The 264,569-nt window shown below is 48.1% G+C and overlaps 4 protein-coding genes and 1 pseudogene across 24 annotated transcripts; 2 read left to right on the top strand and 3 right to left on the bottom strand.

Moving 5' to 3' along the window:
- Positions 1-578: 578 nt before the first annotated feature.
- On the bottom strand, positions 579-7,714 carry G6PD (glucose-6-phosphate dehydrogenase). Of its 6 annotated transcripts, none has more exons than XM_090058975.1 (13): positions 7,559-7,692; positions 7,018-7,145; positions 5,573-5,610; positions 5,388-5,496; positions 5,004-5,221; positions 4,389-4,547; positions 4,168-4,293; positions 3,950-4,043; positions 2,997-3,183; positions 2,423-2,658; positions 1,616-1,692; positions 1,447-1,539; positions 579-1,290 (listed from the first exon to the last, which is right to left on the bottom strand). In XM_090058975.1, the coding sequence occupies exons 2-13, from the start codon at positions 7,135-7,137 to the stop codon at positions 1,200-1,202; spliced, it is 1,548 nt and encodes a 515-aa protein (XP_089915101.1). In that variant the 5' UTR covers positions 7,138-7,145; positions 7,559-7,692; the 3' UTR covers positions 579-1,199. The 6 variants fall into 6 exon arrangements, with proteins under 6 accessions (XP_089915101.1, XP_089915106.1, XP_089915102.1 ...); XM_090058980.1 differs by having other exon boundaries at positions 7,569-7,671; XM_090058976.1 differs by lacking the exon at positions 7,559-7,692 and adding an exon at positions 7,269-7,410.
- Positions 7,715-7,831: 117 nt separating this feature from the next.
- IKBKG (inhibitor of nuclear factor kappa B kinase regulatory subunit gamma) lies at positions 7,832-12,506 on the top strand. Of its 2 annotated transcripts, none has more exons than XM_090058974.1 (15): positions 7,832-7,997; positions 8,136-8,309; positions 8,605-8,756; positions 8,904-8,993; positions 9,268-9,378; positions 9,577-9,641; positions 9,854-9,910; positions 10,027-10,138; positions 10,229-10,347; positions 10,418-10,570; positions 10,661-10,757; positions 10,866-11,015; positions 11,203-11,345; positions 11,487-11,554; positions 11,774-12,506. In XM_090058974.1, the coding sequence occupies exons 1-15, from the start codon at positions 7,841-7,843 to the stop codon at positions 11,920-11,922; spliced, it is 1,797 nt and encodes a 598-aa protein (XP_089915100.1). In that variant the 5' UTR covers positions 7,832-7,840; the 3' UTR covers positions 11,923-12,506. The 2 variants fall into 2 exon arrangements, with proteins under 2 accessions (XP_089915100.1, XP_089915099.1); XM_090058973.1 differs by having other exon boundaries at positions 8,605-8,795.
- A 147-nt stretch (positions 12,507-12,653) lies between these two features.
- Positions 12,654-17,015, bottom strand: LOC149858455 (selenide, water dikinase 2-like). The gene is made up of 8 exons (XM_090058982.1): positions 16,714-17,015; positions 16,434-16,537; positions 16,112-16,219; positions 14,932-15,086; positions 14,640-14,730; positions 14,460-14,559; positions 13,969-14,181; positions 12,654-13,501 (listed from the first exon to the last, which is right to left on the bottom strand). The coding sequence occupies exons 1-8, from the start codon at positions 16,745-16,747 to the stop codon at positions 13,263-13,265; spliced, it is 1,044 nt and encodes a 347-aa protein (XP_089915108.1). The 5' UTR covers positions 16,748-17,015; the 3' UTR covers positions 12,654-13,262.
- Positions 17,016-53,503: 36,488 nt separating this feature from the next.
- ENOX2 (ecto-NOX disulfide-thiol exchanger 2) lies at positions 53,504-242,385 on the top strand. 15 transcript variants are annotated; one of them, XM_090061310.1, is made up of 17 exons: positions 53,990-54,058; positions 63,442-63,520; positions 142,482-142,785; positions 144,460-144,603; positions 154,285-154,416; positions 175,259-175,414; positions 192,270-192,476; positions 193,418-193,654; positions 196,434-196,646; positions 199,073-199,179; positions 212,448-212,562; positions 223,331-223,512; positions 224,966-225,073; positions 229,460-229,516; positions 238,118-238,226; positions 240,498-240,583; positions 241,010-242,385. In XM_090061310.1, exons 2-17 carry the CDS (start codon positions 63,443-63,445, stop codon positions 241,139-241,141), a joined length of 2,367 nt encoding a protein of 788 aa, XP_089917436.1. In that variant the 5' UTR covers positions 53,990-54,058; position 63,442; the 3' UTR covers positions 241,142-242,385. The 15 variants fall into 15 exon arrangements, 14 of the variants coding, with proteins under 14 accessions (XP_089917439.1, XP_089917448.1, XP_089917443.1 ...); XM_090061307.1 differs by having other exon boundaries at positions 154,282-154,416; XM_090061311.1 differs by having other exon boundaries at positions 53,992-54,058; positions 193,421-193,654.
- LOC149858454 (uncharacterized) lies at positions 109,768-118,407 on the bottom strand (annotated as a pseudogene).
- Positions 242,386-264,569: the final 22,184 nt, after the last annotated feature.

The following is a 264,569-nucleotide window of genomic DNA, read 5'->3' as shown; positions in this document are numbered from 1 at the left end:
TAGCTTCCCCTCCCCTCTCCCACCTTGACTCCCTCCTGTGGGGTGTGGGAGCACCCCTGGGAGATGATAGGAGCTGTCTCTATTGCCGTGGAAGTATCCCAGTGTGCAATGCCCTTAGCATGACCCTGAGAGGCCTAGCCAGGCTCAGCTTTTTTTTTTTTTTTTGAGGGGTGGGGGCAGGGAGTCCAGGTTTGAACCCCCTCCCCTATTTCTCTGCCCTCCCCATGCAGCATGCACAAGCAAGCATCTCATTCAGTTCTCTGCCTAGGCCATGGAGAATCCAGGAGTCTTGACTGAGAAGGGCTCCCTGAGGGTACCCTACCTGGAAAAGCTCTGGCCAGCCAGGGTAGTGCTCTGGTTGCAAGGCAGGGGGAAGCACCCTGAATTCTCATGTGGGGTTGATTATGGGATGGGACACATGGGGGAAAAAGTTAGGGGAGCAGCACCCCTTCTCCCCCCTTGCCAAATAAAGGGGCTGAGACCTGGTTGGGTTTGGTCTGTGCTAGGATGTTGTGAGGGGGGTGTGGTTCAGCGGGGAACTGACCCACAGGTATTAAGACAGATGGACAGGCAAAGAGTGACGGCCACAATCTCTATTAACATGTCGGCAGCATGTGCCTGGCTCCGGTGCCATGGCTGGGGCTGGAATGTTATCAGCGTAGCAGGCAGCAGTGGGTGGGGGCTGTGGAGTGCAGTCCCAACAGGCTGGGTCCCTGTCACCAGCCCCACAAAGTCTCATGGAGTAGGAGTGGGGCTGTAGGGGTGGGAAGTGTGTCTGGGTGAATGGTAGTGTCTGTGGGAGTGTGCGTCTGTGTGTGGGGAGGAAGTGAGAGTGTAGGTGTGGGTGTGTTCGGGGGAGTGTAACTGTGCATGGAAGTGGGTGTGGGTGGGTGAAAGTATATGTATGGGAATGTGGGCATTGCTGAGTGTGCGAGTATATGTATGGGAGTGTAGATGTGTGTAAGGGGGGGTGTAGGTGTGTTTGGTTGTGTGGGAGGTAGGGTGTGGGGAGTTGTGGGTGGGAGTGCGTGTGACATCTGGTTCTAGCAGCTGGCAGAGAGGTTGGGAGTTACACTCCCTTCCCCAGCCCTGGTCTTGGAGTGGGGGAGGGAATCCTTCTGCCCCATCAGGGACCATAGCTAAACAGAGCTGGGGGCAGGGGGTCACAGGTGGAGGTGGGCAGCAGCAGGCACCAGGGCTCAGAGCTTGTGGGGGTTCACCCAGCGGTAGGTGCCCTCATATTGGAAGCCAACCCTCTTCAGCAGATCGTCCGCTTCGGGGGGGCCCCGGCTGGAAGACAGACCCCCCCGGCCACCCTCAGGTCAGCACTGTATGTTTACATGTGTGTGTATGCGTAGGGGTGGAAATGGGGCAGCCCCCGCCCTGCCCTTGAACCCTCCTCCCTGGCCCACCCATATCCTGCTAGGCCCCAGCCATGGCCCTCACCTGCCATAGATGTAGGGGATGGGCTTGACCTTCTCAGCCTCGATCTGGTGCAGAAGGGGGGTGAAGATGCGCCAGGCCTCGCGCAGCTCATCGCTGAGGGGGAGCAACAGTGTTAGAGACACCAGCTAGGGAGTGGGGGCAGGGGGAAGGGGCCATGGCCAGCACCCACCTGCGCACAAAGTGCATCTGGTTCCCGCAGAAGACGTCCAGGATGAGGCGCTCATAGGCATCTGGCAGCTTTACATCCTGGGGGAGATGGGGTGGGGAGGATGGGGGGCATTACCTGAGCTGGGCTGGGTGGCCTGCAGCTTCAGGTGGAGGGGAGAGGTGGGTCCTGTTGGCTGTCCCCAGGTTGCAGGGCAGAGCAGGGGGCATTTGGTTTCCTTCCCAAGTGTTTGGGCTAGAAAGAAATTCCCCTACACACACTAGCATCATTGATAGTTCCAGTAGCATCACTGATAGCGAGCACCATCCACAATGGTGGGTCACAGAGGTTGTTTCCCTCCCACCCCCACCCTATTTCTCGGCCCATCCGTGTGTTGGCTGCAGTCCATGCTGGGGGATGCAACAGGGTTGCGTCAATGCTGGGACTCAAACCTGGCTAGAGAATCTTGCCTTTCTGCTCAGGGTCACTGATGCTGTCTTGCAGTCAGGAAGGAATTCCATCCCCTGCTCAGATCAGCACAGGTTGGGGGAGGTTTTGCTTTTCTCTGGCATCTGACTGGGATCTTTCTAGTGCATCAAACCACCCTGGCAGTGGCCAGACATTGACATCCTCATCCCCTGGGGCAGGCTCGTAACAGGCCACGTGGTTGGGCCCAAACCTGTCTTTGGACTGCCTAGCTGTGATACTCTAGCCTTAGAGCAACTGCAGGGGGGCAGTGGAAGCCTGGGAGGGGGCAGGTGAAGGAACCCTGGTCCCTTGTAATAGTGGGAGCCATTAGCCCAGGGGAGGTGGAGGGGGTGGATGCAGTACCTTGTAGCGACTGCCATAAGTGAGATCGAGCTCAGACTCCTCGGGGTTGAAGAACATGCCAGGCTTCTTGGTCATCATCTTGGTGTAGACGGCCTCATTGGGCTGCACCCGCACCACCAGTTCATTGCGTTTGCACTGGTTTTGGAAGATGTCACCTGGGACATCCCGGAACTGCAGCCGCACCTCGGCCTTGCGCTCGTTCAGCGCTTTCCCGCAGCGCAGCACAAATGGCACCCCTGTGGGTGGGAGGCAGTTAAGGGCAGCAGGGTCTCACTCCCCCAGCAGGACAGCTACTGTGCAGCCAAGAAGGAGTTAAATAGAGGAAACCACCTCCCCTACAACACAGATGGTGTCCCTGAGGGCAGTAAGGGGGTTAAGGACAGAGGGTTCTCTCCCCACTCTCGTGCACAGATGCAGCAATTGTGCAGACAGGAAAGGGTTAAATAAAGCAAGCCTCCACTTTGCCCAACAGGTACTCAGCATTACAGGGAGCACCAGTACAGACAGGAAGGGGTTAACCAGAGCAAGGGGATAAAGCACAGCCCCTGCCCCAACCCAAAAGAAGGGTACTCACCATCCCAGCGCTCATTGTGGACATAGAGGGTGGCAGTGGCGAAGGTGGGAGTGTTGGAGCCGGGAGGCACAGTGGGGTCGTCACGGTAACCCTGGCATGCCTCACCCTGTCCTGTGGGGTCACCCATGTACTGGCCCAGCACCACGTCACCCAGCCCCACTGGTAAGATGCACTTCAGCACCTTCACCTGTGGGAACAGGCCCCCAGGGCAGGTCAAGGGAAGGGCAGAGACCCGCCCCCAGCCCCTTTCCCAGGCCCCGCAGCAGAGCAAAGAATGGCCAGTTTCATTCCCAGGCTTCTGAGCTTTGCTGCCTGCCCTATGGGATCCGGATGGAATTTCCCCTCCCCCTGTTTGGCATGACTGGCATTGTCATTAGATTCTAGAATAAACACACATGGTGATGAACTGCAGGGGTGTGGAAGAGATGCATGAGAGGATGGCAGGGGTGAAAATGGATTCAGGAAAAACAGATGGATTATAAAGCATGTATGTCAGGGAACTGGACAGGGTAAGGAGGGAAAGAACAAGGAGGAAGTGAGCTGTTGACATCGCGGTGACTCTCCTGCCTCCAAGACCCTTTCCCAGCACCAGAGCAAACCTGAGGGTGTCCAGTTTCATTCCTCGGCTTTCAGACTTTGTTGGCTCCCCTGTGGGGTCAGAAAGGATCCCCTCCCCACCCCACCCACATGACTGATGCTATCAGTAGATTCCAGAGTGAACACACATCATGGAGATGGATGACAGTAGAGGTTGGGATAGATTTGGGAGGATGTGAACATGTGGTCAGGGGTGGGGGGAAGTGGGATAAAAAGCACACACACCAGGTGCACTGGGCAGGGCAGAGTGGAGAGAGAAAGGAGGCTGTCAACAGTGCCGGCCCCCCAGGACCTGGTGACAGATCCCCCCCAGGGCCAGGCCAGGTTTGGAGCCCCTCAGACATCCTGGCACCCACCTTCTCATCCCGCACGTCGTCGGGGTGCGTGGAAGCTGGTTTCTCCATGGCCACAAGGCAGAGCATCTGCAGCAGGTGGTTCTGCATCACATCGCTTCCGGGTGGGAAGATGGAGGGTTACAAGGGGGGTTAGTGCCAGCTCCACAGCCCTTCCTTGGGCCTTAAGAACATGGCCCCCAACCATCCTGCCCCGCTCTGAGTGCCCTGCCCTGGCTTACCGGATGATGCCGAACTCATCAAAGTAGCCACCACGGCCCTCTGTGCCAAAGGGCTCCTTGAAGGTCAGGATGACGCAGGCCACATTGTCCCGATTCCAGATGGGCCCAAAGATCCGGTTCCCGAACCTGCCCAGGAGGAAAGCACAGGGCGTTTGAAGGGCTATGGAAGGGATTGTGATCTCATGTCCCCACAGCCAGGAACTGGCCGCCCCTGTGCCCACCTGAGCACCATGAGATTCTGCACCATCTCCTTGCCCAGATAGTGGTCAATGCGGTAGATCTGGTCCTCACGGAAGAGCCCCGCAATGTGGTTTGACAGCTTGTCTGAGCTTGCCAGGTCTTTGCCAAATGGCTTCTCCACAATTACCCGTGTCCAGCTCCTGGAGAAGAGGGTGGAGGGAGCATGTTACGTGTGGCTGCAGCCTGGTTTGGCCCTGAAGCCTGTCATCTGTCCTGCCGCTCTGTGATTTCCCGCTCCCCACACCCCCGTGAGGCTCCTCACTCCTGGCTCATGCAGGCCCTCCATTCATCCTCCAGCTCCATGGCCTCTGACCCCCCCCCCACTCCTGCTCCCCAGCTCCTCACCCCCGCCCCACACAGATCTGCTGCCCCATCAGCCACCACCCCCTCACCCCTGGCCCATGCAGGCCTGCCCCATTCAGTCTTCAGCCCCTTACTACCAGCCCTGTGTCCTCTGACCCCTTGCCCCTGCCCTGCATAGACTCCTTCCATATCAGTCCCCAGCCCACGCTCCACACAGGTCTGCCCCCCCACCCCCATTCAGCCCCCAGCACCTCATGCCTGCCACACATAGGCCTGCTGTCCCCCGACCTCACCCCTGGCCCATGCAGGCCTCCTTGATGTGGCGGGTGACATCCTCATAGACGCTGGGGGGCAGGGCCAGGTAGAAGAGCCGGTTGGCCTGGTTGCCCTTGGGCAAGCTACGCAGGTGGGCATCCAGGCGGGCAAAGGCTGCAGGCTCATCATATCGCCCTGACACATAGCTGTTGCGGGAGAAGAAGGCCTCCAGCTTCTCCAGCTCCTCTGGCACCACCTGTCATGTGGGGAGAAGTCCTGTCACTAGGGGAACCCAGACCCCAAGACATAAGCCCAGCCCCAGGGCATGGGAGGACCCCAAAACAGCTTCCCACCTCCAACACCCTGCTCCAGGATCCACCCCCCCTGACCCCAGCTCTGGGGCAGGAACAGAGGACCCCCACCTTGAGGTAGGGCTCGCTCTGATGCCGGATGTCAGCCACGGTGAGTTGAGAGCGGGCAAAGCCAACAACGTAGGTGTCGTCAGGCAGAAGTCCGTCACGGAATAGCCACCTGTGGTAGAAGGGGGTGGTGTATTAGAGCTGTGGGAATGCTGGGAAAGGGATGGGGGGCAGGGATTGGCACCTACCAGACTGTTGGGTAAATCTTTTTCTTGGCCAGGTCACCCTGGGAGGGGGAGGGAGAGGGAGAGAGAGAAGCGGAGGATGGGCATCACAATGGGGCACAGCCCAGGACCCCTCCAAACCAGCCCCTTCCCAATGGCTGTACCCTGCCCCCCTCTCCTGACACAGCACTGTTGTTGGCCCCATTGTTGTGAGACTTTTGTGCCTCTATCTAGGTCACGGAGGCTTTCCCCCGCCTGCAGTGGCCGGCCCGCTCACGCCACCCAACAGGACTGGAACTGTTGCCAGGCTGTGACTGCCCAGGGGCAGGGAAGGGGTGGATTTGGGGTTGCTAAGCAATGGGAATCTGCTGAGTCAAGGGGGCTGGGCCCTGGACAAAAGGCAGGGATGGGGGGGGGTAGTGCTGGCAAGGAGCCAGGCATCCCCTGGCAGCCAGAGACTCACGGCAGTGTTGGCACCTCCTTTATCTGCCCTTTATCTACCACAAACACTCAACAGCTGACCAAGCCTGCCTGGGGTGGTGGAGGAGGGTCCCAAGGCCCAGCTCCAGGACTGCCTCCATTTCCCCACTGCAAGGCAAGGAAGAACCTCCCCCTGCCCAGGGCACTGGCTGGCTGACTGCCCTGCCCCCAAGCTCCTCTGGTCCCAATCCTGGCTCAGGAACGAGGGCTCAGTATGTCCTAAACCCCCTCCCAATATCCCCTGCCCATAAAGCTGTATGTAGCTCCCAGGGAGAGGGAGGGTGTGTGTGTGGGTGTGGGTGTGGGGGGCGGGGCGTGTTGCTCCATGGTCTATGCCAAGTTAGGGCAGGCTGGGGCACAAGGACTGCACTCATGGTGACTTAGCAGAGCCAGGCTCCCCTGACACCCCCAACAATGGGTGCTCAGGGTACCCTCTGCCCACTCCCCACCTCCACCCGCCCAAAAACTCCTGCTGGGGCCACGCTTGGAACAGCAGCATGGGGCACAGATGGCATGGGTGGGAGGCACCAGCTCCCCTAGGTCTGAGAGGGTGACCTCAGGGCAGTGGGTTTGAAAGCACCAGGCTGCGAGGCTGATGGGAGGTCACAACCTCACTCCCAGCCCCCAGGGTGGTACAGCAGAGAGGGAGAACTGGTTTGCATCCCAGATACCTGGGTTCCTTGTGTGCACAAATAAGAAGTATAGAAACAGAGGAGATTGTCACTCTTCCCAACCCCCCTCAACAGCAAGAGGCTCTTGGGAGACTGTGGGGACCCTCCAGGGAAAGAACAGCACCATCCTGGCCATGATACAGAAAACCAGGCCAGAAGTTAGTAGTATTGGGAGGGGGCAGGGGCACAGCCCCATGGAGATGCCCCTGCCCTGCTACAGGGCCCTAAGCTCAAGGGCTGCTCCCAGGCCCTGGCCCCAACACCAATCCTGGGCTTGGGGCCCTAGCAGCGGACAGGGACTATGGGAGAACTACTCACAGAGGCGCCAAGGATGATGAAGACATGGGCATCGGCTGGGTGGAAGTCCTGCCCCTGGCACAGCTCCTGGCGCAGCATCCCGCACACCTGCGAGCGGCTGAGCTCCTGTGGCTTGGCCATGGTGCGGCCTGGTGAGCGAGAAATGGGGTGTGTGGCAGGGACAGCTTAGCCCACGCCCACGCGCTGGGGGTGGGGCACCCGTCCTGGCCTGACTTAGCCTGGCCGGGCCCTGCCAACCAGGTAGGTCCTACCTGTTGCAACAGGCCCGGGCTAGAGAAGAGAAGGGAAGGGCCGGGCCGTGCAGAAGAGAAAAGGGAAGTGGGGGCGGGGCAGAAGGGGAAAGGGGAAGCAGAAGAGAGAGGGGGGCAAGAAAGGAGGAAGGGACGGGCGGGCTCGGCGGGGACAGGAGGGAGCGGAGAACCCCCACCGCAGCTGTACCCGGGCAGGGGCCGGCACGGCAAGGCCCGTGTCCGGGATCCCCCGCCCCCTGGGAAAGGGACCAGGTGCCCAGGCCCCGCCCCCGCGGGAGGGGACCACGCACCCGCTGCTACCTGCTCGCTGAGGAGTTGGACCAGGATCCGGACAGGGGCTGGGATTAGGGCCGCGGCGCCGCTCGCGGCTCCCCATTGCCAAGGCTCCGGCCACGCCCCGCAACCAGCGCGGACCCGCCTCTCCGCTCCAGCCAATCAGCGACGAAGCCGATCGGTTGGCCCACCCCGCGACTGAACCCCGCTCTCCCGGGCTGGGCCACCCAGCGTCCAGGTTAGGGAAGGGAGAGCTGTCACAAAGCCTCTGACGTCACGGCCTCGCGCTCTGTGCCGCCATGACGGATGCGGAAGTTCCCGGCTATGGCGAGTTGAACTCCCGACGCCCCTTTCCCAAGTTTCTTCCGCCTCCGGGTCGTCTTAGTAACACTTCCGGGGTAAACAAAACAGCGAGACCGGAAGGAGGAAGTGCGACGCGGGGGCGAGAGTGGCCAGGTATTGCGGCAGACCTCCCCCTGCCCGGAGGTGGGGTCTGACCGTCCGAACCCCGCCATGGGGGTGGGATGCAGGCGTCCGGGGCCCTGATCCCAGAACAAGCGAACTGAGGCGTCCCCCCCACGCCCCCGCCCGCAGGGGCCCGTCGGGGCTGGATGAGCGGGACCCGCCGGCGGCGCAGCGCGGACATGGTGGCGCCGGGGGGCGGTGATGGGGCCGGCCCCGCGAGCGATGCTGACGCCAACGCCCTGCCCCAGGCGCCGGACCCCGAGGCCTGGCAGCGCCTGGCCGCCGAGAACCAAGACCTCAAGGGTAAGGGGATTGGGGGCTCGGCCGGGGATTCGTTGCCCACCCTCGTGCCCCGGCTGTGCTGGCCATCAGCTGCTTCCTGGGCTGGGCCCGGGCCCCGGCCTGGCCTTCCCGGTGCCCCTGAAGAGGCTTCAGCAGGCAAGGAGCATGTAGTCCACAGCACCTCTAGGCAACAGTGATCCCCCTCCCTCCCCAGTCTGGGGCTGGTGCAGGTTTTGGCGCTGGGGGCCAGTGGAGGCTGCTCCAGGGAGGGTGTGGCTGGCCCTGACACCTCTGTACTCCCCCTGTGGCTTGGCAGAGGCCCTGCGGCAGGGCAACCAAGCACTACGACTGCGATGCCAGGAGTTCCAGCAAGTTCAGGCCACGTGGCGTAAGGAGCGTGACTTCCTCCTGCTGCGCTTCCATGAGGCCCGCACCCTGGTGCAGCAGCTGCAGAATGAACAGCTGGAGGTGCGGCGACAGCTTGAGTGGCTGCGCAGCCCCTGTCAGGTACTGGGGAGGCTGGGTCATACTGCCGGTCTCCCTCACTCCCACTCACCCTCTCCCTTGGAGGCATACGGAGAGGGTCTCTGAGACACTGTCTCGTTCTCTCCCCAGCCTCCATCCTTGCCACGTACCCTGGAGCCGGCTGGGCTGGATGAGGCTGATACCGTGACTCTCACCCATGAGACACCTGTAGCGCTGATGGTAAGTGCTTCTGGGGCAGGAGGTTCTGCATGAGCATAGCCTAGATGTCTGGGTTGCTGTGCCCATGTTTGTCTCCATCTTAACTTTGCCCCATATCCATTCCCCTAAACAGCTGAGGGGGAAGGGATTTGGCCGGGGGACTTAGGCGGAGGAGTTGGGTAGGCCTATTGTCTCCCAGCAGAGGGCGCTGGAGGGAGCACAAGCAGCCCCTGCAGGAGGGTGCATGCCTGGCCCTTCATCCCCTGCCTGCCACCCTGCTTTTGCTCTCCCCCAGGCTCTTGACCCTAGCAAGGAGACCCAGGCAGTGCTGAAGGAAGCAGACACCCTCCTGTTGGGAGATAAGCCACTGCATAACCAGACTGAGCAGCAGAGGCTGCTGGTCAAGGTGAGGGTACTGGAGGGGGGGTCTGGAGGTATCTGTACTGATTCCTGTCTGAGCTGAGGTGGGGCCACTGAGGGAGGCAGTGTGGCCCCTCATGGCAGGACATGACACCAGTTCCTGGGGGGGTGGGGGAGGAAGGGCAGGCAGTTGAGCTGGCAATGGGGGTTGAGGCCAGGGCTGAACAGTTTCTGGTGTGTTCAGGAGAGCGGTGCCTTAGCTGAACAGCTCCTGGAGACCGAATCCTTCCAAGGGGCTGGGAACAACAGGTAAGAGCCATGCATGTGTTGAGTGGGGGGCTGGAAGGAGCCTGCAGGTGCCCCCCCATGCCCCCCCCCCAAAAATGAGGGATGATCCTGGCTCACTCAGTTGCCTCCTTTTGGGGGAAGGCATCGGTTGGGGGAAGGATGGCTGTCTGTGAAGCAGGCAACCTCCTCTGGGGCCTCCTCACCCTTCTGTCTTCCCCCCACCCCCACTCCAGGATCAGAGATGACCAGGCTGAGGAGCTGCACAGGAAGCTAGAGGAAACGGAAAACAAGTGTGTTGAGTGGAGCCCAGGGGGTGCCATGGTCATGGAATCCCTGGGGGAAGGGGGGTTAGGCAGTATGGGTGCACTGTGCCAGTCACAATCACCCCCTGCCCCCATTTCCCAAGGTGTGCTGAGCTGAAGCAGCAGCTGGCATCTGTCAGGGAGGAACTGAGCCAACTGGAAGTGCGAGGCCAGGAGACAGAGCAGCAGTTCCAGGCCCTAAGAAAGCAGCTGGAGGTGAGTGCCACCCTCTCACCCTTGGGGCAGGGGCATCCAAGCTGGGCCTCCTGGGGCTGGGGCTGATGCGGCCTCAGCTGCTCCCCACAGCAGGTGACAGAGGACAGGGTCTCGGTGAAGGCCCAGGTGACCTCACTGCTGGGTGAGCTACAAGAGAGCCAGAGCCGGCTGGAAACCTGCATGCATGAGAAGCAGGCGCTGGAAGAGCGGTGAGTGTGTTGAAGGTGGTGTGGGGTGCCTTCAGTGCTGGGGACTAGCTCATACCCTGCCTCCCTGCAGGGCACGGACAGCTGCGGAGCAGCGCCGACAAGTGGAGGGGGATGTGGAGGCTCTGCAGGAGCAGCATGGGGTGCAGCTGGATCAGCTGCGGCTGCAGGCCCAGAACCTGGAGACAGCACTGCGTGTGGAGCGGCAGGGCGCCACGGAGGAGAAGTGAGGCAGGGATGCCAGGACTTGCCGGGGGTGTCAGGGCTGGAGCTGGGGGAAAGGGTCCAACCTGGCCCCATGGTCTGCTTGTTGCAGGCGGAAGCTGGCACAGCTGCAGGTGGCCTATCACCAGCTCTTCCAGGAGTATGACAGCCACATCAAGAACAGCATAGAGGGTGAGAAGAGGGCTCAGGTAGGTCCCCAGCAAGGGCATGTGTGCATGTGGGTCATCCTCCTGGCCTTGGGGCAGCACTGCCAGGGTGGTAGGGGACAGCAGCACAGACCACATGTCCCTATCTAGGCCTCGGAGTGGCAGCTGGAGGAGCTGTCACAGCAGCTGCAGCAGGCAGAAGAGGCGCTGGTGGCCAAGCAGGAGCTGATCGACAAGCTTAAGGAGGAGGCTGAGTGCCACCGGGCTGTGCTGGAGACCATCCCCGTGCTCAAAGCCCAGGTGGGCTTTTGGAAGCGTGTCCTGCCGCCCTTCCTTCCTTGGGAAATGTCTAGACATGATGTGGGGCTGCAGGCATGGGGAGGTGGCCAGGGAAGCCTGGCTATCCCATGCTGGCCAGGATGGGATTGAGGGATGCTCCATAGGCCAAAGGTACAGGTGAATCCTCAAGTACCTGTCCCCACCCTAGGCTGACATCTACAAGGCTGACTTCCTGGCGGAGCGGCAGGCACGGGAGCAGCTGCACGGTCAGCGTGAGGACTTACAGGAGCAGCTAGTAACCTTGCAGCGTGACTATGAGGTGCTAAAAGCTGATGCTGCCGGCACCACGCGGTGAGACACCCTGTGCCTCCCACCTGGGCTATGCAGAGGAGAGGTTGGGGAGGGGGTGAGAATAGGAACCAGTTCCCTGGCACCCAACATGGGCATGAGGGCTCTGGGCTGCACCTGACCCTGCCCCCAACTGTGTTCCAGGGCCCTGATGGAGGAGATGCGGAACCGACACTCAGAGGTGCGCCCGCCTCTGCCTGTGCCCCCAACAGGTGAGTGCTTAGAGGACCCTGCTCTCTCCAGGGTTGTTGTCTCAGGCTCCTGTCATACCCTCTGCCATATAGACAGCAGCATCACTGGGGCTCAGCTCCCTATGGGGGTGGTCATCATCATGGGCTGGTAGTAGGTTCTGGAGATGGCAGGGCAGGGCAGAGCAGAGGAGATGCTGATGAACATGTCTGTGGTTATTCCCCACCATCCTACTCCCGCAGCTTACCCCCTGGCTGTGGGGCCATACCAGGCTGCACCACGCCGGGGGAGCATCTCTGAGGAGCAGCCAGATTTATGCTGCCCCAAGTGCCAGTATCAGGCACCCGACATGGACACACTTCAGATCCACGTGATGGACTGCATCAAGTGATGCCTAGAGAAGACTGGGGGGGCCTGACCTGCTTGCTCTCTGCTTCCCCCTTCCCTCCCCCATGGAGGACTGGTAGGACCAGCAAGGGCTGTTTCTCTCCCCCCACCCCTGATAGCTGTACCCTTCACCTGATCAGTGTCATGCTGGTTCTGGATGCCTGGGTTCATGCTTCCTGTTGGCCTCCTTGGTGCCTTTGGGGTGGGGGAAGCAGGAAGGGCTGGGTTCCTGCCTGGTGCAACATTGAAAGTGATCTGCTGTAATTCAGGGATGAGGCTACTCAGGGCTGGGGGGGACAGATAAATGGACTGGCATGGTTCTCCCTCTCCTGTGTCTGATGGCCTGTTTGTTTAGTCAGCCCAGGGGGCTGCAGGAAGCTTCAGCCCCTGCCTCAGGAACACTGGATAGGGGATAACCTCTCTATTCTCCCATAGCTCACCATTCAGTGCCTTACAATGATCGTGCTGCCCTCGTACTTTTACATGCCCCCTGGTTCTTCATCCCTGTGACTGACCTTCTGCTGTGGTGGCTGGGTCTAGGCTCTCACCTTCCTTTTAATGTTGATTAAATCCTGAAGTCCAATCTGAGTCTCTTGCCCTCAGGTCCTTTGTCTTCCTGTCTGTCCCCTAGGCATCTCAAAAGTGGTCTCCACTACTCCTTGCAGGGACTTTTTCCTTGGCAAAAGCTACCCCCCAGAAGCTCACCCTACTGCTGCCACCAGAGCAACACCCACAGCAGGTCTAGAAACTGACATTTATTGAACAAATCACCAAGAATTTACAACTCCAGAAATAACCCACCCGCGCTGGATGCGAATGCCCCTCCCCTCCCCTTCCAGGGTCTTCAGCTCCTCCTGGCCCCAGGACGGGTTTAAGGGGAGGAACTTCATGCAGGGGGGGAGGCTTGGGCCCAGCCAGAGTAGCTTAAACCAAAGCCCTCCCAACCTTCCTACCAGCTGCTCAGTCTGGTAGAGGCAGGGAGGGCCCCCCAAGGAAAGCAAGTATATTACAATAAATAATTCCAGACGCATATTGATCACTTGCAGTTGAGAGGCAGCAGAAGTGACACCACCTCTGCCTGCATTTGCCCTTGATAATTAACCTGCCACGTGTTGGAATTAATCAGCCACGTGACCTGGAATCAGGATGGAGGGGGGGGGGAGGCAGCATCCTGGGGCCAGTGGTCTTGGCCTGGGGAAAGGGAGCAGGTTACCGTCCTCCTTGAGTTGCGCTGAGCTTGGCAGGCCCCTGTAGGAGAGGGAGCAGCCAGCTCCCATTCCCAAAGCTGAGGTGCCCAGCTAACCCCAGCAGCTACAGGGCCCAGAGGAAGGGGGCTCGGCGTTCTCAGGAGGCAGCACCCTCAGGGCTGGCCCCAGCTGTGTTGTCTGTGGGCGAGGCAGTGGCTGCAGCCCCCCGAGGTGTCACCTCGATGATGCGGGGCTTGTCAATGATGCGTGCAGTCTGGTTGCCCTTTTCCACGATGCCGATGATCCAGGCCTGGTGGCCCTCACCATGCTTGGGGGACTTGATCTCAGCACAGAAGCGTGCTGCCTGCTCTCGGGGTAGGCAGATCAGAAGCCCCCCTGCAGAGATGGGGTGCCATGTAAGCAGGAATGCTGCCCTAGCCTTAACCTCAGTACCACTCCTTTCCCTGCCCCTGCGACTGCCCGGCCGTTGGGAAGGCTGAAATCCAGGCTCTAGCTAGGGACACTGTCTCAGATATGGAGGTCAGTGCAGGGGAATGAGGGTGCGTACAGGCTTGGAACAGCTGCTAGAAACTCAGTGACCAAGGTCACCAGGCTCCTGAGGGTGGAGGGGGTTGCTTTGGACCCCTCCCTATTTGCCAGTGCCAATCTCTTGCCCTCTACCCAGCCCCCATCACCTGAACTCTTGCACCCAACATTCCTGTGCTGCCTTGGCCCTGCAGCTTGAGGCCTGGCCCACCCCCAGACCTATCTTGCCCTCAAGACACAGACCCTCAGACTCATGCTCGGCCTGATCCTGGCACCTTGTCTGACAAACAAGGGGTGAAGGGGCCACCCTGCCCTACCTGAGGTCTCGGGAGATGTGCCCTGAAGCAGCCCAGAGCGGTTCCCGCAGGCCTTGCTGACCGCAGCCATCTTGGCAATGATGGGCAGATTGTGGATGACAAAAGAAACTTCGTGGCGCTGCTGCCTGGCTAGGTTCTGTGCATGGCCCAAGATCCCGAAGCCCGTGATGTCTGTGGCTGCGTGAGCGTTGAATGTGTGCATCAGGCTGGCTGCTGCAGAGGTGAGGGGTAGGTGAATGGAGAACTTAGTATGGCCTCATATACCAGCCCAAAAGCATTGGCTCCTGCTATTCATCCTCCTGCTCTCTGGCCGAGGCACTCTCTGCTTTCCCCAAGGAAGGGGTGGGGGGTGGGGGGGAAGGGCTTGCTCATTCCTGCCATGGTACAGGCTTGCTGTTGCTCCAACCTGGTACTGTGCCCCGTGGCCAGGTACCAGGAGAGAGGGTGTGCCATGAACCCTGGAGGCCTCAGCCCCTGCTGTGGGCACCAACCTGTTCGGTTCAGCATCGCCATGCTGAACATAGCTTCCTGGTAGGCCAGCTCCACATCCTCCTTGGATACCACCAGCTTGATCTTGTTCCACCGGTCAGGCTGGAGAGGAAGCAAGAGTGTAGAAAATGCAGGAGGGGACAGGAGTTACGGGGAGTTCACAAGAGCTGGGGAGTACATACGTTATCCAGCCACTGGTGAGCGGTGACAGCCACCTGTGTACCCAGGGGCTTCGTGAGAACCAGCACATCACCAGGAACTGCGTTGTCTGGCCTGGAAAGGATACGACCATGAGCTGCACACCTTGCTCCACCTGCCAGGCCCCCATGCCCCCTGCCACCCCTCTAAACCCTGTCCTTCAGGCAGCCAGTGTGTGCACACCTGCAGCCTGTTCTAGTCCTGTAGGCAGCAGAGGTCCAGCCTCTGGAGTGTCCCCCTCGCCCCCACAACTCACACCTGCCCTCCACAACTCACATGATGAACTCATTGGGCTGGCAGACCACAGTGGCAACACCCCCAACAATGATCCAGGGGTTCACCACAGTCTGACCACCTGTCACCGATGTGCCGCCATCCTCTGCAGCATCCCGGAAGCCTTTGATGATCAGTGGCATGATCTTCTCACGTTCCTGGAGAATTGGGAAAGAGATCAGGGTAAACCACCAAATGGAGATGGTGGCACTTCAGCTGTTGGGGAGATGGGGAATGGACACTCCAGAGGCAGCAGTGGGGCAAAGAACCTGAGCTGTACCAGGAGCTTGTGCTTCATGCAGAGGGGACTGACATGGAGGTGGGGAACAGCTGGCCTTGGAAGGACAGACAAAGACTAACAACTTTGCACTTGTCCTTAGTCTTATCATGCTGCAGATAAGCTAGAACATTTTCTAACCAGTTGCAGGCAGTTTCCATTCTATCCCCATCCTACTAAGCACCTGCAGCAGTTGACAACACAGCATGTGCTCTACTCTAGCTCCACAATCCCTAAGATGGTACTTGGCTTGAGACAAACTCTTGCAGCCCCTAACTGCTGCCTCTTTGCTACTGAACCATTGCTAATGATTGGATACAACTGCCCAGCCATCAGCTGTTTCCTTAGCACTGTGTCTGTCAAGCTTGGCTACACACAAGGCAGCCTCCAAAGCCTCACTGAAGTCCAGAGACATCAGAACTACTGCTTATTCCCTATACTCAAAACCTGTTAAAGCCTTCCTGCATCTGACCCTAGAGAAAGAAGGACAAAGGAGTCTAGAGGCTCTGGCTGTGAGCAAACAAACATGAGGGAGGCTTTGGACTAAGATAAAGAAAGAAGGGTGCAGGACGAAGGGCTCAGAAATGCTGCTGGGAGCTGCCTGCAAGACACGTGGCAGGGGAGTACGCAGATAACTCCAATGAGAAGGAACCTGCATGAAACCCAAGTGGCTCTTTCCCCCTCCACTGGCACCATGCCCAAATCAAAGGCTCCTCCCCTCCTTTCCATGAGCCAGCTTAAGGGCCCTGACACAAAAAACAGATTTGGGCAATGGCAAGGAAACCAAACTGTGCTGCTGGGGCCTGGGAATCCAAGCTGCACTAGCAGTGAGAAGCAAAACTCATGGGACATGGGGCACAGTGGGAAAGCTGTAAGGAAAACCCACCCCCACACATGAAGCCTCACCTCATCAGTCATCTTTTGGCTGACACTGAGCAGCATCAGCATGTTGTCACACTCTGTGATGCCCATGGCGTAGAGATCACTCAGCACGTTGGCACAAGCGATGCGACCCTAAGACAGGGACATGTGGATTGTGCCTCAGGCCTAGCTCCAGGCTCCCCAAACACTCCCATTAGTCAAGGGCAGCCAGCTGGCCTATCCACGCCCCCTCCCTCTGCCACAGATCAACAGCCAAAGACTGTCCTCAGCCCCTCCCAGGGTGTTGTGCAAGCTGCTTGCCCCACCAAGGGGCTCAGATGTGGGGACTCTCCCCAGTAGGACCCACCATCATGTAAGGATCCTCCACGAGAGGGTAGAAGAAATCCGTGGTCTGGACGAGAGAGAGGCCCCCGTGCCTCAGGGGAATGACGCATGAGTCCATCCCGATGCCTACGGGGGGGGCGAGAAACAGCCGCCACCGGAGGCCGCTACCAAGTCCTGGCCGCCGACAACAGCGGCCTCGGGTTCGGCCCGGTGCCCTCCCCGGAATCGATGCCACCCCCCAACCCCAGCTCCGGCTGCGAGGCCCGCCTGCCCCCCCAGCCCGCCGCGCGCAGGGCGCTCACCGAGGGCGGGGGGCGCGGCGCCGGGTTCGGACATGGGCCCCTCCCCAGCCGCGCGGGCTCCGCCGAGTCCCGCCAGGAGCCTGAGCAGCGTCTCCTGCGGGACTTTGCAGCCTCAGCCGCGCAGTTCCCCGAAGCCCGTGAGGCGCCAGCCCGGGCTCAGCCCCAGAGCCTCGGGCTCGAAGGGCCGGTAGCCTGGAGGCGGCGGTGGGGCCGGGGTAGCGGCGGCCGTGGACGGCAATGCCACAGCCGAGGGAGAGCCCGCCAGCGCCGCCATCTTGGATCAGAAACCTGGGCAGCCACTTCCGCCCGGCGCGAGGTCTGCCGCTAATCTCGCGAGAATCCCCCAGACGCCCGCTTCGATGAGGAAATCGCGCGTCTCAGTCTGTACTAGTGCGCATGTCCGCAAAGCACCACGGGAAACGTAGTTGTTCGCGTCTCCCCCGCGCAGAGCGTAGCAAATGGCGCGGTGGGGGGGGCCTTTCAGGTGCGTGCCCAGGGCTTGTCGCGACGCCCCTTGGAGGTGTTGTTAGGACTCTCCTGCCTTCATCTGGCGAAAATACCCAAATTGTACGAGACGGTGCATCTCGGGCAGTGCCTTCCTGGTGCCTGTGTGCAATGTTCCTTCTAAGGAGTAGCGGTCCGTGAGCGCACCGCCTCGGTCCGGCGTGCGACACTTATAAGAGGGGGCCGGTGGCTGGGAGGCTGGGGCCAGGGGCAGGAGCTGGGGGCCAGAGGCTGGGGCCGGAGCCTGGCGTGGGCTCCGCTGACTCCGATGAAGTGCTCTGCTCGCCTGCATCAGGACTGGGGAGTGGAGCACTTCCCCGGAGCCGGGCCAGCCCCCCGCCCCAGCCTCCATCACTGCTTTGCCTCACCTAGGGAGGAGCCGCTGCCTGCTCTGAATGAGGCTTTTCCGGCTCTGGGAGACTGCTCCGCTCCGCAGCATGGCCTCGGGAGACGTGTCCCGTAGTGTCCCGGAGCCTCACTCGGGACAGGCAGCGGTTGGTCCCCGAGGTGAGGCGAGGCTGGGGCGGGCGGCTGACACCGGCTCCACCAGCTCCAGGGAAGTGCTCCACTCCCTGGCCTTGATGCCGGGGAGTGGAGCACTTCCCCGGAGCCGGCAGAGCCCGCGCCAGGCTCCAGCCCCAGCCTCTCCTGGTGCCCGGCCTTTTAGTTGTGTGTAGCCGTGCACCTTAGAGGAAACCTTGCCTGTGGGGGTACGGCACGAGCTGTTGTCCCTCTCACCATTAGGGGCACCCTGCTGTGTCCGAGGTAGGGTGCTCCCCAACTCCATCAGCAGAGGGAGCATCCAGTTGTGTCCCTGGTGCGCTAGTGGCAGGAACAGCTTTGAGTGTTCCCCTGGGTGTTCTGGCTTTGTGGGGAGCAGCCAGATTACTGCCGGTGGTGGGGCGAGTGTCCAGCTCTCTCCTGGGTGCTCCAGCAGTGGGGAGAGTGCCCGGACCTGTTTCCGGTGCCCTAGCATGCATCTCCCCCATGTCTCTTTCTGGGCCTTCTCTTAGGTTGCTGCCTCCAGATTCCAGGCCAATCCCCCGGGCTCTTCCAGTTGGCCCAGTGCCAGATAGCTTTATTGCAGCCCAGTCACTATGCTGTGGTGCAGAGGTGGGTCAGGCGTGGTGGGCCTGCTACAGTCATTTTTTTTTTAATAATTTGTAAGTTACACTTAATAAAGGTATTGGGCAATAGCTGTCAGCTTTATTGGGATCCTTAGCAGTTTTTACTATTGCTATTATTTTTGTCCTCTTATATAAAGCTGATCATTTTCCAGATTCCAAAATAGTGGTAAGAAACTTTGCTAGCCATTGAATAGTTTTTGGGCTATACAGTTTTAAGAATCCTGGGCATATCTCATTCATGCCTCTGGCTTTACCTTCCTTTATGGCTGTAAGGGCCTTATGCATCTCGTGTACAATAAAAGGTTGGGAGAAGGAAGGGGATGATGCAATAGAGCATTTCTTTGCTTTTAAATGTAATTTCACTTGTCTTGTCAGAGCCTTAGACAGGTGAACAATATGATTGGGTATTGCTTCCAGTCTAATGTGGATTTTGGGTCTTGAAACTTCGTGCTTGAGCCCAATCAGCATAACAGAACCCAGGCCCTTCCTACCTGGATGGGTGAAATTAAGATTTTCTATTGTATGTATCATTTTTTCTCTTGGAGCCTTGTCCAGAGATTGTAAGAGCTCTGTGGCAGTTGTAGAATCACCATTTTCTTTAAATTCCCTATAAAAATGATCACTGTTTTCATTCTACCTTGGTATATATTCTTTTTAAAATCCTCTTGGGATACATCTCTTAGCAGATCCTTTTATTACACCCAGGAATCTCACATAATTTTTGTTTGTGGGTTTTATCCAGCTTATATTCAAATCAGTTTGTTTGACAAAGGAGATCCGGTCAGTTTTATTAAAGTTCCACCTGGGCTTCGGAATTTATTTGATGATTGGAATTTGAATTCTAACTGTGTATAAAATTGGCCTATGATGAGTGTGTGGAAAGTTGTCAAGAACTTTGCAATGTATAGGAGGGGTGGGTTGTTGGGATCTCTGTGTCATGAACGCCTCATGCTTCCTGAGCCTGGGGGGCATAGCGACTGCTCGTAGGTGGTGGGGGTGTGGCAGCGGTGAGTGGGCACTGGCCACCAGTGGCTGCAGTGATGTTGGCACCAAGAGTGGGCTGAGCAGGGACTGCCCACAGATGGCTGTGGCAGTGGGGGTGGAGCAGTGGTGAGCACTGAGTGGCTATTGGCAACTGCCCTCAGATGCCGCTGGCAGCAGCGGCCAATCTCAGGGGGTGTGTGGCTAAACTTAGGGGGTGCACGTGCACCTGCGTGCACCCCCTATGCATTGCCAATGCTCTGCATCATGCAACACAAATCGGGTATATAGTCTTGTTGCCGGTAGGGTTAAGTGGAAAGTAACTATGTCTTTCATGTCATAGACTAATACAAGGTCCTCCCCCACCTTCCAGTCTAGAAGTTTATTCCCATTTTGGTCATTGTGATGATATCCCCATAAACTGTGTTGACTATTAAAGTCACCTAAGATGATGTTTGGGTGATATAAGGGAGGTAAGGCAAGGGTTGGCTGGTGGTTTGTATACATTAATTATTGTCATGTCAGAAATTTGGACTGAGATTATGTAAATATCTTCAATGCAGCTTGTTGATGTGACTTTATAGTTGTTGATGTTATTTTTTTAGTGTAAATTGCCACTAATCATAGGTGGAATGATTAATAGATACAGCCAGCCTGAATCCAGAGACTCTCCCCTTATTTTGTAGCTGATGGTTATTTGCAGTATAAGTTTCTTGAAGGGCAAGGACATCAATGAAAATTTCTGCCAAAATTTTGGACAGATATTCAATTTTAGCTCTGCTTATCCCCTCAATATTGAATTGTCAGATGCACAGTGAGGTCCCAATATTATGGGTCTGAAAGCTCTGCAAAGATCTGTTGATGTTTATTTTGTTGACCTTACAGAAGTCTATGCAGAGCCATAGCATTCTTTCTTCAGGACCGTGACAAGAGGGCTCCGCCATTCACTTAATGACTCCTGAATGATGCCTCAGGCCAGCATTTGGCATACCTCCTCTTTCACTGGTGTCTGTAGTCACTGGAGAATGCACCTCTTAATACCTTGTTGGGGCTTGTCTCTATGGTGGTGCTCAATCAGTTGGGTGAACCCAAGTTACCCTGTGAAGACCTTTGGGAGCTCCTGCACTTCTTGCTTTAGCTTAGTCTGCTGGGTCTCAGATAGCAGTGCATCAATGGCCCTGGGGAGGACCTTTCTTGTTCTTCTACCTGGGGCTTGCTGACCCAGGTAGGATGTCATGAATTAAGCCTCCCTCTCTCTCCACTTCAACATATTAACGTGGTATATCTGATGTGTCTTCCTTCTGCTAGGGTGCCGCACTTCACAGTCCACCGGCCTTCTCTTTTGGATAACCTTACATGCATGCGTCACCCCCTGCCACCCAGAATCGACTTCAAGAGGCTCCAGGATCCACCGGTTGATCCCAATCGATTGATTGGTGACCACTGCAATACAAGAACATTAGAGGGGCCAACATTCTATCCCAGCATCTAGGATCCTTCCCTATGATTTCTGTGGCAGGTTTGCTGGTAACAGCTTGGCACGTAGGACTCAGAGAAACTTGATTTTGATTGGTGGAGCATTCCCACCAGTCAGGTAACTGCTGGGGAGGGGTTTGCCCTGCCCCTACTGAGGGTGAGGTGAAGAGCTTGGACCTGGTTGAAGACTGCACTCCACCTCATCCTGATTGGTCCATTTACAGTCCAGGGATGAAGCCTCCAGAGGGAATAAAAGAGAAGCGTGCTCAGCATATGGGTGGCTGTGACGAGGGATAGAGAAGAGAGTGGGCAAGGAGGAGCTGGCCAGCAGGGAGGAACAGTTGCCCTGAAGAGCCTGAAGACCTCTTTGCCGGACAAGAGTGGCGAGTGGCTGCGCCCCAGCCCCGCCACTAGGCGCGCGGTGTTGGTGCACAGCTCAGTGCATGGTGCGAGACTCTGGGAGCTGCACGAGGCAGCTTGGGTCTCCAACACCTGGCACGAGGCCAGGCACCCAGTGTATGGTGAGTCTGGGAGCAGACCAAGACCCTGGGAGCCCTCGAGGGGCTTGGGTCTCCCATCCCTGGTACAAGGCTAGGCAGTAGGAGTCAGGGCTAAATGAGCACCCCTTTGAGAGGGGCTATTATGATACCAATTGAAACATAGTCCTGTCTACCACACAGGCTTGTTTCTGTGGGGGCAGGGTATTTTGTAGCAAGAACTGCCTTGCAAGAATTTTTTTTTGGACTGAGTGAGATGCCTCATGTCCATCATAGAGAATTTTTATGTAACTTCAATTTACAAATAGAAAAAAAACACAGATAAAAACATAGAAAACAAAACACAGATATGGTGGGGACTTTCTGATTGTTCATACTGCAATCCTAAAAAAACACTGCTGAAGTATGTAGGTAGTGTTCATTTCTTTTGTCACCTGACCACATTTCCTTGCTTCACTTCCATAGGAAATAATTCCTTTTTTATGGCAAATATACCTAACATAATAGACAAGCTTCCTCAAATATGAAATATAAATCAGCAGCTGATGCTTCTAAACCTAGAGTATTTTTTCACAATGGTCAATATATCATAGAAGACAGTTACAGCTTTGCATGCAATTGTTTCTTAAGCTGGCAGAGCCAAGTTCATTCTTGCTGCAACCAGAGAAGCACAGACTCTTTTTGTTGTCCTTGCAAGAGTATTCACCTGATACTGGCTCATTTGGACATATTCTGTACTGAGGATTGTCAAGGCTTTGTCTGGTCCTACATTAACACAAGAGCAATATGGCAGAATTGTCTTTGCCTGATTGAAGAATTAAAAGTCTTTGGAAGCCTAGCTTGATGAAAGTTGTCTTCACCAAAGATTTGATCCATCAGAACTTTTCCCTTATAACTTTTTCCTTATCTCAGGGTATATATATATATTTCAATATACATAGGATACCGTAAGAGCAAGCACAAGTTGCAAAAGGATGAGATCCTGTGCATCCAAAAAACTCTCCTTGCTATGCCTGACATGAAAGAGCAAATGCTTTTTTTTTTTCTGGGAGGACATTTTTTTTTAAAGCCAGGAATGTTATCACAGGTCAGCCTTTTTCAGATGAGATCAGTAACCAGAGAACAAAGAGGCACACCCAACATTTTCTGGGTAGATTTTTCTTGGGTGTGGCTATCCATTGATATGGTATAAGCAGTTATTCTGAAGCCAGGGCACCATTGTTCATCAGGGTAAACACCAGCACCCCCCACCAAACACAGTAACAGGGAAAGGCTCTGCTGCACCAATGCCCAGTACCCAAGGGTTACTAGCTGAAATGCAGATACAAGGTCACTTGCAATGGTAATCAATTGAATGCAACTCCCTAGATAGAGCTCCAGGCCACAACACCCCTGCTTGGTGGTGGTGCTGTGATCTAAGAAGTGGCCCTGCTGTGTATGTTCAATCAACCCTGCTTGGGAGAATCCATAGGGGATGACGGAGGAGGACCAAATGGAGATTCAGGAAGAAATGTGTGAGGACTGGGAAGTGGAGAATAGTGAAGAACTGAGTTGCTAATTTCCTTGCTGCTGGCCATGGACTTAATACAGTGGATGCAGGCACAGCTAATGATGGCAGTGTATGCATTCGTCCTCTTTCTCAATGCTTGCGATGAGGAGATGCCTGCACATAAACGTGCCTCATGAAAAAGGGCACTTAGGTATGTGGTGGAGTGTGATAGCGGGGAGGCACAGGAAGTGGAAGCTTACAGGGCTCTGTGGATGAACCTCAGGAGCAGCAGCCATAGCATCTGGGCCTGTGAGAGCAGCTTGGATTGGTGGGAGTGAATTATGCTGACCACTTGGAATGATCAGCAGTGGCTGGAGATGTTCTGAATGACCAGGGAGATGTTTAATCATACTGTCTCGATGCTGGGGCCACAGATTGCGAGGCAGGACACTAACATGCGTCAGGCCATCATGCCAGACAAGAGGGAGACCATGGCCATCATGAAACTGGTCACCCCATCCAGCCTCCGCTACATAGCGAACCAGTTCGGCATGGCTCCCTGCATAGCTGGGCTGGCAACTTGTGAGGTATACCAGCTACTGCAGGACATTGAGGCAAACAACTTTATTTGCTTTGGGAATCCTCAGGAAGTCATAGATGGCTTCAATGCCATGGGGTTTCCTAACTGCATGGGGGCTTTAGACAACACTCACATTCCAGTGCCATCCCCTTCAGAGGGGGAGGGGGTGACCGTCATTCACCAACAGGAAAGGATTTGCCTCGGTGATCCTGCAAGCCGTGGTGGACCACCAGGGCTGGTCCATGAACATTTATACCAGGTGGGCTGGCAACGCTCATGACACGTTTGTGTTCAGAAGCTCTCTGCTGCTTGGCCTCATGGAGAAAGGATGCTATGCACCCGGAGTCCCCAAGACAGTGATCTGTGGTGTTGCCATTCCCCCGCTTATAATAGTGGATGCTGCTTACTCCCGCAAGCCCTTGCTCATGAAGCCTTATGGAGGGCACATTATGGACCCGCAGAAGATGTCTTTCAACTACCACCTGAGCAAATGCTGTTGAATGTGCCTTTGGCCAACTGAAAGCATGATGGAGTGCACTTAACTGCATGCTCAAGTTGGAGCCAGAAAACATCACGGCTTTTATAGTGGCAGCCTGCATGCTGCACAACATCTGTGAGACCTAGGGAGAGGTTTTCAGCCAGGTGTGGGCTGACAAAGCATGAGAGGCAGTAGCAGCAGCAGCCAGACAGAGATGTGGGTGAGCAGCAGCGCATGGACTGAGGACATATCCACAAGGAGAAGCTGGTTGGGTGGCCCTTGTATGGGATTGCCAGGCAGCACATATTATGGATGCTCCCAACAACTATCAGTGGTTGTTCTTGATTAAAATAAATGTTTTGCCTATTTACAACATAAACCATCTGTGTTTGTCTGCAGGGGTGGGCAGGGGAAGGGGATGGGGGTGGAGGATAAGGAGGGCATTGTGGGCGGTGGTGGACTAGGGTAGGGGGTTATTGTTTGCAGGCTGGCATTGGTTCAGGGGTGGGGGGCACAGCTCATTACATGACACCACCTAGACAGCCTGAATCATGCCTTGCAAAGGGTTAATTAAATCTCTTGTTGGTTGGGTGGGGGGGCAGGGGTTGGGCAGGTGTGGGATGGGGAGTGAGTGGTATGAGCAGCCTGCAGGAGTCCTCTGTTTTTTGATGTGTGTGTGGGTGGGGGCTGGGGGTGGGTGGGATGGGGTTCACTTGCCTAGATTGTTGGGAGGACCAAAATCCTCCTACAGGTGTCTTCTGTATCCAGCTGCTTCTTGCTCAACTTCTATGTCAAACTGCAAAGAATGCTTTTTGGAGTAAAGAAACGTCTTAGTTTAATGCACCATTTATCAAGGTGCTGCTATGCTGACATGCATCTACATGTGGAAAGATTGAGGGGGATATGGGAGGAGGTTGTGCAGTCCATATTCAACCACAACATTCAATTCCAACTCAAACACCCCACCATTTCACTAACATTTCACAAGCATGCAAACATTTCACAACACTCCAACATTTCACAAAGCTGTATGCCGTGCAAAACACACAATGCTGCATGTATTCACAGCATCACCGTGTCACTGGGCAGGGGAAGGGAAGGGGAGGAACAAGCCCCTATCAGGGGTCCCAGTGGAAACTGTTCTAAGCCTAAACAGCTGGAGGATGCTGGAAAATATAGTCCTAAAACACAGAAAACAAACAACTGTTGGAGGGAACCATGAATTTGCTCCCCTCCCCCACTGTACTATTACTACACTGTTAAGTTTTGTAATAAGTGTTCATGGCGCATATCTGTTTTGGCAACACACCATCACCACCATCACCCACCTACCTCACTGCCACCACCAACAGCCACAATTCCCAATGGTGATGTGGAGGAGGGTGAGGAGTCGGGGAGGCACCTGCTCCTTTCACCACATAGAAATGTACATTTCTGATATATATAGTTTTAAAAAATTCATATATACATTTACATTACTTTCTAACATGGGGGGTGGGAGGAGATGATGCACATAGCTTGGTATCGGGATCCCCACTATGGTGCTGCCTGCTGGAGACCAGATGGAGCCTAGGGGGTCGCAAGCGGCAGTGTTTTGGGGTGACTGCATCTTGGCTTGGGTGGCAGGAGGGTGTGGACTGTGGAGGGAGGGGATTAGTAATACTGGGGCATCACTGGTTTACTGGCGAACTTGTGCCTCCTGCTGTAATTCATTAGGAAAGACAGCATTGGGCTAGATTGGTATTTGGGTCCCCCTACTGGCATTTATGGGGCTTAACTGCACACCGGGATTAATTCATTCAAAAGTCCTGTGCGTGCAAACACAAAACTGACACGCCAAAATAAACAAGTTTAAAATTTTTAATTCTCTTTAAGTTAATGTGGATTAAATGTGTTAATGTGCCATGGTGTGTACAAGTGCCCTCTGGGGGGAGGTGGGCTGTGGAGGTTACCATCTTAGAACCAGAAAAAAAACAAATAATATGATGAAAGTCAAACGACTATTATACCAACTTTTAATTTTATTACAAGAAATATTTTTGTCATGATTTGTGTTTGCTTAGAGTATATAGAGATGATTGCATAATAACTCAAAAATAAATTCGTAGTCTTGTATATTGTGTATGGGGGGATGTATATTGTAGGGCTTAAACTGCCATCATCAAGTTTGACAAACATTTTATTTTTTCTTCAAACAATATTTATGATATAAGTGCTTTTTCTGATTTCCAGGAGTAGGGGAATCTGTTGAAAGATTTTGTCACAGCCTGATGCCCTATGCCTATTTGCTTTAGCGAAACACCGTGATGTCACAGGCAGGTTTCATGATGAGATGATACACGGTCATATTGTTTGTGTCTAAGGCTAGGGACACACATTACACATAAACCTGTTTAAGTGATCAGATACTGGCTTATACATGTAACAGAACAGATGTTCAGTGCACATAAACCAGTTTAAAAATGGCTGAAACTGGTTTGAGATAAACCTAGTTGAATGTAGTATCAGACTTAACTGATTTGGGTCGAACTGGTTTATGAAATATCTGTCCCAGACCCCTTGCTGGTTTAAGTTAAACCAGACTCCCCTAGCATCCCAGCATGCTCTCTGGGCTGGGTGGGGCTCTCTGCCCCACAGCAGAGCTGGCCCACCTCCTGCTCCCTGGCCTGAGCTCTGGCATAAACTGCAGACACAGCAGGGTCTGCCTGGCTTCTCCCTGCCCTGCCCCCTCGCTGCTCAGGCAGGGATCCCCCCCTCTCTTCCTCCCATTTCCCACAGTACAGCCCCCAGCCCCATGGACCCTAGTCATGTAGTATGCTAGCTAATGCTGAGAGGTGTCTGTGTTTGTATGCCCAATTTCACTGGGACAGGCAGACAGGACAGTGTCTGTTTAGGGCTTTTTGGAGCTAATCAGCAGGCCAGCTGGTAAGGTCCCTCCTTTCTTCCTTGGAAAAAGCTATGTAAGAAGAGCTTGAACTAATAAGAGAGGCTATTTTTTTGCTGATGGGGTGATGAACATTGTTATCATCCCCCTGCTGGCTTGCTTGCCTATTAGTTTTCTGCAGACAGTATAAAGAAGCAGGGAGGGGGAGATTGAAGAGCTTCATATTATCAATAGATGCATGCACTGCACACCCCTCTCCCCCCCAAACAGATATGTGCCATGAACACTTATTACAAAACTTAAGTGTACTAATAAGTGGGGGAGGGGCACAAATTCATGGTTCCCTCCAACAGTTGTTTGTTTTCTGTGTTTTAGGACTATATTTTCCAGCATCCTCCAGCTGTCTAGGCTTGGAACAGTTTCCACTAGGGACCCCTGACAGGGGCTTGTTCCTCACTTCCCCTTCCCCTGCCCAGTGACACAGTGATGCTGTGAATACATGCAGCATTGTGTGTTTTGCACAGCATACAGCTTTGTGAAATGTTGGAGTGTTGTGAAATGTTTGGATGCTTGTGAAATGGTGGGGTGTTTGGGTTAGAATTGAATGTTGCAGTTGAATATGGACTGCACAACCTCCTCCCATATCCCCCTCAATCTTTCCACATGTAGATGCATGTCAGCATAGCAGCACCTTGATAAATGGTGCATTAAACTAAGACGTTTCTTTACTCCAAAAAGCATTCTTTGTAGTTTGACATAGAAGTTGAGCAAGAAGCAGCTGGATACAGAAGACACCTGTAGGAGGATTTTGGTCCTCCCAACAATCTAGGCAAGTGAACCCCATCCCAACCCCCCCGCCCCCTTTGCCTCAGAATGCTAGCAGGGGGCTGGGGGCTGGCAAAACTCCAGCCCCTTGAGCAATGAGATGGGAAAAGCCTAGGACCATGCAGGCAGAGTCGGGGTTTACACCCATCCCTAATCAGAGCATCCTGTTCTCTTGCCCTCTGATCATGTGCATGGCTTTCCTCTGGACTCTTTCAAGCTTCTTCATGTTTTTCCTAAATTGTAGAGCCCAGAATTGGATGCAGTACTCCAGCTGAAGCCTCACCAAGACTGAGTAAAGTGGGAGGATGGCATCCTGGGTTTTGCTGGAGATGCATCAGTAGATGTAAGCCAGAGTTTTGTTTGCTTTGCCGGCTGTGGTATTGCATTGGTGGCTCATGTTCATCTTGTGGTCAATCATGACCCCCAAGTCTCTTTTGGTTATGGTGCTAGTGAGTGTAGCACTGCCGAGCTTATAAGTATGATGAAGGTTTTTTTTCCCTGAGGTGGAGCACCTTGCATTTCTCTGTATTGAATGCCATCAGGTATTCATCTGCCTACCTTGCAAGCCTATCGAGGTCAGCCTGGATCACCAGCCTATCTTCAAGTGTGGACAATCTTTCCCAAAGTTTGGTGTCATCAGTGAACTTGGCTGGTCCACTTCTGACACCAATGTCCAGGTTGTTTATGAAGATGTTAAAGAGTACAGGTCTGAGAATGGAACCTTGGGGGACACCACTAGCCACTGAGTGCTGTGTTGATTCAGTTTCATCAACTACCACCCTCTGGGTCTGACCTCAGAGCCAGTTTGTGAATGATCCTAGCTCCACCTCCCTTCTGTACTCGCCTGCCACAACTTGGATTGAAAGGAAATGAAGGAGGTCTCAGTGGTTTTTCAACGCTAGTGATCAATAAACGCCACTCAGATAGTACATGCTCATAGTGCTGGTTTATTTTCTAAAGTGAAGTTGCACAGTAGCAGGAGCCTGCTAATTACTTCATTAGCGAGGCACATGTGAGCTGCCAATCAGATAACTTGGCACTGGATATTTCCCTGTTACATTGTAGTGCTCAACATTGTAAGCGCTAATTATCTTGTTAGCGAGGCATCTCTTGCACTGCCTCCTGCTGGGAGTAGTCTCGGCAGCTCCTCTGCTTCTTGTACTGCCACTCTCACTGGTGTTGCAGTTCTGGGGTCGGGGCCAGGGCCAGTGCAGTTTCCTCCTTCCCACCCATCGTCCTGGGGTGCCTCTTTCCACTCAAGATTCCCTCACCACGCTGTTCTGCAGAGCCCAGGCTCTCACCACACTCACTGGAGCTGCTGGGGTTGTAAGGTATGTAGCTTGCCTTGAGACTGATGTCTCCTAGTCTTGAGTCCCACAGTCTCAGCATCTTTCCAGGTCACCAGGCGGGCTACTTGTCTTCCTCACTGTCTGGGGCCTCGGCTGCCTCTTACTCTCTTCTCATGCCCAAAGGCAAAAAGTATATGCCCCGCCACCGAATATATACTGGCCATGGCGGGCTAATCACCTGGTCCTGCCCCGGGTGTGTGATTCCCCCCACCTGGCAGGGTGCATCATAGGGTCAATCTTGCCCAATCTTGCCTTAGTAACAGGGCTCCTGCCTGAGCTCCTGTTACACAGTTCCACAGCCATTGGACTGTGGAGTAGTTGAGGCCGCAGGTGCCCAATTTTTCCATCATGGGACACCAGGTCAAAGACTTTTTTAAAGTCCAAATATATGGTATCAACCTCTTCCCTTTTGTCTAGGTGATGGGTCACCTGGTCATAGAAGGAAATGAGGTTGGTCAGGCAAGACCTGCCTGCAACAACCCATGCTGGCTATCCCTCAGGATATTGCCTTCTGTTAGCCTATCAAGAATGTTTGATAATTTTTTCCAAAATCTTCTCAGGGATTGAAGTCAAATTGATTGGCTTGTAGTTTCCTGAGTTGTCTTTCCTCCCTTTCTTGAAGTTGGGCACCGCATTGGCCCTCTTCCAGTCTTCAGGTGCTTCGCCCAAGCACCAAGAGTTATTCATACAATTCTTGTTCATCCAGTGAGTGTTCAATCAATCAAATTGGATGAGTTATCTCCAAATGCCCTGATAGAAAATACGTAGGAGAGACCAAACAACAACTGAGTACCAGAATGAATGCACACCGGCAATCTATGAAAGACAGGAATACCCAATTACCCGTGGGGGCACATTTCTCACAAGAAAACCACTCTCTCTCCAATCTCTCAGTCCTAATCCTCAAAGAAAACTTACAAAATACTTCCCAGAGATGAGCCTATGAACTTCACTTCATCAACCTCCTGGATACTAAAAATCATGGACTAAATATAGACATTGGATTTATGACACATTATAACCTGCCTGACATCTGACTCTCCAGGTACCTCTCCACTATTTCACTGCTACATTCAACCCCCATTTCCCCACCCATCCAGCCTGTGTCTCATTCGCTGACTTCTCAGTTCACATCTTCACTGACTACATGCAAACCAGCCCAGCTTCTGGCTTCTTTACTATTCATTCCATCTAGGAAGAGCACACACCAACTGAAGAGATTTCCTCAGCTTGACAGGGTTTTTTAAACCCAAAAGCTTGCTAAATTTTTTTTCCAACTATTTAAGTTGGTCTAATAAAAGATATCGGATTCACCCAAGAACCTTGTCTGAAAAATCTAATTGCACTCTGAGCCTTCTGCTTCATACTAATCTCAGGGAAGAGATCATCAACTGTCAGGATTAATATTAAATTGTTTTCATAACAGCCACTAGAAGGCAAGACAGCCACACATGTAGCAAGAGCTAATTTGACTTTATCCAGTAAAAGGCAGTAGTGCACATACAAACCAAATGCTTTAATGTGGACACTTGGATGCTCTCTTGAGTAAAAATCCTTAAGAGAAGAACAAGTTTCTGGGAGAGGGAAAAAATTTTCAGCATTAAAATCATCAACGTCTTTTTACATTGTTTTTGTTTAAATTTTTTTAGGGAATATGGCACCTCCTTTCCCAGCAGCACAAGGGATCCTGTGAGGATCAGTTGAGGGACCTGACTCTCTTCAGCTTCCACAACAGAAGGCTGGGAGGTGATCTTGTGGCCATCTACAAACTCATTGGGGGGCACAGCAGGAAACAGGGGATACAATATTTACCAGTAACTAGAAACAATGGCCACAAACTGAAGGACAGCATATTAGACTCGACTTCAGGAAAAAATTCTTTACAGTGAGGGTTGCCAAAATATGGAATACGCTTCCAAGGGAAGTGGTGCTGTCCCCTTCCTTCGAGGTATTTAAGAGGAGATTGGACAAACACGTGGCTGGGGTCATCTGACCCTAGCACTCTTTCCTGCCCTGGGGAGGGGGTCAGACTTGATGATCTAATGAAGATTTAGGGCCCTTCTGACCCTAAAATCTATTAAACCTATGAACATGGTGCTGCCACCCCTGCTGCTGCTGGGTAGGTAGGGGGCACCTTATTAGGGTAGTGTGGGACTTTCGGCAGCAAGGAGCTTCCCCATCTGGGCCTGCTCTGCCCTGCCACACCGGGTCCCCCTGCTGGGGGGCCTCAATTCCTCCTTACCCTGCCAGACTTACCTGCAGAAGCTGCTCTCCAGGCTGTCTGGCAGCCTGTGCATGTATGAGAGTGCACATGCACATGGTACCTGCTGCCTGACTGCTCTCCTCCCACTCCACGCAGCCCCTTGCAGGCTGGAACTTTGCCAGCCAGCAGAGAGCTCTTTGCAAAAGTGTAAAACCTGCATGTTTCTGCGTTAAAATGAGAAATCCACATTTTTCTCAGTTAAAAAGGAAAATCCATGTGTTTTCCCCATTTTTCTGTGGGAAATGGAAAACCTAGATCCCTGCTTATTACCCAAGATCTACAAACCTGGCAACCCTAGGATCCCTCATTGTTTCTGGCACTGGCACCATAAAAGAGGGAGTTTCTTACTGGAGCTACGAGCTATTTGAAAGACACCACAGATTTCCTAAGGAAATTAAGATCCATTGATGAGCTTCCAGCCTACCTCCATATTTGCTACTGTAGATATTAGGGGTGCATCAATACAGATTTTTTGGGCTGACACCGATGGCTGATGGCCCTGCTCCCTCACCATGGGGGCCTTGATCTGCTCCCTCCATGCCTTTTCCCTCCCCTATGCCCCTTCCCTCCCACAGACTTACCAGCCCTATGCTGTTTTCCAAGCTGTGCACATGTACATGGCATTTATCAGTGACATTATCAGGCACATCACACAAAAAAAGCCGATTGCTGATATAACCTGGGTGGTACTCCAGGAGGTACCCCCTGCCCAATCAAAGGGATCAAAGCAGGTGCACAAGCACTGTGGGAGGTGTAGGGACTCTCCTCCCCTGTAGAGCAGAGCGAGACCACCAATGGGGACTTAACCATATACCTTTTAATACTGGGAACATAACAGGCACAAATCAGAGGGTATAGTGGACACTACAATGCCCCAAGGGGGCAGGATTCAACAAAGGTTTCATAGTTTCATAGTTTCTAGGGTCGGAAGGGACCTGAATAGATCATCTAGTCTGACCCCCTTCCATGGCAGGAAAGAGTACTGGGGTCAAACGACCCCAGCAAGGTGTACATCTAACCTACTCTTAAAGACCCTCAAGGTAGGAGCCTGCACCACTTCTCTTGCAAGTTGGTTCCAGATTCTAGCCTCCCTGACTGTGAAGTAGCACCTCCTGATATCTAGCCTAAATCTACCCTCTACCAGCTTGTGATTGTTATTCCTGGTCACTCCTGGCAGTGCTCGGGGGAACAGGGACTCTTCCAATGCCTGCTGGTCCCCTCTGACTAGTTTGTAACAGGCCACTAGATCCCCCTCAGCCTTCTCTTGTGGAGGCTGAACAGTTCAGGTCCCGTAGCCTCTCCTTGTAGGGCCTGCCCTGCTGCCCCCTGATCATGTGAGTGGCCCTCCTCTGGACCCTCTCCATGTTGTCCACATCCCTCTTGAAGTGTGGTGCCCAGAACTGGATGCAGTACTCTAGCTGCGGCCTGACCAGTGTCGCATAGAGGGGGAGGATCATCTCCTTGGACCTGCTTGAGATGCATCTGTGAATGCAGGACAAGGTACGGTTGGCCTTCCTGACTGCATCCCCACACTGCCGGCCCATGTTCATCTTGGAGTCAATTATGCCTCCAAGATCCTTTTCTGCTTCTGTACTGAGAAGAAGAGAGTTCCCCAGCTTGTAGGTATGGTGCCGGTTGTTACTCCCCAGGTGCATCACTTTGCACTTGTCGGCATTGAATCCCATCCTATTCTCATCTGCCCACCCTTGTAACCTGTCTAGGTCCGATTGTAGCCTACTTCTCCCTTCTAGCGTGCCCACATCCCCCCACATCTTAGTGTCATTGGCAAATTTGAACAGGGTGCTTTTTACCCCTTCGTCCAAGTGGCTGATGAAGATGTTGAACAGATGTTGAACCCCTGCTAGGGGTCTTGACCTTCCTGGAGCCCTGGCCTCATGTCAAGACGCCTGGCCTCTGATTGGAGGAGCTGGAAGTAGAGCTGGGAACCCCTCAGGTCGCTGCTCAGATCCTTCCTGGAGCTGGAGAGCCTCTCCTGCTGGCTGCAGCCTCTTCTTGGGGATCCTGGAGCCCAGTGGGGGGCCTCTCCTGCCGGTTGCATGCTGCGCTGCTGAGGGTCCCACTGCTGCCTTTCAGGTCCTGCTCCTTCAGGCTCTTCCAGGGCACTGCTCCCACCCTACTGGCTCAGCTCTTACCAGCTCTGTGAAGCCTCTTCCTTGTTGTCTCTCCCCTGAGTCAGCCCACACTGCCCCTTTTATCCCCCTCCAGGTGACCCAAGGGGTGAATCGGGACAGAGGGGGGTGAGTCTCTGGGGCCTGATTGGTGCGGAAAGGGAATCCAAAATCCTCCAATCATCTTTTATCCCTTCAAAACCCCGGGGCCAAATCATTACCAGATTGGTGAGGAAAGGGAATCCCAAGTCCCCCAATCATCTTTTGCCGTTTCAAAACCCCTGGGCTAAGTCACTGCCAGCCAGCCCGTCACACTGATAATGTTGATTTTCCTTTTATTGGTGATGATATGATATGGATCAATGTACTGGTGCACCTCTAGTAGATAAAACATCTCTGTACACCAACATCCTTCATGAGGATGGATTACAAGCCATAAAGAACACTGTCTCTAACATGGACATTGCTTCTGTTTCCATTGTGTACCCTCTTGCTTTGTCCTGTAACAGGGACCCCCTAACCTCTACTACTTGAGGGATAGGAAGCCAGCATTGGAGGGCTGCAATTAGCTATACAGTTGAGCAAGGGCTAGCTGCAGAGTAGCAAACAGCCAAGGAAAACTAGGAGGAGTTAAAGTGCAACAGGGAGAGGACACTAGTTTAAGCTGCAGCACCTGAGGGCAGGCTGAGTACTAAGCTAATTAGAAACTCCTGGGCAAAGAGGAAGCCATGTTTCATAGTTTCATAGATGCTAGGGTCAGAAGGGACCTATTATATCATCGAGTCCAACCCCCTGTCCTGGGCAGGAATGAGTGCTGGGGTCATCTGACCCCAGCCAGGTGTCTGTCCAATCTCCTTTTAAATACCTCCATGGAAGGGGACAGAACCACCTCCCTTGGAAGCTTATTCCATATTTTGGCTACTCTCAGTGTAAAGAATTTTTTTCCTAATGTCCAGTCTGAATTTACTCTCTTCCAGTTTGTGGCCATTATTTCTAGTTACTCCAACAGGTGCCCTGGTAAACGTTGTATCCCCTATTTCTTTCTGCCCCCCTGTTGAGTTTGTAGGTGGCCACAAGATCACCTCTCAGCCTCCTCTTGCGGAGGCTGAAGAGGTTCAGATTTCTCAATCAGTCCACATAGGGTTTTTCTGTAGGCCTTTAACCAGACGAGTGGCCCTCCTCCGACACCTTTCCAGGCCATCCACATCCCCCCTGAAGTGCAGCGCCCAAAACTGGATGCAGTACTCCAGCTGTGGCCTGACCAATGCTGCATAGAAGGGAAGTATTACCTCCATAGACCTCTTTGTGATGCACCTACTTATGCAAGAAAGGGTGTGGTTAACTTTACTTATTACCTCATCATACTGGTGACTCATGTTCATTTTGGAGTTGACTACAACTCTGAGATCCCTTTCCGCAGTTATGCTACTTAAAATGGTACCTCCCAGGTTATAGGAGTGTTGATGATTCTTCCTCCCCAGGTGCAACACATGACACTTATCCTTGTTAAACTGCATCCTATTCTGTTCAACCCATTTCCCCAGCCTGTCCAAATCATCCTGGATTCGCTCCCTGCTGTCTAGTTTGTGTACCTCCCCGCATAGTTTGGTGTCATCAGCAAACTTGGACAAGGTGCTTTCTACTCCTTTGTCCAAGTCACTAATGAAGATATTGAATAGTACTGGTCCCAGGACAGAGCCTTGGTAGACTACATTTCTCCAAGTAGAAACCAACCCATCCACCACCACTCTCTGGGTGCATCCCATAAGGCAATTTTCTACCCACTGGACTGTGTAATAAATGTGATTGAAAGGGGTTGAGCCCCAGCCTACTATAAGTTTGGACCCCCAACCAGAGAGCTCAGCCTGGCCCTTTCTTCTCCAGACAGCAGAAGTCCTGCTAGCCTGGGCTGCAAGAGAGGGGAAACCCAGGAAACTCAGATATCTGGGGAAGCTGCAAAGAGCCAAGAGCTAATGGGTAAAATGTTGCTGGGATGCAGGGGGGTGGAGGATTGTGCATGAACATTAGCTGGCAGAGGACTGGATTGTGGCCATAGGGGTGGCATGGAGGCTCCAAGGGGCACCTAAGGGAACGCATAAAGCCCTGTAAAGGTCAGGGACTTCAGGGGGCTGGAATAGGGAAAGTAGCCTTGCCTGGGTTAGGGACCCTGGAGACCTGGGATCGCATGTGAGACAGAGTTTCATAGTTTCATAGTTAGTAGGGATAGAAGGGACCTGAGCAGATCATCAAGTCCAACCCCCTGCCATGGCAGGAAAGAGTACTGGGGTAAACGACCCCAGCAAGGTGATTGTCTAGCCTTGTCTTAAAGACCCCCAGGGTAGGAGCCAGCACCACCTTGCTTGGGTCAGGGACCAGAGAACAAAACAGGGTCAGGAGTCATGGTCTGAGGCAGGGGACCTGGGCTGAGGGGCACAGATAGAGTAAAAAGTCAAGGCCAGGAAGACTGAAGCTCAGACAAAGGTTTGAGGCCAGAGGGGCCAAGTGCTGTGTTGGGGCCAGGGGCTGAGGCAGAGAGACTGTGCAGAGGGGTTGGAGACCTGAATTAAGAGGGTCAAGTTGAGCCCCAGAAGAAGCAGAACTAGAAAAGTGACCCAAAGGTCACTGGCCTCTGAGGCTAGCCTTCCCTCTTTATTCTTACTATCAAGGCATGGCAGAAAAGGCAACACAGTGAGACTCTGAGAGGCCACAGTGGGCAAACAGGGCAGGATTAAGGCAACCACTAAGGGGCATCACAGCCATCTTTGGGGCTCATCCTGCTGCAGTCCTCATGAACAAATATTTCAGGTTTGGGGGACTTCCTGTACCTACAAATGAATGGCACTGCCATGGGCACACACATGGTTCCCCAGTATGCCAAAATATTTATCACAGACATTGAAGTTCACTTCCTCCACAGACGCCTTCTCATCCCTCTGATCTACCTAAGGTTTGCTGATAACATCTTTTTCATATGGACACATGAGAAGGACTCTCTAGATAAATTCCATTAGGACTTCAACATCTTGCAGGAACAAACCATCCTGATGTGCAGGAAGACTAGCAAGTATGGCAGAAGACCAGCAAGGAACTCTTCAGGAAACTAAGTCACAAAAATGAAGCTTATAAGAAGTGGAAAGTTGGACAAATAAATAGGTAGGAGTATACAAGCACTGTGGCAAAAAGCCACCTTGGTTTCTCCCCAAAATCTCTGCCCTGTGATAACGTGATTAGATGGGCCAGCACAGAGGATTCACACCTCAGCCTGTCTCTTTAGGTAACCTGAGCTGGCTGCATTCCTGAGGGAGGAGGGAAACCTGCTCCCTCTGCCTACGTGACTGGCATCAGCCACCTGGGTGAGGGGCATCTACCTGGGGAGCTGGTATCTGCCTGGTAACAGGTGATGTATTTCAAATTGGTTGGCTGACAGCCAACTGGGGCTGACCTCCACTGGACCAGGTGAATGAGGTCACAGGGGCTATATAGGTTGGGGGCGGGGAAGGAGGCTCTCTCTCTTTGGCCATGAGGTGAAGCAGCAGCAAAGCAGGGGAGACAGAGAAGCCTTACCATCTGAACCTAGCTCTCTCTCTCACCCCAAGACTCCAGAGGGGAAACTCAACCAGCCTCTGGAAGATGCTTGTGAGTAAGATACTCAATCTGATTAGATATTTAGCTGGCAGTAACACAGATGCGTGATCAAAAGGCTACCTCAGCCACACTGTTTGTTCTTTAGGATTTCTAAGATATTGCTCAATCCTGTACCCTAGTTTACCCTACCCCTTGTAATCAATAAAGTTCTCCTTTTTGACTGGTGTGGGAGACTTATTGAGGGTTGGGTCCAAATTATGCCTAAGAGACCCCTTAGGTCTGCAGACTAAGGGAGACTTTACTTTTTGCCCCCTGACTTGGGGAAGTGCCCCAAGTGCCTGTACTGGGTCGAGTACTCATTGGACTATTAGGCCTGTGTTTCCCCGAGGACACAGGGCCGAGGCAGTCCCTTCTCGGGGTGGTGGGGGCGATGTTACCCCCAGGCTAGCGAGTGTGCTCCAGGAAGGGGGTCGGCCGGACGTCAGGCGCCCCTAGGGAGGCATTCGGAGCCTGGAAGGTGGTCGGGCGCAGGGAGGTAGGTGGCTCAACGCAGGAGCGCCCCCTACTGGCCCGCCACAAGCATTGCTTGGGCATGCAGGGATGAAGTCAGGAAGATCATACCACATTTGGAGTTACAGCTAGCAAGGAGCGTGAAGTGTTTCTACAAATATGTCGGTAGCAAGAGGAAGATCAGGGAAAGTGTCGGTCCCTTACTGAATGGGGGAGATAACTTTGTGGCAGAGGATGCATAAAAGGCTGAAGTGCTCAGTGCTCAGTGCCTTCTTCACCTCAGTCTGCACAGGCAAGGTCAACTCCCAAACTATAGCATCTGGCAGCACAGTTTGAGGAGGAGATGAGCAGCTAACAGTGGCAAAAGAACAGGTTAGGGACTATTTAGAAAGACTGGGTGTCCCGGGGGTACAAGCATGGGGGAGCAAGAAGCCCCACCCGCCGGGGAACCCAGAACAAGGGGAATCCAGCCCCAAAAGAAGAACTCTGTAAAAGAGGAAACTTACACCTTTTAGAACGCTGATGACCCGAGGAGACATGCCAAGGAGAAAAGACCATGCGATTCATTAGCTGCACTGATCTGCAGCTGGAGCTGGGTGATGTCAGTGGGAGATGCTGCCCAGAGGATACAAAAGCCAGTTCCAAGGAGGAGCAAGTGGGGATGCTGGGAGCATGAGAGGGATGAGGATCCCCGATGCCAGGTGCACCCAGCACTGGCCAGATCAAGAGGAACTAACAGTGAGGCTGGTGTTGGGGTTGGCCGAGACGGCAAGAGCATCCCGTACTGGCGACAGAGAGCACAAGAGCGCAGGACCCGAGGCAGCTCAGAGAGAAGCCAAGGAAGACCCTGGTCGGGGCAAGGGTGCTGAGCCGAGCCAAGGAGAAGCGCTATGTTCAGGCTACAGTTTGTGGGTGGAAGGAGGGCTGCTCAGCCCGACACCCCTCTCCCTTTCTTTTATCCTTTTTCCTTTCTTTACATACCTGTGTTTATAGTTGACCAGCGTAGCTCCTTTCTTTTCTTCTTTCGTTGACCTTTTCCTTTTCTTATGTAGGTGTAGGCTCTCATTGGTTACTTTGCCATAGATAGTCCTTAAGGTCATGGTAGGGGAATTTAGATAGTAAAGAAGGATGGCTGTAGCTCACAGCCCTGACCAGAACTACCAGACCACTGGAATATATCTCCAGGGACAGAACATCCAGAGTCCCTGAGTCAAGATGCAGCAGAGGTTAGACTGATGGAAGCGCAGGGAGCATGAAGATCTGGAACCGATACACTGGGGGGCAAGCCGCATTATGATCTTGAGGCTTGTCTCAAGGGTTGGCATATGGATGTGGTGTAGGGAAGGTGGAGCCCTGCATTCATCTGCCGGGGGATGTGACAACTCTGGAGGTACCCTCAACGGGAGGCCCCACCACTGAAGATCCAACCGAAGTCATGGCAGGCGAGTTTGGGGGTTCTCCCCAAAGTGACTGAGGGCCTCCGCAGAGATCACATGAAGTCCTATTGCATCCAAGACCAGGCGCACGCACCAAAGTAGTGCAGAAGCAGATAATCCAATTGAGATGGGCACACTGGGCATATACAGGTCCATGGGATGCACCTGGGGGTGCTGAGGGAGTTGGCTGATGAGTTTGCAGAACCCAAGGGCATCATCTTTAAAATTCATGGTGATCAACAGGGATCCTGGTTTTCTCTGATTAAAAATTGCAAATTCTCTGATTAAAAACCCAAAATCCATGATAAAAATTAAAGGCCCCCCACAGCCCCTCCCAGCACTGCTGGTGCCCCACACTCCCCCTCACAGTCTCAATATCCCTCCTGATGCTCCATCACAACAGCCCCCCAGACCCACAGACATACAGACACAGACACCTACCCCAGCAGGTAAATGTGTGTGGGGGGAAAAGGTGGGACAGGGTGGGGGAAAGGGAAGGTGCTCGGGGCGTAAATCAAGAAGGGGGGGAGTTTGCCCTGTGCCCACTCCCAGAAGCAGGGCTGGGGGGTGAGGGCAGGGGTGCCACTCTGTGGGCCGCACACGTGCTGGCTGGCTTGATAGGTTTGCACGCGGAGGCCGCCACTGCAACTCTGCCACTGTGCCCTGCGCTATCATCCCATGGCCACCTGAATGGCTTTGTGGGCAAGTGGTGCAGGGCGCAGCAGCAGCAGTGTGGTGGCAACCACCGTTTGTGGGTGTGGGGGGATGGGATGCGTCACCTGATGTGAGTCCCTGTATCCCCTCGACGGCCCCTGGAGAGGAGGGGGTACTCGGCTGTCCGCTCCCGCTTCTGCCGGTCTCGCCTCCACGACTTGTTGTAATTTAGGGGCTCACCCGTGCGGGGAAGCTGGCAGTCCAGATGCGGTCCCTCGTCTCCAAAGTCCAGGGGGTCCTGAGGGCTCCTCCTCCCCTACACCCTCGCCCGGTCCTCCGGGGTAGCCTCCGTCAGGGTGGCTCCCATGCAGGGGGTTAACCCCTGCTAGGTAACAAATATACCATCAACGAAGTAGTATAATAGCCGTACAATGTTGGCACACGCTTCTCTGGGGCGGAGGGGATTCTTCCCACTCCCAATAACCTCCGGCCCTGTCGGGCAGGGACACCTGGGCCCTTGGTCCATTCACCAGTCCAGCAGTGGGGTTCTGCCCTCGCACTGCAGGACCCTATAGGAATCCTCACGGTACCTGGCCCCGGCCAGGTGCCGCCAGCTCTGGCTGGTCTGGGCTCTCCGGACCCCCCACTGCCTGTCTCTCGAGACCCGGGGGTGCGCGGGGCTTACCTCCCCGCCTGTGGGTCCTCTTAAGTGGCCACACGGCCTGCAGCCACCGGAGAAGCTGTTACCGGCTCCGCGTCTCTGGTCTCCGTCGCCTCCGGCTCCGCAGCTCCCGGCTCTGCTGGCTCCTGTTGCGCGGCTCTCGGCTCCACTGCCTCCTGCTGTGCAGCTCCCTGCGCCGGCTGCGCGGCTCTCGGCTCCGCGGCTCCTGGCTCTGCAGCCGCTGGCTCTGGCTGCGTGGCTCCCGGCTCTGTGGCTCCCGGCTCCGCAGACGTCGGCATAGGCTCCAGCTGGAGCCTCTCCCTCCTCCTGTTTGGGGTAGGTGGGCTCCTTTTATTCTTCTGGGTCAGTCCCAGCCCGGCCCTGTCCGAGTTCCGGGAAAAGACAAGCTTCCGACCACACTTCCGGGTCGGCTCCCGGAAGTTGGGCGGACTTCCGTCGTTCTCCGCCCGACCCTGGCCCCCCGGGGCCTTGACCCCTTCACAGTGGGCCACATATGTACCGCCTGGCCAGGGGATGAAACAGGGGGCTTGCATTCAGTGGCATGCCCCGCAACGTGCTGCATGGCTCCATGGTGGCATCTGCATGCAGGGTGGGGGGGATTTGTGGGCAAGCACTGCCACCATGGAACCATGCCCTAGATCCTAGATGTAAGTGGGGCTTAGGGGATGTGGGGCAGGGCTGGGGAATATGGTTGGGGGGCTGAGGGAGTGGGGGATGCTGCCAGCCCCAGGTGGCACATTGCAGCTGGGAGCAGGGCCAGTGGGTGAGGGCAGGGGTGCCCCTATGCGGGGGGCTTTGCAGGCAAGTGATGGGGAGCACAGTGTGGTGGTGCCCACCATGTGCAGGCTGCACACATGCTGCCTGGCTGCTTGTCCAGGGGAGGGGGAGATGGAGGCTGGCATGCGGCCAGAGTGAGGGATGGGGACGCAGGGGTGCGGGCTTGCACGCGGCTCTGCTGCTTACATGTAGGCCCATTATGGCAGTGACAGCTGCTGCATACAAAACCTCCTGCTGCCGCTGTGAAGCTCTGTCTGGAGCTGTGCGGCCAGCCACTGCACAGCAGTGCAAGTGTGGTGGTGTCCAGGTGGCATGCAGCTATCCCCACCACCCTGCACTGCGCCGCTGCCACTGGCCACACAGTTCCAAGCACGGCTCTGTGGCAGCAGTGGGAGGTTTTGTATGAAGCGGCCATCACCACTGGCACAGGCAACCCCACAGATAAGCAAGCGGCAGTGGCTGCTCATACCAGTGGTGACTGCCTCTGCCTCCAAAACCTCCCACTTACACCGCAGAGCCATGCTTGGAGCTGTGCAGCTAGTGGCAGTGGCGTGGCATGGCAAGTGGTAGTGGTGGGGATGGCTGCGTGCCACCCGGCCACCACCACTTCTGCAGCTTCTGCCCTGCAGCTGGCCGCACAGCTCCAGGCATGGCTCCATGGTGGCAGCGGGAGGTTTTGGAGGCAGCGGCCGTCACCACCATAATGGGCCTCCAGGTAAGCGGCAGCGCTGCATGCAGGCCCAAGCCCCTGCCCCCCCTGTGCCCCCATCCCGCGCCATGGCTGCAGAGCCAGCCATGGAGCTATGCTCTGGCCACATGCCAGCCTCCATCTCCCCCTCCCCGGGCAGGTGGCCGGGTGGCATGTGTGTGGCCCTCACACGACGGGCACCACCACACAGCGCCCTGCATCATTTGCCTGCAAAGCACCCCGCAGAGGGGCACCCCTGCCCCCACTGCCTGGCCCTGCTCCCAGCTGTGATGTGCTACGTGGGGCTGGCAGCACTCCCTGCTCCCTCAGCCCCCAACCATCTTCCCAAGCCCTGCCCCATAGCCTCACTTACTTCCATGCACCAGGGGCGAAGGGCAAGCCTGAGCCTGAGCCAGAGCCAGAGCCAGAGCCAGGCCTTGGCTGCCTCAGAGGCTCAGGCTCTGCCCTCCCCACTTTCCCTCCCCCTCCAGCCAGGGCTGGGGGTTTCCTGCCCTTTTTGCAATTGGCTCCTGCAGATTGGAGTTGTGCCAGCCTGCAAGAGCTCTTTGCAAAAGTGGAGAATCAGTGGATCTCTCTGCTAAAAAGAGAAATCCGTGTTTTCTCTGATAAAAATAGGGAATCTGTGGTTTTCTCTGTTTTTCCATGGGAAACAGAAAACCTGGATCCCTGGTGATCAGGAGATTGAAAAAGGGCAACCATAGTGCCCCTATTGAAGAAAGGGAAAAAGGATGATCCAGGGAACCACAGACCAGACAGCCTCACCTCAGTCCCTAGAAAAATCATGGAGCAGATTATGACAGGGGAAACTTTCATGCTCGGTGCAAGCACCACCTACCTCACTCTTCTGCCACGCCTTGATGTAATTGTATTGAGAAGTTAATTAGCTGGGAAGCTGCCCATTTTGAACCTTGATGTTTAGGGGAATATCCGCAGCTCCATTCCATCCCTACACTGTGGCCCAAGCTTTGCAGATGGCATCCCAGGCAGCTAAATTCAGCTGTACCCTTCACCCTCTTAGCTGTGGTCCCATTTCTGGGACCTTCTGCTCCCCATTAGGCCCTGGCCCTGTCTAAGGCCAGTCAGGACCCCAAGACTCTCTGCTCTCTGCTCACAGTAGGCCCCTTGGCCCTTTGACCCCCCATTTGGGTCTGGGCCCCAGCATGGGCCAGTCAAGTGTCCTTCTGGACAAGTCTAAGTTGCTTGCCTGCTTACAGGGTTCAGGGTCCTGTATTCCCAGCTCAGGTGCTTTGCAAAGTGTGCCTGGCCCTGTGGGGTCACTTACCCTAGCAGACTCAGGCACTTCAAGAAGCTTACCTGGCTTTACCTGCATTATATAACCCACCTGAGGGTGGGGGCTGAGGTTAAAGTTCCCTGACCTGCCTTCTACTGGGGAGATGCTCACTCCTGGCATTTACATTGGGACTGCTGTGCCACTAGCAGCCTCATCAGGCCTTCCTGCCCCAGCAGGGTGCAGTTTTAGGTCATGCTCAGGACCAATGAGGCCTCCTCCTTCCCCATAGCCTCACCCTTACTTCTGAGGTGTTCCTGGGAAAGCTCAGCACAGAGATGCTTCTCCTTTGCTGGCTGATCATGAACTGCCCTCAGCTCAGGGAGTTGGACCCTAAAATGGCCACCCTCATCAAGCTCCTGCCCTTCCCTGGCCCAGTCTTTAAAGTGGCAGCACCACCAGTGCCCCATCAGACAGATCCTCAAGGAATCCATCTTAAAGCACTTGGAGGAGAAGAAGGTGACTATGAACAGTCAGCATGGATTTACCAAGGGCAAATCATTCCTGACCAAACTGATTGTCTTCTATGACGAGGTGACTGGTTCTGTGGATGTGTGGAGATCAGTGAATATGATGTACCTTAATTTTAGCAAGGATTTTGATATAGTCTCCCAAAACATTCTTGCAGGTAAGCTAAGGAAGTACAGGCTATAAGGTGCATAGAAAACTGGCTGAAGCATTGGGCTCAGAGGGTAGTAATCAATGGTTCACTGTCTAGTTGGCAGCCGGTATTAAGTAGAGTGCCCCATGTGTAACTTTTGGGGCCAGTTTTGTTTAGTGTCTTCATCAGTGACCTGGAAGATGGTGTAGAGTGCACCCTCACCCAGTTTGCACATGACACCAAGCTGGGGGGGAGCAGTAGATACATTGGAGGGTAGAGTTAGGATTCAGCATGACCTAGACAAATTGGAGGATTGGGCCAAAAGAAATCTCATGAGGTTCAACAAAGTGAAGTGCACAAAGTCCTGCACTTAGGTCGGAACAATCCCATGCATATAATACAGGCTGGGGGCTGACTGGCTGGGCAGGAACTCTGCATAAAAGGACCTGGAGGTACAGTGGACAATAAGCTGAATGTGAGCCAACAGTGTGCCATTGCTGCCAAAAAGGCTACTGGCATACTGGACTTCATTGGTAAGAGTGGTGCCAGCAGGTCAAGGGAAGTGATTACTTTCCTCTATTCCACATTGCTGAGTTGTTTCTAATCATCTTCATGTTCTTAGGAAATTCTTCCTTATTGGTCAGAACAACATCTAAAATAGATGATCCCCTGGTCATAGCCTCAACTTTGTAGACCAAAAAGTTGTCCTCTACACATTAGGTCATGGTGGACATTTTAAGTTGGTTGTACTATTCTTCCTGTGCATATCAGAGAAGTTAAAATCTTCCAAGAGTACCATCCCATAATTTCTCATAATCTCATTATTTCCTTGAAGGTTCTTGTAATGAAGTGCAGGGCTCAGGGGCTGGAGCATGCAGGGGGTTAGAGGGAGTGCTAAGCCAACTGATGGGGATGACAGGCCGGCCCTGGAGAAAGTTAAAAGCTCCCAGAGAGGTGATGCTGGGAAGGGAGGAAGCTGAGAGGAAAGGCAACACTGAAGTACTGAGGTGACGACCTTGCCCTAGATAGGAGTGTGGTGGTGGGAGTTGTTCATGTTTTGTTTATTCTGTTTAGCTTGAAGTAGAAAAGGGGAGGAGGCTAACTCCTGGGCCCACTACCCTCATACTGTATTCAGAACCTACTGATGGGCCTTTCTTCTAAGAATTGGTCCAATCCCCTTCTGAGCTGGGTTAGGCTACCAGCCTCCACAAAATCATGTGGCAATAAGTTCCACAAGTTAATCTCTTGATGTGTCAAAAGAACTTATTTTGGTTAGTTTTGAACCTACTACCTGTTGCACTTAGAAGTGGGTTTTTAAACCTAACCCCAAGAATTGACACAACACCCAGCTGATCAATAGCAGAAAAGCTTTAATAACAATACCACAAGTGAACTTATAAAACCAAATGACAGAAAAAGACTCCTTCCCAAAACAGAATGAGTTACTCCATAAAGTCCTAGTACATATTTAGGAGCAATAGTGTTCTCTCACCAAAGCCAGTGAAGGAAGTTGGTTCTGTTTTGCAGTTTTCACCAAGTAGGATCCTTTACTGGTTAAGCTGGGTTTGATGTAGCAGTGATCTTTCTCTCCTTTTCCTGGAATGCACGCTTTGCTGGCAAATTCTGTTAGTTCTTATACTCTTTAAATGTATAACTTCAAAGCATTTTCCCTTGAGAGTTGGCCCATTAGATTCCAAACAAACAGGGAGGAGAAGGTTGCTCATCATATCATAGCTGTTAATTGCCCGGCTCCTGTTCTGGATTGTCCAGGTGTCAAGACTTGTACATTCCTGCAGACCCTGCAACTGTAGGCCAATTTACAGGTGATGGGCCTGAGCAGTCAGACAGGATACTTAGAGGTGTCACCAAACATGTCTTGGGGTATTTGTATATCAATGGGGTACATTTGCAGTAGCTTGCACAGGTGATGGTTTATTTTTCAAACTCCAGACATACGTTGAATGGTTCAGACATTTTGAACACCCTATACATTAGGATGTTTGTTTGGAGAAGTGCTTGTCATGTTCAGGGAATCTTTTCTGTATCTTTTACAAGTTTATCTTGAGATGCATATTTAGTCTTTTATTTTCTTTAGCTGTTAGGTCAATTGAAATGCATATGTAGCTTCCTTGCCTTTAGTTGCTTCTGAGACACACACCTACATCATGAGTGTGTCAGTTCTCTGTTGACCTTTTTCTTCATTTGACATAATAGCATAGAGAATAAATCCAATTGAGGTTGCTCTATTTTGTATGGTCCTAGCTGCCACTTTTCATTTTTGTGCAAGATGCACTGTTATTTTAATTTGATCATCAAGATTTTATGCGTAGCCCTGGCTGACCTATTGTTGTATTCACCATCAACACTACCCACTAGGTTCATTTTATGTCCCCCAGTTCTAGTATTGTGAGAATCAGTAAAGAATAAGTACATTTTTTCTGTGCCACTGAAAATTTTGTACACCTCTTGCAAGCATATTTCTAATCTGAAAAGTCTTAGCTTATTTAGACCCTTCTCATATGGAAGTGCCTCCATAACCCTGATGATCATCCATGCTGCCTTCTTTTGTACCTTTTCTAGTTTTATATCCTTTGGAGGTGTGGGGACCAAAACTGCACAGAGTATCTGAGGTGTGGAAATGGATGTAAAGGAGAGAATGACACTTTCTGTTTTGTTCGCTGTTTATTTTGTCATTAGCAAACCACAGACAGTTGAATGCCTTAACTGAATTAGCAATTTAAATTGCTAAGATTCCTTACAAAATTTTATGGCAGGTTATCACTGAATGGAGAAACACTCCCATGGAAGTCATTAATAGCAGCCTGACTTAGTAGAACCTATACAGTTTTCCCTTTTAACGTCTCCTGCCAAGATAAAGATTTGAGAATTAACAGGGGTTATGCAGAGCGACAGCAAACAACTATTCAGGACTTCTGATATGCTCCAGCTGTTGGCTGGGGCTTTATTTCAAAGGGTGCTGTTGCTGATCAGCTGTGTGGGACCATTGATGACTTCCTGCTGATTGGAGTAATGGTACCTTTTGAAGAAAAAAATCACAGCAAACAGCTGAATGGTTCATCCTTAATTTGGCAATGAAGTGTGAATTGGGTAGCAAACCATCTGAATACAAAAGATCTGTATTCTGCTGTGCACACTTCATATTGAGAAGTATGTAACCTTGGTGTTTAGAGCCCCAGCATACCTACAACTAGCAGTGCTGGAAAGACTAACAGAGAAGAAAGAAAAGAAACATAAAAAGGCCAAAGTCTACTATAACTATGTGACATCTGTAGGTAGTATAGGGCTTGCTAGTACTGCTGTGCACTCGTCTGCCTACAGGTGGCGACAGGCTAGACCTTGACTCTGGATCACCAGGAAGCGGATCTTACATTTTCTCGCCTGCCATGACTTTGATGACCTATAGTTAAGTATCTCTGTCACTTGCAGATCTGTAGGACACCACCTATCAATCGACTAGGGTGTTACTGTTTCTAATTGGTGATCTACATGCCCATGTTTTTGCTGCCACGACTCGATGTTAAAGGAATTGGTTCATTACCTGTACGTGTAGTCCCATTAGTAGTCTCACCGTTGTCCTGCGAGGTCCTACATTCCTGAGGGCTCCGGCACCCCTACACCCTTACCCGTTCCACCGGGTTCTGACCAGCCAGTTGGTCTTGCAACATGACCTCGGTTCCAATTAAAAAAACAACAAAAGACAGGGAAACAAGAAAACAAAGCAGGCACTCCTGGCCTGTCTTATTGTTCCTGCTGTTTTTAGCCAAGATCAAAACAAATTGACCTTTGTGAGGTCAGTCCCCCTTTGGTGGCTCTCTCTCTCTTTCTCTGGGGCTCTTGTTGAGGTTGCCACGTTTCCTTTTAGCGCATTAAGTCCATCTGTGACACCATCTTTTTGGCATGTGCCACTTTTACACGCTTTACGGTACTGTCACATCTATAGTGCCCCTCTATTAGGGGTATTATGGTACAATTCTCTCTGCCGGGCTCCCCCCATGTAAACAACCAGTTCTGTGGGGGAAGGGTCAGTAGTCTTGGCTCTAAGTCTTCCCAGTGGGACTTATTCTCTGCAAGAGTCTCCTACCAGCTCTCCGTTGCTTTCACAGTTCTCTGCAGCATGTGTCGGCGCACCCCTGCTCCTCCTCCTTCCGGTTCTGCACAACTTCTTTCCTGTCCTGGGCTCTTCTTTATACTGCTGTGGGAGTTCTCTGCCCCTCCCCTCCCGAAACACCTGGCTAAGGGAGATTTCTGCCGGGCTTCTTGGAGCTGTGGACCTGGGGTTGCTGAGCCTTTGTTTAGCCCATGTGCTTTGGAGTATGGTGGCTCCTTCTCTCTCTCACACCTATATATTCTCAGGAGGCAATGCCCACGGTGATCCTGCCTGGTTTTGATCCCTGTGTCTCCTGTGGGGCTCCAAACTTCCCCTTTACCCCAGCCTAGCCTCTCCAGATGGTGTTTTACAATATTCTGCAGTGAGGTTGCAGTGCTGCCTGTTGTGACCTTATTTGCCCTGACCCCAGGGTGTCCTCATAGTGCCTCTTTTGGGCATACCCTTCCAGGGGCCGATCTTGGCCTGTGCTCAAAAAATCAAAATAAACAACAAAAGAAATCACAGAAAAACCCCGGCTTCTTCTCAGCCTTCTTGTCAGTCTCTGGCAATGTCCCTTTTTCTCGTGATCAGGTGCTCAACCTCCCAATCACCATAATTCAGGCAAACTATCCCTTAGTCCATTCTTTGCTGTGTGCTAGCCTGCCCTGCACCCCTATGAATGTTCATAGTCTCGTTGGGGTTTCCCCCTGTGCAGGAAGGCTCTGTCTATGACTGTAGATTTTTCTCCTTTAGGCCCTCCTCCAGATCCTCTGTTGGAAAACTTGTCTGGAGATTCTCTCAGGCCTTGTGGACTCCCTCGCTCCAGATCCTCAGTTGTAGCTCCACTTTGGAGATTACCAGTAGCTGCTTGTTTGCAGGCCTCCACCTGCCTCAGGATCACTCTCCCCCACCCACATCTGCAGTTTCTGCTTGCTGAGACATTAAGCTGCTCCTCTGTCCCCGCAGCCTGCAGGGAACTGACCCCCCTCTGCCCCTCTCTGGGACCAGAAATACCTTTGAGCGGCCTCCCTCCACCAATCCTGAGCAAGATGCTGCTCCGGAAATTGGGTGGGTATTTTCCTTCCTTTATGGGCTGCAGCTGCAGCCCTGCTGGCCCTCCATGCTGTAAGTTCTGTCTCTCTCCTTCACAAACCAACAAACTGTAGATCTCCCGGAACTACAAATGGGAGAACTATCAAGTTATCTGCAAGGTATACATCAGATTTAGTAAAATACTAAGGCATAAAAGAACAACTCTCAAGCAAGCCTGGGGTTGGTATTAAGTTCAGGGTAGGAAGATGTATTCCATTCATGACCTCAGCACAGTTTGTGGATACCGTTCTCTGAAAGCAAACTATTAATGCTCATCCATAAAGCTACTGCTGGCATGTTTCTTATGCTTATCAGGCATAGGCAAATCACAGCATTATTTATTAGATGTATATGCTGCCCTCCCCACCCCTGCTGTCCCACCCCCCAAAGGCTCTGGGTGGCTTGCAATAAAAAAGCCAAAATAACTTGTAAAAGCAGATAAATAGTAAAGTATATAACGTAAATTTCTCAAACACTCCCCTAGCTAAGCCGTACCTGATGAATACCTGCCCAAAATAAAAGGTCTTACAGTGCTTCTGGAAGATGCATACATTTTTTCAATTGCAAATTGTGTAGCATTGTGGGCAAGTAGAATCTCAAGTGTGCTCAGCACCCAGAAGCCAAAGTCCCTAGGTGGTGATCCAGAAAACAGCTACTGCAGCATGCCTTCCCCTATGAGAAGTGGAGGGCTACTCAAATCCCAATAAGCTCTCTTGTCAGGTAAAAATTACAGGGTGGAACTATCAGTTGTTTAGTCATGCAAGAATTACTTAGGATGGTCTCATTTGTCCCCACCTTGATAATATCCACTATATCATAAAGGATATTATTACTTAACTTTATGCAAGTGAGAATCTTCCAGTGACTCTATTGCTTTGGCTCAGTTATGGGGTCAACTTTACTTGAATGTCAGAATCATAGTATTCTCTGAGGCCTCCAGTCCTGGAGAGCAGCTATCATTATTTCCCGCTGGGTTTGTCACCTGCCAAGTTTCTGTTATAACTGGCAGATACAGATACATATGGCCATCTATAGCAGAGTGAGAAGAAGGGCTCCCTGTCCCTTCCTCAGCCCTGAACTGCGGGAGTAATTTAGAAGCTGCTTGGGGTGAAAACACGGCTTAGAATAGATCCTGCAGAGGTCTGGGAAAAACCCCACTCAAATGAACTCACTTGCGGGTGAGGTGGTGAGGCCAGTTGATTGGTTGCTTGGCATCCGGAAGGAGAATTAAAGGTAGCTGTCTCTGACTGGAAGGAGGAGAGGGAGTGGAGACTCCTGGCTACAATGCTCATAGACATGGGTGAGAGGGGTGGATGGCCCCAGCCTTTTCTGTTATTGTATATTTCTGTTACAGGAGTGTAGGGGTGGTGGAGCTCCCAATCACCGGTGCCCTGTTTAAACCCACAGGGCAACTAAACTGGCCCGTCTTGCCAACCGTTAAAGGGACAGACCCCAATTTGGATGCTGACTACTCCAAGTGATAAATCCTACCTGTGGGAGGATTACATGCAATAATAGTGAACTGCCTCCTGTTACGTGAACTAAACTTACAGCAAGTAGTGGTGGGTGAGAATGATGAGAGGCAGCATCTATAGAACAATCTTGGTCAGGGTAGTACCCAGGCCTGGGCACCTGCCCCTGATGCATCCACATCATCCTGTAAGTACAAAGAGACAACTGGAACACTGAAGTAACTATTAGTGTGTATAAGTGTAATGTGATATATATTAGTTCCTGTGAAAACACAGGAAATATCACATCAATGACTGCCTAAAACCTGCTGTGTTTTTTCCAGAAACAGCCATAATTTCCTGGGACTTTTGATAGAATTCTATCACCAGAGATTCTGGTTCTGAGTCTAGTTTCTGATGTGTTTATTGTAACTCTGGATGATTTTGTAATTTATATAGAATTTTTCTCTTGATCCAAGTGATGTTGCATACAGTGTTAAGTTCAGCATATTCCAAAGTAATTAATGCACACGTACCATATTAAAGTTTATATCACACTGATGTTCATCTACACAAGTAGAACTATATGTTTCTTTAAGGCACTACCAACTTCCAGTGTGAGCATGAGATCCGACAGGCTTTTCACCTGGAAACCTATATGTAGGGGACTAACAAATAATCATGTCACCATATTTTTTGGCATATAACCTGTACTTTTTCCCCCCAACCCCAAGTGGTAAAAACTGGGGTGAGTAGTATATATGTGGAAAAACAAATCCCCACAGGTCCAGAAATTTGGCAGTGGTGGGGAGATGGACCTGACATAGGCCCTGGAGCATAGGTGACTGATGCCTCCTGAGTCGGGGGGGCATATGCCCCCCTGCAGCAAGTCAGCAACCAGGGTGGGGGGTGTCTCTGTGGTAGGGCTGTGCGAAATGGCACTGTTTCGTTTCAACTTGAGTTTCGAGGTTTGAATGGAACAGTGTTTTGTTTAAAATTTCATTTTGAGTCAAAACAGGTGTTTTGTTTTGCTTTGTAGAACCAGTGAGGCTGTTTCAATGCTGTTTCAACATTTCACTGGACCATCGTGCTGGGGAGTTGGGCTGCGTTTCCAACCCCAGCATGACCATTGCGCTGGGGTTGGGAAGTCAGCTCAGCTGGGCTAAGTTCCCATCTTGCGCGCTAGATCGGGCTGGGGATGGGAAGTCAGCCCAGCTGACTAGGGCCCCTTATCAGCAGGGATCAGGGCTTTCCATTTCCCATAGAAAAATGTGGAAAACTGTGGATTTTCTCCTATAAAGGAGGCAAATCATGGATTTTCCCCTTTTAAAAGATAAAAATGTGGGAAACCACAGATTTCCCCTTGCAGGCTGGCAGTTTTCCAGCCTGAAAGTTGCTGCTTGGGGTTGGGGAGAGTGCAGGAGGGTGACTGGAAACAGGGGGTGCCACATGCATGTGCACATGCACACACATGTTGCCAGCATATAGCCAGGCAGGGTGGTGGGAGCAGCCTAGGCAGCTGGATTCAGGTAAGTCTATGGGGTGGACTGGAGGGCCAGGGCTTGGGGACTGTCTTGGGGGTGGGGGTGTGTGCAGCATATGTGTACGTTTGTGTGGCTGGGGTGTGTGGAGGGGATGTGGGTGAGGCATCCTGGGATGTTTGCCAGTGCTTGGGAAAGGTGTCTTGGTGCTGGGGCTGCGACAGGGCAGGGGGGTCTGAAGCAGTGCTTGGTGCTCTGTGCTGTTGTCAGCAGGGCCTGCCCAGAGGTGCATGCCTCTTCAGTGGGAGAACAGGGGTGCTTAGGGGGCAGTGGGCAGCTGTGTGGCTGGGCTTGCAGCACTGGGGCCAGTGCCTGTGCTCTCAGGGGCAGGGACAGGGCGGCTGTCACATGCTGGCCAGGGAGGGCTGTGGCCAGGCCACCAGACAAAGTGAGGGAACCCCAGCTTGGGGCAGGGGGTGCCACAGGCATCCCCTCCTCTTTCCTCCAGCCCACAGTGGGGCTGGATTCACTCAACCTCCACCTGCATAAGTTGGAGCTGCTGCCGTTGTACTCTAGCCCAGGTGGGATGGACACTGCATGCACCTCATGCTGGAGGCCGTACCAGCAGATCACCATCCTGTAAGTCTGCATGTGGCCAGGAGGGGCAGGGATAGCTCAGAGCCCTGACCCCCAGCAGGGCTGGGGGATGGGGGGGCAGGGGACTGTGACTATGTGGTACCAGCAGGGACAGGGGGCTGCAGGTTGGAAGTGAGGGGCACCAGCATGGCCTGGGGGAGTGGTGTGACTGTGGGTTGGGAGTCAGGGGCATCAGTAGGGCCAGGAGGTGGTAGGTTGGGAGTGAGGGGTGCTAGTAGGGAGGGAGGCTGTGGGTTGGGAGTGAGGGGCACTGGCATGAGCAGGGGCAGAGCACTGGCATATCAGGCTGCTCAGCACCACAAAGTAACTGGGCAGGTGGGAGACAGCTGCAGGTGGACTCGTATCCTGGTGAGCAAAGGAGCCAAGGGTAGTTCTGATTTTTCATGATAAAACCAAAATCATATGCCAAAACTTATAGGTATTTAGAACTGATTTTATTATAATGATTGAGGCACTGATAGGTTTTCATATTGCTTTAGAATTGTAAATATATGAATAAAATGTGTTCAACTGACATCTATATATATAACAGCATTTTATTTTAATCACAGAAGAACATGGATTTTGGATTTGTAATCAGAGAATTGGGGTTTTTATAAGGGAATTTAGGTTTTTTAGACCGTGAAAACCAGGATTCCTGCATATCAGTCAAACAATGCTACTGCCCTTCAAAAACAAGGTGTGTACTATACAGGGGGTGTGCCGCATGTGCCAAAATATGGTGTTACTTCAGTATACAACATTAATGAGATTATCACTGGGTACTGTACCCAGTTTGGTATCTAGATTTAAAAAAGAATGCTAAAAAATTGAAAAGAGTTCAGAGAAGACCTATAAAATGACTTGTGGTCTGAAAAACTTGGTCATCATAATGATGGGAGAGCTTGGTTTCTTCAGATTATCAACTAGAAGGTTAAAGGGTACTGTTAATTTAATAGAGTTTATAGCTACCCATGTTCATACACAATGTTTGACAGTACAGGCCAGTTTAATGCAGCAGAAAGACCCAAACTGAAACAAGATGCCAGTCAGGATAATTAGCCCCTGCAAGGTCTTACCAAAGTACATGGTGAATTGTCCAGGGCTTGAGGTCTTTTAGTTCAGGTCAAATATCTGTCAAAAAAGGAGATATTCTGGATTTTAATCTTGTGTTATCTGGGTCAATAGTATTTAATTATGTAAAAGGGAGGAGTAATTCCCTCTACTGCGAGAACTGATGTGGGAAACTGGCCTGCATCGTCAGGTCAGATGGTCCCTTGCGATCTTCAAAACGAAACTCCGGGAACACTACAGTTGAGCTCGGCGGCAGCGGAGCGGAGCCTGTTGCAGCGGATTCGTTCCGCTCCGGATCGTGGCTCGGCTGCAGCCGCCCGCGCCTCGCGGCCCGCAGCTCGGGGGACTCCGAGAGTCGGTGACTTGGGGAACGGTAGGAGGCAGGTCGGGAGAACAAATTAACTTTGAACCGGGAGAAAACAAAAAGGTTTTTTTTCAGTTTTTTTCCTTAGCGGCCGCCTGCATCACGGCGCAGTCCCCCTCGCTCCGCGGCCAAGGCGGCAGCTCGGAGGAACTACAGCGCCCGGCAGCCCCTGCGGCTGGGCACGTCCCCGGACCGGGCCAATGGGCGGCGGCGTGGCCGCCTGGGGCGGGGCTGTTGCGGGCGGTCTGCGCGGGCCTGGGCAGCCGCTGCGGATGTACAAGGGGCACAGGCGCAGCGCGGCCCGGGGGGCGGCAGGTGAGGCACGAGCTAGATTGGGGGTGCGCGCGCTGCCGGGGGCTTGGGCCGGGCCGGGCCGGGCCGGACCGGACCCGGCGGCGGCGGCGGCGCCGCTGCTGCTCCGTCTCCGCCCTGCTTGGGGGGCGCGCGCGCTGCCGGGGAGCCCGTGATGTCACGGGAGCGCCGCGATGACGCCGGAGCGGAGCCCGCAGGAGCGGCGCTGGGGCTGGCGCGGACCCGCTTCCCCGCTGGGCGGGGCGGGGCCTCGAGCGCCTCTCGGGCGGGGGTAGCCACAGCCCGGCTACGGGCTGGAGCATCCCTGCTGCCTCGGCCCTGCCCGCGGCCCCCGCCCCCGCTCGGGTTCTGCTTCTCGCCCCGGAGCGCGGCGGGCCTCGAGCAGCGTCTACCCCGCTCTTTCCCCTCGGATGTGCTGGGCGGGAGCGCTGTCAGGGTGCGAGGAAAGGGAAATAGGCTGCGACCGGGTCTTGCCTGCCTTAGGGTGCCTCGGACAGTGGAAGAAATTGCTTCTCGCGGAATCAACGTTCAGGGAGGCATCTATTGCTGTGGCTCTACTAAGGGGTTCTGCTGCCCTAGCTGCAGCAGCACAAAGGCTTCAAATCTAGGAAAGCCCTATGGGTTTCCACAAAAACTATTGCAGGGCATCAAATCAAATGCTTGAGCAGGCAAACAGAGAAAGGGGGTGTGTGTGTGTACACAAACCAACAGAGATACAACTCCAGTTGAAATAAGTCCTGGGTGTCTTTTCACATCTATGCCACTTCTTGGGGGGGGAGGAGGCCCCAGCAGCAAGGTTCAGAGAGCCTGGATCCCTACGTGGGTCTAGAACCTCCCAACCTGCTGTTGAGAGCCTGGGACCTAACCTTATGTGACAGAGTAAATCATCCTGGGAGCACAGAGTATCCAGGAAGTGTGGCATCCCAGGAGGCAGTCTGGAGGCAGCAGAAACCTTTTGCCACACCACAAACTTCCTGCCACCTCATCCAGACTGTCACCTGAGGTGCCACACTTCTTGGACACTTCGTGTGCCCAGGAGGACTTTGTTACCTAAGGTTAGGCCCTTGCAAGAGCAGTAGCAAGACTGTCAGTAGTAGTTTTATAGAAGTTCCTGTAAGTAAGAGGCTTCTCGGCCTCTTGAAGGCTCAGATCGAGCGAAAACATTTTTTCCTTCCACATCATAAACCTCATTGAGATGCTACTGTCAGCTCACTTGCTGGCTTGGGCACAAGCTACAGCGCTCAGCCAATAGCTATGGCTGTGAGAGGATTAACACAAGCCTTCCCTTCAGCTTGTTGAATCAGACAAACAGGAGCCATGTTGACAGCTGAATGGCATGTACAGTGTCTGTAAGCGTGCTTCTTTTTCAATGAAAAAAACAGGTTCCCTGCTTAAGATACGCAACTCAATTTGGGTGGTGATTTTCTAGGGAAAGGTGTGTGTTGTACTGAGAAAATGGATGCTTGATTTAGCAAGGTGTTATTTCAGGTCACCTTTGAATTAGTTTCTCAGTCTTCCTTTGCAGAGGATTGTCGCTGCTTTCTGGTCTTCTATGGTAAGGATCTGCATGGTCAGTTTGATTAAAAAAAAAAAGTCTGTTTCAGATGGTATAAGGCCTCCAAATGGTGTTGTCTTTGCAGAGCTACAGTAATTTTCTTTTTCTTTCTGTTCCAGAGTTCTTACTAAAAATTTCTCAAAGGTAGAGGGGAGTCATTGGGAGGCTGAAAGGTTATACTTGTTTCCAGACGAAGAGTTAGGGCAGGGGTGGGCAAAATATGGCCTGTGGGCCAGGTCTGGCCCACAAGGCCATTCTGTCTGGGCCACAGGGCCCCTAAAATTTTTTTGAAAATTAAAATTTTCTGTCCTTGGTTCCTTTCAAAAATGACAGGAGCCAGGGGCAGTAGGACCCAAGAGAATCCTTGGGGGGTTCCTGCAACAGCAGGGCCTGCCTGGCCTTGCCCCAACAGTTGGAAGCCCCGGTAAGGGCTTCTGGTCTGGGACCATGTGGCTGCCCTGGCATGGGAAGCTCAGGTAAGGTGGCAGGGGAAGGGCAGGGAAGGAGCTGGTATGGAGTGCAGGGAAAAGCAGCCCTTTGCCTGCCCTGTGGCTGGTGCTCCCTGCTGCAGCTGCTTGCAGTCTGTGTGGGGTTGTCCTGAGCAGGCACAGGCAGCCCCATGTGGGCTGTGAGCGGCTGCAGCACGGGGCACTGGCCGTGGGGGGGGGGGCCGCTTTTCCCTCACACTCAGCACCAGCTTGTAACCTGGCCCCGTGCCAGCTCTGGGCTCGCCTGTTGGGGTTGTGCCACAGCAGCAGCAGCAGCTGCAGCCTTCTCACTTGTTGTGCTGGGCAGCGTTTGCTGCTGCCCGCCCAGAGCTTGCACCCGGTAGGCTGTGGTGAGGCTGCTACCGCTGCCTCTGTGCTGCCCAGCACGTGAGCTCTGGATGGGCAGCGGCAGCAAACACTGCCCGGTGTGGCAAGCAGGGGAGCTGCAGCTGCTGCCGCTGTGTGCAGCCCTGACGGGTGAGCCTGGAGCTGGCGCGGGGCCCAGGCTGGCTGCAGGGGCAGGTTACAAGCTGGTGCACACAGGGAAAAGCGGCCCCTCCTCTGCCCCATGGCTGGCGCCCCACGCTGCAGCCACTCAGCCCATGTGGGGCTGCCTGTGCCTGCTCAGGACAGCCCTGTGCGGTCTACGAGTGGCTGCAGCAGGGAGTGCTGGCCACGGGGTAGGCGAGGGGCTGCTTTTCCCTATGCTCTGCACCAGCTCCTTGCCTGCTGGTGAGGAGGGGGTTGGGGCTGTGTGCTGCCCCCCGCCTGGGCTGGGGGCATGGGGGACACTGGTAGTGAGCGTGTGGGGGAGCACAGGGCCTGCACTGGTGTCCCAGGGGCAGCAGGGCCCAGAGTAGGGCAGCAGGAGTACAGGGTCCAGGGCAGTAGGGGCTTTATGGAACCGGGCCAGCTCTTCCCTCTTCCTGCTGGTGCAGCCCAGCCTGGCTCCGCAGACCGCTGCCACCTGCGCCCTGCTCTGGCCCCACCGGTGCTGGCCCTGAGACATTGGTCCGAAGACATTGGTCACAAAATGGTGACCAGGGGGTGAGGCACCTATCAAGAGGTGGGGCTGACAATGCAGTCTTTGACAGCTTGCCAAAACTGGGTAAGCAGTCCTCCGCCCACGATAATTGCCCACCCCTGAGTTAGGGTAAACTTAAGTGTGCATAAACAATTTTTTTTGTTACTAGTAATTTTATTCCAGGCTACTATAATTTAAATATATTTGGGGAATAAATAAGAACATTGAAAAGTAAACTGTTTCATGGCACTTGTTGTATTAGAGTCATTTTCCAGGGTTCCTGGCTTCTGTACTTGGGAACTTTGCAGTTCTTTCTAGAGTGTTTGCAACTCCACTTGATTTGATTTTTATCTGCAAATTTGCTAAGCATGTACTCAAATCTTATAGTCCAAATTTGGGGGGGAATAACCTGTGGCTTGTATGATTCAAGTAGTATAGGCAGTGGGGAGGAGGCAGGCAACACAGATGCAGGTAGGGCAGGGAACAGAAAGCAGAGCAGCCAGTCAGGGAGGGAAGGGGGATGGGAGTGGCGCTTGGAAAGGGTGTGGGGCTAATTTGTGGCAAACCTCCAAAAAAAGGTTGGCCTCCACTAATCCAAATGATTAATAATGGATATCTGTGCCAGACACTTGTCTTAGAAAAGCTTCAGTGGAATTTAATCATTAATCATGTTTATAAAATATGGTGTGTGATATTAGCCTTCATATGATCATGTATATGAAGAATCTCTGTATGATTCAGTAACTAAAATATAGATGCATTTCATGAAGGAAATCCTTTTGAAAGCAGCAAATCTCATAATGCACCATTTAGTGCAGTGAAACATTTAATCTGTCATTATGATGCTGTTGTAACTTTTTTAAGTAATTTCAGTAGTGCATTAGAATGAACATTTCTTTAATAAATTAGTTCTGAGCAAGATGCTTTTACCCTTTTTTAATTTTAATTTTATTTTCTTGTAAATTAATACTACTGCTAGAGTTTAATGATTAAGCAAAGAAGAACTTGAATCAAAATTCCCAGCTTGGATTTCTCTTATTATTAGCATAGACATCCCTTCCTGTCCTGCATGTTTGATGCAGGTAATTTAAAGTGTTTTTTTACTGAAGGAGTCATATCAACAAAAAATCTTGTTCCTCGTGTATATGCTGAGTGAGTCTCCAAAGGCTAAATTTCATTTTCCTTTATGTGCCTCATGGCATGTATGTATCTGCTTAATGGCAGTTTCTGGTATTTGCTCACTGTTTGCAATTCACTTTGGGTGTGCAAGCATGCATATGCCTGCTGAGCATGTTCGGTAGGCTACACTCTGGCCCAGGCAGTGAAATAGGACCTCTAAGCATGAACACAAGGCTGGATAAGTCCCAACATTTTGGTCATGGAAAAAATACAACTTGCAGGTGTTAGATCAGGGGTGGGCAAAATACACCTTACTGGCCAGATCTGATCTGCAGTTGGGTGCCTGCCAATTGATTATATCTGGCCTGGGGTGGTCCACATAGGGCTGAGCCCAAAAGTCTGTGCCATGCTTCTGCCTGCCCTGGCCTGGGTCAGTGCACACAGCTTCTCAGTGGGGTTGCTTCTGGTGCAGTTGCAGCCACTTGGGTACCATTTGGTTCTCCCTGACTCCAATATTTCCTCTTCCTCCTCCTCCTCCTCCTCCTCATCTTCTTCCTTCCTGTTCTGTGGTGGGGGCTTCAGGTGGGGGGCAGGTTTGGGGGGGAAGGGAAGTGACTGTGGCTGTGGGGATACGTGCCAGGCAGCAGATGCCCAGCCAGGTGGGGGAAAACTGCAGCCGGGCAGCTCCTGCCCCAGTGCATGGGCCTCCAGGTCCCAGCATCTTTCCATCCACTCTGCCTACCCAGTGTGACGAGTAGTCGCCTGCAGGCACCCAAGTGGGTAGAGGGTGGCGAGGAGCAGAGCATGCAGAAAAGCATGCACTGCTGCTTTTCTGCCATTGAGTCAGTGATGCAGTCTTGGGATAACAATTTGGAAGCACTTTATGATATTCTGGAATGAACTGTTAGTACTTATTCTGTGTACCTTTTCTGGAATTTATCCCAGGACAATGAACATGAGTATTTGAATGATTACACTTTGTCCAGGGGTAAAATGGTTTATCCTGGGACAAATATGACCTAGCTTCTAGGCCCCTCTCATCTAGAGGGAGTTTCCAGCTATGTGAACAACCTGCATTGGGAGCATGGTGCAGGTAGTCCTGGGCAGAAGCAGGTGGGGCTCGGCCCCATGTAGAGCACTGTGGGGACAGCCACAGGCTGGATTTGGGGGTGGGTGTGGACTGCACCTGCACTGCACTGCACTGCACTGCCAGGGTAAGCTCTGCTATATGATAGCTGTTGGGCAATTACAGGATGTCTAAAGTCAGCACCAAAGGATAGCCTGTACTTGCTGGCATTGCACCACCTAATATTAGAAGAAAGGTAGCAAGCCAAAAAGAAAGTTCATGGCAAATGGAATACCCCAGGCATCTACTCTGTGGTCACAAAGAAGTAACTAAATGTCTTAAAATGCAAAAGTGTTTTGTGACTGCCGTTGCATCATTGGACATGACAGTTGATGGCATGATTGAGGTTGATTGATGGCATGGAAAGAGACATTATGTGCAACCAGGTGTTCTGAAGTGGACATGGAACCCCAGGAGGACCTTCCAAGAGGAATGGATCTGGACTGGCCAACATGGTAATGCCTGAATCGCCTGTACACGCAAACTGAAAGATCAAAAACTCACTTGATCAAATGGGGCTACTCTAATGACAAAAATATGTGCAAGTGTGGTGAAATGCAGACTGTGGAACAGAAGCTCATTTGCCAACTCTTTGGTGAGACCTGCACAAAGGATGACCTTGCTGCAGCAATGACAAGAGCCATTGCTTGTGCACTATTCTGGAAAATCATTTAGCTTATAACAAGGACACAAGAAGAAGTTCTACATTAGCAGCCTAGATTATCATGAAGGACTCTATTTCAGGTTTCAGAAGAGTCTCAAATAGCTCCTTAGATAAATACCTGCATATAAGGTGGGCCTTGTGGGAAGTTTAAAAACTCCATATCCTATTAATTAATGATAAATTATCATCAGTAACAGTTCCATATGAGGTATTCATCTCCTTCTACTCTTGAAATATATATACCTTCTAGGACTGCTCATTTGATCATGATATGCTCAGTGATATATCAGCAATCTGGAAGATGGGATGGAGTGCACCCTCAGCAAGTTTGCACATGACACCAGGCTGGGGGGAGTAGAAATGCTGGAGGGTAGGGCTAGGGTTCAGAAAGACCCAGACAAATTGCAGGATTGGACCAAGAGAAATTTCATAAAATTCAGTAAGGAGAAGAGAAGTGCAAAGTCCTGCACTTAAGACAGAACAATTCCATGCAGCACAGTCTGGGGACCTACTAGCTAAGCAGCAGCTCTGTAAAAAGAACCTGGGGGTTACAGTGGATAATAAGCTGAATATGTGCCAACAGCATGCCCTTGTTGTGAAGAAGGCTAATGGCATACTGGGCTGCATTAGTAGGAGTATTGCCAGCAGATCAAGAAAAGTTATTCTTCTCCTCTATTTGGCACTGGTGAGGCCACATCTGAAGTAGTGTGTCCAGTTTTGGGCCCCCCACTACAATTTGTGGACAATTGGAGAGAGTCCAGCAGGGGGGCAGTAAAAATGGTTAGGGGGCTAGGGGCGCATGACTGCTGAGGGAACTGGGCTTATTTAGTCTGGAGAAGATAAGACTGAGGGGAGTTTTAATACCAGCCTTCAACTACTTGGAGGCAGGTTCCAAAGAGGATGGAGCTAGACTGTTTTCACTGGTGGGAGGTGACAGAAAAAGGCCCACCAGCCCATTCTATGTGGCCCATGGGGCCCCTAAAAATTTGAGAAAATTAATATTTATCTGCCCCTGGCTTCTGTCAAAGATGACACAAGTCAGGGGCAGTAGGACCCAGGGGAAGCCATGGCAGGACTCTGAACAACAGGGTCTGCCTGGCTTGCCCTGCTCCAGCCAGAAGCCCCTGCCTAGCAGAGGCTTTTGGCTTGGGACCATGGGGCTGTTTGTGCCTGCACCAGCATGGGAAATTCAGGTAAGAAGTGGGGGTTGGGGGGCAGGGGATGACCGCGGGGATCACCCCAGTCCTCGGGACTCGGCCGCTTCTGCTGAGCCTCATGGTCTGGCCATGCAGCTGGGAGCCATGGGGTGAAGAGTGATGGGCAGGCAGGCAGGAAAATGTGGAAAGCAGCAGTGGGAGTGGAAGTGAGTGGTGTGCAGGAGTACAAAGCCTGTACCAATATCCAGGGGCCAGCGCTGGTGGGGCCTGGAGTGGGGCAGTAGGAGTGCTGGGTGGGGCTGGCGGGGGTCTGTGGAGTTGGGCTGGGCTGCACCAGCAGGGAGAGGGGGGAGCTAGCTCAGCTTCATAGAGCCCCAGCTGGCTAGGACCCCATGGTAGTGCCACCCTGCTTTGGGCTGCACTGGTGCTAGCCCCAGGACACTAGTGTGACCCCTGCACTTCCTCCCGACTGCCGTTGGTTCCCATGTGGCTGCTCACTTCCAGTGTCCCCACCCCCAGCCCCGTGGTACAGGCGGAGACAAGTAGACAGCCCATGCGCCCCGTGCTGCTTATCTACTGAGCAGCAGCGATGGGGAACACTGCTGCTCAGTATGGGAGAAAAATGGCCCCTTCACTCCCTGTGGCTGGCGCTTTCTAGTGCAGACACTCGCAGCCTGCACGGGACTGTCCTGTGTCTCTGCTGTGTCACCACCACCCCGTGGGGCAAGGGCGCCGGCAGCAGGAGGGGGAGCAGCCACTTTTTCTCCATGCTGAGCACCAGTTTGTTCCCCACTGCTGCATCTGAGCCTGGGCCCTGCGCTGGCTCCGGGCTCACCTGTCCAGGCTGAGTAGCAGCGGCGGGGAACAAACTGCTGCTCAGCGTCGCAGTGGGAGGGGGAGCGGACGTTTTTCACCAGCAGTTTGTTCCCCATCCTCTTTTCTAAAAGAGTACTTCCAGGGGCAAGAGGAGGGACTTCCAGTGACAACGATAGAAGGGTAGGGGTGGGACTTCCGGTCCCAAGATGGCGACCAGGGGGCGGGGCTAACCATTCAGCCCTTTACAGCTTGCTAAAACTCAGTAAGCAGCCCTCTGTCCAAAATAATTGCCTGCCCCTGGGATAAGGGGATTTGTGAAGCCTAGTGTAGGGCAGGAGATGAGGCCCCAGTGTGGGGGTATGAGGGGACCGAGGGGGTACCAAGCTGGGCTTGGTGCCTGAGTTGGTAGGGGATGAGAGCCCTGATCAATTGAAGGAGAGACCAGTCTGAGGGCACAGACATTACAATTTCCAGTGGGGAGTGAGTGTCCCACATAAGACTCTGGTGCACAGGTTGCAGCGCAAGGACAAGGGCTTATAGGCCAAGGGTTACACCAAACAAACTAAGGCTGGGTGTTAGGCCATGGATGCCATCTGTGAGACATGGTATAGGGAAGGTTGGAGCTGGGTATATAAGCCCTTGGCATCAAGGCAAGTAAATAGGTAGCCTCCTGCCTTGTTATTATTGAAGACGTGGTGGGTGAAGTAGGTGGGTGGTTTGCACAGACACAGGTGGGCAGGCCAATGATTTGACTGTTCCTGGGACACCCACTTGTTACCCCACCCAGAGAGGCTGTGGAATCTTTATCCTTGGAAGTTTTTAAGACCTGGCTAAACAAAGCCTTAGGTGGGATGATCTAATTGGAGTTGGTTCTGCTTTGAGCTGTAGATAACCTCCTGAGGTCCTTTCCAACCCTAATTTTCTGTGATTCTATAGAATTTTCTTGGATTTTATTGGTACAGGATCAGGCCTAAAGATAGTTAGGATGCAAGCTATGTAGGGGTTGAAACACAAATCAAACACATTAAAATCCTTCTGAAAAACTTGTGTATTTTAAGCTTGGGAGTCTCTAAAGTACCGCTTAGATATTGTTGCTGGTGTTGAAAATGACCCTGACTCTAAGGGAGTGAAGAGCTATGTTCTGTACCAGCTGAACTTTCCAAATGGTCTTCAGCTTGCTATAAGTAGAGGACATCACAATATTGCAACTTGGAGGTGACACGACGGTGGATGACTGGCAGTTTTTGCATTCAGAAAGAGAGGTCACACTCTCTGAAATGAGGATTAATGTAAAAACAACAGCAGCAGCAAAATTGACTGCTAATTCAGCATAACTGAGATGTATCACTGTAGACTTAAATGTTTAGGTCTCTCCTATGTGAGACCTCCATCTGTTCGATCTTCTGTTCGATCTTCTGACATTACCGTTTCCTTCAGGATGTCTCTTAGACCATCTCCTACAATGAAACATTGGCATTTTCGATTTCTTCTGGGGGCCAGTTTCTTTCACTCTATGGTAAGTGAAAGTACTCTTTAGTTCTATGCTTGCTACTTCAGGTTTTGCTACTTTTTGACTCTTAACACCTCATTAGTTCTTCCACAGGCTTTACTTTAACCTGCATGTTCTTTAGATCCTAGTCTAATTTAAGACAGGAAAATCAACAATGTTAGCAGCTGGTGGATGCTGAGGCATGCTTTGGAAATCTTATGCCTTGAGCAATCTTTTTATTTCCGTTGGCTTGCCAATTCTTTTTTAGTTGTTTGGCACCACTTGTGCTTGTTGAAATGCTAGGCCTCTACTTCAGCTTGCATGGCTGACTCATGTTGTTTGTTACATATAGAGAATGGGTGAGTGACTTAATGTAATGATTTGTTTGGGAGGATTGAGTCTCTCATGGAGGCATGACTGTTGTATTCTTTGCTTTGGAATAAAGTGCGATTAGCTTGACTGTTAGATTACATCTTGGATGGCAGTGTAAGCTGTCAGGTCATTGATGGAGTGCCTAAAAGTTCTTTTAGCTGCTTCTCTTGATTTTTTTGTAAGCTGATTGAGAAAACAGGTGAGAAAATCCTTAAAGACTTTGGACCTTAAATTAATTGTGGTCAGAGCTCTTAGCTTTGAAGAGCAGTTGTTGAGGTAGTTAGCTGTGTTGGAGTCATAGGGAAGTAGGGCTGGAAGGGCTCTCCAGAGGTCATCTAGTTCAACCCCTTGTCTGAGGCAGGATCATCCCTATCCAAACCATCCCATACAAACCATAATCTAAACTCTACATTGTTACCAGCTTTGCCCATCACTTTGGGGTGTGCTTATTTATTAGGGATATGTTTCTAGGGTCTTTGTAGTTCTGTCTATGTGCTGCTTGTGTTACTTGTGTTTTTATACGGAGTTGTATATCTCCCATCTGCAAGTCCTCACCCCCAATGGAGCTATCTTGCAGGACACAGTTTCAATGGGACTGGGTTCCTCCAGTCACCAAATCAGTCATGCACACAGATTAATGTGACACACCTGACCCAGCTGTGTTGATGATTAGCATGAACAGGCTGACACCCTCATATGCCAGGAATCAGTTCATTAAGGTAACAATAAAATGCAGTCAGACACAAGCACACAGGTAAACAGAATACCTCTGAATCCATCTGGCTGTCCAACTGACACCCTTATGGGCCAGCATTCAGTTCATTAGGGCATGTCTGAGCCAAACTGGATCAATCAGTGTGTACAAGCTGATCCCCTTATGTGTTTCAAACTCAGCACGTCCCAATATTTTGCCCTAACTGTCCTAGTAGTGGTAGCCTCTTGATGAGCAGACCCCACAGTATTTTTGGGCTTCATAGGGATCTTTAGGTAAAAGAAGCATTGCTGCAGAGCAAGTGGGGAAGGAAAAGTAAAGAAGGAAAAATATACCCAGTTACTACCAGTTTGACTATAAAAGTTATTTATTGCTGAGTATATGAAATGTATAATGGCATTAGTAATAATAGACATGCAAAAAAAAAAAATCAAAACAATTACAATACTACCCTGGGTTTGCTAAGTATTTGGGGAAACTTAGCTCAAGCTTAACTAATACAGTTTAGGTTCAGAAATCTATGCCTGAAGAGAAAAGAGAGAGAGAGCGAGAGCTGGGATCTCACCAGTCCAAGGCATTTGCGTTCCAATGCTAACAGGTAAAGTTCTTAGCATAATCCTTGAAGGGAGACTATCTGTTTCTTCTAGCTTCTTGGGAACAACAGAGGATGGTGTCAGAGAGATTTCTTCTCTTGAAGTGCACAGGTTGCTGCTTTTACAGATTTTTATACCCTCAGTTCAGCTTCTTCAAAGCATTCTTTTAATTGTGCAAATAATTGGCTTTTCTATTGACAAGGGGTTATCTGGTTTGGAACATCTCAAGAAACTGATCAATAACCAGGATGTTCAGGATGAGCTAGTGTTATTTTGGTGTTAGATGGAAGATAGGGCAGGGTGGTACCTTCAAAACTTAACTAGTTCAGAGAAGCATGAACTTTTGTAGGCAAAAACCTACTTTGTTAGATGCTAGGAATGGATTGGCTGAAAGAAATTATATAGAAAGGAAAAGGACAGTGGGGAGTTGAACCATTTCAATTCATGCAATTCCTTTATGTCTATTGTACCTTTAAATTTTTGTTAAAAGTGATGAAACATTAACAGATATTTTACTATCGTTGATTCATCAAGGCTTTTTAAAAGCTAATCAAACTTAAAAGAGGGTAAAAAAATTCTGTCTTCCCTCTTGTACTCCTACCATCTCCCAAAATAGCAGGTTTATATAACTGATCACATCCCATACTGTTTCACCCTTGTAACTGCTTGAAAGTTTCCTATATTTTTTTTTTTCTGTTCCCATCAAGAGGGGATTAGGAACCTATATTTAATTTTCCAATTAAAGACCACAATTAATGTGGTTCTGGCTAAGCTTCTGAATACTCCTTCTGAGCCACTTTGTTTAGGTTTCTTAATTAAGGTCAGTGTTTTAACATCAGTGATTCAGTTCAAAATCTGAGCGAACTTCAGGCTCTTAAGTGACTGATTCATTTTATGCCAAATATTTTCAAAGATAAGGTCTTGCTAGGGAGGCATCCTGTGTTCCTTCCAAAGACGGTGTCAGATATCTACCTCAATCCATCTGCTATCTTGTTAAAATTCTTCCCATTACTGTGTACCTTTCCCAGTGAGGCCCTTCTTGAACAGCAGCGGTGGCCAACCTTTTTAGCAGTTGTGCCACAAGTGAAGTCCTGCCCAATGCAGTTTTGATCCCATCCCCCCAGAGGCACACGGATCTGTGTTATTAGGGGTTCACTCCTAAGGCAAATAAGCAGACCAGTCACAAAGCATGACCTAGGAAAAAGTTAGGTGTTCTGTATCTTCACTCCTGGTAGGCAGGACTGACTTGAGGCTAAAGAGGATTCTGATGAGAGCAGGGAAGAGTCTGTTAATAATTATTTGTGTGGGAACAGGTAATATAAACAGGTACTGCTGACAAGGATAAAAGGTTACTATGTTAGGTGGAGAAGACTCTTAAAGAATTAGAAGGTCAGGTGATCCTTGGTTGTATTTTTTTCTATCCTGTGAAGATGGGATAAGATAATAAAGATAAATGGATAGTCCAGGTACTCGTGTTATCAGGAAGGTTTTAGGGCAGTGATTCTCAAGTGGAGTGCCATGAGATCCTTTTCAGGTATTGCAGTGCTTGGCCTCTATGTGAGGAGGTAAATGCTAGCTCCTACCCTGGTCTGGCACCCCATATCCACCCCAGATAAGCAGCACCCATGGTGGCTCTTCTGGGGACTTCTGCTCCTGCTTTACTGTTCTCCCAAAGCCACTTTCCACCACTGGCCCCTGCACTCCAAGCAGTACACTCTGCCATGGGCAGGTGGGGGATGTAGGGACACATTTTTCAGCCTGACTAACTGTACAAGCATAGCAAGATCAGGAGAATAAGTCAGTGCTTCCCAACCTTTTCCTTAGTATGACCCCATTTCCTCAGCATGGCCTCTAACTCCCTACCCACAACCCCTGGCCTTGCCACTGCCCCTCGCATCTGATCCACAGCCTCCTGGGCTCTGCCGGTGCCCCTCACTCCTGACCCTACCAGTGTCCCTTAATCCACACCCACAGCCCCCCACCTCCCCAGCCCTGCTGGTGCCATTCACTGGGGCCCTGTAGCCTCCCCTCCCACCCCTGTTCTGTCTGTGGGAGCCCCCAGCTGTCAGGGCTACAGGACCTGGGCCAGGGCCCACAGCCTCCTGCCCCTCCCCCTCCCCCAGCAGTGCCCAAGCCCTAGCTGCTGCCTGCAGCCACTGTCTTTGCAACCCCATTTTTTATCGATGTGACCTCAAATGGGGTTGCGATCCCAAGGTTGGGAACCACTGAGCTAAGTGGGAGGGATTGCAGGGACAGGTGGCTCCTGTCACCTTTATACATGTCCCTGGAGGACTTGAAATGTTTTTGAAGATCCATGCCTGAATGCCTAAACATTCATACAGCTGCATATGCAGTCTAAGTGTATTTCATGTCACCATTAATGATTCTTGGATGATATCTCCAAAGCAAAAAGTAGCTCTTTAATGTATCACCTGCAGTTCTTTTTAGAAAAAGTCCTACTTTTTTTTACTTCATGCATTATGTAATGTGCAGCTATAAGGCTATATACAAATACCAGTGCCACTATATGGAATATTTGTCCTATGTTTATACAGCACAATATATTGTAGTTTTTTTTTTTTCTTTTCAGCTGGAGTATGTTTGCTGTAAGTCACCCAGGAGTGTATGTATTACTTTGGCACTTTGGTTAACTCTGACTTCTTTGTGTTTTGGGCAGTGTGCCCTGTAGTTGTATGACAGGATTGTTATGCAGTGTTAGGACTAGGTTAGACAAGCACTTGCATGGGATGATTTGGATAGGGATGATTCTGGCTTGCGAAGGGGGTTGGACTAAGTGACCTCCTGCAGTCCCCTCCAGCATGGTTTTTCTATGTTTTTCAAGCTGTTGTCTTAAAAGTAATAACAACAACAATAGCAATAATACAATGTTGTGAACTCATCATTTTGTCATTAGTTCTAATGTGATGGTTGAGCTTGCTTGGCACGTGAAAGTTTGGTAGGATAGGTGCCAGTTTCAGTCTTAGATCTTCAACATCTAATGTTTCCTTATTTTGTTTTTATTCTTGTGTGCATGTGTACACCTTCCTCCCACACCCCATTCCAGTTTGTAGATTGATATCACTGGGCAAGTGGAGGGGCTGCAGAGCCCCTGGTTCCATGTGAAGCAGCAGTGGTGGCAGGATAAGATGGCTGCACTCTGCCTGCTGGCACTGGGCTGCTTGCTGCTGGCGCTCAGGTGGCCTCTGGCCATGGCGGGAGGAGCAGCAGCAGTAATAGCACTGGCAATGCTTCCCCTTCATGCAGGGTCACCACCTTTACAGCCACCTTTCATGGACTTTCTAGGGGTTTGCAGACCACAGGTTGAGAAGTGCTGGTTTAGAGAGTTTTGCTACCATTTCTGGTGCCATCTCTTAACTCCTTTATAAGCCCCTAAGAATATGGAGATTTATAGGTGAGTAGTTTTTTTGTTGTTTTTTTTTGTTGTCTTCAGCTCCTGTTTCCATTTTTAGGCATAGGAATTGGAAAAGTCTTCAGGAGCTTCTTTGCACTGTACATCACACATTATGTGGACGTTAAATTACAGTTAAACAGTCTCTCAAAACTTGGCATTTTCTTATTTTAAGTGTTTGCATTGAGGGCAAATGTGTCACACTTAACCAAACTAAATTTCTTTTAAAATTAGTTGTGGTTTATAGCTATACTAAAAATTGTGAAGCTTTGCCATCATTTTACATATATGTAGTCATACTGTCATATTAGATAGTTGAATTTCCTTAAGTTACTTGTTGTCTTTTTATTACTTTTCTCTTTATTCAAATCTTTTGATATGAAGATTAATTTCTGCCCCTTCCTTTTTGCTGTTACTTTTTTCAAAGTTTCTGTTAGAGGCTTTTAGAAATTATTACTTTTGGGGAAATACAGTGTTCCTTTTGACTGAATTTTCAGAACAAAGGAGAGGTGTCCTTTGCTACCTGTAATTGTGTCCAGGCATTGCAACTATATGGCTCCTCTCTATGTGCTAAGGTGATGGCTTGTGAGGCATGCAAATTGTGAAGTTTGGATTTATGCAGTTGCATGCTGCTTCTGAAGGCACTGAAGTATGAAATCCCATATGAATTCACAGATGAACATGCTGCTAATTGCTTCTCCACCTGCTCTCCAGCCTTCTTCCCCCACATCCCAGAGTCTGCCTATAAGTGTCTGTCATCGGAGACTGATGGTGACACATGCAGCAACGCAGCAATTCATAAAAGCCAGTTTCATCCCTCACCCAAGATTCCTGGGTTTTTCACTGTCTGCTTTTGTGTAAGTCTAGTGGTAGTTGTATTAACATTAGGATCCTCCTCTGCTTTGCTCTGGTCCTGAAGCTCTGTTGCTTGCATAGAGCCAAACAAAAGAATCCTGAGCTGAACAGTTGTGATCTTCTTTTTTCTTTTATGGTGGATTAGGGAGTGGCAGAATAATTGACTGGGATCTTTTGAAGAGTATTATCAGCAGTATCTTGCAATGTTTTTGGTACAGTATGCAGGTACAGTATGCACTTTTGGTCTAATTATCTATTTTTTATTTCCTTATGATATTCTCCAGAAGAGCATTGTTAGAAGGTAGACAGGGTTATATATTACCTTGGTAAAATGACTGCCACTGTCTGTAGTGTTTGTAGTAGATTATTGTATAAAATCTGTGTATTTTTCTGGTGAAATGTTAATCTTGGTGTCCTAATTACACATACTTTTCTCTTGGATTCCTGCCTGAAATTGAGCAAATGTGAAGTCTGTAACTACTATTAGGTTTTATCCTGGGGAGCTTGCTCAGCAGACACAATGCTTTGTATAAAAAAGCAGTTTTCAAGTCTTTAATATTTTTTTCTGTTCTCCCTTTCCCTTTTCATTTTTCATTCAGCATTTTCTAATCTATTGCTATAGATTTGGAGGATATTTCAGAATGGGGACCTGAAGTAAATTCACAATAGCAACTCCAAAGTATGGTCTTATCTATTGGATTTTGAAATGAATGGTATTTTAACAGATAAATATCACTGTCACTTATGTTTTTATTTCTGCCTGTGGCTATAGAAAAAGGAACGCAAGCCATCAGCAAAATGGTGACAGAGAAGCACAATGTCTTGTGGCATCAATTTTTGTCATATGAGGATTTAAGAGAAACCAATTAAATACCAGCAAAATATCATTTGGGTGCTATACCATAACTATTTAAGGTTTCCAAACTTCTGTAGTGTTATGTTTTTAGAAACAAATAGTAGGCTTGGATAAAAGGACCCAGAAAGCTTATAATTCAGGCTTGTGATTATTGAAGGTAAGGATTGGTTAATTTTGGCAAAAAGTAAAGAATATTTATGTTTTTCTTCTGGGCAACTTGGACAGGTTTGATGTTGTAGGCTTTTTATTTGTTTTTGTGTTTTCCCTTTACTTCCTCTGACCTTACCAAATAAGTAATGCTGTGATGTGAACTTTGTTACTTTTGCAGGATATTTTGTTTTTGACTTTGTTTTACATAAATTAAGTTGGTATAGAGTTAGTGTGGGTTTAGACTCATTTCTGGTTTTCATGGAATGACAGTCAGAAAGTATTGGGACTCAAGTGTTTATGCTTTTTTTTTCTCTGTCAAATTGAGTATTTGGGACCTGAAGATGGATAGGGATATGAATGATAGTATTCCAAGGTTACTTTTACAGAGCATGCAGTAAAACATCGGCTGTCTCATCTAACAGCAGCTGAATTGAATGGTGTATGTTTAAAGCAACAGTAAGTTTGTGTTCAGTGTCTAACTACTCAGATGATTTAAAATTTATAGTGCAGCCTTCCATCCTATTTTTCTGTCTCTGTTGCCTGTTTCAGTAATGCCTGATATACACTTAAAAGCTTTGTGAGCTTAGATGTGTGTTATGAGTGTGCAAAAACTCACACCCAAACCCAGTATAGCTATCCTGGTAAAAGCCGTACTGTAGAGATTTGTGTTGGTAGCAAATTCTTGGCAGTGTAAACCAGGTCTTCACTACAAGTGTTTATGGATATAGTTATCCCATTCTAGTATAGATGAACCCTAAATGCATCTGCTTGTCTGAGGTTTCAGTGCATTAAGGGTTCATTCTAATGCAAAAGTCCATCTCTAAATAAAAAGGTGTTATTTTTTTCCTGGTCATGATGGTTGAAGTTGTACTGTCTATAGTGGGATAACATAAATGAACAGAAAAGTAAACAAAAGGTACAAACTATAGTAGAAGATATCCAGGTTGTACCCATATTGGCCTAGAGGAAAAAGCACTCAAGGCTCATAGTAGAGAGATATTTTATTTGACCAACAAGATTTTTTGTAAGAGGATTGTCTTTAATTGGAAGCTTTGGGGCACAAATACCCTTCATGAGGCATCAGAGAAAAGACTGTAAAAGTTTTCCTGGGGTAGAAATGAAAGTTCATATATCATAGATTTCACAGAGGAGTCAGTAGATGCAAAACTCCTCTGGGCAGTCAGTTCATAGCTGCCCATCAAACAAACACACACTTATACTCATACTCACACACGCTTACATACTCTCTCTCTCCCCCCATCCCTCCCTTATTGGCCACAGCCCCCACTGCAGCAGGTAGAGCTCCTGCCACTGCTTCTCCAAGCCCAGGCTCTGCACGTCTGCTGCTTCTGGCCCTGGGGCACTGGTGTAGGCCCTGTGCTCACCACCACTTCCCCCTGTCTGCCACCGCTGTGCTCACCACCACTTCCCCCTGTCTGCCACCGCTGCTCTTCTTTTGTTGCTTCCCTACCCTCCCACCCACTGCCACCATTCTTCCCCCACACCCTGCCAGCTTGCTGCTCCAGCACCACATCCCAGCTGCGTGGCTGAGACCACAGGACATAGTAGGAGCCAGCCTGGCCCAGGTGGCAGTGCATGGAGCCAGCTGAGAATAGTAGGGGCTGGGCTGGCTCCTGCTGAGTCCTGTGGTCTGACAATGCAGCCAGAAACCATGTGGCACCTGAGCAGTCGGGGGGTAGGCAGGGGGTGGACAGCAAAGCAGGGAATTGGTGGTAGTTGGGGTGTGGGGGGGGTGAATGCCAGCAAATGAGCGGCCAGGAGTGCAGCGACAGCTGGGCGGGAGCATGGGACCTGCATCGGTGCCTTGGGGCTATGGCTGGCAGGGGCCCGGGGCGGGGCAGCAGGAGTGTGGGGCCTGGGCTGGCAGGGCCTCTATGGAGGCTGGGCTGCGCTGTGCCAGCAGGGAGAGGTGGGAGCCAGTTCAGGTCCATAGAGCCCCTTCCAGCCCAGGCTCCTGGCTCCTGTTGCCTTGCCCTGGGATCCTGCTGGCCCTGGCCCTAGGGTCCTGCCTTGCTCTGTGCTCCTGCCCAGGTGTCGCTGTGCTTTTTCCCACTCGCTTGCTTGCTGCCATTTGCCACCCCTGCCTGCCTCTGCCATTTCCCTACTTTGCTGCCTGCCACTGCCGCTTTTCCCCACCCCCTGCTTGCCTGCTAGCCACCCCAGCACCATGTGGTTCCCAGCTGTATTGCTGTACCACAGGACTTGGGAGGAGCTGGCTTAACCTGGCCATGAGGACTAGGGCAATCACTTGTGGTCCTCCCCTGTCTCCCTTCCCTCCCGTTCTTAGCTGAGTTTCTCTCAGGCGGAGGGAGGCAGGAACAGCCCCAGGGTCCCAGGCCAGAAGCCTCTGCTGCTCTGTTGGGGCCTGGGGGTGGGGCAGGGCCAGGTGGGCCTTGCTGCTGTGGCTGCTAGGTCCTGTCACCCCTAGGTCCTGCCACTGGCTCCCTCTGGGTCCTACTGCCACTGGTGCCTTGTCATCTTTGACAGGCAGCCAGAGGCAGGTATTATTAATGTTCTAAATTTTTTAGGGACCTTGCCCCGGGCCAGATAGAATGGCCTGGTGGGCCGGATCTGGCCTACAGGCTGTATTTTGCCTGCCTCTGTGTTAAAGACAGTGTGAGGGGAAAGAAATACTTAGATTAATGGCCATCTAATGCAGTGCAGCTGCCATTAGTGGACTCCTCCTCCCACCAACTGTCCTTCCCATATACCTTCATAGAAGAGCTCTGATGATCTCATGCCCTAGACATTCTTTCCATGTTCTGCTGAATACAGATTAAAAAATGAACATTGAACAAAAATCCAATGAACTATTATGATAGATTCACTCCATATTGGAAAAAACAAGTGCTTAACATCTGTTAAATGTGTTTTGGATTCTCCTGAGGAAAGCGAAAAGCTTTCTTCGAAGCCCTGGGGCAGAAAATTCAGCTAGTGGAATTAGAACTGTAATGGGCCAGGGGGAAAACTGCTCTGTATGATACTAGCTGTTCTTTCCCTGCCCTCCTACAGGACTTTGGTCATCTGGGGCTGGTTGGCCCTTCTCTTTTGCTGTCTACCACCCTTCCTCTGCTTCCCCTGCCTTCCCTCCTCTGATTTTCTTTTATCAGGAAAAAGCTTCTTTATTTTTGTCAAGAGCTATTGGTCCTAGGCTGTCTCACTGGTTAACTTATTAGAGACATCTGTAAGTACTGTCAGTTCATCGAGTCTGCTTTGTGAAGACTGTTGGGAGGTTTTTCTCAGTAGTCACTCCATTTGAACCTTTTGATTCCAGGCTGTCAGTGGATCACATGAAAGTAGGACTGCAGGGAACCTCATGAGATTATCCAGTCCAACCCACTGCTTAATGCAGGATCATCCCCGATTAAACCATCCCAGCCAAGTGGCTGTCTAACCTGCTCTTGAAAACTTCCAAAGATGGAGATTCCACAATTATTCACTTATAGTCAGAAAGTTCCTCCTAGTCTCCAACCTGATTTTTTGCCTGCTGCAGCTTGAGGTCATTGCTCCCAATCCTGTCCCCTACAGCCACAGAAAAAAGCCTGTTTCCATCCTCTCTTTATTTGCCCTTCAGCTATTTGGAGGCTATTATTAAGTTCCTCTTTAGTCTTCTGTTCTTCAGACTAAATAACTCTAGTTCTTGCAGCTTTTCCTCCTAAGTCTCATCTCCTAGGCCCCTAATCATTTTTTGGGGGGAGGAGTGGGGCACCAGCAGGGTTGGGAGGAGTGTGAGGGGGCTTTAATTTTAATAATGGTTTATGGGGTTTTTATTAGAGAATTTGCAATTTTTTTTATCAGGGAAAACCAGGATCCCTGCTCATCACTTTGTCCTGTGGAGCCCCAAGGGCCATGGATTCTGCAGCAGTATTAACAGTATTCGTGTTTGTGGTAACTTATTTTATATGCAGTCTGAAAAATATTGTTATTAATACACTGATATGAATGTAAGAAAATATAATTTTAATCACAATTACAGTCCACAATCAAAATCACAGGTCAACTGAGTCTTATTAATTTTCATTAAAAAGACTTCAAAAATTAAAGTGTTTGAAAAGAAAATTTTCTTTGAAGCTTGATTTCTTTCCATGTGGTTTAAAATCTCTCACTGCATCTGAGTGATGAAAAGTTGTTTGAGACTCCCACTGCTAGTGACATATTTTAGTATTTTATTTGAGGACAACAAATTCTGAAATGAAATTGGTTTGGTTCATGGATTCTTGAGGTTAGAAAGGATTGTTATGTTCCTCTAGTCCAGGGGTGGGCAATGATTTTGGCAGGAAGGCTACTTTAGAAATTTTGGGGAGCTGTTGTGGGCTGTGGGGGGGCTTGTGCTAACCTGGTCTGGTGTAGCAGAAGAGGGGGGTAAGTGATTCTATCTGGCCTGGGTCTGTCTCCCCCATACCCACTGCCAAGGATGCTGGATGGTGCAGGTGGACATGGTCTCCATGGAGACCAGCCAGGACCCCCATGGACAGGGTGTGCTAGGCCAGGTGGATGGGATGGGTTGGGGTTGTGGGCGGGCGGCATCTGGAAGCAGGATGGGCAGGTGGAACTGGGGTGGGGCCTGGATAGTGAGTGGAGCAGTGATAGCACGTGGCTAGGGCTGGAGCAGAGCTCAAATCTAGTCCCTGCCCATGGAACTAGCGCCCTTGCAGGGCTGTATAGAAGTGGATCGTGGTTCTGCCCCAGGCCCCAGCCTTGTGCTGTCACCACCCTGTGATCCTGGCCCTAGCCCTGGCCCTGGTTCCTGCCCGCCCACAGCCCCATCCCGTTTGCCTGGCTGAGCACACGCTGCCTGTGGGGGTCCTGGTTGGTCTCCAAGGAGATCCTGCCTGCCTGCTTGCGGACTCCATCTGGTGCCCTGGCAGGGGGTGTGGGGTGGACAGGCCAGGGTGCCCAGGCAGTGAGGCCAGGTCTGGTGGTGGTGGAGACGCTAGTAGTATCAGCCATTAAGAACTACTGTTGCGGGGGCTTCCAGGAAGAGGAGTCTGGCTGCTGCACTGCCTCCATTCTTCTGTGTGCCTGGGGGCAGCAAGACTGGCTGCACACACTATGGCTTGTGCTGTCCCCTGCACCTGGGCTAGGTGGGGCTGAGGGACCTGCCGTGGGCTGGATAGAATCCCATGGCAGGCTGAGTCCTACCCATGGGCCTTATTTTGCCTACCCCTGTTCTAGTCTGTCTGACTTCTTGCCAGGGTGGATAAAAATCAACAATCCTTTTCAAAAAATAAAAAAAATGGATTTTTAAAAATTTAAACGTATTTTTTTTTCATTTGTTGTTAAGATGCTTTAAACCCCAGCCCCCACCTGTATAAAGATAGTTTTAATTTAAGTTACGTTAAAGCTCAAAGATATCATGGAATAGGGATTATAACTTTTAATTATATACTATTTGAGACAATATATTAATGTAATCTTTTTAGAAAATGTTTATAACTAGGTCCCAACAGCCCATGGATTATATTAGGTGGCAAATCTTACAGGGTTCCCAGAAGCTCCTTTATAGAACAGTAAAGATTAAAGACAGCCACTTTACCCAATGGGACTCAGTGCTCAGTCTAGAAGATCCCATTAAGTATCTCTGATGTTTTGTTTCAGTTCTCAAAACTGTGGATTTGTCTCTCCAGAGATAGCATCCTTGTTAACAGCAGTATATGGAGATGAGTGAACAGACCTGATTTACCTACCCATCAACCCTCTTATCTCTCTGAAAGTTTGTGTATGTGGAGTCAAGCCCTCACCTTTCTCTAAAAGTACAAAATTTCAAGAAGTTAAATGAGTAAAGGATATCAGACAACAAGAATGCACTTTTTGTAGAAAATGATGAAGTTGTGGCTTCCTGACTAGTGATTTAAATTGTGATTTAAAAATCAAACCCACTTTGCTTCTTGCATGAGACAGGCTGTTGATTTCACTGTCCTGTATCAAGCCCAACTTGTGTTTCATCTAGAGTATATTTCTTTTTAGAAATACAGGCATACCTCGGAGATATTGCGGGTTCGGTTCCAGACCACCGCAATAAAGCGAATATCACAATAAAGTGAGTCACACAAATTTTTTGGTTTCCCAGTGCATATAAAAGTTATGTTTACACTATACTGTAGTCTGTTGAGTGTGCAATAGCATTATGTCTAAAAAAACAAGGTACATACCTTAATTAAAAAATACTTTATTGCTAAAAAATGCTAACCGATGGAAAAATGGCTCCAATAGACTTGCTCAACACAGGGTTGCTACAAACCTTCAATTTGTAAAAAACGCAATATCTGTGAAGTGCAATAAAGCGAAGCGCAATAAAACGAGGTATGCCTGTACTTCCATTTTAATAAGATTGATTGATTGATTGATTCAGGGAGAATTCATCTTAGCCCTTGGCAATCTGTTTCTGTGGTTAAAAGTGGATGAACACTCGATGAGACTTAATGTTCGGAGTGGGTTCCTCCCTCTTATGGGCATCACTTTTCACAGTCCCAATGTCAAGCGATTCTTTAGATCAGATATTGTTTATAGCAAAAGAAAACACCAAACCAAACAAACAATTTTTTCTCCTGCAAAGATGCTTCAACGTGTCATTTCTCTTTGTTATTTAAAATTGCCAATTGCTCAAATCATGAGTGAGACCTTATAAAGGGGGATAAGGCAAAATGCTGCATTTATTGATTACATAAATTAGACATAGAGGTTTGGACACACCACTCGTATAGACGCACACAAATCATCATGCACAAAACTTATACACAGGCACATGCAAACGCAAAACAACCATTCCATTCAGACATAGTTACCAGCAGCAGTTGTTCAATAATAGCACTGCGTGGCTGGCCCCGACCTTATTAGAGAAGATGCAGACAGTAGGTAGGGTGATTATTATGAGAGAAAGATCCTATAGATAACAGCTTCGAGTGGGGTGAAACAGATGTGTCTGTGCTCTGACGAAACAGCAGTTGAGAGAGAGAGAGACTCACTCAACTTATCATTTTTAAGTCTTTTGTAGGGATTGGCATCCTTTGTCTCAGCACTTTGGGGTTTTTCCATACCCAGCTTCTGTTTTTGCAGTTGTTCTTCATTCGTCTTCAGCTTATCTCAGCCCGAGGTCAGTTTGGTCATTAAAGTTGGTATTTCGCCCTTGGAATGTTCTTGCTGCCTGTCTGGCAGGATGTGTGTGTCTCTCTTCCTCGTTATCTCCTGTTGTGTCTTAGGCCTCAAAGAGATTCTTCAGCTACCCATTAATTAGTTTACTGACTGATAACTTATGTTTGGTGCCTTGTTGTAACATAAACAGTTAAATCTTCTTCTCCCGTCTCTATGCCATTCTCTCACCATTCACTCTTTCACATCCACTCTGCACCCGTCGGGCCTCAATCATTCAGTCCTGTGCCACCCAGCTTTGGATGTATATGGCTGTTCTTTGGTCTGTCCCCTCTGGTCTTAGAAAATAGACGTTTCTCCCTGGGGCAGTCTTTTTCCCCAATCTCGCCTGCCATGACTTCGATGACTCTTTCAGTGGTGGGATCCGACTACTGGGGTTTGCTTATACCCAAAGCCTTCAGGTGGAAGTCTTCCGCGAGGCTCCAACATCCCCTGTACCTTGCCCTGAACCCAGCCACGACGGGATGCTGATGTCTTTCTCGGCCTGACCCTCTCCTACAGGTATCCTAGTTTTCCCCGGAACTATATGTCAGGTCTCACCCAAATCCAAGCTACCTGTTATGGGCCCGCCCGCCCATCTCGGTTCTCCACCTGGCAGAGCCCTTCTTCCTACTGGGTTGTCCCTAGGGCTTTATGTCGCCCACTTCCCAGCGCTTCCGAAGACGGGAAACCCAAAAAAACCAAAAGAGATTATTTACAACACCCGTGACCTTCTAACTACCACAATCGGTCAGCTTGGTCTGAACGTGCCCTAATTAGCCCTGACCCACGCCTGGCTGCACCCCTAGTGCCACTCTCTCCCCCTTTATCAGAGAGTGCTCTACAAATTAAGTAGACCCTCAGCATCCTTTCTGGCTCAGGCTATTCTCTATTCCCCGAAGGACCACTTTAGGTCATGGGTTTTATTTCTAGCAGCCCCTGTTGCTGCTGAAGTCTTCCACCTCCCACTTAGGGTTGTCCCTGCAGCCGGGTCAAACTTATAGTGGTCCCTCTTGACTCGGTGCCTCAAGTCCCGTCCTTCTCCCTTCTTCTCTGGGGCCCACCCTGGTTACCCCACTCGCTTGTCTGGTGCCCGGATCCTCTTCCAGAGGTTCTATGTCAGGGTGTAGCGTGGACGCTTCTTTTCTTCTTAGCCTGCAGCTAGCATCTTCCTCCTGGAGAACTTGGAGGCAGCCTTCTGCCCTGTGAGAGGCATTCGTACTCCCTCTACCTTCAGGGAGGGGTCCTGGGAGTACCTCCCCTGTTGACCTTCTCACTGCGCACTCCCCCTCTGCCTCGCTCACCATGCCTCTTATTTCCCTGTGGTGGCTCTCCTTCCCCCTCTCTCCAGCTGGCCGCAGTTTTAAAAAGACATGGGTAACGAGCTGCGCGGGTCCCGCTGCCGCTTCCGGTCTCACTGCGGTTCCAGCTGTGGGTAAGGGATTTTCCCTCACTCTTTTTTTCTTTACATCTCCCCTGGGGTGTGCCGGCCCCCAGGGGTCCCCCTTGTGTTTTCCCCGTGACACAGTCGTTCAGAAAGGGCATACAGAGTTCATTCACTTACATCAAGCAAAAGAATACAAAAATGTAGTTTTCAAGTTACTTACAGGACAAAACTAACATGGTTACATTCCACTACTATTATACTCTGTGTTAACATCAGCTACATTAGTTCAGTTCATGCTACATCTTGAGAGAGCTGATATTTCTTTCCAGACTTTCTGGTTTGTTTTTGATTTTTCAAGAGCCAATTAATGAAAACTATAGACTTGCACTGATACATTGGTCCATATCGTATCGGCACTGATAAAAGGAAAACTGATGTTATCGGCAGTTGGTTTTTTTTGGCTGATGTGTCCGATAGTGTCACTGATAAATGCTGTGTGCATGTGTGCAACTGCAGCATGCGTGTGGCCATCCTGGCAGCTGGGAGGGCAGTGTCTGGCTGGCAAATCTGTTGGGGACAGGGGGAGGGAAGGAGCATGGTGGGACAGGCAGATTGAGGCCCTGTGGGCTGGGGCAGGTGCTGCCCAGCTGGGACAGGTTAGGGCACCAAACGGATCTGTGAGTGGCTTGTGTGAAGGGAATGGGGAGAGGGGGTAACTCCTGCTGCTGCCCACCACCGCAGGGGAAGTGTGGGGGACATAAGTCCCCTGGATTTGTGAGCAAGGCGAGCTGCTACTGTGGGCTGGTGCCAGACTTTATCGGAGTGTGGGGGAGGTCTGGGTCAGGGCTGCGCTTTGGCTGGACTGCAGCAGTGCTGGGAGGGGCGGGGCTACAGGCCGTGCCTGGTCTGAGCCCAGGCCCAGGCTCAGGCCCCCCTTGCGGGGAAAAACCCGGTGCTGTCTGCAGTGGCAGCCCACCTTTGCCCTGTGCACAGATCCAGGGGGCACATGCCTGCCATGTCTCCCCCGGGGGTGTGGGCAGTGGTGGGAACTGCCCCCCCCATGTCCCCTGGACAAGCAGCTCACAGCGCTGTCCAGTGCGCCGCCCTGCCCTGGATAGACAGTGCATGCCCCTGTCCCAGCTCCACTCCCTCCCTCATCGCAGGGGCTTTGATCTGCTCCCCTGCACCCATGCCCTCCCCTTGCCCTTTCCCCCCGCAAAAGACTTGCCAGCCAGACACTGCTCTCCAAGCTGCCGGGCTGCATATTGGCAGTCGGATCGGTATTGGGCGATACGGCTCATTAATAATTGGCCATTGGAATTGGCCCAAAAAACATTTATCAGTGCACCCCTAGAAAACTAGCTTCACACTGCATATATAAGTACATCATTCTAAAACATTAGCACACACTAAAGCGTGTATTGCCTAAATTCCCAGAAGTACAGGTAATTCTGCTTTCCACTGTCTTGCCAACAGCTTCCTCTTCCCACACAGGTAGCAAAGGATTAATTCATTAATAAATTATGATCAGAATCAGTCCATTCACATGTGCCATTCAGCTTAGCTCAAGGTGGGGTGCATTATAGACAGCCGTTCAGCTTTCAACTTCATTTGCTCCTAATCAGCTTTTTCAGTTTTGAAAAGTGTTACTGATTTGTAGTAGTAGAACAGCAGCAGTAGTGCTGAGGAAAAGCTAATACTGTAGTTCCTGCCCAGTGGGGGGCGAGCCCCACTGCCCCATGCTGAATGGGGTGCTCTGCATGAGCCCCCAGAAGCCCCAAGGCTGCTGCAGGAGCTGGTGAGTTTGTATTTTTTTTTTTCTTAAAGGGGTTGGAGTTGGGGTGGGCGAGGCAGCCTTGGGGGGCCTGGGAGAGCGGGCAGTGGTTGGGGGGCTTGTGGCAGAGCCCCCCATGCAGCATGGGGCAGTGGGGGACAGCAGGGATCAGCCCCTTGCTGGGCAGCAGCCGGTGAGTAGGGGCTTTTTTTTTTTTAAAGGGCCGGGAGCTGGGGCCAGGCGGGGCAGTCATTGGGGGGGGTCTGGGGGAGTGGGCAGGGGTGGGGCCTGGCAGGAGTCCCTTCATGGTCCCCTCCCCCCTCCTCCAGACCCCCTCTCCCACCCCCTACTTACCAGCTTAGAGTCTGGGTCCACCTTGCTGCAGCTGGTGGAGACTGCCCAAATCACTGAAGCTCTCCAAATTGAGTCAGACCTTTTCATTGGTCCCCTGATTCGATTCGGAGATTCAGCCACTGAATCAGGCTGACTCTCCTCTGAATCTAATCGGCACCTGAAGCTTTGCAAAGCCCTACTGATCTTGTCTTGACTCTTGACCTAAAATTGGCTTAAAAGCATTCTTTAGCAAGTTACTTACCATTAGAAAACCAGCACCTCAGGTTGTGGGGTGCTCTGTGTGAAATCCATTCAGGGCTGGGCTTTGCCATTATTTCAGCAGAAGTTTACTTCAGAGTCCAGTCTGAGTCTTTCTCTATACCAAAGGATTGCTGTTGTATAATGGATCCTCTTCTGGTGAGACATATGAACATGTTGACTCAACTATGAGGCAGCTGCTCTCCTATTGAGACACATAAAATTGATAGTTTTGTACATTTCTGATTTTGGCCCTTTTTCAGTATCATGTCCTGCTGAGTCATTATATTTTCTCATGGCTAACACACTTTAAACTGGGGCGGGCAATTATTTTGGGTGGAGGGCCGCTACCCAGTTCTGGCAAGCTGTCGAGGGCCACATGGGTAGCCCTACCCCTTGACAGGTGCCCCACCCCCTGGTCACCATTTTGGGATCGGTGTCCCAGTGTCTTGGTACCAGTGTCCCAGGGCCAGCACCGGTGGGGCCCAGAGCAGGGCACAGGATGGCAGGGGTCTGTGGAGCCAGGTTGGGCTGCACCAGCAGGGAGAGGAGTGAGCTGGCATGGCTCCATAGAGCCCCTGCCAGCTGGGACCCTGGACTCCTGCTGCCCTGCTCTGGGTCCTACTGGTGTGCTGGCCCTGGGACACCAATGTGGGCCCTGTGCTCCCACGCCTGCTTACTCCCAGTGCCCTCTCAGCCCTGCGGTACAGGTGGGGGGCAGCGCACAGCCCTGACCCCCTGCTTGCTGGCAGGGAAGGAGCTGGTGCGGAGCATGGGGAAAGGTGGCCCCTCCCCTGCCCTGTGGCCAGCATCTCGCACTGCAGCTGCTTGTAGCCTGCGTGGGGCTGTTCTGACCAGGCACAAGCAGCCCCACATGGGCTGCGAGTGGCTCCAGCTCAGGGCAATGGCCATGGGGTGGGGGAGGGGCCTCTTTCCCTGTGCTCGGCACTAGCTTGTAACCTGCCCCGCTGCCAGCCTGGGCCCCGTGCTGGCTCTGGGCTCGCCTGTTGGGGCTGTTGGGTGGGCAGCAGCAGCAAACACTGTCCAGCGCGGCAAGTGGGGGGCCGTAGCTGCTGCTACCATGGCACAGCCCTGATGGGTGTGCTCGGAGCTGTGCGGGGCCAGGTTACAAGCTGGTGCTGAGTGTGGGGGAAAAGCAGCTGTGGCTACCTGAGTCCTGTGGGGTGCAAGACCCTGAGGAGGAAGAGTAGGGGCCAGGCACAGCTGCAGCCACCTGAGCCCTGTGGGGTGCAAGACCCTGAGAGACCCCTGAACAGGGAGAGTGGGGGCCAGGCATGGCTACAGCCACCTGATCCCACCAGGGAGGGAAGCCCTATGGCCCCAAGTGAGGGGGTGGTGTGGAGCCCCAGGTGAGGGGGGCAGAGATGAGGACCCCAGTGAGGGGATGGAGATGTGAAACCCCAGTGAGGGGAGTAGGCCAAGGTATGTCTCTAGATGCCTAAGGCTAAGTTTGGGCCAGAGGCCGAGTAAAAGTTGCTCAGCCCAAGAGAGGGGTGAGTCCTGACCCCAGTAAGTCCTCTACTGCTGGGAGCCCGAGTGTGGGTCAAAGGCAAAATCTATAGTGAGCACAGTGACATGCTGCTCCAGGGGGGGAATGAGAGTCCCTGTGAGACCCTGGAGCACCAGTCATGGTGCATTACCCCAGCTTCCACAACTGGGTGGGTAACCCCTAGTAGGGGCCCGAAGGCAGACCTCGGAGAGAGAGTGGGGCTAGAGGCTCAGAGGCCTGAGGTAAAATACCTTTGACTGGTCAATGCTGGGGCCAGGGCCAGAACATACAAAAGGGCCAGGGGCCCACTGTGAGGGATACCCAGAGCTGAGGGCCTGGGGTCCTGACTGGTCTTGGAGGTAAGACCAGGACCTGTGCGGCCAAAGGTCCCGGGGGGACCATGCCTGAGAGGGGAAATGGTTTCAGGGAGCTAGACAGCCCAAATGAAGGCAGGATAGGCTGCCGGAATAGAGTGATCTTAGAGGGGTCCTGATTGGAGGATTCAGGGACCCAGTGTGGGGCTGGTGAGATCAACAGCTGGATGCCATCTGCGAGGCATGGGCTGCAGTGTAGGGAAGGTACGGAGCTGCAGATAGCATTCCCTGGCATCGGGGCAAGAATGGGCAGCCTCCCACTTTAATTAGCATCATAATTAATTAAGAACAAGGCATGGCAGGTGAGTCAGGTGGGTGGCATGCCCAAAGGCAAGTGGGGAGACTAGTACTGTGGCTAGGCGGGGAGCCCCACTTTGCTACAGTTATTAATGCAGTTTTCAGGATGTGTGGAAAGCTTTTAATGTCAGATAAAAAATATTTAATATTTATATCATTTACAGGAAGTACAAATTTTTTTGAAGAAGTATAAAAAACTTCAGATTTAATTCCTGCATGTACATGAAAATGAGGGAGCAGAATATGCCTCCGCCTAGAAAAGGCCCTTTAGGTCAGATGCTGTTCCACTTTTTAGGCTTGAAATGGGAATTTGGTGCTGGAGTGTGATCCTGTTTTTAATCTGCTGAAGTCTCTTAAGAGTCAGATATGTTATGGAAGTAGATGCATAGATGGATTTTTCAGGGATTTGTAGGATCGAATAGAAAGGCACTTAGGTGCTTAAGTCCATTTGAGTGCCTAATAGATGGAATAGGATCTGGCCTTGGTGAGTAGCCTTTTCTTCTTGGAGCTGCTTAGTTGTCTTGATGTGAGGCTTTGAATGGGTTCATTTCTCCCAGGGAACTGTTGCCCCTTCTGGGCTGAAAGCTGCTATGGCTAACCATCCTCCTTGTAAATGCCTGCACTAGTAGGAGAATTTTTTTCAAGTGCTTGTTGTGCACACTTATGAAGTACTCAGGGTGAGGAGTTGGAAGATGAATAGCAGCTTTTGAGCATACTTTCAAAAGATAGTTTGCCTGCTCACAATGTCCGTGAGCTGCAGCTGTACCTCTGTGTCTGCTGTTGTTTTCTTCTTCATAAGGCTGGGAGCAGATGTTGCCTTTGTGCTATCATAAAAACATTTATGGCGACATAAAGGCCAAGCAAACAGACATCTGTGCCCCGTGCTGTACCACAAATGCCAAAATTTGTGTCTGTGACATGGGGGATATTTTTATGCCACTTTTGTTGTGGTGGGTGTCTGCTTGGTTTATGGTGGGAGTGTGTGGGCAGCCCAGAATTGCCTCTGCTCTCTTGCTGCTTCAGGGGCCTGATCTGCATGTCCCAGGAATTCCCTGCCAGGATCCAGCTTCTGAACCTAGGCAGGTGCTCCCAGGGCTTTCCTTTTTTGTAGAAGCATGCCCAGAGATTCCAGGAGCTTATGAAGGCTTCCGGCAAGCCTATGATGTTACCAGGAATGGAGGGAATTTCTGAAATATGGGGAAAAGAGGGGAGAGGAGAAGGTAATTGCAATACCATTACTCTTGGCTTCCCAGCTCCTTTTCCAAGTTGCTGGTAGAGAAGAGTCTTATGGTGCCTGAACATGTGGCCTGATACCTGTCATGGTATGGGACCTGGCACAGGATGGTGTGGGTCATAGCACAGCATGTTGTGATGGAACAGAGCAGCATGGGTCCTGGCACAGTGTGGAGTCATGGGGTGGTGTGGCAGCACAAGGTGGTACAGGTCTTGGCACGGCATACAGGCCTGGTGGGCAGCAAGCAACCCAGGGATTCCCTGGGCATACATCTGCAAGCAGTGAAACCCAGGGTTTCCCCTGTTTGAAGAGGCATGCCTCAAGTGTTGTCTCACAGGATCAGGACCCTGCTTCCTGTGGGAGCACAGGGATTTGACCATACAGGACGGTGGGCAACATCCATTTCTCCTAGCGAAGCAGATTTGCTTTGTTTGGCAACATCTGTTGCCCCCTAACAGCTAGGCTTGCTCAGCCATCACAACATTCTTCTCCAGCATCTTCTTAGTGACCACTGTGGAAGAAATCAAACTTCATGTTGTAGTTGAATCAGAACTAACAGAACCAGCTTTTCTTTATTTAGGGCTATACTGTGATCACAGGGAGAATTCCATACAGCAAGGGGAATCAGCCATTTGTGTGTTTCAAAGGATTTCTTAAACTCTAAGTGTACAAGCATATTTATACTTAAAACAGAGAAAGAGAAAAAAATACGACCTTGGAGAAACAAAACAATAGTAAATCACACACAGACATACAGGCAGTTTACTTAAAGAAAACATCCGTGCGTGAGGTAATATATCAAGACAAAACAAGGCATGCAGGATTCCTTATCTCAGAACATGTAACTGAAATAAGCAGTATCAGCACTTCTGGTCTCTGTCTGTTTTCCTAGTCAAGCAGGCCAGAAGCCTGATCAAATCCACTGCCACATTCCCTCCTTTTTCCCCCCACCAATAAGTTAAATATTTATAGCCATTAGCCTTTTAACTTCTAGTTTTTCTTTCTCTTTACTTTCTGCTATTTCAACATACAAATTATATACTTCGTTTCTGGTTGATGGGCTATTCCGCATTTGCTTGGCAGCACAACTTAAGCAACATTGAATTATAAACACGAGGCATACTCCAATAAAAACAACAAACAATATCAACAAACTATGAATGATGGTAGAGCCTAAGAAACTGAAAATAGTTGGAATTTGAGTTCTTGGTTTAGCTCTATCTGACTCATGCAGTTTAGCTGCTTTTTTAATATGTTTACTTAAATCCTGGATTTTTTCTGAATTATTGGGAATATAAGTACAACATTCTTTACTTATTAAAGCACAGACTCCTCCTTTGCTGGCTAGTATAAAAACTAATGCAAGTCGGTGTTGCAATGTCGTTTGCCTTATTTCCTTCATTTCTGTATTTATTTTATCAAGACTATCAGCAGTAGCATTAGTAGTCTTTTCCAGAGATGCTGCAACTTTTTTTATCTGGGACATAGCTAAGCCTGTGCCATAGCTGGGGAACATTATACCCTAAAATCTTTGATTTTCTGTAATTTTGCGAACATTGTGAATTCTTCCTTTAGGTAAGTGAGATCTAATAGTAAAGGCAGGATACGCTGCGGAGACATAGCACATTCCTGTCCAACTGGAGGGAAGATTTTTATAGGCCTTATCTTCACACACAAAATAGTGACCAGCTAATGCAGTAAATCCACCTGTATTACAGCGTGGGGACATCATCCATTGTGAATAATAGCCTGAAAGTTGACCTACAGGGGAGTAGTTAGATATCCAGGTACCATTAGAAAACTAAGCACCATTTATCTTAAATTCTACCTTGCACTTACTGACTCCTACTGCAACATGAGATCCATTACAGGTCCAACAGAACTTTCCAGGGGTGGCATATGCTAATTGTACATAGTCAGACTGGTAGCAACTTACATTCTGCCAAGTTTTGTTTCCATGAAAATCTGAATAGTAAGGGGCTAACATCTGAGTTGCATTCAAGGGTACCGGTATGATGGGTATCGCTCTGGTAGAATAGATAGGGACATGACTACATATTCAACAACGAGAGACATTTAAATCTATCCCAATTTGATTAACTAAAGATGAGAACATATTTTCATGAAACGATTTTCGTTGTCCATGTGGAAGTGTCATTTGGATTACAGAGTTTCTTATAACTAGGCTTTAAACTAGGCTCGTCGGGGGAGGGGGAAGATGAGGGCGGAGGAGACGATGAACTACCAGGCCCAGCAACAGCCAGCGAGCCCAGACCAATGGTCAAAAGGGAGAAACAGGTAAGTGATGGGGGACGGGGCATTGCTGAGACTAGGGGGTCAGTGGGCACAACCGTTGGAGGCCTCAAATGCCTCTACACGAATGCTCGAAGTATGGGGAAGAAGCAGGAGGAACTCGCCCTCCTCCTAGCTGTCACCAGCCCTGACATAGTGGGGATCACAGAAACGTGGTGGGACTCATCGCATGACTGGGCGGTGAGTGTCAAGGGCTATAGGCTATACAGGAGGGACAGGATAGGAAGGAAAGGTGGAGGAGTAGCACTCTACATCAAGGAGGAATATACTTCCTCGTCAATTAGCAAGGGGGTAGAGGGGGGGCACTCTGAGGTGCTCTGGGTTAGAGTAAAAGGCAGTCCAGGGGATAGAGACTTAACGGTGGGAGTCTACTATAGACCTCCCAACCAGGGAGAAGAGCTTGACCAGGAATTCTTAGGTCAGCTCACAGAGGCAGTGAGGGCTAAGGATGTGGTCATCATGGGGGACCTGAACTTCCCAGACATCTGCTGGGAAGAGCAGTCAGCCAAGTCTGACTGCTCACATCGGTTCTTAGCCAGAGTGCAGGACCTCCATCTAACCCAGGAGGTGCACAGCCCCACCAGGGGAGACGCCTTGTTGGACCTGGTGCTGGCCACGGGTGACGACCTGGTGAGGGGGCTGCGGGTGATGGGCCCCTGGGAGACAGTGATCATCGCTTGCTGGAATTCACCATCCAGTGTAAGGTGGCAAAGGGCTGCAGCAAGGCAACAGCCCTAGACTTTAGGAGGGCTGACTTCAACAAGCTAAGGAGGATCATTGGGGAAGCACTGAGGACCCAGAGGGGAAGGGAGCCAGATGTCCAAGGTGAGTGGTTGCTCCTTAAGGAGACGATCCTCCATGCCCAAAGGGAGGTAGTCCCAACAAGGGTCATCCTAGTGAGCAGGAGGGCACATAAACCCCCATGGCTCACTAGGAGCATCCGGGAATGTCTCCTTGCTAAAAGGGAGGCATACACCCAATGGAGGGATGGGGTCATCACCAAGAAGGACTATGTTACAGTCGCCCGAGGATGTAGGGGGGCAGTCAGGAAGGCCAGGGCAGAGATGGAGATAGGACTAGCTTCCCGGATTAAGGACAATAAGAAGTCCTTCTTCAAATACATAGGGGGTAAAAAGAGGGTCCCGGGTAATGTGGGGCCCCTGCAGGACACGATGGGCAACTTAGTCGTCATGCCAGATGACAAAGCTAACATATTTAACGATTTCTTTGCCTCTGTCTTCCTAAGTAGGGACCAGTTCAGCCACCTCCCTGCTGGGCCCCCCTCGGGCCCCGGGAGAGACACGCCTGGGCCAGGGGTTAGCGAGGAGTTAGTTAGGGTACTTCTGGAGAGGCTGGACGTGTTCAAGTCCGCTGGTCCGGACGATCTTCACCCTAGGGTTCTACAGGAACTGGCCGAGGTCATTGCGGGACCCCTGGCGCGGCTCTATGAGCACTCGTGGTGCTCTGGTGAGGTGCCGGAGGACTGGAAGAGGGCCAATGTGGTCCCTATCTTCAAAAAGGGAAAAAAAGAGGACCCGGGAAATTACAGGCCAGTTAGTCTTACCTCAATCCTGGGTAAGCTCTTTGAAAAAATTATCCTGGCACACATCCAGGAGGGCCTTGCGGGGGAATGCATGCTCAGGGGCAACCAACACGGGTTCATCAGTGGCAGGTCTTGTCAGACCAACCTGGTGGCCTTTTACGATCAGGTCACCAAATCATTAGACGCAGGGGTTGCTGTGGATGTAGTCTTTCTGGACTTCTGGAAGGCTTTCGACACTTTCTCTCACCCTGTCCTCATCAAAAAGCTGGGAGACTGTGGTGTCGATGCCCACACAGTCAAATGGGTCGCTAACTGGTTGGAGGGCCGCACCCAGAGGGTGGTAGTGGATGGGTTCTTCTCGACCTGGAAGGACGTGGGCAGTGGGGTTCCGCAGGGCTCGGTCCTCGGGCCCGCACTGTTCAACATCTTCATCAGTGACTTGGATGAGGGGGTAGAAAGCACCCTGTTCAAGTTTGCTGATGACACTAAGATGTGGGGGGATGTGGGTGCACTAGAAGGGTGCAATAGGCTACAAGCTGACCTTGACAGGTTGCAACGGTGGGCGGATGAGAATAGGATGGGGTTTAACACTGATAAGTGCAAGGTGTTGCACATGGGGAGGAAGAACCGGCACCACACTTACAGGTTGGGGAACTCCCCTCTTGCCAGCACGGAGACGGAAAAGGATCTTGGAGTCGTCATTGACTCCACGATGAACGTGGGCCGGCAGTGTGGGGAGGCAGTCAAGAAGGCCAACCGTACCCTGTCATGGATCCACAGATGCATCTCAAGCAGGTCCAGGGAGGTGATCCTCCCCCTCTATGTGGCACTGGTCAGGCTGCAGCTGGAGTACTGCGTCTAGTTCTGGGCGCCACACTTCAAGAGGGACGTGGACGATATGGAAGGAGTCCAGAGGAGGGCCACTCGTATGATCAGGGGTCAGCAGGGCAGGCCTTATGAGGAGAGGCTACGGGACCTGAACCTGTTTAGCCTCCACAAGAGAAGGTTAAGGGGGGACCTTGTGGCCTGCTACAAACTGGTCAGGGGGGATCAGCAGGTATTGGGGGAGTCCCTGTTCCCCCGTGCGCTGCCAGGAGTGACCAGGAATAACGGTCACAAGCTGGCGGAGGGTAGATTCAGATTAGATATTAGGAGGCGCTACTTCACAGTCAGGGCGGCTAGGGCCTGGAACCAGCTTCCAGAGGAAGTGGTGCAGGCTCCTAGCCTGGGGATTTTTAAAAGGAAGTTAGATGAGCACCTTGCCGGGGTCATCTGACCCCGGTGCTCTTTCCTGCCAAGGCAGGGGGTCGGACTAGATGATCTACCTAGGTCCCTTCCGACTCTAGCTACTATGAAACTATGAAACTGATGAGTCAAGTTCATATAAGGTAGCCCAAAAAGAAATACTGAGAACTACCCAAATCACGACTAATCAACTCCACCTCAGGAACCAGAAACTAGGTAGAGGCCTTTTTCCTGTCCCAAAGGGCATAGTGGTGTCATTGGGGCACATCCTCTTAGCTCTGTAGTGGCAAATCCTCTTTGCCAGTGGGAGCTTGGCTCACTACTGGTCTGAGCTCTCCTGCTGGCAGGCGCTAGGCTCACTACCAGTTTGTGGAGGCTGATTACAAAATTGATATGGAGGAGACTCTGGGTCTAACGAGGCTGATGTTTTCTTACTGTGTGAAGTGTGGATCCATGTCTGGAGTCCTTGACACTTTATTGTAGTGTTGGTGGTCAGGAGTACCTGGAATGGGCCTTTCCAGCGAGGTTCCAGCGATGACTTTCGTTGATGGACTTTTATATGGACCCAATCTCCAGGCAGGATAGAATGGCACGGCTCATCTGGTTCTTTGGGGAGAGCTGCCTGTACCTGTGAATGAAAAGCCTTAACACACTTCATTAGTGCCTTACAATAGTCCAGAATAGTATCATCAAGTGAATGTATATCGCAAAAGTGGGAGGCAACAGGTGGCGAGGTGGGGAGCCTCATGGGTCTTCCCATTAAAATTTCATGTGGGCTAAGCCCAGTCTTTCGGTTGGCAGTAGATCTCATACTCGTAAGGGCTATGGGAAGTGCATCTGGCCATTTCAGGTGAGTCTCAGCACAAATTTTGGCCAGTTTATTTTTCAGAATGCCATTTTGGCGTTCCACTTGGCCCGAGGCCTGTGGATGGTATAGGCAATGAAAGTTCTGTTGGATCTGCAGGACTTTGCGGAGTTCTTTCATTATCTGTCCAGTAAAACGAGTCCCTCTGTCTCAGGGCACTGAAGTGCCTGCTCCTAAAGAAGGACAGGTGTGGGTTGCCCGGGCAACCACAGAGGTCAGCTGACCAGAAGGGGGCAGGGCCTGGCCTATATAAACAGCCTAGGCTGAGGCGAAGCAGGTAGTTCTCCTCCGGCAGCCGAGGAAGAGAGAGCTCTGCTGGGAGTAGGCAGAATTGAGAAGCCTGATGACCTGAGCAGATGATGGGTGAGAATACCAGGCAGAGGAACCCCTGGCAGGGATGGAAATGACGATTAGCCAGAGGGCTTAGGGTTTATGTTTTGGGCCAGGAGGCTTGAGTTTGAGTTGGCTGAGCGGCTGATGGTTTTGTTTGTTGTTACACTAATGCCAGGAGCCTGGGTAACAAGCAGGAGGAGCTTGTCCTCCTGCTCAGTGCAAAGAATTATGACGTCATTGGGATAACGGAGACCTGGTGGGACTCCACCCGTGATTGGACCACGGGTATAGAGGGCTATACCCTGTACAGGAGGGATCGTATTGACAAAAAGGGCGGGGGTGTAGCTCTCTATGTGAAGGAAAGCTACATGTCCCTGCAAGCTGATGTTGGCGACCGGCGTGGACAGCTAGAGACCCTCTGGGTAAAAATTCGTGGGTAAAACAGCAGAGGGGACACAACGGTGGGAGACTACTACAGACCTCCCACTCAAAGTCCTGAGCTTGACCAGGAGTTCGCCCGGGAACTGACTGAGGCCGCTTGCTCCAGGACCTTGGTTGTCACGGGTGACTTCAATTACCCGGACATCTCGTGGGAAGATCACTCAGCAAAATCCGAGCGGTCGCAAAGTTTTCTCTCGTGTGTGGATGACCTCTACCTGACTCAAGAAGTCTATGGGCCAACGAGAGGCAAAGCGCTGCTCGACCTGGTACTGGCTACGGGGGACGACCTAATCAGCGACGGGAAGCTGGGTGACAGTGACCATGAGCTGATCACCTTCACCATCCACCGTAAAGCTGGCAAGTCAGTCAGCAACACAGAAGTCCTTGACTTCAGAAAAGCTGACTTTGACAAGCTCAAGAGGCTTGTCGGTCAGGCCCTCAGGGACCATGACCCCAGGGAGATGGGAGTTCAAGAAGAGTGGTTGCTTCTCAAGGAAGCGATCCTCAATGCACAAGCTAAATCTATTCCAACATGGAGGAAAGGCAGCAAGAAGGCACAGCAGCCCTCCTGGCTCTCCAGGGATCCAGCGGACCTCCTGCGGCTAAAAAGGAAAGCCTACAAAGGATGGAGGACGGGATTCACCTCCAAGGAGGATTATTCTGCACTGGTCCGGTCCTGCAGGGAGCAAACCAGGAAAGCCAAGGCTGCAACTGAACTCCAGCTAGCTTCAAGCATCAAGGACAACAAAAAGTCCTTTTTCAGATATGTGGGGAGCCGGAGGAAAAGCAAGGGCAACGTTGGACCCCTGCTAAACCAGATGGGGCAACTGACAACTGACGCCCAGGAAAAAGCCAACCTATTAAATAGGTACTTTGCGTCAGTCTTTCATCAGTCCCATGGGACGCCCATGCCTGCTATGGGACAGGGAGATCCGGGTGATGGGGATCCCCTACCCTCCATAAATGCTGACCTTGTGAAGGAACACCTTGAGAAGCCGGATACCTTCAAGTCAGCCGGCCCTGACAATCTGCACCCCAGGGTACTCAAGGAGCTGGTGAGCGTCATAGCCCAGCCCCTGGCACAGAGCTTTGAAAACTCCTGGTGCTCTGGTGTAGTGCCCAAAGACTGGAAGAAGGCCAATGTGGTGCCTATCTTCAAGAAAGGGAGGAGAGTGGATCCGGCTAACTACAGGCCCATTAGCCTGACTTCTATCCTGGGGAAGATCTTAGAAAAGTTTATTAATGAGGCCATCCTTGATGGACTGGCCCAGGCTAACTTTCTAAGGGATAGCCAGCACAGGTTTGTTGCGGGTAGGTCTTGTTTGACCAATCTCATTTCCTTCTATGACCAGGTGACCTATCACCTGGACAAGGGAAAAGAGATTGATGTCATATATCTTGACTTCAAAAAAGCCTTTGATCTGGTATCCCACGATCACCTCTTGGCCAAACTGGCCAGTTGTGGCCTTGGCTCCACCACGATCCGCTGGCTGGGAAATTGTGTCTGTGGTCGGACCCAGAGGGTTGTGATTGATGGCAGTCACTCATCGTGGTGCCCTGTGACCAGTGGGGTCCCCCAAGGCTCTGTCCTGGGACCCATCCTGTTCAACATCTTCATTAATGATGTGGACATTGGAGTCAGGAGTGGACTGGCCAAGTTTGCCAATGACACCAAACTTTGGGGCAAAGCATCCACGCCAGAAGATTGGCGGGTGATCCAGGCTGACCTGGACAAGCTCAGCAAATGGGCGGATGAGAACCTGATGGTGTTTAACACTGAAAAATGCAAGGTTCTCCACCTTGGGAGGAAAAACCTGCAGCATCCTTATAGGCTCGGCAGTGCTACGTTGGATAGCACTACAGAAGAAAGAGACTTGGGGGTCATCATTGACCACAAGATGAACATGAGCCTCCAATGCGATGCTGCAGCTAGTAAAGCGACCAAAACGCTGGCTTGCATCCATAGATGCTTCTCAAGCAAATCCCGGGACGTCATTCTCCCCTTGTACTCGGCCTTGGTGAGGCCGCAGCTGGAGTACTGCGTCCAGTTTTGGGCTCCACAATTGAAAAAGGATGTGGAGAAGCTTGAGAGAGTCCAGAGGAGAGCCATGCGCATGATCAGAGGTCAGGAAAACAGATCTTACGATGACAGGCTGAGAGCCATGGGACTCTTTAGCCTGGAAAAGTGTAGGCTCAGGGGTGATCTGATGGCCACCTATAAGTTTATCAGGGGTGACCACCAGGATCTGGGGGAACGTTTGTTCACCAGAGCGCCCCAAGGGATGACTAGTTCGAACGGTCACAAACTCCTGCAAGACCGTTTCAGGCTGGACATAAGGAAGAATTTCTTTACTGTCCGAGCCCCCAAGGTCTGGAACAGTCTGCCAGCGGAGGTAGTTCAAGCACCTACATTGAACACCTTCAAGAGTAAATTGGATGCTTATCTTGCTGGGATCCTATGACCCCAGCTGACTTCCTGCCCTTTGGGCAGGGGGCTGGACTCGATGATCTCCCGAGGTCCCTTCCAGCCCTAATGTCTATGAAATCTATGAAATCTATGGAGGACCGGGCGAGGCTGTAGGGATTGTAGGAGGCCTCATGGGAGCTCCCCAGTAGTGGGGGGGGTTCCTGGCGCTGGAGAGGGCGCTGCATTTTGGGGGTGTGCCAACCGCAGCCCCAGTGTGGGCAGCATCGGGAGGAGCCCAGTGTGGGTGTAGGCAAGAAGCCCCAGTGGGGCGTAGGACCCGAGAAAGGGGTCTGGGGGCCAGGTAAGGCCGAGGCCGCCTGCGCCCTATTGAGGAAAGCCCAGGGGGGCGTAGGATCTGGAAAGGGGTCTGGGGGGCCAGGCATGGCTACGGCCACCTAAGCCCTGATTGCGGGAATCGCGAGGCAAGTGCCCCAGTGCGGGCATGGGTGTGAGAGTAGAAGCCCCAGGGAGGGCGATCGTATCGGGATAAGCCCCAGGGAGGGCGTACATAGGCCACAGTGTGGGCGGGAATCACGCGAGCAAGGCCCAGGGAGCGCAATCTGGAATAAGAGACCCCAGAGAGGATGAGAGCTTAGAGGCGAGCCCCGGAGAAGGCGAGCGTAACAAGAATAGACTCAACAACGTCCAGGACATCTGAGAGGCTTGGGGCGTGGCATAAGGGGTGGTAGCAGCCACGCGTAGCCCTGTGACAGGAGTGCACAGAATCATTGGTAGACAGGGTACCAGCCGGAGTACACCAAGGGGTACCGTGTCCCGGGGGGTAAAAGGCAGCCTCCCTTAATACTTTTTCATCAAAGACGTGGTGGGTGAGAACAAGGGTGCTTGATTGCCAACTTGGCATGGTAGGGGGTGCCAGGGGAGATCAAGGCTGCTCCTGGGTCCCCGCCCTGTGACACCCTCTATCAGAGTTTAGGGATAAAATCTCTGAGCAACTTTTTGCTTACAGTGATGGTGTCAGCTTTTGCACATGGGTACGCTTCTACCCATCTAGAAAACATACATACAATAAGAAGAACATATTCATAAGAACAACATTTCTGCATTTGAATAAAATCTAATTGTAAATTTACAAAGAGTTCCCAGGGTCGGGGATGTGTTTCCTTCTTTTTTTTTTTTTTTTCTTTTTTTTTTTACAGGCTTTCCCATGTTACGTGCTTGGCAGATAGGACAGGTGTGGCAGTACGGTTGAGCCACAGATGGAAAAGTTGGAGCAAACCGATCAAGCTTAACAGCTTCTATCATCCCCCGCCCTTTGCTCACATGTGCCATGCCGCGGTGTATATGAGCAAGATGAGGAAGAAGGACCATTGGGGCAACCAGACGGCTGTCTGGGGAGTGCCACAAATGGTCAGGGTGTAACAAAGACCCAGCCAGTCTCTGCGTATGTTTCTCTGGTTTTGGATCCTGATCTTGGAGGAGGGCAACGTCATGGAGACTGGTCAGTTGGAATAGACAAACACAGACGTAGCCTGAGGAGTTGAAATAGCTGCAGCTTTGTCAGCAGAATCTGCCAGAGCATTTCCACGTGTAACATTATTATAAGGTTTCTTGTGAATTTGACATTTAATAATAGCAACAGCAGTAGGTAATTGTAAAGCATTCCACAAGGTATTTACATATGGACGATTCCTAATTTTGGCACCTCCTGAAGTGAGGAAGCCTCTTTGTTTCCAAAGTTGACCATAATTGTGTACAATACCAAAAGCATAGCGAGAATCAGTATAAATATTAATAGAGGCACCAGAGGCTAGGGTGCAAGCCCTGGTGAGGGCTACAAGCTCGGCAACTTGAGCTGAACGCACGTTAGGTAAGTGATGACTTTCTATAATGTCATATTGGGAAAATACTGCATATCCTGCAACAAGGGAACCTTCTGAGTTTCTTTGACATGATTCATCAACATGGAATACTAGATCTGGGTTTTGCAAGGGGTTGTCCTTTAGATCAGTGCGGGGCATTTTTAGGTGAGCAGTAACAAAAATGCAATCATGGGGTTCACCATCCGAAGGGGTATGCAACAGAGAAGCAGGGTTTAAAACAAGGCACTTAGTTAGGGTGACATTTCCAGCAGAGAGAAGCAAGATTTCATACTTAGTTAATCTAGCATTTGAAAGGTGTTGGGTTTTTGTTTTTAGTAAAAAGGCTGTTACAGCATGTGGGACAGCAACAGTAAGGGGAGAACCTAATACAAGGCTAGAGGAAAGGTCAACAGTGGCAGCGGCTGCAGCTACAGCACAGAGACATGGAGGAAGTCCAGCTGCAACAGGGTCAAGAGCAGAGCTATAATAAGCAATGGGATGGTGCTTGTCTCCATGTGTCTGATTAAGTACTGCAAGTGCAAGTCCGTCCTTTTCACGACAAAAGAGAATAAAAGATTTAGTATAATCGAGAAGGCCTAAGGAAGGAGCTTGCAGCAGAGCTTGTTTAATAGAGTCAAAAGCGGCTTCAATTTCTGAAGTCCAGGGTAAAGACTCAGGGGTATTAAAAAGAGTCAGATTTTGCAACGGCTTGAATATAGAGGCGTAGCTGAGTATCCACTGATGGCAGTAGCCAGCCATGCCTAGGAAGGTACGCATCTGGGACACAGTAGTTGGTCTAGGGATTTTAAGAATAGCTTCTATTCTGGAAGAGGAAAGCAGTTGTTCTCCAGCAGAAATATTATGACTTAAATAGTGGACATGAGGAAGACAAAGTTGTAGCTTTTCTTTAGATGCTTAATGGCTTTTTAGGGCAAGAGAGGTGAGGAGAGTTAAAGAATCAGTTTTACAGGCTTCAAGGGAGGTAGATGCCAAGAGCAAATCATCAACATATTGTACAAAACGCAGAATTTTCTTTAAATATTATGTCATCTAGATCTTTCTTCAGAACTTGAGAAAAAAGAGAAGGGGATTCAGTATAGCCCTGGGGCAATCGTGTCCGGGTGTACTGAAGTCCTTGATAGGTAAATGCAAGAGAAACTGGCTATCAGGGTGTATAGGAATAGAGAAAAATGCAGAACACAAGTCAACAACAGTAAAATAACAAGCATTAGGAGGAATATAGGACAAGATAGTAGCTGGATTTGATACAACAGGAAGAGTAGGTGAAACTGCAGAATTTACCACACGGAGTTCTTGTACAAAGCGATAGGTATTCTTTCCAGGTTTTTTAACAGGAAGAATAGGCATATTACTAGGGCTGTTAGTCAGGACAATACCTTGCTTTAAAAGGACAGTTATAACAGGGTGTAGCTGTTCTTCGGCTTCTGGATGTAAAGGGTATTGAGCAACTTTGGGTAAAGGTTTAGCTGGGTTTAATCTAACTTTTACAGGTTGGGCAGTATAGATTTGTCCTACTTCATTAGCATGCTGGGATCAGAGAAACGGAGGGACAGCTTTTATGATTTCTTCTTGCAACACAGAAAGATCAGGGAACTCAGGTTCAGGAGGTGAGCTAGCTAAGGTGGCAAATACAGCCATTTCATTACCACAGGGGACATCCAAATAAACACCATTAGGAGAGCAATAGATAGTACAGCTGAGTTTACAAAGCAAATCTCTGCCTAACAAATTAACAGGAGAACAAGGACTAAGGAGAAAGGCATGTTGATCAGAAACAGGACCAAGAGAAACATGTAATGGTTGGGAAACAGGATGAGGAACTATTTGATTTGAAATTCCTACAGCATTTACAACAGTAGAGGAGAGGGGAGTTGTGGAAAATTCTTTAGCTTGAAGAGCAGAGCAGCTTGCACCTGTGTCTACTAAACATTTTGTAGCAATGCCATTTATCCCGCAGGAAATGAAGGGATCATCTTGGTTAAGTGGGAGAAGCGGGGCTGTGATGATGTTACTATTCCTCAGGCTGGCCTAACAGGAGGCTGCGTGATTCAGGACAGAGAATTGAATGAGAGGTGGTGGTGGTGGGTTAAACGTCATCCCCGGCTGGCCAGGCCAGTGAGGACATTGAACCTTCCAGTGTCCTGGTTGGCCACAATAATGACAACTGTCATTATTTTGGGACTGAAACCCTCCTTGTCCCATCCCATGTCCCCTGCCTCTGAACTGTCCTTGATGGAAACCTCGGCTTCTGCCCCTGCCTAAAGTCTGTAATTGTAATGACATTAGCTTAGTTTTGGTGGATTCCTTTTTCTTTTCCTGGCAGGTTGTACAATGATTTGCAATGGTGACTAGTTCTGCAAGTGGCTTAGTTTGCCAACCTACAGCAATTGTGCACAACTGTTCCTGGACATTAGAAAGTGGAAGCAACTGATTTTGGGGCAGTTTCAGCTGCATTTTCGATACTAGAATGTCTTTCAAATACTAGTTTCAGGCGGTCCATGTAGTCTGCTGGGGGTTCTCCTTTATTTTGGTTACAGTTATGTATTCTGGCCCAGTCGGTTTTCCTGGGGCAAATTTTAAGCACAGCCTCGAGGCATCCTTGGGCACCTGCTAAGTGATTTCCTATTCTGGGGTCTTGAGTAGGGCAAGTAGCCTGTGCAATGAGGCGGTTGCGGACCTCAGAGGGCAGAACACGTCTCATTAATTGGTTCAAATCTGCCCATGTTGGATCATAGCAATGGATTACAGTTTCCAATTCATCTCTAAATTTTTGGGGTTCCTCCCTGATGTTGGGAAATTGTTTAACAAGGTTTAGGAGATCTCCTGGGGTCCGGGGGACATGGACTGTGATTTTAGTTTCCCCATTTGTACCTTGCCCTGGAAGTTGGCGTAAAGGCATAAGCTGAGCCTTTTTAGATTTTAAAGAAGGGGCTGGACCATACTGGGTACCAGACCTTAAACAAGAAGAGGGGGTTGAGATTTCAGGAGATGCCATGCCTCCAGTGGATGTGGGCATGCCCTGGGGGCAGGTGACGGTTGTTGAGTGATAGTTTCGTGGTGAAGTGGGCTAATCCTGATGGAAGAGTGTATTTGGGTACTTTGGACTTCTTCATGTTCAAATTGTGCCCGGGACTGATATGGGGGTGGCACATTAAGAAAATCAATTACATCTTCTGCAGATTCATTTTCAGTTATTTGTGGATAAAGTTGTTTTGGTGCTGATGGTACTGTTGATGGGGGGCCCCCTTTTGGTGCACTTTTCTGTTTTAATTCCTTTATCTGAGATTTCAGTTTCTCTTGGGAGTCCTTAAGACTCCGAACTTGAGATTCTTGATGTCTTTTGAAAGCTTCTTCATACCAATCAAAAAATGTGTCCCACTGAGTCTATGGTATATTACTACCTCTTAACTCAAGGTCTCTGCGGAGATGAACAATTTTACTTAAATCAAATGTTCCCTCCAGGGGAAACTGCCAGCTAAAATCATCTCTGGTATACCAGTTCCATTTGTCTAGAAACTTACAAATTTTATGGCCATAGTGTGTGTACATGTACAATGCTGGAGTCCCTTTTGGCGGAGCTGGTATGTCTTTTAGACTCTCTGCTCCCCATATCTTTAAATGCAATTCACACAGGTCTTTCATACAGGAATGGCTTATTCAGGGTGTCCGGTCAGGCTGTGAGATTTGCTAGCGGCACAGAGATGCTGTGGCTAATGTCCAAAGACAAGACTCCACTGCAATAACAGCACACAGTGCAGTTACTCACAGTTAGAAACGGCTCATTTATGAGGGTAGGGAAAGGGTAAACCTGTCCACTGGGTCACGAGGTTCCAGTTGGGCCCCCTTGCATTCAAAACTGCCCTTCCAGACAGCCTTGGGGCGGCTGAACCCAAGCTTAGTCTCAGACCTGGTCAGTGGCTCATATTTCTCAATTCATACTCTCAATTCACACAAGGGAATTTCTGCGTTAAGCCATGAGGTTCAAGAGCATTTCTTCAGTCTCAGCCTTGGTCAATGCTTATTGTAGAAAACACTCACACTCTAAGAGTTTCCACCTTGTGCCTTTGCTTTCGAAGAGCACACAGAACAAATCTGTTGTCTTTGGGGCAGCTGCAAAAGGTTTCCACTCCTGGCCTCAGAGAGACCTCATAGTTCTTTACAGAACTGAACTTCCTTCACACGGGGAAATATTTTCATTGACAACAGCAACACGGAGTCTTTAACCTTAACTCTTTCTATTCACAGTTACTACTTACACAGTGGGTCTGACAGTTCTGGCAGAAAAAAGTTCGTATAGGGTGAGCCTCAAGGAGTGAATCAGGAAGACACAGAGACAGCCTCTCACTGAAAAGCCCCAATAGAGATTTCAAAAGGTCTCTTACCTTGGTTTGGTGTCAGGGCTTCAGTGAAGAGATGTCTGTGTCCCAACTGATCACTCCGGGCGTCTCTATCTCAGTCACGGCACCAAATTGTGGAAGAAATCAAACTTGGCATTGTGGTTGAATCAGACTTGACAGAGCCAGCTTTTCTTTATTTAGGGCTATACTGTGATTAGAGGGAGAATTCCATACAGCAAGGGGAATCACCCACTTGTCTGTTTCAAAGGATTTCTCAAATTCTATAAGTTTACAAGCATATTTATATTTAAGACAGAGAAAGAAGAAAAAAATATGACCTTGGAGAAACAAAATAATAGTAAAACACACACAGACATACAGGCAGTTTGCTTAAAGATAACATCCATGCACAGGATAATATATCAAGGCAAAACAAGGCATGCAGGATTCCTTATCTCAGAACATTTAACTGAAATAAGCAGTATCAGCACTTCTGGTCTCTGTCTGTTTTCCTAGTCAAGAAGGCCAGAAGCCCGACCAAATCCACTACAACACCACAGTACCATTTCTCTTAGCCCCCCACCCCTTTTTCTTCTCCTCTCTGCTCTTTTCCCCCTTATCTTGGAAACTCCCTGCATTGCTGAGTTGTTCATCGGCTTTCCAATAGCCTTCATGGGCTCCCACATCTTTTTCTTTTGTTTTCACCTTCTATTGGCCAGTGATGGGTGGTGATTAATTGTGGTGTCCTTGAGGATCGGGATGTTGCAGGTGCAAACTTTGTGACATGAGAAAAGTAACAAGTGGTTACTGTTAATTGTCTGATTTCCATAGTAGCAAAAAAAGTTTTTGCCTTATGGTGTTACAGTGAAATTGCTATAGTCTCTTTCAAATATTGGAAACCCTTGGGATGGTTAAGTCCTTTCATAGCTGTTGTCTGTGCTATTTGGTATGTTGACTCCATTAAGCTTTCCTTGCTCACAAGGTTGGCATCTAGTAGCCAAGTTGCTGCTGTACTATTTGATTTGTGTTTGCCCATGGCCCATGATGTCAGAAGCCTTCGGGCCAGGAATCTAATTAATTACATTAGTGGGGCATGGCTGGGGATGGAAGGGAAAGGGGGCGCATTCCTGATGCAAATCACAACCCTGGCCGCATTTGGAGTTATTAATGCTCAAGGAGGTATTCTTGAATTGGGTGAAGCAGCAGCAAAGCAATACATATTTTTGAAGGCAAAAAGGCATGCCACAAGATGGGCTTTTCTGTTGTTTTCTATTTTTCTAATAGCTGGGAAGGCATAGCTACTAATTGAGGAACTCAGAAGAAGGTGGCCCTGCCTTACATTATTAGAGCTCTGATAGAGCATTGTTTGTAGCTCAAGTTCCATTTTATATCCTCTGCAGACATGTTCAAAGTACATTGTGCTTTTAATACTGTTTTTCAGTGAATTCAGGCATTTTTGCCTGAGGGTGAGTGACAGTGTTTGTGCCTTGCAATTTGTAGTTTGCAGAGTACTGCCTTTTGTGCCCTGGGTATTATGGTTATATGGCTCATAATAAATTAAAAAAAACAAGCTGATAGAAAATTTACTATTAAGAAAGGGTTCAAAATTATGTTGATGTGAAAAAAAAACCAAACAAACCTTTGTCAGATATGCAGGGACAAGAAAAAGTGCTCTCTGGTTTATTGTAAGAAAAAACCTTTCAGAGCTTTTATGGGGTGGGAGGAAACAGCCACAAGAAGATGTTAATAATGAGGTTGTAAATACAATAAACTTGCACTGATTTTTTTTTTCCTGTAATTTCCTGTATAGAACCCTACAAGGCTTGATATTCAGTGAACATGTTTATGTGTCAAAGAATTGGACTGGAGCGGGGGACAGAATCCAACTAGATCTAGACAGGTTAATAGAGGTGGGTGGATGAGAATAGAATGGAATTCAATGTAGACAAGTGCAAGGTGCTGCATCTAGGGAGAAAGAACCTGCAACATACCTATAGGCTGGGGAACACCCTTCTTGTCAATACAGTGGCTGAAAGGGATCTTGGAGTCATTGTTGACTCCAGGATGAACGTGAGCCGCCAATGCAAGGAAGTGGTCAGTAAGGCCAACCGCACCTTGTCGTGCATCTACAGATGCATCACAAGCAGGTCCAGGGAGGTGATCCTTCCCCTCTATGCAGCACTGGTCAGGCCGCAGTTGGAGTACTGAGTCCAGTTCTGGGCGTGACACTTCAAGAGGGATCTGGCTAACTTTGAGAGTGTCCAGAGGAAGGCCACTCACATGGTCAGGGGGCAGCAGGCCAGGCCCTACAAAGATAGACTAAAGGGCCTGAATCTATTTAGCCTCCACAAGAGAAGACTGAGAGGGGATCTGGTGGCTGTCTATAAACTCACCAGGGGGGACCAGCAGTAAATAGGTGAGGCTCTGTTCCCCTGGACACCACCTGAGATAACAAGGAATAACGGCCACAAGTTGATTGAGAGCAGCTTCAGGCTTGATATCAGAAGGTATTACTTTATGGTTAGGGCTCCCAGGCTCTGGAATAGACTCCCAAGGGAGGTGGTTCTCCCCTACCTTGGGGGTCTTCAGGAGGAGGCTGAATAGTTATCTGGCTGGGGTCTTATAATCCCAGCACTCGTTCTTGCCCAGGGGAGGGGGTCCGACTTGATCTGTTCAGGTCCCTTCTGATGCTAGAAACTATGAATTAATTTTTGAGTATGGTTGGGAGCCAAGCACTCAATATAGTGAGTTGGAGTATGGAATGGAGCCCTTAGGGGTATCCAGCTAGACAGCACACTGCTCAGGGGCTGGGCTTCGCTGGACGTGTCCCTACAGAACTACTGAAATGGGTACTGGGAAAGAGTGGGAGGACTCTTACTAATGGTGGCGGTGATTTTGAGCCTACACCGGAAGGCCAGGTTGTAGCTTAGAATGAGAAATGGTAGAACTGGCAATGATACCTACTAATTTCTTTCCAAGATAGTGGCATCCAGCACTAAAATAAAACAAATAATAAAATTAAAGCTAATTGTTTACCTTGGAATGCATTAATAAGGACAAATATAAACGGTGTGCTGGCATCCTGAGTGTCTGGCATGATTTGTATGGTGTCTTGGCAGGCCTCCTAAGAGAAAGAGCTTCTTTTTTCACTTGGCATGTCCTCTTGGAAGGAGTTGTTGATTCTGTTGTCCTTGGTATTTTCTGTGCTGTCATCCATGAAGCCCTGGCTCTTTTCTACTCTGAGACCCTGTTCTTTTGGTCCCTGACAGTTCCTGGCTGTTCTACCTTCCAGTTTCACCCCTGAGAGAAGGACTTTCTCTTGTTGAGTAAACTAGGTGCAACCTAAAGTTCCAAGCAGCAAAACAGACAGCTCCTCTTCAATAAAGAAATTTATTGGGACAATGTGGCAAAGTGGGTCTTCCTGATCAGCCACAGTGTTAGTTTACCCACTTGCCTTTGGGCATGCCACCCACCTGACTCGCCTGCCATACCTTTTTGTTAGTTAATTAGGATATTAAGGTGGGAGGCTGATCATTCTTGCCCTGATGCCAGGTGGCACTATCTGCAACTCCATTCCTCCCCTACACCACAGCTCAAGCCTCACAGATGGCATCCAGATGAGTCAGTGCTTCTGCCCTACAGGTGGACCAAGCTTAGGCCTCGTTGTCAGGCCTCAGTCACACACACATTCATACTGCCTTCCTCTCACTAAGGCCTCACACACTCCACCCACTCTCACAGGGTCTCTTTCATGCATCAATAACTCATACTGCCTTGCTTCCTCTTGGAGCGGGCCCCTTAGGCCATAGGCTTTACCTAGTATGTACCTTGGGTGGTAGATGTATCACCTTTTGGGCCTCTCCCATGACCCTCACTGGTCTAGTGGCCAGCCAGTTTCCAACATACTGGGCTCCCAGCCCTCTGGTTTTTTCCCCGCCTCACTGGGGCTCCACACCTCACAATGTCCCCCCTCACTGGGGCCACAAGGCTTCCCTCTGGTGGGCTCAGGTGGGCGTAACCATGCCTGACCCCAATTACCTTTCCTTAGGGTCCTCCACCCCACAGGGCTCAGGTGGCTGTAGCCATGCTTGGCCGCATTACTTCTGATGTTATGTAATCCACCTAAAGGTGAGGGCTAGAGTTAAGGCATCCCTACCCACCTTTTACTGAGGTGATAATTGGCCTGGCATTTCCTGGGGGTTCCCACACCACCAAGAGCCCCACCAGGCTACCCACTCCCAGCAGGGTGCAGTTTTAGGTCATGTCCAGGACCAGGAGGCTCCAAATCATTCCCTACAGCTCTTACCCTTACCTCCAAGATGTTGCATAGAGCCTTGCAGCCAGGCAATGTTACTGCCAGTAGTGAACTGACCTGTTTATATAGGCAGCCAGAGATCTAAAATGGCTGCTGCAATCAAGCTCCTGCTGGCTGCTTTGCTCCACTCTTAAAGTGGCAGGCACCAGCAGTGCCCTGCCACACACCTCTCCGCTTTAAAATAGTTCCTGGTGGAGGTTTTCCTTGATGCTCCTCCAAAGCAGGCTCTCCTCAGAGCCTGTGAAATTGTCAAGTGGCGAGCACCCCCAAAGGTGCTCCGCCCCACACCTCCCCACTTAGAATGATATTCAGGGGCTTCGCTTGGCTGCGTTCTCTGCTGGCTTTGTCTCAGCCTGCTGCAGCCCCTTCCACATGGTAAGCACCCCAAAGGTGCTTTGCCACAGACAGATGCTATAAATATCCGGAGGATTAATCAATCCCCCTCTCTCCAGTTCAGCCTCCATAGCCCTGACCATGCCAAAATCAAGTCAGCTGTTTTTACTCCAGTTTACCCAGCTCCTGAGCCCCCAAAATGCTTGGTTCTTTCTAGGACTGCCTAAGCCAGGAGCTGACACCAATCTTGTCTTGTCTGTTTGGAACATTGTCATGCCTGTTTTCTTCAGCTTCTCTGGAGCCTCTTGGCTGTTGCTGGTCATTCCACATTTTTTGGTGAGTCAACATAGTTATTCAAATCCTGTTAGTGTTGGAGCTCTGTCTAGCCCTGTCCCACAGTTTCACTGTTTCTTTTAACCCAGTGGATTTTTCCCAGTGGGGAAAGTTGGCATGTCCCTGATTACCAAAACATGTCCCTGGGATTTCCAGGGCGCATCTTGGGAAGTGGGGAAAGTCAGGGTTTCAGCTGATAGAATCTGTTGGGGGAGGAAGGGGCAGGGGGAGGGAAGTTGCATGGGCGGGGAGGTCAAGGCCTCTGTGGGAGGGAGTGAGTCTTGGGCAGGCTTGTCTGGGGGACATGGGGAGGGGCATCTCCTGCCACTGCCTGCTCCCCCAAGGGAGGCATGGGGGGCATGTTCCCCCCAGATCTGTGCATGGGGCAAGGGCGGGCTACAACTGCAGGCTGGGGTCAGGAGTGGTGCTGGGGTTGTACACGGGCAAGGTGATGGCAGTACTGGGAGGGGACTGTGGGGCACGCCTGCTCTGATCGCAGATTCGGCCCAGGCCCCTGCTCTGTGCCAGAAAAAGCCTGGCACTAGCCCTAGCCCTGGTCTGCAGTGGCAGCCTGCCCTTGTCCTGTGCACAGATCTTGGAGGCATATGCCCTCCACACCTCCCCTGGGGGTGTGGGCAGCAGTGAGAGCCGCCCCCCCCCCCCAGCACTCTCAGATGAGCAGCTTGTGCCTCTGTCTGGTGCTCTGCCCTGTCCGGGCTGGGCAGCACCTGCCCCTGCCTCTGCCCTAGCCCCACTCCCTCCCTTGCCACAGGGGCCATGATCTGCCCCCGCAGCAGACTTACCACCCAGAAGTTGCTCTCCAAGCTGTTGGGCTGCATATTGGCAATCGGATCAGTATTGGCTGATATGGGTCGTTAATAATTGGTATCGGGCCAAAAAATCTTTATCGGTGCACCTCTAGTTTATAAAGCCTTCCATGGTTTGCTGGGCAGATCTCTTGGAGACCTGTTATAAAGGCCTTCTCATGAATGCTGTGTTCAGAAAATGTTAAGATTTCCTGATTAAGAATTTATGTTAGGAAATGCCTTTAAAATCTGAACATTGCCTCATTGTGCTGTAGTACTAATTACAGAGCCTCTAATTACCTGATTACATACTGCATTAATTACGTCTGAAATTATGTGATCACATACTGTTCTTCGAGTAATAGTGAAGCATGTTAGCATGTTAGCAAAATCCTAGCCAAAACTTTGACCCAGATTGGAATATGTCCTCCCAAAGTTAATTCACAAAAATCAAGTAGTATTTATCTAAAAGACATGGTTAGATAGTGTGTCAGGTTATTGATATAGTAGCAGCAGTACAAAATTCCAGAGTTCTTATGGCTCTTATAGGACTTGATGCAGAGAAGATGTGGGGAGATGATAGAAGGGCTCAACTTTAATTACAAAAGATTTGAGAGGCAAGGATTTCTTAGGGTGATATCTTTTATTGGAACAACTATGTAGTTGGGATAAAATTAGACAAGTTTTCACGTGCAAGACATTCTTCTACCTGGGGAAGAATGTCTTGCATTTGAAAGCTTATCTAACTTTATTCCAACTGCATAGTTGGTCCAATGAAAGATATTTCTCACATAATTTATGGACCATCACAGCTATAACATCACTTTTACACTACATTAAAAAGATGCAACTACTGATTTAAGTGAGTGACTTCATCTTCCAAATCTTTGATAATATCACAAAGCCTTTTCTGCAAGTCAGGCTACGTACTAGATGACAGATATAACTGATAATTCTCCTGTATGGGTGGAAATTGAAAGGCACTTATGATTTTGCTTCCATTATCAGCCATCATAAGGTTTACTTATCACGGTCTTTTTTGGACCTTTTTATATGCCACAAAATTGGCCTTTAAAGTGGCTTACATGCCCTTTTGCACTGCTTTAATGGTGTGGCTATTTACACTGTTGGCAGTGTATTGCACTTTAATGGCACGGTTGTTTACACTGTCCGCAGCACATTGCGTGTTAAATGACTTTGGGGCATGGCAAAATAAAACACTTTTGAGGTGCTTTAGTTTGCTAGCATACAGCTGCGGAGAGAAGCAGTGGGCCCCATGCAGCTTGGGCTGTGCAGGCCACCTGGTAGCATCCCATGTAGGCAGGCTCCACTGAAGGAAAAATAAAAAGTGGTGAGCCTTATCTCTCTTTTTTTTTTTTTTCCCCACCCTCCCCAGAGCCTGCCTGAGCTGCATGGGAAGACTGCCTGGGCTGGATGCCTGCAGGTGGGTGCTACATGGCGGGTGCTGCTACTGCAGCAGAGAGAAGCACTGGCCCTCTTGCAGCTCAGGGACTGCTCGGCCTGCTGGTAGCTTTCTTACTCCCCTGCCAGAGGGGCAGGTAAGGAATGGGCCTGATCCTTTTATACATGCCACAGAGATTTACTTCAGTTTAATTCTCCCTAAGTTGAAGTGGTGTTTTTGAAAATCCACTGCTTCAATTTAGGGAGAATTAAACTGAAGTAAACCCCTGTAGTGTGTATAAGCAACCTTTAACTCTCCAAGCTATACAATTTTTACGGCTTGACAAACTTGGAAAAAATTGGCAAACTTACTGAAGTTTCATTTTTTGTTAGGTCAGAAGAGCTCTATTTGTTTCATAGTTTCATAGTTTCTAGGGTCGGAAGGGACCTGAGCAGATCATCAAGTCTGACCCCCTGCCATGGCAGGAAAAGAGTCCTGGGGTCAAACGATCCCAGCAAGGTGTATATCTAGCCTCCTTTCGAAGACCCCCCGGGTAGGAGCCAGCACCACTTCTCTTGGAAGTTAGTTCCAGACCCTAGCCGCCCTGACTGAAGTAGCGCCTCCCGATATCTAGCCTAAATCTACCCTCTGCCAACTTGTGACCATTATTCCTGGTCACTCCTGGCAGTGCTCGGGGGAACAGGGACTCCCCCAGTGCCTGCTGGTCCCCTCTGACTAGTTTGTAACAGGCCACTAGATCCCCCCTCAGCCTTCTCTTGTGGAGGCTGAACAGGTTCAGGTCCCGTAGCCTGTCCTCATAGGGCCTGTCCTCGTAGGGCCTGCCCTGCTGCTCCCGATGATGCGAGTGGCCCTCCTCTGGACCCTCTCCATGTTGTCCACATCCCTCCTGAAGTGCGGCACCCAGAACTGGATGCAGTACTCCAGCTGGGGCCTGACCAGTGCCTCATAGAGGGGGAGGATCACCTCCTTGGACCTGCTCAAGATGCATCTGTGGATGCATGACAAGGTGCGGTTGGCCTTCCTGACTGCCTCCCCACACTGCCGGCCCATGTTCATCTTGGCATCAGTGATGACTCCAAGATCCTTTTCTGCCTCTGCACTGACGAGAAGGGAGTTCCTCAAGCTGTAGGTATAGTGCTGATTGTTCCTCCCCAGGTGTATCACTTTGCACTTGTCGGTGTTGAATCCCATCCTATTCTCATCTGCCCACCCTTGTAACCTGTCTAGGTCCGAATGCAGCCTATTCCTTCCTTCTAGCATGCCCGCATCCCCCCACATCTTTGTCATCTGCAAATTTGAACAGGGTGCTTTTTACCTCCTCGTCCAAGTCACTGATGAAGATGTTGAACAGTGCGGGCCTGAGGACCGAGCCTTGGGGGACCCCACTGCCCACATCCCTCCAGGCCGAAAATGACCCATCCACCACCACTCTCTGAGTGCGGCCCTCCAGCCAGTTGGCGACCCATTTGACTGTGTGGGTGTTGACATCACAGTCCCTCAGTTTCTTAATGAGCACGGGGTGAGAGACGGTGTCGAAGACCTTCCGGAAGTCCAGGAAGACTATGTCCATGCTATCCCTGCATTTAAGGATTTGGTGATCTGGTCGTAGAAGGCCACCAGGTTGGTCTGACAGGACCTGCCTCTAATGAACCCATGTTGGTTACCCCTAAGCATGATCTCCCCTGCTGGCCCCTCGTGGATATGCGCCAGAATAATTTTCTCAAAAAGCTTACCCAGCATTGAGGTAAGACTAACTGGCCTACAGTTCCCTGGGTCCTCCTTCCTCCCTTTTTTGAAGATGGGAACCAGACTGGCCCTCTTCCAGTCCTCTGGCACCACACCAGAGCACCACAAGTGCTTGTAAAGCCATGCCAGGGGTCCCGCAATGACCTCAGCCAATTCTCTCAGTACTTGGGGGTGGAGATCGTCTGGACCAGGTGATCTGAATACATCCAGTCCCTCCAGAAGTTCCCTAACTAGTTCCTCACTAACCCTTGGCCTAGGTGCACCTTCCCTGGGGTCTAAGGCAAGGCCCAGTGGGGGGGTGGCTGTTCCAGTCCCTGCTCAGGAAAATGGAGGCAAAAAAATCGTTAAATATGTTAGCTTTGTCGTCTGGTGTGAGACCAGCTTTCCTAGCGTGGATTGCAGGGGCCCCACGTTACCCAGAACCTTCTTTTTGCCCCCTATGTATTTAAAAAAGGACTTCTTGTTGTCCTTGATCTGGGTCGCTAGTCCCAGTTCCATCTCCACCTTGGCCTTCCTCACTGCCCCCCTGCATCCCTGAGCAACTGCAGTATAATCCTTCCTGGTGATGGCCCTTCCCTTCCATTGGGTGTGCGCCTCCCTTTTAGCTAGGAGACATTCCTGGATGCTTTTGATGAGCCATGGGGGTTTTGCACCCTCCTGCCCCCTTTGATCCACGTTGGGATTATCTCCCTTTGGGCTTGGAGGATCGTCTCCTTAAGGAGCAACCACTCTTCTTGGACACATGGCTCCCCTCCCCTCTGGGACTTCAGTGCTTCCCTGACTGTTCTCCTTAGCTCAGTGAAGTCTGCCCTTCTGAAATCTAGGGCTGCTGCCTTGCTGCAGGCCTTTGCAATCTTGTGCTGGATGGTGAATTCCAGCAGGCGATGATCACTGTTGCCCAGGTGGTTGTGCATCTGCAGCGCCCTCGCCAGGTCGTCACCTGTGGCCAGCACCAGGTCCAACAAGGCATCTCCCCTGGTGGGGCTTTGTACCTCCTGGGTTAGATGGAGGTCCTGCATTCTGACTAGGAACCTATGTGACCGGCCAGACCTGGCTGACTGCTTCCCAGCAGATGTCTGGAAAGTTCAGGTCACCCATGATGACCACGTCCTTTGACCTAACTACCTCTGTGAGCTGACTTAAGAATTCCTGGTCTAGCTCTTCCCCTTGGTTGGGTGGTCTGTAGTAGACCCCCACCGTTAAATCTCTTGCCCCTCGACTGCCCTATATTCCAACCCAGAGCACTTCAGTGTGCCCCTCCTCTGACTCTTTGCTAATTGACAAGGATGTGTGTTCCTCCTTAATGTAGAGTGCCACGCCCCGACCTTTCCTCCCTGTCCTATCCCTCCTGTACAGCCTGTAGCCCTTGATATTCACCGCCCAGTCATGCGTTGGGTCCCACCACGTTTCAGCGAGCCCCGCTGTGTCTGGGTTGGTGTCATCTAGCACGAGGGTAAATTCCTCTTGCTTGTTCCCCATACTACAAGCGTTTGTGTAAAGGTATCTGAGGCCTCCTGAGGATGTGTGCACTGGCCCCCTACTTCCAGGATTACCCTGGCCGCTGTTGTTTACCTGTGTATATGTTCCACTCATCGGTCTAGGCTGGGCTGTACTTGTGGGTGTTGCTTGGTTTGGCAGTCCAAGGCTTCCTCCACCTTCGTCTTCCCCTTCCCCCAGTGAGCCTAATTTAAAGCCCACTGGAGGAGATCTGCCAACCTTGAAGAAAGCACACGCTTAGCTTTAGGGAAAAGGTGGAGCCCATCCCATCCGAGCATGTCTCTTGTTGTGATGTGTGGGTCATTGTTGAGGAAGCCAAAGCCTGCCTCGAGACACCATTCCCGATGCTGCCATTTGGTCTCCGTGATGCGCGTTGCATGCCGTCTTCCACATCCACTCACTGGTAGGATAGAAGAGAAAACCACCTGTGCGCCTATCTCCTTCAGCACGTTCCCCAGAGCGTGGTAGTCCACCATCAGGCGATCAGGACTTCTCCTGGCCGCATCATTAGTACCCCCATGGATTAGGACTATGGGGTAGTAGTCTGTGGGTTGGATCACTGCCTGGATCATCCCTGTCACGTCCTGAATCTTTGCTCCAGGTAGGCAGTAGACCTCGTGTGTCCAGGGGTCCTGGTGACAGATGGGCCCCTCTGTACCTCTCAGGATGGAGTCACCTATGATGATCACTTGACTGTTTTTCCTCCTGGACTGCTTAGCTTCTTTGGCCTGCTCAGATTGTGGAGAGTGTGGAGTTGCCTCCTCTCAGGTTGCCTCCTCTCCTTCCTTCTCCTCCAGAGTTTCCAGGGTCTCGTACCTGTTTTCCAGCTGGACTGGAGGAACTGGTACTGCTGTGTTACGAGCAGCCCCGGTTCTGGAGGTGACTGTCTGCCACTCTGCAGTGGAGCGCACTTCCCGAGGTGCTTCTCCCTTGGGTGTGTGACCCTGCAGGGAAAGGAAATAGCTGGCAATTTCTTCCTCCGCCTCCCTGATTCCCCTCAGCCTGCTAACCTCCTGGAGCTCCCTCACCTGTGCCTCCAGGGCCCTAGGGCAGGCACCTGTAGGACAGGTGTGGGGGTCCCCAATCCCTGCCCCCCCAGGCCTTGCTGGCAACTCCTGCAGGCCAGGGGGTGGGGGGACACTAGCCCCCGCCATGGGCTCTGTCTGGGTGGAGGCTTCAGACAAGCCCCAGGAAGGCTGCGCCCCCCGGGCGCACTCCGTGTCGACACCATCTTAGGAGTTGCTTCTTGTTTCTGGCTTAGTGCGGTGCCTTTGCCCTGTGCTAGCAGCAGTCTCCTCCCGGCCCTTCCTGCTCGCCTGCTGGCACGAACACTGACGTGCTCTTCCAGAGAGTGCCTGTTTGCGCACTCTGTTCGCGGAGTACGGCTCAGGAACGTGGCTCCTTACCGGCTCAGTTAAGCGGAATCTGGGGGGTTCCCCTCTGGATCAGGCTTAGCTGCGTCCGGTCCCTCTGCCCCCTTACCTTAAGGGGATCAGCTGCTGCTGCCCCCGCTGCCGGCTCTGCTGCTGCTGCGTCCGCCTCCGCTTCGGGTCAGGTAAGGGGGCACATGTGCGTGCGGGACACACGTGTGCCTGGTTCCCTCCTCTTCTCCCTGTTCCTGGCTCCCCAGTGGAACCCCTTTGGGGCAACCCCTTTTTGAAGTATGGATCTCACAAAATGATATGGAGAAAGTATATGGATAAGGTTATTGTGCATTTAGAATAGCTTTTAGTAGGAAATTGTATTAAATCCTTGTGTGAATTATGTGATGAATTTGACCTTCTGAAAATACTTGAATATATGTGGTTGCAACAAGTATTATAGAATCAGTTTTAATCTGAGGCTTTAGGTGTGGCAAATATTCGATTATATTATTTTTTTTGCCTGGAGATCTGCTACTTTTCCCCATTCTGTGCCATCACCCTGTGAATACATAATATCACATAACAGACCTGATACAGACTATTAATGACTGACATGGAATGAAGGCCTAAATATCCAGATGACAGAATCCCAATAGAAAGCAACAATTTTCAATATTCAAACATGGACAATTGAACTTAAACTTCCATGGAACACATGCTTCCTCTCATTTTCCATTTTATTTTATATTGTTTTATTTTTCATGCTCTGCATGGCTCAGTTGCGTGCAGCTAGACCACAGTAGTAAAAGTGTTACTATAATTTTTGTTTATTAGGTTGGTTCGATAACACTACAAGACCCATTGAACTGCAACTAGAATTTACTTGAGTGACTTACAGTTTTTGTGCAGGTTAGAGTGAATATCTGACATTCCTTCAGAACTTCTTGCAAAGATTGAATGATGATTTCTTGAAATGGATCTTAACTTGTTATATGCTGTAAACAGATGTGTGGTGCATCTGCTGCTGTGCAGGTAGGCTTTTTCCCTTAAGAATCCTTCAAGACAGCCCAAACGACAGTTTGTGTACAGGCTTGAGTGCCTGCAGCCTTGCTGTCTGGCTTCATTCCCTTAGGAGCCCGTCAGCCAGCTCTTACAATCCAAAACAATAGCCCTTGGTCCAAATAAATGAATAAGCAAACTTTTTAGCCTTTTTCCAGGTGGCAGGAGACACTTTGGTTCTGACTCTTCCTCAGTGCAAGCTCCTTTTGGGTTTCAGTCTGCTTCTCTCTAGCAAACTGTTCCTTCCTAGCTCAAGAGGCTTACTTTTTCTTCCCTTGGGCTTTTAGCTGCCCGCTAATCATTGACAGCTGGACTCCTACCCCAGGGCTGTCTGCTTCCCTTAAACGGCCAGACTGCTCAAGCTTTCTTACAGTTCATGACACGGGACTCTGAATTTATTCCCAACAAATCAGTAACTTGCAGAAGAATATGTAGTTCCAACTTATTTTCCATTTTAATATTTGTGTTTTCAGAGAGGTTTTTCCTTATAGTCACATATGTGAATTAAAATCCAGTGTGCATTGCTTGAGGTCTGGTTTGATTACAAATCTTTTTCTTTGCTTGGAGTCATTCTAAGCTTTGCTTCAAATGTCTAATAAATACATTCTTGTGTTGAGTTGGAGCTCTTAGATACATGATCAAAATGCCTAGAAACTTAGTGCATTATACACGATAGCAACTTTGGCTAGCTTTCTTAGTGCACAGAAGAAGATTCTATAGCAGCAACAGTCCTTTCAGTCCTCATCAGGCTACTTGGCAGGACTGATTCATATCTGGCTTGCTCCAGGCCCTGGCTTTTAGTCTTTTTTTAAGTTCTTGGCTCCTCATTCCTTTTCCTGGTCTGGTTCCAGCTGCTTGCTGGCTCCTTATTCCCAGCTAGGTTGCTGCTAGCAGCCAGCTTGGAGTTCCTGGCTCCTGGTTTCAAGTTTCTAGGTCCTGGTTCCTAGCTCTGCATCTTGCTTGTGGTCCCCAACTCTCAATCCTGGTTTGTGGCCCTTTGCTTCCTGACCTTGCCTGTTCCTGACTTCCAGGCATGTAACACTTTAGCACAGAGCTCCAATTGCCTATTTTCCCATCATGCCTCTGATGTTGTGCAGTGTCATGCCTCAAAGCTTTGAATTACATCTCCTGTCTGAAAAAGCATTAGCCTGAGTGAATATATATAGTTGCTCTGAAAGCAAGGAAAATAACCCTTCTTTTTCATACATGGCTACACTTAATCTTCAGTCCTGTTAATATGTGACAGAAACAGTCAAAACATATAACAAATATCCAGAATACAGTGCTCCTGGCTCCTCTATTTTGGTTATTTCTTACAGCATACACCCTGGAGTGGGCTTCACAAAATGCAGTAGTACAGTGCTTCCCAAACTCTGACAGAATGCATAGTTACCCATGTAAAACAATACAGCCTTAAGTACCACCGACAAATTTTTCATACACATAGGTAACTGATTATGTATTAAAAAATCAACACCTTTGGTAATCATAAAACATTGTTTTATCAGTTATGGTAGCCACATAAATCAATTGAAAATTAGAAAAAAGTGTAAACTTACCTGTCCAAAGATGCTTTTGGGGATGTCTTTAGTGGCGGGGGGGGGTGAGCTTGCTTGACAGAGCACAGTATTCAGATGTCTGATGAGGGGGCTATGGGTGTGTGGGGTTTGGAGACTAGGGGGGGAGGGTCCCCACATACCCTGGCAGGATGTGGGTTACTGTGGGTCAGGAGTGAGGGGCAGCAGCAGGGCTGGAGGCAGCTGTGGCTTGAAAATGACAGACAGACAGACACACACAGCACCCAGCAGGTAAGTCTGTGGAGGGGGAGGGGTTGGGAGCCCCCACAATGGGGAGGAGGGAGTGGGACAGGGGGAGAGGATGGGGTGAATGTGACCCGGGGGTTGGGGCGGGTCATGGGATGGAGCCATGGGAGGCTCATCCAGGGACAGGAAGGGGAGGGAAGGAGCTCCTTGCCATTGTGCATACCTGGGGGATGCATGGGGGGCATGTACCCCCTGGATTTGTGTATGGGGCAAAGGTGGGCTGCCTGCTCCACACTGGGCTCTGTGCCCTGCTGACTCCAGAGCTGCGCAAGATGCCATGTGCCATGCCCTCACCACTGTGTTATTGAGCTAAAACATGGGAGAGCTCTCCTCCTTTTCTGGCATCTAACACCCTCCTTAATAGGTTACAGAGTCAGATTTCCTCTTGTTTGCTTTTTTTTTTTGTCTCCCTGATTCTTGTATTCACCCCGGGGGAGGCATGGGGGGCATGTGCCCCCCTGAATTTGTGCACAAGGTGAGGGCAGGCTGCCTGCTGCGAGCTCAGGACCAGGTTCTGTACTCTGTGGCCATAGGAGACAGGACTAGGAGCAATGGCCTCAAGCTTCAGTAGGGGAAATTTAGATTGGAGATAAGGATGAACTTTGATTATGAGGGTGTTCAAACATTGGAACAGGCTACTTGGAGAAGTCGTGAATTCTCTATCTCTGGAAACTTTTAAGAACAAGTTGGACAGGCACACTTGTCTGAGAAGGTGTAATCAGGAGTGATCCTGCCTTAAGCAGGGGACTGGCTTAGAAGCTCTTGAGAGGTTCCTTCCAGCCCTACTTTCCTATGATCCTGTGATCTGTATTTTGGCATTCAGTGCAGCACCACCACCTTTTCCCCAAATCTCTCCTTCCAGAACAGAGTATGCCCCTTAATGTTGGTATTCTAGGAATGGGACTTGTATTATAAATTTTATGTAGTACTAATTAAGCCATAATTTTCTTTATAACAGCTCTTGAATGTAATCTTTGTATATTCATCCTGAATAGTATGGCCTAGTTTTCATTTTAAAAAGAGATGTTTTAATATTTCAAGTAATTAAACAGGTCACTCTTTAGCTAAGTAGGTTTTCTTGCTTGCTTGTTGTCCTTCCTCCACAGTAGCATTGGCCCATGTTTAGGCCGTGTTTAGTAACAGCTAAACAGGGAAGGGAGAGCGAGGCTGTAGGTGGGAGCTGGTATGCAGACTGGGTGTGCATCATGCCTCCCGTGGGTTTGATCAAACTGAGCAGCAGTGCTGCAGGCCAGATGGTAGGGCTCAGTGGGTTAGATCTGGCCTGCAGGCCATATAATGTTTGAGACTCCTGGTGTAGTCACGGCAGTATGGGTATGCCTTCTAGTGGGGTAATGAAGCGGGCAGCTTAGCTGAATCAAAAGCAGGCATATCCTGTGACATTGGGTATGTTTAAGTTACTGATAGAGATACTTTTTGCTCATAGAAATACACAACTTTGTGGGCTTCAAAAAAATCTGTTCTAGAATTATTAACTAATAAAAATGCTTCTTGCTCTTCTCAGGGAGACAGCTAATTTAGTTCCCTTGACCAGAATTATGGTAATGTTGTGGAGGTATGAGGTGCTGTGCAGTACTCTGCCAGCTCAGAAGACCCAATTTGGAGAGCTGTGGAACTTTTGTATGCAAGTTTATGCACTTTTCCATACTTTTGTGAACTGTAAGATGCAGTATTGTGGCATTAGCAGATGCCCTGGTGAATATGCAGTCACAATCATGAGTCCAAGGCAGTCTGTGGTAACATGTTTTATGACAATATCATAGATATTTGCAGAGTCTGCCAGCACTAGTGATTGTTGAAAGCTTGATTCACTGTGTTTTCATCAACAACCTTGTAAATCACTCCTGCTTTGTAATAGAATAACTAGTGCCACTGTCACAACAGAATGAAGCACTTGGCCTCTTTTGGTATCTTCAGCTGGTGGAAACAATAATCTTTGTTAACAGACTAAGGAAAACTTGCCAATGCTGTTTTGTCACTTATGCTCTTAGCAACCGTTCTGTTATTTTCTGTTGATCTACAAGAAGGAGCAAATGCATTTGGGCTAAAAGAGCATTACAGGTGAGGTAGAATAGCTTTCTGTGCATTGTAACCTTTCTCTCTTGAAAACTTTGAAATCAAGGTTCATGCATAGGTGGGAAGAAAGGAGGAGCATGTTGAGGATGAGTATATTCCTTTAAGACTGACGAGTTGTGAGATACTTGTTCAGAGTTTTATCGTGTGGAAATTAATATTTTTTATTCTGGGGTATATGGTACCTTTTATTAATAACCCTATGAGGTGTCTTTTATTACTAGGTATTTAGAAACTAATAACTCAGATACCATGGTGGTGGGCATAAAAAGATAGAAAATCAGAAAATACAATGCTAGAATCACTAATCAATCCAGTACAGACAGACAAATATATGGGATCACATAACCTACACTAGGTCTGTCCAATTTCTTAGCGTCCAGGGGTTGGTTGCATTCCCCAAGGGCTGTACCACTGGGGGCCACATGCTACAGACCACAGCTTCCTCCACTGCCTCCTCACACAGCAGATTCATATGTAGTCTGTGATCCACCCTGAGCTTGGCACCTTTCACGGCATGCTGAATGTCAGAGAATCATAGAAATGTAGGGCTGGAGGGGACCTCCACAGGTTATTGAATCCAACTGCCTGCCTGAAGCAAGATCATCCCTATCCAAATCATCCCAAACAAATCCATTGCCTAACCCAGTGGTGCTCAAGCGTTTTGTCCAGCCAGCTGGATGGACAGTACCTGATTCCTTTGCAGGCCAGATCCAATCTGGCACTGGGGCAGGAGCAGCAGGGACCCATTTGGCCATGCAAAGGAGGGCAACCTTGCTCGAATATAGCTGTGCAGGGGAAGGGGGCATGGTCTGACCCCAGCGTGGCCTAGAGGAGTTGTGGAGGGGGCATGACTCAGCCCCAATCCAGCTCTGTGGGGGAGGGCGAGTGCCCCAGCCCTGTGGGGGAAGGGGAGGGGCATGGCTTAGCCCTGAACCAGCATGCAGGGGGAGGGAATGTGGCCTAGCTTCAACCTGGTCAAGGAGAAGGAAGAGGGCGTGACCTGGACCTGTGGGAGGTAGGGAGTATAGTCCAGCCCCAATCCAGCTGTACAGGGGGAGGGGTCATGGCCCAGCTCCAACACACCATGTGGGGCTTGGGATTTTGACAGCAGGGAGGGATGTGGTATTAACTATCACTGCTCTACCACCACCAAATTTCCTGATTCTTTGGGACCCCACAGGCCAGATTCCAAGGCACCACAGGTTGTATTTGGCCCGCAGGCTGGAAGTCGAGCACTTCTGCTCTAATGTTTTAGCAAAAGTACACAGTCAACGCTGACGCAACACAAGACATGACACTCTAACCTGCCAGAGGTAAGGCAGGGGGACCGCAGCAGCCAATGTGCTGCTTCTGTCGTGGGTGACTGGTGCCTCTTGAGCCAGGGGGGGCACGTGTCACCCTGACACCAGTCAACAACTGGGTGGGGGGGCCTGGTAACTGATTTCACTGATCTCACTCACCAAAAAGCGGCATGGCTGCTTTTGCTGGTGGCCCCGCTCCCCTGTCAGCACTCGCAGGTGGGGCATCAGCACTCCTGCCTGCCCCCCTGCCTGTCGCCTAAACAGGGAGCGCAGCCTGACTGTGGGTACCTGTGCACCCCCTACATGTTGCCCCTGGCTTCTGTAAAACCCAAGAGATCTCAGGAAATGGGCAACGCCCCCCACTGCAGAGGGAGCAAAAATCCCCACAATCCATACAAATCTGACTGGAGGTAAAACTCTTTCCTCACCCCATTTATGGTGATCTGTCTGACACTGAGCAGAGGGGAGAGACCCTCTAACCAGGAACCTCCAGCTTTAAGTCCCAGCAGGAGCACTGGCACACCCCATGCATAATCCCCAGCCTTGGCTGCAGCCAACACTAGGGTTACCATTTTTCCAGGATCAAAAAAGAGGACACTTGTGGTGAGGAGGGGGCTGGAAGCCAGCGGTGGGGGAGGGGTATATATTGTGGTGATGGTGAGGGGGGGTGATATGCCTGTACCTTGCCTCTGCTCCTTACTTCTAAGTCTCCGCTCCTCCCCCCGGCCTGCTGGCGGTGCTCACTACCAACCTGCAGCACCCTGCCCCACAGCCTTGCCGGTGCACCTCTCTCCCAGCCCAAAGCCCCTGTCCCCCCAGCCCTGCTGCCCATATCACTTTTGCATGCGCGCGCGCACACACACACACTTGCCAGGGCCTGCATGCGACGGACGTGATCCCTGACAGCCATTCACTTTGCCCACTGCTCCTAGCCCCAGGCATCCAAGCTGTTTATGCCCAGGAAAAGTGGAGGCAAAGCAAAAACCTGGACATATGCTTGCATTTTAAAAACCCGCCTGGACACGAGAACAGGGGGCCAAAAAAAGGACATGTCCAGGAAAACCTGGAGAGGTAGCCCTAGCTAACACTCAGTGCCTCCAAGGAAGGCTTAAAAAAACCTGACACACATAGCAGCAATAGGGGGAAGGGAGTGGCAAGTGTTGCTGAAGGGTGGGTGGGGCTATTTTTGTTTAGAAGATTAGTCTAGGTCAGGGCTGTCTAGTGGTGGGAGCCTGCACGTTTGAAGCTGTCTGGCTCCTACCATTCTACCGTCCTCCCAGGCTGCCATTCCATGCCCCACTGGTTCAGCTAACAGCAGCAGCCAGAGGTTCTGGTGTGCTTGGTGCAGCATATTCCCTGTCCAGCAAGGGCTTTACCTGTGGCAGGTTAGGGTGTTCTTGGTGTTATTTGGAGACAAATCCTTGTAGTTGTAATTGGGGAACAAGTACCAAATTGGGGAACAAGTACCAGATTCCTAGGGTCCTCACCAAGGTTATTCTGCAAGCAGCCTTTTATTTATAGCATGTGGAATCCAACTCATATGTCTTACTGTAGTTCTGGCAGTAAGATATGGAGGAAGTTTCAGCAGAAATAGTTCAGAGATTTCTTTTAGAAAGTAGATTAAATAAAAATATAGAATGTTTGTTTATTGCCTTTGGTAAAAATAATCTTTTCAGTTATGTTCAGCTCTAGTACTTGTATTTTGCAGAGCAGAGGCTTGAAGTTTGGCAAGCAGTTTGCTTTGCATTCAGGGATATGTACTGTGAAAGAATCCCCTCCCAATCACCTCTCTTTTTCTGCCCAAGTGTCTGTCAACCAGTTACTCGGCAACAAATTGCTGCCTAGGTGCCTTAGCCTAGGTAAGAGCAGGGTGGATCTAGCTCTCTATTGTTCTGAGTTCTGATCTCATGACCTGGGGGCAGAGGCTTGAGCCCCTGTGACTTCACTAGGTAGCAGTGATGCTTTTCACATTGATTGGCCAGCATCTAATAACACCTGCCCCTGATTGGGTCCAGGGAATGATGTTAGGAAGGCTATTTAAAGGAGTCTCTCCAGCAAGAAGGAAGAGACATGTTTTGGGGACACAGCCAGTGAGCCATGCTGCCTCTAGAGCAGGCTTAATCAATCCCTGGATGGAATTGTGAGTAACTTATCTGAATTGTAGCCAGTTACCTAGACCTAATTGTTCTAGACGCATACTCAAAGGGCTCACAAGCCTCATATACTGTTTTGTAGGGGTGTACGAAGCAGGCCAAATCAGGGACAGTGATTCAGTTAGTTGATTTGGATCACTGTCCCTGATTTGAGTTGGCCGAATTCGATTCTGAAGATTCAATGCTGATTCGGAGAATCAGTGATTTGGGCATAGACACAGCTTTAAAAGTTTTTTCTACATATCTTGTGGTAGCAGGCATGGCTTGTGATAACTGCGATGCTGGGGTGCGTGGAGAGTCCCACAGGAGTGTGAGGGGGGCCCTCCATGTGCTCGATGGTGAACCCGGAAGTGGACCAGAATTATTTTCAGTTGACTTCTGGGTCTGCTGGGGAGCATGGTGGGGGGGGGTCCTGTGGGCCCCCCCCCCCGACTCAGGAGGCACTAGTCATCAAGCCAGAAAGGGCACGAGTGGGGGGAGGGTGCCCTGCGTGCTCCCGGGTGGACCCAGAAGTGGACTGGAAGTGCTTCTGGTCCACTTCTGGGTCTGCTGCCGAGTGTTGGGGAACCCCCCATGCTTCTATGGTACACTCCGTGCATCCCAGCATTGCAGTGTTCACAAGCCACCTGCTACCTAGAGGTATTAGAAAAAACATTTAAAGCAGTGTCTATGTCCAAATCTCTGAATCTTTCTGAATTGATTCGGAGGGTTCCAATTTGATGTGGAGGGATTAAAGGGTCCTCTGATTCAATTTGGATTTGGAGATTTGGCCATTGAATCAGGTTGAATCTCTGCCAAATCAAATCAGGGACTGAAACTTCATACAGCCCTACTGTTTTGCTCAAGGCTGTTTCCTTTTGGTTTGCATTCCTTCCCTAGGCCCTCCCTCTCCAATCATTAAAGCTATGGGATTGGGCAAGTCTTCTTGCTCCCTTAGCGCAGCTGACAAAGGGAGGCTACTTTCTATGCTTCAGGCTAGTAGAAGCACTCCAAGATCCCAGGGTCTACAGGGCCTGTGTATCCTGGGTGGCACAGGGCTCAAACAAAGGCCTGAGTCCAGGTGTTGGCTGCGGTACCCCAGGCTTGCGGGTGTGCTCCAGGAAGGGGGTTGTCCAGAAGTTGGTGCCCCTGGGGAGGCATCCAAAGCCTAGTTTTGGTTGGGCGCAGTGAGGTGGGTATCTTGGCACAGTAGCACCCCCTGCTGGCCTGCCACATGTAACTTTGGCTTTTCTTATGAAATTTGTCTGAATCTTAATTTTTTAGGAAAAAAATATGAATGTAACTTGAACACTCAGTGGAAGCTTGTTACCAGGCTGGCACATAAAACATATCTGAATATTTTGTTTGCATATAGCATATTCCATCCCCACCCTTTTGTTCTAATCCCAAAGAACACTTAACCTGTATCAGAAGCAGGAGCAGCTAGAAGTCTCTCCCCTTGTACTTGGCCTTGGTGAGGCCGCAGCTGGAGTACTGCGTCCAGTTTTGGGCTCCACAATTCAAAAAGGATGTGGAGAAGCTTGAGAGAGTCCAGAGGAGAGCCACGCGCATGATCAGAGGTCAGGAAAACAGATCTTACGATGACAGGCTGAGAGCCATGGGACTCTTTAGCCTGGAAAAGCGCAGGCTCAGGGGTGATCTGATGGCCACCTATAAGTTTATCAGGGGTGACCACCAGGATCTGGGGGAACATCTGTTCACCAGAGCACCCAAGGGATGACGAGGTCGAACGATCACAAACTCCTGCAAGACTGTTTCAGGCTGGACATAAGGAAGAATTTCTTTACTGTCCGAGCCCCCAAGGTCTGGAACAGTCTGCCAGCGGAGGTGGTTCAAGCACCTACATTGAACACCTTCAAGAGTAAATTGGATGCTTATCTTGCTGGGATCCTATGACCCCAGCTGACTTCCTGCCCTTTGGGCAGGGGGCTGGACTCGATGATCTCCCGAGGTCCCTTCCAGCCCTAATGTCTATGAAATCTATGAAAATCTATGAATCTCCTTTTATTTTTGGGATTAAAACTTTTGTTCCTTTCCCTCGTCCCTGCAGCTCAGCTGGCAGTCTTAACATCTAATAAAATTCAATCCGTTTCTGTTGGGAGTGTGATGCCAGACAAAGGGATGCATGGGGCGCCAGGAGATTTCATAATATAAGGCCACCCTGCTTATGAGATCAAAGTCTCTGATGACAGTGAGGTGACTCATGTGAAAAGCATAGCTGTTAGCCTGGGGCCTTAAAGTAGTGGTACATAAACCTATCTGTTTTGTTCTTTGTAAAATCTTGGGATCCTGAATTTACTGCAGCCTACCATGTCTTTGTTAATTAAGAGAATTATTTTTTGTTAAACACAAAAATCACTTTGTCCTACGTTTGAGGGATATCAGCTAAAATGGCAGGGTTATACTGTTAAGGAGGTATAAAGACATATCTCTGAAAAGGGAGAGAGCTATTAGGGAGAGCATGAAAAGACATTCTCTAGATTTTTTTTCCCTAAAAAGATATGCAAGATGATTAGGTAAGGTTCCAGAGATTCATTAATTTGTTAAAAGAGGATTGAAACTAGTGTTTGGTAGATTTATATGCATTAACTTTTAATTAGTACTCAGAGGCCAGACAAAAAGAACTGAAGGAAATTAGGTGGCATTGTGTTATTTTTTTTCTCCTTCTGAATACTTAGTGCATTTAATACTAAAGGTTATATTTGAAATATCTGCAGATGCTATTTGTGTTGTCTGTCACACGTGTATTCAAAGTATTTTATTGTTTTTTAATGACAGATTTTTCTTGCATTTGTTTGAGATGTGTACACACAATAATTTCAAGTATGAAACAGATGTACTTAGTATCTATACAATCATGCTTATATTAATTTCTTTATTCTTAAAATCAGGCATAATTTTTAGTATTAGATTAATACAATCACAGACATTAGGCCATAAAGTAGCATTATCATGACCAACTAATCTGACCTACGTACAGTATTAAGAGTGAAGTTGTAGCCATGATGGTCCAGAAGTGATGTGAGAGGCAAATATTTTTTTTGGTTGATCTCTTTTATTGGACCAACTGTATAATAGGGATAAAGCGAGGCAAGCTTTTGAATGCAAAGCATTTTTCTTCAAGTCTGAGGAGGAAAGTGGGCACAGTGATGATTTTTTTTTTTTTTTTAACACGTTTACAGCTGAGAAATTACCAGGAGTAGCAGACCAACAGCAGAAGAAAAGAAGCCTAATTAGTGGGAGGTCAAGATCTATCAAGACGGAGGAAGATCATTGTCACTGTACTGCATAGGAAGAATTTTAGGAATCAGATTATAGCATGTCAGAAAATCAATATTGATGTTTGATCCTTGGTTCCTGGGTTTCAGCTTATGATTTTTCTCTGTGAGAGTTCATTCTGATGCATAGTTGCTGTTTAGTTTCACCCATGTAGTTGCCATGAGGACATTTGGTGGATTGGACCAGATATACCAGATGTTTCCAACCACTGAGCTGCGGGCACGAAGGGTGGGCTGCCAGGTTGTATGTCCACTGGGTTAAAGCTGGGTGGTGGGGCAGCTCTGGTATGCCTGTGCCCTGCCTCTGCCCCTCACTCCTAAACCCCTGGCCCTCCAGCCCTGCTAGCACCCCCTCACTCCCTCCCCGCATTCCACTTCCCCCCAGCACTTCCCTCCCCCCATCCCTTCCCCCACAAGACTTAGCAGCCAATGCTGCTCTCCAAGTTGCTGGGTTGCGCTCCTGGCTGCATGTATGCTGTGGCCATGCACATGTACGGGGTATTTATCAGCCACATTATTGGCTACATCAGGCAAAAATGCCGATTTCCAATGCTGTCAATTCTCCCTATATTGTTGCTGATCCGATATGGGACCAATGTATCAGTGCACTTCTAAGATCCACTATCCAAAACTTGTTTTGTTGCTCTGTAATTATTTCCAGTAAAGCCCTTTCTTTCCATTTGATGTTACTTTGGTGGTTCAGTTATTAACCTAGTGCTTCTGGAAGGCTTGTTTTTCCAATAGAAAAGCTGGAAGCTTCTTGTTATGGTATTAACTTTTTGAATAAGCTGGTTTTGCACTAGTGCAGCTTAAATATAGTTTGTAGCAGAGACAGAGCTGGCCTTAGGGAAAATGTTGCCTTGGGCAAAATTGTATTTGGTGCCCCCCTCCCCTCCTAGGTCAATGACACTGCTATAGGCAGAAGCAGGTGAGCAGGAGCACAGGGCGCAGTCCAGCAGGAAGGTGGAGTCTCCTCATTGCCTTGTCCAGCTCTTTCTGAGCAGTGGCTGGAGGCGCAGCTGGGCAGTGCAGGCGGCTCTACCTCCTGGGCTGTGCCCCAGGCCCCTGCCCACCTGCACCTCCCTGCAGCAGTGCCACTGACTTGGGTTGGGGGGCAGTGACGTGGGTGGGGTGGGGCAGGGTGCTGCTTTCTGTGTGTATGGTATCCCACTGACCATGGCACCCTGGCTGTTTGCCTGTCCCTAATACCAGCTTTGAATGGAGACCATTTCATGGAGTTCAGGTCAGTAGTTGATTTTTAAGATTTAGAAACTGTGAAGGAAAATCTGTTACTTGGCAGCTAATAATCCTGAGGGAAAAGACTGGTAATGGGGAGCAAGCTGACATTTATCTCTCCCTGTGTGACATGGCTGATGACTAGAATTAAGCATTTGCAAATCTGTTTCAGCACTGTGTACAGCTTCAGTTGTCAGCTTTGGAAGCCGGAAGTGGACCGGTGGTAAGGAAGTACTTACAATACACTTCTGGGTCCACTGCTGTGTGCACTGGGGGCCCCCTCTGCGTCTCTCTGGCTTGGCAGTTGGCCATGAAAGGACCCCAAGAGTCCCTCCAGACCTAGGAGGCACCAGTCACTGAGCTGGGGGGAGCAGGGGGGCTCCCTGCACACTCCCCAGCGGACCTGGAAGTGGACCAGAAGTCCTTTTGGTTCACTTCTTCCAGGTCTACTGCTGATCGTGCTGGGAACCCTCCCCCGCATTCCCTCCCACTCCTGGGGGACGCTCCATTCTCCCCACCATTGCAGCATTCACGAGCTGCCTGGTACCTGGAGGTATGTAGAAAAAACATTTAAAGTTGTGTCTATCCAAATTGCTGAACCTTTCTGAATCTCTCCAAATTGATTTAGACGCTTTCTATTCAATTCGGAGAGATTAAAGGGTCTCCTGATTCGGTTTGATTTAGGAGATTTGGCCACCGGGTCAGGCCGAATCTCCGCCTAATTGAATCAGCCACTGAAGCTTCACACAGCCCTAATATCTATGTTACTACATGCAACAAGTCACTGGTTTTTGCTTCATTAATTTCTCAGCAAGCTGTGAGGTGCTATGTCAGGTACATGAAGGAACATTTCTCCCCATCACAATAAGACTTTATAAATGTTTTAAAAATGTATTTGTAGAAATTAATGGAAACTTGACATTTCATTGTTTGATGTTGAATTTTGATTTATGCACCTTCCTGCTTTATCTGCACATCAAAGAGCAACTCACAAAGACACTGTCATGGACCCAGAGGAATACATGTCCACCTTCAGCTTCCTCTGTGTAAAAATGAAGTTTATTTTTTACCTATGGGGACTTTTAGCGATCTTTAATTTTCCCTGAGCCTGAGGAAGGGCGTGTGTGCCTGAAAACTTGCAGAAAAACATAATTTTTTTGTGATTTTTCTTAGTTGATCTAATAAGAGGTATCCTCTCTGAACCAAGAGTTCCAGAGTTTTGCATTTCTCCTTGAAGTCCCTTATTGTAGTTCTCTTGTGTCAGGCTTCATAATGTAATCTCCTAAATTTTTATCAGGCAGGTACTTGATTTGCAACGTCTGCTATATCACAGTGTTCTTGTGACAGGGCAGCTGAAGCACCCTGCCGTGAGAACATGAAGAATAAAACAAAGGAAACAAACTTACCGAGGGATGCCGAGGAAACTGCAGTGAACCAGGTCGGGAAAGATGCTGCGCCCTGACTAATTAAGGGAACTAGCAGTGGCCGCAGCAGATCAAAGGCTGGGCAAACCCAGCTGCCAGGTTTTGAGCTTGGGATAGGGAGATTGGCACAGCCAAAGAATAGAGAAAAATCCGCGCTGAAAAGTTCAAGAGAAAACAGCTGGGTTAGGAAGGCAGTGAATTGGATGCTGCCATGGTGAACCCAGCTGGACAGAAAGGAAATTTAAAGGGATGCTGAGCGAGTGTTGGAGGTCGGATGGAAAAACAGGGAGACGAGGCAAGAAGAAAGAAGCTGGTGGAGACCAAAGAGAGAGAAAACTGACCCCAGAGCGTAGAGGAAACCTCTGGTCCCCTGACTTACATGGTGAGAACCAGTGAAGAGGCAGAAGAGGCTGCTCGGTTGGCGGGAGCCAGCACAGAAACGGAGGAGACTGCGCCGTTGGTGAGTCCAGTCCTAGGGGGTGAAGATAACCACTTTGGGAACCTGGAGGAGAACAAAGACATGGATGAGATTACAAGTCCGTCCTGACCCTGAAGATAAGGGCAGAATTAGAAGCGTGGTTAGTGCAGGGAATGGGGATGGTGGAGCCCTGAGAAGAAGAGCCAGAAGAGCCAACTTCTTGAGCCTATAACCAACCCTTTTGTCTCCCAAGAGTGTTTTGTCACCTCTCTCTCAAACATCAAAGGCGTGGCAGATGATTTTCCAACATAACGCAACAATCCCAGCAGAGAGATGACTTGGCTTCTGGCAGCATGCCAGTGACCTCCTACAGTTTTACTGAGATGAATTTGCTTTCAGGTTGGAGGAGTACTTATAACTGTTCTGTAGAAAACTCCATTGCAGTACTTTGTGCACCCCCTGTAACAAACAAGCAACCCCATTATTAGTCATTAACAAGAATGATTAATTCTGTTGTAAAAATGAATTGTCAGCTTGAGTCAATGTAATACTGAATGGTAGGGCATAGATAGTTTTTTGAAGTGCTCCAAGTGCCTTTAATGTGCTCCAAAAACAGAGTACAAATGTATGTCTGAAGGGATTCAGAAAGGATCGTTCCACCTCCAAAAGGTCCCTGGAAAAAAACAAACAGGAACAACTTGGAAGCACTTCATTGTGAAGTAGAGACATTCTCCTGAAACACTTCAAGTCCCACCCCAGTTTGAAGCATTTCAATAGTAATAAAATGGATTGGAAAAATGCAGGAAACCTGTGGTCTAGAGTGCAAAGCTTTTAGTTTAGCCTTTGCATGGAGTACTCATGGGGCTGTTAGTCAAGGAAGAAAGCAATCATATTAGTAAAGTCATCATTTTGTTTGACAAGGTATTATGTTGGCTTGTGATGTCTTTTTGCTATGAATGAACTGATATCTGGTGACAAGCACTTTCAAGGGCATACAGGAAAGGTCATGCATGAAACTTCTCTAGTGATTTTTAGTAGCTTTTGGCAATGTAGTGTGTATGATGATGAAGAATGGTTTTGCTGTCAAGTTCACTTTCCTGGATACTCTTGGATTGTCTCTGTCCCTATCCTATCCTGTCTCATCATTCTCTTTTAACTCGAGACCATCACCCTCTGAAGGTTTGTTGGACAGAGCTTGCATAATCTTTGGTGTATATTTAGTGCAGTTAGTGCTTTGTAAACCTAATTTAAAGCCCAGTGAATATTTAATATATTTAAAATATTTGAGAATATTTTTTCTATGTATTGTTCCCCCTTTTCTCTAGTGATTTGATGTATGCAATTTGGGCAGAGTTTAAAACTGGCCAAGCCTACAAGACAACCCACTACCCACTCTTATTTATAAGGAATCCTCTGAACGTGGGTGGGATCCAGAGGGGATGTAGTGGCACAGTCACATTCTCCTTTGGCTGTGTGCCACATGCCCCTTCAGCTCTCAGAGCTCACCAGCATGTCAGAGCATGATCTGGGAGCTTTCAGAGTTCACTGCTGTTAGAGGTTGGTATGGCATCTGCCAAGAGTCCCTGCTTTCAGGCAAATCCTGAGCCTGCTGCTATTTGCTCTTTCCCATCTTCCTCCCCACTTGAATTCAGCAGCAGGGGAAAGAAGGAAAGGGGATAAGCAGGATTGGCACTTGCCCCTGCATACATGCAGCTCTGGAGGCTCTGTGTCACCACTACTTATCCTCTAGGAAGGCTGGGAAGAAGGAATGGCAGCAGGGTTTGGAACTCGAGGCTGACCCTGTACGTAGCAGCTGGTGAGCACATGAGGAGCTCCCAACAAGAGCTATGCTGACATGCCAGTGAGCTCTAAAAGCTTACCGGCATGTAGAATCACACCAAGTGTTTTTGGCCCCACCCCCTTCAGCTGTTTGGCATGTGCAGTGAAGGGGGTGTGGCTGCAACCCTATTATTATAATCCTAGATCTGCCCATGCATAACCAGGGCTTCTGGCTGAGTAGCTGTTTTCAGATAAAGGGCTGTGTGTATAACAACCCCTCCCCACTTTGCATTGAACAGGAGCCTCTTAAGCAAATTTTGTAGCTAGGCCTGTAAGAAACTGTCAGCCTCTCTGGTGGTGGAATGTACTCCAATCAACGAGTTACATGTGCCTCTAAGTAGCAGGACAAGCTAGCAGCTTTCTGGGTGTGCACAAGCTCCAATTTTTAGATCAAACTTTTGAAATTGGCACTATTGTGGATTTATCCTTCTGCCGCCCCTCCCCCCCCAATAGAGAAGGCAGTTTTTTTTACCTGACAGCTTAATGCCTTTGGAGAGCAATAAGACTCTTAACTGATACCACTTGAGGTAGGAGCCTCTATGTTCTTCCCCTAGAAGAGGGAAGTGTCCTATCTATGGACCTTCCATAACTCAGTTATGGTGGGGTCCCAGCAGACTCTCCCACTGCTGCATAGAGCGGGAAGCACAGCTTTGTGTTGGGTGTAAAGCTAGAGTTGCCAGAGGAAACGATGGTGTTAGAAAGGGCATAGGAGAGCCTCTGCCACAACCCATTGGGCCTCTGCATTATTTTTTCTACTCCATGATATCCTTGGGGGTCATCCTCACACCCTAACCATAGCCTGCTAAACATATTGCAGGACAATTAAGAAACATTATGAAAGAGTTAAAAATGCAGATCAAAAGAGAGAAAAAGAATTTGAAAACAAACCAACAGGGTTGTCCCAGTAGATCTAGATTAAGGAATAAACTTTTTAATGATTGGGAAAATGAGTTCTACAAAGGAAAATACAAAATAAAAAGTAAAATACAGATTACTGTTGGTCAGTTAGGAATCACTTTGGAGTCAGTCAGCCCCCTGCTACAGTTTACACATATTATGCAGTTATCTAGTTCATTGTGCAATAAATTTAGACTGGCCGCATATGCAAAGTAATTACCAGCATGTTGCCGGCACAAGGTGCCCGAGGGAGGCAACAGTTGGGTTCGTTGACCGGTGTGCATCGCGCCAGTAAACACACTGGGGGGAGAAGTAGACCGAGTTTATTTGAGCTCAAGTAAAAGGCACAGGGAGACTGTATGGTCTCAAATCCTGTGCCCCTAGCCCTGCAACAGTGTATTTTTATACCTTGGCCACTTCCAACAGTAATTTTCCACTAGTTGGCATTCCACAGATAACAGTTTTAGGGAGTTTCAGCCTGCCTGCTACTCATCCTGTTTTTCCAGTATTACAGGAGGTTACAAAAAGTTCAGGAAAGGGTTACAAAGGTTCAGGAAAAGGGTGGGGGGGCCCTGGCTCGCCCAGAGCAGAGGGGCTTCTTCGACAGTCGTGGTCTTCCATCCCTCTGAGTTACCTAGGGTTATGCCTAGTGACACCAACAAGCACAAATAGCTGCTTAATCACACAGTAAATTTAGAGCAGTCACAAGTGCAAAGTAATTATCACATGATAAAAATGACTATTCAGCTATAAAAACAGCCAACCAGTTATGCAGTTAGTGCTTGAAAATGTGTAACAACTCTATAGCTGGTTTCTTTCCCGCTTTAATTTGAACATGTAGAAAGGCCCTTAGTATACTTCAGGTATCTGTTCTGGTATTGACCTGTAATACTGGCAGGTATGGTGCTGGTGGTTGATATGCCAGACATCATTGCAGACTGTAGCCTGTTATGTTTCCAAGAACACCCCAGAGTGATTGATGGAAATCAGTTGCTTAAATCAAAATGAGCTAACGGTCTCTGCATCTAACAAATGTAATAGTATATAACATAATGATCTAGAAGCTAGACAGTGAAATGCTCTTCTCCCTCTCATAAGACTATAGGCATTTCATGAAATGTAAAGGTATCCCTAACTCCCTATCCTCGATAGCTACTGATGCCCCTTTCCTCCAATAATTTGTCAAATCTCTTTTTGAATCTGGCTAAAAAATGAGACTGACTGTTTCAATGCAGTTATGGTGATGCAACCTCATTGCTCCTTCCCTGCCTTATAAAACCTTATGCTGAAGACGTACTAGGAGGCAAGGTGCATTAGCCAGCCACATCCTGAGCAGTTGTTGGATATCAGTCTAATTCACCTTCAACAAGCTGAAGGTGGAGATGCATACTGACAAGCAGTGACTGCAAGCTGGGCACTCTCTCTTTTACTTTCTCTTGTTGTTTCATCTTGCAAAATATATATGAATCAGTAGGGGATTATTTTCTAATGAAGGAGTAGATCTATGAAACCCAAGACATTTTTGAACAGCTAAGTAAAAGGTTTGCTGAGAATCAGTGTAAATTATCTTTTGAAGAGCTTCATATTGCTTTAGTTAGACTGTTTCTTGTACTACAGCTAGCTTGAGTATCTCCAGCTATGTTATTACAAGATAGACCTACTCTTTAGAGCAGTGGTGCAGAGCAGTGATGCTCAGACTCTAGCCTGGGAGCTGGATGTGACCCGTGGAGCCATGTCATTCAGCCCATGAGGCTCCCCACAGGTCTGGAAATTTGGCAGTGGGGGGTGGTAGAAGCATTCATTTCTGCCTGAGTTGCAGCAGTAAATACTGCACCACTTCTCCGTTGCCAAATTTTGGACCTGTGGGCACCTATGCAACCTACATAATTTTCTGTTGTGATCTGCCCTAATTGAACATACTCTCTACTTCCTGTCCTGTCTCTAGTGTGCTTCAGCTTTGGCTCTGCATATGTTCATCATTCTCCCTCCTTCTCTCTTGCCTTCTCCTGTCTCTTGAAAGCAAAGCTCAGTTCTTTCTCTACTGGCTTGTAGGCTTTCCTTTGCCCATGTTTATATTCTACCCCAGTCCCTTAGCTCCACCATGAGTTCAAGAAATACCTTTCAGAGGCTTGGCCTTCATATAAACCCAGCTGCTTCTCTGAGACCTGGCTCCCTGGCTGTTTTGCCATTTCAGTCACAGACACAGAAAAATTAGGTAAGTCAGTAACCATAGCAACTCATGGAATAATCAGTCACTATGGAAACTCTTCATATAGACCAGTGGTCTCCAAAATGGGGGTGTGCAAGATGACCCATTGGGGTGTGGGAAGAAAATATTAGAACTTCTATTTAGATGTATATTTATATAAATATACATGTATTGGGGGTGCGCACTCAAAATTTTTTTTTACTGATGGGGAGCGTGAATATAAATATCCATATATTGGGGTGCGTGCTCAAAAATTTTTTACTGATAAGGATGTGCGATCAAAAAAGTTTGGAGACCGCTGATATAGACCATGAAATAAAGGGCTAGAACAAGTAACCCTTTTCACCATTTTCGAATGTTGTTTTAATATGTCCACAATCAGGAAGAGAAAAACCAGATAGTAAGCAAGTGACCTGTAGTTGTTGGCATTGTGAGCTTAGTTTGGGGAGTGCAGGGAACTCCCCAATTGATAACAGGTCAGGTCCAGTATCATTCATGCCTATTGCAAGTAGCTATGTTCTTGGATGATGTTGCCTTGAAGTGCATACCTGAAAAGCAAAGAAAAATTTCCAGAGAACCAGCAGCAAGTCCAAAGCTGTTGCTAGGATGTGTCTGTCTCTATCAGAACTGTTACTGGAGTGTCAGGGAATTATTAACTGGAAGAAATAAGCAGACTTCTTAAAAAGGTATAAATATACTAGCTAATTACCTATCAAGAATGACGGATTTCAAGGAGTGTATATATGGCCCCCCATTGGCCCCCACTCACCCTTCGGGGCCGGCCATGTAAAGACTCCCTCTGCTGCCATCTTCTCCTCCAGCGCAGGAGCTCCCTCCCCCAGCCTGCCTTCTCTTTGCAGCAGGGCTTCTACCTGCTGCCCCTCCCCTCCCTGCTCCCTTCCCTCCCTCCCTGCCACCTCCCCTTCCCTGCCAGCTGTTGTTGGGGCTGGGTGGCGGGTGCTGCCACTGTGACACCCTCCCCTCCCTGCTTTCTTCCCTCCTTCCTTCCTTCCCTGCCTCCTGGCCCTAATAACAACCGCCACCATGATCCCTCTCCCACTTTGCCTTCCCCTGCCCTGTGCCTGCCTGGACCTGCGCAGCTTCCCTCCTTGCCTCCCTGCCGCCTCCCCCTCCCTGCCAGCTGTTGTTGGGGGCCCCCTTTCTGCTCCCTTCTCTCCCTCCCTCCCTGATGCTGTGAACCCCTGCCTCCCCAGCCTGCTCCCCTCTGTCCCTGCCTGCTGCCTCTCCCTCCCTGCTGGCTGTTCTGGGGGGCATTGGGGATGGGCAGCAGGAGGGCACCGCCACCGTGACCCCCCTACCCCTCTTCTCCCTCAGGCAGGGTGGTGTGGGGAAGCCCCACTGCTTGAGTGGCAGTGGCGTGTTTGCCACTACTACAGACTTTGCTGGCAGCAGCTCAAACTTGGGCCTGCACAGCCCAGGCCCATGCAGCCAATTGCTGCCTGTCCTCTTGGTGGCGCATGCATAGTTGGTCAAAAGCATTATGGACAGACAGACATACAGACAGATACAGACTAAGCCGTTCATTATATTAGAATTACACCAACACTTAGTAAACATTTGATTGATAAATACATATCACAAGAAGATCTAATTTAGTTTTGTAGGATATATTTTGCATAATCCCAGGTTGATTGGTATTGATTATAGTTCTCTCTCTTTATTCCTTATTAGTTAAGCCCCAGATTAATTGTTCCATTATTCTTTGTAGGTTTTACATCAGATTGACAAGCCTATAACTATCTATTTTTTCTTTTTACATGCAACAGAACATTAGTGTTCTTACAGTCTCATGAAAGTTTCCCACTGTTCCTATAGTTATTGAAAATCATCAACATAATTTGAAAAACATTCTCATGAGGAGGGTAGTAAATTCGTTGGGGATGGTCCTGCTTTTATTAGGTGGTTGGACTAGATGACTTCCTGCTAATGCTAATCTTTTATGATTCTATGACTTACTGATCTTAAAAATCTTATTTTAGTATCTCCTATTTAATATTTTCCTTAGCTACTGTAGGAATGGAATATGCTTTGGTATTGTTCCATATTATGATTACATCGTATGCTTTTTTCCTGTAGGCAAAACCGAGTACAGACTCCAATATGAAGTTCTTCAAATTTGCAGTGCTTCAGCACAGCATAGACTTACAGCCCCCTGGTCTTGGACCTGCCATGAGGGCAGGGTGAATTTCTAAGTGTGAGAGGCTGGGAAATTGCCAAATCCATGGAGTGAAGGTCTGATTTTTGGGTAGGAGATCAGTGGTACTTCTGGGGATAACTCTGGGCTTGGGGGGATTTCCTAGTGGTCTGATGGGAAGCTCTGGCTCTGTGCGCGGTGATCTAAGGCCCTTTTGAGGGTAGCTGTTAGATTGGGGTGTGGTTTTCTGGGCCTACTGCCAGTGGCCTTGAATGCTTGTGTCCTTCTAGAACAGGGTTGGGCAAAATACAGCCTGCAGGCCATATCTGGCTTGCCAATTGATCCTATCTAGCCCTACGGCCACCTCCAGGAGCCTGAGGAGGTAGGGTTGCACTCCATGCTGCTCTATTCTGCTCTGCCACAGCAGGGGCCAGGTCAGGCCACAAAGCGGGCCCCTCACCCCACATCCATCCAGATCCCCCTCAGATGGCAAGGAGGTCCATTACCTCTGCCTGTCTTTTATAGTTGACTACCTCATGGGTGCAGCAGAGGATGGTGGGACTGACATTCCTGGTTCAGGCTTGTTGACATGCTTCAAAGGGTCCTCAGACCTCATCTGGAGAGGTTGATTCCTTAGGTTGGGTGGCTGTAGGTGGGCAAGTTCATATTCCAGTTGTGTCCTGTAAACCTGGAGCAACGGAGTTCAGTGTGAATGGAGACAGCTCCTCAGAGTAATGAGGTAGCATGAAAAACGAAGCACTGTACAGTGCTGGAGGACTGACCAACTTCCTATTGCTTTGTGTTGGAGAGTGTGAATGCAATCATCTTCCCTAACAATATACAATGGATACAAAGAAACTACGAAAAACTTTCTACAACATTCATCCTACATAAAAAGAAGAAATGGAACAAATTACTCCAAGAACAAGTTCCCCAGCCACAAAACAACCATCAAAGGAACAACACCAACAGCGTACAACATTCCAACCTCAGACTTGATAAAACTGAAAGCAGCAACCAACCCACAAATATTATCAATCTCTCCATACACACGCTTACCAAAACTGAAAAATCTGTCCTTTTTAAAAGCCAAAATTTCTGTCCAGAAAAATACCCTAATAAAATACTTCAATGTGGAGAACTAGAAGAATTCTTCTGACGCCTCCGCCTCAAGGAATATTTCCACGACCAAACTGAACCCACTTCCAACAACAGCTCATCCTCTGACAACATTTGGGAAAAGATCAATGCCAAAAAAACCCAAAAAACATCAGATTGGACACCTCACAGTGGATGAAACCCTAACCTCGACTGCTACATTGACTCCTTCCGGGAAAGAATGAACAATGAAATAATCAGCAACACATGCCACTATAACAACTTGTCTTTACCAGAGAAAAGGGCCATAGAATCTCTAAGATCTAACCACCAAATAGTAATAAAACCAGCAGATAAAGGAGGAGCCACAGTCATCCTAAACTGTGAAGACTACATAAAGGAAGCCAACAGACAGCTACCTGACACCACCTAGTACAAAGAACTACAAGAAGATCCTACTCCCCTTTTCACCAAGAAACTCAATGATACCATCAAATCATTTCCAGCAAGACTACAAGAAAAACTGCAGACCCTAACCCCCCCAGTACCTAACCCAGAGACTTTTTATATGTTCTCTAAAATCCACAAACGATGGAACTCTGGCAGACCTATCATATCCAACCATGGGACCCTAACTGAGGAAATATCGGGTTTTGCTGAATCGCTCCTAAAAACACTCGTCGCCTACGGAGCAAGTTTTGTACAAGACACTACAGACTTTTTACGGAAACTTAAAAACATAGACCACCTTCCCAACAACACCCTCCTAGCCACCATGGACGTTACCAGCCTATATACCAACATCCCACACCAGGACGGCTTCCAGGCTGCCTTACATATCTACAGGAACAAGATTACAACTCAGAATACAGACCCAAAGATATTACTGACATTATACACTTCATCCGCACACATAACAATTTCACTTTCAATAATCAACACTTCCTCCAGATGATGGGAACAGCTATGGGCACCAAAATGGCCCTGCAGTATGCCAACCTTTTTATGACCCACCTGGAAGAAGACTTCCTCAAGAACTGCAACATCAATCCCTTGTTATACTTAAGATATATCAATGACATATTCATCATTTGGACTGAAAACCTACAATCCCTGATTGAGTTCCATCAGAAATTCAACAACCACCATCCCTCCATCCAACTTTCTCTGGAATACTCCAGCACCAACATCTCCTTTTTAGACATGATGATCAGTATCCAGAATGATAAAATACAGACCACATTATACAAGAAACCCACAGACCAACATACATATCTGCATAGAACCAGTAATCACCCTAAACACACCAAAAAAGCTGTGATATACAGCCAAACCCTCAGATACCACCGAATTTGCACTGAAGAGAACACCTGGGATTGCCACCTCACCAGTCTTAAAAAGGTTTTCACCCAACAAGGACACTCCTCCAGAGAAATAGATCACACGTTTGAAAGAGCCACCCGGATACCATGTGAAGAACTGCAGTACAGAAGAAAAGCCCCCACAAATCGCACACCTCTGGTTATGACATATCACCCCTCCCTCGAACCCATACGGAAAATTCTCAAACAATTGCAACCCATACTAGAAAGAGACCCTACTCTAAAAAAGATCTTCCCAGAGCCACCCATCCTAGCCTTCAAACAAGCGCCAAACCTCGCTAACTTTATCATCAGAAGCAAACTTCCTCAAGCCCAGAACACAGCAAAAGGATCCAGACCATGCCATGACAAGAAATGCAAAACCTGCCAACACATCTCCACCACCCCCACAATTACTACACCCCACAACAGAGCCATCAGCATTCCTGGATCTTACAGCTGCACCTCCAGAAATGTAATATATCTCATCCAATGCACCGAATGCTCTGATGGAAAATACGTAGGAGAGACCAAACAATAACTGCGCACCAGGATGAATGCACATTGGGAATCTATCGAAGACAGGAATACCCAATTACCTGTGGGGGCACATTTCTCACAAGAAAACCAGTCTCTCTCCAACCTCTCAGTCCTGATCCTCAAAGGAAACTTACAAAACACTTTCCAGAGACAAGCCCATGAACTCCACTTCATCAACTTCCTGGATACTAAAAATCATGGACTAAATATAGACATTGGATTTATGTCACATTATAACCTGCCTGACCGCTGACTCCCTAGGTATCTTTCCACTTTTCATCCCCCTTCCCTCTCCCCCCCAGCCTGTCTCTCATTGACTCCTCAGTCTATATTTTCACTGACTACCTGTCTTGTATGCATACTGGCCCAGCCTCTGGCTTCTTTACTTTTTCATTCCATCCAGGAAGAGCACGTATCAACTACTGAAACTTCCTTAGCCTGACGAAGGGTTTTTGAACCCGAAAGCTTGCTTAATAATTGTTTTCCAATTATTTAAGTTGGTCTAATAAAAGATATCAGATTTATGCAAAGAACCTTGTCTGCCAATGTAAAGTGAAGCATTTTAAAGTTCATATTTTTTTCCAGGCTCATTTTTGAGGTTGAATGGAGGAAGCACTTCATTAGCTGCATATGCTTGTACCCTCACGTTTTGGAATAATTTAAAGGCACCTGCAGGACTTCACATGTTACATCTGTCCACACCCAGAGAGATTTACTAAACACTTCTGTGTTCCTGCGTTATTGTTGACAATTCTACCATCTCCATGTTGTATTCCACCAATGTCTTTATAAGGATGCCCTTTTTTTCCTAATGCCTTAAAAACTCCTCCTTTCTGTCTGCCGGTTATAGGTTTATCCTTGTCTTTTTTTTGCCTTCCTTACCAGTTTTCTTCAATTCTTAGCTTCTCATTTACATTTATTACTTTCAGCTTCTCCTTCCTTGTTTTATAGAACTCTCATATTTTAGAGCAATCTTCACTTCCACCTCAAGCTAATTTGGTTTTTAACTGATAATAACTGTTACTTTTTATAAGTTTTCTGCAGCAAGTCAAATTATGCTTATCTTTCTTTTGCATGTGAAAAGATGGTGTATGCATTAGCTTACATTTTACAAATCATCTGCATTTGTATATCAAATCCTGCTTATGAACTTCATGCCTTAGTCTGGATGATGAAGCCTCACACTTTTGTATCATGTTTAACCCTTAAAGTGGGAATGTCAGAGCTCAGCCTTCAAGCGTGTTTTGAAATCAAACTGTCTTTATAGTCACTAAGGGCTGAAATAACAGCCGCCCACCTGTCCAGACTGTGTAATCAAGATTTAGCTTGGGATCATTGCCAAAATTCCAGTCAGATGTAAACACTTGCAAATGAAGAACATGCGATACAGCCAGCAGAAAGCTGTGAGGGAAGATGAAATGCACCATACTGTGTTTCTGAGCAGTCTCTCATCCTGTTCCTAGCAGGTTCTACTCTATTCTATCCCTTTGCGCCTCCCCTTTTCCACCTCACCACTGGCTAAAGTGGTTTTGTGCTCAGAAAGAGCAGCACAGAATCTCCTGATTACACCTACAGGTTTCCCTTACTTTATGTGGTTCTGTATGTACAAATTCACTCTTATGCAATGACCCTTTTTATACCAAAAATTTGTTATAAGCAAGGAAAATTCACTCTTACGCGATCAGTGTGATGGAAGCCCACTGTCAGCTGCTTTGTGCTGTGCATTGTGGGAGTGCTGTGCACCAAAATATCGTCTCCTATATGGATCTGTACTCCTTGCTTGTTGTCTGACTTGTGTTTCTGTAGTTGCCATCCCCAATATGATAGTGCCCTGTGCTTCCGTATACTGTCTGCTGTTGGTGAGTACCAAAATTGTCTTGTAAAAGTAGCAGAAATGAGTCTGGGGGTGAGCACAGTTGAGGTTTTGGAACGTATCCCTATTTGTTCCATTGTAAGTGGGTTCCCTTTATGCAATATGAATCATATTTAACGATTTCTTTGCCTCCATTTTCCTAAGCAGGGACCGGAGCAGTCACCCCCCCGCTGGGCCCCCTCAGACCCAGGGGAGGCGCACCTAGGCCAAGGGTTAGTGAGGAACTAGTTAGGGAACTTCTGCAGGAACTGGATGTATTCAAGTCAGCTGGTCCGGATGATCTCCACCCTAGAGTACTGAGGGAATTGCCTAAGGTCATTGCAGGACCCCTGGCACGGCTTTACGAGCACTCGTGGTGCTCTGGTGTGGTGCCAGAGGACTGGAAGAGGGCCAATGTGGTTCCCATCTTCAAAAAGGGGAAGAAGGAGGACCTGGGAAACTATAGGCCAGTTAGTCTTATCTCGATCCTGGGCAAGCTTTTTGAGAAAATTATTCTGGCACATATCCACAAGGGGCCAGCAGGAGAGATCAAGCTTGGGGGCAACCAACACGGGTTCATTAGCGGCAGGTCCTGTCAGACCAACGTGGTGGCCTTCTATGATCAGATCACCAAATCCTTAGATGCAGGGGTAGCAGCGGACATAGTCTTCCTGGACTTTTGGAAGGCCTTCGACACAGTCTCTCACCTTGTTCTCATTAAGAAACTGGTGGACTGTGGTGTCGACACCCACACAATCAATTGGGTCGCCAACTGGCTGGAGGGCCGCACCCAGAGAGCAGTGGTGGATGGGTCATTTTCGACGTGGAGAGATGTGGGCAGTGGAGTTCCGCAGGGCTCAGTCCTCGGGCCCACACTGTTCAACATCTTCATCAGTCACTTGGACGAGGGGGTAAAAATCACCCTGTTCAAATTTGCTGATGACACTAAGATGTGGGGGAATGTGGGCATGCTAGAAGGGAGGAACAGGCGGCATTCGGACCTAGACAGGTTACAAGGGTGGGCAGATGAGAATAGGATGGGATTCAACACTGACAAGTGCAAGGTGATGCACCTGGGGAGGAAGAACCAGCACCATACCTACAGGTTGGGGAACTCCCTTCTTGTCAGTCAGAGGCGGAAAAGGATCTTGGAGTCATCATTGACTCCAAGATGAACATGGGCTGGCAGTGTGGGGATGCAGTCAGGAAGGCCAACCGCACCTTGTCATGCATCCACAGATGCATCTTGAGCAGGTCCAAGGAGGTGATCCTCCCCCTCTATGCGACACTGGTCAGGCCGCAGCTGGAGTACTGTGTCCAGTTCTGGGCGCCGTGCTTCAAGAGGGATGTGGACAACATGGAGAAGGTCCAGAGGAGGGCCACTCACATGATCAAGGGGCAGCAGGGCAGGCCTTATGAGGACAGGCTACGGGACCTGAACTTGTTCAGCCTCCAGAAGAGAAGGCTGAGGGAGGATCTAGTGGCCTGTTACAAACTAGTCAGGGGGGATCAGCAGGCACTGGGGAAGTCCCTGTTCCCCTGAGCACTGACAGGAGTTACCAGGAATAGTGGTCACAAGCTGGCAGAGGGCAGGTTTAGGTTAGATATCAGGAGGCGCTACTTCATGGTCAGGGCGCCTAGGAGCTGGAACCAACTTCCAAGCGAAGTGGTGCTGGCTCCTACCCTGGGGGTCTTCAAGAGGAGGTTAGATGTACACCTTGCTGGGGTCATTTGACCCCAGTACTCTTTCCTGCCATGGCAGGGGGTCAGACTAGATGATCTACTCAGGTCCCTTCTGACCCTAGAAACTATGAAACTATGAAATTCGAGTTATGCACCATTTTCCAGGAATGCATGTACAGCATAAAGCAAGGGAAGCCTGTATGTTGATCTAGTCCAGTACTAAGGATTTGGCAACTGTTCTTACATAACTGCTCATCAAATATTTATGCTGCCAAGATGAATGTCATTAAGAGCCTTGGATCTGCTGGAATGACCAAATCCAATTACAAGTCTTCAGTGCTTTGTATGTTGAGTACAGAAGTCACTGGAGCCATCTTGGTTGACAGAGTTCTGTGTTGAGGCACTTGCATAGTTACTTTTGGGGAGAACCATCAGCTGAAGTGATTCTGTGGTGGACAAATGTGGTGCCAAGGCCACTAGACCAGTTTCTGTTTTTCTGTTTTTGACATAAGCAGCATCACAGGTTCAAGATTCTTCTTATGTCAAGGATGAAGCACATTTACCTCAGAACCACTGTATGCCAATCTATCCGGAACAGCCAAGTGCAAAGTTTCTGGCCCTGGGACTCTGCTGCACATAACTAGTTCAGAAATGTCTGGATCCTGGTGAATCAGTAGAATAAGGTCATTCCTGTAGTATGGCGTTACATCTAGTTGTATACTGAGGGTGTTTCTTCTATGTACTAGCTCTTATAAACTAGATCACAACTCGGATTCTACCTTATACTAGCATTTGTCCAGGGGCAGATCTAGAGAGGGGGCAGTGGTGCAGCTACATCCCTCTTTCAGACTATATAACAGAAGCAGCATCCCAGGGACCTTTTAAAATCCCTAAAGCAGGTAAGAATTCTCCTCATTCCTTCCTCTGTTCTCAGGCGTATCCCCTCCCCACCTCTGCCTTCTGCTGCTACTGCTGCTGCTGTTCCCTTTGTCCTGAGGTCAAGGGGAGTTTCTGGCCTGCTCCAGCCAGGCTGCACATGGGCTAGGCTTAGCTAGGGAAAGTGCCAGGAGTAGTAGTAGTGGTGGGTGGGCAGGTTCCTCCTCCCTGTCTGGTACCTGTGGGTGTTCCCCGCCAGCCTGGAAGCAGGTGTGGACAGGTGGAACCTGTGCGCTCGCTGCCACTGCCCCTGCACAGCCGCGATGGAGTGGCTCTGGAGCTCCCCTTGCCCTGGACATAGTGGCAGCAGCAGGTGGAAGAGGGGAGGGGTCATACCTCTGAGCAGTGAGGGGAAGCGGAGAACTTCTTACTTGCTATGGTGACTGTCGCTTGTAGGTGTTGTAGGGCTTCGGCCCCTTTTTGGTAGGTACCTTGCCCCCGAGTGATGTCAGGGTGAGATTGGGCTCTGGTGCCACCTAGATGGTTCAGGTGTTGCTCCTATTTGTCTGCCACATCTTTGATGTTCTTTACTGGGGAGGCGGTTCCCCGCAGTTGGCCCTCCAAAGCAAAGAGGTCTCGACCCTGGTCTTTCTTTGTGGGGCTCCAAACCTCCCCTTTACCCCACCCTTACCACATCCACGGCCTTGGGCAACTGCTGCACACTGCAGATCTTCCCCTGGATGATCTTGTCTCATCCACACCGCCCGCCTTGGAACGGGTCGGGTCTTCCCAGGCAACACAATCTTCCCAATGGCTGGTCCCTCAACTTTGGGCTGGTTTGGGCAACTAAACCTGCCCCAGCTTGGAGCTGACTATAACTAAAAATGAACCCAACAGAAAGTGTCCGGCCTCTGCCGGCCGGCCCCTAGGATCCCATCTCCCAGTGGTCGCTCGGGAGAAGAAAAAGGGGAACTTGTCCATTCCTTCCCCCCTACTAGTTGTGGGGACGGGCAGCCTCCCCATGCCCCACCCTGGTCAGACTTCCTAGTGTGATCGCCCTCAGGTCCCATCTAACCTGTAGCTGATCTCCTGTTCTTTGTGAGCTGGTGGGGCTTGTAATTCTCATGCAGGGCTGCGCCTTTTTCCTTGCCAAGCTGCCCAAGATGGCTAGCAGCTCCTTGCTGCCATCCTCAGCCACTGTACCTGGGGCATTGGTGTCATTCCCAGGTGTTCCTTGGTCCCCGAGGCTTGTGCTCCTTGTCCTGTCTGCTGGAGTCCTCCGGCAGATGCTCAGCTCTGCTCCCCTGCACTCTGGGATTGTGCTTCCTGGCTCCACAGCCGGCATCTCCCAGCTGGCGTCCCACTCTTCCTTGCCAGCCAGCCAGCAGTGTTCCTAGCTGCATTTTGAGCAACCCACACCTCTCCAAAGCCCCGCACCTGCCGATCGTCGATATGCAGGCTCAGGCAGCTCTGGAATTGCAGAACCTGCATCGGCATTTCTTCCCAGCAGCCACTTCTTTGGACCCCCGTGGTAAGTATTGGGGTCCATGGGGCGGGGGTCTGGGACACACCCTAGAGGGGCTTTTACTTCCCCTGTCACAATGACTTAAAAACTATCTGGCTATTGCTTCTGTGGCATGGTCTGCCCGCCCTGGTGGGAGATGGGAAAGGCTGGGAGTGGATCGTGTAGCCACCTCTGCAGTGCTAGTTACTGCTTCCACTCCCTCCTTTGGAAAATTCTCAATCTGCTTTTGCCTGTGTCCTGCCCTGGGAACCCTTGTGGCCCCTGGTGACTCTAAGCTCCAAGCCCATCTGGAGCTGCCTTGCTTGTCATTTGGGAATGATCCCTTACACCAGCATCAATCCCTCCATCTTTGGAGGTAGCAAAGAATCCATTCCAGGTCTGTGTATTTTTCAACTCACGGTCATTATAAGCTTTTAGTTAATTCTGTATGTCAGTAGGGAAAAGCATTGGCCTTGGAACCCAGGGATTCACATGTAAGACTAAAGCACCTGTCACCTGAGTTTACTGGTGTGTAAAGTTTTTACTTAGCTATCCAGTAGCTGAGAATTACCAGTGTTATTTTTTAGCATTGCAAAAGATACACTATGGTAGGTTGCCACATAGGGAGTTAATGCCACTCTCTCTGCAGTTCAGAAACTGCTCTCGCTGACATAGTTGGTCAGAAGCATTCATGCTGCATATTTTGTCTACCTGTCAATCACACTGAGATATAAAAGCAGCACAATTGATGGGGCAGTCTGGAAAGATGCTGAGGTTCTCTCCAACGTTTTTGCTTGCTAATTAAAGTAAGGTTAAAGCTGCAATAGTTTTTACTACACTTGTGTCACTATAGACAGGTGCAGGTATAACAGTTGCATCATATCGGGTTTTATCAGTATCATTCATATTCATACAGTTTATATCTTTGTCTACACCCACAGAACCATAGCCAAAAATGTATATGGATGCCTAACCACTTAGGCATTTGTAGAGAACTGGACTCAGTGTTCCAGGTATTCCCTTGTAGTCCAGTGCTACCCATAAACCAATATGGGGTTTGGTCAAGCCATTGTATCACAGTTTTCCTGTTCTAAAAATACAGTATCTACCACTGAATTGCTCCAGTGGCTCAGCTGCCAGAAGAAATTATTGTTTGTGAGACTCCAGACAAATTTTATATTCAACAACACAGTACTCCATTAGGATTTCCATCTCGCATTATCAATTCTGGTACTGGTAAGCCCCAGTAGAGTTGCAACTAATGTCAAATTGGATGCAACTAGATCATACACAATGAACTATATAAAGGACAGTTCTGTATTTATATAAAGGCTTGATGAAACTTCATTATTGGCTTCTGTGTTTCTAAGTTGAAAGGAGGTGCAAAATGGAGAAAAGAGACACACTGTCCTCAGAGAGTGAGAGGATCTGTTTACTGTGGGCCTTCAGGGTATTATTAGTACTAATGAAATATAAATGAGCAAAGGAAATTTGAGACTTATTATCAGTGTAATGGTAAGCTGTCAGATGCAGTCCTGGAGGACCAATAGAAGGAGAGAGTCCTGCAGTGATATGAAAGGGACATGTGGAATATGGGAATTAATGCGTCTTTCTCATCTCCAGTTACTGTGTTGCTGCCTTTTTTCAGATTTATTTGATCTTCAAGTCTCCCTAATCCAGTTATTTTTCTCTCCTTTTCAGGATTAAACCAGCTGCCTTTTGATCCTGCCAATAACAACGAACCTCTTCAGTTTACTAACACGACTGGCCCACTGCTTTCTGAAAGTGTGGTTGAGAATGGAAGTGAGTCAAACAAGAAGAGGAAGAGGACAGCCATCCCACCAGGTAAGGCAGATAGAAAAACAGTGTGTTTATCTGTGGAAGAGGAACTAAAGGAATCATCTGGTACTTCTCCTTAAAATGGCAAAGCGACATTCCTTTTAGTCCCTGCTGTGCCAGACATTCCAAGAGCTGGGAGATCAGTTTCCACCACTTGTCACTGGATAGCTAGGAATAACAGTCCCTGCCTGGTACATGCTCACAGCCAGATTAGTTTGCTCAAGTGCTAATTTTTGTTTATGATTTGACTGGTATGTAAAGTCTGTAGCCCTTGGCCATCTGTGTATTACCTTTGTTTGCAGAGGGTTATTATGGAGTCAGTGCATTCATAACAGTGGTCCTCTCCTGTAATGCAGTGATGCTTAACTTTCTAGCCCTGTGGGTTAATGTGTAGGGTCAATCTGTGTGTACAGTCCAGTGCACAAGCCCAGCCCTGTGCACCAGATTCAGCTGCAGCCTGACCCCATCCACAGCCCAGCCCTGTGCACGAAATATGGCTGCAGCCTGACCCCATCCACAGGATCTGGGTACAGCCTGACCCCATGTGCTGGCCTGGCCCCATGTGATGAATCAAGCTGTGGCCGAACCCTGCATGCTGGCCCAGTGCCACAACTCTGTGATCTGGCATGTGGGGCTTTATTTGGCCCATGGGGCTTCCTCTGGGTCCAGAAATTTCACCGTATTGTAGCTGCAGGAATTAATGTTGCCACTTCTCCCCCACTGTCAAATTTCCAGATGTACTGTGGAGCCCCAGGGGCTCCATGACATGGCCCCACAGGCCAGAGGTTGAGCACCACTGCTTTAATCAAAATATGTCTTTAATAGCTTTGTCACAAAAAGACTTTGACTAAGTGGTTGCTCTTGTATTTTGGAAAACATGATAACATTGAGTAGTTAAATGTATCATAATGATCTAAAGCCAGAATAATGCTCTATTAAATTATGATGATTGATATAGTGTCAATTTTATGGAAGCATGTATTTGAGAAATTTTCTGAAGAGTGATTGGAAAAGGAAGTGTATTATGAGCCTGTTGTGATTAAAACATTATAGTCCCATTAAAGTGACTGACAAATCCTAACATCTATCATTGTAGATGACTAAATCTTAGTCTGAAATAATATAAATTGATATATTACTGCGTAATTTTTCTGTATAAAATGTTTATATGTAGAGGAGAGCAAGGTACAGAGAGATAAGTGGGACAATGATGAAAACATGTAAGCCTATTCGGGATCAAGGAAAGAATGAGTACAGCATTGCAGTAGATGTTCCACTGTCAAAATTTTGAGCTTCATAAGCAGGAGGTGTAAAGGAGGAAACGGCTTTTTTTCAGAATTATTTCAGAGACAGGAACTGGAAATATAATAGCGAATAGAGAAGAAATACAATGCTACCTTTTTGAATTAGTGGAATCATTTAAAAAAGACTTCAAAAGAAAGTTGAATCTGAGACGATAGTAAAAAGATGTTTTTAGATTGTTTTGAAATTCTGAAAGATAGCGTGGAATACTACAAAGTGTGCTGAAAGTTTGAGATGTAATAATCTCTTGAGTGAAGACTGAGCTATCTCCCTCTAATTCTGCAACCCCATCCTATTAAATCTTTTATCCTTCTTCACTTCTGTTTATCCTTTCCTTCTCCTTTATTTTTATCACCTCTCATATGATACCTTTTGCACTTAACCAGAGGAAATTTGCCTGCAATGCACTTTCCATTCTGTAGTTTGCTCCCTTGTGTAAATTGCACATTCCTGTTGTATAAACTTCCCACCCATCTCTCTCTCCTGAATTCTCGCCCCTCCCTTCACCAGACTCTTTTAACAGGCATTTCCTCTTAACCGTCTCCTGCAACAGCATGGGGACAATGTCCACAGCTTAGCTCCCTGCTGCCAAAGCCTGATGTTGGTGGGCTCCATCTGGGGATGAACAACCCCCAACATACTTACAGGCTTGGTGGCACCAAACTGACTAGCACCACAACTGAAAGGGACCTAGGGGTAATAATAGTCCATAGTATGAATATGAGCCATCAGTGCGATTCGGAACTTCACAGATTTAATAGATTTCATAGACATTAGGGCTGGAAGGGACCTTGGAAGATCCTTGAGTCCAACCCCCCACCCAAAGGGCAGGAAGTCAGCTGGGGTCATAGGATTCCAGCAAGATAATCATCCAATTTGCTCTTGAAGGTGTTCAATGTAGGTGCTTGAACCACCTCCGATGGCAGGCTATTCCAGACCTTGGGGGCTCAGACAGTAAAGAAATTCTTTCTTATGTCCAGCCTGAAATGGTCTTGCAGTAGTTTGACTGTTCAACCTTGTCATCCCTTGGGGCGCTCTGGTGAACAGATGTTCCCCCAGATACTGGTGGTCACCCCTGATAAACTTATAGGTGGCCATCAGATCATCCCTGAGCCTGCGCTTTTCCAGCCTAAAGAGCCCCATGGCTTTCAGCCTGTCATCATAAGGTCTGTTTTCCTGACCTCTGATCATGCGTGTGGCTCTTCTCTGGACTCTCTCAAGCTTCTCCCCATCGTTTTTGAATTGTGGAGCCCAAAACTAGATGCAGTACTCCAGCTGCGGCCTCACCAAGGCCGAGTACATGGGGAGAATGACGTCCCGGGATTTGCTTGAGAAGCATCTATGGATGCAAGCCAGCGTTTTGGTCACTTTACTAGCTGCAGCATCACATTGCAGGCTCATGTTCATCTTGTGGTCAATGATGACCCCCAAGTCACTTTCTTCCATAGTGCTAGCCAGTGTAGCACTGCCGAGCCTATAAGGATGCTGCAGGTTTTTCTCCCCAAGGTGGAGAACTTTGCATTTTTCAGTGTTAAACACCATCAGGTTCTTGTCTGCCCATTTGCCGAGCCTGTCCAGGTCAGCCTGGATCACCCGCCTATCTTCTGGTGTGGATGCTTTGCCCCAAAGTTTGGTGTCATCGGCAAATTTGGCCAGTCTGCTTCTGACTCCAATGTCCACATCATTAATGAAGATGTTGAACAATATGGGTGCATGGACAGAGCCTTGGGGACCCCACTGGTCATAGGACACCATGATGAGTGACTTCCATCTATTACTACTTGCTGAAGGTGTGTTCTATGCCTTGGTTGTTGATGAAAACATTGAACAAAACTGGGTCCAGGACCAACCCTGAGGCTCTCCACTTGATACCCATTGCCAACTAAACACTGAGCCATTGATTACTACCCTCTGAGCCTGAAGCTCCAGCCAGTTTTCTATTCACCTTACAGTCCATTCCACCAGCCTGTACTTCCTTAGTTTGTCTGCGAGAATGTTACAGGAGACCATATCAGAAGCCTTGCTAAAAATCAAGGTATATTACCTGTACTGCTCTCCCCACATCCACAGAACCAGTCACCTTGTCATAGAAGGTAATCTCCTTAGTAAATCCATACTGACTGTCCCTAATCACCACCTTCTCCTCCAAGTGCTTAGAAATGGATTTCTTGAGGATTTGCTCCATGATTTTTTCTGGGGATTGAGGGGAGGCTGACCAGTTTGTAGTTCTGTGGATCCTCGTTTTTCCTCTTTCTTAAATATGGGCGTTATGTTTGTCATTTTCCTATTATCTGGGACCTCTCCTGATTGCTCTGAGTTTTCAAAGGTGATGGCCGATGGCTCTGCCATCTCATCCCTCAGCACTCTCAAGTACATCTCGTCTGGAGGCAGGAAGCCAGGGGGTACGACGTGTCCCCACCGTTGTATGGTAATAGGCTATGCTACTGCTCAAGAACTGGCCTTGAAGTTGCCTGCAAACTGCTTCCCCTGTTTGCAGTCTCTGTTGGCTGGCTCCCTGGTCCCAGGCTCCGTGGTTGCCTGGGAAGTCTCCTTTTATACCCTTCTGGGCCTGAGCTGACTCAGTCCCTTTGTTAGGGCTTGTGTCAGGGCCAGGCAGCAATCCCACAACAATCAGCAATCACTCAGCAGTCAGCAACCACTCTCAGCTTCTCAGAGCACATGCCCAAATACACACAGCCCACCAAACAAACGCTCAATAAAACCAAAGGTACAATCAGCAAGATCACTTACCTTTCCTGAGCAGGATCTGGTCCCTGGCTTCTCTCCTCTTTCGTCCTCTTGTCTGCAGCAACTGCCTGCAAACTGCTTCCCCTATTTGCGGTACCTGTTTGCAGGCTCCCTGGTCACAGGCATTTGCTAGGGTTCAGTACTTGGATCAGTGCTCTTTAATATACTCATGAATGATCTGGATTCGGGTGTCAGAAGCCGACTGGCTAAGTTTGCAGATGACACCAAATTATGTGGAAGTGCAATGACGCTAGAGGATAGGCCAGTGATTCAGGCTGACCTGGACAGTCTCATAAGGTGGGTGGATCAAAACCTGATGACATTTAACAGAGTGAAATGCAAGGTGCTCTACGTGAGGTGACAGAACCCACATCGTACTTATAGGCTTGGCAGTGTTACATTCACTAGCAGCACCATGACCGAAAGAAACTTGGGAGTCATGATTGACCACAAGATGAACATGAGCTACCAATGCGATGCCGCGGCCAGTAAAGCAAATAACATTCTGGCTTGCATCTACTGACGCATCTCAAGCAAGACCCAAGAAATCATCTTCCTGCTTTACTATATCTTGGAGAGGCTGCACATGGAGTACTGCATCCAATTCTGGGCTCCACATTTTAGAAAGGATGTGGAGAAGCTTGAGAGAGTCCAGAGGAGAGCCACACGCATGATTAGAAGTCAAGAGAGCAGGCCTTATGAGGAGAGACTGAGAGGCATGGGACGTTTCAGCCTGGAGAAGAGAGGACTCAGTGGGGACTTGGTGGCAGCCTACAAGTATATAAGGGGTGTGCATCAGGTACTGGGAGAATGTCTGTTCATCAGGGTACCCCAATGGGATGACAAGTTCTAGCAGTCACAACAACTGGAAGACCATTTTAGACTGGACAAAAGGAAAAACGTCTTTACTGTCCAAGTCTTCAGAGTCTGGAAGAGACTCCCCCCAGAAGTGGTGCAAGCACCTACTCTGGATACTTTTAAGAGATGCCTGGATGCTTATTTTGCTGGGGTGATCTGACTCCAGCTGACTTCCTGCCCCCTTGGGCAGGGGGCTGGACCCGATGATATCACGAGGTCCCTTCCAGCCCTAATGTCTATGAAATCTGCCCATGAAGATGTTACCCTGTTGTGGTCACCTCTGTCAGATGACTTAGTGAGATTCTGACTCTAACGTTGAATACTCTGCATGTGACCTTTTGTCCATACAGGTGTCCTACCCAAAGGCCTGGCATTGTTCCCAAGTCAACCTTGGCCAGTAAAATTAGTATTTTTTCCAAGCTGCCCAATTCAAAATCTGTGGTTGCCTTATGTAGTGGTACGCCGATAAAGATTTTCTGGCCATTGTTAATGAGTCATATTGGGTGATACCAATCTGATTGCTGGTATGTAAGTCCAGCAGGTAAGTGGCATGGGGGGGTGAGGGAGGGCTGCAGGATGGAGCAGCTCATTCAGGGGGCATGGCTCCTGTCACTGCGTGCACCCCTGGGGGAGGGATGGGGGACTTGTGCCCCCCAGATCTGTGTGTGAGCCAAGGGTGGGCTGGGGCCAGGACTGGTGCCAGGCTGTTTCTGGCAGGGGGGTTGGGCCAGGGCTGCGCTTGGAGTGGGTGGTAGTGGTGCTGGGAGGAGAGGTTCGGGGTGGGGGGGGGCGGCTACAGCAAATTTTGGGCCAGCTGCAGCCCTCCTATAGCTTGCCCTCTCAGTGCTGCCGCTGCTCGCCATAAGTGCAGCCTCAGCCCAGTCTCCCCACTGGGAAGAGCCTGGTGCTGACCCCGACCTCAGCCTACAGTGGCAGCCTGCCGTTGTCCCACATGTGCCTCCTCCGGGGGTGCGTGCAGTGATGGAAGCCACCCCTCACATGAGCTGCTCACAGCTGTCCTTTGCCTTGCCCTGCCCCAACTGGGCAGCGTCTGCCCAGCCCCAAGTCCGGCCCCTCCCTCACTGCAGGGGCCTCAATATGCCCCCCCCCAACAGACTTACCAGCTGGATGCTGCTCTCCAAGCTGCTGGGCTGTCCGCGTGCATGCTGTGGTTGCGCCCATACGTACAGCATTTATTGGAAACTTTACTGGCCACATCAGACCAAAAAAGCTGATTGCCGACAGTGTGAATTTTCCTTTTATCGGTGCCAATACAAAATGTATTGATGTTGCACCTCTAGTCTTATGTAACTTGGATGTAAAGAGAACTCTGGTTTATTAGCTACACAGGACAAACTCTGTAGAAGCTCCCTATACCTGTTTGTGGACATAGGGGTCCAAAGGGTCAAAGACTGACCAACTGGATTTCCAGTTGTGTCAAACTCCATGGACTGATAAAGGTGACCTCGTTGTAACAGGGGGCTTTCTTGGGGCCGATTAGTCATTGGCTCACCTGCCTGTTCTGGGCCAATGACCCGCCTCCTCACCAGCCACGCCTTGTTGATACATAACTATGGTGTTAATTAGGCGGGAGGCTGCCCATTCTTGCCCCTATGCCAGGGGGCGCTATCTGCAGCTTCATTCCTTCCCTATGCCACAGCCCAAGCCTTGCAGATGGCATCCAGGTGACATAATTATTCCCAGCCTGAGACCAGAGCAAACTGAGTCTAAAATTGGGCTCCGTGCACACTCATACCACCTCCCCTCTCACAGGAGGCCTCTTCCACTCTGCCTCTCTCTCACCGGGGCCTCTGGCACGCTGCCCATTACCAGGCCACACTTCACCATCCTGTTCCTCCTTGTGCGACCCCTCTGGGCCATCAGGCTTTGCTGCTCACATGCTGGCCTTGCAACACAGTCCCTTCGGTTCCCATGAGTTCCCCTGCTCCGTGTGGTCCGGCGTTGTGCTGAACCCTGGGCTAATTCTGCCCCACGCCCCTCACCGGGCAACTGCACGCATGCATGCACCCTCCCCCCCCAGTTGAACACAAACTTTTATTGATATATTTACAATTTTAAAATAATTTGGAAGCCTACCAGTGCCTCAATCACTATAATAAAATAAACTCTAAGTACGTATACATTTTGGGATTTGATTTAGGGTTTTTTATCATGGAAAATCAGAGCTCCCACTGCCCTCTTTGCTCACCAGGACAAAAGTCCAGGCCCTTCACTTCCCATCCACAGCCTCCTGGGCCTGCTGATGCCCCTCATTCCCCACCCACAGACTTCTACCCCCACCCCTGCCAAAGGGGGGCCCCAGGTGCTAGGGCTATGGGGCCAGGGACCCAAGTCTGAAGCCCCCTAAGACCCGCCTTTACCTGTGGGGAGTTGCTCTCCAGATTGCCTGGCGGCCATATTGTGAGTGTGCAGCTGCACATGGGGTCCCCTGCCTGCTCCCCCCAGCTTTTTGCAGGCTGGAACTCTGCCAGGTTGCAGAGAGCTCTTTGCAAGAGTGGAAAATCCATGCGGTTTTTTTTCCTTTTTTCCATGGGAACTGGAAAACTTAGATCCTTGCTGATGAGAGTCCAAGTCTCTTCTGCAGGTTTTGTTGGCAGTGCTTTGGAGACACCTACATAAGAATCTGTGTGGACAAGCACTGGAAGGAGACAGGGAAGTTTACTACTGGTAACTGGAGTTCTTTGAGGTGTTTTCCTTATACACGTTTGAACACCACTGTTCTTCCCATCTTAGAGACGGGTTGTACAGCAAAGCCCGCTCAGTCCATTCCATATTAACCTATTTCCAGCATGTGTATTTCTAGGGAACTGCAGTATTTCTGTTGGGTTCTTACTTCTCATTATGAAAAATGGAGTTATGTGGATCAGTTCAGTGCGTTTTTAGCTGCTTCTGATTTTATTGCATCATGATGTTTCTTTTTATGCTTTCCTAATTTCATATTTCACACTGCAGTGCAGTGCAGAGGTCACAAAAGACAAAGAAGAGACATTTCTGAGTTACTGAAGTGTCCAAAAAGACTGGAATTCTGTCATGTGTGTGACTAGAGTCTGTTCTAGAATAGAGTTCTCCTGTAAGTCAATTTTTTATGGTTTTGTTAGACTATTTGAAAAGCCGTTTTGGATAGAAACTAAGCATGAGGAAGTTTAGCCTCAAAAATATTCCTTTCAAGATGTTGTGGAGGGAGCTGGATGTAGGCTTTGAGTAGGAGTAACTGTTGTTGGTTTGCTTTCTCCCCCTCCTATCAATGGCACTGTTGCCACATGCTTTAGAATTGCCGGAATCCAGCAGCTCAGCAATCTTCATTACCCATGTCACTCTCTTTTTTCAGCCTGAGTTACTAGAGGTCAGAATTCTCTTTTGGACCAATACAGTTGGTCCAATAAAAGTTATAATAAAAAATGCTTGCCTCTCACATTTCCTGGACCATTGCAGCTACAACAACATTGTAACCCTACTACTTATATGCCTGTACCTGTTTTCTCAAATTCACATTTGAGGGATTAGAAAATACAGTTGAAAAACCATTTTGGGTAGAATTCTGTTTCCCTTTGTGCTCCTAGACGGCAGTTCAAACTAGTTGTATAAGTGACTTCCACACAGCTTGTGATGTTTTTACACTCTGTTATCCGTGTAATGGGAATCTCTAAGCACATGTACATATACTGGATATGTGCAGTAAGTTACACATTGGCCAGGCCAGTACATGGCTGCATATGCACACCCAGTGTACATGTATTTGTAAGTCATGAAATTGTAGCCAAACAAAAAGAATCCCTGACTAACGAACATTACCGGAGAAAGAGGGCCCTCCCATGTTTAGTCCTCCACAACTGAGTTGTTAGAGCACTCACACAGAGTAAAAGACCCATTTTCTAGGACCCTTTCTCCCAGAGAGGATTTGAATTTTGCATGCCACTGATATTCCAGCACAGTGTGCCTACATGCTACCAGTTAAACACTTTTTAGGCTCTTTTTCAGTGCACCTTTTGAAACTGCCCTCCTGGACAGCAAAGAGAGGAAAATATGCAGGGTCAGGAAGAAAAGGACAGGCTAGAGTGTGTGTGGCTCAGTCAGGTGCTATTCCTTTGAAAGGGAGCAGATCTTGTGGAATCTCGCTCCCAGTGAGGCAGAAACTTCCCTACCGCTGGCTTGAGCAAGGAGTCTGAAATTGAGTTTGTTTTCACTTCCGGAAGCACTGGCTCTGCCAGATGTCATAGCATGTGAACAATTCAAGAAATTTCTTAGACATCAAAATCTGGTGGATTTTGGTGGAAACAAACATGAAAAAAGTCCTTTCTGCGAAATATTTTACAAGTAGGTAGTTTAAGGACTAATGTGTAATATGAAAAGTGGGTTAACACACAGAGCTTGGCTTCCATAAACAACAAAGATTGTATTTCTCTTGTTTGTATGTGCTGCAGTTGTGGTGCTGTTGCCATTAATAGAGAAAGGCAGGAATTTGGTAGTGATGCTTTGGATTTTGGCCTTCCTATGTTTAAGCGGAGGTTAAGACTTTTAAGAGGTGTTAGAGAGGCAGACTGGGATACGACTGGAAGCAGTGAAAGGGGATTAATTATTCATCAGCCATGTTGTGATACTCACTGCACAAGTAAAGGTTGCAGTAGCAAGAGTTGGTGAGACAGGCCATTTTTAGTGCAGATACTGTAGAATCAGCCTAGGAAATACATGTGTCAGAAAAGAATGAACTGAGCACAGACCACCTAATTGTAAGAATTAATTAAGCTCTTCTTTCAGCAGATGGTGTTAGAAATCTAAACTTGGACTCTACGTCAATGGGCTTACCCATGTCAGATCCAGCTGCATGGGCCACTGCAATGAACAATCTAGGGATGGCACCAATGGGAATGACAGGACAGCCACTATTGCCTGGTATGTGATTTTACTGATGTCATGCCTGTCTTTAATATTCTAAATATTTCTTTGCAGTAAGGACATTCAGAGTTTATCTCAGTGAACATTTATTTCCATATTAAAATACACAGAGAGGGTAAATTTATAAAATGTACATATAGTTTGAGTTCATTATTTATTTATTATTGACTTATTTAAAAAGCAGTCTTTGAATTTGCTGGTTTCAAAAGAAGTTGCCATAAATGTAGATTGATAGACATTGAATGATATTTGAACTCCCTCACCCTTCCCACCCATTCATGCTCCAGAACAGATACCAGTCAGTGTTCATTATAAGTTCAGCAAGGGCTGTTGTGAATCAGGATTGAGAGGCATTAACATTACTTTGTGGGGATCCTAGGGCTGCAGCAGCTATCGTCCCTCTACGGGTTACATTTATGCAGCAATTAACACATCAATTGCATCATAAATGGTAATACTAATACTTGTGCATTTAAGGCACCATAAAATGGAAAACCTGCCATAAAAATGATTTACATATAACATAGAGCATTTTATGGCTGGTTTGTGTGGCATCTTATGTTGAATATGTGGCAGATCTGGGGCTGGGGCCAACAATCAGCTGATTGTCAATTCTGGCCTGGGACAACACCAGGGCCTCAAACTGGCCCCAGACTTGCTGGCACCCAGTTTTCAACTTGTCAGTGCAGGGTGATGATTCTGGGCTCCCCTTGCACTGGTAGGTAGGAAGGGTGCAGTTGGGATCTGAGCCCCAATCCCAACAATCATGCTTTCTGTCAAGCATGTATGGCAAGGCAGGAAGCTTGATTGTTGGGATTGGGGATCAGAGCCCATTACACCTTTAAACAAACATCTGCCATGGGCCTTTCATACCGTGACAGAGCTGTTTATGTTGCTTGCTTCATCCTATCATGCTGGAACTGTTCCAGTAATGGTATTAAGCGAAGTTAATTCTACACTGAGCAGGCTTGGAACTGGTTAGAGACAAAGCAGGAATGAATAGGAAAGAGCAGAGGTCTGAATATAGTGTGGTATAAAATAGATGCAGAAACCCTACATCTCTTAATCACGCTTCCTGTACTTTACAGAACAAAGCAATGGTTTATTATGTAGTTGGTATTGTGTTCAGTTGTAACAGTCTCATTTAGCTTCCTGTGTAATATGTAAGCGTTTTTTTCTTCTCTCTCTGTTTTGCCAGACCTCCTTTTATTTCTTGGTTATACCAATCTTCTTGATTTTCCTTCCTGTTAGTGATTTGTTGTTTTTTCAAGTGTCTGCCTCTTCTTTTCTTTCTCACTTTCTGTCAGCTTTTCTCTGTGTCACCCAGTACAGATGATGGGCCTCAGAGCTACAATTTGGTTGGCAGTCTATCTGTAATCCTTATTAGCAGGAGGAATGTGGAAGGATTCATGGACTCCTAGTTAAGGTGCTGGCCATGAGCCCTACTCTAGGTCTCCAGAGTTCGGGTCTAACTCTAGATGTGGTGACTTTGGAAGGGCAAGGAAGCATCTTTTCCTTCTCTTTGCTCCCTGGGTCTACTCCAAAGCCTCCCACCTCCCACACCCAACTCAGCTAATGTGAGGGAGGTGCAAGGAGTCTCTGTTCTCTCCCTTTTCTGTGAAGGATGAAGCAGTTCCTACCCTTTAAAGCTCCAGCACTACGTTTGCTGCAGTTTAGATCATTCTAAAGCATCAAGATAGCTAAAACATGTTCCTATATTGTGCTCTTGGTAGAGCTGGCTGGGAATTTTTCAAAGAAAGAGGATTTTTTAAATTGGAAAATTAAACTTTTCCAGGGCAATTTTGATGTAATTTTCATGAGGAACCTCCTCTATGTCCCTGATGGAATTCCTGCTATAGTGATGGAAGCTATAGTGAGTGTGCCAATACCAAAGCTCAGTGAGTGTGCCAGTACCATAATAGTGTGGTGTTTGGGTGCTCACCTGGGAAGTCTGACAACTGAGAGTATAAGGTTTTAGGCCCTTCTTGCATCTGAATCAGAGCAGGGACTTGAATCCAGACCACCCTTAAATCACATGAGTACCCTAAACAAAACAAAGCCTATTAGGAATTAGGGAGGTGGGTTTCAATCTATTGGAACTGTTCCACTTAGTATACAAAAATTAAAGAAACTTTAGAAAAGAGAATTTGAACTTGGATTTCCCATGTTGTACATAAGTCATAACCACTGGGCTGTTGGCATAACAGTTTATCTCGCTCTCTCTCTCATACTCTTATTTTTCATAAAAAGTCTTGGTTTTGCCCAGATGTAGTTCAGGAAGCTTTTCACTTCACAAAATTATTGCATGGTTGGAGTACTGTTTCTTATCTGACTCTAAGCCTTGGAAACCCAGCACAGTAAGTGACAATGTCCCTGCGGTGATGGAAGAGATGGTGCCCTCCTCAACAGCAGGATACCCCTGCAGCTGTTTCTTGAGACAGCATAAGCAAGCTACCAACTGAGTCTTAGGATGTGTGCAGTGTGACATCTAGGCCTGACTGGACAGCAGGGGGTCCCAAAAAATCCCTTCCCTGATTCTGGAGAAGGAGAGGAATAACAACTTAAAATAGAAAGGCTTAGGAAAGCTGGTCAGGCTTGTTCTCTAGCTATTTCATTCCAACTTAAAACTGATGGAAGTCTTCAATTTATGTTTCTGGACACTTGATACCCCTAATTGCTCAAGATTAACCCCCTGTACACCATTTCTATTCATAGCACTAGAACTGCCGCATCAGCGACCTCAGTGCACCGTACAACAACCACCTACCTCAGCATGAATGTTTAGAATCATAGACCATAGGGTTGAAATGGACCTTGTGGAAGAAATCAAACTTTGTGTTGTGTTTTGGTATAGAATTAACAGACCCAGTCTGAGTTTATTGGAGCTCATACAAGCGAATGCAGGGAGGGTTTTAACCAGAACTCCTCCCTTCTACAAGTTAACATACCTTTTTATACCTAAAACTGTGAAAACAGACACGTGATTTAAACAAAGCAACCTTGAAAGACAGGAAGAGGTAGATCATTCGGTAATTACACATGACAGTTGTTTGCTCAGCAACACATTTTGTTTTGAGAACTGTTATCACCTTGTTGATTTTAGGAAAGAAAGAAACATTTGTTCCCAAAGAACTGTAAAAGACATAATAAAGCAGAAGGGTTTTTCTTATCTTAGAATATTCTTAAATATACAGCGTCAGCATCTTTTTTTCAATTTGTTTTCCTTCACTCTCTTTTCTTAGTCAGGGTAGAGGCCTGGATAAATTTATTTCTACATTCTCCCCTTTTGGGCCTTTTAGGCCCAACATACTAGATATTTATAGCCATTAATCTTTTGACTTCTAACTCTTCTTCTTTACCATTAGCTATTTCAACATACATGTTATACACTTTGTTTCTTTGCATAGAGGTTGACAAGCTGTCTTGCATTCAAAGGTACTGGTATCATAGGTATCCCTCTGGTGGAATGGAGAGGGACATGGCTACATATCCAGCAATGAGAAACATTTAAATCTATTGCATATTGGTATGATAGTTGAAGAAAAACATTTTGACGAACTGCCGGAGGGGAGTGATCTTCTTAACCTGTTTTGGAGCATAGTCTGATTTATAAAGTTCTTTTTAGCTGGTAAGTCTTTAAGTTCATATAGGATGATCCAATGGGAAAAACTGAGAATCACCGAAGTCACGACTAACCAACCCCACCTTGGGAACCAGGAACTAGGTAGAGGCCTTTTTCCTGTCCCGAAGGGCATAGTGCTGTTGTTGGGGCATGTCCTCTTCGCTCTGTAGTGGCAAGTTCTCTTTGCCAGTAGGTGCCTGGCTCACTAGTGGTCTTGTGCTCTCCTGCTGGCAGGTGCTAGGCTCACTACCAGTCTGTGAAGGCTGATTACAAAATTGAAACGGGGGAGACTCTGGGTCTAACGGGGCTGATGTTTTCTTATTGTGTGAAGCATGACTCCACATCGGGAGTCCTTGACATTTTATTGTAGTATTGGTGGTCAGGAGTACTTGGAATGGGTCTTTCCAGTGAGGTTCCAGCAGTGATTTTCGTTGATGGACTTTTATATGGACCCAGTCTCCAGGCAGGATAGAATGGCATGGCTCATTCGGTTCTTTGGGGAGAGCTGTGTGTACCTGTGAAACGAAAATTCATAACACGCTTCATTAGTGCCTTACAATAGTCCAGAATAGTATCATCAAGAAAATGTATATTGCAAAGGTGGGAGGTAACAGGTGGTGAGGCGGGGAGCCTCATGGGCCTTCCCATCAGGATTTAATGTGGGCTAAGCCCAGTCTTTCGGTTGGCAGTAGATCTCATACTCAGGGCTATGGGAAGTGCATCTGGCCATTTCAGGTGAGTCTCAGCACAAATTTTGGCTAGTTTATTTTTCAGAATGCCATTTTGGTGTTCCACTTGGCCTGAGGCCTGTGGATGGTATGGGCAATGAAAGTTTTGTTGAATCTGCAGGACTTTGCAGACTTCTTTCATTATTTGCCCAGTAAAATCAGTTCCTCTATTGGAGTTTATGGATAAAGGAATACCAAACCTTGGAATAAAATCTCTGAGCAATCTTTTGCTTACAGTGGTGGTGTCGGCCTTTGCACATAGGTAGGCTTCTACCCATCCAGAGAACATACACAAAATAACAAGAACATATGCATAAGAGCAACATTTCTGCATTTGAATAAAATCTAATGGTAAATTTACAAACGGTCCCCAAGATGGAGGATGCGCTGCCTGTTTTGTCTTTTACAGATTTTCCCACATTATGGGCTTGACAAATCAGGCAGGCATAACAGTACTGCTGAGCTACAGATGGAAGGGTTGGAGCAAACCAATCAAGCTTAACAGCTTCTATCATCCCCCCCCTTTGCTCGTATGTGCCATGCCATGGTGTAGGCGAGCGAGGTAGGGAAGGAGGACCATTGGGGCAACCAGGCGGCAGTCTGGGGAGCACCACAAAAGGTCAGGGTGTAACAAATAAACACCCATCCAGTCTCCGTGAACATTTTTCTGGTTCTGGAGCCTGATCTTGGAGGAGGGCAACATTGTGAAGACTTGCCAATGGAGACTGGGCAGTTGGGATGGACAAAAACACAGGCGTGGCCTGAGGAGTGGAAATAGTCGCAGCTTTGGCAGCAGCCAGAGCATTTCTACATGTAACATCATCATAAGGTTTCTGGTGGGCTTGGCATTTAATAACAGCATTAGCAGAAGGCAATTGTGATGCATTTAGCAAGGCTTCTACATATGGCCCATTACTGATTTTGGTACCCCCTGACATGAAGAAGCCTCTTTGCTTCCAAAGTTGACCATAATCATGTACAATACCAAAAACATAGCAAGAATCATTAAAAATATTAACAGAGGTACCAGAGGCTAAGGTACCAGCCCTTGTGAGGGCCACAAGCTCGGCAACTTGAGCTGCATACACATCAGGCATGGGATGGCTTTCTATGACATCATATTGGGAGCATACTGCATATCCTGCAGCAAGGGAACCTTTTGAGCTTCTGTGACATGATTCATCAACACAGAATACTAGCTTTGGGTTTTGCAAGAGGGTATCTTTTAGATCAGTGCGGGACATTGTTAGGTGAGCAGTGACAGTAATGCAATCATGGAGTTCACCATCTGAAGGGGTAGGTAACAAAGAAGCGGGGTTTAAAACAGGGCATCTAGTTAGTGTGACAATTTCAGTAGAGAGGAGTAAGATCTTGTATTTAGTCAATCTAGCTTTTGAAAGGTGTTGGGTTTTAGCCTTTAGCAAAAGGGCTGCCACAGCGTGTGGGACAGCAATAGTGAGCAGAGAGCCGAATACAGGAGTACAGGAAAGTTCAACAGCGATAGCTGCTGCGGCTACAGCACAAAGGCAGGGAGGAAAACCAGCGGCAACTGGGTCAAGAGCGGAACTATAGTAAGTGATGGGATGATGCTTGTCTCCATGCTTTTGAGTGAGCACAGCAAGTACAAATCCATCTTTTTCATGACAAAAAAGGAAAAAGGGCTTAGTGTAATCAGGAAGGCCTAAGGCAGGAACTTGTGACAGAGCTTGTTAAATAGAAACAAAAGTGGCTTCAGCCTCTGAGGTCCAGGGTAAAGGTTCAGGGGTATTAACGAGAGTCAGTTTTGTAGTGGCTTGACTGTAGAAGCATAGCCCAGTATCCACTGGCAGCAATAGCCGGCCATACCTAGAAAGGTATGCATTTGGGACAGTGGTTGGCTTAGGGATTTTAAGAATGGCTTTATTCTGGAGGAAGAAAGTAGTCACTCTCCAACAGAAATATCATGATCCAAATAGTGGACACGGGGAAGACAAAGTTGTAGCTTTTCTTTAGATGCCTTATGGCCTTTTAGGGCAAGAGAGGTGAGGAGAGTTAAGGAATCAGCTTTACAGGCTTCAAGGGGGGTAGATGTTAAAAGCAAATCATCTACGTACTGCACAAGCACAGAACTCTCGTTAAATACTATGTCATCTACGTTTTTCTTTAGTATTTGAGAAAATAGAGAAGGGGATTCGGTATAACCTTGGGGCAGTTGAGTTCAGGTATACTGGAGTCCTTGATAGGTAAATGCAAAGAGAAACTGGCTATTAGGGTGTATAGGAATGGAGAAAAATGCAGAGCACAAATCAATGACAGTGAAATATCTTGTCCTGTATCCCTCCTGATGCAAGTTAATAGCTGGGTTTGGTATGACAGGAGAAGTAGGTAAAACTACAGAATTTACTGCACAGAGATATTGTATAAAGCGATAGGTATTCTTTCTAGGTTTCCTTACAGGAAGAATAGGCATATTACAAGGGCTTTTAGTTGGAATAACCGTGCTTTAAAAGGGCAGTTTATAACAGGGCATATCCCATCTTCAGTTTCTGGGCGTAAAGGGTATCGAGCAACCTTAGGTAAAGGTTTAGCTGGGTTTAATTTGATTCTTACAGGCTGGGCGGTATGGATTTGCTCTACTTCATTAGCGTGCTGGGACCAGAGAGATGAAGGGACAGCCTTTATGATTTCTTCTTGCAACACAGAAAGATCAGAAAACTCAGGCGCAGGGGGTGAGCTATCTAAGACAGCGAGCACAGCCAGTTCATTAACACAGGAAACATCTAGATAAACACCATTAGGAGAACAGTAAATGGTACAGCCAAGTTTACAAAGCAAATCTCTTCCCAACAAATTAACAGGAGAACAAGGACTGAGGAGAAAAGCATGTTGATCTGAAACAGGACCTAGAGAAACATGTAATAGTTGGGACACAGGCTGAGGAACTATTTGATTTGAAATTCCTACAGCATTTATAGCATCAGAGGAGAGGGGAGTTGTAGAAAATTCTTCAGCTTGGAGAGTAGAATGGCTTGCACCTGTGTCTACTAAACATTTTGTAGAGATGCCATTTATTACGCAGGAGATGAAGGGGTCTCCTTGATTAAGTGAGAGAAGTGGGGCTGTGATGATGTTACTATTCCTCAGGCTGTCTTAACAGGAGTGTCTTTGTTTCAGGACAGAGAATTGAGTGAGAGGAGGTGGTGGCAGGTCAACTGTCATCTGTGGCTGGCCAGGCCAATGAGGACAGTGGGCCTTCTAGTGTCCTGGTTGACTACAATAGTGACAACTGTCACTAATTTGGGACTGAAAGCCTCCTTGTCCCATCCCACGACCACGTCCCCTGCCTCTAAATTGTCCCCGAAGGAACCCTCTGCCTCTGCCCCTACTAAAAGTTTGCAATTGTAATGACATTAACTTAGTTTCTGTGATTTCTTTTTTTCTTTCTTGACAGGTTGTACAATGATTAACAATGGTGATTAGTTCTGCCAGTGTCTTAGTTTGCCAGCCTACAGCAATTGTGCACAGTTGTTCCTGGACTTCAGGAAGGAGTCCTTGAACGAAAGTAGCAGCCACTGCTTTTGAGGCAGTTTCAGCTGCCTCTTCAATACCTGAATGTCTTTCAAATACTAGTTTTAAGTGGTCTAAGTAATCTGCTGGGGATTCTCCTTTATTTTGCTTGCAATTATTTATTTTTGCCCAGTCATTTTTTCTAGGGCAAATCTTAAGTATGGCCTCAAGAAGATGTTCTTGGGCACTCACTGAGCGACCATCGCTTCCAGGATCTTGAGTAGGCCATTTAGCCTGCGTGATGAGGTGTTCACGAACCTCAGAGAGCAGAATAGGTTTATATCTGCCCAGATTGGCTCATAACAATTAATTACAGTTTCTAATTCATCTTTAAACTTCTGAGGTTCTTCCCGGATGTTGGAGAATTGCTTAATAAGGTTTAGGAGATCTCCTGGAGTCCAGGGGGCATGAACTGTGACTGTAGATTCCCCATTTGGACCCTGCCCTGGGAGTTGATGTAAGGGCATTTGGAGAGTCTTTTTGAGTTTAGGAGGCGGGAGTGGACCATATTGGGTGCTGGACCTTAAATAAGAGGAGGTCAAGGCTTCAGGAGACAGACACCCAGGTTCCAGTGAATCCGGGTATGCCCAGGGGGGAGGAGATGATTGTTGGGTGATAGGTTCCTGGGGTGAGCTTTTCCCACCGGAAGAGTCTATTTGGTCACTCTGGATTTCTTTGGATTTAGATTGTGCCTGGGACTGGTATGGGGTTGGCACACTAATGAAATCAATTATGTCTTCTACAGATTCATTCTCAGTCAATTGTTGATAAAGCGGTGTTGGTGCTGCAGGTGCTGTTGCTATTGATGGGGGATCCCCTATTGGTACTGTAGTTTTCAAATCCTTTATCTGAGATTTCAGTTTGTCTTGGGAGTCCTTAAGGCTCCAAACTTGAGATTCTTGACGTCGTTTGGAAGCTTCTTCATACCAATCAAAAAATGAATCCCACTGAGTCTGTGGCGCTTTACTGCCTTTTGACTCAAGGGCTCTACAGAGATGAATGATTTTACTTAAATCAAATGTTCCCTCCAGGGGAAACTGCAAACTAGAGTCACCTTTGGTTATACCTGTTCCATTTATTTAAAAACTTACAACACTTATGGCCATAGTGTGTGTATGTGTTCAATGCTGGAGTCCCTTTTGGCAGAGCCGGTACATCTTTAGATCCTCTGTTCCCCATTTCTTTGACTCAATTCACACAGGTCTTTCGCACAGGTATGGCTTATTGAGGGTGTCCGGTCAGGTTGTGAGATTAGCTGAAGGCACAGAAATGCTGTGACTAATGTCCAAAGACAAGACTCCACGGCAATAACAGCACACAGTGCAGCAACTCACAGTTAGACACGGCTCATTTATAGATTTCATAGATATCAGGGCTGGAAGGGACCTCGGGAGATCATCGAGTCCAGCCCCCTGCCCAAAGGGCAGGAAGTCAGCTGGGGTCATAGGATTCCAGCAAGATAAGCATCCAATTTACTCTTGAAGGTGTTCAATGTAGGTGCTTGAACCACCTCCACTGGCAGACTGTTCCAGACCTTGGGGGCTTGGACAGTAAAGAAATTCTTCCTTATGTCCAGCCTGAAACGGTCTTGCAGGAGTTTGTGACCATTCGAACTAGTCATCCCTTGGGGCGCTCTGGTGAACAAACGTTCCCCCAGATCCTGGTGGTCACCCTGATAAACTTATAGGTGGCCATCAGATCACCCCTGAGCCTGCGCTTTTCCAGGCTAAAGAGTCCCATGTCTCTCAGCCTATCATCGTAAGATCTGTTTTCCTGACCTCTGATCATGCGCGTGGCTCTCCTCTGGACTCTCTCAAGCTTCTCCACATCCTTTTTGAATTGTGGAGCCCAAAACTGGACGCAGTACTCCAGCTGCGGCCTCACCAGGGCCAAGTACAAGGGGAGAATGACGTCCCGGGATTTGCTTGAGAAGCATCTATGGATGCAAGCCAGTGTTTTGGTTGCTATACTAGCCGCAGCAATCGCATTGGAGGCTCATGTTCATCTTGTGGTCAATGATGACCCCCAAGTCTCTTTCTTCTGTAGTGCTATCCAACGTAGCACTGCCGAGCCTATAAGGGTGCTGCAGGTTTTTCCTCCCAAGGTGGAGAACCTTGCATTTTTCGGTGTTAAACACCATTAGGTTCTCGTCCGCCCATTTGCTGAGCTTGTCCAGGTCAGCCTGGATCACCTGCCTATCTTCTGCCGTGGATGCTTTGCCCCAAAGTTTGGTGTCATTGGCGAACTTGGCCAGTCCACTCCTGACTCCAATGTCCACATCATTAATGAAGATGTTGAACAGGATGGGTCCCAGGACAGAGCCTTGAGGGACCCCACTGGTCACAGGGCACCACGATGAGTGACTGCCATCAATCACAACCCTCTGGGTCCGACCACAGACACAATTTCCCAGCCAGCGGATCGTGGTGGAGCCAAGGCCACAACTGGCCAGTTTGGCCAAGAGGTGATCGTGGGATACCAGATCAAAAGCTTTTTTGAAGTCAAGATATATGACATCAATCTCTTCTCCCTTGTCCAGGTGATAGGTCACCTGGTCATAGAAGGAAATGAGATTGGTCAAACAAGACCTACCCGCAACAAACCCGTGCTGGCTATCCCTTAGAATGTTAGCCTGGGCCAGTCCATCAAGGATGGCCTCCTTAATAAACTTTTCTAAGATCTTCCCCAGGATAGAAGTCAGGCTAATGGGCCTGTAGTTAGCCGGATCCACTCTCCTCCCTTTCTTGAAGATAGGCACCACATTGGCCTTCTTCCAGTCTTTGGGCACTACACCAGAGCACCAGGAGTTTTCAAAGATCCATGCCAGGGGCTGGGCTATGACGCTCGCCAGCTCCTTGAGTACCCTGGGGTGCAGATTGTCAGGGCCGGCTGACTTGAAGGTATCCGGCTTCTCAAGGTGTTCCTTCACAAGGTCAGCATTTATGGAGGGTAGGGGATGCCCATCACCCTGATCTCCCTGTCCCATAGCAGGCATGGGCGTCCCATGGGACTGATGAAAGACTGACGCAAAGTACCTATTTAATAGGTTGGCTTTTTCCTGGGCGTCAGTTGTCAGTTGCCCCATCTGGTTTAGCAGGGGTCCAACGTTGCCCTTGCTTTTCCTCCGGCTCCCCAGATACCTGAAAAAGGACTTTTTGTTGTCCTTGATGCTTGAAGCTAGTTGGAGTTCAGTTGCAGCCTTGGCTTTCCTGGTTTGCTCCCTGCAGGACCGGACCAGTGCAGAATAATCCTCCTTGGAGGTGAATCCCGTCCTCCATCCTTTGTAGGCTTTCCTTTTTAGCCGCAGGAGGTCCGCTGGATCCCTGGAGAGCCAGGAGGGCTGCTGTGCCTTCTTGCTGCCTTTCCTCCATGTTGGAATAGATTTAGCTTGTGCATTGAGGATCGCTTCCTTGAGAAGCAACCACTCTTCTTGAACTCCCATCTCCCTGGGGTCATGGTCCCTGAGGGCCTGACCGACAAGCCTCTTGAGCTTGTCAAAGTCAGCTTTTCTGAAGTCAAGGACTTCTGTGTTGCTGACTGACTTGCCAGCTTTACGGCGGACGGTGAAGGTGATCAGCTCATGGTCGCTGTTGCCCAGCTTCCCATTGATCACTATGTCGCCGATTAGGTCGTCCCCCATAGCCAGTACCAGGTCGAGCAGTGCTTTGCCTCTCGTTGGCCCATAGACTTCTTGAGTCAGGTAGAGGTCATCCACGCACGAGAGAAAGCTTTGCAACCGCTCGGATTTTGCTGAGTGATCTTCCCAGGAGATGTCCGGGTAATTGAAGTCATGCATGACAACCAAGGTCCTGGAGCAAGCGGCCTCAGTCAGTTCCCAGGTGAACTGGTCAAGCTCAGGACTTTGAGTGGGAGGTCTGTAGTAGACTCCCACCGTTATGTCCCCTGTGCCATATTCCCCACGAATTTTTACCCAGAGGGTCTCTAGCCATCCATGCTGGTCACCAATATCAGCTTGCAGGGACATGTAGCTTTCCTTCACATAGAGAGCTACACCCCCGCCCCTTTTGTCAACACGATCCCTCCTGTACAGGGTATAGCCCTCTATACCCGTGGTCCAGTCATGGGTGGAGTCCCACCAGGTCTCCCTTATCCCAATGACGTCATAATTCTTTGCACTGAGCAGGAGGACGAGCTCCTCCTGTTTGTTGCCCAGGCTCCTGGCATTAGTGTACAGGCAGGCAAGTGTCCCCTTGGGGGCTCATGCCTTGCCCACAGATTGTGCCAGGGCTGGGGCAGGGGTGGGCTCCCTTAAGTGCCTTTGTCTGCTGGCTTTGCAAGGGCCGTTCAGCGGGCCAACAGGGGGCAGTAGTCCCCCCATTCCCCAGCGGGCTTAGTTTAAAGCCCGGTGGAGCAGGTCAGCCAGCCTGGCTGAGAAGAGCCTCCTCCCCAGGGGAGAGAGGTGGAGGCCGTCTCTTCCCAGCAGCTTGCTGCCTCTCTCTCCAAAGAGTGGGCTGTGGTCATGGAACCCAAAGCCTTCCCGGTGACACCAGCTCTGCAGTCTTTGGTTCACCGCGTGGATCCTCCTCTCCCTCCTCAGCCCATAGCCCGAGACTGGGAGGATCGACGAAAACACCACCTGAGCTCCCAGACCCCTAAGCCCTGCTCCCAAATCCCTGTAGTGCCTCATGACCTGGCTGGGGGTGCTCTGAGCCGTGTCATTGGTGCCCACGTGAATAAGGAGCATGGGGTAGTGGTCTGTGGGCCGGAGGAGCTGTGGGATCCTCTCCGCAATGTCTCGGATGTGGGCCCCCGGGAAGCATGTGGGCCCCTCGGGCTAAGGGGTCGGGGCGGCAGATTGCCCCATCAGTCCCCCGCAGGATGGAGTCTCTCACAACAAACACCTTTCGCTTTGTCTTGGGGAGAGCGGGGCCAGTAGCTGTGGTTGAGCCTGGGTTGCCTGTGGGAGCTAGGAACTGAGCAGGCTCTGCTGGGGCTGCAAGAGGTGTGAACCTGTTGCTAAGCTCCGGCAAGGGAGGGGCCTTGGTGCGGTGGGCCTTAGGGCCCTTGACCACCTTGGTCCATGCCCCTGACTGGGCAGAGCGGGAGGTCCCAGAGTCCTCCTTAGTCCTGGAGGGAGACGGTGCTCTACCCTGCGGCTCCCAGGGGAGAAGGGAGAGAGTGGGGAAAGGGTAAACCTGTCCACGGGTGACATGGTTCCAGTTGGGCCCCCTTGCTTTCAAAATTGCCCTTCCAGACAGCCCCGGGATGGCTGAACCCAACCATAGTCCCAGACCTGGTCAGTGGCTCATATTTCTCAATTCATATTCTCAATTCACACAAGGGAATTTCTGCATTGAGGCACGAGGTTCAAGAGCATTTCTCTAGTCCCAGCCTTGGTCAATGCTTATCGTGGAAAACACTCACACTCTAAGAGTTTCCACCTTGCACCCTTGCTTTCGAAGAGCATGCAGAACAAATCCAGTGTCCTTGGGGCGGCTGCACAAGGTTTTCACTCCTATTTCCAAAAAGGAACTTAACTCAGTTCACACAGGGAAACACATTTACTGACAATGGCAGCACAGTCTTTAACCTTCTCCAACTCACAGTTCTTACTTACACAGTGAGTCTGAAAATTCTGGTAGCAAAAGGTCAGATAGAGTAAGCCTCAAGCAGCAAACAGGGAGACACAGAGACAGCCTCTCACTGAGAAGCCCCAATAGAGATTTCAAAAGGTCTCTTACCTTGGTTTGGCACCAGGGTTTCAGTGAAGAGATGTCTGTGTCCCGACCAATCACTTCGGGTGCGTCTGTCCAAGTCACAGCACCATAATTGTGGAAGAAATCAAACTTTGCGTTGTGTTTTGGTATAGAATTAACAGACCCAGTCTGAGTTTATTGGAGCTCATACAAGCGAATGCAGGGAGGGTTTTAACCAGAACTCCTCCCTTCTACAAGTTAACATACCTTTTTATACCTAAACTGTGAAAACAGACACGTGATTTAAACAAAGCAACCTTGAAAGACAGGAAGAGGTAGATCATTCGGTAGTTACACATGACAGTTGTTTGCTCAGCAACACATTTTGTTTTGAGAACTGTTATCACCTTGTTGATTTTAGGAAAGAAAGAAACATTTGTTCCCAAAGAACTGTAAAAGACATAATAAAGCAGAAGGGTTTTTCTTATCTTAGAATATTCTTAAATATACAGCGTCAGCATCTTTTGTTCAATTTTTTTTTCTTCACTCTCTTTTCTTAGTCAAGGTAGAGGCCTGGATAAATTTATTTCTACAACCTCTAAGGCTGTCCCCGGAAGGGATACAGCATACGCTTCCTAAACTACCTCAGGCAGGTATCTATTCAGCCTCTTAAAACCCCCCAGTGAAGGGGGTTCCACAGCTTTCTTGGACAGCATATTTCATTATCATTTAAACTAAATCTTCTTGTCTGTAGCTTAAAGCTACATTTTTGTGTCCTATTCTCTGTGGCTGAGGAGAACAGTTGCTCCCTCTCTTCTTTATGGCAGCTTCTCACATATTTGAAAACTATTATTTCCCACCCTTTCATCTCTCTTTATTTAAACTAAACATAATGAGTTCTTTCAGTCTTTCCTTGTATGGTTTGGTGTTCCAACCCCTTTCTCATCTTAGTTGCTCACTTTTAGATCTATTCCAGTTTTTTCTACACCCTGTGCCCAGAAATAGACACAGTACTTCAGGCAAGGCTTAATGAGGGCTGAGTAACGTGGTGCTGCCGCATCCTATGTTTCTGCATCCAAGACATTAATAAAACGTTACAGTATTGGGCCTAGATGAGACCTGTGTAGAACTCTACTTGAGACCTCTTGTCATTTTGACCAATTATAATTACTATTTGCTTGCAGTTATTCAGCCTCTTACATGTTCACCTAACAGTGATTCTATGTAGCCCACATTTTTCTAGTTTACTTATGTGGTTATCTTGTGGGACTGTATTAAAGTTTTTCTAAAGTCCGTGTGTGGTACCTTCACTGTGTTTTCTTTATTCATCAAACTAGTTACCTTGTCAGAGAAGGAATTCAACTTGGCTTGGCAGGATTTGTTCTGAATATATCCATGTCGGCAGGATTTGTTCTGAATAAATCCGTGTTGGATGTTAATGTTCACTTCATCCTCTGTCAGATGTTTACAGATGAACTTAAAAAAAAAATTGCAAGTCAGTCTTCATGGCCTGTAATTCTCTGAATCCTTCTTTTCCCCCTTCTTACAGATGGATGTTATGCTTGTCCTTCTCCAGTCCTTTGGGATCTAACATGCCATCTATAATTTGGCAAACATTATTAGCAATGGCTCTGAGGTTTCTTTAGCCATTTCCTTCAGCAGCCTAGGATGCATTTTTTCTGGCCTGCTGCCTCAAATCCATTCAAAATTTGAAAAGCTCCCTGACATGCTTTTTATGTGTGATGTTCTGCAGCCCTTCCATTTTCTTGCTCATAATCATTTCATTAATTCATAGATGTCATAGTCCCTGGAAGGGACATTGGAAGCTCATGAAGTCCAGCCCCCTGCCCAAGGGGCAGGAAGTTAGCTGGGGTCATAGGATCTCAGCAAGATGAACATCCAAATTTCTCTTGAAGGCATTCAAAGTAGGTGCTTGAACCACCTCCGATGGCAGGCTATTCCACTTCTAGGGGCTTGGATAGTAAAGAAATTCTTCCTTATCCCATTTCAGGAGGGATGTGGACAACATTGAAAGGGTCCAGAGGAGGGCCACACGCATGATCCGGGGACTACAGGGCAGACCCTACACTGAAAGACTGCGGGACCTGAACCTGTTCAGCCTTCACAAGAAAAGGCTGAGGGGGGACCTGGTGACTGTCTATAAATTCACTAGGGGGGACCAGAAGGGTTTAGGGGAGACACTGTTTCCCTTAGTGCCCCCTGGTATGACAAGGAACAATGGACACAAGTTATTAGAGAGTAGATTTAGATTAGACATCCGCAAGAACTACTTCACAGTTAGGGCGGCTAGGAGTTGGAACCAACTTCCTAGGGAAGTGGTGCTGGCTCCTACCCTAGGGATCTTTAAGAAGAGGCTTGATGACTACCTGGCTGGACTCATTTGAGTCCAGTCTTTTTCTCCCGCCCAGGTGGAGGGGTCGGGCTTGAAGATCTACAAGGTCCCTTCCGACCCTACTTCTATGATTCTATGATCCAGCTTGAAATGGTCCTGCAGGAGTTTATAACCGTTCAACCTTGTCATCCCTTGGGGCGCTCTGGTGAACAAACGGTCCCCCAGATTCTGGTGGTCATCCTTGATAAACTTATAGGTGGCCATCAGATCGCCCCTGAGCCTGCGCTTTTCCATGTTGAAGAGTCCCATAGCTCTCAGTCTGTCATCGTAAGGTCTGTTTTCCTGACCTCTCATCACATGTGTGACTCTTCTCTGGACTTTCTCAAGCTTCTCCACATCCTTTTTGAATTGTGGAGCCCGAAACTGAACGCAGTACTCCAGCTGCGGTCTCACCAAGGCCAAATACAATGGGAGAATGATATCCTGGGATTTGCTTGAAAAGCATCTATGGATGCAAGCCAGTGTTTTGCTCGCTTTACTAGCAGCATCATCACATTGAAGGCTCATGTTCATCTTGTGGTCAATCATGACTCCCATGTCCCTTTCATCTGTAGTGCTAGTCAGCGTAGCACTGCTGAGCCTATAAGGATGCTGCTGGTTTTTCTTCCCAAGGTGGGGAACCTTGCATTTTTCAGTGTTAAACACCATCAGGTTCTTGTCTGCCCATTTGCTGAGCCTGTCCAGGTCAGCCTGGATCACCCTCCTGTCCTCAGGTGTGGATGCTTTGCCCCAAAGTTTGGTATCATTACCGAACTTGGCCAGTGTGCTTCTGACTCCAGTGTCCACATCATTAATGAAGATATTGAACAATATAGGTCCAAGGACAGATCCTTGAGGGTCATAGGACACCATGACGATTGACCTCCATCAACCACCACCCTCTGGGTCCAACCATGAAGCCAGTTCCCCAGCCAGTGGATCGTGGTATCTAAACCCAGTCAGTGCCTGGGCTCCAATTTCCAGTCAGGGGGCTGGCTGTTGTGAGCAGCCTGTGAAGACTCTAGTAAGGAAATGGATATGCACTTTACTGCTCTAACACAGGGTTTTTCAATATTTTTTAGTCCGAGTACCCCTGGTGGCCGGATGCCAAGTGGGGACAGAGGGGTAGTGTGTGGGTGGATGCCGGGGAGTGGGGGTGGTGTTAATGAGCAGCTGAATCCTGGGGGGGGAGGGGAGGAGCAGTGGACACTGGAGCAGGGAGGCTGGAATGATGCATGGGTGAGCAGGTCGGGATGGAGTGCTTCTACCTCCCAGGAGTAGGGCCAGGGCGGGGCTGGGAAGCTCACCAGGCTGGGGTGAAGCCAGTGGCACCCCTCTATGGGGTGGGTAAGCTCACTGGGCTGGTGGTGTGTGGTGGCAGTGGCTGCCATGTGTGAGCTTCCATGCCCCTTAGAGGGGCGCCACTGCCCTTGTCTTGCCCTGGCCCTGCTCCTGGGAGGCGGCAGTGCTCTGTCCCCTCCTGCCCACGCATACCCCTAGGACCGATCCAAGTACCCCCAGGGGTATGGGTATCCCTGATTGACAATCCCTGCTCTGAGGTTTGGGAGCTGAATGTGAAATGCTGCCATGTGAGATGCTGCCATCTTGTGGCCAAAACCCCCCACATTGTGGGCACAGCTCGTTGCTTTCAGTTCCAGCTTTCAGAAGGTTGGAAGTACCTAGGCAGGTTGAAGTAACAAATACAATCTTGAGGAGACCAAATTGGTACATATTTATCGTGTGTAACGTGTTTTATTGATTTTAGCCATCTGTATCCAAAATTCCAAGGGCCATGCAGTCAACTGAATCTCATTTGACGAAGATTCTGCAGTTTTCAGGCTGTACATTCTGGGGCATCTTCCTTACAGTTAAAAATGTAAGATTATAATGAATCAACTATGAGTATGGATACTATACCCTTGTCAGCAGGCTCCAAATCCTTTATTTAGCTATATAATTTATTTCACCCTGTCTCATTGTACCACTGTTTTTATATTAATAAGTTAGTAGTTGCTGTGGCAGAAGCTGGCAGTTTTGTCAGTTGAATAGTGTGCAGTTGCAGCTTTTGGTATCTATCAAGGTGTGGGGGATATCTTTGGTTGAGGCATAGGAAAACCAGCCAGTGGTTTCTTTATTAAAAGTATCACCAGCAAAATAATTAACATCAAAGATATTTGAGTTGTTATATTTAAGTTTCAGGTGTAGAGTTCCATTGAAGGCGCAGATAGAAATTACATGTGTCATGCCATTGGCCACTTGAAAGTGCTGTGTTGTTGGGGCCCTAAGAGAAGAGCATGGCTGCCGAGTGCTCTGATCATGCAACAAATTAACCCTGACTATATGAAAGTTGAAATGAAGGCATTCCGAAATGGAGCACCTTCATTAACTTCTGTCTGCTCTTGCAGCTGGGCTGCTGCAGCCCAACCCTGTCCCCAGTACTGTCTTGGGATGGGTGGGGGAAGGCAGGGGAGGGTGGCCTGTTCTGGTGTTTGCCCTATGCTGGGGGAGGGGGGTGCGGGTGGATTGGAGCCCCCTGAGGTGGGGAACTCAAATTTACCCACACCCCTGCCTCCAGTGCAGGCTGGGGAAACCCCAGAACAGACCTCACCCCCCTGCCTCTCCCCGCCATTCAGAGACAGCACCAGAGCTGGGTTGTGGGGGAGGGGCAAAACTAGGGAAAGAGGCTGCAGACCCTCAGCCTCTGTTGGTCATTCAGCTCCAAATTGGAGCCAATCACCCACCCTTCTGATCCAACTGCTAACATCGGTCAGTTTAACTCATGGTGCTTTCTATAAGTGCCATGAGTTAGTCTGGGGAGCTATACTTTTATCTGTGCTTTATGTTGAGTTGTGTGATTCCCTGCCTAAGAACTTCTGTTTCAAGCTGGGAGCAGACTTGGGAAGACCACAGTGTATTGATTATCGGTGGCCATGTTTTCAGGTTTTCATTGCCTCTGGGGGGTGCTTAAGATGCATTATTTTAAAAATGAGCCTGAATTTGTGCCCACAGCCAGAGGTGGATTCCATGGTTGCAGAGCTGTGGGATATACAGGCCTTTTCTTTTTATCCTTCAACTCTTAGCTTATAAAATATATGTGGATGAATTTAGAAACTGGTTTGTTGTTGCCCTGCTCTGTGTATAGTTTTTCTATATCAGGAAAAATACATGAGAAATATACCATCCTGATTTAGATTTTGCACTACATTATATTGGTATAAGTTATAAAGTAACTTTCGCCATTAATGTTTGTGTAATGAGGGGCCAATACTATTCATATGAGATGTCTCTCCCCACAGCGTTCTAACAATGCACCTTAGCCTTGAACCAAATCTATTCTCTTATTTCATCTGGGGTGTCTAGCTAGCTCATTTGGCAGAACAGGATTTGAAGCTGGTTCCTATAATAAGGCATAAATGCGCTGTTATGCTGTGCTCCCCAGGTTGCTTTTATATACTGTGCCGCAAAGGGGACCATCACCTCAAGTATTCTTTAGCTTTCTTGGGCTCTCTTCTTGTCAGCAGTCAGTGAAAGCAGGTCTGTAACTATCGCCCAAGTTTTAGTTAAAAACTGTAATAACTTCCTGACAAATTCTCTTCTTGTTTTTAACTGAATGCTGAAGGAAGGAAGGAAGGGGTTTGTGTTACATGCACACAGATCATGAGGATTAGTAGGAGGGGAAAATTTTCCTAGATGTTCAAGACAGAATAAAACACTTTCAGCAGCTAGATGGTCTCTTTGCAATAGATTGCTGCAGAATGTTCCCCTGTCCATGTTGTGTACATCCGGTCCTGTCTCTAGCCAGTCAGTGCCTGTTGCTCTAGTCATGTGTATTGGCTGTGACTAGCTTTGAACATCTTGTTCTGACTGACCCTGCATCCATCTTGAGAGGACCTGGAGTAGGAAGAAAGCAAGTAAAGTAGGAATAATGAGGCTTGATAGTGAAGCTGACCCCACCCTTACTAATTAAACTGCCCTCTTTTATAGCACATCTTCAGTAATAATATTAATAGCAAATCAGTTAACTTTACCATTGGTAATGTTTATTTCAGTGCACTCCCAGCCACGGAACCACTACCAATAAAATAAGCCCTGCCCACTCTCTCTAGTTCAGGCACGACAGACCAGATTAGGCATGGTAAATGGCTCAGGTGCAGTCCTAAGAACATGCATTGGGAGAGCCTGTATACAGCATTGGGGGATACTCAAGGCCGCTCCTGAGCTGGATGCTGTGGCTCATCTCAGTGGGACAGGGTGAGTAGGTTTTATTTTGTCAGCAGCAGTCTCCAGATAGAGAGGAAGGCTCCATCAACATGGCCACTGGGTCTTTCTGTGTCTGCTTTGATGGTGTATTTAGCAGGTCACACAGATCCTGAGACTCCGGGCAGAATTTTCTGCTGCAGGCTCTGGCCAAAAGCTGTGCTCCTCAAAACAACATAATCAACAAAAAACCATAATATAAATGTAAGCAAAAATAACAGAAATACAAATATAACAATAAAATAGAGCCAACTATTATAAAAGCATTCTTCTTACTCCTAAAATTAACATAATCAAATACAAATATGGTAATAAATCAGATAAATCTATAAAAATGTTGGCCATAGGTCCACAATTGACGCAGTAAAAAATTAAAATAATCAAGTGTGACTATTAATTTACAAAAGTTGGCTGAGTGTCTCATCATGGGCAGGGAGGGAGTGGTTTCCTTATTTTTAAAACTTGATTAAATTGAAGCTGCCTTCAGCACTTAGGTTTGCTGGGAAGTTGGCTGAAAATCTGTTCATTTTTGTGGGGGTAAAGACAATATGGAAAAGAATACTTTTTTGCAGTCCTTAGACACTGGCACTAGAAGTCACAAATAGTAACAATCATTCTTCTTTTCCTTCATTTTTAGACTTTGATCCTGCTCTCGGAATGATGACGGGAATCCCACCCATTAACCCCATGATGCCAGGCTTGGGGATTGTTCCACCTCCCATTCCTCCAGCTTTGCCAGCAGTGAAGGAGATTATTCACTGCAAAACTTGTACCCTCTTCCCACCCAACCCAAGTAAGACTTTGCTAATGTTCTGTTCCATCCTCCTTGCATATTTGATGGTGAGGAGGAACCTTCTCCTCACCCCTTTTCCTAAATACAGAGATAGAACCACAATGTTTTATTTAGAACATGTGCAGCTAACTAGAGGCCTTTCTGGATGTGCATACAAAAGCCCTGTTGACAATGCACAGGTTATATGCCTATAAGAAAGATTGTTCTTGATAGCTTGTCCCTGAATGTGTGTCACTTCACAAGCTCATTACGATTAAAAGGGGTTAGAGCTTATACAATAAGAAAACTGGCAACTGAGAGGGAGTAGAGAGTAGCCCTGTTCTGAAACGATTTGTCTCTAAACTTTATGGTGTGTTTTCCTGTATGTAGAATTTGGATCACAAGCATGAGAAGATCCCGTGTAAAGGTAGACAGAAAGTCAGCCAGGGCCAAGTTCACATCTTTGATACTTGCTTGTGGCAGGCTGAAAGGCTAGCTAGTGACTGTATCTGTTTTGTGGTGAACTCTGTAGGTGTGTGCTAGGTGTGTAAACAGAGTAATGGAGCCAACCATTGGTATAACACATGTAGCCCTGCTGAAGTGTCCAATTTATACGGACATTGGGTGAGCCAGGTCAAACTAACGCAGTGCCTCTTCTGGGCACGTGCTGCTCTCAAGCATGGAGGTGTGCCAAGCTGAAAGTAAAGCACCATTTTTTTACAGCTGTAAGCAGCCCTTGTTTTTGAAAGGCAGAAAGAAGAAAAACAAAATCTTTTCTTGTGGTAAGGAGTGGAGTAGTAGCAGTTAAGATGTTGAGCCTGCTCATTGTTCTGTTCCCTGTGGATTGTTCCAGATTTTACTTTGTTTCACTGGCTAAGCAGCAGAACCTGCACTTAACATTTCTCACATATGCATGCTTCAGTGTCCAGCAGGTGGCTTTTGGGAAAAGGTGCATACTGTATGTGAAAAAATATGGTAAGAGCCAGCATCAGTCTGTAGGAACCAATAACATTCATGGGGAAAAAGAACAGAATGACAGTCCTAATGCAGATAGGAAACATAATATAGGTAAATCCAATGATGACCTCCTACAGGTTGGCAAGGCAAATAAACCATAGTGCTAGCACCCTCTGAATAATACAGCACCTGTCCCACACAGCCAAATCTGCTGTGGACTTGCCCAAGCTGAACTGGCTGGTGGAGGCAGTTGGTTGCCTGATTCTAGATGGTGATGGCCATACACTTCTCTGTGATGAGGAGTGCCCTCAGACTGCCAGCTTGCCTCTGGAGCAAGGGTGCCAGCTCAATGCAGATCTCTGTGAGGGTGGTCCACTCATCCAGAAATTCTACTGCCACTGCTTGTCATCCCAGGTACCCAAAATTATGCGCTGTCAGCAGTTGCTGCTCATCTGTCTGGCTCAAAGTGCTGGTATATGGTCTGCAGATAGTCCCATAGCAGGCTGGCCTCCATGGTGTCTTGAATACTGCATCATCCTCATGCATATAAGAGTTTGTGGTGAGGAGGTAGCATGCTTCAAGCAGGTGCCTTCCCAGGGCCTTGGTCACGTTGCCTTGGCTTGCATGCTACTGACATGGACATAGGTGCAGAGGACAGGTGCTCATGGGCAACTATGGCCAGATCCGGCCACATCTGGCTGCAGCTTGCCCAGTAAGACAAGGGGTCGCACAGCAACAGTTTCATGTCCTTGGCAAGATAGGCAGCCACCAAGGCATGAGTGCTACCTGCCTGATAGTGGGGTCTGGTGGCTCTGGACCCTACCATAGAAGCCATGCCCCTAGCCCATATTGGCAGCATCTGTGGTGGAGGACAAGACTGGCTCATGGATGGCATGCTAGCATGGGACAATGGATCCCCCTGTTCCGTGTCCCCCCGTTCTACCTCCCTGACTTTCTTTACCAGTGATTCTGTCCACTGATTCAGCGTTAGGCTGCTGCATATGGTGCCCTTCACACTTGGATCACACATGGCGGCCAGCACGTGGACTGTACTGGACCACAAGGGATCAAGCCATTTCCTGATGCCCTCCTTCAGCCACCTCACCAGTGCTTGCACATCTGGTGGCAGAGGCTTGCCCCAGCCAGCAATGTTGATCCCCTGGAAGCTCTCCATTTGGATCTGAAGTTCCCTCACTACGGGGATCACCTGGCTAAGGAGGGCATCAGCAGCACTGAGGCTTTTGGTGGCCTTGAGGAAGGGCTTGAGGACCACCAAGATCTGGGAGATGGTATCCCACTCAGCGATGTTCAGGGGGCCGCTGATCCCGATCTCCCCGAGCAGGGCCATCTCATGGATGGCCTTCTGTTGCTCCATCAGCCTCTTGAGCATCAGATATGTGGAGTTCCTTTGAGTCTCCACATCATGCATAATTTTGTGCTGAAGGATGTTTAGCTCTTTTTGTTTATCCTGCAGCATTTTGCCACCCTTGATACTCCTGTGGAAGTAGCCTGCCACCTTCCTTTTTGAAATTAGCTTGCTGGTGGTGCTGATGCCATCACTGGCAGCCCCGTCCCCTTCCAAGGTGTCCCTGACAACAAGGTGGAACTTGTGTGCCACTTTGTTGGCATCATGGACTGCCTTGACCATATTGGCTCCATTGTCGGTGACCATGAACCCGTGGGTGAGCTTGCCCAGCCCAGCAAGCCATCCCTGCACCAAGCGGTTCATGGTCCCCATGATCTCAGTTGCTGTGTGGGACTCATCCATCACCTTGGCTTGAAGGAGAGCCCACCGACAGCCTGACTGGTTGCACCAGTGCCCTGTAAGGGAGAGGTATGCATGATCTCCACGCCAGCTGCTCCAGATGTCTGAGGTGAAGTGTAAGGCCAACTGCGGACCTGCCTTGCACAGCTCCTCCCTCAAGTACACTGTGCATGCCTCATACAGGGATGGCAGCACTGTCCTACTGACAATGGTGCATGCGGGCACTTGGTATGATGGGGCCATGAGTGCTATGAGCTGCCTGAACCCTGGCCACTCAAGTAGGGAGAATGGCTGGCCATCGACAGCAAGCGTCTCCCCCTTTCTGTCCATCTTTCCCCCACTGTTCCAGGGTGGCCTGCCTCTGCTTTGGCGGGGATGGGGGCTTTGGAGTGAGAGTGGGACTTCCCTTTGGGCAATGGGGTGGTGCCTGCGGAGATGCATCAGCATCCTCGTGGTGCTCATACATTTTGTTCCCTTGCCCTGGCTGGTTTTGGCTTGGAAATGCAGCCAGATAGCATACATGGGATCATCTGCCAGCTCAAAATGATCCCAGACCACATTACCTACTCGCTTCTGGGGTGTAGGTGCATCTGTGGATGCTGCTGCACTTTCCTCCTCAGCAGGCAGAGGCACAGCAAAAGGAGGAGCGGACTCAGCTGAGCTGCTTGCCTTCACTTGTATCTCAGCCTCCTCCGAAATGCCTTCTGGGGAAGGACACCTGGCTCTAGGGGAAATTTGAGAGGTGTTGAACAGAAGACTGGTGGTGGAACAACTGAAAATCACTACTTTAGAACAAACTCAGCTGATTCCCCCTTCTTCCCCAGAATTTCCCTTGCTAGGGCACTGAGATCCAGAACCAGTTCTTCCTCTGGCACTGGAAGGCTCAGCACAGAAAGTGAAATAGGGGTGGAGTAGGCTGCTGGTGCTGCTGCTTGTTGTTGCTGTCATGGTGGTGGTGGTGGCAGGTTATTGCTGGTGCACATGGAGGGGATGTAGTCTTGGGCACAGGCAGTGGCAGTGGCACTGCTCCCCTCTCCTTGCTGCTTGTAGCAGCCTCATGCCTTTTAGCTGGAGGAAAGAGGCTGCATCTCAGTTTGGTGCAGGGGGAACTTACAGCTCTCCCTCTACCCCTTCTTTCACACCTCCCTGAAGGCTGGCCAGTCTGGCCACCTGCCTTTCCACTACGCTTCATGGTGTGTTTCATGTCTGGTACAAATAAAATGTTAAACAGCAAGTATGTGGCTTAGCCCCTGTATAAATTCAGAATTGTGGGGGCAAGAGTGTTGGTGGTAGTAGTAGGGGTGTGTGTGACGCAAATAAGAAATGTGAAATGAAACAGCAAGTATACGGCTTAGTCCCTGTATAAATTTATAAGTGTGGCTGCAAGAGCGTTGGTAGGTGTGTGGTGCAAATAAGAAATGTATAAAATAGAAATATGCCTTTGTCCCTATGCACATTCTATAATGTATGCTGCAAAGCTTTAAATGTATAGAAATAAAATATATATGTATTTTGCTTCCTATATAAATTAAATCCTACAGTAATCTTATCCAATATAATTATAGAATTCAAAAGAACGAATCAATGATTATTATAAAATAAAAGAGCCTCAAAGAAAAAGGTATTCTGAATCTGAAATCCCTCTTGCTAGCAAGTAGGAAATCCTTTAGAAGATCAGTATGGCTAGCTATAGTTGTCTGTCGCTGAGCTGCTGGAACATACAGCTCACTAACTGACACCAAGGCAGAAAGCAGGGCAGTTCAAACAATGCTGCCTTTTATGCAGTTTTCCCATTCCTTCCCAGAGCATTGGGATTGGAAGGGACCTCAGGGAAGGATGACAGTCACTGGCCAGCTACACAGTCAATAGTGAAAGCACTCCTTCCCTCCCCTTCTCCCCTCTTCCCCCTCCCTCTCCTTACTTAGTTTCTGTTTCCCTATTGCAGGCAAGCCCAGCTTGAGCTTGGAAACGCGAAACATTTTGAACATTTCAAAATGTTTTGACTTGCCTCGTTTTGTTTTGAGGCTGTTGAACCCTACTGTGTTTGAACCCTACTGTGTTTTGTTTCGATTTCGCTGTTTTGTGCTTGAAACGAGTTGAAACAGTGTCGAAATGAAATGGGCGGTGAAATTTCGCACAGCCCTAGCAGGCTGTATATATGTACAACAGTGCAGGGCCACCCATCCTTCCTGCCCTCATTTGAAGCACTTCAAATTGGAGCAGAATCTGAAACGCTTCACATGAATGTCTGCCCACATTCTCAGTTCTTTAAAACAAGGAGTTCCTAATGCCATAGATCTGCCTCTTCTCAGTATTGGTGTGAGGCTCTGGTGCTTTCCCTTCAGTTTTTCCTTTTGCTTGTAGAGCATCTTACCTTTGTTTTCTCTCTCAGTTTTCTGAATTATCAACCTCGTTATACATTAGGTTCTGATCCTTGGTACTTTCCCTTGGCTCTTTTCTCTCTTTCCAAGCAATCCCATCTGCCTGTTTCTGCCCATTTCTCCTCCTCACTCCATAGTGCAACAGACCTTTTTCTCAACTCTTTCTCCTCTACTAGTTGGTATATTCCTCTGTTTTGTTTTCATGGTCATGTATTTCTTGTGGGCCAACTTCGTCACTAAGTAGCCTAACAACCAGTGGGACAGTCTGTTCTTTCCTGGTCATCTAAATATTAATTTCTTTGGTGGTCTACATGGCATTTATGATAGTTCCATACAGGTAGGAATTCTATTAATAAAAAATGAATTGTAACAGCCCAGTAAGCTTCCCAGACAATTTTCCTAAGATTCTTAATTGTAAATTGTTCAGCCCTACTGATTTTACAAGTGTTTATTTAACTCCAGATGTTTCTCGGTTATAACTGACATTTGCAGGATTCTTTCTCTCCTCCAACCTGCTCTGACACTTAGTGCAGGCCTTTTCAAGTTCCATTCATGTTTTAGCTTCTCTGCACTGGAGTACTCAAGACAAGAGTCCCCTAATTCATAAACAGGATTACTCTAGCTTTTCAAAGTTATGTTTTAACTTAACTTTATTTAGGGAATGAATCTGTGCACATTTTAAACTGGCCTAGTTATTGTAGCCCCCTGACTATGATTTATCATCCCTGTACACTGTCTTCCATAGGTTAGTAATCAGATCAAGTGTCATCTTGTGCTGTGACTTCTAGAGTGTTTCAAAAGGACAGCAGGTGGTATGGTTTAACTATTGTGTGAATGATCTGAGAACCATAAGAAGCCTTTTTTAATGGAATAATGGGCAGCCAACACATTACAATCACTGTTACTCCCTTAATGTGATGGCTGCCCCAATATTCCATTAAAAAAAAAAGCTTGCAACATTTTTTTGGAAAAAAATAATTATTTCTTGTTTTACAGCAGAATTTTAAATTTGGTAGGGAGATATGTCTGGGGGCAAAGGGGTGACTTTTGCTGTTTCCATTAATGTTTTAAATTTGGCCAGTTACACATATTTTTTCTGATAGTTTATCATTTGCAAGGAACAGCTTGTTTTTGGTGACCTGACAAAAGTCTCTCATTTTTTAAGTGTAGTACATGCACAACTTGGGCTTTGATATTGACAGTTAAAGGGGATGACAAGACATTACTATATAACTGGTGCCCTCTGATGCTTTTCAACATGGGTTACAAAATCCTGCCTAAAATCTTGTTAAAGTGACTGGCTAGAGTGGCACCCAAGTTAATTCACTCAACAGAGTCAGGGCAAAGAGAAGCGTACGTAATAACAGATGCATTTTCAGATCTCTGGGAAATCTTTGAAGTCATTGCAAAGAGCCAGAGGAAAGGGTATTGTCTTTCTCTTGAGCAAAGCAAGCTTTTTTGGAAGGGTGGGCTGTCAGTTTCTGTGGAAGAGCCTTTCTGTTTATAGTAATCCCTAGGATTTTATAGGTTGGTTGATAGTTTTATTTAACTTCCCAACTAGCCCAAGTAGTAATGGCTAAGTAAGAAGCTTGTTGATTTGAAGATGGGGGTTAGACAGGCCCACTGAGCTTGCTGCTTGATGTGTTTTTAGTAAATTCATTAATCAAAATATTGTGTGTGGAAGCCTGAGGTGTAGTGGAGAAAAAGCTGGGTAAGATACCATCTGATCTTTCTTTTTCAACATTAGAGTACTGGTGACAATGCATGGGAAAAATAAAAAGACTACAGGAGTCTCCATGTGTTTTAGAAGGCTTCTGGAGTACTGCTTAACTTTAGAAAGACTAAAGCAATGAAAGACAGACAGTACCAGCATTTCCTGCAATCAAGGAAGTCCAGAAAGTCAAAGAGCATAGCAAGATCAAGATACTGGGGGGGAAGGGGTCCTGACTGCAGCTTCAAGATAGCTCATGACACCAACTGTATTTTAGGTGTCTGATCAGCAGGAATCTGGGTTTTTCGTTTCCCATGGGAAAAAGGGAAAAACCACAGATTCTGTGTTTTTATTGGAGAAAATGTGAATTTCTCTTTTTAGCACAGAAATCCCTGGATTCTCCACTTTTGCAAAGAGCCTGCAAGAGCCAATGGAAAAAGGGCGGGAAACCCCCAGCCCTGGCCAGAGTGGGAGGGAGAGCGGGGAGGGTGGGGCTTGAGCCTCTGAGGCAGCCAAGGTTGGGCTCAGGCTCAGACTTACCCTTCACCCCTGAACCATGGAGGTAAGTGGGGCTGTGGGGCAGGGCTGGAGAAGATGGTTGGAGGCTGGGGGAGTGGGGGGTGTTTCCGGCCCCAGGTGGCACATCACAGCTGGGAGCAGGGCCAGGGGGTGAGGGCAGGAGTGCCCTTCTGTGGGGGGCTTTGCGGGCGAGAGATGTGGGGTGCAGTGTGGTGGTGCCCGCCATGTGTGGGCCGCAGACATGCTACCTGGCCACCTGTCTGGGGGAGAGGGAGGTTGGCATGCGGCTGGAGCACAGCTCTGTGGCTGGCTCTACAGCCATGGCGAGGGATGGGGGCAGTGGCATGGGGTGGTGGTGGGGATGGGAATGGCTGCATGCTGCCTGTCTACCACCACCCTTCACTGTACTTCACTGCTGCCACCAGCTGCACAGTTCCAAGCACAGCTCTGCAGCGGCAGCGGGAGGTTTTGTAGTCAGTGGTTGTCACTGCCGTCACAGGCCTCCAGGTAAGCGGCAGCAGCTGCTGCGTGTAAGCCCCACCCCGCACCCCCATCCCTTGCTGTGGCTGCAGAGTCGGCCATGGAGCTGTGCTCTGGCCGCATGCTAGCCTCTCTCCCCCTCCCCTTCCCCTTCGCAGGCAGCCGGGCAGCATGTGTGTGGCCCTCACACTATGCCCCACATCAATTGCCTACAAAGACCCCCGCAGAGGGGCACCCCTGCCCTCATCCCTGGGCCCTGCTCCCAGCTGCAATGTGCCGCCTCAGGCCAGCAGTACCCCCTCTCACTCCCTCAGTCCCCAGTCCTGCCCCACAGCCTTCAAGCACCACTTACGTTTAGGATCCAGGGGCAAAGGGCATCAGTGCGATTCAGAACTTCATAGATTTAATAGATTTCATAGACATTAGGGCTGGAAGGGACCTTGGAAGATCATCGAGTCCTGCCCCCTGCCCGAGGGGCAGGAAGTCAGCTGGGGTCATAGGATCCCAGCAAGATAAGCATCCACATTTCTCTTGAAGGTGTTCAATGTAGGTGCTTGAACCACCTCCGATGGCAGGCTATTCCAGACCTGGGGACTTGGACAGTAAAGAAATTCTTCCTTATGTCTAGCCTGAAATGGTCTTGCAGTAGTTTATAACCATTCGACCTTGTCATCCTTTGGGGCGCTCTGGTGAACAAACATTCCCCCAGATACTGGTGGTCACCCCTGATAAACTTAGGTGGCCACCAGATCACCCCTAAGCCTGCACTTTTCCAGGCTAAAGAGACCCATAGCTCTCAGTCTGTCCTCATAAGATCTGTTTTCCTGACCTCTGATCACGTGCATGGCTCTTTGCTGGACTCTCTCAAAAAGATGGAAAATGGGCTCTGCAGGAACGATTTCTGAAAATGGTGGACTGTGATATAAAGAAAGGAGTAGACATCATGGAGCAGATAAAGAAAGTACTGGCAGAGTGTAAGGTAGAGTTGCAGAACTGTAGAGGCCAAGGGTGTGACTGCTTCAAACATGTCTGGGAAATACCAGGGTGTGAAAACTAGAATACAGGATGAAAATCCTCAGGCACTGTTTTTACCTTGCCACGTACACTCTCTGAACCTATGTGGTACCCAGACCATGGAGAAGAGCCCTGAAGTGAAAACAGATTTTGGAAATGTACAGAAGCTGTACACTGTATTTTCATGCAGTCCTGCAAGATGGAAAATTCTTCAGGAAACTGCAGGACTCTCGCTTCATTTTGTGTCAACAGCTAGATGGATCTCGAAAATCAATATTGTTCTCCCCCTTGGGAAAAATCCCAAAGGGATGCTGGATTCTCTCTTCAAAATTGAGGAAGAATTAGACTTGACAGCAGAAACCCAGGCTGATGTTTCAGGTGTGATTGAGTGGATGCAATCCTTTGAGTTCATTCTTCTGACTACATTGTGGTACAAGATAATGCAGTCCATCAATATCCGAAGCAAGCCTATCCAAGGATCCAAGCTCACAGTGGAAGAAGGGGTGCAACATGTCAGGAGCCTCCTGGAAGAAATTTAACAGTTGAATGATTCCTGGCCAAGTCTTCTCACAGAGGCTAAGGTCATCGCTGAGGGGCTAGGTATCACCACAAAATTCAAGAGAACACACAGAAGAATCTGAAGGACAAAGCATTTCCACACTGAGCCAGCCAATACAGAACATGCAGTCTCTTCCTGTGAAGATAAATTCAGGGTTGAAGTGTTCACCACAGCCATGGATCTGCTCCTCTCAGATCTCTGAAGCCTAGCTGAGACCATAGGGAAACTCTCAAGTTTGTTCTCACCCATACTTGACCCACCAACTCTTGTAGAGGATGAAGAAATTGCAAAGTTTGTGGAGTCCCTGTCTACCACATACCCACGAGATGTGAACAAGGATGAGTTACAAGAAGAACTTTGCCTGTTTTACAAAATCAGGAGACTCAAATTTGTGCGCCTCTGGAGAAGCCATGGGCACTGCACTTGAACTTCTCAACCGGATTTATGACAAAGGTGTAGAGTCTGCATTCCCTCAAATATGCATTTGCTTGAAAATGCTCATTGCCTTGCCAGTCTCTGTTGCATCCAGGGAACACACTTTTAATAAGCTTAAGATTATTAAGAACTACCTATGATCAGCGATCAGGGAGGATAGGCTGAACCATTTGATCACGCTCTCAGTGGAGAATACACTTACAAATCAAATAAATTAGGATGATGTAATTGATGACTTTGAATCCATGAAGGCAAGAGAGAAATACTTCACTTAAACTTTCCTCTTCTCATTTTGTTCTTAACTTTGTAGCATAAGCTTAATAAATGTTTTGCTTGCAAACTGTTAATGTCATTTTGCTTTAGTAACCGGTCTCCAAGGTAAATTCTCTCTGCCTAGCTCTCCTTCCCACAGGAACCAAGTGGGGAAAGCCTGCTTGTTCCCACTTCCCAGAGCAAGGGAAAGAGGAGCTGCATGTGAGAATCCTCACATGTAATGAGTGTGTGCAAGAATTGTTGCACGTGGTCCCCCAGCTTTGTACACACACACGGGTCCTTGTAGGGGGCAGTAGTGGGGCCCCCAAAATCACACCTGCCCCAGGCCCCATAAACCCTCTGGGCAGCCCTGCCCAGCTTCCTGGCGCCCCTAGCCTCCCCCCCACCCCCCGGCTACCCTGTCCTCTCTAGCTCCAGCCCTTTAAGGGAAAAAAACCCCAAACCCCCAACTAACTGCTTCCTGCCTGGCAGGGGGTGATCCCGTTGCCCCCCCACTGCCCTGCATGGCATTGGGGGCTCTGCACAAGCCTCTTGAAGCCCCAAGGCTGCTGCAGGAGCTGGCAAGTCTTGGGGTTTTTTTCTTTTTCTTTTTTTTTCTAAAAGGGCCAGAAATGGGGCAGGCAGGGCAGCTGTGGGGGGGGGCTTGGGGGGGCAGTGGGGACTGCCTCCTTGCCCAGCAGCACCTGGTGAGTGCGGCCTTTTTTTTAAAGCACCGGGAGCTGGGGCACGTGGGGCAGCCATGGTGGGGCTGGGGGAGTGGGCGGGGGTTGGGGAGGCCCTGTGCAGGGGATAGGGCCTGACAGGGGTTTCTCCATGGTTCCCTCCCCCTTCTTCCAGCCCTCCCTCCCTTGTCCCCTACTTACCAGCTCGGAGTTGGCTGCAGCTCCCTGCTGCAGCCACCAGGGACTGCCCAAATCATCAAAGCTCTCTGAATCACTTCGAATCGATTTGGACCTTTTTATTGGTCCCCTGATTTGATTTGGATTTGGAGATTTGGCCACCAAATTGGACCAAATCTCCTCCAAATCGAAACACCACCCAAAGCTTTGCACGGCCCTAATAGATGCACCCTTTGTGGATGCGCAGTGGCCTTAGATGCCCAGAAAGGAGTTGGCCAAAACTCACAATTATTACACTTAGACTCAGGAACAGAAATGAGGCACTCTACAGTTTTTTGCCTCTATAGCTCAGTGGCTAGCGCACCCGCCAGGAAGCCCTTGGTTATAGGACTCCATCCACAAGGCATTTGAATCTGCATGTTCCTGACTTCCCGGCCCAGCACTCCAACCACCACCACACTACAAGTCAGCCGTTATCCAGGTATTTCTCTAGCACTCCTTATGAAGGTGAGTTACAAGATCAAATGACTGGAGGACAGAACAGTGATGAAGCCTCTGCCTCAGTGAGAGCAAGGGCTCCAGCTAGAACCCAGTGCCCCTTCCTTCCACACCAGAAACTGAGGCACACACTCTTTATCTTGTACTGATCCTCCTGGCCTCACATATACTCCCATAGTAACTCTCTTTATAGCAGTTTGGTAGATCAGCTTCAGAAGGAGCACTGGAGAAGAGACATGACGATGGCTGACCTATGCTCTGGTGGTTAGAGTGCTCTGCTTGCTCTGGTAGTTAGAGTGCTGTGCTAGGAAGCTAGAGAGATTCCAGTTTCAGATCCCTTTTGGACAGGTGAGAACCCTAGCCACTCAGTTATTAAAGGGATAAGCTGGGAGGTTTTTGCTCTTATTTTGTTGACAGTACATATACCCAGTCTGGAGTGTACGTAGTCATGCATGGTTGCCCGTGTGCACAGAGTTATATGCCTAGGGAAGAAAATGCCAACCTGCATTTAAGTGGTATTTTGACAACTACATCTGGACACTTAGATGGCCAGGAAAGAATAGAATGTCATGCCTTGTATATCTTCTGCTGGTTCTTAGGTCAGGAAGGAGGGTCAGGTCAGCATTAATCATGGTGGCCTGCAAAAGTGGGGATATTGTTAGGAGCATTGTGGTGCAAGAGCAAACCATGTACCTATTTCCACAAACTTCCATCCTCTGTAAATTACAAGGAAGAGTCCTGCAGAACCTTAAGTGGAGGACACCTTCATTAGGTTGACTGCAGGGAAGGCAGTCCATGAACTTGGATCTGGGAGACACAGGCAGAGAGGGGTCCCCATGGAGGAACTGAGATAAGTTGGTGCACTTATCTCAAAGCCTACAACAGATGGGAAACTTTCCTGAGACAGAATGCAGAAACCTTTTGGGAGTTCACATATCACCAAGTCATGCCACTGTAACAGCTTCTCTTTTGTCTATTTGTTGTCACTCCAGGCCAGCACTACAGGCACTGGTGCTCCCATAGGTGCTGCTTTGATAGTTCAAGGATGTAAGCCAAGACTGCAGCTTAAAGAGTAGTGGGGGGGGATGTGAAAAGTAAGGAAGAAAAGCTTGTAGACATGATGGCATTTTTGGAGTAAAGGGTCATGACTGTAGAAGTGCAGTGCTATCATGGAGTACCACCGGAATCAGTGTGGCTGACCTGGTCAGGAGACTATTGTCAGGTCAGGTGTGCTGCACAGCATAATATTGAAGCTTAGCAAAGCAGACTATGGACATGCTGATGCAGAATCAATGTGCAGAGAGAAACGCACAGTGATGAGGAGATAGAGCATATCTTAGATGCTCTGTTTTGGCCCCTATAGCCAGGCCTATCCTCCTCAGGCACAAGTCTACCCTTCGCCAACCCATGGGCAACACTACCTACCACAGTCTGAGGCCCACCCACAACCTGCCTCTGTACTTCTGTCTCTGAGTCAGGATTTCCTACTAGAGTCCAAACCCTCTCCTCCCACCTTCTCTGAGGACAAATTTTTTTGCCCCATCCATTGCTCCTTACCACCCTGCCCATGCCTTCCAGTCCCAGCTCCCACATCTAATATCCAGACTTTCCCCCTGCCATTTCAGCAATACCAGGAGAAGGCCCTGAGTTTCAGTACTCAGGCACAGCTTTCCATGCTGTGAGGCTCACAGCTCCTACTTCAGCATTGCATGGAGATCCAGGACACTGTCATTCCCAGAGGACTCAGGGATGAGGAGTCAGGTATAGCTGCCTCATCATTCTGTTTCAGAGGACATTTCCCACTTCTCAGGGACTCATTGAGCCCACGATGGCATGACTAAGATGTTCATGGGCCACTTTGAGGAAGTATACTTGCCCCTTCCTCTTCTTCTAGTTCAAATAGTAAGATGTGTACACCCCACTGCCAGCATGTAGAAAAAAGTGTACTAAAGGCACATCTGTGTCTTCCACTATGCCATGAGGCACCTGGAGGCATAGTTTATAGTCACCCAGCAGTTGCTAAGTTGATGGTTGAAGAGTTTTTTCTGGTATCCATGTGTCTCATGTAGTGCCTCAAAATCATGGGAAGAGTGGTACAAAAGCTTCTGGGCAGCTGGGAGGAAACACTAACTCCTTTCAAGGAAGATGCTATTCTTCTGTGAACAGGAAAGGCCAAGAAAGTGCTTGTCAGTTGAACTATAGGGATTGGACTAATACTCTTCCTCTTCCACAGCCTGATAGGGAGAAGAGTTTGGGGCTCCAGTGAAGGGCTTTCATATGGGATGTGGGCATAAATGGTGCAGTCCTGTCCCAAAGGAGGAACCCTAACCCTAACCCATTACACTCCTCAGTCACCTGAATCAGTATCATCACCTGCTGAGGGACATTTGCCTTCCTATTCTGGATTGACCTAGCTCAGAACTGCCACCAGCAACAGGTGCTGATATGCTGAGAGCAGCTTTCACTCACAGTCTCTGAATATCAGTAGACAGCTTCTAACAACTCTTGGGGCTTTTGCCCCATCTCAGCTGTTTCTCTGAAATCACAATCACTTCATTAGCTGCGTCCAGACATGCAGGCACGTGCAATTTGTGGTTCCACAGACTGCATGCATGGAATGTTGAAAGATGCCCTGCGCTGCCAATTTGCAGCATGGGGCCAAATGCAAGTGAGGAAGCTTTGCGAATGATCAGATCTTCCTGAGTGCTCGTCACACGAGATGTCTGGGTAGTTGAAGTCACCCATGCCCTGAGAGCATGCCGCCTCTGCCAGTTTTCTAGAGAATTCTTGGTCAAGCTCTTCCTCTTGATTTGGAAGTCTCTAGTAAACTCCTATAGTAAAATTCCCTTCTCCGTGCTCTCTCTATATCTTGACCCAGAGGGTCTCAATTTGCCTTTGTTTAGTGCCAATCTCCACTTCTAGAGAGGTGTGCTGTTCCTTTTCATAGAGCAACTCCCCCACCCTTCTTCCCAACATGATCCCTCCTGTGCAAGGTGTAGCCCTTTATACCTGTGGTCCAATCATAGTTGGAATCTCACCAGGTCTCTGTTATCCCTATGAGATTGTAATGTTTATTGGTCAGCATGAGGGCCAGTTCCTCTTCCTTGTTCCCCCTGCTCCTGGTATTTGTGTACAGGCAACTAAGTCTGCCATTTGAGGCCCTAGGCTTCTTGGTGTGCTGAGGAAAATCCTGTCCTTCAGCTGGTGTCAGAATATACTTCCTATTGTTCCCTAGTGTGCTGGGTTCATGGTTGTGATTTCCTGGGCTTGTACCAGTAATTGCCAGCCCATCCTCCTGTGATCTTAGTTTAAAGCCCAATCCAGGAGGTCTGCCATTCTAGCTCAGAAATCTTCATTAATGACTGTTGACGTCTTTATTAATGGCTTGATGGATGGATTTGATACCAAACGGGGAGGATAGAAGGCAGTTTAGAGAACAGGATTCAGATTCAAAATGACCTTGATAGATTGACTGATTGATTGATAGAGCTTGATTAGATGACCTCTTGAGGTTCCTTCCAGCCTTATTTTTTTTATGAGGGAGAGGGGCAGTGAAGTCATCTAGTTTTTTCAAAGACATTATCGTAAGTTTCTATTGTAGGAAGAGAGTGCTCTATAGAAGAGATGCCTCTGGATATTTATAGTTAACAGAGAAGGTAGCATTAGATAACAGTCAGGAATATATAACATAGCTCCATGGTTTTGTAGGACTAGGAAAACATGATTCTTGTACTTCAAGCTGTGTAATTTCCCTGTTGTTCTGGGCTGGTTATCAGCTCTTGCCTGTTGCAATCATTTGGGTGTTCACAGTGTCTAGACTTGTGCTGTCAGTGCTCTTGAGGTGTGACTTTCGTCATGAGAAAGCAGTAAGATATGACAAAACTTCTAAAGTGAATCATATTGGGCAGAATCCTATTTCATTTTACATGCCTAAATAGCACTTACCCAGCTGGGTAAGTGCCATTTGTGACACTTATGCACAGAATGCTATCCTACTCCACATGCAGTGTGAACTTATAAGTCCACATGACTACTGAGCATGCACAGTAGATTGTGCTCTGGCTGCATAGGTACGTGACCCTGTGAACATGTCGTGGAGCATAAGACCTGAAATTGTGGTGCACCAATTAACAGGAAGAAAAAGGTTGATACCTCCCCACCATAATATTTTAGCCTGTAGCAAGGGTTCTCACCTTTTTAAACTTGAGGCACCCCTCTATGACTTGTTAACTGAGAAACATCTCATTTAAAAAATGTATTTATTTTAGTCCTTACCTGCTTGTAGAGGGGCAGGAAGGAGGAGGAGCAGTCAGTAGGGAAGAGCACACGTTGCAGTCAATGGGGGGAGAAGGAGCTGCTGGAAGAGAAGAGCCTGTGCTTATGTCCTCATCAGACATAATGTCCTCATCAGCCTGCATTTATTTCATTTATCACCTTACCCTTAGCAGAACCCTTCAAAAGCTGTCCTGGCACCCCAGAGTGCCGTGGTGCCCTGGTTGAGTATCACTGGCCTTTAAGCTAGGGCACTTGCCAAGCAAGCAGAATATCCTGGTTCTAGTGCCCCTCCCCTCCACCCAAGCCATAGAGGGAGTTTAAATCTACATCTTTTCTATTTCTAATCAGAGGGGTCAGCAGTATTTTCTGGTGGTGGGCTAGAATGACCCAGAATTACCTTGCCTGCTGAGGCAGTGTCTACCCGCTAGCTGCCCACCTGGGTGGCCCTGGGAGGGCGTGCTGCCACCATGGAGGGAAGGTCCGGATCCCCCCTCAGCTCAGGGGCCGCTGGCAACTCACCCACTGGCCATGGGAGAGGCAGGCAGGCAGGCTCCACGGGAAAAAAAAAAAGTCAGCAAGTCAGAGGATGTGTGGCTCTGCAGTTGCTGCTGGCCTAAAGCACTGAGGTGCTAAACTTCTCCTAGCACTGTCCTCCACCCTTTTAATTTCAATTCTAGTAAATGCAAGGGGCAATAGCTCAGCTTCAAATGATGGTGGGGTGGTGGTGGTGATGGGGAATGGCGCTAAATAATGCATGACCTTGAACTTGGTCTCTAGCTTTTTAGGCAGGTGCTCTTAAAATTCTGGTACTTAGAGAGCCCTTCTCTATCACCGCTACTTTGCAGCCAGCACCTGCCCTATGTGCATGGACTTGTGTCTTACATCCCAGAAGTACAGTTACTAATATTGGAAAAACAATTCAGGTTTTTTATAGACCCTGAGTTTCTGTGCATGGAGACTTACTTGTGACTAAGTTCTGCTTGCAATGTCTGGTTAAATGTGTAGATGCCAGAACTTGATAAATTGAACTATACTACAGCTAAGCATATGTTCAGAGAAGATAGCGAAAGGGTGGCTGGCTCACTGGGCTCAAGAGTGAATGAATAGAAAGCATATGCCGAGGGACCTTAGGAACCTGCAGTGTCTTGTCTTATCTCTTGTTTTGTTTAGATCTTCCTCCTCCTGCAACAAGAGAAAGGCCCCCAGGGTGCAAGACAGTATTTGTTGGAGGCCTGCCAGAAAATGGAACTGAACAGATCATCACTGAGGTTTTTGAGCAGTGTGGAGAGATCATAGCAATTCGAAAGAGTAAAAAGAATTTCTGTCACATCCGCTTTGCTGAAGAGTTCATGGTGGACAAGGCACTTTATCTCTCTGGTAGGCATTTCTTTACTTTGAGTAATGGAGCACAGGCACTCTATCATCCTTGGGACACCGTCTCCTCCTCTGTTTGTTATTTGTTGTAATCATATTTAGTAGCTTTCCTGATTTTAAGAGTTGCTGGAAAGTCCTTTAATCTGCTAGATTTTGTCTAATTAGGGCTTTCCCAGCCTTTATTGATGGAGGAGGCACTAGCCTGAGGTGCTTACTTAGAGGCAGGGTGCAAAATTGGTGGCCACCATTGCCCGGGGTGCAAAAACTGCTTGTTATGCCTCTTCCCTATTACAGTTTTCACGGTGCTGAAAGTTCCCTTTTGTATATAGAGCAGTTACACAGCTCTACACATTAAATATATTCAAAAGGGAACTTTCAGCCTGTGGAAACTGTAATAGAGATTATTACAGTTATTATCTCTAGAGCATCACTCTCTTCAGCTGAGGCCAACATGACTTTTTTAAGGCACTACTGACTTTGCAAGGATTAAAATTACCGGTGGTATTGCAATCTTTTTTCACCTCTCTGTCTCCGTAACAGTGAAGATCAATGGAAGAATTCATGGAGGAAAGAGAGAGATTCCTTATTAGTGACAGGGAAGCTGTGCTAAATTCTTCCTATCTCAATCTCTGTTTATACTTCATTGGAGTTTTTGTTCATATGGAATGTTAGAAGGATGTGGGTTTTGGATGCTTCTCTGTGTGCAACCAGGCTCATTCAGTCCTATATACAAAAAGCAGCCACAATACTCACTGCTTTGGAGGCAGTATTTGCATATCCATCAAATACCTTGTGCCCTCTTCATAAGCACTGCTACTTTTTTGTTCATTAATTTTACAGAACCATCAGGGAGGATCTATAGTACATAGCTGGGGTTGGAGGAACTGCCACTGTATAGCTTAGTTATCATATAAACTGGCTTTCAGTGTTTTTGTTGTGACCAGCAGGATATCGAATCAGACTAGGCTCCAGCACTGACAAGAAAGACACTGGACGCCTCCATGTTGATTTTGCTCAAGCACGAGATGACCTGTATGAGTGGGAATGTAAACAAAGGATGTTGGCAAGAGAGGAGCGCCATCGCAGAAGAATCGAAGAAGAAAGATTTCACCCTCCCTCCCCACCTCCTGTTGTCCACTACTCGGACCATGAGTGTAGTATTGTTGCTGAGAAGCTGAAAGGTATGCAGTTCTGCAGGCTCTGGCTGTCTTTTGTAGCAGATACTGAGGCATGGAATGCACCCAATTTTCAGTAACTTCTTTAGGTTGGCTGATATAATAATACCACTTAGTTTCCATATTTCTTTAGGTGCAGTGCTGCCACAACATGTATTAATGTCAGCGCAACATACACGTTACTCATAATTATTTGTGGTTAACTTCTGTTTATTTTTAAGGAAACAGCAAATGCAGCAACAGATGTTTTTGCATTATTATGCAGGTAACTCACTGGGCCCTATTGAAAAGTCAGCTCATGCTGTCTTAAAGAACCTACTCCAGTCTTTCCTCCTGTGCCTGGGCCAGCGCCAGTGTCCAAAGATTGCTGTGCTGATTTTCTCACACTTATGTTCTTTACATGAACAGGAAGAACTGATTTTTCTTTCCTAGCTACAATTTTGACAGTCACTACCGTATAGCTCTGCAAAGTACCCATTAGGCTAGAGGAAAGTTCACTTAGTTGAGTTCAACCTTTGACAGTTTTTTAACTCAAATGCATTTGCATTTTTCAAGCCTAATGATTGAGCTAGACCTCCCTTCCATTCCTAGGAGACCTGTAGGTATTGCTTCCCCATGTTACAGATAATGCAATGTCTGTCAGAGGTAAAAACAGGAGTCTGGACTTGTATATAGTATAGCCCTCTTTGTGCCACTTATCTGTCTTTTTCTCCTTTCCTTATCTGTGCCTGTCAAAAAAGAATTTGCCAATTGTGGGTGCTCACTGCCTTCTCAGTAAGTCCCGATCATGCTTCACTTCCAAGGTCAAGGACAGATTGCAGGACTCCTGAAACTCAGCACTGTGCTGCCATCCAAAAGGACATGTTTTTACCTGCTAGCAAAATGTCTAGACCCTACACTGCTGGGTCTTAGTCTGTTGCATTGCCTTAATTCAGCTGCTTTTATGGTCCTGTGGGTACAGCTGGCCTACTAGTGATGACTTTGACTAGCAGATTCTTTGCTATGAAAAGGTGTATTTATGACAAATGTGAATTAATAGTTTATTTGTGGAATAAATCCATGCCTTGGATTGGATTCTATGACCCAGAGGTAAAGAGCTTCTCTAGCAAAGCAGTCCCCTGAGTTGGGTTCTCTCTAAGCATGGAAAAGCGGTGTTGCTGCTGCGTGCAAGCCCACCCCCTGCTACCCATGCCTCACTCCCTCCTGCACTGTGGGAATTGTCCCATAACGCAGCCCACCTGGGGATTTATTCACCATGAATGGGGCCCTAGCTGGGCTGGGTCATGGGGCAGTCAGAGCCTGGCGGCTTCTACTGCGTGCACTGTGGGGAGCTGGGGGGGGGCGGCAATGTCCCCCCCCTGCCCCCTTGACTTCTCCACACTGTGCCCCTGGACAAGTTGCCGGGCTCTGATTTATGGTGAATGGGGCCTTCGCCAGGCTGGGTTGTGGGACGATCCCCACAGTGCAGGAGGGAGTGGATCCGGGGCAGGGGTGAATGATTCGCCTCTGCCCCATTTCCTCCTGTACTGTGGGGGGCTCAATCCCCAGCCCCACTCCTTCTCTCACTGCTGTGAGGGGCAGTGGTGGGGGGAGATCAAGGCCCCGTGGTGAGGGAGTGGGACACAGGCAGCCCCAGCCAGCTGCAGCTCCATGACAGCCTAGCTTGGCATGCATGGGTGGCAGCTGGCAGGGCAGTAGTGTGGAGGCAATGCCACTTCAGCTGCAGGCGGGTGCCTTGGCAATCGGGCTGGCCATGTGGGATAAGTCCTTTGTGCCTACGGCTGCCCAGGCTGGTTCAGAGGCACCAGCGGGCTCGGAACCTGGCAGCCATCCACTGTGGGGGCTTCTGTACCTATAGCTTCTGCTGTCGTCCCACCCCCTGCATGGTGCTTGCTTGTCTATCTGTAGCTGCCACATGAGATGGATGAACAGGCACCATGCAGGGGGTGCAGTGGCCATGGCAACAGCTGCAGGCACATGAGCCCCAACGGCAGGTGGCTGATGGGCTCTAGGTGAGACGAGTGGGTGGCGGGGCCATGCCGGCTGGCTCTGGTCACACCCTCCATTGCATGAGCAGCCACCTGGGTGGAAAGCCGGGCAAACGCCAGCTGGGGTCCCTGTGGGAGAGAGGTGGGAGGCGGGTGTTTAATCCTCTTTCCTGCCCCCCCCCCACCTGAGGTGCTGCCCTGGCCAGTGTCAACCCCCTCCCGGGGGGGATAAACCTGGCAACGGCTGCTTCCACCTCCCCACTCCAGGTTGAAACCCCTCCCCAATTATACTTTGGGCCTGCCAGGGCCTGGCATTCCTCCTGCCCAGGTCAGCTTCCCTTCAGCCTTGTAGCTGCTGCTGAATGGAAGGGAGGGCTCGCCCTAACACTGCCCAGCTTCTAGCCTGAGCCACTGCAGGCATGTGGCTGCATTTCTGGAATCAAAAGTGAATCAAATTGGCTTAGTCTTTGCAGGTTAGACTAACCTGCAAAGATTTAATCAATTCAGGCTCAGGCTTTTTGAATGTCTGTACTTAGTGGGTAGCCAGGTAAGTAACTTATTATCTATATAACAAGAAAGCTGAAATATATATTAAAATACATTATATAACTGTTGGGAAGTATGTTTTCCATTAGCTACAGTTCTAGTGACCCCTTTGAGAAATCCACTTTAGCTAATCTAAGCAAATAGATCAGTGCTGACTGTTAGGAAGATGGTAATGCCTAGAAATTGACTGTGCAGACAGTCTAGGTAGCTTGAATGCTTTTACTGTTCTGAAGAATTTCTTTTTGGTCCAGATGATTCCAAGTTCTTGGAAGCAGTGCAGACCTTGCTGACCTGGATAGAGCGTGGAGAAGTGAACAGGCGGACTGCAAACAACTTCTACTCTATGATCCAGTCAGCCAATAGCCACATTCGCAGACTGATGAATGAGAAAGCAGTTCATGAGAAAGAGATGGAAGAAGCAAAGGAGAAGTTTAAGGTTGCACTTTCTGGGATTCTAGTTCAGTGTGAGTAGTATTTCTGCACTGAACATTGTTACTAGATGGAAACACTTAATTTCTCAGGGGGACACTACTTTGTTTTTGAGGAGGTGCAGGAAATACAGCAAGACCCCAGAAAGATAGTGACCATGGCAAAACAATTTACAGTAAAAGCTCTGTTATCTGGCATCCCCTGAGAATGGGGGATACTGGATAACAAAATATGCTGGTTAATTGAGCGGCCTGGGCTGCGGCTTCTCCCATTGTGCCTGGGGTGTCCTCCTGCACCTCCCGTGGCATCACCACCCTTCCTGCGGGCCCTGCAGGTGCCGCGGGACAGGGAGGCAGGCCCTGTACAGCCCCGTGCAGCCTGTTACGCCCCCGGGCCGTGGGAGCTTGGTAGCTCGGGCTGCTTTGTCCCGGGCCTTGGGGGCTCAGAGAAACCGGAAGTGCCACAGTGGACACTTCTGGTTTCACTTTATCCTACAAGCCGGTATGCTGGTTAATTGAGCATGCCAACTTGTAAGATGCCAGTTACTGGAGCTTTTACTGTAGTTATTTGTAAGCAGTATGTGATTAACCTTGATAAATTTCTTCTGGTCTTTTCTGGAATACTTTGTTGAGGGATGGATTCCATTTTGGTTACTTCTCAAATGTAGCATGTAAATAATTTTATTTGTCTTGCCAACATTCTGCACATTTATGTGAAGTTCAGGTAAGCTTCCAGCAGCTCGGTGCCCTGGTGCAGCGGCCAGGATTCATTCAACAAAGGTAGGATATAGCAAAATGCTTTCAAAGTACTGTCCCTTTGAAAGATGCTCCATAAACATGAAACTTCTCAAGGGGTTGTAAAAGCAAGTATTAAATTATCTTTTGTTTTTAGTTTTGTTTTTTTGTTACTGCCATTGTGTTCCATTGACACACAATGAAATAACTAGACTAGGATACAGGAGTTCTATTCTCAGCTGGGTTCTATTCTCAGATTTGCTGCTGCCTTACTTGGTGGCCTTGGCTAAGTCATCCCCTATTTTGTGCTTGTGCCATTTGTGAAATGGATAATGATATTCACAGCAGCAGCTGTGAAGTGGTAATGGTACTGACCTCCTTTGTAAAACATTTTGAGTTCTACTGATGAAAAGCATTCGGTGCTGACTAGGGATTATTATTACCTCCTTACTGGTGTTAGCTGTGACACACAACTCCTGGATTAATACTTCAGGAGAGCAGGGCTCTTTACAACACTTTAGATGTGTTCTTCATTTACTGAAGATAGACCAGATACTGTTCCACCTATTAAATACCTAAGTGGGCTTGGACCCCTAGGTGCAATCCTATTCCACCTTACTTGAGTCCCTGAAAAAAATGTTAAGTCTATTTTTCTAACATGTTGTCATCTTTGCCTTAAAACAGTCACAAAAAACAGTGAGAAGGAAGACCCACCCAACTTCTGTGTTAACTTTTTTCAGGGACACAGGCAGGGTGGAAGAGGATTACACTTAAGCATCTAATAGAAAGAATTGGGTCTGATCCAAGGATCCTAGAAAGGTAGCTGCACTTCAATATAGGACCTGAGAGAATGATATCTCTCTCTCTTTGATACTTCTATGGCCCTTATCACAGGACTTTCCAACCCCCCCCACAATCTGTGATGGATTTATTGTCACACATTTCTATGAGGTAGGTCAGTGCAGTTTTACAAAGGGGAAGATTAGCTTTATTTTGTTAGGATTATGCCCACTCTAGCAGACCAAGTATACAAACCCAATTGGCTGTACATCCTGTTAGGAAATTCTGTGCCTTGTAGAGACATCACATAATTCTTTTAAACAGTCCAAAAATGCAGGAGAACATTTTGTAAATAAATGAATGCTAAAATGGCTTTGTCGCAGTGCCTAGGGGAAGGAGGTAGCCTTTTCATTTTTCCATCCTGAGGTGAAGAACCTTTCCTTGTGTACGGGTAGGTGATGTATTACAATGTTCCATGTATGACACTGTGCTTTGGTACTGAAGCCAAGGGACAGAAGACAGTTCTCAATTCAAAGTCTCACTGTATGATTTAAACATTCTTTCCTAGAGAATGTAAGATCCTATTCCCGTGGGTGCCCAGGAATGCCATGTTTGACTTGTTGGCCCCACCTCTGTAGTGTATCCTAGTGCATTTAACACTCTTTCTCTTCTTCTGATGCCTCCCTTTCCCCTGTTGAGAATTAATTCAGCTTCTCCAGGCAATTGTTGCTTTGTAGACACTTGGCCCTTGGCCCGCTGGAATCAATCCCCTCTTTTCTTTTTTGGTCCTGCATTAGTTTCCTGAGCATAGCCTCAGGACAGTAGTGTTATAGCAAAAGATTAGCCAAACCATCTGCCTGATTCCACTCTTTTACTCCTTTACTCCTCTCCTTCGCCCTCTCTGGATGATATTCTGGCCTGATTTGACTGCTGATTTGACACAACAGTTGAGCAGATAGTGGCTGTGTACCATTCCGCCTCCAAACAAAAGGCTTGGGACCATTTCACGAAAGCTCAGCGTAAGAACATCAACGTGTGGTGCAAACAAGCAGAGGTTGGTAATTTTTTCTTGTGTTAGACATTCCGTAGTTCAGTTCCTTTCTCAAACATATATTGATTTTTGTCTTTAGTACAATCCTTCCGTGGGTTGCAAGGTTTTAATGGACTAGAGTAAAATGGGCAGTACTCAATAATCTTCTTCAGGAAAAGCAACGTGCACCAAGGTGCTTGTGATAAATCTCACTGGAAAATACCTCTAATTTGGTGCTAATGGGTATGCTAATGCAGCCATGGTAACATTAAATTAACTTCTGGTAGACTTAGACAATCTTATGGGATGGGGAATTAGAAGCGGCATAAAGTCTAAACAATACGAAGTACAAAGTTATGCATGTAGGGATGAATACAAGCCATAAGGTCACCTAGTAGATGCATAACAAAGCATTTTGGTGCCCTGGGTGGAGTGAGGGAGTGCCAAGCACTTATCTTCTCACACATGTATGCAGTGTAGGCAGTGATATGGGCTCCCCAGGGACTTCTGTTTTGGTTCCCCCTCTAAATCAGTGCCTGGGGCTGGTGGCCCAGTCACCCACCTCTAGTTATGCTACAGCTGTTTCCCTGGTATTTCTGTGGCAGGGCATTGGTGGAGCTCCCATCTCTTCTGCTTTATCTATGGCATGGTATAGGCTGAGGATCTTCTCAACCAGGGAGCCAGGGCACTCTGGAGTGCTGTGAGATCCTTTGAAGGGTGTTGTAGGAAGTGTGAGAAGAAACGTGAGATATGAGGAGATAAGCAGATAAGGACAGGCTCAGGCTGCCCCTGCTGGGCTGCTCCCAAGCCGTTACTGCCTGGCCCCTCTGCAAGAAAGTAAGCACTGTAATAAAAAAATTAATTTTTGAAATGAGGAACCGTTCAGTTCACAAAAGTTATGGAGTGGTGCCTCAAATCTAAGGAGGGATGCCTCTGGTCTAAAAAGGCTGAGAACCACTGTTGTTGAACATTCCTGGTGTTTTGGGCTTTATGCATTATAGATCTGTGTGAGGGTTTGAAGTGGGGATTTTAGGGATTTCTTGGGTAAATGATTATTGGCAAGTGGAGCAGAGGGACTTCATAGCCTAGGATGTCCCTTCAAGTCCTGTGTTCCTAACCATGGAGGTATCCCAGAGAGGACTTTCTGTGTGACTTTGCTCTTTGGGTCTCCTTGAAGCAGTGTGTCCTGGAGCAGAGTGTACACACAGGCTTATTTAACATGTCATTTCTTCATTTTTCTAAGACAGCTTGTTGATTGGTAATGCACTCTGACAGGTGTCTACTGTGTCTTTAATTATAAACTGTTTTCAGCTCTAGAAAGACAAGTTCTGTTCCTTGTTGCTTGCTGTGCTTTCAAGCATGGACAGCTGGAGCAGCAGGCTGCAGTGTGATATGTCAGACTTCTCTCTGGGACTGCAGAATGACTATGCCAACCCAGAAGGAGAAAAAACATACCTTGCTTAGAATTTAAATTAGAAGTTTTGCAGCTGTCTGAGAAGGTCCAGGTTAGCTTCACCTGGTTTCCCTTGCCTGCTGCTTAGAGTCAGTTTATGGGCTTGCCTCTGAATAACAGTTCCCACTCATCTCAATTACTGCTAGGTGATGTAGTGGGAGAGGCGTTAGCATTCGTAGTAGAGCTTTTCATGAGAGCTGACTTGATCAGTAACTACCCTTCACTTTCATACTGCTCCCCAACTGCTGATTCTGTACCTGCCCCTTGTGGAGTGAGTGACTCTCCCAGGGCTAATCGAGAACCCACCTCCTGCCATGTGAGATCTTCCCAATGGCTGATTTTGCACAAACCCCCATGCTTTATGAGTGGCTCTCTGTGGGTTGATCTGCAAATACTTGCCAGCTGCATAAGGTGACCTCCTAGGGACTGCCCCCACAACACACTGGTGCTCTACAGGCACTGTGTAAGGGTATGTCTTGCTTGTGCATTCATGCTACACAAGGTGATTCCTAAAAGGCTGATTCTGCACCTACCCAAATACCATACAAGCTACTCTGCAAGGGCTGAGCAGTTCCAAGTTTCTCATATCATCTTTCTCCCTTCCTGGCCTTCTGACTGGCCTGACTGTCAGGGATTGCCTTTGGCTTTCAGGGTCTCATGTTGTTAATCAATTCACCCTCCCAAACTGCAGTCTTATTATGATTGTTAGATTGCTTTGTATTGGAGGCTGCTTTCCTTGGCTTTTTAGCATTCTGGATAGATGCATGCATCCACAGTCATTCTCTACCCCAAAGCTATGTCCCAAATGTCTGATGTGCAGTGTCTGTTCTCTAAATCTCAGGTTCACCCCAGGGTCACTGGTTTCACCATTTTGGATAAATACTTTTTGGCTTTGTTTTCCCTGTCACTGCATACAAAGTGCCTGTAATTGGATGTTTACGTAAAAGTCCTTTCCCCATAAATCTTCACATCTTATGACCCTGCAAAAGGATCCCCGTATTCCAACAGCTATCTGTCCACCATGCGATCAGTTTCAGCCTAGGATGGCTCATTCTGTCTTTAAAAATGTAGAATTTATGAGATTCAGATGTTTTACTGTGTACTGCTTAATACCAACCGAGAGTCAGGTCTGGGTTAAAATTAGAGATGCATTGATATATTGGTGTCATATTGGATCAGCATTGATAAAAGGAAAAATAACATTATTGGCTATTGCTTTTTTTTTTTTTTTTTTTTTTTTTGGCCAATAATGTCACAAGTACATATAATATGCCTTCTGACCAGGGCCCCTGGATGCCATGTGTGTGTGCAGCTACAGAATACATGCGGGCTGAAATACAGCCGGGCAGCATGGAGAGCAATGCCTTACAGATGGGGAGGCAGATCAAGGCTCTCACAGTGAGTGAGGGAGTGCAGTTGGGGCTGGGGGTGCTGCCCAGCCAGTGTGGTGAATGGGACCCCAGGACCAGGGTGGGGAGAGGGACAGCCACAGGTGGCTCATCCAGGGAATCGGTATCCTGGCGCTTAAAAATGGTAGTGTAGGCGCGTGATTTAAAGCTCATTGCATTTTAAAATGTTGGAACGCTTTTAACCAGGGTGGAGTCGAGCGGGGTGAGGGCAAATGTGAAGGCAGGCTGTCCGCTATGGGTTTGGGGCTCTCTGCCCTGCTGCCTTTGCCTTGAGCGCTCTGCGTTGGCCACACATCCCCTGCCTGTTTGGTAGCAGTGGGTGTGGCAAGTTGTGCCTCCTGCTGCAGGGTGGGCAGGGGATGTGTGGCTGGCACAGGGCTCCAAGGGCAAAGGCAGTAGGGCGGAGAGCCCACAGTCCACAGCAGGCAGCCTGCCTCCGACCTTGCCCCACTCAACTCTGCTTCGGTTAAAAGTGTCCTGGTGTTTAAAAATGGTGGCAGCAGTGCTTGAACTAAAGCTCATTCGATGTTCAAGCATCCCCACTGCCATTTTTAAGTGCTGGGATGCTGGTCCCCTGTATGAGGTGCCTGTGGCTCTGTCCTGTTCCCTTCCCTGGCTTCGGAGTCCCATTCACCACCCTGCCTGGGCAGTGCCCTCAGCCCCTGCCCCACTCCTTCCCTCACTGTGGAGGCCTCAATCTGCACCCCTCCCCCCATACCCCTTCCCCTTCACAGACTTACCTGCAGGGCACTGCTCTCCATGCTGCCTGGCTGCATTCCTGTAAATCAGTTATCAAATCGGTATCTGCCGATATACTTGGTAAATAATCAGCTATTGGTATCAGCCAAAAAAATCTTCATTGGTGCACCCCAAGTTAAAATTAATCTCTCATAATAATGTATTCTGCTTTATAAAAATCAAATTGCTGACTTTTCTTTTTGTGCACATTACATTAAAGGACATGTTGAAAAAATGTCAGTGTACAAAGCCAAACACTTGTAGGATGGGAAATACCAGAAACATGGGTGTCTCTGAAACCGTAATTCAGTACCTGTGGCTTGTCTTAAATTTGCTAGGCATCAGTGCAGATCTGTTTCTCTAGCACGTTAGCAGGAGTGTATCCTTCATTCATGCTGTGGGTTGGACTAGAAGACCCTTGAAGTCCCTTCCAACCCTATAATTCTTTTTCATCATCTTGCCCCCTTCCACATTCATTCCCACTTATTCCTATCAACCCAGCCTGCTCCTATTCCATTGTCCACTCTCCATCCTTCTGCGCTTGAATCAGGTAGATTCCTCTTTCTCTCGGACACCAGGAGGGCAGGACTTTAAAAGCACAGAACTCGTGCCCTTGGATTCTGTGATTCTTGCTACTGCAGGTTCTAGCAGCTGGGAAAACAATTTCAGGGTAAGTCCTGCTCAGCACCTGTTGCTTTAGGATGGACAGACATTATCTTTATAGAACTCTGATACTGAAAGCTTAGTATGACTCTACTAAGCATGGGCAAATGGTGATTTTGTAGTTCTTATACTTCAGCTAAATGTGTGGATTTTCATAATGAAGTCAAAAGGTGTATCACTGACTTTAAAGCAGCTCCATTTCAGACATCAGGTTCCTGCTAAGCTTCACAATGACATGGTTCCAAGAATTTTTAACATGGACAAGAAAATGTGTTTTTCCCATTGGGAAAACCATTGTTTTTAGAAATGTTCCCTATCAATGTAGCGAGGTGCTATTGAAAATTTCAGTTTGAAAATTACAAGCAAGTGAAACCCAGGTGGATAATGGAAGATCTCAGGCAACGTTGAGTGTTTGTGTCCCTATCAGCAGTACTACTGATTCACAGTGGTCATAGGTTTGGTCCTGCATAGGAAGGGCTTCTTCAGGCTATTCAGTGTAGTGCTTATTTAGGAGCTGTAAAATGGAAAATACCATGCCCAGCAGTATTGTTACAGTCCCAGGAAATTTGATTCAAGGGTTTCAATATTATCTGTTAACTGAATTACCATCATTATACACTAAGATCAGTAGTGCTCTTATGAAGATGTTTTGCCTCGCAGTCTGATCTTTGTAGATTGACTTCTTCATTGTGGAGTGCTCATGACATAAGTGGGACTGTGTCTGGCTTCCAGGGTTCTCCTTTGAAAACCATATTTCAAGTGCCTATATTATTCACTGACCATGCCATGTATACATGTGACAGGCGGAGGAACACGTGGCCAGTCACAGTGTTGGCCCACACCCCTGTCTAGGGCAGTCCACTCTGTCTCACCTGCCATAACTTGCTGTTCAGTAATACAAGTTGAAATAAGCAGGAGGCTGCCCATTTAATGCCCTTATGCCATGGGGTCTACACATGGCTCTGACCTTCCCTACTATGTCCCATGCCTCACAGATGGCATCCAAGATTGTAGTTGCTCCAGCTAGAAGCCGGGCCAACTCTGCCCCTTGCTGGGCCTCTTTCATACCACGCTTCGCTGGACCTTTTCCAATCCACCCCGCTCCATTGAGTGGCCCCTCCTTAGGCCATTAGGCTTGCCTACATACACTCTGGGTGATCCCTCCTGCAGCCCTTTGGGTACCTCATGCAGCCTACTCTATGGGTGATGGTCCTTTTGCCCAATGCTAGGCTGAGTCTGGCCACTAGTTCCTTTCTGGGCCCTTGGCTCTTACTCTCTCTCTGCCCTTCTCTAGGGCTGCTCTCTTTGCCCCCTCTCTGAGGCTTGGGGTCTTACAATACCAGGGACTCAGGTGTCTGCCTTTAGGCGTGCCTGGCCCCATTGACTGTTACATTACCACCGGGTTGTGGGGGCTGGGGTTATAAGGCACCCCTACCCAACCCCCACAACCCTCAAGGAGGTAACTGGCCTGGCATTTCTGCGGGATAGCTCTACCAGGCCACCCTTCCCCAGCAGCATGCAGTTTTCAGTCGTACCCAGGACCAGGAGCCATTTGCCATCCCCATAGCTCCTGCTCTTACTTCCAAAGTGTTGCTCAGCAGCCACACAGCCAGGTGTCATTCTGTCAGCAGCCAACTACTGGCTCAGCCCTGACAGCCTGATCTAAATTGGAGTCTGTTCCGCTGTCTCTTCCAGTCACATGGCCCTTACCAGGTCATGTGACTGCCTCATCAGGGCTGGTCTGCATCTGCCAGCTGCCCTGCTGTCACTCAAAGCCCATAAAGTGACAGGCACCAAAGGTGCTTTGTTACAATACACTGCTTATGCCATGCATGGGGAGAGTTAGATACTTAAATAAGGAATTAATAGAGGTGGACATGCCAAGTAGGGCATGTCTGAGCCAACTGGTTGTACATGTGCTGCTCCTCTCAGGGAGTTCAGTCTGTTCAGCTTTCACAACTAGGGAGCATCTCTTTGAGTTAGACACTCAAGCCTTTTCTTTCAAAACTTTAGGAGTCAGTCCTTTCTTAGGTGTCCAGAGGAGCAGCTTATGTCTTCCCCTACCAAACAGGTCAGTGGTTAGAAACCCAGGCCCAAATTCCTCATCTGCCTGAAGGCATCTGACCTGACTTTTATCTCCATAACAACTAGTCAGTACAGTAGTTCAGGATTAACAGTTTTTCCTGTTAAAGCCACGCACTGTCCCAAGATAAGTTATCCTAACGCAGGGAGAGCATGAAACCAATTCATCTTGATGTTACAGTCAATGAAGACCTGCTGTGCTGACCATATGATTCCTTCCCTTATTTTAAACAGAGCTACCAACAGTACTTCCAGTCTTTTAGCCTACAGGTGCAGAATGTAGATCCAGGCATCAGCACAACTCTTTAGACAAGGTACAGCTTAAAGTGACAGCCTGGGAAGTAGCTTGGGGGAATCTCTGTACATTTTGGCAGTCACTGGCCAGCATCAGGAATGGGTCCCAAACTGTCACTAGGCTGGAATGCTGAAACTTACCAGGGGGTTGTGTGGCATTTGTCCTGTTGGTACTTTTTGTCAACTCTGGCCTGGGCACTGGGAGGAAGAGAGTGGCTTGTCATGGGAGGCTTGGATTTTTGTTGGTAACAGCAGGTGGATGGTTGACATGATATTGATGGTTCAGTCTGGTGTACTGTGAAGATTCATAGATTGTAAGGGGCTGGACGGGACCTCGGAACATTGTCAGGTCCAACCTCCCTGCACTAGGGAGGAAAGACAACTGGGGTCAGGTGACCGCAGCGAGGTGACTGTCCAGTCTCCTCTTGAAGATTTCTAGGGTAGGTGATCAGCTGGGCTAAGTTGATCAGGGTCAGTTGTATTGTAATGCTGATGTGTGGATGGGTGGATTGCCTCCAGATCAGTGTTCCCAAAGAGAAGGGGCCTCAAAGTCATCCTTTCCTTCCTGTGCCTGCCTCTTTGGTGACCTTAGGATTGGCCCTGGAGCAAGCAGTTTTGCAGGGCTCTACTGAGTCATCCCCTGTCAGAATCTGTCACAGTTCCAGAGCCCACAACCTAGCTGCCATCTTAGGCCTTCTTCCACTGCACATTCAGCACTTTGACCTTGGCACAGCACCCCTGCCAAAGGTGGTTATGTCTTTAATCAGCACGTTGGAGGTGAAGCACTGATAGATAGCCTGGTTGCAATGGCTCGTCCATAGGGAATGGTGGGTATTTGCGTCACCTCAGCTGGCAAGGTTGCCTACTCCTGCCTGTCTATTTCAGCAATTGGCAATGTTTTCTGGCAGTGGACTGGAATGGTCCAGCTCCAGTCAAGGCAGGATGGTGCTTGGTAGGGCTGTGTGAAGCTTCAGTAGCTGATTTGAATCAGAGGAGATTTGGCGGCTGAATCTTCAAATCTGAATCAAAATGAGAGACCCATTAGAAGCTCTGAATCAATTCAGAAAAGATTCAGAGATTTGAAAGGCAGATATGCAGGAAACAGAAACTGAAAAGAGGGAGGGGGAGGAGGGCCTGGAAAGACTACTTTGATATTGACAATCTGTAGCTGGCCAGTGACTGATCTTTTTCTGAGTTCCCTTCCAGTCACAGTACTCTGGGGGAGGGATGTAGAAACAACTTATAAGGCTGTGTGTGAACTCATCTGTGTGTCTTTTGTGAGGTGTCTGTCTGTCTCTGTTGCAGCAGCAGTGTCTGAAGGGCTTTGGCTTGGTAGTAGGTAGTCTTTTGCCAACAAGTTCTATCCAATCTTTTCCTATTTACTTTTGCCTACAAACCCTGTTGTTATCCATTCCTTTCAGCTTATTCTTCCCCCAAAATCCTCTTATTTGTTTTTGTTAGCCTGTCTTCCCCCGCTCCCCCCCACACACAAAAATAAATCTGTGTTTTTTCCTGACAATGTGTCATCACTGTGTAGGAATGCACAATGTATGTTACTTATATTACTCACAGATGCACATATTTTGCAGCACACCAAACATCATGAAGCATGCTGGAAAGGCAGGCTCTGGGTCTTCTGGCAGGGGAGGGAGAGACAGCAGAGGGAGAGCTGCAAGTTCCCCCTCCCACAAACATAGGCGCACCCTCTTTCCTGGCAGCGAGGAGTCTTCTGCTGCTAGTGGAAACAAGGAGGTGGGAGCTGTATCTGCACCTGCAGCAACACCAGTAACCACAACCAGCAGCAGCATGACATTCTCCACTCCAATTTCAGTTGCCAGCATGAGTCTTCCAGTGCCAGAGAAGGAGCTGGATTTGGGAGCAGGAGAGCTGAGTGCCATAGCCAAGGAAATTCTGGGGAAGGAGGGGGATATCTGAGTTTGTGCTCCACACCCTTCAGAGTTCCCATAGAGGCAGGTTTCCTTCTCTGGAAGGCACCTCAGAGAAGGTTGTGGGGGCAGGTGGCTCAGCTCCTCCTGTTGTTGTGCCTCTGCCTGGTAAGGAGGGGCATAAAGCAGGATCCCCACCCTCAACCCAGAAGCGGGTGGATAGTGTAGTGTGGGATCATTTTGAGGTGGCAGATGGTCCCAGATATGCTACTTGCAAGCACTGCTGAAAGCAGATCAGCTGGGACAAGGACGAGAAACATTTCACCACCACAGCAATGCTGCTGCATCTCAGGACGCACCATCCCCTTGCCCTCGTTCCTCCTCAGCCTGGCACCAGTGGGAGCGTGCCCAAAAAGAAGTCCGCCTCTCATTCCAAAGCCCCCATCCCCAAGAAGCAAAGGCAGGCCAACCTGGACCAGTAGGAAAAGGTGGGGACAAAGTGGGACGCATTCCCAAGGCAAGCGAGGTCACTCAGAGCATTGGGGACATGCTTGCTCTGGGTGACCAGCCCTTCTCCTTTGAGCCTCCATGGTTCAGGTGGCTCATGACACTCATGGTCCCATCTTACCAAGTGCCTGCACGCACCACCTTTAGCATGACAGCGGTGTCCTCTCTGTATGAGGCATGCAGGGAGTACTTGAGGGAGGAGCTCTGGAAGGCAGGGTCACAGGTAGCTTTGCACTTCACCTCAGACATCTGGAGCAGCCAGAATGGAGATCATGCCTACCTCTCCCTCATAGGGCACTGGTGCAATCAATCAGGGCATCAGTGGGCTCTTCTTCAAGCGGAGGTGGTTGATGAGTCCCATGCAGCAAGGGAGATCGTGGTGGCCATGAACCGCATGGTGCAGGGGTAGCTCTTTGGGTAGGCCAAGCTCACCCACAGGTTCATGGTAACTGACAGTGGGGCCAATATGGTCAAGGCGGTGTATGATGCCAACTTTCTTGTATCTGTTGCGTGGCACACAAGTTTCACCTCATAGTCAGGGATGCCTTCAAAGGGGAACAGGGCTCCTGGTGATGGTGCCATCACTACCATGACCAGCAAGCTAATTTGAAATGCAGGAAGATGGTGGACTACTTCCACTGGAGCATCAAGTGGGGCAAGATGCTGCAGGAGAAACAGGCAGAGCTGAGCATCCTGCAGCACAAAATCATGCAGGATGTGGAGACTCAGTGGAACTCCACATACCTGATGCTCGAAAGGCTGGTTGAGCAACAGAAGGCCATTCATAAGATGGCCTCACTTGGGGAGATTGGGATCAGCGGCCCCCTTAACAAAACTGACTGGGATACCATCTCCCAGATATTGGTGGTCCTCAAGCCGTTCCTCGAGGCCACCAAGATCCTTAGTGCTGGTGATACCCTCCTTAGCCAGATGATCCCCATAGTGAAGGAGTTTGAGAATGAAATGGAGAAATTCCAGGGGATCTATGTTCCTGGTTCGGGCAAGCCACTTTCACCTGAGGCTCAGGCACTGGTGAAGTGGCTGAAGGAGGGCATCACAAAACAAAATATATTGATATTTTCCAACTATGCAGTTGGTCTAATAAAAGATATCACATCTACTTAAAGAACCTTGCCTGCCTGTTCCTTAGACCAGCATGGCTACAACCAGAAACCCAGTTAACACACACAAGTGACACAAGTTTTTCTTTCAACAGTTTGAGGTGCACTTTCACAGAAGCCCCTGCACCCATCTCCTTGAAACCTGGCAGCCTTCATGCCCTCAGAAGGGGCTACCATCCCTGCTGTTTTCATCCAAATCTGCAAACAAACGACAAAGTTATAGGTATTTTAGTGATTTCCCCATTATTGTCTATGGCCAAATCGGCTGATTCGGCAGCTGAATCTCTGAATCCAGTTCAGCCAAATTGAACTGGGACAGTGACTCAAATCACTGAATCAAATCGCTGTCCCTCTGAGTCGACTGAATCTGAATGTGAATTGAATGCTTGTTGCTTTGCACAGGTCTAGTGCTTGGACCTGGCTGCCATGGTCCACTTGTCCCTACTGCCCAGCTACGGCATGGTATGGGGAAGCTTCTGACTGCTTAGCCTCACACAGCATGGCACAGCACAAGTGAAGCCCCCTGCCACTGAAAGCTTCCGAAGACCCTGCTGCACTGTCCGGACCCAGCCTGAAGGCCATATAGGTTCCTGACCCCTGGTCTTGGTGGTAGACCACCTTACAGATGTAACAGAAGCAAGTGGCACAAATATTTTGGGTATAGGCTGCCAGAGAGAGGCTTTGTAAGGACCTGAACACTGTCATATTTACAATGGAAGTCAATTCCTCAGGGTGGGTGTGGGTGTTTAGGGAAATTAGGGTGTGGCTTGTCTTCATACCTGGCAGGAAATCTCAAGTCACATACCAGGCAGATTTTGTGACCATGGAGCAGTGGAGTGCAATGCGAGTACCAGAGACCGCTCTTTAGAGCAGTCTGTATGTGGTGGGGAAAGCAAAGCATTGTGGGATGCCAGAGGGCCAACTAGCTCCCTATCACACTCTGCTGGAGGGGGCAAACATAATACTGAAGTGCTTCAAAGTTCGTTCTGTTTTTTTCTAGCCTATTTTTGAAGCAGAACTGCCATTTTTTAAGCACTTCATCAGACAAGTCCATTTGCGCCTTCACTTTCTGGTACATTTTAAAAGCACTTGGAAAGCTTCAAATGTTACTTCAGTTCATGCCCTGAAACTTTTGCAGTCACTATGGGACATGGATTTTTAGCAAATTGCTGTCTGGTAAGTTGTTAGCAAGGGCACTATGCAACCTGTGGCAGTCACTGGTAAGTAATTGTAGCATCCATACATCTTAGTACATTTACCAGTCATTTCTTACAAGTTTTTGCACTGTTAATATACTGCATAGGTAGCATCTATGTATGTCTGAGAGAGAGTGAAGATGCAGGGCCAGACACTTGACTGTCTTGGATGTAGTGTGGTCATTTTTGCTTCTACAGAGTGGATATGAATCACTGCGATTCTGATCTTTTTTCTAGGCGTTAATGAGTATATGACAGAGGATAGGCAAGTCATAAAGGTCCTTCTTTGAAGAGCTGGTTAGCTAAGCTGTATTTGATGTTATATGAGGACCACCAAGATCAGGCAAGGCAAAGCAGGACTCTCTTTGGTACATAGCCTGGTTTGGAGGCTGACAGGCAGGTCACTGACTTGACACTGGAAAAGGGTGAGAGGGAATGAACTCCTCTGCAGGAGGAACTGAGGGGGGTGGTGCTACTTGACATTCAGGTTGGAGAAAGTCATTACAGGCATTTGTGGTACAATTTAGTATGCAGCCAAACTGAACAGGACCAGTGCAGTTGTACAAGGGACTCAGCTGTGGGGTTTAACAGGCCTTCTGACACTAAAATTCACTTGCCTATGGGAAGTAGAGATGATTTTACTGCTTCTAGTACAGCCATCCCATACAGTAAACTAAGGGTCCTGTCCAGCCTGTTGTCTCGCCAGCTTTCAGTCCTCTTGTCACACGTTCTGATGTTGCTTTCCCATTTGACTGCTGGGAGGAATTGGAGAAATTGGGTCCTCCACTATATGCTCCAGATACCTCCAGTAATGGCTTAATCATTGTTCCATTGCATCAGCTTTGTGCTACTGTAACAGGGTAGCAAACCAAGCTCTTTCTAACCTTCTTTACTGATGAACTGTGGGTTGCAGAACATCAGGAACTCATGCAAGCTGCTCCTTCTTACCTCTCTCAGCCTGCAATAAGAAAACCTACTTGGACCACTTAAAAAACTGAGCAGATGCAGGAGAGAATACATAGCAGGAAAATATGGAACAAAGGTGGTGAGGTGGGATCTTGGGGGACCAGGGCTCGGTGAAGGCAGAATTGGGTGAGGCAATGACTGGATAGCACGTGGGAAAGATGAAGTGTGTCAGCACAGCCCTAACCAAGGCTAGATAGATGTAACTGGAGGAGGAGCATTTTGAGAGAGTGCTCAGTGAGCTGCATTTACTAAGTAATGCTAGTCAAGCTGCATGGCTGCACAGCAGTGGGAGAAAAGCAGCACTGAGTGAAGAGTCTGCTGGAGCAGTGCTGGATGATGGGACAGTGTGGGGAAAAGGCTGTTTGGAGAGGGCAACATTCAAAGAGGAGCACAGCAGAATGCTGTGTAGGATGTGTATGGGACTGTGCTGAGTGTGAAGCATGTGCCAGGGAGAATTGCTGGATGAGGTGAGTAGGTAACTCTAAGTTAGGTATTTGGAAAGTATCACTAGTAAGATGCCATGCCTAGGGCAGTGCTAATTAAGGGGTGTGTGAGTAGTGCTGAATGGGATGTCTTGGGTCATAGATGAATAAAGTGCATGGCAGGGCAGCTGTGCGCAAAGTTCCAAAGGTTAGGAGCGTTATGGGGTGTGCTGTATGTGAAGCTTGCTGGCAAAAGGTTTGGCAAAGTGTTCAGCAGGGCAGCACTGGCCAGAGGCAGTTGTGCGAAACATGTGGTCAGACAGCACTTGGTGAGCACATGCGAGATGAGCACAATGGAATATTTTATGTTAGGGGTATTTACCTTTTCTGATTTGCCCATTCAATTATTCGTGGGACTGTGAAGTCTTTGCCAAGGATTTCTCACATCCCTTTGTCTTGGAGTAGAGACAGATATTTGCAGATGTAGCCCTCAGGACAATTCTTTGCAAACAAATCTTGAAATCTGGCATTTAAAACTGTATTTTTACACTTTAGGAAATCCGTAACATTCATAATGATGAACTCATGGGTATTCGAAGAGAGGAGGAAATGGAAATGTCTGATGATGAGATAGAAGATCCAGCAGAGACAAAAGAAACAGAGGAGTCAGGTACAGTCATGTTGGTATGCATTATGTATAAATCATTGCCTATTGTCTGAACTTTTATCTGTCATTTCCCCAGAAAGTCTCAGTAGCATATGGCTTTGCCCACCTAGGAAAATACTAGCTAGGTTGAGCTAAGAAGAAGTTGTCCAGCACTGGGTTGAAAAGCATGAAACCTGTGTGATATGGACTTAAGCTATAGATAAGCTTTGGTTACACACATTTATTTAAATTTCTGGAGAGCAAAAATACAGGAATTATCAATATGAATCACTTAGTTCAGCCTCCTGTCTCATGTAGAGCCAGTAGCAGCCATTTCCAGAAGCTAGAGTGGCTAGTTTCAGAAGTATTGGTTATAGCTACGTTGCTCTAGGGCAGAGGTGGCTGAAGGCCTGCATAATGAGTTTTGGTGAGCTGTCGACGGCCACAAGGGTAGCTCCACCCCTTGACATGTGCCCCACCCCCTGGTCACCATCTTGGGACTGGAAGTCCCATCCCTAACCCCTAACTTCTGCCCCCCACCATCCCCAAAGTACTCCTTTTGGGAGGGGAGTGTTGCCATCCTGGAACCAGAAAAAAACCCCCCTAAATCATATACTAAAAGTCAAACGCCTACTATAACATATTTTAATTTATTCCAAAGATATTTTTGTCCTGATTTGTGTTTGCATACTGTATAGAGGTGATTGCATAACTCAGAAATAAAGTCTTACTTTTCTAAATTGTGGGGGGGGGGTGGGTGTGGTTGAGGGTGGTGGTGTGTGCATGATGGGGTGTGGGGGGGTTGTGAGGAGGCGTGGCTCTGTGTGGAAGCAATAGAGTATGTTGGGGTGTGTATATGTGGGAGGGTTGTGGGGGAAGGATGTAAGTGTGTGGTGTTTGTGGGGTGTGAGGGAGAGTAGGGGGGGTGTGGGACCCCCCCCACACTTCCTCCCCATGGTTCACAGCCCCTACCATGGGCAGCTGCAGCAGATAGTGGGCACTTGGGGTGCTCATGACCAATATGCAAAATGCAGTTCTGTGAAAATGTAAATGAATGGCAGGGAAGATCAGAGGGGATGGGAGAGGATAGGTGGAGACAGGTCAGTGGGGGAAGGGAAAGAGGGAGAATATTGACCTGGTGATAGAATGTAGCTGGTAAAATGTAGAGAGGTTCCCTGGGGTTATCTGATGGCAGGCAGGTTATAGTATGCCATAAATCAATGTCTATATTTAGTCCACGATTTCTTGTATCTAATAGATTTATGAAGTGAAGTTCATAGGCTCATCTCTGAAAGGTGTTTTTGTAAATTCCCTTTGAGGATTAGGACTGAGAGATTGGAGAGAGGGGTTGTCTTGTGAGAAGTGTGCACCCACAGGTAATTGGGTATTTTTGTCTATGATAGATTTTCGGTGTGTGTTCATTCTGGTACACAGTTGTTGCTTGGTTTCTCCTAAAGAGTTTGATACACAAAACCAAAACAAATAAAACCCAGTCTGTAAACAGGTGTGGCTTTCTCTCAAAAGAAAGTATTTTTTCCTGGGTTCATAGTTTCATAGTAGCTAGAGTCGGAAGGGACCTAGGTAGATCATCTAGTCCGACCCCCTGCCTTGGCAGGAAAGAGCACCGGGGTCAGATGACCCCGGCAAGGTGCTCATCTAACTTCCTTTTAAAAATCCCCAGGCTAGGAGCCTGCACCACTTCCCCTGGAAGCTGGTTCCAGGCCCTAGCCGCCCTGACTGTGAAGTAGCGCCTCCTAATATCTAATCTAAACTTACCCTCCGCCAGTTTGTGACCGTTATTCCTGGTCACTCCTGGCAGCGCACGGGGGAACAGGGACTCCCCCAATACCTGCTGATCCCCCCTGACCAGTTTGTAGCAGGCCACAAGGTCCCCCCTTAACCTTCTTTTGTGGAGGCTAAACAGGTTCAGGTCCCGTAGCCTCTCCTCATAAGGCCTGCCCTGCTGACCCCTGATCATACGAGTGGCCCTCCTCTGAACTCTTTCCATGTTGTCCACGTCCCTCTTGAAGTGTGGCGCCCAGAACTGGACGCAGTACTCCAGCTGCGGCCTGACCAGTGCCGCATAGAGGGGGAGGATCACCTCCCTGGACCTGCTCGAGATGCATCTGTGGATGCATGACAGGGTACGGTTGGCCTTCTTGACTGCCTCCCCACACTGCCGGCCCACGTTCATCGTGGAGTCAATGACGACTCCAGGATCCTTTTCCGTCTCCGTGCTGGCAAGAGGGGAGTTCCCCAACCTGTAAGTGTGGTGCCGGTTCTTCCTCCCCATGTGCAACACCTTGCACTTATCAGTGTTAAACCCCATCCTATTCTCATCCGCCCACCGTTGCAACCTGTCAAGGTCAGCTTGTAGCCTATTGCACCCTTCTAGTGCACCCACATCCCCCCACATCTTAGTGTCATCAGCAAACTTGAACAGGGTGCTTTCTACCCCCTCATCCAAGTCACTGATGAAGATGTTGAACAGTGCGGGCCCGAGGACCGAGCCCTGCGGAACCCCACTGCCCACATCCTTCCAGGTCGAGAAGAACCCATCCACTACCACCCTCTGGGTGCGGCCCTCCAACCAGTTGGCGACCCATTTGACCGTGTGGGCATCGACACCACAGTCTCCCAGCTTTTTGATGAGGACAGGGTGAGAGACAGTGTCGAAAGCCTTCCGGAAGTCCAAAAAGACTACATCCACAGCAACCCCTGCGTCTAATGATTTGGTGACCTGATCGTAAAAGGCCACCAGGTTGGTCTGACAAGACCTGCCACTGATGAACCCATGTTGGTTGCCCCTAAGCATGCATTCCCCCGCAAGGCCCTCCTGGATGTGTGCCAGGATAATTTTTTCAAAGAGCTTACCCGGGATTGAGGTCAGACTAACTGGCCTGTAATTTCCCGGGTCCTCTTTTTTTCCCTTTTTGAAGATAGGGACCACATTGGCCCTCTTCCAGTCCTCCGGCACCTCGCCAGAGCACCACAAGTGCTCATAGAGCCGCGCCAGGGGTCCCGCAATGACCTCGGCCAGTTCCTGTAGAACCCTAGGGTGAAGATCGTCCGGACCAGCAGACTTGAACACGTCCAGCCTCTCCAGAAGTACCCTAACTAACTCCTCGCTAACCCCTGGCCCAGGCGTGTCTCTCTCGGGGCCCGAGGGGGGCCCAGCAGGGAGGTGGCTGAACTGGTCCCTACTTAGGAAGACAGAGGCAAAGAAATCATTAAATATGTTAGCTTTGTCATCTGGCGTGATGACTAAGTTGCCCATCGTGTCCTGCAGGGGCCCCACATTACCCGGGACCCTCTTTTTACCCCCTATGTATTTGAAGAAGGACTTCTTATTGTCCTTAATCCGGGAAGCTAGTCCTATCTCCAACTCTGCCTTGGCCCTCCTGACTGCCCCCCTACATCCTCGGGCGACTGTAACATAGTCCTTCTTGGTGATGACCCCATCTCTCCATTGGGTATATGCCTCCCTTTTAGCAAGGAGACATTCCCGGATGCTCTTAGTGAGCCATGGGGGTTTATGTGCCCTCCTGCTCCCTTTGACCCTTGTTGGGATTACCTCCCTTTGGGCATGGAGGATCGTCTCCTTAAGGAGCAACCACTCACCCTCGACATCTACAGACTTTCATGTCCGTTGTCCTATTTTAAGTAATGTTAAGTATGTCAGATCAAATATGCTAACACTTTTTTTCTGGGACATTGTTGGGCGCATCTGCAAGTTAATTGCAGCTCATTTAACTTCATTGCGGTTCATTAGCCTGTTAGGCTGTGTGCTGTCCCTGACCACCTACTGGCAGAGGAGCAGCAATGCAGCTTGGAATGGCTGTGTGTGTGTAAAGAAGGGCTGTATCACTCCTGTTTTGATCCAGGACAGTCAGGACCCCCTTGAATGAGGTGACTGCTCACAGCCCTGGTGAGCCAAAACTGCTTAGCTGGGAAACAATGATAATGAATTGATTTTGATTCACTCCTTGTGAATGTAGGTAGGTGTCTGAGGGCCCCTCTACATGTACAAATAAGGTGCAATGGCATCTAATGCATGATCCACAGAATTGCACCTCCTGCCATGCCACATGTATATGGCAGGAGGGGTGATTGTGGGATCATACATTAGATGCCATCGCACCTTATTGGGCTCCTCCTAAACCAGCAAGAAGCAAGCTCCTGCAACTGAGAACCTCCCCAGCTGTGTGGGTGCTCCACACACCCCTGTAGCTGGGAGTCGCAGCTGCTGTGATCTTCTAGCCCCGGGGGCATGTGAAGCCCCTGGGGCTGGGAGATCACAGCAACTGCAGTCTTCCAGTCTCGAGAATGTGTGAAACGTCTATAGCTGGGATATCGCAATTGCTGAGATCTCCTAGACCCAGAGGTTTCACACACACTCAAGACTGGGAGATTGCAGGAGCTGTGATGTATCAGCCCTGGGGGCTTCATGCACCCCTGAGGCTGGGAGTTCACAGTTGCACCCTGCAGCTGCTGGGAGCCAACTGGGTCCTGGCACTGGAAGGTGGGTGGTTCAGTTGACAGGGCTCCCAGCTGCAGGGGAGACCCTGCTACATGTGCAAATTAAAGCTCAATAGCAACCAGCTATAAAGTTAGTACACATTTTCAGGATCTAACTAGGGGTGTACCAGTAGAGATTTTGGGCTCAGGGTGGGGGCTACGGAGGGGCCTGCAGCCACCCCATATTTCACCATAGCCCTGCTCCCAGTGCCACTGCCTACCCAGCACAGCCCCAGCTCTTCTCAGTGCATGGATGGAGTTGGTGGGTTGAGCCGGAGCTGTGCCAGGTGGACGTCAGCGCTGGGAGTAGGGCTACAGCGAAATTCAGGGTTGCTGCAGCCTCTCAATAGCTCCTGCCCTGAGCCCAGTCCCCACTGAGAAGAGCCCAGCGCAGCCCTGGCTGCAGCCCACCTGCTCTGCCCTGTGCAGATCTGGGGGCACACATTCCCTGTCAAAACACAGAGGTGGGACAGGGAAGCCATTGATAAGCCAGAGTCTTGTGAGTTGAATTTGCACCATGTCGGGGCTGAAATGGTCACATGACATTCAGACCTATTTTGCCTGACCACGAACTATGAGGCTTTCCTGCTGCTTCAGTGAGATGGGCATTTCATTATTAGGAAGAGGGCAGTGGAGCAGAAACTACTCTTATGCTATTCATCCATTTTACCTAACACATACAAAGTGCAAGGTGCAGAGAAGCCTTTAGAGCAGGAGCGGGCAATTATTTTGGGTGGAGGACTGCTTACTGAGTTTTGGCAAACCATTGAGGGCTGCATGACAGGCAGCCAGGAGCAGATAAATATTAATTTTCTAAATTTTTTAGGGGCTCCAAGGGCCAGATAGAATGGCCTGGTGGGCTGCATCTGGCCCACAGGCTGCATGTTGTCCACCCCTGCTTTTGAACAAGGGACAGAATGTAGGCCCTTTCCCTTCCAAGGCACTGCTAATTTCAGTGAGCCCATCCCTGTGGCTTGTTGTCCTTCTGGGCCCACACATCTTCTTTTAGGTGCCCTGTGAGCCACCTCCAAAAGACGTGCGGGAGGTTAGAGCCATTTTCTGGGAGGTAGGAGATACAGATTCAAACCTCCTATGAATGCAGGTGAGTGACCTGCATTCATCTGCGTCTTACCATTTCCTAAGTGGCCTAACCTCTGAACTGTTGGACTATAAGAAGGCCCTCTTTGCCAAGCAGCTACCTGCCTATCCACGTGATCCTAAGCCACCACAGGCAGCCTTCTGACCCTGATCTGAAGAGAAGAATAGTACAACTGCAGCTATATATGCAGAAATAGAATCTAAGCTGTGTATAAGTAGCACTTAGGTTTATAAAGGTGAAATAGGATTTGGGGCCTTATTGTTTAGGGAGCAAGGAAGTAACAGTTTCATGTTTGTTTTAAAGTATATAATAAACATACTAAATGAGTGCTGTTTTCAAGGTGTTGAATCTACTTTTTCCTGAAATGCGATGTTTTACAAATCATGTTTGGATTGAAGCCAATTCCTGGCTTTTTTCTTTCCTTGTGACGAGGTATTTAGCAGAATGTGTAGATTCATTAGAATCTGACAGGCTGTGCCATGAGCACTGCGGTGCTATGGCCTCAAGCTTGCAACTGCTGGACTCTCAACAATGCACCTGTGCCACTCTAGCCCCTGCTTCCTGACCTCTGACTCCATAAGCCAAGTACCTGCAGCATCAGCAAGAGTATGTTCATACTGCAGATAAAGATGTGCCTGTAGATCATGGAGACATACCTAAGATAGTTGTAACTAGCTAACTAAGGTATTGATAACAATATAGCTATAGTAGCACATGTTTCACCAAGCCCTGTGCACCCATGGGTAGGTCCCTACCTACTGAGATCAAGGAGGCAGGCAGCCAGCCAATTGTAGGGATGGCAGCCTTTTTTGTGGGCTTATTACAGCAGCCCTCCCCCCATGCTTCTGATTAGCTGAGGGTCCACAGTGGCTCTGCCCCTTGCTGTTGATTGGCTGATAGGGCTGTCTGTCATATGACCCTGCTCCTCACTGCTGATTGGTGGAGAGTGGTGGGGTTGCATGATGGCAGCCCTCTCAGTCAATCAGCAGGGGGACGGGGGAGCGGCAGTGGCTGCCGTTTTGGCTGCTCCCCTTTGCAATGGCAGCTTCTCCCCCCAGCCTCCCCCTGTGTGCTGAGAAGCCAGGCCACAGTGGCCATGAGGATCACTGGCTCCCACTGGGGAATTAGCATTTTATTTTTAATAAGTTTTTTTTGTGTATGCAGATTTTGTAGACATTGCCCTGTATTTCACAGTTTCCATGAAATCTGTGAAATTGCAAATTGAGTAAGTTCCTACCCATGGGTATACTGCTCACCTGTGTTAAATATCTTAATGCTAGTGCAGGCATGCCTGTATTATAGAGCATTCACACTTTTGGCCTGTCATACAAACATACCACAAAAAAGACTGTTGTGACTGCTCTGAAGTCAATGGCATAGTTTAAGGAGATGTTAGTGACTGTGGCTTACAAGCAGACTCAGCTCAATGATAGAAGCAGTATCTGTCAGGGATGCATTGTGTTTTGTTCCTGTATCTCTGTTTCCCTGAAAGCCAGAGTGGCTTCCATGCAGAACTGAGACTCAGATCACCCTGACAGACCATCTGGCTGTTTCCTGTACTATTACATACATCAGGATACTACTTTATGAGGTAAAAGTATCTCATGTAGACTTAATGGAGCTTCCCAGACAGTCTTCCTTGTTGAAGCTTTCCACTCATAATTCAAGGAATTTTGCATTTTTTTCTTCCCTTGCTTTGTGTTTAGTTTGTTCCCACTTGATTGCAGTGTTCAGCCCTAGAATTTGGGTTCCTTGTGAATGAAGTGGAAAGGCTTTCAATAGGGAGTGGGGGTTTGCTGTTTGAGTAAAATCTGGTGCTCACCATTTATAATTTCCTTCTAATTTAAAGTCCAGTTGTGGATTTATATACATTAAAAAAAAAGCATTCCCAACTATCCTTTTCCCCAGACTGACAAATTTTATTTAGTAACCTCCAGCATGTTTGGCTTTTCTGTGTTTCACCTTTGCACAGATCTTTGCAGCCAAATCCCTGCCACCGGAGACTGATGCACATATGTAGAAAATTTAAATAAAATATTTCCCAAAATACTACTTGAGAATGGCATAGCTGGAAAGTCAAGTACTGCAGTTAGGAAATTCTAGAATGAAGGTTATCTATGGAACCTTATTTCATCTTGTGTGTGTTTTATGTTATGATGTAGTCTTGATGAACATATAATATCTTGTTCTCTCCTTCTTGTTCAGTATATGTCCACTGGCTTATTTACTGCACATGATCCAGCCCCCTTTTGAAGACCAACTTATTCATTTTCTCATGGGCTTTCCTATGGCCTTCTGAATTACACGCATGGTGATATCTGTTAGCCACAACATTTCACTGCCCTTCTGCTAAGTTACTTATAAACAGCTGTAATAGGGGTTTTTATTTGAATACATAGTAGGGAAAACATTCCCATGTGAAATGTTGCTAGTAAGCAGCTGTGGCTCTTACTAGTGCCTCAAGTCAGTTTCCCAGGAAATAAGGAACACATAGTGGCCTGTGAAAAGTCTGGTTTAAGTGATTTAGCCAGCCAGCATCATGTAGGTTAATTCTGTTGAATGCTGCTTAATCACAAAGGCCATCTGTTTTTTTTCCCTGTAATCCCCTGCCTCAGTCACAGCACTCCTCACAACTTCTGCAGTAAATGAGACGGGAATCCTGTAGGCAACAGCTTCCATCACTCCTGATTTATCCCTAGAGGAGGCCCATCCTTTGTTCTAAATCAGCCTGGGGTCTTGTGGGAACAAACAGAATGTGATCATAATGCATACTTAGTACAGGAGGGGTAAATTCAAGTTTTATAGACAACAATATTTTTGGAATTTCATGAACTTTTAATGTGAGGCAGGGATTTTGTGGGTGATATCTTTTATTGGACCAACTGTATAGTTGGGAGGGATTAGACAAGTTTTCTGATACTAAGTACCCTTCCTCAGGTCAGAGAAAAAAGCAGACACAGTGGAACCTAAATAGCAGATAGAACAATATTCCTTGCAACTATACATTTGGTTCAATAAAAGATATCACCAACAAAAATATTTACCTCATATTTTTCCAGGACCATCATAACTACGTCACCCCTAAACTTTTAAGTCTTTGACTTTGCAATCCTAGGTACACATTTCCAATATAGTTTGTTTGGTGCATGATTTCCTAGGTTTTTAAAAATAAATTGAAGAAAAGACAGTCTATCAATGAGTATAGTACTGATACCCACAAAGGTCATCATTAAACAAATTACTGGTCTCAGTAAAGGGACAACTAGACTAAATTTAGTGGCCTGTTCCATGTTGGAGGTCAGTGTTTCCTTTTGGCCTTAAATTTAATGAATCAGCAGGCTGAAACATTTGTCTCTGATGAACAGGCCTTTGCCCCTTCAGCTGGCTGAATAACTGATAGCAGTCGTAGGTTATGATCCTCTATGTGGACCAGCACTAAAGAGGGATGAGACTGCCAGTAGGCTACCATCCCTCCCCCAGAGCACTGGGTTTGGAAGGTACCTCTGGGACAGATTGCAGGTACTGGCCAGCTATAGATGTCCATCAGAGCAGTCCTCTCTCTTCCCCTCTCTTTCCCCTCCCTCTTTTGAGTTTCTGTTTCCCTGCAAGCCTGCCTCCGAAGCATTCAGAAACATCCGAAACATTCTGAAACATTTTGGATGGTTTTCTTTCATTTCAGAGATGTTTCAGAGCCTTCTGTTTCACTTTGGATTCAGTGTTTTGGCTGCTGAAACGGGCTGAAACACCTCTGAAATGAAACGTGCTGAAATTTTGCACAGCCCTAGTGTCTAATCCCAGTTTTCCTTTTTCTTTTGCTTGCCTCCAAATCTTGTCCCCAGCAGTGCTCTGGATTTTGTCCCAATCTATTTCGTCTTCCTCTTCACACTCCTCTCCTTGTTTCCTATGACTCCTTTCCTTGTCCCGTCTACATTTGAATTAGGCAGTTTTTTTTCACAACAACTGTCAATGAGCAGAAGAAAGGCCATTTTCCTTTCTTAGAAAAGGTAGTTCTGTGGAAGTGCAGAACTGTAATTTCAGGGAAATTCAGCTCAGGTTGAGGCTGAAATATCCCCAGTGAAGCCAGAACTTTGGTGAATTCTGCTGCTGAAGTCTAAAAGGGTCTATTCAGCATGTGACCAAAAAACCAAAAAAGGATGCCAGAATTGTTTTCCTAGCCTCTTTCTTAGAGAACACTGAACTATTTCGACTGCCATTTTTGAAGTGCAGCCTGAGGTTGACGTTTGGCATAGGAAATCTCAGCTCATTCAATTAAAATTGGTAAAGCTGAAAACAACTAAAACAGGGTCTTATAATGGGGAGGAGGGCGTTTGAACCTTAATCATAGTGGGTACTACAAGCTCAGCCTCTATATTTTTCATGCTTGGGGACTGCAATTGAGAACAAGCATTGAGCAAACAGACAGTAGGAATATAGGAAAAGAAGTCTTGAAGGGACCTCCTGAGCAATTGTGTTCGGACCCCTACTATTGAAGGGAACCTTGTCGCATAATCTTTTCCATAGATATGTCAGGTCTGCCTTAAAACCATTTTTTTTTTTTGTATCCACTACACTCCTTGGTAGGGTGGCCTGGAACCTCACTGTTTTGTTGGTTACAAACTTTCTTTAATTTTCAGCCTAAATTCACTAATAGCTAGTTTGAGCCCATGCTGATTATCTCTTAAGTAGCTGATGGGAGTTGGTCCTTGCCGTCATGTATGAATGGCCAGCCTGTAGCATGGGGGCCATAAGTGGCATAGGCAGCCTCTTTGTGTGGCCCATGGCAGACTGGGGAGGGAACAGGCAGCACAGCAGCAGATAGAGTAGGGAGTAGAAAGCAGAACAGCAGATCAGGCAGGGAGCAGAAAGCAGAGCAACAGATTGGGTAAGGGAAAGGGATCAGAATGTTACTTAGTGGGTGTGGGGCTAATTTATGGCATTCCTACCAAAAAGGTTGGTATCCTCTGCCCTCAGAAATTTGCAGTCTAACTAGACACCACTGACGTGTGGGAGAAATAAATCTTACCATCTCCAGAAGGCTCAGAAAGATTAAATGAGCAGCCCAGTATTGTATACTAGGGCAGAGTCACAAGCTGAATCCAGTATTCTTCACCACAAGACTAGCTAGTTTTCCTTGCTATTTTTGTAACTTTTGTCCTTCTCTCCATAATTCTCTAGCACTGATCTCACAGGTAGAAGCCCTGAAGGAAGAAAATGACAGTCTGCGCTGGCAACTAGATGCCTATAGGAATGAGGTGGAGCTGCTAAAGCAAGAGCAAGGGAAAGTGAGCAGAGAAGAAGATACAACCAAAGAGCAGCAATTAAAACTCCTTCAGCAAGCTTTGCAGGGTGTGCAGCAGGTAGAGCTCTCCTTTCTCAGAATTATGTCTATGCTTCAAATGCAGCATGTCCTCAGCTTCTATCTGTGTCTCTAAAAGAGAAGCAATTGCATAAACAAAATATATATATTTGCAGCAGCTGCAGTTTTTTAGCTATGTATCACACCATTTTGACCCTGCCTCTGCTGTGTGGACATGTGTTGTTACCTGCTGGTTGGGGCATGTATGCATATTACCTGAGCATAAGCCTAGGAGGAGGCCTTCCTATGTTTTAACCCCAGTAACTGAGTGGGTAGGGCATTTGTCCAGGATTTTACCAACCTGAGTTCTAGGCCTTCCTTATCCAGAGGAGGTTTGAACCCACATATCTTTGACTTCTTCGCACAATTTGCTGTCATGATTTTGAAGCCAGTGTCATGATTTTTAGGACTTGAGTCATGACTTATGACACTCAGGATTGCCAGGCAGCTTAAACAAGTTTTTTTGTAATACTGTTCTAACACAAAGCCCATTGGCCTGTACCAATCAATCTGCTTCACAACGGGAACTTAGCAAACTGTCCAGCTATGCATTAGACCCAGAGCATCTCAAAGATCCCTCACCTTTCACAGTGTCTGTGCTAGCCACCTTGATTTTAAATGGTAAAAGTCAGAGAGTTAATAGGATCAGTAGCTGACTTGCACTTTCAGAAATTCTGGACATTTTAATCACAACTTGTTTTTTTTTCCTTCTTACCTCAACCATTCTCCTTCCTGTTTGAAGGGCAAAGCCAGATTCTCAGCTCTCTTTTCTACTTCAGCTCGTAGCCTCCAGAGGGCAGCATTTGCTATAGAAGTAAAACTCTAAATTGGCTGCAAGAAAAATGGGAGAGCTAAGGGAGAAACAGCCAAAGGGCTCTGGAGATCCTTATTCAGGAGTCTTTCTGCTCACCTATAGGATCTTATGGAAAGTTCCTACGTCATATACCCCAAGGATAAGGGATTAGTCAGCGTTTGAAATCTCCCAAGTGATTTGTGTAGGTTAAACTAAGGACAGTCCAGGATTAGGATAGATACTGGGCAGAATTGCTCAGAATATGCTGATTTCCTGTATAAAGATGAAACAATGTTATTTTAAACAATTCTTTGGTGAAGCTTTGCCTGTCTTAGTATTACTATGAGTATAGGATAATTGTTCCACAGTGTAGAAAACTATAGTAAATCTTACTTTTATTAAGGCTTGCTCAAATTACTGTTCTGCTGGCTAGCGGAAAACATGCTCTCAAAATGGATAAATAATATAATAATACTTAAGGAAGTTTGTCACATGCTGGAGGATTTTATAGGACCATTTAATACTTTTATAGACATAAACTTCTAAAAATTTCTGAATATGACCCATGTGACATAGTCTAAGAATTTGTTCATGCCATGTTTTTTAAAATAATGATGTATAAAAATGAGGCTGTGGTATAAATGTACCATCTCTTTTCTAGCATCTTCTAAAAGTGCAAGATGAATATAAAAAGAAAGAAACCGAGCTAGAAGAAGTGAAAGAAGACAAACTACAAATGGAAAAATTATTAGAAACCCTCAGGGAACAGGTATGTCTGTACATTATGCCAAAATCCCACCTACGCACCTACAGAACAATTGGAATTTTGGCTCTCATGCCTACAAGTTTGTTTTGGCTTAGATCCCTTGGACTTCTTGGCTCACAGTAAATGCAGCACAAGGTACAGGTGCAGGAGATGGACAGGCTTGGTGTGATGGCAGATGTGGTCCTTGTCTGAAGACCAGTGGGCTTGTAAAGTTGAGCCCACTTAGCAGTGTGGATTTTGCAACTACTTTGGAGCCAGATACACACCATGGTAAACGCAAGAAGTTCTGTTCAAACTTTCATCTCTTGTGGTGTTTTATTTTGAAGTTTATTTTATTTTTTTGTATGTTATGTATCACTGCTTTCCACAGGAAAAGTGAATGCAACTCTTAGAGCACATTTTACAGGATCATCTGCAAAACGCACACTTATCTATAAAATCTTTTTTGAAACCTAGAGCAGTAAATATGGATACTATTACTTTTGAAAGGAAGCTAAATACTTTTTCCATTCCTAATGGCTCTCCATCAGGGACAGTATGATGTAAACAAGGGGCCAAAATTTGCCTACTTAGTCCACAGAATTCCTGTTCAAGTCAAGTATCCAGGTTGTAGCCATATTGGTCTAGAGGGAAAGCAATCAGGACTTGTAGTAGAGGTCATATCTTGTATTAGACCAACTAGCTAAGAAGAGCCTGCCCAGAAGAGTGTTCCATCTCTTGACTGCTCTGTGAAATCCTGTGAAATATAAACTTTCATTTCTACCCAGGAGAACTTTTACAATCTTTTCTCCAATGCCTGAAGGATGTTTGTGCCCGAAAGCTTGCTATTAAAGCCAGGGTTTCTGTCAGTTGACCAGATATCACCGACATGCTTTGTTGTAAGTATCAAGGAAAAGTGTAATAAAGTATTGCCATTCAGAACTCTTGTGCAGGAGAAGGGCTGAGTCTGTTTGACCAAGATAGAAGGTACCATGTAATGTATTTAGTACAGCATCCTGAAACTGTGTTCTTCCAAACTGGCTGCTGACTGTGACTTCTGGAAGAGAAATCCCATACCTATGTCCAAAAATCCATACAAAACATATGGGATGAATCTCATTAGTTCAAGCTTCTTTTAGGCTTCACAGTAGAGTTCAGAGAGCAACTTCTAAAATTCACAGATGGCGGAAGATTCCCTAGAAAGGAAATTATATAGTGTTTTTTGGATATCTGTATATAGAGACATGTTGTGGACTTGATTTAACAGGAAAAAAAAATCCTTCCAAGCTTCTATTTATTTTTTGTCCCCTATCTTTTTCCAATTCCAATGTCACTTGCATCTCAGAAAGAACAGGAAATGTTATTAATGAAGCAGGGTACTGGGCCTGCCCAGCCATAAGATTTGTATTAGCAGCAAAGTTAACGCTGTTTCCCCCAAACAAAAGTGAAGCAAGCTTCCCAGGACTTTAAAGTAAATTGTCAGCCTGGCTCTCACATTTTAGAAATATAATTTTAACTGACATGTTGGGTTTATATGCATGAATTTGAAATACATAATGCATAAATTTTAAAGAGGGAAAGAAGGGTTCTACATTATCCACAGTAAAACTTTGATTTGTATTTAAAGTTATATTCTGATCTGTTACCTCTAAAGACTGTGATAGATTTTATGTTTATGACAATGTTGTTCCAATATATTTGTGCTTATTTCATGTGCAGTGCAGGGAAACAAATATTTCTTTAGAATGAAAGCTTTTGCTGTGGCAGATTTTATTCAGTTTGGTTAGTAAATTTTTTGCTAGTTTTTTTTTTGGTGATGGCTTAAATACATATGGCATTTCTGTTCGTAGGTTTTTGTGACCACAGAGGCTCGATAAAGTGGAGATGTTAGAGAAACATGTAGTGTTTCCTTATATTATTTCACCTTTATTTTGACATACATGTCAAATAAACAATTCTGCAATGTGTCACCTAAATTAAAGATACAGGAAAGATGCTGCATTCTGTGATCATTGTTTCAGGAATCTGTAAAACTGTGAAATGGTTGAAAGGCCAGGAGCTTAGAAGTTTCTCAGTTTAGAGATGTACAACTTGTGAATATGGGAGGGTCTATTCAGTGATTACCTAAATATGACACCAATGGAAAATTCATATAATTTCTGCTGAAATATGAAAATAGTAGGCTGGGATGTACAAAGGGGCATAAAGCATTGGTTGTCCAAATCCCACTGAAATTCAGGGAGAGTTATACTCTAAATTCCTACAGAAAATCTGGCTCAGAGCTGATAATTTTGTATTGTTTTATCTATTTTCCATGTAAATCCCTGGATTAAAAATACCATACTAGCCCATTAGATCAAAGTGGAATAGACAGCTCCACAATTTGACAAGTGATGAGCTTTTGTAATGCATTGATTTAAATTAGGGGTGTAGGTTGTAGCCGTGTTGGTCTAAGGACATAGGCAGACAAGGTTCTTTGGGTAACTGATATCTTTTATTAGATCAAATCAAATAGTTGGAAAAATCCTTAGCAAGCTTTTGGGCACAAACACCTTTTGTCAGGCTGAGGAAACATCTGCAGATGGTCTCTGCTCTTCCTGAATGGCGTGGTAAAGCACCCAGAGGCCAGTAGTATGCAAGACAGCCTGTTAGTTAAAATGTAAATTGAGGTGGTCTGTAGGTGAGAGACAGGTGGGGAATGAAAGTGGCTGTAGAAAGGATGAGAGACAGGAAGGTGGGAGGGAAAGTCATGAGAATACTTGGTAAAAAGTGGGTAGTCAGATGTTAGGCAGGTTATTTTTGCATAGGTACTGGCCTCTGGCTCCTTTACAGCTGAGTGATAGCTACACATCCATGAGGAGATATCTGACAGTTATGTTATTCATTTGGAAGTGACAAGACAGGCCCCAGGTAGACTGGTGAGTTACCAGCATGATTGCTGAAACCATGTTTGCAGGCAAGATCTCCTGTTAAGAGAGTTTAGATGGCGAAAGGGAAATGGCCAAGTACAGAGCCCTGAAGGAGCAAAGGGGGTGCAGTTTCTGGTTGTCACATTAGAGAACCATGAAGAGGTGAAATCATGAATACCCAAAGAGGACAGGATTTTAAGAGCTTGGGTGGTAATGTCAAATGGAGGCGAGAAATCAAGGGGTGGAAGGAGAGGAAAGAGAAGGCAAAAGTTGTGGTGGCTTTCTCTCAGAGTCCAAGGAGGATCTTTTCTGTCCTCTTTTTACTAGAATCCTAGGGCTCCACAAAACAAAGGGTTAGTACCATGTCTGTGATTTCCTGCCATAGCACAGTAGTTAAGATGTTTCATTTTAGTCCCAAATATATGAGTTCAAATTGTGTTCGAGCTTTGTACTAAAAGATTTCCATCCCTTCCCCACACACACGCAGCTGTAAATGGATCCCTGAAAAGTCAAAAGTGGCTAGATGGGATTTTGGGTACATCACCCCCTTTTCTGCCATTGGCAGTAGAAACTGGTATGCCTTAGCCAGGCCTATGGGCCTGTAGACTTGGGAGCATCTTCGACTTTGACCATCCTCCTCTGCTAAGTGAAAAGGTTTTCTTTCTGTGACATTCTACACTAAGGCCACTAGAGAGTTGGAATGCCATCTGTTGTGGGGTAGCCAGCAGAGTCCAAACGTACCCAGAAAGTCCCCATCTGGATCAGTTCTGCTTTTGTAAGTGCCATGACGAATGTCCTCGCATCCGCTACTCAGTTAATGAGTTAGATTCAAAGACTCTTCAGCCTGGGTTTTGGGACTTTGCTTTACACAGGACTCCAAAGCCCTGAGGCTTTCAGCCTCATTTCTGCAACTTGGACTGTAAGTACAGAAGCATCTGAGATCGTTCATACTGTCACAAATTCTACTATGGTTTAAGAATGTTCTCTATCTATTGACTGCACTTCCTAGTCACATCTGTTTGTCCATTCTGGGTCCAAGGAAAACCACAGGTCCTGGAAATGCTAGTTGTTCATGGGTGTTACAGCCAGACTGTTTGGACCCCCCCGGAAATTGTTTATTGGTAAATAGATGGACAGTCTGTTGGCATTGTGAAATGCACCCTGCTGTCCATGCCCCCTCTATAACTTTGTTCCCCCAGTTTTTTGTACCTTTGCTAGAGATGTTTCATAAGAACATTGTTCTCTGAAGTCAGGAGAGCCAGTTGCCAGTTAATAGATGATGCTGCATACCTAGTCCGTACTAGCTTGCATGACAACCCCAGCCCGAACCTCATGTTGGCCAGTGTCAAGAATTAAAGGAAAGGTCACATTCCAAGTAGTTGCCTTTCTGGTTATTAAAGTATTTGAATCCCAGTAAGAATTCAAGAACTTCATTTGCAGAGATAAAAGAGAATACAGTGCCAAGTATTGTAACCTTTTCCTTTTCTTTAACTGTATATAGCAAGAGATGGCAAACAAAGAAGACAAGGAGAGAAACACAGCTGATAATCAAGGAATTGTAAGTCAAAATATTTCTTTCTCTTATTTTCAGGTCACAGTGCTGGGGGAAGTTGCAGCTAACTGATCTACTGTCTGGAGCTTCATTTATTATTGAGTATATTAGCCTGACGCATCTACACTAGTAAACAAAAGGTCATTGCATTAAACATCAGAAAAACCTCAGGTTGGAAGGAAAGTAAATATCTTCAGCTTTGTGGTGCAAGAAACTGGTTGCCCTGCGTGAGATGATGCACCCTCAGACACTTGGCAGACATTCAGTTAAAGACACAATGGGATCTGAACTGCAATCTGAATAATTATGCCTCCTACCATGTTACGTGTGCATGTCAGGAGGCATGATTGTGGGATCAGGGATCATTTCCTTACAGTGTTATATTGCTGGTGCAAACGGATCCTGAGATCATGATCCTGGGCTTCCCTTACACCAGCAACCTGGGTGCCCAGCCCCTGACTGTGGCTCCCAGCTGTGGGAGTGCATGGGAGCCCTTGGCGCCTATGCCTTCCCACTGCTGGGAGGCCTGATAAGCTGAGCTCACGTATTCTCTGGCTGGGAGTGCCGGTCGTCTAAACGAGGCTCCCAGCTGTGAGAGTGCATGGTGCCCTTGGGTCCAATGACCTAGCATGGCTGGGACCCCTGATTAGCTGACTGGGCTTCCAGCCATGGAAGTACATCCAACCCCTTGTGACTGGCCACATGTTCAATTTCCAGTGTGATGAAAACCAGGCATAAAGTTATTACACTTCTTTTGTGTAATAACTTTGTGGTTTATTCCCTGCTTTATCACACCAGAAATTGAGTGATTGTATATATATAAGACATGACCAACTGGATAATTATGTCTTAAATGTAACCTCTGCCAGAGGCCTCACACTCAGAGGATTATTTTTCATGCTAGTACCCCCGAAACATATGTTGCTTGATAACCACTGATTCCTCAAGAGAAAGATGACATGGGCACGCCTTTTATAGAGTATCTAATATGTGAGCTTTAGAAGTATTGAGATTTCCATATCAATGAGAAGCCAACTTCTTTAATTACAGACAGCTGGAGATTTATGCAGATTGTTCTGAAAGGCAAATTTGTGGCCTGGCTAATGCAGAGGATAAGATAATCCTTTTTGCATTTCTTGTCTATAACATCACACAAAGGAAGTTGGGTCTGTGAGTGGGAGGGGACTGGAGAGGAAATACTTAAGGACTGAATTCTCAGTTCTCAACCAAGGCTTCTACTTCTTATCAGATTCACAAATTACTGATACTATCATGGAAGCCTCATTCTGGTATTTATAGTAGCCATCTGAAACTTAAGCATGAAAAAAATCAAGTTGATTTTAATAATTCACAATTTACAATTTCTTAGCAACAGTATTGTGTCTAGAAAAAAGGACAGAAATTCTACTTCTCTTATGTAGTTTTTACTCTATTAATTTTTCTATTTTAAAGCAAACTTTTTTCAGATAGGAAAAGCACAAATTATCCAGCCTGGACTAGCTACCTGGCATACCTTATGTGTTAGAGCTTACTCAATGGAGTGATTCCTCCCACAAGATGAATAGAACAGTTTTTAACAATGGAAAGATTTGTGTTTTCAGATTTTCACACTCAGTAATGGCTAAAGGCTTATTAATTACAAAAAAATCATCTTCACATAGAGACTTAGCATGGAAAGCTACAGCCTAAAGTGTAAGGTTTTGAAAGATTATGGACCACTATAAAAATGAATGTATAAGGTGTTGGACTACAACAACTGCTTAAAACTTGAGCTATTAAGGTTGTTCCTTCACTCTCTGATTCCCTGCCTCTATAAACACAGCAATCTGTCTCCATCTCTGCCTTAAATAAATTCCTGAAGAAAGAAGATAACTGCAGAAGATGTGTTTTCCAAAACAACCAAAATAATTTACAAAACTGAAACACAGCCATTAAAAAGAGCATTTCAGGGTGGCAGGAGGGGCTCTCTGACTTCATGCATCAACAGAGCAGCCAGAACAGACAAGATGCTGAGGCTGAAAAAAAATTAAGTGATCATCAATGCAGACATTGGAAATTTGATGTTTTTAATTTGAGACCCTAAGAACTGTTCTGACTCCCATATGCTTTCAGTGAAGGAGAAAATTAGCAATATGTTACTGACCTGGAAGCTTGAACCACAGTCCTAGAAATGAACCACTGTGCTAGAAACTGGCCTAGGAAAGACAAGTGAGAGAGTTAGAACTGCTTCTGCTTCTTTGACCCTGGTGAAGCTGAGAGTGAGGCGGAGATGGAGCTTAAATTAGATAAAATAGAAAAAGCAGCAGGGAGAAACAAAATTAGAATTAATGGCTTGCCAAAAACACCGAAGAAGGAAACTCAGTCTGGTTCATAAAAGCTTTCCTGGCAGAACTGTGAAATGTGAGCCTTCTGGAAAAGGTGAAAGGAGTCCCAAGAGCACTTTTCCCTGCATCTAAGCCTCATATCAGAACTGTAAATTTGATCTTGATGCTTCATCTTTGTCAGCAGAAAGCTTTAATTATGAAACTTGGGAGCATCAAGAACTTGTCCTTAAATGCCACAAGCTACAGTTTTGTTTTAGATTTTTCTGTCCCATCTTTAAAAAAGAGGACCTGGGGATATCACAGCAGTATTTGAAGGGGAGACGGGGGTGGGGGCCGGAATTTACTGCAGGTGACCATTTGTTCTGAAGATCTTATTCTGCTTCTATAATTAGATTTATAGAGTAAGAAAAATTTAAATAAAAGATAAAACCACTCTAACCACACAGTCAAATGGGTCGTCAACTGGCTGGAGGGCCACACCCAGAGGGTGATAGTGGATGGGTCCTTCTCAACCTGGAAGGACGTGGGCAGTGGGGTTCCGCAGTGCTTGGTCCTCGGGCCCGCACTGTTCAACATCTTGATCAGTGATTTGGACGAGGGGGTTAAAAGCACCCTGTTCAAATTTGCTGATGACACTAAGATGTGGGGGGATGTGGGCACACTGGAAGGATGCAACAGGCTACAATCAGACCTAGACAGGTTACAAGGGTGGGCGGACGAGAATAGGATGGGTTTCAACACAGACAAGTGCAAGGTGATGCACCTCGGGAGGAACAACGGGCACCATACCTACAGGTTAGGGAACTCCCCTCTTGTCAGCACGGAGGCGGAAAAGGATCTTGGGGTCATCATTGACTCCAAGATGAACATGGGCCGGCAGTGTGGGGAGGCAGTTAGGAAGGCCAACCGCACCTTGTCATGCATCCACAGATGCATCTCGAGAAGGTCCAAAGAGGTGATCCTCCCCCTCTATGCGGCACTGGTCAGGCCGCAGTTGGAGTACTGCGTCCAGTTCTGGGCGCCACACTTCAAGAGGGATGTCGACAGCATGGAGAGGGTCCAGAGGAGGGCCACTCGTATGATCAGGGGACAACAGGGCAGGCCCTATGAGGAGAGGCTATGGGACCTGAACCTGTTCATCCTCCAAAAGAGAAGGCTGAGGGGGGATCTTGTGGCCTGTTATAAACTAGTCAGGGGGGATCAGCAGGCATTGGGGGAGTCACTGTTCCCCTGAGCACTGCTAGGAGTGACCAGGAATAACGGTCACAAGCTGGCAGAGGGTAGGTTTAGGTTAGATATCAGGAGGCACTACTTCACGGTCAGGGCGGCTAGGGTCTGGAACCAACTTGCAAGAGAAGTGGTGCAGGCTCCTACGCTGGGGGTGTTTTAAGAGGAGGTTAGATGAACATCTTGCTGGGGTTGTTTGACTCCATTATTCTTTCCTGCCATGGCAGGGGGTCGGACTGGATGATCTGCTCAGGTCCCTTCCAACCCTAGAAACTATGAAACTATGAATAGTGTCTGCTCGCTCCCTTTCAGAGGCTAAAACCCTGCTTGTCCAGGATATGGCAGGCCTATGCTGCTGTTAATTTTTCTGGAAGCACCAAAGTCCAATTCACTCAGAGTGCTCTTTCCTCCCATGACTTGGTGTTATCATATAATATCTTGGGAACTGAAGAAAATGGACCAAAGGTAATTCCAGTAGCTGTAGCCCAATCTTATGGGGCTCCAGCCTCCCATTTACCACACCCTAACCACATCAGGCAGGCACGTTTGGTGTCCCCACCTCTCTTCAAGTTTTGGTGAGCTCAACCACCCTGATATCTCATGGGAAGAGTATTCAGCCAAATCTAATCAATCACAAAGCTTCCTTGCTTGTAGTGCTGAGCTCTATTTGACTCAAGAACTCTATGGGCTGATAAGAGGTAAGGTGAAGCTGGATCTGGGACTGGCCAAAGGGGATGATCTAGTCAGTGACCTGAGGTTCAAAAGGAAGCTTGGTGACAGTGATAAAGAGTTGATCACTTTCTCTGTCCATCACAAAGCTGGCAAATCAGTCAGCAATGCAGAAACCCTCAACTTTAGGAAAGCTGACTTTCACAAGCTCAGGAGGTTGGTTGTTGAGACCCTAAGAGACCATGATCTGACAGGGAGGGGAGTCCACGATGAGTGGTCACTCCTTAAAGATGTGATCCTAAAAGCACAAGGGAAGTCCATTCCAGCCCATAGGAAAGGTAGCAAAAGGGCTGGGAGACCCTTGGCTCAGTAGGGAACTCATAGACCTCCTGAATCTGAAAAGGGAAGCTTATAAAGGATGGAAGTCGGGAACTACCACTAAGGAGGATTATGCAGCACTGGCCTGCACCTGTAGGGAGTGGCCCAGAAATGCCAAGGCTGAAACTGAACTCAAACTGGCTACAGCCAGGAAAACGCTAATCTCAGTGATTACTTTGCATCAGTTTTCCACCAGCCCAAGTTGATCACAATGCCTGACAGCATGCAGGACTACCAGGGCAAGGGTTATCATATTCCTATAATTGGTGAAGATCTTGTGAAGAAAGAGCTTGAGAGGTGGACATCCACAAGTCAGCTGGCCCAGATGGAGTACAACCAAGAGTGCTAAAAGAGTTGGCTGACATCATAGCATGACCAGTGGCAAGGATATTTGAAAACCTGTGGTGCTTGGGAGAGGTTCCTGAAGATTGGAAGAGGGCCAATGTGGTGCCTATTTTCAAGAAAGGAAGACCCAGGGAACTACAGGCCAGTCAGTTTGACCTCAATCCCTGTTAAGAACTTGGAAAAAATCATCAAAGAAACCATCAGCAACAGATTAATGGAAGGAACCGTTCTGAGAGATGGCCAACATGGCTTTGTTGCGGGTAGGTCTTGCCTGATCAACCTCATTTCCTTCTATGACCAGGTGATGCATTACTTGGACAAAGAAGAGGTTGATGTCATATATGTGGGTTTTAGAAAAGTCTTTGACTTGGTCTCCCATGATGTTCTCATGGTAAAATTGGGGAATTGTGGCCTCAACAACCTTACTGTCTGAGGGCTGGGGAAATGGCTCCATGGTCAGACCCAGAGAGTGATAATCAGTGGAACCAAGTCAGCATGGCGCATGGTGACCAGTGGCGTCCCCCAGGGCTCAGTACTCGGACCAGTACTCTTTAATATATTCATAAATGATCTGGATTCAGGTGTCAGAAGCGGACTGGCTAAGTTTGCAGATGACACCAAATTATGGGGATGTGCGTTCACGTTAGCGGATAGGCTGGCAATTCAGGCTGATCTGGACAGGCCTGCAAGGTGGGTGGATCAACACCTGATAACATTCAACACAGAGAAATGCAAGGTGCTCCGCCTCAGGAGAAAAAACTCACATTACACTTATAGGCTTGCCAGTGCTACACTTGCACCATGACCAAAAGAGACTTGAGAGTTATGATTGACCACAATATGAACACGAGCCACAAATGCAATGCCACAGCTGGCAAAGCAAATAAAACTTTGACTTGCATCTATTGACGCATCTCAAACAAGATCCAAGAAGGCATCCTCCTGCTTTACTCGGCCTTGGAGAGGCCACAACTGGAGTACTGCATCCTATTCTGGACTCCATGCTTTAGAAAGGATGTGGAGAAGCTTGAGAGAGTCCAGAGGAGAGCTACATGCATGATTAGAGGTCAAGAGAGCAGGCCTTATGAGGCGAGGCTGAGAGGCATGGGACTCATTCTGGAGAAGCGAAGGCTCAGGGGTGACTTGGTGGCAGCCTGTAAGTATATTAGGAGTGTGCATCAGGAACTGGTAGAATGTCTGTTCACCAGGGCACCTTAAGGGAAGACAAGGTCTAGCAGTCACAAACTGCTGGAAGACCATTTTAGACTGAACATCAGGAAAAACTTTTTTACCATCCGAGTCTCCAGAGTCTGGAATACACTTCCCCCAGAAGTGGTGCAAGCACCTACTCTGGATACCTTTAAGAAATATTTGGATGCTCTTCTTGCTGGGGTGATCTGACCCCAGCTGACTTCCTGCTCTTTGGGCAGGGGGCTGGACCTGATGGTCTTGCGACATCCTTTCCAGCCCTTAATATCTATAAATCTATTAAATCTATAAATCCTCTCTGGGTAATGTTCCACTGCTTTACTACCCTCCTCATGAGAAGTTTTCCTAATATTAAACCTAAACTTCCCCTGCTGCAACTTGAGACCGTTGCTCTATATTCTGTCATCTGCCACCACTGAGAACAGTCTAGCTCCATCCAGTTGGTCCCAGTCCTGTAGTGGTGCATGGGATTCTTCCATCCTAGGTGCAGGACGTTGCATTTGTCCTTGCTGAACCTCATGAGATTTCTTTTGGCCCAATCCTGCAGTTTGTCTAGGTCTTTCTGAATTCTAGCCTTACCCTCCAGCATATCTACAACACCTTCTTCCCTGCCCCCCCACCTGCTACCCCCCACCGTAGCTTGGTGTCATCTGCAAAGTGGCTGAGGTTTGCACTCCATCCCATCTTCCAGGTTGTTGATGAAGATATTGAACAAAACTGGCCCCAGGACCTGAGCCCTGGGCACTCTACTTGATACCATCTGCCAACGAGACATTGAGCCATTGATTATTACCTTTTGAGGCCAATGAGCCAGCCAGTTTGCTATCCACCTAACAATCTATTCATACAACCCATACTTCCTTAGCTTTCTTGCAAGAATGTTGTGGAGGATGGTATCAAAAGCCTTGCTAACTCAAGGTATATCATGTCCACTGCTCTTCCTGCATCCACAGAGCCAATCATCTCATATAGAAGGCAGTCAGATTGTTCAGGCATGACTTCCCTTTGGTGAATCCATGCTGACTGTTCCTGATCACCTTCTTTTCTTTGAAGTGCTTAGAAATGCTTCCTTGAGGACCTGCTTCATGATTTTTCTAGGGACTGACGTGAGGCTTGACCAGTCTATAGTTTCCCAGATCCTCCTTCCTTTCTCCCTTCCTCCCCTCCCTCTCCCTCACCAGCTAATGTCACATTATTGTTTTTATTTATTTTTTGCCCTGTCTGTCATTTCCATTTCTTATGCCTTCATGAGAGAGAGAAGATAGCAGATATCTTGATCTTTTTTGTCCCTGTTTTAGTTTGGAGGTCCTCCTTCAGAACAGTTGGCTGTCAAGGCTTAGAGCGAGCTTTTGCAGTCCTGGTTTGGAAAAAGAGTTTTTACTTGTTCTAGGAACAGATGGTCCCCTGTGGATTTTCCTTTATTATCCACTGCAGTCCATCAAAGTGGGAATTCCCACAACTGCTATCCAGGGATACACAGTCTTACAGTGCTGTATATTAGTGCAGGGCAAAATACTTTAACCTGCATACAAACAGCAGACTATCCCCTCTTCTTTTTTAATATTAATATTTCCTGGGCATACCTGATTAGGATTAATCTGAATGGAGTCAGTAGTTTTATTTGATTTCCTCACTGGAAGCTGCTTGTCCTAGATGTTGTTAAATAGGTTTGCTTTGTAGAATGGCAACACTGTTAGAGATTTTGATTTCTGCATAATGCTTTTCAAAGCCCCAAATAACTTCTCTGTTGTAGTCATTACTATTTTGCTTCAATATTTGTATGTCAATAATTTGTAAATGTGTTGAAACTTCCTAAATATATAAATGACTATTTAAAAACAAAGTTATGAAAAAAAAATGTTGTGTACAAAATGAATCCTAAGATACACTAACCAAAAGAGAAAAAAGGATTAAAAAACAGATAATGATGTTTAATACAATGAGAAATAAACCAGAATATTTAATTAACGATAGTCTTGTGGTTGCCACCTAACATTTTATTTTTAAGCAAAATAATTTATTAGCTTAAAATAAACAGCAAAATGCTGAATAAATATTGTACAATTAAATTTGTATACAGTCAAAACATTCAAAAATAGAACTTCTAATAGTAATGTGAATAATGTGTACTATGGCAAGCATTTTGTAACATAATACAATTTCTTTGGTAGCATACATAAGAAGAAAAAACCCTACAAATATGTAAGTGCCCTTAAGGTAAAAGCTAAGCTGGTATTTAGTTAGAGTGCCTGCTATAGTGTTGTGAATGTGGCCATGTGACGAGGTGTTTAGTAGAATTCACAGATTTGTTGGAATCTGACAGGGCTGCACTGTGAGTGCTTCTGCTACAGCCTTCAAACTTATAATGACAGGGCTGTCAACTGTGCATCTTAGTGCCTGCACCACCACAGCCGTTAACTGTAAATGTGTGAAATGGACTTCATTGTTTCTGCAGGAAAGCAGTACTTCTAGGATCTGTGCTTCTAGTCAGGAGAAGGAGTGCCCACTCGAGAGTACCCTGAGCAGTAGCCCTGTCAAATCTGAACGAGAAGCTTTATTAGTTGGTAAGATGCACAACAGAGTATGTCTGGAAAGTTTTTAACATTGGAGAGGTTTTTAAATTTCTACTACATGCATGACAGAATGTTACTGCTAAATTCTGAGAGAAATTGCAGTTTTTCATTGAAGACTTTTTATACCAGATTTGGAAGATAAATTCCATCATTACAGCTAGAAGTATCTGACTTTCACAGTCACAGGACCATAGTCATTTCAAACCATTCAAGGGTCTCACCCAGGAGTAGAGGACAGATCAAAGCCACCATTTTTCCCCAGAGCTCCCTCCTTACCCTTTTCCTACCTGAAATCTTACCCTGGTTTTGTGGCCTGGAGCCAAATTCCAACAAGACAGGTTTGTAATACCAGACTTTCAGTGAAACATTGCTCAGCTGTTCTCTGCACATCAGTTGGATTGGAGCAGAAAAGAACCACCATAAACAGGTCTAGGATCACTAGTAGCCTGCCCACCATCTTGTTGAGCTTCTGTATGGAAAACCTGACATTATCTCTTGTTCTCAAAGCACAGTTACCTAACTGGAAGATGTTGCAGAGCATGCAGGTGCCCTGCTCCTTAGAGCAGAAACAGCTAGGGAGAGAGCCCTAGCAGTGAGTGGGGAGCCCAGCTGCTAGTTACCAGGGCAGCCAGAGTAGTAATAAAGAGGCACAGCTGTGGGTTGCCAGGGAAACTGGTGAGTCAGCTGACCAGAAGAGGCTGGGCCTGGCTCCCATTTAAACCCAGGCTGGGGCCAGGCAGGCAGTTCCCTGCCAGCAGCCATAGGGGAAGGAGCTCTGCTGGGCTGAACAAAGAGGAGAGGCTAGACTGCAGGTACAGCTCTGAGACTGGGGGAAGGATAGAGCACCCGTGATGTGGCGGGGCTAATGTGATAGCTGAGCAGCTTGAATTTATGTTGCAGCCTAGGGGCTTGAGCTTTCTGTTTATGGTTTACAACTGAAGGACCAGGTGAGGCTATTAGGGGTTGGAGGAGGCCTCATAGGGGCTCCACGGTAGCGTGGAGACCCTGGTGCCAGAGAGAGTGCAGCATTTGGGCGTGCACTGACCCCAGCCCCAAGAAGGGGAGCAGAGAATTGGAGGCCCGGTAAGGCTGAGGCTGCCTGAGCCCAGTGGGGGGTTGAGACCCCGAGGAGGAGAGTTGGTGCCAGGCATGACTATGGCCACCTGAGCCCCAAGGCTGCAGTAACCCCAGAGCAGGGGGCAGTGTGAGAAGTGCCACCGAGGCAAAGGGGGCAGTGTGAGAAGTGCCGCTGAGGCAAAGGGGGCCAGAGAGGGCGCAGAGAGCCAGACAAACTGAACAACGTCCAGGACATCAGCGAGGCTTGGGGCGTGGTACAGGGGTGGTTGGAGCCACACATAGCCCATAAGGCCGTGGTGCACTGAGTCACACAGTACAGAACAGGGGCCAGGATACAACAGAGCACCGTGTCCAAGGGGATGAAAGGCAGCCTCCCTTATATACAAAAGATCAAGACGTAGCGGGTGAGAATGAGGGTGCTCTGAGACGAACTTGGCATGGTAGGGGCCTCTAGGGGAGATCATGGCTGCCTCTAGGACCCTGCTCTGTGACAAGAGTAGGGCAAATTCTGAAGTGTTGTATGCTTGCTATTTCCTCCGTCATCTCTGTTTCTCACCCATTCCTCTTTGTCTCTTTGCCTCCAAGAAGGCCATACTTCTCAATATTGCTCAACTGTTACATGGCATACTGTAGAGCACATTGCAAGAACTTCCCAGGCTCTTTTTTTGATGTTTCTCAGTAAAGTACAAAGGGCACCCATACACATGACAGGCCTCTGCTCCAATGAGCACTAATTAGCATGCATTGGAGCAGACTGTTAATTGAGTCTGCTGGAACATGCTAATCGGCTCACTCCAGCAGCCTCTGTCACGTGTATTCAGAATCCCTGCATTTCAAAATGGCGGCAGAGGCACTTTAACTAAAAGCTTATCGAACAAGCTTTAGTTAAAGCACCCCTACTGCCATTTTGAAGCATGGGACACTCAATACACATGATGCTGTGGGAGCTTTAATTAGAACAGCTGTCAGAAACACTCTGATTAGAGTGCCCCCCTCCACCCTGGAGCATGAGTATAGACACGAGATGTAACTGTTTTCTGCCCAAAGAAATGTTTTGTTCCTTTTTATATTGGTTTTGCACCTATTGGGCCTTCATGCTACAAAGTTCTGTAGGCCATCACAATGCTGTTGTTCCCAGATGGCTGTTGATTCAGAAGAATTGTATTTATAATATTATTTCTTTAGGTATAATTTCAACATTTCTTCATGTTCACCCATTTGGAGCGAGCATAGAGTACATCTGTTCCTATTTACAGCGGTTGGACACTAAGGTAGGCATTCTGGGCAGATGCAGGCAGTTAAGGGAATTCTGTTCCATCTTTTGGGCCTAGCCTGTGAAAGTGGTTGTGTCACCTTATGGTAGGGTGGGGGTCTTTATTACTCCATACTTGGGAGCAATTGACCATTGCGAGTTGCAGCTTTTCTTGAGAAATGGTCCATCTTATCTAGTACCCTGTTTCTGACAGTGATCAGGATCAGATGTTTCAAAGGATAATGTAATATATATATATGATGGGCATTAGGTAAGAGTTTTTCCCACATGAAGATTCCATAACTGTAGGGAAAGCTTAGATATTTCAGACACTGGCTTTTGAGCCTGGGGTCTGCATATAGAAAAGTGCAATAATGTAACTAGTGAACAGTAATTTTCAATGCAGAAGCCACTTAACTTTCACTGAAAATTGTTTCCCCCACAGATTTCTACTACTGAAGTGGAAGTTCTCATGACTCGACTCCAACATACTTTCAAGCAAGAGCTGAGTGGTGTTGGGGCTAGCCTGGAAAAAAGATGGAAATTTTGTGGCTTTGATGGGCTGAAAATGACTTGAACTTTCAGCTTGACTGGAATTCAACATTGAAAATAATCTTAAAATTTGTGCATCAGGCGAACTAGGATGTTACTGTAATTCCAGTTTTAATGGTTATCATGCATAACTGAGATACTTTTTCTGGAATATCATATGACCAATTTTAGGACAAACCTAGAAGAAAGTATGTGGAAGAAATGTGAATTAAACCTCAAGTGCTGTACCATTTTGTTCAGTTGTCTATTGTTAATGAGCAAATCCTGGTACTTAAGGACAGTCTAATATGTTCTATGGACAAAGTCTATGCCACTGGTTGAGTCTTTGATATTTTTAAGCACAGCTACCAACTAAAACAAAGTTTTGATAATTTATGTGTCTTGTTTCTCTAAAAATCTTTCATTCTGTATGTGTTCCAACTACTAAGAACAGCCATAGAATTTGATATGCATATTAAATAGGCTTCTAGCATTATTGAAATAAAAAAATCAGTATTTTATATATTTATATGTTAGAAATGTGTTTTAAAACAGAAAAAGAGTTTTATGGGACTTTGCTGAATACCTAGGAGCCTAAATGTTACTTACTTTTCAAAGTTATTTTCTCTACTACACTAGGTAGTTGACTTTTTCAAAGTTAAAGTAAAACTAGATTAAAGCTAAAATGGCAGCCATACAGTAACTGCCATGTGCCCACATTGTACAGAATCATTTTGTAATTAACATGCTTTTAAAGGGAAAGGGCATTTTAATTTTCTATAAATCTGGGCAGGGGGAAGGGGCCAAGTTAATCCCTGTATTTTATTAACCCTCTCCTTTTGGTTTACTATCAAATTTGTGTACTGTTACCTCTTGCTACCCTTGGGCTGAGTTGCTGTGTCATAAATAGCATGTTTCGCTCGTGAATGTTTCCAAAGAGTTGATCTGTGCATTAATGCTCAAACCAAGAACCAGCGTGAATTATGCCAACACCACCTGCCATAGGGAACTTGTGCCTCTAGGAGGGCACACCCTGGAATGGCAACATACACAGTATCCTTCCCCATGCAGGCTGAGACAGCCAGCAGAACTGTTATCATTATCTCTGCAATCTAGGCTGTCCCAGCCTGTGGTGCTTTGGCAAAAATGTTACTCATTGTCACAAATCTTGGTACTTCTGGTGATTTAAACTGGAAGTGAGTGGAAGCTCTTCCAGGTAAGCATTTGTAAATGCTCGTGCTGCTGTCATCAAAAGCTGTATTTTTAAAAATAAACCTTTTTACACCTAAACGTTTGTTGCTGTGAATCTTTTTTCCCTGTGTCACTTGTCCCTCCTAGGAGTAGGGCCATGTTTCTGCTTTCAGGAGGTCTGGGATGTCAGAGTAGTCTCTTCTGGGATGTTCCTGTAGGACCTGGAAGTCCTTGCTCTAATTGGTGTTTAACAAAGTCTTAATTGGTAGAGAGCTAGAACCCATACCTCTTCTCTCCAGGTTATGCCTTATTTGCATGTCGACCAGTTTCAAGGGATTCAGAGCCGTGTTCCAGGTACTCTATAGCTTAGTGCATAAGGCAGTCTTCTGGGGTCAAGTTCCCTCAGGCAGAAGAGGGTTTTTGAGGTGGATTTTCTACTTCAGGTGAGGGTTCTAATTATTGGGGTTGGTGGATAAAGGGTGGGTACTGGCAGTTGTGGTTTGAAAGAAAGGGAACAGCTTGGACATTAGCTCCAAGAAAAGGATTCACAGTTATGAACTCCTCACTTCCCCTTGGGAAGACATGGGGCATAGTTTGTTTCTTCTGAGCATCTGTCAACCAGCCACCTCTGTCCCTGCTGTGCCCTTGCTTCCATACTTTTACCTACCATGTTATATGGTGTTCTTGACATTTGGGGTGTTGTGTCTGTTAGTTATCAGTGGGGGTTTGAAGTGGTGGTTTGAGGGATTTCTTGCCTGTGAATGCAGGGGACTGGTCTGCATCTCAATAGGCCTCTTCCAGTCCTGTGCTAAGTCTATATTGAAGGAGGTACCCATTCCTCTCGCTGCTCCTTAGCATTTTCTTTTCACTAGCTGTAGGGGACTCCTTGCTCAATGTGCTGACAGTTGTGGATCCCATTTTTAGGCACCTTACTCTCCCTGTTCATTGCAGTGAGCTAGGGACAGAAGCAGATCCATGATTTTACAAAGCAGTGCATGATTGCAGTGCATGGTGCTGCAGGGGTGGCTGCACCCCCTGTTCCCAGCCTCCTTCCCACTCTCCCTCCCACCAGCACCACAGAAGCAGCAGCCAGGAACTAAGTCCCAAAAAGGTAAGAATTTTTCCCTTCACTTCCCCTCTGTTCAGAGGCACAACCCCTTCCCTCCCTTTTTTGTCCTCTCCCCTCCCTTTCTTCTCTCCCCTGCTTGCTTCTGCCTTTGTCTATGCTGTCACAGGAGCAAGGGGAACTCCTGTCCCACTTCCAGAACAGATGGTTTCAGTACCAACTTAGAGCAGTAGTAAAGGTATGGTGATGCAGTGGTGGAAGTGGCTTGCTACAGTATGAGAGGCTTGAGTTTGAGTTTTGCTTTAGAACTGTGTCATGAGCAGCCCCCTCTTATCCCAGCTATAAGTTGGATGCTTGGTTGTTTGTGCTCAGGAATCAGAGGTAGCCAGATGTGTTGCTAGGTAGAGAATCATTTGTGTGCAGTTAGCTACAGAAAGTGGTGTGCTTTCACTGTCAGCGTTTGTTGGGCCTTTACGCAATTTTGCAGTATTAATATTACTAAATCAGAGAGACCTGTGAGTTCACATGAGAGTGCAGGACATCTCAATGACAAACTAAAATCTTTTGGTCATTTTTGCTAGTAAGTAGTTAGAAGTATTTGGAATGGTGCATTAAATCATTGCTGTTTATTTAGTGTTGTTAGGTTTTGGATGGGAAAAGAAGGTGTAGTGGGAATTGAACTTTTAAGGGGTAAAGTTGGAGAGCTTCCCAGTCACATGCCTGGTCAATTTAGTCTAATAAAAGATACCATATTTACCCAAAGAACCTTGTCTGCCTATTTCCTTAGATCAACATGGCTACAGTCAACACTCCAGTCACATTCCTGGCACTTATGCAGATTTTTAGTTTCTGTTCCTATTTGCTTAGTTTAATTGTACTGCACTTGGCTTCTGAGCAGCTTAGAAGGCTCTGCTCTGTTTGTATAGGCTTTGTGGTACAATAGGATTGCCTAAGTATGTGTGTAAGTCCTGGTCAGAGAAAAACCACAAGCAATAGTTGCAAAGGAGGCAGAGGAAAGCCCAATAGTCTGAGTGTTAGGGCATTTATCCAGAAAGTGGAAAATGTTGGTTCTAGGCCCCCTTAGAACAAGATTGAACCTGAATCTCTCACTTTCAGATAAAGTGCTCTACCCATCAGGCTAGGAATTGTGCAGAGCATCACTTGACTTCTGTTGGACAGCCAAATGGGGAGATATGTGGGGCCAGGAGAAATACAAGCCAGAGGCAGTATGGCTCACTAATACATACCACCCTGGAAGTGAGGAGGGCCTGATTTTTTGACCTTGTCCTCTTCCAGTGGTACAGAATCTACCTATCTACTGCTTATCCGATGAATATTAAATGCAAGGTTCAGCAAAGCTATTAGGACCAGACCCCTGGGCAAGTGCCCTAACCACTAGTCTATTGGGCTCCTCTTTAATTTTTCTTTTGGCAATTATGTGCATAACTGAGCAAACCTTTGCTGCCACAGATGAAAGTTGAATCTGAAATCTGTTTCTGCTGTGCTACTGGCATGCTCGCTGACCAGCTGCTGGGGGACCACCCTCCCCCAGCTTGTTGACTGGCTGCCAGGGGACTCCTTCCTTCTCAGCTGGCTGCCAGGGGTACACTGACCCAGAAAGGTTGAAAACCCCTGCTCTGGAATGTCCAAAGTGCCAAAAAGTTCATCTCACTTTATGAACAATTTAATGTGACATACTAACTAAAAGCCTGAATCAGTCCAAACAAAAGGGCCTATTGATAACAAATAAGGTTTGTTGGATATAATAATAAGCCCTGGGCTATTTTACTCATTGCTTTTGAGGTGATGTGGATTAAAATTAGACTTTGGAGAAGGGAATTGTGATACCAGCAGCTTAAGTGGGTCAAAAGGAGTGAGTGTTACCATTGTAGCTATGTGCATCTCTGGAGACTTTGGGATCCATCACAGTCAAACAAGTTCAAAAAGAGGAAACCAAGAACATTGGTAAACCAGTAACTTCAACACCCAGCTTTAGATAAGCCATGAACGCCACGAGGAATATGGGTTTCTGCTGTCAGTCTTTCCCATGTGTAGCCTTTTCCTACCCCACTTCTTTCCTCCCTGTCTCATTTTGCCTTCTCTTTAATAAACATAATTTTGCTTAGCTGCCCCGGGCTGTTTCTTTTACAACCTCTCTGAGCCTTGCACAGGGAGGCAGGTTAAAACACAATGCCTTATGGCAAATTTATACTAATCTTAGTCTTCTTGTCTCAAAGTGACTGCTAAAACCATTTGCTGTGCCCATATTTCTCCAATGGTAATTTTGTCAGTGAGACTAGAGTCAGAAGCTTCATTTCCTATCATTGCCTTTCTTTCCTCTTTAATATCAGGATGAAAAAATTATCAAGATTTTGCCTTCAAGATAATGGGGTCATATTTTAATAATAGCCACTCTGGTCCATCCTATCTTTTTTTTTTTCTTTAGCCTGTCTGATGAGGATATAAGGAGCTCCACTTTCTCGTGCATATTATTTGGCCTGGGGGAAGATTGCGGATTGCCTGAGCTCACTTCCCTCCCTGTTGAGGTAGAGCAGGAAATCAGCTCTGCAAAAGCAGATGGAGCCCTCTGTCCTTTTTCAGCAACCTGACATTCTGCTCGCAGGAGGGGAAGGGGAAGAAGGGAGCAGAAACAGCCCAGCAGCTCAGGGAAGCTCTTCTCCTTTCTTCTATCACTCTTCCTCTAGCAATGAGATGGCATCCTCTGCCCCTTCCATTCCCTCCCCTTACTTCCAACTGAGAAGGGGAAGAAGTGAAGACTGGAAGACAGGGAAGAGATGTCTGCCACAGTTGGCCCCAGGACTGTGAGATGAAAGGGAAGAGTCAAAACCCCCCAAGCCCCAGGCTACAGACAAAAGAAGTAATAACATCTTTTTTGGGAAAAAAATCCCATGACTTGAGGGTCTGAATTCATTATTTTTAAATCATTGGGATTGGCAATACTGGACTGAAAAGGCTCTCTTCTTAGCACTTGGGGCCCGGAGTGATTTTTGAAGCACACTTGATTAATGGCAGCTTCACTCTCATGTGGCTAACAGTGCTGCCATAGGTACAATGTATCACCAGAATCCGCTCTCAGTTTGAAGAAAAGGACATCATGCCCTTTTCAGTGTTTCACAGTGGAAGGCTCACTGAGCTGGAAGCCCCTGAAGTTCCACCTCCACTGTTCAGGTTCTGGGTGGTGACAATTACAAGACAGCAGAGAACTGTTACTGAGGAAAACCTCACACTTTGTCCTTGGGGAAAACAATTAACAGCCCATCATTTACAAACAGAAATATTGGGAAAATAATGAGACCCAACAGAAGCTCACTGGCCATCTCTTGTTATGTCCTTCCTCAGATTACCCCTTTCCTTATCCAGATATTCCCTAGTAGGTGTCAGACTGCAGTTTAATATTTTGTGAAGACTGAGGCAAAGCAGCTGTTGAGTAGCTCCACCTTTCTTTGCATCTTCGGTTAGGAGTTCTTCATGGCTTGTTGTTAACAGAAGACCCACAGTTTCCTTGGTCCTCCTTTTTTGGCCAACATACTTACAGAACCTCTATTTGCTGTCCTTAGCCTCCATTTCCAAGTGCAGCTTATTCTTTATCTTTGCCATGGGCAACTGGTGCCTCCTAATACTGGGGGGGACACCAGCAGCTGATCACCGAGCAGGAGAGGGGGGTCCCCCAGTGGCTGATCACTGACCAGAGGAGACAGGGGGTCCCCCAGGAGCTGATCAACTGGTGGGGCTGGGGATGGAGGGAGAAAAAAAATTGGGGCAGGTCTGAGTGTGCCTGCATGCATGCCCCCTCCCCATGTGAAAGTCTGTAGGGGAAGGGGAGGGGGAGGGGAAAGGGTCATGGGTGGGGAGGGAGTGAGGCTAGGGCTGGGACCAGGCAGGGCTCAGACTTGGGGCCAGGCTCTGATGCACCTGTGCGACTGCCCCTTCCCCCTGTGCCGGGGTAATTGCCCAGTGCCAGTGTCCACCACCCCCCAGCCCTGCACTGGCCTTGGTTGCCTCCCCGCACCAGGCTCAGTTTGGCTCCAGCCCTACACTGCCTGGGGAGGGGGGCCCAGAGCGGGAGCAGGACTAGCCTTGGCTGCGTTGCTGGACTGGAGGTGATGGAGGCTCCGGGACCCCCCTGCCCTGCCTAAGTTGTCCTCAGCGGCTCCTGCAGAGTTGTGGCGCTGAGGAGCCAAGGGAGGGCACATAGCTCCCCTGATCTTTGCACAAGGCAAGGGTGGGCTGAAGCTGCAAAGTGTGCTGGGCTCTGCCTGCCCTGTACCTTGCTGCAGCCTTCGACAGCATTATACTGCCATGTGTGTCCTGCTGCTGGACAGGCGGGCAGCAAGGCACATGGTGCTGTGCCATGCCTCTTTCAAAGGTTGTAGCGAGGAACAGAGCAGGCAGAGCTCAGCTCGCCTCTCAGCTGCAGCTTGCTCTTGCCCCAAGCAAAAATGGGGGGGGATGTGTCCCCCTTGGCTCCCTGGCACTGCGACTGCAGGAGCCACTGGGCTCCGCTTATCCCATGACCCAGTCTAGCTGGGGCTCCATTCACTGTGAATAGGGCCCTGACTGGGCCAGGTCATGGGGCAATCAGAGCCCAGCAGCTTGTCCAGGTCCACAGTGCATTGGAGCCAAGGGGTTGGAAGAATGTGTCACCCCTCCTGCAACTCCCCTGCAGTGTAAGCAGCAGTGGGAGCCGTTGGGCTCCAATTGACCCATGACCCAGCCCAGCGGACAATCCCCACAGTGCAGAAGGGAGTAGGGCAGAGGTGGGGGTGAATGATTCACCTCTGCCCCTATCCCACTCCCTCCTACACTGTGGGGATCTTAATCTCCACCCCCCCCCCCCCGCAAGAAACCTTACCTTCCTGCCTGCTGTGCTGTACTGTGCTGTGCTGGGCTGGCTGCGAGCCCAGCATGCCCCTTCCCCCTGCTGTGGCAGCCGGGTTGCCTGGTGGCAAACCTGGAAGTGCCACTGGCACTTCTCTCAGGGAAGGTATGGCCAATCTCAGGGGATGCACATGCAGCTGTATGCACCCCCTACATGTCACCAACGATCTTTGCCTTTCTGATTTTGTTCCTGTTAGGATCTTGCTATTTCCTGGGATGCTTCCTTGGTGACCAGCCCATTCTTCAATTGCCTGTATGCTTTTCTTTTGCATTTGAGGCATTTTAGAAGCTCCTTTGCAGCAACATTGGTCTCTTACTATTCTTGTTGCTTCCATTGTGTTGGACCAGTTTGTTGTTCCAAGTCACTAGCACAGAGAAAAAGCCTCTCCAAGGGAGTCCCCACACCTGAGCTGGTTATCCCAGAACAACTGCTCTCTGTTTACTACTCATCTTACACTCAGACTAGTAAACCCCTCCTTAGAAAGGGTTTATTTGGTTGCTGGGGTGGGAGACTATCCATAAATGGTTTATAGTGAAAAAAATTATAATCTGTAAATTATGGCACAAAATACAACTCTGCCCATAATCAGATATTTTTCATGCATTTCAATTCTTTCTGACACACTGGCAATGTTGAAGACTGAAAGGTCTTCCTGAAATAGTCATATTTCTTGTAGGCAGGGTATTGCTTCAGGTTCATTGTAAAACAAGAGCAGTAGCTGTCCTCAGTAAGGATACGCTCCATTTCCACATGCACACATATGCAATTTCAGTGTCACTGGGTAATTCAGTGCCATTGTAAGTAGGTGGCAAATTAAATTGATTCCAAGTATGGTGAAATGTAAATATAATGGAAACCAGTGGTGTATCAAGGGTCTCCGGCACCCGGGGGCCAATGCTTACATTTGCCCACCCCATCCCCAGTGGCCAATTGCAGACTGGGGAGAGAGGGTCCTCCAGCGCCTGGTCGCAGATGGGGGGAGGGGGCGGAACCGGAAACCAGAAGCACTTCTCCATGCCGCTACTGCTGCTTCCTGTTTCCCAGCCAGTCAGTGGCCCCCCCAGCCCCGGGGGCCCCTACTGCGACCCCTCCCCCCCCCGCTGGTATGCCATGGATGGAAACAGTAGAAAAAACTGTTAATGAGTAAATCCAATCTAATTCTATAAGATTAATTTCTATAAAACTAATTTCTATAAATTTACATTTGAGGAGAAATGACTGTGATTTTTTTATTGCATGGAAATTGTGAATGACCCAAACCAGATATTTGTAAGCAAAAGATTAAGAAAAGTACCAGAATGTTGAAAAAGTCTTTTTTCCACAACATTTTTGAGCCCTATATTTGGGGCAAGAAGAAAGGTAAAGGCAAAAGTAAAAAGGCTGCGTCTACAGGAGATGCTGACTGCACAGTAACCTGATACTACTGTGCAGTAGCGTTGCATGGCAAAAGCCATGATGCGATCCTACTGTGTATTAGGCAAGTTTATACAAGTACTAAATAAATGTGGAGTAACCATTGCACAGTAGCATCTTGTGTAGATGCACCCAGCAAGTGAGATTTTTTTTCCCTTGTATCTTCTGCCTTTCTACTCAAATAAATTTAAGGAACATGGAAAATCTCTCAAATAAAAACATAATAATTTTATAAAACTTCAATTTTTGATCAGTTCTAATTTCAAGAAAAAAACAGAAGCTGTTGCTACATTCCATTAGCCTTACTTGTTCCTTTCATGTGAGTCCAGCTTATTTCCCTTAAATGGAAGGGGCTTCAGAGTTCACCAGTAACAGTTTCAGAGCATTGTAATAGGCTTTTTATTTACTTGAAGGTACAGTTAAAACCAGGAAAACCAACTATCAAATGACAGTTGCCCTTTTAAATGCCAATATGCAAATAAAGAAAAAGCTTGAAAAACAGCCTTAAAATAAATGGCTGATGCTGGACTTTGTTTCAAACACTTTAATTGTTTCCTTAGGTTTAATAAAATATCAAAAGATATTTTATAGCAGTTGTTACATAAAAAATGTGCAAAGTCATAGCACACACTTAACTGTGTATTATCATAGCTTTAAACAAGGCATTCATTAATCTCACCCCTTGCTGACCTCAAGAAATCTCCCCTATCAACACAACAATCCACTGTCCACTGAGCAATTAGTTGCTCTGATCCACTGCTGTGACTGCAAAAACGTTTTGATGTTACTCTTGAACCCTGATATAAGCTGTATTTCAGTGGTCTCAGGCTCTAACATTCTAGTAATCACACACAACATAAATCTACTTGTACTTGAGCCCTTGATTCATCTCCTTTTTCTTTCAGACCATTAGAACTTTCCCTACTGACATCAAGCATCCCTGATCTACTTATTTCCTCTGAAATACTATTTTAATCTATGTGATAATCAAAGATTTTTGTGGGTAATATCTTATGGACTGGGAATTGTCAGGTCAGCTTGCGGAGGCAGTTAAGTAAAGGGACGTGGTCATCATGGGTGACCTAAACTATCCAGACATCTGCTGAGAAGAGCAGTCAGCCAGGTCTGACTGCACACATAGGTTCCTAGCCGAGTTACAGGACCTCCATCTAACCCAGGAGGTATACAGTCCCACTAGGGGAAATGCCTTGTTGGACCTGGTGCTGGCCACGGGTGGCTCAACCACCTGGGCAACAGCAATCATCACCTACTGGAATTCATCATCCAGCACAAGGTGGCAAAGGCCTGCAGCAAGGCAGCAGCCCTGGACTTCAGGAGGGTGGATTTCAATGAGATAAGGAGACTAGTTGGGGAGGCACTGAGGTCCTGGAGGGGAGGGGAGTTGGGAGTCCAGAAAGAGTGGTTGTTCCTTAAGGAGACGATCCTCCAAGCCCAAAGGGTGACAATCCCCATGCGGATCAAAGTGGGCAGGAGTGCTCAAAAGCCCCCATGGCTCACCAAAAGCATCCACAAACGTCTTAACACTAAAAAGGAAGTGTACACCCAAGGAAAGGCAGGGGCCATCACCAAGGAGATTTATACCTCCATTTTCTGAGATTGTAGGGGGGCTGTTAGTAAGGCTAAAGTGGAGCTGGAGCTGGGATTAATGACCCGGATCAAGGACAACAAGAAGTCCTTTTTTAAATACATAGCGGGTAAAAAGAAGGTACTGGGTAACGTAGGGCCTCTGCACGATACACTAGGAAATCTGGTGGTCACCCCAGATGGCAAAGCTAACCTCTTTAACAATTTCTTTGCCTCCATCTTTTTGATCAGGGACCAGGGCATCCCCCACATTGGGATACCCAATCGACCCAGGGGAGGTGCTGCCAGGCCTAGGGTCAGTGAGGACCTAGTCAGAGAACTTCTAGTGGGTCTAGACATGTTCAAGTCAGTAGGATCTGACAATCTCCACCCCGAAGTGCTGAGGGAATTAGCAGAGGTCATTGAGGGAGCCCTGGCACAGCTTTACGAGCACTCATGGTGCTCTGGTGAGGTGCTGGAGGACTGGAAAAGGGCCAATACATTCCCCATTTTCAAAAAAGGGAGGAAGGAGAACCCAGGAAAACTACAGGCCCGTTAGTCTTACCTTGGTCCTGGGGAAGGTCTTTGAGAAAATTATCCAGGAGCACATCTGAGAGGGACCAGCAGGGAATCATGCTTAGGAGCAGCCAACATGGGTTCATTCAAGGCAGGTCCTGTCAGACCAACCTGGTGGCCTTCTATGACCAGGTCACAAAATCCTTGGACGCAGGTGTCGCGGTAGACATAGTCTTTCTGGACTTTAGGAAGGCCTTCGACACTGTCTCTCACTCCATTCTCATTAAGAAATTAGGTGACTGTGGCGCTGATGCCTACAGTCAGATGGGTCGCAAATTGGCTGGAGGGCCACACCCAGAGAGTGGTGGTGGACGGGTCATTTTTGACCTGGAGGGATGTGGGCAGTGGGGTCTCCCAGGGCTCGGTCCTCAGGCCTGCACTGTTCAACATCTTCATCAGCGACTTGGACGAGGGGGTGAAAAGCACCTTGTTCAAATTCACGGATGACACTAAACTGTGGGGAGAAGTGGGCACGTGGGAGGAGAGGGACGGGCTGCAACTAGATCTAGACAGGTTACAGGGGTAGGCAGATGAGAACAGAATGGGATTCAATACTGACAAGTGCAAGGTATTGCACCCAGGCAGAAAGAACTAGCACCATACCTACAGGCTGGGGAACTCCCTTCTAGTCAGCACAGAGGCAGAAAAGGATCTTGGTGTCATTATAGACTCCAAGATGAACATGGGCCGCCAATGTGGGGACGCGGCCAGGAAGGCTAACTGCACCTTGTCATGCATCCACAGATGCATTACGAGCAGGTCAAAGGAGGTGATCCTCCCCTTCTATGCGACACTGGTCAGGCCGCAGTTGTATACTGCAACCAATTCTAGATGCCGCACTTCAGGATGGATGCGGACAGCATTGAGAGGGTCCAGAGGAGGACCACTCGCATGATCAGGGGGCAGCAAGGCAGGCTCTACCAGCGGAGGCTACGGGACCTGAACCTGTTCAGCCTCTGCAAGAGAAGGCTGAGAGGGGATCTGGTGGCCATCTACAAACTGGCCAAGGGGGACCAGCAGGCTATGGGAGAGTCCCTGTTCCCCCAAGCACTATTTGGTGTGATGAGGAATAATGGCCATAAGGTGACTGAGAGTTGATTCAGGCGAGACATCAGGAGGTACAACTTCACAGTCAGGGCAGCCAGGATCTGGAACCAACTTCCAAGGGAAGTGGTGATTGCTCCTACCCTGGGGTTCTTCAAAAGGAGGCTAGATAATCACTAGCCATGGTTGTTTGATCCCAGCATACTTTCCTGCCTATGGCAGGGGGCCAGACTCAATGATCTGCTCAGGTCCCTTCCGACCCTACCAACTATGAAACTATTGAACCAACTGATATTTGGGATACAATTTTAGAAGCCTTTGAATGCAAAAGTGAACAAAGAATTCTTTGGACCATCACAGCTACAAAATCACTCTAACACTACCATTCTTAACTCATGAAATCTTGGTCCTTTTGTGCTTCACAAGCAATTTATGTCCTAATTCCACTCACACTCCCTGTCTTGACCCAGCTTTCTCATCAATGTACCTAGTCTTCTAGAATCAAAATATCCCAGAAGAAGTTGTTCACAGAACCTTCCATCCCATTTGCTTCTCTTTTAGTAACCTGCTATTCAACTTTGGAATTTTCAGGATTTATGAGAAGCGTCAAGTCAGACTTGAGCTCGTGGGTGTAGGTGACAAAGGAGAGCCAGGGAAATACTGAGTAACATTTGGAGATAGCTTCTTAGGGCTTGGTCTCATTCCTAAAGATGTAGTACAAACATTGGTATTGACACATCAGTACTTCATAAACTTGAGTGTGTCTTTTTCTGCATCAGCTACCTATTATCATGCTTGATCTTAGCCCAGATACTGTCTGCTTCTTGATATGTTGTACAAACATAGTGTGCCATGACAAGGAGAGAGCACTACAATCCATGTTGCACCTGACCAACAAAGGACTCAGTGACCATCAGATTCTGCCCTGTGTTATGAATACATGCTGTGCTCTAGTCCCTTGCTATTCCCTCATTTTGAAGATTCATAGATGTTAGGGTCGGAAGGGATCTCAGTAGTAGATCATCGAGTATGGGCAGGAAAGAACGCTGGGGTCAGATGACCCCAGCCAGGTGCTTGTCCAGTCTTCTCTTGAAGACCCCCAAGGTAGGGGAGAGCACCAATGCCCTTGGAAGCCCATTCCAGATTCTGGTAACCCTTACCATGAAGAAGTTCTTTCTAATGTCCAACCTAAATCTGCTCTCCATTAATTTGTGGCCATTGTTCCTAGTTACTCCAGGGGGTGCCATAGTAAATAGAGCATCTCCTATTCCCTACTGCCCTTCCCTGATGAATTTATAGGCAGCTACAAGATCACCTGTTAGCCTTCTCTTGTGAAGGTTGAAGAGATCTAGGTCCCTCAGTCTCTCCTCGTAGGGCCTTGCCTGCAGGCCTCTGACCATATGAGGGGTCTCCTCTGAACCTCTCAAGATTCTCTGCGTCCCTCTTGAACTGCGGTGCCCAACACTGGACAGTACTCCAACTGTGACCTGACCAGTGCCCCGTAGAGGGGAAGCATCACCTCCCTGGACCCATTCGTCATGCATCTGCTAACTTATGATAAAGTGCAGTTAGCCTTGTTGATCACTTTGTCATACTGACAACTCAAAGATGGCTATATCTGTCAGGTGAATTGGTTGGGAGGGTGTAGCAGGGCACTAAGGTGCCTGCTACTGATAGCAGTAGTATGAGCTCAGCTGCCAGCCACCAGGGCAGCACAGGTGTGGGTTGCCGGGGCAACCAGTCTGGTCAGCTGACTGGAAGGGGGCAGGGCCTGGCCTTTATAAACAGCCAAGGTGAGGCCAGAAGGTCAGTTCCCCTTTGGCAGCTGAAGAAGCTGGAGCCCTGTTGGACAGGACAGGACAGGACAGGACAGGACAGGACAGGACAGGACAGGACAGGACAGACCTGATGGTCTGAGCAGTGTCTGCCCAATGATACTGGGTGGAGGAAAACCCTGGTAGGGATATGAATGGAGCTATGGATAGCCAGGTTGGCTTAGGATTTAGGTTATAGCCAAGGGGCTTTGTGTTTTCTGTTTTTGTGGTTGCTACACTGGAGGACCGGGCGAGGCTGTAGGGGTTGGAGGAGGCCTCATGGGAGCTCCCCAGTAGCGAGGGAGTTCCTGGCGCCGGAGAGGGCGCTGCATCTTGGGGTGTCCCGACCCCGGCCCCAGTGTGGGTGATTATCGGGAGGAGCCCAGTGTGGGTGCAGGCAAGAAGCCCAGCAGGCGTAAGACGCGAGAAGGCGGGTCTGGGGGCCAGGTAAGGCCAAGGTCACCTAATCCCCGACTTGCAGGAGCGTGAGCAAGGCCCCAGTGTGGACGGGGAGTGCGAACAAGGTCCCAGTGCGGGTGACGGTATAGAGGCCAGTCCAGGGAGGGCGATCGTGCAAAGGCAAGGCCCCGGCATGGGCGATTGGTATAGAGGGCCTGCTGCGAGAGCCGCGAGGCGAGACAGGCGGGCACGGAGACGAGTCTGAGGGTATGGTGGGTTTGTTGCGGGTAGGTCTTGTTTGACCAATCTCATTTCCTTCTATGACCAGGTGACCTATCACCTGGACAAGGGAGAAGAGATTGATGTCATATATCTTGACTTCAAAAAAGCTTTTGATCTGGTATCCCATGATTACCTCTTGGTCAAACTGCCCAGTTGTGGCCTTGGCTCCACCACGATCCGCTGGCTGGGAAATTGGCTTCGTGGTCGGACCCAGAGGGTTGTGATTGATGGCAGTCACTCATCATGGTGCCCTGTAACCAGTGGGGTCCCTCAAGGCTCTGTCCTGGGACCCATACTGTTCAACATCTTCATTAACGATGTGGACATTGGAGTTAGGAGTGGACTGGCCAAGTTCGCCGATGACACCAAACTTTGGGGCAAAGCATCCACGCCAGAAGATAGGCGGGTGATCCAGGCTGACCTGGACAAGCTCAGCAAATGGGCAGACGAGAACCTGATGGTGTTTAACACTGAAAAATGCAAGGTTCTCCACCTTGGGAGGAAAAACCTGCAGCACCCTTATAGGCTCGGCAGTGCTACGTTGGTTAGCACTACAGAAGAAAGAGACTTGGGGGTCATCATTGACCACAAGATGAACATGAGCCTCCAATGTGATGCTGCGGCTAGTAAAGCGACCAAAATGCTGGCATGCATCCATAGATGCTTCTCGAGCAAATCCCGGGACGTCATTCTCCCCTTGTACTCGGCCTTGGTGAGGCTGTAGCTGGAGTACTGCGTCCAGTTTTGGGCTCCACAATTCAAAAAGGATGTGGAGAAGCTTGAGAGAGTCCAGAGGAGAGCCATGCGCATGATCAGAGGTCAGGAATACAGATCTTATGATGACAGGCTGAGAGCCACGGGACTCTTTAGCCTGGAAAAGCGCAGGCTCAGGGGTGATCTGATGGCCACCTATAAGTTTATCAGGGGTGACCACCAGGACCTGGGGGAACATCTGTTCACCAGAGCGCCCAAGGGATGACGGGGTTGAATGGTCACAAACTCCTGCAAGACCGTTTCAGGCTGGACATAAGGAAGAATTTCTTTACTGTCTGAGCCTCCAAGGTCTGGAACAGTCTGCCAGCGGAGGTGGTTCAAGCACCTACATTGAACACCTTCAAGAGTAAATTGGATGCCTATCTTGCTGGGATCCTATGACCCCAGCTGACTTCCTGCCCTTTGGGCAGGGGGCTGGACTCGATGATCTCCCGAGGTCCCTTCCAGCCCTAATGTCTATGAAATCTATGAAATCTATGACCCATAAGGGCACAGGTGACGGTGGGACTCATGTGCAGCCCCGAAGGTCAGAGTGCACCAGGCGACTAGACTGAGCCAGGATACATCCAGGCACTGTGCCAAACAGGTTAGAAAGGCAGCCTCCCCTGAACATATTAACATCAAAGAGGTGGCGGGTGAGATAAAGAGGGTGCATTTAGGACTGATTTGGCACGGTAGGTAGGGGCGCTAGGGGAGGTCATGGCACCCCTAAGGCTGCCCTGCCACAGAGGGCTTGGTGCATTCTTTGCTGTTCTTCTCCTTTGGCTGCTAGTGATTTATGTCATGGTTGGCAATCCTAGAAATGGTTAAACTTCATGGGAAGTGGAAGGCCAGGGGTGGAAGAGGTTGTTTATGGACTCTCAAGTGAGCACTGCTGTTTCTGAATACTTGCCTGTCATTCAGAGTTGATTTTGCTTTTGCATATTTGCACTGGCAAATAGAAACAATTTCTGGCCAAAAATGCTCTCCTATGATCCTGTGCCCAGTGCTGCCATGAAGGTTTTTCCAGGTGGGAACAGGGGTGGGTGGGGATGATCCTGTCGCACTTTCATAGCTCCAAATGGGTGTGCAGTGTTCGATAACACGTTAAGAACTGTAGGGTAACATGAAGCATTCACAAGCTGAGCAAGGAGGGCTGGCTGGGAATGGGAGGCTACAGTGCAAGGGGGTATGGTGGGAGAAGAGCAGAAATGGGACATTACATAGGGAGAAGCAGTGAGGGGATGATAGATAAGTGAGGGTGGGGGTGATGGGCTTTTTACCCCACCTGTGGTAGCTGTGAAGGAGAAAATGAAAAGACTGTGGGTGAGCATGGTATAGACTATAGGCAAAAGATATGGGGAGAGAGGCAAGTAGCAGTGCCTGGAAGACAAAGGGGAGGTCCTAGGTGGGATAGATACCAGTTGAGGCCAGGGGAGTGGTGGAGGGGCTGTTTTGTGGGCCTGGAATGGGGAGGGGGATAAGCAATATGAACTCTTGCACAGAGAGGCAAAACTGAGTGTTTAATTGCTGCATTAACCGAATGAGCTGTCAACTGATGAAGAAGTGCTAAATTATAGGGCACCTATTTATGAATGCAGAGGCTGCTCCAGTGTGCCTCAGAGCAGACTTGATCAATCGAGTCTACTGCAGCAAGGCAATTACCACACTCCAGTAGCCTCCTGCATCTTGTGTGGCCAGCATCCCTGTGCTTTAGTTCAAGTGCAGTGTTGGCTGGGCTGGGCTGGTTCCACCACCATGCACATCTTGGCTGCATGGCCAGGACTGCACATTACAGCAGGAGCCAGCTGTGGGGGCTAGGCCAGCTCCTGCGGCATCCTGCGGTTTGGCTATGCAGCCAGAAACTGCATGGTGCTGGAGTGGTGGGTGGACGGCAGGGGGTGGAAGCAGCAGACAGGCATGGGGGAAAAGTGGTGGGTGGATGCAGGGGGAAAATGGTAGTGGGCATCAGGGTGGGGGAAAAGCAGCAGTGGGTGGGCAGGAGTGCAGAGGCAGTGGGGGGCCAGGGCAGGGTGGCAGGCGCATGGATCCCAGGCTGGCAGGGGCTCTAAGGACCCGGGCCAGCTCCCCTCTCTCCCTGCCAGGGGCCTGGCCATGTGCACTTGGCACATCCCACACATACATATACCCACACATATGCACCCACAGCCCCCCACAAAATAATATACAAAATTAAGACTTCAGTTTAAGCTTTTATGAAATCACCTCTATGTACACTTCACAAACACATGTAAATCAGGACAAATATATTTTTTGAAATCAAATTGATGTAGCCTGTAGTAGATGTTTGATTTTTAGAATAGAATTTGTTTTTTTTTCTGGTTCCTAGGTGGCAACCCCCTTGCTGATATGAGTAGTTCCAGGGCAAGGGGAGAGACTTCTGGTGGCAAAGGTCAGGGACTAGGGGGTGGGACTTCTGGTCCCAAGATGGTGACCAAGGGTTGGAGATCTGTCAAGGGGTGGGGCTACCCATGCAGCGCAGGATACCTCACCAAAACACACAAAGTGCCCCTCCAGCTGAATAATTGCCCGTGCTGCTATATAGGAAAGGTATGTAAGATTGTTGTTATTATAAAGATCATTAATCAAATTGTATGTAAGCACTTCTAATGTATGAAAAGAATAAAATAGAAAAGCACTTTGGATTTGTATTTAGGGTGGGCTATCCCTGTTGCTTGGCTGAGAGTATGGATAAAGGACACAGACTTTACACTCACTGAATAGCTACTGCATGTTTATATGAACTGCGTTGTAGGACCTTGGAAGCAACAAGACATTCCTGTGAAAGTCAGCCTGCAGTGTGAGTTGGCCTCAAATTGCCAAATTAGTTTCATAGGCAAGTTCCCTACTGTTTTATAAACTGAAGGATTTTGCATTAAATTAGGATTATTTCATTAGACAGGTCTGCATGCCTAAACCATATCTAAACAATCTAGAACAAGAGAAACATCATCTGAGCACACACACTGTAACTAAGGATGAGCTAGGGAAGAAAATGTACAACTATTAAAAGAATGTACATGGAAGGCCTGCACATAGAATTGTTGTATAATAAGCTACTCCCGCTGATGTCTGTAGATCCAGCTGGGAAACTGGGGCAGATCCAAGGTGGTATAGTGAAGCAGTTGAAGGGATTTCTGCTCCACTTAAAGTTTTAAACCAACTGCCAGGCTGCGGCAGAAACTTTCTTATTCAGGCAGCACTAAGTGAGGTCAGTGCACTGGGGACAAGGCTGGGAGTCCTGTTTATGGTGGGAGGAAGGAGTGAGCTAGTGAGAGGGAGTACTGGGAAGTGGGGGGCAGGCAGGGAGATTTAAACTGGAATTTCTCTTCTTTGGTATACTAGGCCTAGTGCCCAGGAGTTCAGGGATGTATATATTCCCCTAAACTCTGGAGGCCAGCAGGCAGGGAGAGGAGATCCAAGAGTCCCTTGGGTGCTTTAAAATATCCCAGGGTGCTGTCAGGGCCCCTTCTCCCCTTCATACCACTAGTGTCACTGCTGTAATGGAGAAGCCATTCCTCCTCTTCACCTTTAAGTCTGGCCCTAGCTCTCCTTCTCCCAGCAAAAGGTTAATTCCATTTCTGGTGATGTTTCACTTACTACCCTTTCCCTGTTCCACTCCAAAGCCCCTCTCCTGCTAATCTAGTTATAGGTGAGAAACAGAACGGGGGGGGGGGGGGGTCCGGCGGGGAGGGAAGACCAGGCAGACTATCAGAATCGGAATTAACCCCAACCCTCCATGCAGCTGATCCAAAAAACAGCCTGCAGGGCTCTGAAACTGGAGACATTACCTAAAGAAAGGATGGCTTGATTAATGGGAGATCAAGACAGTTAAAAAGGGGATGGGTCATTAATGCCTACAGAGTGAAGAGACATTAGCGGGAATCAAGCAGATTATAATCAAACTATCCTGTATTCTGCAATTTTCCTGTTTGTTAGCTACTCTTACGTCTGCTTCTTCCTTAGACCTGATGAAAAATGCCACACAGTCAAAAGTTTGTGTAAAACTATCCCAACCATGCAGTTAGTCCAATAAAAGATACCACCCACAAAAATCCTTGCTTCTATTTCCTGGACTGTCACTGCTACAAAGTCACTCCAATGCTACTACATGGTTATAGCTATGAATATTTCTGGGAAGGAGGGGTGAAGACTGGATATCATCTATAAAACTCTGTTTGCACAGTTCTTCCAGGTGCCTAATCAGCCAGGTCCCTTTCTCCCTTTCCCTCTTGTCCCCCCACCCCCAAACAAAAAGCAGCAGCAGTCAGGGCTCTGGATTGCCTTCAAAGGCAGCAGCCTAAAATTTAAGGTGTCGCAGAACCATATCTCTCTGCAGCCCCTGTGCTCCACATGGAAAAATGTTTGTTGCAGCCCAATACCTTACAGATTTCACCCAGTTGTGTTGCTATTTACTGTTCTTAAAGCTAAGAGTTATTGCAAGGTCAGCATTGTTTTACTGTTAGCATTTCTGTGACACTTTAATATTGAGTCCCATAGTTTGAGCTGGAATAGATAGAAAAATAAAGGGCAAACTGACAATGGACTGGTTATGTTTAATATTAACTCAGGAGTGGAAATAACTCACAGTGAAGTGATGACTGCACTGTTAAGACACTCGAGAAGGTGAGATGTTGTTTTATAAATATAAATAAGAGATGTACATTTAATTGTAATGACTGTTGAACTAATTAAGTATCCCCTTTTGATAGTTATTTGCCTGGTTCATTTTCCTTTTTATATTTGATATACAATACAACTAATTAATGCACATTCCAATAATGTTATATTTGTTTTTGCTTCAACCTTAAAAACTGAACAATATAGCCATAGGCCGCTAATAAAGCTTTTAGTTTTTTTTGAACTGGAGAAAAAACATGCATTATGTTATGTGTGATATACACCAGATACATCCCCCTCTTCAAAATCTTAGATCTGCCCATGCTGGAAAGTGGGATGAGGAAAAGGAAAGCAGACAAAGCTGCAGATTGTCCTGTGAAGTGTGCTCGTTAAAGATTGTTTTTGAGTGTAATTTTTTGTACATTTTTGCAGGAAATGATTCATGCAAGCAAATTCCACCAGCAGCCCCAAACATTCAGCTAGCTAGTGATTTTTAAACAAGGTCTCTGAATTCATTGCATCCTAATGCCTCTTTCCTTAAAGCAATGAAACTTTAATAAAATATTTCATGTTTTATGCTGGAGCCAAGAAGACTTGTGGGTGGGCAAGATATTTTAGTGAGAGCAAGCTGGCACAGATACATAGAGCCCAGAACTCATTTAAAGAACAAAGATCCTTCCAAGAAGAAGAATGAACTAGCAACCACAACAACACTTTTCCATATGGAGCAAGCTGGTCTGGGGTTGGTACATTGCTAGCACAGATGCCAGAAGGCTAGAGCTAAAATGACTTTTTCTTCCCTATCCTCTGGATCAGATGATTGAAGCAAAACAGTCATATCTCTGCAGTACAGCAGGGGATGGATGAGGCAGAAGCATGCAGTCATAAGTACATGTTTGGGTAGATGCTGCCACTTAGAACTAACTAAATTCAAGGTTTTTTTCCCAATGGGAGCAGCCCAGAGAGCAGCTCCCCCCCTGCTACCTCCTTCCCCCCACCCCAACAGCAGCTGAGGGAGATCTAGACTCCCTCTGGGTGTTAGCCCAGGAGCTGGCAGGGAGCATGTGGCCAGGAGATTGCTCCCTGCCCCTGGGGGCTGCCTGCTGCTGGGGTAAGTGCTGGTGGCAGAGCCCAGTCAGGGGCTAGCTGCCCCACCAGTGGATCAGGGCAGGGGCTAGGACCTGCCCCTCCCCTGCAGGTGTTTCCAAGCCCTGTGCCTCTATCATCCAAGGCTGGGAAGAGGTGGGGCTGGGACCTGTCCCAGATAAGGACAGTTCCTGGCCAGCCCTGGGCACATGAACTCTAGAGCTGGCTGGGAACTGCCTGGAATGGGATAATCCCTAGCCAGCTCTGGGTTGCATGTGCAGACTTCCCCATGCAGACTGGGGCTGGCCAAGAACTGTCCCAATCTGGGGCAGGTCCCAGCCAGCTCCAGGCTGGGCAAGGAACTCTTCCTGTGCAGGGAGCTCCTGGCTCCAGGTCATGATCATGGACAGGGGCTAGGAGATTGCTACCTGACCCTGGGAGCTACCTACTGCCGAGCCTGGGTAGGGACAATGTCTCATTACCCCAGCAGCAGGGAGCTCCCAGGGGCAAGGAAAAAATCTCACATCCCCTGCTGCCTGGCTGATCAGGAGCAAATCAGATCACTACATTCAGAAGTAGCAGATGAGAAAGAACTTGTAAGAATTTGAGTTCCAACAGAAGATGGAAACAGAGTAAGCAGAGCAACATGGCCGTGTTGAAAGACAAGCGCTACTCTAAGTGATCTGCCTGCACAGTTATGGTTCTAAGTAAAAGGACAATTAGTCATGGAAGTTTTGCAACCTGCACCTGCCCTTCTGATGTCAGGCAATATAGCAGAAAATTGGAGGGCATTAAGACAAAGTTTGAGCGGCACCTAGCAGTCATAGGGGCAGATGAGAAAAATAAAGTCAATCCTCAGTCTTCTTGTATATTGCAGAGGGAGAAGCTTTGGCTATTTGTAACACCTTTACCTTTGAAGAAGGCCAAAATATGCAGTTAAGTGCAATGCTGTTCCAATTTGAGAAGTGTCAAGAATGAGACACTTGGAACACACAGATTTTTTATGTGCAGACAGCCAACAGGAGGAAGTATAGATCCAGATGTTTCTGAACTAAAGAGACTGAGTAAGAACTACACTTTTGGGAACTTGACAGAATCCCTGATTAGAGACGGGGTGGGTAAAAATCAATGATTTTTTAAAATAAAAAAATAGGATTTTTCATTTAAATCAGATTTTTTGATGTAATCATATTTTTTGTTAAGATTTAAAAACAACAACAAAACTATATAAAGATAATTTTAATTTAAGATACGTTAAAACTCAAAGATATTATTATGGAATAGATATTAAAACTTCTAATTATATACTATTTGAGACAATATAGTCATGTAACCTTTTTAGAAAAGTTTTATAAATAGGTCACAACGGGCCATGGACTATTTTAGGGGCCCAATTTTATGGGGTTCTCAGAAGCTCCTCTGTAGATTAGTAAAGATGAAAGAAAACCACTCTTCCCAGTGGGACTCAGTGCTCAGTCTAGAAGATCCCATTAAACATCTCTGTGATGCTTAGTTTCAGTTCTCAAACTGTGGATTTGTGTCTCCAGAAATAATATCCTTGTTAACAGTAGTATATGGGGATGAAGGATAACAGACCTGACCATTAGTCTACCCATCAGCCATACTGTCTGTCTGCAAGTTTGTGTTCACAGAGTATTTCCTTACCTCTCTCTAAATCATCCCTACATAATACCAACTATAAAAAAAATTCAGGGCTAAGGGTGAACCATTCAAGAAATATCTGTTTGCTGATGAGGTTTTAAAGAAAAGAAAAGACAGCAGTGAACTGGTGGAAGCCACTTAAGCATCTGGGTCCATCAGAGACTATTGAAGTGCTAATCCTGCTTTTAACAGCAGTAGCTTCTTCTACAGGTATAGAAGGAATATTTTTTTCCTTTGGACTAATTCATTCTAAATTGAGAAATTGCTTGGGAATTGAAAAAAGCAGGAAAACTTGTCTTGCTTTTCCAGTCTATGAGTAAATAGGAAGAGGAAGGTAAAGCCTGAGTTTGCTGCATAACCCAGTATTTTAAGTTTCTCATGTTGATCTGGCTAAAATAATCTATTTATTTTTTGTTAAAAACATATTTCACATCTATAACTAAAATAGTTAAAATTAAAAATACATAGGCTTGTTTTGTTAAAATAATTATACATGTTTGTTGTTGAAAAATAATCCAAAATACATAAGGTTGTTGTTTTAGTTAAAACAATTTAAATGTCTGTTGTTTTTGGTGATGGTTGTTGGTTGTCCTCCTAATACAGTGTGGCAAAAATATCCCCTAAATAGCCATGATTAATCTAGTGGTTTGGAGATAGTTTCCATCCCAATGACTTCACAAGTATCTGCTTCAGTTAGCTTTGGTAAATAAACTAACCAAATTATAATTCCGTTTTCTGATGTAGCTCCAAAATTAATTTGAAAAAAGGTATAAAATAAATCACTGCTTTAAATTTTATAGTTTCTGCCTTCTAAAAATGAAACCTACATCTATCTCTGAGTTGTGAATAATATGTATTAAGGTTATATCAAACAACAGGAATGCAGTTTTTGTAGAAAACAGTGATTAAATCAGGCATCCTGACCATGATTTATAATGATTTATATCGATTTGGTTTAAATCAAATCCACCCTGATTAGAGAGAGATTATTTGTGGCATTGCATTGCAGACATTGCATTCTAAGAAAGGCTATTGTGTGAGAGAGACTTCTCCCTAGAAAAAA

This window comes from Crocodylus siamensis, chromosome 8 (assembly GCF_052110815.1).
Source record: "Crocodylus siamensis isolate JL-2025a chromosome 8, ASM5211081v1, whole genome shotgun sequence".
NCBI classification, from domain to species: domain Eukaryota; kingdom Metazoa; phylum Chordata; order Crocodylia; family Crocodylidae; genus Crocodylus; species Crocodylus siamensis.
The sequence above is the reverse complement of the archived record's forward strand: the minus strand, read 5'-3'. Positions and strand labels throughout refer to the sequence as shown.

Bases quoted from the DNA above. Each gene is read 5' to 3' on its own strand.
- LOC149858455 (XM_090058982.1), bottom strand. From the start codon at position 16,747: ATGTCCGAACCCGGCGCCGCGCCCCCCGCCCTCG. The intron at 16,220-16,433 runs GTGGGTCCTACT...TCCCTGTCTTAG, and splicing joins TGGAGGATCCTTACATGATG to GGTCGCATCGCTTGTGCCAA. The intron at 14,182-14,459 runs GTTGGTGCCCAC...TCACCTCTGCAG, and splicing joins GGCGATGCTGAACCGAACAG to CAGCCAGCCTGATGCACACA.
- G6PD (XM_090058980.1), bottom strand. From the start codon at position 7,644: ATGGGGAGCCGCGAGCGGCGCCGCGGCCCTAATCCCAGCCCCTGTCCG. The intron at 5,611-7,017 runs GTGAGTAGTTCT...TCCCCCTCCCAG, and splicing joins TCATCATCCTTGGCGCCTCT to GGTGACCTGGCCAAGAAAAA. The intron at 1,693-2,422 runs GTACTGCATCCA...CATCTCCCCCAG, and splicing joins CTTATGGCAGTCGCTACAAG to GATGTAAAGCTGCCAGATGC.
- IKBKG (XM_090058973.1), top strand. From the start codon at position 7,841: ATGACGGATGCGGAAGTTCCCGGCTATGGCGAGTTGAACTCCCGACGC. The intron at 9,642-9,853 runs GTAAGAGCCATG...CCCCCACTCCAG, and splicing joins CAAGGGGCTGGGAACAACAG to GATCAGAGATGACCAGGCTG. The intron at 10,571-10,660 runs GTGAGGCAGGGA...TGCTTGTTGCAG, and splicing joins CAGGGCGCCACGGAGGAGAA to GCGGAAGCTGGCACAGCTGC.
- ENOX2 (XM_090061307.1), top strand. From the start codon at position 63,443: ATGTCTCTTAGACCATCTCCTACAATGAAACATTGGCATTTTCGATTT. The intron at 196,647-199,072 runs GTGAGTAGTATT...TTGACACAACAG, and splicing joins TTCTGGGATTCTAGTTCAGT to TTGAGCAGATAGTGGCTGTG. The intron at 240,584-241,009 runs GTAGGCATTCTG...TTTCCCCCACAG, and splicing joins TACAGCGGTTGGACACTAAG to ATTTCTACTACTGAAGTGGA.